We start from the raw sequence: 210,160 nt of genomic DNA, 5'->3' as shown, positions 1-210,160 counted from the left end.
CAGTCTTCAGCTGTGTCAGGGGAGGTTTAGGTTGGACATTAAGAGGAAATTCTTCACAGAAAGGAGGATTAGACATTGGAATGGGCTGCCCAGGAAGGTGATGTGGGTGTTTAAGGAAAGTCTGGACATAGCACTCGGTGCCATGGTCTGGCTGATGGGGTGATGTTGGGTCATAGCTGGACTCGATGATTTAAGAGGTCTTTTCCAACCTAATTGACTCTGTGATGTGTTCATCTAATTGCCTTTTTTACTTGGAAAAAAGTCCCCGAACCATTAAACTTACAGAACCAGCTACTGTTTTGCACTTGCAGTGGAACGCTTTCAAAGGGAACCTGATTACGCATTTTAATGGCGCGCAGCACCACTAACCGATATTTTTACAGGCGTTACTAGAGTAAGCGCAACTTAAACCTCCCAGCTGGGCAGTCGGGCACCTTCTGAGGGGTTTTGTTGAGAGGCACCCGCTTATCATTCGCTCCCCGGCTTTCGGCCCCGCCTGCCCGGCGGATAACAAGCGGGGACGGAGCCGGGCCCGCCCTCAGCACCCTCAGCGCGCCCCCTCGCGCACAGCGCCCCTGGCGGCCCGGCGGGGCGGCCCCGGGTCATGTCACGTGGTGCGGCGCGAGGGCCCGGGCGCTGCCGGCGGAGAACGTGAGTGCGGGGCGGGGGCGGGGGGGGCGCTGGAGCTGCTGCGGGAGGGAGCGGGAGCAGGAGCGGGGGAACGGGAACGGGGCGGCTCCGTGGCGCTGCCTGCCCCCCTTCCCTGCTTTCCCCTGCCTTCCCCTCCTGCCCTGCCGCTGCCTCCCGGTGCACAGCGGCTCCCTGACCGGGAGGGGCCCGGGGGCTGTGTACGGGGAGCCGCCGCCCAGCCGAGCTGGGCCTGCCCGGTACCGCCAGCGCAGCGCGGCTCGGAGGTGTCTGGGCTGGGCGTTCTCTACTTGGGGTTTTCTCCCCGACAGTTTAGTGGCGGGGGAAGTTGTAGAAGTGACGTGAGTTTCGGGAGTCGTACAAGTACCTGATGCTTCACCCTTTCGCCGCCTTATGCACCTTCCCCCCCATCGTTTCTGGTTCCTCCCCGCGCTGACGCCACGCAGGAGGAAGCGGCGCCCGGAGGAGTCGGGTCGGGGAACCCGCAGAGTTCTCAGTGCCCGCACCGAGTCTGCCCCTGGTGCAGCGACACCCTCACATGTGCTGCTGCTCCTTGCTGCTTCAACAGCTTCTTTTTCTTGTTTTACTGCGTTTTCTTACAGCAATAATTTTTACATATTCTATAAGTAGTTCGTTTAAAAAAAATAATGCCTGACCGGAGCTGCACCCCTTTCTTTGTTAAGATGGTCAAATGGTAAAAACAAACAAACAAAAAAACAACAAACCTGTAAATAACTTGCAGTTATAAAAAAAAAAAAAGACAAACGTACTTCAGCTATATTTGATAAACTTTCTTACGCTTGTCTAACGCGGAGTTTCAGTAATTGAGGTGTTTATAAAATGTAATTAATACTTGAGCTGGTTTGATTTCCTGAAATAATACAAAGATGTTCTTCCTAGAACTGCATTTTATTAATTGAGATAGATTTAAGGTATTGGCAAGAGTACCATAGCACTAATACTAGAAAGTGTGTTTTTCTGAACTGTTTGGATATTTAACCCATATTATTTAAAATGGATTTAATTAGAAAGGAAGTTTTCTCTCCTGCCTTTCTCCTACAAGCTGCAGACAAATTTTCCCTCAAGGCAACACAAACTAAGGAATGCTAAACTTTTAAGAGCCCTTCTGCTTCACACTTCTGAAATGGAGTCAGGCAATCATTGGTGGCTTCATTTTTAATTATATTACAAAATTCTTGAGATAAAGGAGGATGCAACTCTAGTATAATTATTCAGTTTTAGGATTACACAAGTGTAACTATTGCAATCAAGTAAAACAACATATTCAACTGAAAAACCAAATCCCTGACCCTAATTAAACATCTGTGAAGTTAAAACTCTATCTATGGCCTAATCTGTATTGTTATTTTCTTAAACTATGACATCCCCTCACTTTCAGCAGTACAGTGATATAAATATTTATTGTTATTTTACTTCTCTGACTTCAGTTAGCACAGACGTATCTTAGTGTTTTGAGGGGTAGTTACTAATTAGTGTCTGTTATGAGAGAGGCTACAAAGAAACTGAAATATCAGGAAGGAATAAAATTAGTGGTGGATTAGTCACATAATGAGTATATTTTCAATAATTTCCTGGATCACAATATAAAGAAGTTTTCAGTAATTGCTGTTCTGATTTTTCAGAAACTGAAGCAGTTTTGAAGACTTTGTTACGTCAAATAATATTTCTCATATTGCTACTACAGCATTTTGTTTTGGCCTGTTTAAAGCTTCTGTAATTTATTTTTCTTTTTGCAGCTTGGGATAGTGGTTCTGTTCAAGTTCTGGCTGCTGCACAACACCCACATTGCCTGTAATGCTCGAGGGTCAAACTGGTGTCTGAAATGCATAAAGTAATTTCCAGAATAAGTCTTCCAGTCCATGCTTTGTTGGCTCTGAGGGCAGAGCAAGTGTGCAGCTGGTTCTGGCTGTACCTGTTGGTGGAGTAGCTCCTTAGAACCAAAGGACTGCTTGGACAGTCAGAGTGACCTCTCTAGAATTAAAACTTGCAGGTTTATACCTTCCTGAGAGCTTATTCCCCAAGGAGGCTCATTGGTTCCACGTGCTGTGTCCTGGTCTGGCAGAAGGAAATGCTGCTTGCTATGACTTCAGTGCCAGTGCAGCCAACTGAATAATTTGGAGGCTTTGAATTAGAAGTGGCTGCCATGTAGGAAATGAAGGCAGGTAGTTAAAATATGGTTATTTCAAGCACCTTTTAGAGACTGCTGGTAGTTTCAAATGATGACAGAATGCAACTAGTATTTACAATGATAAGCCTTAAAGAAGAGTCCAGTGGATGCTTCTTCTGATGTTTAGATTGGTATACTAAGGCTAATTAAATTTAAATAGGTCACTTATAAAACAAATTGATTTCTCTTTTGTGAATGAAAACTTGGATCCAAAACTGTCAAGGCTTCCAGTGCATGTTAATAATGATAATGAAACAATTTGAATAACTTTTTTTTTTTGTCTTTACTGCAGGATGGAGAGGTTGCAGCCTAAAAGTATTTTTCTTTTTAGATTAATTAGCAGTAGCCAAACTAATGAGGCAATTAAAAACCTAAATATGCTGAGTGTCTCAGATTTCATACTTAAAATGTGTGGCAGAGTATGAGATTTGACCTAGTTCCTTGGGTCCTTTCCACTGAAAGCTGTCTCATTTATTTTGGCATAAGGTGTCCAAAATCATTCTTGGCGTGTATTGTTTAACGTGCATATATTATTGTGAATAGTAACTGTCACACCCTTCAGAACACAATTTTCAGTTTTAAATGGGAGTTGTTAGCTTAAAAGCTTATTTTGTTAAGGAGTTCTTTTTAGTAGTACTTAAGAGGATTAAAGGACTATAAAAAAATTTCAATTTTCATACTGAAGCAGACATAAGAGGCAGAAGAACTTCCTTATTCTCACAGAGAACTTTGAATGAAGTTTAAAAGGTTACATAATAAAAAGACTGTTGATATTTAATTTTGTATTGTTTTCTTTCAACAAGGTAGTTATTGACTTAAATTGTTTTAAAACTTTTGTATGGAAGATATGTGACTTCTCCTACCAAATTCTGAAAAGCTGTGCCTTTTCAGCTCACCATTCAGTGTTCCTTTGTGAATGAAAGCATGTTATGCTCTTTAAAGGCACATTTGATGAATGCAGAAGTCATTCTTTATGAAGTAATTAATTTTATAATGAAGTCAGAACCTTGTCTTTGTTTTGAACTGTGTAATTGAGTGTACATTTCAAAGCTTATTGTGGCTGACAGCTTGTGGCTGACCTTCTCCTTGCATACATATTAAATATAAACAGGATGATTCATTTCGTTTCATATTTTTAGGTTGTTTTCTTGCATTGTTTTTTTTTTTTTCTGTTATGCCTTTCCCCCACTCCCTTCCAAGTTTGAGGGCCACAGTAAAATGGGTTACAATTTGCTTTTGCTTCCTTTGTAGGACTCTTCTTTTGTCCTAAAAACTCTGTTTCTGTGTATACCTGGATAAGCCTTTGTACTCTGAGACTGTGTCTTCACAGACAAGTGGGCTTGTTGAGACTCATCTGTAGTGTGGAATGGTTTGTGCTCAGGATCTGATATTCACCCTTCATGTATTCCAAGTGTTTTTACATTGGTCTGGCTCTAATCTGGACACATAGACAGAATGCATATTTTTTTTCTGGAGTGTACTGGGTTTCACATAAACATAAATCAAAATTTCAGGGTAGTTCTGTCCATTTTGGGGGTAGCAAGGGTACAAGAAGTTTCTTTTCTGGAGTCAAATTATAGCTGTGGGAAAAGACAGCATAACATTTCATTTTAACTGGTATTTACTAAAATATTTACTTTATTACATGATTTTTCAATAATATGAAGTCATAATATTTTACGGTTGCCAAGTGAGCGAGGGGGGTTGTCACAGTAAAAATACAAGTTTAAATGTTTTACAACACTCAGTTAGTACAAAACAAACAAACAAATTCCAAGAATGCTTAGTTCAGACATTTATCTTGAGTAGGTGACAAAAATGCAGACACGTGGCAGCCTGGATGCAAGACAAATGTCCATTTCAGGTCTATTCTGGAAATTTGTACATTTTGAAGTGGGTGGCATGTTTTCAAAGAAAGAAAAAGGAAAGAGTGCTTCATTGTTTCAAGCCTCATTAGACTTTTAATAAACAGAGTAGGGGCTGAGAAGGAATGTCCCAACAGTTGAAAGCTCTATATATTTTCTGAGAGTTGCATTCCAGGAGGCTCTCAAGTAACTACTGTTTTCTTTCTTATATCTTTTTTTCCCTTACAGTCAAACACATAATGTGCCTTGGCTGACATTTTTGATTGTTCCCAGTAATGGGAATGATTTATAATACCTAGCACTGCTCTAATCATGGTGTAAACCATTCCCAGTCATGTTACATGATTGTTGCATGGTTTTGTGTTGTATATGGTTCATTTCTTAGGTGCATGTATGTTAAAATACAATTTAAGAGTATCAGAAGGGAGATGGAAACTTTAAAATGCAAGACTGTAGTATTTGGCAATTTGAACAATGTGGTGTGGCAAGATTTTGAGGTTTCCATATAAGTTGTGTTCAAATGACTTTTAAATTCTACAAGTTTTTATGTTGACTGTTTTGTGATAGAAGAAATGCAGCTGTGTCAGTGGTACAAGAAAAGCCAGAGGTCTGGGCAGGGGAATATGAGAATAGTTTGGGGATGTCAGTATACCTGATAGCAGAGCAAGTAGTGTGGGAAAAGATAACAACATTGATTAAACTTTTGATTAACTAAGTATTTTTTTTGTAATGTTGACTTTAGTGTCCAAGGCTGATGGTGTCAATTCTCTGCAAGGATCAATTTACACTTTAGCAGGTTGGCTCATTTGAACTTTGTGGGGGCAACAGCTGTGGCCTCTGGAGTTAAATGAGAGGATTAGAGGCTGGTTTTTGAAGGCACCAGTGTAGTTAGTTCTGGGTTCCAGAGGCCTGGTATAAAAGCCCCTTTCTGCAGCTTCCACTGAGTTCTGGACAAGGGTTAGATATTATGTAGCATCTCCAAGATAAGATCGTGGGAAAAAATGTGGTGACTTTTGTTGTAATGTAGCAAAGACATTTTACTTGTATTCTGTCTTACTACAGTTGTTTTGAGGATACAAACCCCAACCAAGTTGGTTTTTTCTTCTCTTAGATTGCTGTAATAAACATAATGTAATTTCAAGAGATATGCAGAGACTAGAATACTTAAATGTAAGAATTGGTGTTAATTAGTTACATGTGTGAATTAGCATGGAAGTATGTGCTCCTCTCACTTAAATCTAAGCAGAGGAGGTGGGCTGGCCCTCAGCTGGTCATCTCTGATGTTCAGCCCTGTGCAGGTCTCACTTTTGCTGTTTCAGGATAACATCATTCAGAGGTGCTTTCCTTCTTTTCCCTGTGCTCACTTACTTTGTGTGGTGCAACCCGACCAAATTATTAATGATACTCTGAATACCTGACTAAAAGTGTTTAGTGAGGTGTTAGCAGGCACATCAGTGGTCTGTAGAAATGTGAAGCTTAATAAATCCTAACAGACATAATGTGGAAGGTTAAATTTTGCATCTTGAGTTGTCCTTAATAAAGGTGTAATTTTTTCTGCTGTCCTCTAGAAGAATTAGGTTGTTGTGTGTTTATCTAATAAAAATGTTACAGAGGAAGCATTTGATACAATGCATTGGAAAAGAATTTAAATAAAGTTAATATATTAGCAAGTTTAACTAGTTTTTATGTGGTGAAAAAGGTTAGTGGTGTGTTGAGATGAGAATTTGTGTATATCTGGGTATTTCAGGAAGTTTCATTTGAAACCTGGTGGCAAAGTTTTGAAGAGTAACTGTATGTTGGTGGTTCTACATAACTGATGTTTACATGTGGAATAATGTGTTGTGTCTTCAGTAGTTTTGCAAAGAACTGACATCCTGGAGGTGAGGGGTGGCCATGCTATTGTTGTGCCACCTTGCAGAGTTGTCAGAACTCACAACAGGACTGGCTGAGTTGGGGTAGCCTTTGGAACCTGTTGGAAATTCTGTGTCTCTTCTGTGTTCCACAGGTGGTTCCACTCTGGAAAATCCACATCACCTTGTGCCCTGTTCTCCAGTGCAGCTTCCTCCCTCCTCTCTTCTCAGTTTCTGTCACAGTGACTCTGTATCTGGCCAGATCTCCTACTGCTGTAGCCCTTTTTAATCCCCTGTTTTTTCTGGCATTAATAAGGAGAGATGAAAATATTGTTGTAACTCTGGAAATTTTATGTGCTGCTCTTGTATATGATTTCTTCCTACAGTTTTCTTTTCTCCATCACATACTTTTAAACTAAACTCTTTGTTGTAATCCCTAGGAAAGCAGTAACAATTTTCAAAGCTTACATTTAGGAGTACTTAGCTGTGTCTCTGTTACTTTTTGAAGCTGTAACTTTTAATTTTCATGCTTAGCTTGTTTTGAATATTTGTAAAAGCTGCAAAATGGTCATGGAAAAAATAAATATGTAGCAAAGATAGGAAGCCTGGAAACAGAGACTCTAGAGAATTTTTAACTGTTTTCCTTCCTGAAATTTTAGTAATTCTGAGTGAATCAGGACATTAATGAGAACATATCTAGAACACTCAGGTATTTTATGGTTTGATTAAAACCTGTCCTGGGATGTGAAAGTGAGGTTGCAGGCTGCTTTTTATCACAATGCTCGTCTGGATTATATGTATAAATCTCTTTATTTGTATCTCATATTTTAAAAATTCTCATTTTCCTTCTCACTTAAGTTTATCTTCTGATATAAAAAAGAGGTCTCAGCTGATTACCTTGATAAATTTGTAGTGTTTAAAAAAAAAAGTCAATGATGAGCTTGAAAACACCCCTATATGTGTATAACAAGTTATCTTTTTTCTTTCAGAATTTCCAGAACTTTTATGGGTTTGAAATTGAACAAAAGACTAGAAATCAGAATAATCTTCATACTTCCATGAATAAGAAGTAATAATGCAACGAAGGCGGGAAAGAGTCAATGCTGGACTGCTTTTGCTGCTTTATCAAATTTCTCAAGTTGGACTGCAGAACATTCCTCCTGTTACCCTTGGGGTACTTGCACTGAATGTTTTTCTCTTTCTGAATCCTGTGAGGCCACTGACTGAAGTGTGCATCAGTGTAAATGAAGCCATCTACAAAAAGAACTGGCAGCGTTTGTTGCTTTCTCCCTTCCACCATGCAGATGACTGGCATTTGTATTATAACATGATTTCCATGCTTTGGAAGGGGATAATGCTGGAAAAAAAGCTTAAGAGCGTATGGTTTGCCTACATAATTGCAGTGTTTTCAGTGCTGATTGGAGTTGTTTATGTGGTGCTGGAATTCCTGCTTGTGAAAATTCTGGATGACCCTTCCTATGAAATGAGTTGTGGTGTAGGTTTTTCAGGTAAGACACAAAGTTGGTCCAATTTGCATATATAAAATTAATTATCTATAGGTGCTATATAAAAATAATTGTTAATTGCAGAGAATGGATGGGTGTCCATTTCCCTATATGTATGATTGTCATGTTAGTAAAGCTTTCCTATTTTTTCATTTAAAGCCTGTACTCTGGGTATGAACATCATGTAATTCAGTTCCTGTTCTTGTGACCAACAGTGACTTTACCTGAGAACATGAAAACTATGTTCATCCTGGTAGAACTGTGTTTCCTGGTTAATATCACTGATTGATTGAAGTCTGAGGGTTTTCATTTTCTGATGTCAGTAATGCTCATTAGATGGCTTCTAGAAAAACCTCCCAGTTTAAAATTTGTATCTTCAATTACAAATTATTCATACCTGTCTTTGGAGAGACTCCCCTAGATTTGCTTCTGCTAGAAACATCCAAGCATCTGATTTTGGTCAACTTCCTTCCAGTAATGGTCTTGTCTTCTCCTTCAGGACATCTGGGATTAGGAGATAACTCAGTGAACTCCTTCTCCTTAAAAAAAAGGAGCAGTCAAATGGAAAAGTATCACTGTTCTTCTAGAAAAGTAGGGGTTTTCCTTGCTGTCACTGGGATCTAGCCTTGGAAGGCAAGCCCTCCTTTTTAACTTCTAAGGTGCTTCAACACCTCTGAGGGTTTCTTTGTTGTGTTCCAATGGGTACTAGTTGGAACATCCTGGTAGTTGTTCATTTGGAGCTTCAGATATTTTCTGGTCACCCACCCTTGGGTAACAAGTCATGCCCAGTTCTAATATTGGCCTCTGTGGTGGCTTTAGGGACCCTGAGCACAAATCCCTTTTCCCTGAGGGGTTTGGCTGCCTGTACCAATGTCAATGTGTCCCTGTCAAAACTTGTACTTGTTGATTTTTCAGGGTTTTTATCAGACCACTGTGAGCTTTCTCTTGAGAGGAACTTTTTTCACAAATGCTTGTAACTTCCAATAAGTTCTCTGAATTCCTTCCATTGTATCAGCTGTTGCTTGCATGATGAAACAATTGCAGTGAATTAGAAACGAATGATTATTTACTGTGTTTAAAGGTGATTTGTCTACTTTTTTTTTCAGAAACAAATGATTCTGGAGTATATGTAAGAAGACTTCCCATTAATTTAGAATTTCAGCCTACTGTTGAACTTCACACATATCTGTTTGTCTTGTTTTCAGTAATGGCTTTTCTCAACTCACAGATTATTTTTTTTGAGTTCACTAATTTTGTCAATTATTTCAACTGGAACTCCCATTTTAAAATTTGTATTGTTTTGAATACCTGAATAGCTACAGTGAGTAGGCATATTAAAAAGCTACCTGGAATTGGCTGTTATACAAATACATCATTTTTATATCCTTTTTTTTTTTTAAGTCACTGAAAAACCAGCTTAGAACTCTTGTTCTGGCATGCAACAATATGCTTCATGGTGCTGTGGAACTGCATGGTACTTCAGGTTCCTTAGCTAAATTGCTTGCATTTCTTTATTATTTGTGCACAAGTACCTCTCTCTTCATGTGATTTCTTCTTGTTTGCAGGAGTCTTGTTTGCTTTGAAAGTTCTTAACAACCATTACAATCCAGGAAGAGTCAGCACTGTCCTTGGACTGCGGCTGTCCAGTAAATATGCTTGTTGGGTGGAGCTGGTGGCTATTCATCTAATCGCTCCAGGGTAAGTGCTTTTAATGTTTGAAAGTTAGGAGAAGAGGTTTGGGCTCTCTGAAATGTATGGTGAGGCATGAGTAGTGTTAGCTGGTATCCAGGTGGAGTGTCAGGGCTACAAAATTAAGTCTTGAGGCTGCAGTCTTCTTTTTCCTTAACACCCTCTGTTTTGAGCACATGTCAAAATAAAAAACTGAAATACTGTTCCCAGAAGGTGTTACTGAGTATTAGAGGGAAGATAACAAAAGTTGATGGACAAGGAAAAGGGATGTGTGTTTTCCACAAAGTAACCAGACTGACACACAGTAGTACCAGGGGCTTCATAAGCAAACCAGCATTCCAGTGTTTGCTTGCCATTTCCACCCTGCTCCATTCTGCCTGGTTTAGTCACTCTTCTGAGTTCTGATAAAACTATTATCTGGTATTCCACAAATTTTATGGAATGTCACTATCCTACAGTCTTGCTGATCATCTCCCTCTATTTTCCTGTGTGCTCTGATCTGCCAGTACAGTTCACCCACCCCTTCCTCTGTGAGAACAGGGCCTTTCTCTTCTTTGGCAGTTGATTTTTAGAATTCTATTTGCAAATCAGTACTCTTCCTGTATAGTATTTTATAACTGCAAATCATATTGGAGTATATATGTGAAGTACAGATACAAACCCCACAAAGTGCCAAATCACAGTTTATATACAATTTCCCCCTTTTCAGAAAGATTTAAAAAAAAAAAAGTGCAGCAATACTGACACAGTCCTTGTCAGATGCTATGATATAGTAGATAGAACAATTCCTAGACCTGAAGGAGAATTTAGATCTTACTCAGGTTAAACACTGGTTTTATTGCTTTATGCCTTGCTGCCAATTGACTGAAACAAGGAAGCCCAGGATAAAAGACAAAAGACCTGCAGAGTGCTCTGTTCCAAATGCAATTTTATTTGTGAGCCGAGAGGTCACTGCATGGCGTTGCTACAAGTATAAACCCAAAGTTTTGAGTGCATTAAAAACATTCTTCTGAAAAATATAACAAAACCAGTTTTTATTTGTGATTATGTTTAATGCTACTGTTTATTTTATTATAAAAGAATAACAGAAGAACATTATGTATGAAGTCAAACCATAAGAATATCATAGTGTCTATGGTAGAGGAAAAACATGATTTCAGAGGTTGAGTGCTGCTGTTTTTCAGTTGCATTATTGCAGAAATATCTTTGGGGTAGAGAGAGTATAAAAAGTTGATAAATAAGGTCAAAAACCATTTCATAATTTTATGGAAGCTTAGCTTGCTGCCTTGTCTAAACCTCTACAGCGTCCTCTACATAGAACAATTTCACAGCACTTAAATGATAATAAAAACAGGTAGTAATCTCCAGAAATTCATGTCGTAGAACACAACATGTTTAACTAGTAACTGCCAACTGATTTGAAATGAACCATAACTGTAGCTCTCATGGCATTGCTCTTACATGCTCAGGGCAGGTTACAGGATTTGGAGTGTCCCTTTGTAGACCAAATTGCACAATTTAGTTTTGAATAGATAAGAGGTCAGTAACTGGGGCAGAAATTCTGTCCAGTCAAAAACCCCTGCAATAAATTTTGACCTGCCCTATTGGATTGATCTATCAGGATCACCTGAGAATCCATAACCAATGAAAGATCCTGAAGTAATATTGAGACTATTGAAAACTTTGATTTGTTTGGTAGGAGAGGATTTAGGGGTTTACTGGCATCTAATGATTTTCTTTCTCATTAATGATTTTGTTTTGGGGAAATTTTAAAATGTGTGCAATATCCTTCTAATCTTCACCTTCCATAAAGTAAGGATATTGAGATGTAGGCTTTGCATAGCAGTCCTTGGGATTATTTGCTTGGTGGAAGAACAGACATGTGACAAGTTACTTTGTTTCATCTCTGGACCTCTTCCAGAACTGACCATGTGGTATCTTAAGTCCTAAGTGAATCCATATCATGTTGGTGATTTCTGGAATAGCTGATTTATAAGTGCATAATTTTTCCAAGGACAGACATTTTCCAAGTCAGACATGCATTTCTCATAAATTTGGAAAATCTGTTGCAGAAAAATCTGTTTGAAAAATTAGTTCCTTGTAGATACTTTATTTTGTTTTACCTATAAATTTTCACATCAGCATTTACATTTTACAAAAAAATGTTGGTTACTTATGGGAGAGAACCACAGCTCTACAAAGCAGAATACAAGTTTGTGGTAAAGTAGGTGGCAAAAGAGTTCATTTAGATTTGATCTTTACCTCCCTCTAGTGACGTGCATTTCCCTGTATCCTTTTACCAGAGATGCCTGGAAGTTGTATCGTCTTGAGTGCACATGCCATCTGTGTAACTCCTTTGGATTTCTGACCAGAATGTAAAAAGTGCAATTTTTAAGTGTATTTTTACATTAAATAGAGGTTTAACTTCAGAAAGGCAGAAAAGCTTATATTACTTGAATTTTCGGACAACCAGTATAAATTAGTTATTTATAGTTGCACATAGTAGGAAATTTTAATGTTTAGTGTTGGCTTCTCTAACTTCATAATAGAGGCAGAAAATTTGCAAATAGTTTTTAAACCTGGTTAAACTCAAAAGAGTTTAACTCTTAATTTGAATGCTGAAAATTGATTTATGAATTTATAGAGCACCCCATAGTCATGGCAATAATTGGAACCAATCTCCTTGTTTACTGGAAACATGGTTCTGTGCTGATTCCTCAAAAGATTCCAGAGCCTTTTCATTCTGTATGCAAATGGTAGCAATATTTCTAAAGAAATTGTTGGTATGTATAGAAAAGAATTGGGTTCTCAGCATTTCAATTCTCCTTTTTATTTTGAAGGCACTGTATATTCATGCTTGCCTCAGACTAATTGTAGGATTGTATTGATAGTCCAGTGGGAAGTTCAGTGTTTGTGCTTTCGCTCAGAACTGTCAATGGTTCTGGTAAGTCCTACCAGACATTTCAGTGTAAGTCTGTGGTGTTACTTTTTTTAAGCTTAAAATTAGTTTACTACTTTGGTAAGTCTTTAGGGAAAGAGTATTCTGTTCTTTGAACAAGCAATTAAAATGTTCTCTCCAATTAGTTTCCAGCTTTTTCGGGATATTTGTTAGATACTTTTGTATATCTGTATATCCTACCCACTTTAAGGTAGTTGTGAAGAAAGAAAACTTGGCATTAAGTCCTTGCAGGCAAGTAATTTCTCTGTGCTTGGTCTCACTCAGGGACTTCCTCGGTTACAACCTACAAAAAAAAAAGTCTTCCTTTCCATTACTCACAAGATTTTCCTATTTTGTAGGACTTCGTTTGCTGGGCATCTAGCAGGGATTCTTGTTGGATTGATGTACACTAAGGGACCTCTGAAAAAGATCATGAAAGCCTGTGCAGGTATATAACTTTATTGAATTTACGAAATATGCATAAGAAACACTTTGATTTTTAAAATTCAGTAAGTTTTGCATATAGAGATTCAGGCCATTCTTGCATGTTTTTAGACAAGTAAGGATATGCTCACTGTTGAAGTGAATGCAGAAGAAAAAAATAGATCAACTTTTTTTCTTAAATATGGTTGATAAGAACCAGTAGATGTGACTTTCAGATATTTTTATGTAGAGGAATACCTTTTACCCTTCTTTTAAAATATTTATTTAGAGTAAAATCTTTTAAATAAGATGTCAATGAAAATGTCACTTCAAGTGAAGTGTGGTGAAGCTGTAAAAATATGCCAGGACACAAAATGTTTCCTTCTTTGTCTGCTGCTGTGTCAATTCTAGTGGAAGTCTCAGCAGTTTGAAAAAGGTGGTGGGATGCTTGAGAAATTTTTACTGTAATTCTCAAGCTTTCCAACAATATTTTATTACAGCTTTTCAGATTTTAGTAATAGTTATTTTTATATCTTTAGACATCTTTAGTCTAGCAATTGTTTTAAATACAACCTTGCAAATTTTTACCTGATCATTCCCATGAATTTCAGTGTTTTAATTGGAAGTCAAAGCCCTGTCACAACAGCTGTGCTGGGTTGTCAGAATATTTGGCTTTTTATGTCTGATTACTTGATAGGTTGAGTACTTTATTCATGACTGTACCATCAAACTGAGCATGGATACGGTGTTTGTACAGTGGGAAACTGTTTGTTCAAATGTGTGCTCCTCAGAGGAGGTTTTGTCACAGGCTGGGGATACAGCCTGTCAGTCAGGGATGTTCAGCAGTTTTAAGGGAAGGAGAGGAGGGTGAAGCATCAGGTTTGGAAGGGCTGTCAGGTGTCACATTAGCTAAAGGTTAACACTGCGTGCTCTTGAGGGATGGGGGAACTGCCTGGTGGCTGTTAGAACGTCCACACCAGATCAGCTGCCCAGGGAGGTTCAGCAGCCTCCATCCTTGGATGCTTTCAAGACTTGCCAGGATAAAGCCCTGACAGTAACCTGGTCTGATCTCCTCCCTCACCCTGCTCTGGCTTGGAGTTGAACTGGGGACCTTCTGAGGTCCCTTCCAAACTGAATTACTCTGGGATTCTGTGGTAAAACCCATGGTATTATTAGTGAAACATGCTGTAGGGACCCTGCTGCTGTGGAGGTTGCTGTGTGGCTAAGACCTGTAGGAAGGAGTGTTACAGTCCACACGTTGTTCTTTTCTCCTCTCTAGCAGAGCAGAAAGAACGCAGTATTGCTCCAGTCTTGTTTTTTTGCATTAACACATTTTGACCAATGAACACTCTCAGTGTAGATATTGTTCATCATGTGCTCTGGAGAGAACATTACAGGTTGGTTTGCATTTTTCTAGTCTACATGGATATGTTGCTTAAACATGGCACACTACTATAAAATCTGGAACAACATACAAGCTTGCAATAGTATATTCTCTCATTGATGCAAAAAAAAATCTATAGATACCCATAATTTCTTGTTTGTATCATGAAACAGACTCTGAAAGAAAGAGTATTTTAGATTTGATTTTTGTATTCTATAAAGAAAGACAGTGTGATTATTTTATTCCAACGGTACCTGCATTATTCTTTTATTTAGGTGGCATTTCTTTCTTCACTGACCCTGGCAGGCCAAGGGACTACTATTCAGGTAAGTACTCTCGTCAGCTGAACAAAAAACTTATTCCAACTTTAAAAATAATTAGAGGAGCTAGTTATATATACAAAATATTCTGCACATATGTATACTTACTAGACTTGTATTACTTCTCTGGGCATGCCTCACCTTTCCTATTTAGAGAAGTGTGTGGATGTATTTTGTACAAAAGGCTTAAGCCTCAAATTAAGGTCATGACTTCCTAAAATGCTACCTCAGGGAAATATCATCCCTTTTGCAGAAGGCATAGCAGTGGGAAAATTGTCTACTGATAGCAGCCCTTTGGACCTTGGTAAATCTGCCCTCATCTGGCAAAATTATCTATTCCGTTCTAGGATGTTTTTTTCCCTTCTGACAGGGAACTTCTTCCTTCAAACACTTCTTTTAAATGTAATTTACGTGCAAGAAGCCCCCCCCTCACCAGGATAAATTTAGGCTTCACAGTTTATAGATGGATAGTTGGAATACTGGCACACTTTGAGTGTAGCACATTTGATTTACTTCTCATGCAGAACATTGAGTCATTATATGTGGAGTGCACACAAATAATAGGTGGGGGCCTTGTCTGTGAGGGGCGGAATTGGAGCTGGCTGTGAGAGGGGCTGTGTTGGATCCGAGCTAAGGGATGCGTGTCTTATCTCCTGCAGGGATTTATGCTCTCTCCTAGGCATCTGCTGTAAGAACAGGATAAATACATAGAGATAACTCTCTCAAATATCTGCCAGTGTGCAGTGGCTTGTGGCTTAAAGATGTTCTCAGCAGAAAGTTTTATGGGGGAATTTTGTCTTTAATAGCCCATGGTAGATTCTTCTTCCATCCATTTGTCAAAAGCTCTTTGAATAGACTTGAAGACTTTTAACACCTACAGCATCAGAGAAGAAGAATTTCACAGTTTATTTCCTGGTATAGAATCTGTCATTTTTGTTTGTTTTGAATCTGCTAACTGCTAATTTAATTTGATGCACATTAATTCTTCTCTGTGAAGGGAAACTAAACCTTCATTCTTTATGTATTTCATGTTCTTCTGCACTCACAACAGTCATCTTTTCTCTCCAGCTGGAAAAATGGAGTATATATGGTTGCTTGTAAGAAAACTACTTCATACATTTGATCATTCTCAGTATTCTCTGATGTTTGGTCATGCAGGGGTTTTTATTTTGTGTAGTCTTTTATCATTGAGATGTGGTTACTTTGAGCCAAGGTTATAGCTGCTTTTATCCTCTCTGATGGATTTTGTCTTCCATGATCTATCTCCAATTTTATTATTACATTACATAATTCCCACAGGCAGGACTCTGGGCCCTTGAATATTTTTGAAGCATCTATTTTGTAATTCCTAAACAATCTATCTTAGCCTGCTTTCCTTACCGACAGCAACAAGGATTGTTCCAACTTAGAAGTATGTTTACCCAGGATTTTCGTTATTCCAATTCTCAAGTTGAAAAACATTTGATCTAAAGGCCAGCAAAGAATAAAAGACAGTTAATACAGTGAAGTGAACTAAGATGTGAATGTACAGTGAGCATGAACTGCCTGTTTCCATGACTGGGAGTCTCAGCCCAGTTAAAGAAGTTCACCCAGCTGCAGGTGCATCCCCCACCAGGGCCTGGGTGTGCTGCTTTGCTCTGTATTCCACATCCATAGGCACTAAATCTTCCTTCAGTATCCCAGTGTAGCAGGGTGGATGGGAACACTGAAGATTTATATTGGAAAAAGTACTTTAATAGCTAATGAAGATAAGAATTTGTACTTGACATTTAAACTCCATAATCTATTACAGCCACTGTATGAACACCAGCTGCTTGGAGCTTGGGTGGGTGTAAGAGGCCACCCTTGTGGAAGAGAAGCTGATTCTGAAGAGCCCTTTATGTTTTCTTTTCCAGCTCTTCCTAAGTAGGGAAAATGTAAGAGATTTCATGTAATAAATCTACCACGATGGGGGAGTACACAGCACCTGAGGAAAAAGCTTGTGTGCTGACAACAACAAAGTCTGGGAGTTTTTTGCATGTTTTGGGCAGTCCCCAAAATAACCTTGCTGGTGCTTTGAGTTGTTGTGGACAAAAGGCAGATGGAGAGGGTTAACCTAAATTATCCTGTCTTCCAAGCTTGGCTTTAGATGTAGCTATTTGATTTTTTTTTTGTACCAAATTAATTTATCTAAAATGACTTATAACTGCAATTAAAAATACAGATATATTTGTTTTGTTCATTCCTTGTTCATATACTTTGTAATTGTCTTTCATCCTATCTGCAGAAGTCTTAATGGAAGATTTAACCTTTTGCTTGGTGTATGATATATGTAATAAATTTGGCCATCTGTGAATTAAGGAAACTTGTTCTAGTGTCATAGGCTAATGATGCATATCTTGATTAATTTTTCATTTTCTGGCATTGCTGATTTATTAGGATCTGCCTTTAAATGCCCATTTAAATAGAAAAATAGATGAACAGATTTTATGAAACAGTACAAGGAAACAGCTTTAGGAGAAAAAGGGCTTTAAGTGTAATTTTAACACATTTAGTATTTAGTAGCTGAATTAGATTTTCTCTAAATGCAGTTCATGAATAAAGTATAAGGACATTTATTTTGATTAATAGGAACACCTTGAACACATCAATGTTACCAAACTGTTTCTCATTGTAAAAATAAAAGATTACAGCTTTCTGAGCACTTAAAACTTGATGACAGTGTGAAACATCAAACAGAGAAAAATTTACAGTAATAGAACAAACTTAAAATACAACATCCTTTTGCTTTCATCAGATAATTTCATGCTTTTAGTACTGGGATTTTTATAGTCTTCATGCATGCAGTTCTGAAGCCTCCAGAATATAAATTTGTAGCTGAGGAAATGTTCATTCAGATGAACATAAAGCAGAGGAGAATGAGGGGAATACATGAAGATTACATCCAAAGTGTATAGACAAGACAGCTGAATGCTGCCCTGCAGTCAGTTTTCACTGCAGGTGTAGGAAAACTCTCCCAATATCAGTTGTAATTTCCAAAAAAAAAATATTTGGAAACGGACAGAACTGCACTTTTTCTATGTGTGTGTGTAGTGTTTATACAAATATATCTACATCTGTGTATACATACATGTGTATTACAAATATATAGGCATATTTGTGTAATACAAATATGTGTACTCCTTTATAGCATATTGTGCTGTTACTCTGTTCAATTTTTCCTGTATAGCTTTTAAGATGGGCTGTTGTTGTTTTTATTTGGTTTAAGGTTCTGGATTTTTTTTTCCTTACCACAATCATTTTAAAAAAGAAATTATTTGTTTGTCCTCACTTCATCATCTGTGCTTGTTGTTAATCACAGAGCCTTCACACATTGCACATGGAATTGATAGAACTAGTGAGAGAACACAAGACTATCATTGATGGCAATAATCTGAAGATAAAAGGAAATGGCATGCTCTGCTTGTTTCATATAAACAGATTTCCACTTTTCTAATTTTGAAGAAAATGTGTATAATTTTCCCTCAGTTGGAAGACACTGGCAACATTTCTGTACTTTAGTTCTTCAAAATCCCTTGTTCAGCTGTCCGGAAATTAAAATACCATAAAACCTTTTGTCTTTTGAAGATGCAAAAATGGAATAGAAAAATGGGACTTTTTTCCACAGTTTTTTCTCAGTTTGTTTTCTGTGCTCAGGCAAGATCAGATTGTGTTGTTAAAAGGAAGAGAATCTAGCTCAGTTCTCTAGCCAAGTAATTTTTTTTTTTTCTTTTAAATCCCATGTGTTTGGGTGGATGATGGTTTGTGCTTGGCTTTGGCAGACTTTACAAATGGTCAGGACTAGCTGGTTGTCAGCAGAGCAGCATCACTCCCTGGGACATCACACGAGATCCAAGGTGTGTGGTTTTTCCAGGGCAGGTTTAACTGTGCAGTAACACAGCATGAGCTGGATATAGGACTACATTTGATCCATCTTTCTGTTGGTTTTCCCTCTCCTGTTCCCATACTCTGGTTTTGTAAATTAGAAATTAATTCATGGCATACAAGTAATTGAATCCTAATATTTTTTTCTTTCCAAAATTAAAGTGAGAAGTGAATATAGATAGTGTAAAGATAATATCTGATTTCAACTTGCTTACTGAGTAGCAGCAATTTATTTTCTTGATTTTTGTTTTCATTTTACAGACTATTATGGCTATTATCCAGATTATCAGTACAGAACTCCAAGGAACTACTATGATTATACTGGTGGGCTCACTGAAGAAGAACAGCTTGAAAGGGCAGTGCTAAACAGTCTTAATGAAAGAGGTAGGAATTTTATTGCATTTTATATCTTAAGTTATGATTCATACTAAGATGGGAGTCAGGAGGGAAAACAAGATGTATTCCTCATTATTTGTTTTCAGTATTTTGGACATATCTTTGGAAATAAATGAAAACTTCCTGGTGGAATTTTCAGATAATGTAGTGTGAGAATGCAGTGTTGTTCTCTTAGTGTAATTACATTTATTGTTTGATTACCTTACTACCAATGTTGTAAAAGAAATGCGCTTCTGACAAAAAAACCCTGACTAAACTAAGCTACTGTGCCAAAAATTCTTACAATTCTCTAAAAAGAAGTATGGACTGGTGTAATAAAAAATTGATGTTGCCAATATATAAACTTTCTCTATGTGTGGTTTTTTTGCTTTTTGTACAAATGTAATGGACAGGCAATGTGCTGATTTTTAACTCTTCACGCTATCCTTTTCTACCTCAAAGGAAGCTTATATTCTACATGGCTGAAAAACCTGGGAAAAAATATTTAATAATAAAAATAGTGTTTGTTTTTAACTGAAATGTGTTAGTATAAAATGTATAAAATGCATTCGGTGGGATATATTTTATCTTTTTATGATGCAAGTGTAATGAAGAGGGAAAGAATACCTTGTAGAATCTGTTGCTCAGTTTCTAAAAACTTCAAGGCTTGAGGGAAAATCTGTTTAACGTGACTGACAGCACATGATTAGAGCATCACATGTAAAATTTTTGTCATGGTTATGCAGCATTTTTATGTTGAATGCTAAAGTAAAGGTCAGAAATGAATATAGTGTGTGTTGTCTGCTGTTGATATAGTTTTTCATATCAAGCATTGCTTCATCTTGAATGTGTTGTATGTCTATGGATTCTTGTAGGAAGTCAGCCACAGGCTTTAGATGCTCCTTAACTTAAGAAATCTGAAAGATTTCTTTTAAATCTGGTGAAGTTGTAACATTTAATCTTAAGAAAAATAATAATATGACTGAATATGTCATAAACATAATTTTTCTTTTTCATAATCTTGGTATTTCATCTTCCTGGGTGCAAGGAACCATTTATTAGGAAAGAGAGACAGAGGCCTCTACTTGTACCTGCAGCCCTTCAAATGCAGAGCACCATTCATAAATCTCCACTCAGAAAATTAATTTACACCACTGTTATGGCTGTCAGAGAAATACCAGGCAAAATATGAAAACCAATGTCTTGACAAATCATCATCACTTTTACTTTCACACCTTCTGTGATCCTATTTCTTATTATGAAGAACATGTTGTGTTATCTGGAAGATGGTTTTAAAAAGTCAGCAGATGAGGCAAAATTGTAGTAGAAAAAGACTTTTTCAGTTTGACAAATTCATTAACATATTGCTTAAAGTAAATACAGCTCTTTGCTTTATTGGGTTTGTATCTATTGTGAGAGTGACTTGGGAGGAAGAAGTGTGGACTTTTAGGGAAATTAGGGAGTTTTTAAGGGATTTTTTTTCTAGTTATCTTCCTTTTTTTGTTCACCTTTGTTCTGCCTAAGTGTCCCTTAGCATTGTAAAGCTAGAAACTTAAAAAATCCCCTAACATTTTCTACAGCAAGTTTATTGCCTTAGTGTATTTGTTTTACAAATTAATGCAGTCTGAGCAGTCCCATTTCAATCAAATCTAAGACAGTGAAATCTTAGCTTTCAAATAAGTCAATGAAATAGCACTTAGTCCATCTGGTCTGTCAGCAGAAGATAGTAAATGAGTTACTCTTTGTGCTATCTTAGGAATTTTTAGAAATTAACCAAGTAATATGCTGCCCTATGTAATTTTGGAAGGGAATGGGGCTAAAATGGGCTTTATTGTAAGGGATACTGTCTATTTTACTGTCTTTTTAACACATTTTTTGTAACTTTTTTAGTGTGGAGTTTGAGAAAGAAATCCTTCAAAGCTTTTGATATGAAGCATTTTGAAATGTTACTTGCAAGAATGAGCCATGTTTGTGGTCTATTTTTAAACTATCCAGGAAACAGAAAACTAATAACTGATAAAATTATGATAATATAAATAAGTAGACACTATGCATTCTGAAGTCTTCCATGTATCAGGGTGAAACATTTGCAGCTTTCATTTGGAGCCTTAATCTAAAACGCTGCAGTCAGTAAGTATAGTAAGTATATCATTGTATATTGCTTCCAATATAATTTGGTGTGATCAAATAGACAGAGATCTTGTTTTCAGTGGTTTCACAGGACTGTTTTATTTTGCACCTCTCTCTCCTATCTGCTGGAGCACTTCAGTTTGGACAAGCAAGACTTCAGAGTTGAGCTCTTTAAAATATTTCCTTAGACAAGCTGTGTAAAGGTTAAACTTGCCTATGGGCAGCTGTCTTATTGCACAAAGGAAGGAATACAGAGCGTGTCGTCGATCAGACCTGTTTTAGGGACACAAAGGATGAGATGGAATTTGCTGTGCTAATGGGAATTAGGATATTCTTCCCTGTCAGTTTGAAAAATAATTAGCTTGAATGAGCACTATCCTTTGAACGTGATACATTTCCCCTAAAGCGTGAACATTCAGAGGTTCTTGTAATTACATGGATGATGAAACAGGTACTTAACATGACAAAAAATTACATAAAATAATTTGAAATAGAGAGCTAAATGGTTGTAAAAGCAGGTACCACAATCAATTTAGGGCTCTCTTTTCATATTCATTTTTTCCCCAACTATGACACTTAAACCATCACAGTTACTCTGTAACTTGGACAACAAAGTACTGCAGTAACTTCGATTGATTATTAATATTTTTCATGCTTAGTTGGACAAGGACATTTATTGTCTTTTAGACCACAAACTGTAGCATTATAGATTTAGAATGCTGATCCAGTGTTTATAAACTGATTTATATCCTGCTAAGCTAATTAGAGTCAGTGACATAATACAGTATTTCCTCCTATCAGTTGTTGTCCCCGACTAAAAACTAATTCATACTACGACATGCATTGAGTTTAAGCTCAGTAGTTACTGTTCTATAATCCTATACATGGGTTATCTAAACCCACCATAAAGATACAGCATTTCTATTTATTGTACATGCAGGCATTCCTGATTCTGAACTGCAGATCCTGAAAATTTCTGTAATAATAATAATAATAATTGTCTAATGCAAGAAGAGAAATTTAGGCTTGTTTGAGATGTATGTAGGAATCACTTTCAAGACTGTCAAACTATCATAGTGATTTAGATCCATTTGCTGAAAGGAACTTCTACTTATATTTTTTTCCATTGCCAGTTTTGGATATGTTGTTGCTTCAAACAAGTATCCATTTACACAACAATAATTGTTTTTCTCTCCAGAGTTTGTTGTTTGGGCTTGTTGGGTTTTTTTGAAATTTTTATTCTTATTCCCATAAGTCTGTGTTTGTTTCAAATTGCAATAATTCTTCCTTTACTTAAGAAAATAATTTTGGCTTTAGAAAATCATGTCCTTTGATATTTAAACTCCTTTAACTAGGAAGTTCAAATACATTATTGCCATTTTAGTTTAATACTGCTATTAGCAGCCACCATTAATGTAACCCCAGTATAACTATATCTCTGATCTATTGTTTGTTTGCTGTTCTGCTCACAAGAAATATCTTGATTAGTGTGGGATGTGGATTTGGATTTTTGTTGTGGTGGGTGTTTGGGATTTTTTGTGAGCTGAACTTCTAAGTGTCTGACTTTCAATCTCAATAATGTTAAGAATCCCTTGCAAGCTTGTGTTTCTCCACAAAGGAATTTCCCTCTTTTTCGTAAGACTGTTTTTTTTTTTTAAACATGTAGGTGATTATAGTTTGTAATTAAAGAGAAAGTATCAGATATAGATATTCCTCTTATATTTTATAATGAAACAATCTCTATAAGCATTTCTTTAGTTTTAATTTAAAACTGAACAAAAAAACCCCATCCACTTGAAAGTTTTTAGGTGACCAAGTATGGGCTAGTTATAGGTATGTTTGGTGCAGTTAGGAAATATCTTGGCATCTGGCTTTACCTGCTCTGAGTTTGAAAGGGTTCCTATTTCTGTTTGCTTCTACTGAGACAGGCCTTTTCATTGGTATTCTGTGAAATTTGCCAAATCCGTGGATTATGCAGCAAGAATAAAATTTATGTGATTAGACTAGAGAAATAGTGAATAATCTTTTTTTTTTCTGCAGTCAGTGTTATCTTCCCCTTCTGCAAATGTAGAAGTGCCAGTCTTTGCGTTTGATTATGCTGTTTTTCTGTAGAAATACCTTAAAATAGTTAATAAACTCAAATGTGCAGTGTGTGATATCAGATTAAAATACATTTCATAAGGCCATATGCTAGGACTTGGACTTCAAGAATCAGATACAACTTCTGTGTTGAGTTTTGCTTTTTGGTTTTTTTTTGTTTCATTTTGGGAGGTTTTTGTGTGTGTGGTTTTTTGTTGTTGTTGTTGGTTTTGTTTGTTTGGGTTTTGTGGGGTTTTTTTGTTTGTTTGTTTGTTGGTCGGTTTTGTTGTTTTTCTTTTTTTTAATTCAGGTTATGTATGGTCTCAGATATCCAACACACTTCTTGGAAAAAACTTTCCTCTTTAAGTAGAGCTCGTGTTCTAAATATCTTTTTAAAACTGCAACTGTACTCTGTGATCCTGATCACCAGCACTTCCTTAAGGCAAATTTCCAGGAAAATAAATCAGCACATTTTTATCATTTCCATACAAAGCTTTGGGAACGGTGTAAGTAGCAAACAGCTTGCAACAAGAAGCGTGGCTAGAAATCTCTTACAAATATTTAATGAATGTTCTTTCATCTGTGTCCTCATAAATACAGTGGTTGATGTAGGATAAACCAGGTTTGCTGAAAATTGGAACCAGAAACCACCTGATTCTCTTGATAGTGGTGATAAAACTTCACCAGATAGGTAAGATGTACCACTAAGGCTTTCACCATGGGCACATCTTTTTAAACCAGAGCATGAGCGCCTGTGAAATACTCTGGGATTGAGAACAGTTCTGTAAGGTGGGTACTTTTGGAAATGCTGCCCAAAGGGTTTAACTTCCTTTGATCTTCAGGCAACAAGCTGACAGTGACATAGTTGGTGATATAGGTTCTGATTATTGCTACAAAAGATCTTGAGATGAGAATTTATTCAAATTTTCATGCTAAAATGTATAAACAGGGCTGAGTATTTTTTCCTGTGACTTCCTGAATATGCAAATACATCTCAGGCCCTGCCAATGCAGTTTTCTTTTGGATGGTTTCCTTCTTGCAAACGTTTCAACTGCTGAAGACAATTAAAATAGGAGGAAAACAATAGGAATAGTTAAATCTTTGTATCTAGAGATGTTTTGCTTACATTCACACTACATCTGTTATAAAGGTTTGCATATGGAGATAGAGGCCTCTTGGTGTTATGATCCAAGACTCAGTGATATAAATGGGAGTCTTCTCTCTGACTTCAGTGGTCTCTGGAAACATTATTTGCTTCAGTAACTTGAACTTTGTCTTAAAGGAACTTTGTCTTCAAAGTTGCTCCTTTCACAGAGGGTTTGGCAGGGTCACCTTGCTGGGGAACAGGCAGATCTGCTCAGCAGCTGTGGCATAATCAGAAGAAGCTGCGTGTGGGCTCCATCAAAGCACTTCCTTACCCTTTGGAGAAAGTGGTAGTTGCTGTGGAGTGGCTCCAGCCTGCACTGGTGTCTCCATCCGTCCATCTGGGTTTTTCTTAGTCTTGGCATTGGGAAATGGGTATTGTTCAGAGTCTTTGTTGTTGTGGGTCTTTGTTAGGCAAGCAGAAATGCAGCAAAGGGAAAACAAAGTGGTTTTTTATAAATTAAGATTCTTGCAACTGTTAACAAACTTAGTCTGGGAATGTTTTTACTGGTAAACTAAGGTCAGTGAATACTCCTAATTTTAGATTTATCCATGATTTACTATTTTAACTGTGGTTTGTCACTGAATTAATTCTATAGACTATGTATAGTTTACATTTTGTTCATTGGGACCATCTTAAAAATGATGTCCTGAGGTCTTTTTCTTTTGTCTGACTGAATAAATTAGTCATTTACTAATGAAAAGGATACCTTGCTATGTGCAGCTGAACAAAATAATTCTACTATGTTATGGTAAATATACAGCCAACCTGAAATTCTTCTTTTAACTGAAGTTATTCATGGCTTCCTTACTACTCTGAAGAGGAATAGATGTCTGTCTTAGCCTAGAGATTGGTTAAGTGGCATGTTTATATGGAGGTTTTTCGAGTTGGTTAGTAAATCCCTTTCAGTCCTTGAAATGAAAGATATATTTGGGTTTGTGTATCAGCCATTTAATAATGAGTTTAGCCTTGGCTAGGTTAGTTAACATCAGAAGATTATTAGGTGGTTAGAAAATGCAGTGAGATTATTTTATGCCATCTCTCCTGTGGTATTTTCAGTATCCAGCTAAAGAGGACTAGCTGGAAGGTAGCTGTAAAACTAATCCCCTTAATTCTTTACTGAAGGGCATCCAGTCCAGCAAGGTCCATATCCTCCTGCTTCTACTTTGTAGCATTGATTATTTGTAGCAAATGGGTGATCTGAGGGTGCAGTAAGCTTTTGACTTATGCTGAGGTGGTGACTGAAGGTCTCTAAAAATGTTACAAATGTGCTTTTAACAATTTACATAACTTTAACAAGAGTTTGTTATTTTGGTGATGCAGATACAGCAAAGATGAGACTTGGAGGCGTCATTAAAGTAAATATAAAAATCCTCAATTATGAAGGGATTAAAGATGAAGTCTTAGCCATGTCTTCTAATCAAAACAAGTTATCAGACATTTGGGAGGGAGTGGTTTTTGTGTTTCTCAGTTCTATCATCTCTTTTAAAAACAAGAGAGACGGAGCCTGTTCGAGATTGTTCTCTCTTGCTCCTCTAACACTCCAGTTGTATCTGGATTCATTCATTTTATGTTTCTTTCCTCAGAAATTCCTTACCCTCAACTAATTTCCTGCTTATTTGATTTTTCATTTGTCAATTGTTCCACAGCACAGAAACAGGAGTTACTTCCATTTCTCTTCTTCACCAGTTTATGTTCAAGTCTGTAGATGAGGCACACTGGCACCAGCACCAGGAAGAATAGTTTGCTTCATAGCATGACAGAATTCTTTAATACATTGACAGAAACTCAAAGGGCAGTGTTGGAAACAATAGTGCAGGCTAATAAATGCGGTCTGTTTGGAGCTGAGGAGGAAAAAATTGGACAGTGATAAGTGCTAAAAGCCAAATCTCTGAGACTGTATAGCATGTCTGTGTTTTGCAGAGGGAAGGACATGAAAGAAAAAAAACAGTTTTGCCATTTTATATTTTTTTATTCAGTTGTAGTTCCTGTCTGGCTTCTAGTGCAACACAAAACAGTGAAAAGGCTGCTGTGTTTTGTTTGTCTCAACTCTTTTTGGAAGCTCCTGGTCTTTCTGAAGCAGGAGAGGAGAAAAAATACATGCATCACCTTTCCCTAATATTCCCTGTACAATTCAGTAAATCAGAAGGTGGTTGTTAAACTGACCTAAAGACTTGACTACTAATTGGCTGGAAGATGTGAAAGAACTAGAGCAAGACGGGGCTTTTGACTCAAGCTTCTCCCTGTCCTCCAGTTTGCTGCTTCCAGTTCCAAATGCATCCAAAATATCTGGTTGATTATGCATTAAAATTATATGTTTGGATGTTTATAAACTGAGAGAACTCCCATTTTCTCAAATAGAACACTTTAAATATTGGTATTTTTGCATAAAAAAACAAGGTAAATCAGGCATATACCACAGGTATGACAATGTAGCATGCTGGATGTGATCTGTAACATGGCCAAGAGCAGTTTGTGAACTTCAATTTTATACAGTTGTTATACCATACTTAGCAGGGCTATGCAATTTGTGGAAGAAATACTTTATATAAAACTGGTATAAATGAAAGCCAAGCAAGTGTTCAAAGTTATGATGTTTGACCAAATATTTTCAAACCACTACTGCTTAGTAGTATCAATAAATAAACTGTAGATCTTTCACACGTGTTTTAACAATCTTGATCTCTTTCTTGAAGGATGTCATTCTGGGCCCCCCAAAGGACATCAACAACTCTTTTTTTTCTTGAGGAAAGTTCCACATGTGGTCATTTTCCCGTACATTTTTTCGTATTTCCATTCTCCGTTTCAGGAGGAAAATCGACCTTCTTTTTGTGAGCCATGGGAGGGTTACCTGAGGGTAGAGAAACAGGTGCTCTGCAGTGTCTGTATTTCCTGGAAGAAAGGTTTGAAGGGGCTAAACAAATATCCTAGTTTTGGTGACTGTGTAAGCTGTCTTTAAACTCAAAACAGTTCCTAGAAAAATTATTGAAAGAACTTGCCAGGTCTGTGAGCTCTTTGGCCACTGAATTATTGTTCTTATTCTTTGACAGCAGCACAGGTGCCGGGCTGGAGGTGTGATCTGTCATGGAATGACACTGTAATAGGGAAGATGCAGTGAAGCAATGACACTGTTTAAAATGGTGATGTCTACATGAGATAATCCTGATGGACCTGCATTTGGGAGGACCCAGGATAGTGGTCTTTGAGAGAGCAATTTGTTGGCTGCAGGAAACATTGTTTCAAGAAAAAGGGGAAATCCCACAATGAGTTTGCAATGAACCAAAGCAATACCTGAACCTTGGCTCTGCTAAGGGCAGATTCTTATTTCACACCTTTCAAAGGCTGGGAAAATCAAAGCCAGGATTATCTTTGTGTACACTTGGGCATGAAATGGTTATTTATGAGGCACCTGTCAGGACTCTCCTCTTGGCACAGACCTGTCTTTTCATTCAGATGAGAGCTCTCTTGGTTTGCCGTGTGGTACTTGCTGTGTTCAAAAGAGATTATTGTTTGTCTGTGATTACCTTCTGTAGCAAAGCTTTTACAAAAGTAAGAGCTTTTGGAAATGAGCAATGTCTGTTTTCTGTAGGGGTTTGTGAGTGTTTGTATAGTTTGGGTTTTGTATGGGTACCACGTTCACTAGATCCAGGGCAAATAGTGATGCCGAAAATTGCAAGCTATTCAACTGAAATATTCTAGATTCTTCTTTAACACAGCTAAAGCAAGCATGAGAAAGAAATGCAGACATGCTGCATTGTCGTAACACTGCTACTGGTTTGCTACACTCACCTTCTTTTATCCAGCAGCATCAGTATTTATCAAAGACCTAATTGCATATTTCTGCTAGTCAGTGTTTCATGGTTTGGTAGCTTGATAAATTGTTCCTAAATCTTACAGAAACTCTCTTGCAAATCCTATTATCTAACGTAAAACTAAGGCCATAACTTCAGAGAAGAGGAAAAATCAAGTGAGCAGTTTTGATGTAACACTTCTGTGGCTTGAACTACAAGCAGAACTGAAACCTCATGTGGAGATTTTGTCTGTTTGCCTCACCCTGTAAGATGACCAGACAATTTATCTTCCTTATGTTGAATTTCCTACAGTGGAGTAAAAAATGCACACTTCACACACATTCTACAGGTATTGCTATCACACTGCCAGGATGGCACATTTGGAGTTGTCCTTGTGTCTGATCTCGATGATTTGGGGGCACTGTATAGGTGACAACTAAATGACTGGCTCATTTGCAGTGCCAGCTGGCTGCAGCACTTCTGCTGTGCTGTGCCACAGCCAGATCCATGGCTCTGGTGTTCCTATGAAATCTGTGCTGCTTTGTGCACTGCTCTGCTGGCCTGTGCAGTGAGGCTGGGTGGAGGTCACATGTCTTATTCAGCAGAGCAGGTCTGAATTGTCTGTTACCAATGTAGTAGAACTACTAATTCCAGTGATGTTGGGTATGTCCTTTGCCCTCTATGCTTTCTTTGGGAAAAAGGAGTTGTTTGGGTTTGGTTTTTTTCTTTTTTTTTTTTTCCCTAGTATTGACTGCTACTAGAAAAGCTGATGTTTTCCATCACATTTGGAGCTATTTCTGAGATACTCTAAGTGATGAATTGTTGTCACTAACAGTGTTAGTGCTTTTTCACCTCTTGCTGCCTACTCTCCCAAATCATGCATCTGGGGACTGTATTTTAGTGCTTGAAGTGCTGAGAATATGTGAAAAATATCTGAGGAAGGGGACACTGAGCTGATCACTTTTATAATGAAAAGGCTTGGAGTGTATTGTGCATGTTAAAGTGGGACAGTGTTGTATTGCAGATGCTTAAAATAAGAAAAACAATAGACAAATCTTACCTGGTAACAAGATATGCAGAATGTAGAGGGTTCTTTTACAGAAGACAGCTCTGTTTGCTCTTTAGCTTCAGGGGTATGGTGTTGGTTCTGCACTTGGTCTGGTCACAACAGCAAGTTAAGTTCTGAGTTTAGGACTGGTTTTAGCACAGAACAAAGTGTATATGTATTCCAGTGGCTTTCACTTTGCCTTCCCTTTGATGAAACCCGTTGTGACAGAAAGTGCTAGATGCTGGCAAACAATCCTGGGGTTTCAAAGCAGCCAGACAATAAACAGCTCTGTAATATTCAATGCAGCAGCTTCTCTAGAGCCCATCTGTTTGAAAATAACCCCAGTTCTGCTTACAAGGCAGAGTACTTTGCTGGCTGATGTTTGTCCCCATTTCCACGTGGCCGGGGTGGTTCTGGTGCCATCTCTTGGGAGTGTCCTGGATGGTAGGAGCCCAAACCAGTGCACCTTATGGTGTAAGGGTCTGTCTAACATCTCATTATTTAATCATCTTCTTGTATGTTAATAGAGTCATCTGTCCATGGTTACAAGTGCGAGCTTAATATTGCAAGCTAAGAGGTGCCCTCTCTCCTTCTGTTTAATTTCCTGAGGGAGGAGAGAAGCAGAGACCCACTTGGAATTGTCATCCTGGGCATCCTTTACTGAAACCAGTCCCTCTGCATGGGCTGGACTTGCATTGTTTGATGAAGAAATTGCTCCTCAAGCACCTCCCTCTGAATTGCTTAAAGGAGTTGGGTGTGTAAGTGTGTCTGGCTTCCTTGCTTTTCACAAGATGATGATCAGATCTTTCCGAATGAAAAAGACATGGCTTAAACCTAGATAGAATCAGCTCTTCCCTCTTTGCTGACATCTCTTTCTGACAGTCACACTGGTTGTGTGACTGGAGTTGGTTCTGGTGGGCAGGGCACTTCTGGGCTGGCCCATGCTGGTGGTTCAGTGTAATGTGAGCTCTGAACGTCCACAGCAGAAACTTCTGCTGTTTGTACAGCAGCGAGAGGTGCCTGTGTGGCAACATCCATGGCACATGGAATAAAACTAATAAAACAAGTATTATATTTTGTGTTGTGACTATGCCTTATATTTTCCAAATACATCATGCAGTGGGTATAGTAACAGAAGCCAAAGTTTTTTAATATTCATGTTTTCCTCAATTTTACCTTTTTTCAAAACAAGTGTGGTTTAATTGAACAGTGGTCAAGAATACTAATCTACTGCCAACCTGATGGTCCTGTAAGAGTACTCAGTGTAGTAGTACTTAATTAGAAATAATCTTTTACTTGCAAATGAGTTGATACAAGTAAGTGCTATTCAGCATCAGTTCAGTGATGAAATGAAAGTTCAGGGTTTACTTCATAAATGTCTCAAATACAAATCCAGAAGACACATTGAAATATTTATTAAATTCCCTTCTGTTATCATAAAGTCTGTAAGGAAGTTTTGGGCATTATCAGTTGTTGTAAGTTAGTAGTACTTAGAATTGCATGAGAACAGAAGAGAAATATATTTGTACTGCAGAGTTAAGTCTTTGATTTGCAAGACTTGGATCCAGTAAGACAGTCTTAATTTCTTGCATTTATTGTTGGTTGAGTTTCTTATGTGCTGTCTCTGTTTATGTAGAATTTAGAATGTATTTTATTGTCCTAAATCAGAAATACTATTCAATGAGGTCTTTACAGATTATGTGTATCTGCTGTATCAGAATTTCAGGAATTTCAGAATTGAGATGGTTGTGTGCAATATGTTAATTACAAAAATTAAAGCAGGTAACAGAATTAAAGAAATAAGCCAAAGTTTTTCTTAAGAACCAGGAGAACTGGGTGCAGAATTTTCGGTGCAAAGTCTCCAATATTTAACAAGGTATGGGTAATAGTCTCATATAAAGGGATAGAGTGACAGGATGGAGCATCTCAGTGTTCTGTATTGACAGAATGCAGTTCTAGTTCACAATAGAATTAATTTTAAAATATGCTATGTAAGGGTTAATGTTTTGTTCTAACTTTGTTGTGCTATATCCTTTGGTTTTGTCTGTCATCTGGTGTTTTTGCAGTTTTCCAAATACTTTAAATACAATCTTAAAATCCATTAGTCTTGACATTTTTTTGCTGATGTGCTGAAAAGCCTGTGTTTGATTCTTGCTCAGACATCAGGTGGTGTCTCAGTAGTAGCAGTGGCCTAATTACCATTTCTGAACACTGTAGCTTATAAATATTTTGGTAAGAAAAGGTGTTATTTCATTAATATTTCTGCTGTAATTAAAAAAAAAAGGTGTCAGGGAACTATTTTAGGTAACATGATAATTTAAATATATACATACAGATGCAAATACATGTATTTGAACCTTCACATCCAGACAACTTCACTCCTCACCGTATTTTTTGATATAAAATGAGATCTTTTCTTGAATATAGAGCTTTTCAAAATGTATTGTCAGTCTTTTATTTTTCAGTCAACATATAAAAGAGCATTTTGCATCTTTTTTTATAGCACCTAATTCTGTTCCTAGTGGTAATTAAAGCACATGTATATTTGAAAGGTTGAGCATATTTTATGGGGACTCTGCAAGTATACACTGTATAAGTTGTATCTGTTTTCTTACATAACAATTAACCAAGGATGTAAAAGAAATGTTTTCATAAGAAACCTCATTTTTAATTGAAAATTTCACTACTGAAAAGAATTTTTTAAAACTGCAAATGTTTTCATAATTATGATGATTTAAAAAAAAGTTTATCCAACTTTAGCATTACAAGGGAGTTTTGACCCTGTGTGGTGCAGGTGCAAGTTTAAGAAATACTTAATGTTACAAAGGCTGGTTTATTATCTTTAAAGCTAATTTGCTTGTCCTTAACACTGTAATTATGCTCAGGAGGCAGACTTTGATTTTTGTTTCCCAGAGCTCCTCAGCTGAGCTGGTGTGTGTAACCACAACCTTGGAATAGTTTCTTTGCTCGGTGACTTTGTGTGAGTTCTGGAGAGCTGCTGGAATAGCCTGTTCTTGCCTCCTTTTGGGGTGCCAGGGCAGAGAACTGTCAGTGCTGGTGTGCTCTTGCTGCTCAGATTATTTTGCTTACAGTTCTGTCTGAATGAGCTGCCACGTGTCCTTTACTTCTGAAACTGCTGCCAGCTGAGGATGGGAGCTGTACGTGCATCTGGTGTGGGTCTGCACATGATGGACTCGATGCTAAAAACAAAAGCTTATTTTGCCAGAAGTAACTGCTGAGGACATTTAAGTAGTTTAACAATCTGGAGTTCACTGTGTAAAGCAGGGATCATAAAAATGTGAATACTTGTTAATACTTGTTAGATGTTCCTTTTGGTTTGGTTTTTTGGTTTGTGTTTTTTGATTGGTTTGGGGTTTTTTTAGGGGGTAGTAGTGGTAGTTTTATTGTTTGTTTTTTCGTTTTTGCTTTTTATTTGACTTTAAGAGCCGTTGCTGGAAGTTGTAATTGCCCTGAAACCATCAGAATTGAAAACATTCGACTCCCCGTTTCCTTTGTGTTGTGGTGCTTTTGGCTTACAGGATATATGTGCATTTTTCTCGTATTACATAACCAAATAACAGTTGTTTTTCGCTGTGTCTTGTAGATTTTGGTGGAGCAACATCTAACAACGAGCGGCGGCCGTACGGGTTTTGGTTCCCACCTGAGCGCTCCGAGGAGGAAATCAGAAGGCAAAGGCTCCGTAGGTTTGAGAGACGATGAAATGGCCACGTGTCCGTGGGAATTGTGAAGTGCTCTGCAGAGTTACCAAAATACTTGCAGATTCATTTGTAAGCTGCAGTTTACAGATTAATTTATGATCTTTCTTCCACTGTTTTTACTGCTGCTCACAAAGCTGCAGAGGGTCTTGTGAGTTCAGGCTCAGAACTGGAACTTGAACAAAAAGTGTGAGGTGGGAATCAGAATGTGATCTTTGGCTGTCTCCATCTTAATGCACCTTAATTATGGAACGAGACTGATGGTTTTGCCAAACTGTCTTTTTATTCCTTAAGTTATTTTGTGTAGCTCTAAGAATTCCTTGGCTTTTTGACTGCTGTTGTTCTCAGACAACAAGTTTTCTTCATCCGTCACAGCTGAAACATTGAATTTTCTATGTAACTTTAAAACTATGCAATTTTTCATTACAAGCCTTTCTCCATTAGCCATGATGACCAACTTTTTGGGGGTTGGCATGTGAAATGGCACTTGAAAAGATCACTTTGACAATGGCTAGATCATTTGAGTCCAGGCTTAAGCTTTTGAGCAGTCTTCCAAACTGTGTGAAAAATAGCTGCAGCTATCCCTACCCTGTGGAATTATTTCATAACAACCTTTAGTGTTGCAGTCTTCCTCAAAACACACCATTTTACCTTGAGCTTATATGTGATAAAACTGAGTTGTAACTACTTATGATTTCCTAAAGCCTTTCTTAATCTTTAAATATTAAATATTCTTAATATGCTTTAAATCAAAAAGTGCTGCCCTTTACAGAACTGAAATAATTTGTTAGGAGTTTTATGGAAAGGGAGGTGGATATGCCATACAAAGAATATATTTATGTAGTAACATACTTTTCTAAAGCATCTGTTTCTCTAAGAAGGCTTGGAAATTGTATTGTGTATGTGCTGTTCATCCAGCTTTGGAAATTCCACTATTTATTTATCTTGTTTGAAGACCAGTAGCAGAGGTGAGAGTTTGCAGGCTTGTGGAGACCATGCCTAAATATAAGCTACCTTGAATTCCTCATTTTCTAGGAAGAAATTCCCTACCTAGCTAGAGGAGTTGATCGGAGAGCTGAGAGTTCTGTTGTCCCCTTGGGCAGACCCTCCACCCAGCAGCTGTCCTGCCTGTTCAGCAGTGTTAACTAACAAACCTGCAGGGCTTTGCTTCCAGGCATTTTATCTTCACAATGGAAGAATTTCTTCCTGTTTGCAGTCCTGGAGAAGTGTGATTGCCCAAGAATAACTTGGTTATTGGTACAGACCTATTGGAATCTCTTCATCAGCACTGGTGTAGTAGAGCATTAGGATGAGCAATTTAAGGATTTCACCAACCTGTGCTTTATGAAGTCTAATTTTCTACAGGATTGATCACTTGAATGTATAAAACAGTGCTGTATTTTTGATACAGCAAAATAACCTGAAAATAAATTGTTTTACTGTGTTCTTTACATAAATAATACAACTTCAGTTTGTAGCTGATGTATGTAGGGAAAGCTTTCGTTTGCTGAGGAATGCACAAGCTGTTCAGTTCTGGGATGCAGACTTTGGCCATGACTGCAATGTGAGTTTGGGTGTCTTGTTCAGTAGTGTAAGAACACTGTTAATATTCTGCAAAGGGCTTTCTGGCAGATTCTAAGGCACTTAGTACGTATGGAATGTTAATTTTTGGTGCTTTTGGGCTTGGTTGTTTTTGTATATATGCAATAGCCATAGAATAAAACAGCACATACTTTTATGGAAGGCCAACTTTTCTGTGCTCACCAAAAATAAGTATCAAAAACCTACATATTTTTCTCAGCAGGTGGATAGAAATGAGAAGGAAGTAGCATTGGTTCCTCAGACAAATCTTTTAATGCTCTGGTCAAAAGTTTCAGTGTGACTCACTGTGTCTGTTAAGTTCTGATATTTAACTTATTTAAAACCACTGGATTAGCCACTTGTCAGTTGAAAAATACTTAGAGAAAATCAAAAATCTGATTACAATGGTATAAGCACTTGTTTTTGTGAAGTACAAAAATTTTCAGTACTAATAATTGTTCATTGTTCTGACCTTTTTGTATGTAAAATTGAAATAAATATTTTTTTAATATTTAAAGCTGTTTGGTTTTAATTGTAGTAATTAATAAGGTGTATATTTTAAATTACAGAGCTGCTGCCATGTTGTTAGAAATTGTGATACCAAGGGGGCAGATGGATTGTGTTGGGACTAATTTTGTTTCTTTTTTATTTAGTGACAGTTTGGGAGTTAGATTATTGAAAAGTTCCAGTACTTACAGTATTTTGGAAAGTTTATTAAACAGCATGATTCTTGCTCATTGCAGGGGGTTGAACCACATGGCCTTGAAAGGTCCCTTCTAACTCAGACTATTCTGTGATTCCTTAGTAGGATTTTTACCATGAAAGCTCCCACAAGTTTAGGTTTTGGAGCACCAGTGAGGGGAGATGTAGCAGATGAATCCCTGCCATATGCTCTGCTGCACTTCATCTCTTCGGGGACAAAAATTAAGGGCAATCTCCACAGATGGGTGTTCCATGTTGCATGTTCTCTGGCACTATTTAGTGCCTGATTAAGCCTCAAGTAAGGACTTTTTAAGAAAATGTAGCTTTGTATAAAATATTTTAGCGTCTGCAGTCTGATTCCTTTGTTGCAGGAGCTGTGATTTCTTGCGAGATTTTGTATTTCCTCTGAACTCTGTGATCAGGTACCATGTAAGAAATTCCACCCCCTAATTAATCCTAATCAGCAGACTTGTTAACAGGCACATTCTTGAAATTTAATGGTTGAACGACCTAACATATTATTGTTAATAAATAGAGGTTTCTTGCCGTCCAGAATTAAGATGTGATGAAAGAACTGTGTGTTTAACTTTAAAATTCTTTTTTTCCTCTTCCACCTTGTCTTTAAGCACAGGCAAATTGTAAAAAGTGAAAGGGAGACTTCAACTCTTATCGCTGATAAAATTTGTTCATACCACAGATAGGCAAATAAGGAAAAAAGAACCTAAATACTGATTCATTAAATTAGTGATGGAATGATGATGTGTCTGGGTAGAGAAAAAAATTCTTTATTAAAGCAGACCTTACTAGGTTTTATGCTAAAAGAAAAGAGGGAAGAGAGCATACCTGAGAGAGGTAAAGCCTTTGTTTTTTAACTATATATTAAGAAGCTTAAATTGCCAGTGATTGATGAAGCAGCTGTGAGCATTGTCAGCCCAAGGCTGGACCACCGAGGGAAGAACAACTTGCCTCTTCTGTGATGACAACATGAATGGGAATGCCTGCAGGACAAAACTAACTTTCTTTGGTCATCCTTTGCTCTCTTTAATTATGAACCTCATATGTGACAAGTGTATACACTGTTAATATAAAAATGAAGAACTGTTGAACCTTTGAATCTGCTGCTTGTGCCTGGACCTGGCACTCAATAGGTGAGAGTGTCTGAAGATCACACAGCAAGTCGGAGTGAAACAGTGAATGAGTGACTTGGGAAGCAGTTTGGGTACAGCTGCCTTTGCTGTTGTTGTGAGGTGATGGGAAGGGGTGTTGCAGTTCATTTTCACTTCTGGTTCTGGGGCTGGTGAATTGTAACCAGTTTTGTTTAACACTGAATGACTAAGTGTGAATCACGCTTCCGCACAACAGCTGGCGAACAGATCCTCATGTTTATGTGCTGTGGCTTCTTGAGTGTGCAGACATGAAGGATAGAATCATCTTATGGTTTTATTACAAGCTTCTCATTGTTTCCTACATATGAAAAAAAAAAAACCAGTTATTTCTTATTTGTTACCAGATTTCAGAGGGCAAGAAAATATTAACACTGCTGAGCTTTCAGTTGTAGGAGCTGTTTCTAAAGGAGTATCAAGCTTTCTAAAGGGTCTTACAGTGAATACTGATATCCATTTACTTTTTCAGGAGCTGTGAAAACTGGAGACAGTTTTCCATACAAATCTAATGTGGTTTGGGTATTTTTGTTTATATGATGTGCTGAGATTGGTAAAGCAGCTGGGTTAGTAAAAGAGAAGATCAAAGATACATACGACAGCAGTCTTCTGCTGCACGAGAACAGTGGTAAACTTATCTCTCTTGTCCATTTACAAGCAGCAATTGGCCTCATTTGCTGCAAAATGTGTGTAAATGAAGGTTTTCTAAACATGCAGATAGTGAACTTTCCTAATAGGCTGGGGATATTCCAGAATTTCCTTCTTCTCTCTTTTTGGAGCCTGTTAAACAAAAGTATCTCCTCATGGCTGTTGGGTAGGTCAATAGTAAGTGTTCTTTTCCCTAGTGGAGAATGTTGGATTAGGTTAGATCCTTCACCAAAACATTCCTTACAGGGACCATTTAAGAGCTGTTGGTGGGTGGCCACTTCTGTGAATTCCTATTTTCCTTATCCACCTAACAAGGAAAGGAACAGCACCCAAATCCGTACAATATTAATGAATATGGAATGACCTGTTTGCTGACTTTTAAAAATTTTATCTTAAAGGAAGTATTTATGTATGCAGTTCTGCAGCTGAGAAGACTGTTGTTCCATCATTTATGCAGAGATATAACCTGTCTGTGGCCAAAAGTTCTATAACATTTGGTACCACTTATTGCATCTATTTCACTTTTTACATGCATCTTAAGTGTTCAAGCACAATAAAATTAAAACATTCTGAAATACTAACTTGCTTTGTAGTTTTCAAAATGCAAAATGCAGAGTCTAACAGATTACAGCTGCAACTGCCTCAGAGTAGCCATTTTTAATTTCTTCAATTCCCATCAGAATTTAATTGATTTCTGCCTCTGAGAAAGTTTAATCTCCACTTTAATGAAAATACCTCTGTCTTCATCATGCTGAACTGTGTAAGAAGGAACATGTGTCTGCAATAGGAGTGGTATTTGTCATCAGTGCATGGAAGACTAAATTCTGGAAAAGATCTTGTTTTTCTGTGTACTGAAACTTTGTTTTGCCAAGCTGAACATGATGTCAGTTTGAGTGCTTCATTCCAAATCTTTCTATAAACTGGGAGTAACACACAGGGATTTCTCTCTGTTGGGCAGCTCACCCTGCACATGAAGTTCATCAGGGTGGTTCCTTACTGTGTCCCTTCCTTTAGGACTTGGTTGTTATTATTTTGTGTCACATTTTCTGCGTTTCTGCTCCCCTGGATCTGTGGAAAACATTAAAATATGTGGAATTTCAAATCCCATGAAACTCAAGCCTGTCTCCTTTTGTGAAGCACAAGGTGAGCTTTGCTGTGAGGTGCTGTGAGCTGCTGAAGGCTGGCTGTGTCATACTGAGGAACTATGTTTGTTTAATGCAGTCTCACTGGAATGATAAATATGGAGTTGTTTTTACTTTACACTTATAAAATATCACCTCTAATTGAACTTCCAGTACCTTCTGGAACATCTGGATGAAGTGGCTAGGAAAGGGGAAAGCTGTTAAGTATGAATATGGAGCAGCATCTGTTGGAGTGCTGATGGTGATTTTTTTTCTCCACCTGGCTAATTTTCCAGCTGGTTCGGGTGGGAAGAATTTCAATGCCTGGTTTTGTTGTTTGGTCAGTTTAAAATGCTGATTTCTGAAATCAGATCCAGTCATGAAACAGATCCCCAGTTTGATGAAGCAATTGCCTCACCTGCTGGAAAGATCTTACCAGAGTTGTCAGAATATTCTTATTGTTTTGGAGTGAAGGCTGATGGGCTCTGTCCTTGCCTGACTGCTGCTCTTCACAGCTGGCTTTGGAAAGATCCTTTTTCTTGCAGATAACTGTTCCCCATTACAGATCCTCCCCACGGTCTTGAATGTTTTTTTTCTTTCTTGCCCAGTTCTAATGTAGGTCAAGCCTTAGAACAGGAGTCCTCATCCGCACAGCATTTTTCTGTGTATGGCCCACTGAATTTCTGTGTATGGCCCCACTGGATCTTTATCAAACAAGTGAGCAGCTTGGGGTAATGGATAAAAGCTTTGCTTTATTTGTGTTAAATACATGCTAAAAATGTATGGACTGTATGCATTCATGTTTTGACTGCATTGATACTTTTGTTTTTCTTTGGTGCTTATGAACCAGCCAAAGTAGGAGAGAGTTTTTTGGTTAAGGGTTTTACCCTGGAAGAATTCCTGATAAAATCAGTGGTGTCTGATGTCAGTTCTGCTTTTGTCTCTCTCCCTTTTGACACACTTTGTATACACCAAAAGATGACATTCAAGTGACATTTTCAGTATTAAGTTTGTGTATCTCCTTCCTTGTCTTATGAAAAACACCAAATGAAGCAAAAATGGCTGTATTTCTTAAGAGCAGAACAGGGTTCAGGGTATTCAGTGTTTTAACTCCACCAGTTATGGTCTAGAAATCCTGGTGTGAGGGAGAAAAAGCTGCCACCTGCCCCGAGGATTTACCAGGAGGCAGAGCCAGGCACTTTCCCTGCTCCCTGGCCACACAGAGGCCATGGTTTGCCAGGGTGGGAAAGTCTCCTCATTGCAAATTACTGGTTCTAAATTGAGTTCCAGGGCAGTTCACCCCAAATGGCTCTAATTCCAATGACCTCCCAGTGTAGCCAGCATAATTTTCTGTGTTGCTGTTAATATCCTGCCTGCTGTTTAGGGTAAAATTCACTTCTTCACTGGGCCTACACAAGATCCAAAGCTCTGGGATGCAATAGGAAGGGTAAATTGGACTTTAAGGATTAGCACAAGGCTTTTTGGAGTTTTTACTGTTTTTTCTCATAAATAGTTTCAGCTCTGCCTTTTCACACTTAATTTCATAATTAGGTTCCCTATGAATAATTTACCACATATTTTTCTGCTTATAGTCACTGGACAAATGATGGCAAAGTTAAAGCATCTGCTGCTTTATACTTTGGTCTGTCTTACTTGCTGTGGAATACTAAGCCATTTATCTGCAATTTCATTTTGAATTAGTACAATATTTTTGACAAATGCTTTATGGAGTCAGCTGAGCATGAAACAGGGATTTGCACACCTATGAAATATTTGATACATCAGTGGTAGCTTAAAAATACATCTCTTATATTAGCACCATGCTCTAACTAACTGAGCTTATAGACCCTAAAAATGTAACTGGCAGAGGTGCAAAAACTCTGCATCAAAATAATATAGAAATATGACTGTTTAGAGTGATTTATTTTTTTTTAAACAAAAGAGCAAGATGGTAAAATACTGTGAAATGGCTTAGTTAAATTATTGTTGGTCTTTTTGTTGATTCTTTCAGATGTTTTTAAGATTTTTCTATATATTTGTTCAAGTTAGATGAACACAGATCCAATTCCAAAGTCCCATATTCCCTCTTGTCTTCAACTTGTCTCAATGACAAAGTTTGCAATAACATAATGTATAAGGTTTTATTTATTGTTTACCTCAGTGCAGTTTGTACCAAAAGCCTCACTTTGCATTCCAGCAAAGCCACAACCCTCCTCCAGAGAGTTTCTCCCCTGAAAGGAAGCTGCAAATGAGTAATGGAGGAGCTGGTGAGTACTGCCAGGTAAAGCTCGTTCATGAGATCCTAACATGGAATTACCTAAATCCACCAAGGGAAGGGAGACATTACCTGAGGAAGTTGGGTGTCTGTGACTGTTCACATAAGCTGAAGCCCCTTGTGACTTCAGCTGTGGCCTTTTTGGAAATACAGTTTGTACACCTTGAAGAACAGGTGACTGCAGCCCAGTCTCCTCTCCACATGCTGCTTTCTTCCCACAGGAAGCTCCTGAGCTACTCAGCACCTTGAAGAGTTGAGACACTGGATTTTATGTCTAACAGGAGTGCTGCTCTCCCCTGGGTGTGGGGTGCTGTCTGAAGCCAGGAGGGGAGTGAATTCCTTCATACAGTTCAACAGCAGGGATTGGTCCCTCCCCAGGAGACTGTGTGGGGTGTCACCTGTGGGGTGTCCAGCCAGAATCACCAAGGAGTGAACCGAGGTGTCCCCTGTCCCAGCAGGCACTGGGACCAAGATGGAAATGTTCCCTGGGACAGGTGGGGATGGGACATGCCCCAAGAGGACTCCTGACCCTTGCCCAGGTGACAGAGCAGGGGAGTCAGTGGGCCCAAGTAAGCCTGGCCGATTAGAGAGGTTTGGCTGGTTTGTCAGGAGGAAGTTGCACAGTCAGGTGTATTTACACTTGAATGGACTTACCCTCTGACTGTTTTATTTTCCTCTGGCTGAGACTGGAATGTCTGTCTTTCCTGCTCTTTGAGTTTGTGTATCCAGCTTTTAAATTGGCTGATCAGCCTGTTGTACTCGTGATGGCTTCAGAGGGAGTTTGCTTTGAATTAGGACTCTTGGACGAGGATCGGGGTTTCCTTGAAAATCCTTTTGCTGGGGGCACCTCAGTGAACACAAATTGAAATAAATAGAGCTGGGAAAAGCATTTGATTCCATTCTAGTAAAATGTAGCTTATTTAAGTGGTAAAAGGAGCATTTGTGGTCCTTCTGCACATGATAGATTCTCCAATTGCAGTCTGTGTTTTCAGATGTTTCCCATGATTCAAATATGCATTGAATAGTTCTGGTTTTATACCTGAATGAAGGAGGTATAAATGTGTTTTAACTTTTTCAAAAGGTGATTAGTGCTTTGGCTTACAAATGTTTTAACAACCAGTGCTTTGAAAAATAAAGAGCACCTCTAGTGCTCTTTCCATAAGGATCTCAAAGGTGATGATGCTTGTTTTGGTGGTGTATTTACAAACAAAGAAGCAAAAAATGAACAAAATTTATTTTCCTAACACTTCTTATATTCATCACTCATATAAGTTCACCCATTTTATCAACATCCCACTGTTTCTTTTCAATTAATACTAGAAACTGCTTTGTTTCTTCAGCTACTTGGATTGGAGCTTAATCATTTAATGTAACTGCTCTTAGAAATTAATTGTAAATATAGATATAGCTTTTTAAGGATTTGTTATCTCAACTAATTTCATTTTCTTACATAATCTACTATTAAATGGATTTGCAACTTTTTTGTTGCTTATGAAAGCCCAATTAACAGTTCTTTCACAGTTTGGTCAGTACAGCAATGGTAAAGGCTTTCATCTTCATTGTTTTTATTATGAGATTTTTTTAACAACTCCATTTCCCCCCTTCCCTCAGAAACAGCATGTGCAGTGTTTCTTTTGCTTGGGAAATTCAGCTACAGGGCTTTGACATTTGTATATTTGCACATTTCTATAGATATGGATAAATATTTGTAATATACCATATAAATGCACATACTCTTCCTGCTGTAAATGCCACTTCTAACAAGAAATCCACTGTCTTGCACAACAGGTATGGTGTCCTTGGTATTCCCAACTTGACTCAACCCTCCAAGCTCGCCCTGTTCCCTGTACTTTATGGCAGTGGACTCCAATGTTGACAAAGTTTAATTTTTTAAAATTAATTAATTTATACTAGATTTTTCTACCTGTAGATGTGTGTAGATGGGTGGCTCAACAGATCCTTCATCTTTCAGTCTTATATATCCATTCCAACAAAGAGAAGAGTTCTGCACACTTTCAAACACATTCAGATATGAAATGCTGTTTAAACCTTTATCGTGTTGTTTATCCTGATGCAAGTCTGGCTGTCCACTTCTGGTTTCCTTGTTAGCCATGCTTCAGGCATACCTGGCATCTACTGATTTTTCTCCTCTGCTCTTGTCCTTCTTTAAGAGTTCCTGACAGAGGGGCTGATGCAAACTGCAGTTCAGGCATCACAGTTGTCAGCCAGAAACTGTATTCATTAGCAAAAAATTGACATGTCCCCCGCTGGCCCTGGCATTCAATGAATGGTGCTGATCTGAAGTCTTCTAGGCAACTTCCAGGTGACATAAGGGACTGTCCACCACCCTGATCACCAGATCCAGTGTGCTGGAAAGAACAATGAGAGAACTTGACAACTGTGCATGAAAAATAGGTAAATTATGTTAATCTGTCTTTTTTTCTTACTTTATTTGCTTTTAATTGTACTGGTTTGGTAATCTTAAATTAGAGTAAGCTTTTTTTGCTGGAGAAAATCTTAATTTGCTCTGTAATGAGTTAATTTCAAAAGTGTAGAGCCAGCTCACTTATTTTTCATGTATTTATCAAACTGAAGAAAGAAGAAGTCTGGGTTGATTCTGAACAATTCTGTTATCCAAACTGCTGCAAATGTAACTTGAGGATGGCATTAAACAGACCTGGAGCTCTAGTTCTGAAAACTGTGTCTTTGTACCTGAAAATCCCATTGTTTATTCCAGACAAGCAGGCAAAGCCTTTGTAATTTTAAGAAATGTGTGTTTTAAGGCTGTGAGTACAGAAATGCAGCTACAGCCAGGTTCTGCAATTTGGAACTAACCCTCATCTTGTTTCTTGTTGTGAATTTTCCTTTTTAATGTCCAGTAGGCATCAGATAACTTACTTTTCAGACCTTAAAATCTTTGAACATTCAGAACACAAAAGCCGCGCGACAGAGACTTTTCCATACGATCGCGTGCCCAGAGTCTCACCATCAAAAAGGAATATCCTATCCAGAGGCTCCTCCAGTTCACTGGGCAGGGAGGGATTGACTCATCTTGGCTGTGAACTGCCACTGCCTGGGCTGGGGCCTCACACACAGCACATCTGCTGATGTATGGCTGGATTTCCTCTTCAGAGAGCGGCGCCATCGGCAGAGGAGCAGCGCTGGATAACCAGTAGGACTTGTCGTTCCGGCTGGCATAGTAACACACCTGGTTGATGTTACAGTAAGCAAAGGGCATGGTACTAAACACAGGGAGACAAGATCCTGCCAGACCTGAAAATAATAACAAATGATGCAAATTACTCCACTTCTAGGTAAGTTGAAATCCTGGCCAATGTTGCTGCAAAACTGTATATCTTAACAGCAGGTAATTCACAGATCTTAAACCTCCCAGACCTTTACCAAAACAGCTGGTTATATGGAAAACAGAGACTTTTTTACCAATAAGTGTCTTCCTTTGACCAGTAATATTTAACTGTGTCACAATCCAGTATTTTAAATGTAGTTTGTCACCATGGGAAACAGTTATGATAACAAATTCTTAGCTGTGCCAACGCTGAAAAATAAATTAAGTAAGAGGTGGTGGCTGGTTTAAAAGGAGATTAGCTGTTTACAAACTCATTAGGAGCAGTGAGAAACCAAATGCCAATGCTGATAAATAGAAAATTTTTGTAAAGTATGACAAGCCGTTGCTACCAGTGCATTAAGCTGAAATTTCAGCAGCTGTTCTGTTGCCTTCCAGAAAGGTTTCACCGAATCTCAAAGTGAAATAAAAGCATTGAGGGATTTTGCAGAGCCAATCCTGCAAAATTCTCATCAGGCAGACATCAGTGGGAACTAAGAAGTGACTAGTGCATACTTCAGCATATTTCGGAGGTGAATTTCTTCCAGAACTGAATTTAGAACAGTTTCATGATGACCTATTTAGTTAACACTAATGACTGCACAAAGTTCTGCCTTGAATTTTGTGTGTGAAGTGTTATTTCTGTAACGCCCCCAAACCCGAACACCTTCATTAAAGACATGTGACATTTCTGTACAGAAGCCAGTTTTGTTTATCACTGATAATTTTCCATTCCAGTACTAATAAAGGATCTGGAGCAGCCTGAGGAGGGAAAATGCCTGCAAAATCACAGGAGATGGGGACTCTGTTCTCTTTGAATTTTATTTTCACTGCTATTAGGAGACATTCTGTTAGCAACTGGCTCTCCTGGGGAATGCCAAACACACAATGAAAACATTTTAAAACATCACTGCTATTCTAAAAATATCTCTTTTTATTGCTCTTTTAAACACTTCTGTTTTGTTCAGCTTATTAGGTCCTTGATCTTTTCTCCTCTGAGACTTCTTTGACTTGTATAACAAGTCAACAAGAATTTAGGCAACTTTTTCTGTGCAAACTGCCACCAATCAGTTTCTCAGACTGCAAATCAGGCAGCTTATTTAGACAGCTGATTTTAGTCAGAACTGTAGAGGATGTAGAAGAAATGACCCAGGACACCAAGAGGAGCTGTCTCTGGGAGAAATTTCACTTTGGCTTTTCCAGAAAATATTAGCTTCTGACTCTTAAAAGCACAGAATTCTGCCGTACACATGACACATAATCTACTTGTAAAGCTTACTTACAGGGTCCAACTGTAACTACCCAACTTAACCAGCTCTTTTGCCCAAGCTGTCTCTACTGTAAAAAAGGCAGCTATTTGAGCGTGGCCAAATGAGATTTCTGACCTAGGAAAATCTCTCCAGACACTTCAAAGACAGCACAGAATTACTCCCTGGGATAAGTGAAATAAACCACTCATCTCTCCAATTTCTAGTCAAAACTACTTAGAGATAGAAATAGTTTTTCATTCAATTGCATTGCAGCAGAAAGCCATTTTTAGTGGGTCACATAATAGGGCAGCATAACCAAGTTCATTATCATCAGTGTAAATTAGTTTTGAGACTGTAGTAAATAAGATTCTTGTCTTGTCTTATAATTCATTGTATAGATCACACCATATTAGACCTTAGCTGGAGAGCAATTATCACTACAATACATACCAAGATCTTGATTATGGGCTTTCTCTTGTCCTTCCAGGTACAGCAAACTATAGCCAGTCCACAATTTTGGCATCCCCTGTGGGCAGAGGGGTTCTCTGTCTGACTGACTGTGAAGGACGAGCAAGAATCCACTTGCAGATCTCATGTGGGGGCCCGGTGGTCCTGGGATACCAGTCTGGCCAGGTGGACCTTATCCATAGAAGAAAGGTAAAAGAAATTTACTTGTATAAAATATAGCAAAAGTTCACACTAGCTATATGTTAAGTGTTCAGTAAGGAGTTCCTGACTCAATATAATACAACTCCACGGGCTGCCATGGGCAATAAAGACACCAGTGGACTTACGTTATCCTTCTTATGGGAGAGAAATGAACTGCATTGCCACTGAATGCTTGGCAGTTGGCTTTTTATTGTGCCTCTGTCTTGTGCTGTATGGATTAAGAAATGAATGGAGGTGGGCAATGATTTCCCAGACTTACTCAGTGGGATGACTTTTCTGGACTGAATTTGAATCTTTGCGGTAACAGTCGATGCCCCTTCCTCACATATGTATTAAACCCTTCATTTATTCAGGAGCGGTCACAGTTAAAATACAATTTTAATTACTCCCAGACAGTTGCCCCATTAGCCCTGACTCAGAGATGCATGCCTATTGATATGTGCTGTCTGAGCCTCTGTGGTTAATTGCCTTTCTGCTTAATAATGGATGCTGAGATAAATTTTCTTCTAACAAGTCTTGTTATGAAATTATTCACAAATGTCTCTATATCAGTGTTTGAACTGAGAGGGGGGAAAAGCGTCATGGAATCTCAGGCTAGAGGTGGATGCATCCATGTGTGAACTGGGGGAGTAGGTCTATCCATCATCTCACACATCTCTCCCCCAGAGTCATGTTCCATTCTTACCTTGTGGCCCAGCATATCCTTGCTCTCCTCTGCTCCCTTGGTCACCTGGTGGTCCAGGTGCCCCTGGTAAGCCATCTTGACCTGGCAGGCCGTATGACCCTTCTTCACCTTTTCCTCCTAGATAAATACAAAGGATGTGCTTTTCCTTCATATGGCTGCATTTAAGGTTATACATTGTCCAAACACAAAGGGCCAGTCACAGAACAGACAGCAGTCCAGGGAGGTGCAGAACCCCTTTCTGCTGGGAATTCTCTTCACAACTTACCCACTCTGTGACCACAGTAGTAGCTCAGAGGCATGACTTTAGTAACAGCAGCTCCTGATAAGGTTTTACATCCTCTCTCCAGAAGCTTTGTCATTTACAGTTGATATTAAAGCACTCCCTACCAAACATTATCAGGCAAGCCTCTTGTGGAATTGCCATCAGGATCTGTACTGTGTCATGAGCTATAACTCATCCCTTAGAACCCAATTCAGCAAAGTCTTAGAACACACAGTGAACTCTCCTTGAAGTAAGGGATCTGCTGGAGTACTTACAGAACAGGGAGGGACTACAGAACTGGACTATGTCCAGGGGGGAAGGGTAAAGACATTTTCAGGCTCCTGCTGTCCTCACCTTTCTGTATTTCTTATGTGTCCATACATTTTTACACATTAGCAGATGAGGTGTGGCCATGACAGTAAAAGCTGTGTCTCATTTGCAGGGCACAGATAGTGATGGGCCTGTTCACTGGCTACTTAAAACATAATCTGAATTCAATATTTACACTTGTCAGGTATTATTGCACTTAGCAGTGGTTTTCCTCTTTTGATAAAAACCAGTTTTCAGATGAGGGTTTATCTCCAGCACCCACCACAGTTGTTTCTCAGTAATGGTGTTTCACTCCTTGCAGATTTTGCTATTTAACCTGTAGACTGAGTAATTCAAGGTTCTCACAACATTCAAAATTTCCCCATGTTATTTTTTACTAGATTCATTAAGAAAACCTAAACCAGTCAAAACAATTAGCAGCATTTCTATGTTGATTGCACAGTTATTCTGCCAAAGCTTAAGCACACTGAAGTTCTAGTAAAGCACATTGCTTTTGCAAATAAGACTTCCAGTTTGCCTTCCAAGACAGAAGAAAATTGGACTTCTCCTATCTTAATGAAAGGAGAAGGATTACTAAGTATTTCTTTATTTCTTTCATAAAACCAGTACAAATATGTGTCATTATATCACCTGGTTTTACAGAAACTCTTGCATGGAATCTCCTGGGAGAATATAATGGATTTTCCCGCTGGAGATACTGGATGTCCAGAGCAGCCACTACAACAAACTTCAGTTTCCCAAGTAGGGAATACCTAAAACCACACGAGGGATTCCACTATCTAAACTGAAGACACTATGCAGACAGGCTGTGCTTTATTTCCATGAAGATGTCTATCTATTGGAATCGTCAGTACCAGCATCACCCTTGTTTTCTTTTTATCTGTCAGAAGAATGTTTCAGTTTTTCATAATTTCTTTTTAAGATCTCTTTGGTCAGTTTTCTTTTCTGGTAACTTTTTCATGTCCTAACAGATAAAGAGCTCTATTGTAGCTGCCTCTTTGACTTCAGTGTCTTTTTAGGACTTTGGTTAGCAGAGCTTTGGGGTTCATTACTGCTAAATTTTAAAGCATGTATACTTTTAACATCCTTCAAATATGTCTAAACCATGGAAGTGGTTTGAGACATTGCTTTATCATTTGTTGGGAAAAAGGAAAAATACCATTTGAAGAACTCTTTTCTCAACAGTGCCTCATGCTTTTGCCCTCCCTGGCCTAGGAAAAGGGAATGTAGTGCAGGCAGTTTCAAAACATGAGCTTACCATGGGGTCCAGGGTGGCCTATTGGCCCTGGTAATCCTGCAGAGCCATCCTCTCCTCTTTGCCCTGCTTCCCCAGGAGGGCCTGGGATTTTAGGGCATGAATCATCTACTTTTCCTGGTTCACCAGGGTCACCTGGAATGTGTAACAGGAAAGTGAATTGGAAGACTGGTTAATGGCTCCCATGCGAAAAGTCAACATAAACGTGAGCTGACTTTGGTGTGGTCCTTTAGGGATGTTGTTTAGTGCTGGACTTGGCAGTGCTGGGTTAATGGTTGGATTTGATGACCTTGAAGGCCTTTTCCAAGCTAAACAATTCTATGTTTCAAATATTTGGTGTACAGTTCTGGTCGTAATATGCCCCAAACTAATTTGACTTACAGCCTAAATTCTACCCAGCTTTGGTGGAAGCACCTTAGCACAGGTAACATTTTATAGTATTTTGCCTATTTTGTTGCTGCAGGACCATCAACAATCAGGCCAAAAAAGCTAGCCTATAATAGAGATTTAAAATAATTATAATATAAAAAAATAAAGGATAGCCACATTTTATATAGTGAAAGTTACTGGGAGCTATTGCCTGTTTGCATTTTGGGACATAATTTAGTCAGAAGAAGAGTTTAGTGTCTGTAGTAATCCAGTGTTAGGATTCAAACTTTTACTAAGCCTTTGGTTAGAAAAGTATCTTGAGTGAAAACCAAAAAACCGATTCTAACTAGAAACAAGAGATTTCACAATTCTAATTGACATTATAGCATGGGACTTCTCAACAGCACTATCATGATATTGGTGCTAGAGCTATTTGTGAAACAGGTATTAGAACTATGTCCTTGTAGCAGTATCTACTATTCCTGGCAGCTACACCAAGAATGCCTTCTAATAAGAGTTGAATGTATCTGTACATAAGGGAGGTCCCACAAAAAGAACAATAATCAATAGTCGTGAACTTACCAATGAAACCTGAAGGATTTGAAAAATGGAAAGCAGATTGTGGCCATTGTGGTGCAGGTGGAAGCAAGTTTCAGGCATGTAAATTAGAGTAAAGAATGGAATGAGAAGTGAAATCACTTACATGAGGTGACATTAGAAACAAATACTTAGTTCAGAAATTTTTACGCTACTCAAATGAGAAATCAAGTTGGCAGTTGTGGGGTTTTTTTCTGAGCTTGTTTAAATTGTCTGTATGCAGGTAAACATTAGTATGATTATATGTGAATAGAAGGATCACAGTTACAGTTGAGTGACAGTGAGCGACAGGTTCATAACTACCTGTGGGACCTCTGGGACCAGGTCTTCCTTGAAAACCTTGGTCTCCTGGTTGTCCTGTAGCACCAGGTGGACCCTGTGGGCCAGGGATCCCCATAGGACCTGGAAATAAAACCAAACATAAATAAAATGAAGTCTGGCTGCTTAGGATACTTCAGCTCTGTAGTGTCCGAGAAAGAAAGAAATGCTCGCTTCCTCTTCTCTTCCCTGGTCCTGAGCTGAATTAAAATGTATGACTTTTCTGTTTGTAGAGATTGGAAGTGATTGGTGTAGATGGGATTTCTCTACAGTGTGTGGAAGAAACCGAATATCTAAATTCCTGTTTTCAAACTAAAGGATCTGTTGGAAGTCCAAAGCTGTTAATATGGGGCAGATGTGTTAATTCAAACACATCTGCATTTTCCATAGTTTCTCAAGACCCCTAAAGAGGCATCAAGGTTTGCCTATTTGGCAAACTCAAACATTTTACTGCCTTATCCTCAGATTGATAGGGGAGTCTTCCAACAAGCTGTTGGAAGCAGTGCATGTGAATCTGTCTCTACTCTCACCTTCTACCCCAACCCAATCTTATCTGTAGGTAACCAGGCAGAGCTAGGAAATGTCCAACCTCTGCCCCTCCTGCCTGGCCCAGTCTCCAATGGCAATCCCCTGGGCACAAGGCTCAGTTGCTTGGGGCTGGGCATAAGTGCATACTGTATTTAAAAACATCTCAGATCATACCCTTTGGGCCTTCTCTTCCTTGGTTCCCTGGAAGACCTCTGGCTCCTTGTTGTCCTCGCTGCCCAGGATTACCTGGTGCCCCTCGAACGCCGATATTGCCTGGATCTCCTCGCACAAAGATGGTCTCTCCAGGAGGACCAGGATTCCCAGGATGACCTGTGGTAATGGAACTTTATCCTTAATGTATGCACAAAGTTTAAACATCTAAAAATAGCATTGTTCCACTGGTTTTTGTTTTGTTTTTTCCCCTAAGATGTAGGACAGCCCTTGCATGTTTTTGGCAACACTAATGTTAGCCTTTATAAGGAAGAAAATAATAGGAATATTTCCCAAAGCTGTTTAGATTCTGTGCAAGCAAAAGGCAGCAAGTTAGTGGTACATGCATTGAAACACTGTTTCTCTATATTTATATTTCATATTATAGATTTATTACCATATTGCTTAGTCTGGAGATCTGTGTTTTGTCCTTGCTTTGGTGATCTATCCAGTGTTCCTCCTCTGTGCATGCACTGAGGTATTGACGGGTTTCTTTGTTCCCTATGCACTTTTATACATTGTTCCACAGACAGTAACCCTGTAATTCCTAGTAGCCTCAGGGGTTTTTTACATGATAAAAAGTGGTATTTTTAGTTTTAATACCTCTGATGCCATCTAAGCCAGGTGGTCCTTGATCACCTGGAGGACCAGGAGAAGCACTATCAGGAGATCTTCCCATAGGTCCAGTGGGTCCAACAGGTCCTCTTCTACCTAAAGGATCATGGGGTTTTTTTGAAAAGAAAATAATTATCTGAGGTTTTTTTAGATCACAGACAGAAGTTGCTAAGTAAAAGAATGCTGACATGTGAAGTCATGGAGGTGATGTATGCTCTCACTTGTATATCAAACATACCAGTGATCAGGCTAATGAAGCCATCTTGTCAAAGTGAAAATGTTTATCTTTTGAAATTTTTAATTCTTCCCATAAAATCTATGTAACCTTAGGAATGCATCCTTGCTCTTTGGCATGTTGCCACAAATAAATAAGTTCTATTGAGTTCCAGCAGTGGGAGAAATGGCAACAATATAAGGTGAGTGGGGACTGTGAAGTCATTCTGCTTGGAAGAGGATAAGCATTCACAGATTGTTCCCAGCATAAGGGAGTTCAGCTGATTCCTAAAAACCTCAGAACAAAATGAATTTACTAGCCTTAAATGCATTTTTTTTTCCTAATTTGTAATCTGGACTTCTGGAAAATAAGACATTAATGCCCTTATATGTTACAGGCAGGAAGAGTTACAGGTTACTATCCTCTGCATAACACTTTTGAACAGTCACAGCCTGTTAACATGCATGTTACATTCTGTTGCCTTCTCTTTTCTACAAAAAAAAACAAATCTAGTTTCTTAGGTCTTGCTTTTCACCCCACCCTTTCATTTACTCTCTAGTTAGTACTCCCTAATTTGCCAAAGCTGATCACAGTGCACCATGGGAGGCCTTGCCTATCCTATGTCAAGCAGCGTTAATACATCTCAGAATTAAACTTTCTCTTTTTTCCTCAAAAACACCATTCTGTAGACTCCTCCAGATCACAAATTAGTAACCAAACTGAGAAAAATTGTGTCTTCATCTTAGAATAATTCACCTCACCAGAATTCTCCTCCTGCTATTTTTCCTCTGTGTGTTATGTGACACTGTGGCAAGGTTTGGCAGCATAAAGCTAATGTCACTTCTAATCACAGAATTGCTGAGGCTTGAGTCTAACCCTCTCCTCAAAGCAGGATCAGCTAGAGCAGGTTGCCTCAGACTCTGTCCAGTTGGGGTTTGAGTATCTCCAATGACAGACACTTCGGTAATTTCTCCCAAGCAAGCTGTTCCTGTATTTAATTTCCTTCATAGGAAAATTAAACTTTTCCTTATATTTAAGTAGAATCTCCTGTATGTCAGTTTGTGCCCATTACCTCTTGTCCAGTCACTGGACACCACTATGAAGAAACTGTCTCTGTGTCCTTCCCATCAGGTACTGACACACATGGATAAATTCCCCCGAGCCTTCTCTTCTGCAGGCTGAGCAATTCCCCCTCCCTCAGCCTCTCCTCATAGGACAGATGCTCAAACCTCTTAACTTTCTCAGTGGCCCTTCCTCAAACATTTGCTCTTTCCTATTTCTATGTAATTCTTATATCACCAATCTCTTTAAATAATCATTGCAATCTTGTGATGCAGTTCCGTCTTGCATTTACATCATAATAGTTGATAGATTTCCTGTAGTTCTGTGACTACCAAGTCTTCTGCATTCTTTTTCTTCAGGAATTTTTTCCCAAGAGGCAACCCTACCTAGCAGTTCTCTGAGTCTGTCCAATCCATCATTTTCTATTCTTTTCTCTCCTGTAACATAACAAACAAGAAATCCCGGGGTCTCTGTATCTCTACTCAGGAAACATCAGCGTGTTATTACAACAGCAATGTTTTTAGGGAAGGAATATTCTGGGTGTGTATAATGTTCATCTTAAGCAGGGTAAGAACCTGTATGAGCTTAATTTCAATTCTGCAAAGCAGCACTAAGGAGAAAACCCTTTCTTACCTGGGAATCCTGGGAATCCCCTTTCTCCAGGGGGGCCTGGAATAGAAATACCAGGCCATCCAGGTTCACCTCTGTCTCCTTTTGGTCCAATTTCTCCTGAGTATCCTGGAGGCCCTGTTTCACTTTGACCTTTATAAGAAAACAATTATGTACATAAAGCTTACAGTGAGTACAAATACAGATGTGCAGAATAGAAATACCAGCTGCAGATGTTCCTCCTTGCAAGGGTTGCCTAGTGCTGTTTTTCTGGTTCTCTCTTGGAAGCTGGATAGAGTTTTGTTGAATCTGGCCCTAATTCATCTCTTTCAAAGAAAGCAATCTCTTTGCTTTAATGCTCTTCTTCAGGGGTTATTTTATATTGTGTCAGTTGTCTGTAACTTGAAATGTAAACTGCTTACATGGTTCTAAATTTAATTACCTATCAGCATATATTTGTAAACTGTAGATAGATGGTAAGCATTGGTTTTTGAAATGATGCTTCAAAAGCACATTTTGAAAGTTGCAAATACATCAGTGTGAGTGAAATCCAGGTTCTTCTTAAGTTTGTGGCACAACTCCCATTAAAGAATGGGGCTGGGATTTCACAAGTCTCCTTTTAATTTGTTAGTTTCATCTTTTACATATTAAAAAAAGGAGACTTGGCTCTCCTTTGAATCATCTGCACTGAACATCTTAATTTCTTAAACAGCCTTGAACCATTCCAACAAAACTATGTGAGTAAGGGAAGTTTGAAAGTTTTCCCCACAAATAACTGCAGGTGTGTCATTAGGCATATTCTAGATTCTGTTTGAAAGTTTAGTCTGAGCTTTAATGATATTTTCTGGGCGAGGCAAACATCAAAATAACATGCCCCTCTCCTTGCACCTTCAGTCATTTAAGAGAAGATTTTCTGTTGCACATAGCTATTTCCTTTCTTTACCTGGAGCTCCTGCAGAACCTTTTTGACCTTTTAGTCCATCCAAGCCATCCAGTCCGGGAAGTCCAGGAAGACCTGAAAGGTATTACAGGCATGACTGGGTGCCACAATAATCCTTTAAAATCACAATTAAAAGCTATACCTTTTTTTTTTTTTTATCTGACAACACATTCTGGATCAAGATGGGGTATTTGCTGAATTTGATTCTTATTGACAACTGAAGAAGAGATCACACTGCACCTGAGTGCAGCCTTTTTGGAAAGGAAAATGTGATCAAATTGAAAAAAGCAATGAGAACACAGTTTTACTTCAAAGCAGAAAACATACCTTTCAATCCTATAGGTATTTCCATAGTGCAGTCAGCAGTAGGAAGCTTGGTATGGGCTAATTTATAGTGAACTTGTGTCTGTGTTTAGGCTGCTAGTGCTACATGTGGTTAACCTGTCCAAAGTTAGTTGCGTTGTCCCTTCATGACCTCATGACTGGGTTGCAGACACCACCTTAAGTACCTTAAAAATGTAAGTGCAATTTAATCTATCTACACTAAAAAGAGGCTAAATTTTCATCTGGTTTCTTTTCTCTGGTCCTGCAGCTTTCACACAGAAAACTCTGCTTTTTTGCACCACACTATTACAAAATTTTTCCCTGTCTAGCTCCTTCCTGGCACAGAAGATATGTAAGTTCTGTGTCTTGGTTCCTGTGCTCGATCCCAGCATGTCCTGTAGCACAACAATCTGCCATTTATCCAGAGAATGAATCTTATTGCTCTACTTAAGCACATATGAATGGACATATTTTTTTAAGTTTATGAACTGGTCAAATCTGGCAGAGACAAATTGCTGTAGGAACAGCAACACAAATGCCCTTCATCAACTACTTCATCTGCCAGATTTAAAGGTCCCTAGTTCACAGATGGGTCATATGAGAAAGGAAAAATAAAAAGGCACTAGAGTTCTCTAACAGGCACACCAAAAATTATAATCATATAGCTCTGCCCTCAGGAACTGTTGAATTATTTTAGTTAAAATTTAACAATGGATGAATTGAAAAGGAAAAAAATTCCAGCCTGTAGCAAACACCAGACTGGAAAATATTTAAATCCAGAAGATTGTTTGAAAACCTGAAAGACATTTATAATATACTCTCTGTGTAATCCACTTTATAATGGGGGGTACTAGTAATCCAACCTGTAATATCTTCTTGCCCTTAATTAACTGTTCTTTACCTTTTCATGACATTCTAAGTTTAAATCCTGCTTTCTGTAGCCTCCTTGTACTTTGGACATGTTCCCATTTTCAAATTTATGTAAGAGTTGCATTTGGGGAATTTAACAGTGGTATTTTAAAATTATTACCAACTCCTAACTAATTTTGGTCCCCAGGTCACCATTTAAAACTTTTTTGATCTTCGACTCATTCAGGCAAGATTGATGGCTTGGTTTACTTGCTTTCCAGGGAATTTCTGACACATTTGCCAACAATCCATTATAATATCATCACTTGTAATTCTAGATTTTTGGATTGCCTTAGTCCCATATTTCTAGGTACAGCTGAATTGGCTGACCTGTGCATGAACTACTGTTTCTGTATTGTACAGCCCAATTCAGCTTCTACTTCTACAAGTCATTCTGCTGATGTTCTTAATATTACTTTCTTCATCAAAGATTACTCACACAAGTAAGGCTTGCCAGACTAAGCCCTTAACTAGTAAAACTACTGTAATAAAGAAAATGGGATTATGCTTTGGTAGATGCTGTTTAACTGATTTTTTAAAAATCCTCAAGTTCTTTAGGCACAAGGCCTTTCATGTAAATGAGAACCAGTGGGACGGACAAGGCTCTGTACTTAGCTATGCACAGCCAATTTCATTTTTAATGCTGGCAACAACACTTGTTGAAAACAGCTCTAAGATCTATATTCTCCAATTGAATTAGAATACAAATACCATTCTGTTTTCATTACTGGATATATTTTCAAAGTTGTTACCCTTCTTCTCAACTATGCTGGCAATATATAGAATCCTCAGGCTTAGCAGGCAAGTCGGTGTCTAATGAACCACTATTTGGAACTGAACTTTTCCCTCTGCAGCACGTGTGTTAATTTGTTATGTTCCTGTGCAGGACTTGGAATAACTTCTGCACAATATAGAGAAGAAGTGTCTTATCACTTCTGACAGGAAGTAAAGAGTCCATCTGCTGTGAAGAAGTTTTCAGCAGAAGAATGTTTTGCGGTATTTTTGACCCTTCTTGATTCAGATATCCCTGCCACTGCAGATCTTTGCCTTTGTTACAGCAAATATTGTTTGCAGCACTGAAATGTTCTCTTGCACATTATGCACCAGCAGGGAATCTGTCATGACAGTTTAAATCAGCACCACTTATTTACTGCAGACAATCATAAATGGTTTCCATTTTTCATTTACATTTTCAGTAGTTTATAAGAAACCTTCTTGATTTTTCCTTAGGCTGAATTTAAAAAAGTGGATCTGTTGTTCTCTCTAACCATTTATCACAACTCCAAGTGTTACTTTACTGTGGTTTCTGTATATGGATCACTAACATTTTTCCTGTTCAGGAATTGGTTATGAAGCACAGTATAACAGAGAGAGGATACAGAGTTGATAACTTTATTCATGAACTATTACTGTAACTTAAAATTTCAATTCTGAGCATAGAAAAAGTTAATCATGTTCTCCAACAAAAACAACCATATAAATGAACTACTGTTCAATCTAAACACAATAATCACTGTGAGAAGTGTGAATTAGGATTTGGAGGAAACACTTCTACATTAAATCCCTCAAAATTTTTTTGGGAGAAAACAATGCAACAAGAAAACCACCAACAAAAACCAACTTAAGTTATCATAATTTCTTAAAACAAGTTTGTAAGACAAATCTGTCCATAGCAGTCTGCTGGGTTTGTAGAGTAACAGTGGCACTCCATGGTGAAAATGTAGAACACAGCATAACTTAAGTGAAACAACTGAATTACTGCAAACTCCTTTTTCTTGAGTTCTGCTATTAGTTACCTCAGCTGAGCCAGACTCTTTCAGCCTTTCTACTTTTAAATTGTATCCCAGTTTTCTGAGGTAGCATTTATGTTACTTTTCAAAGGTGATGGGAACTGGCTTAATTCTTCTGGTACTTTAAGAGATCACAGAGTCCAAATCATGGTCACAGTTAGGCCTTTTCCATTTTCCCTCCTAAAAGGGTATTTGTTTGATCCTGTTACATTACCACTAGAATGGCACTGTATACTGTTTACCTTTTCTGCCTTGGGATCCAGGTAACCCTTGCAATCCTGGAGGCCCCAAAATTCCATGTTCCCCTCTTTCTCCAGGTTCACCTGGTAATCCCTGAGGACCTGTAGCTCCTGAGAGAGGAAAAAAAAAAATCTGTGATTATGCAAATCTATTAAATTGTTGATTTTTTTCCCCCCATGCTATGCAACACACTGTGTTAATCAGTGGTACCTTAAAGTGTTTGGGGATGAATGAAGAAATGATGGATCTTGTTCTCTGAGACTGAGCAGACAATTTCTGCTGTCTATAGGCACAGGAATAGCTTTCAATACATCCCTTCACATCTCTGATTTCTATAGACTCCTTCACAGAGGGGCCTCCTCAACAGTGCTATCACACTACTTTTTAAATTTTGGTGTTACCTGGTAGTCCAGGTATTCCTGGATATCCGGGGTCACCCTTGGATCCTGGCCCTCCAGGTTGTCCTTGGATTCCTGGTGAACCCTTCTCCCCTGGGAATCCACAGAGTCCTTAAAAAAAAAAAAAAAAGAGTAATCTAGCATTTATTTGTTAAAAGTTGCCCATTTTTTGTCTCATGATAAGTTAAAAAATATAAAATTCAGTAAAGGGTTTCTTGGCTAGAAAGAGAATCTTGTTCAAATATTTCAGATCTTTACATCTGCCTATTAGCAGTGAGTTGTACAGACCTCACTGGTGATACCTGACAGGGCAGAAATGGCCAGCAGCAGAGAGCCAGGCCAGGTTTGATTCCAGCAGGTGTTGCTGTGTCCATCAGTGCTGTACTGGACTGCAGCAGGCTCCACCTCCTATGCTCATGCCACGCTTGTTGCACACTGGGATGTCTCTTTAGTCCCCGTGGTTCACTACAGAACCACTCGGTATGCACAGGAAGCAGAGCTCCCTCTCTGCTAACAAAACTGAGAGAAAACAAGCTCTTAAATCCAATTCTTTTGTCAGTCAGACACAGGTACCTGGTAATCCTGGATCTCCGGGAGCCCCTTTCCGACCACGCGCACCAAGCAGAGGAGTTGGGTCACCTCTCTCACCTGTGGAGGTACAATGACTTCCATTTTATACAAATATCCTTTTCATCCACAAAAGCAAAGCTGGACAATTTTGTAAGATCAGAAAATTTACTAATAGATATTAACAGCTACAAAAGGGACCGAGAGAACACAGAATGAAAACTGCTTTGGCACAGTTCACCTTGATTGCATTTTCTCTTATGGGTACTGACTAATTTTCCATATCCATAAGAATGGATTTGTACATGGGTTTTTTTATGGAATTTTTAAACTCTGTGAAATTGGACATGAATTTATCTTCTAAATTAGTAAGATCATCTTTTAAAGGAAAAAACTGTCACAGGGTGTACTGAAATGCAGTTTTTGCTTTCAGGTAAGTCAGACTTGTTTCTAATTACACTCATGTTTTAAGGGAAAACAGGACAGAAGTGAAATTATATTTTCTACTGAGTCCTTGCCATCTATTGCACACACATCATAACAATACTGCTCTTTTCAAAGCCTATCTGTATAAACTCATTACCTTTGCATCCTTTTGGGCCAGTCAGTCCTGGATTTCCAGGGATTCCTGGTAAGCCAACATCACCCTGATTTTTTTTTAAAAAACAAAATAAAAATGTTTGACATATGGTATGTGTAGCAGGAATAATCTATAAGAGCATTTGGTGCTCTTAGAAAAACTGTATCTTAAGATCAACAGAAAAGCATGTTGTCTTTGTTACATGTCTAACACTGACCACTAACACTTCCAAGAAACTGTAGATTAGACTTGCTAATAGTTTTGAATTTGTGCTTTTATACTTTATTCTAACTCTTGGCTCAAACAGCTTAAATTCCTCACAGATGGCCTGAGTAATTTGATTTAAAAGGTACCATAAAAATATACCAAATATTGTTGTATGTTACCCAAAATTTACTATAAACATTAATCAGCAATATGCTGTATTGTAACAATAAAAATGTAAAGATTTCCCTATTTTTCCTTTTGAATAATGACCTATAATCAGCAAATCACACCTTATCTCTTCAAAGAAATTTCATACAATACAAAAAAATCAAGCAAAAATGTCCCTTTTACCAAAAAAACATGTGCTTTCTGCTTCATGTAATCTCACTGTCTGTCTACCTAGCACACAAGAAGTGAAGAATTGTACCTTATATCCCTATGTATATGTATATGTGAGTTTGTATATTTGTTCCTGAGCAGTACTGCTTGCCTGGGATCTGCCTGGGGCAAACTGGCACTACAGCCAGAGGTGACTTGGTTTGCTGTGTCTCTTGGCTTGGCCACAGTGAGATATGAAGGAGCAGCTACACATTAATCTCCTAATTGTGCTGCTGCTGTGTTATGATCTCTATGGTAAGTGATCTGTCAATCTGTTCATAGGAATAATGGTAAAAACTTGATGGTGCATCTGTTTTTTTTCCCCCTAATTAGTGTAGTGTAGCCTGGACTTCCACCAAGTGGCAAGAGAACAAACTCAGAACATGCAGCTGGGAGAGGCCCTTTGCTGACTCCAACTACAGTTCCTGCTAAAAGGTAATCAAAGCATTTAGGTATTAGGCAATTTACATTTCCTACTACACTGACAGTCTCTTCTGAGGGGGAAGATCTAATGGGTGAGTACAATACCTGTACCCTTCATCCTATTTCTTAGAGGCAGGAGATAACTGCAAAGTCCAGGACATTTCACTACCACTCTGTTTACCTGGTCACCTGGTTCTCCTTGAAAACCTGCAATTCCTTTAAAGCCTTTTGGTCCTGGGAAACCCAATGATCCTGGAAACCCCATCACTCCAGTGTCACCTTGGTCACCTGGCAGTCCTGGAACACCATTCTTCCCTGGAAATCCTCGGGTGCCTCTGAAACCAGTATTGCCTTTTTCACCTGAAGTTAATTGCAGATCAAGATAATGACCAATAAAGTCAAGCCATTATTTGACACTTATTTTGATTATGGCAACGCTTTCACACTGTGTATTGCCACACTCTGTGTATTGTGTAATTGTCCAAAGAAACTATCCTGCTACTTTAAGAATCCATAAACATGATAAGGTTGCTGGGTGTTTCTGCAGCCATGAGTCCCTACCTGTGAAAACCAGCGATTTATAGCAGATGAATGTGTGTCCAGGCTTTATTTTATGAATCCAGGGCTTTATGTTATGAACTTACCTCTTTCACCTCTAAGTCCATTCTCACCAGGAAACCCTGGGTCTCCCATTTGTCCTTTCTCTAAACGGATGTTAATGTAGCCACTGTCTCCCGGAGACCCTCTTTCACCTTTGAGCCAAAAATATGGAATGTAAGTATATATCATGAACGACATGTCCTGAAAATTAATTTTAGTAATGACTTCACTAATAGAGAAAGCCTTCAAATACTAATTATGGTTCTCAGTTGTTACACTAGGCTCACTGCTAACAAAATTTATCCTACTTCTCTTGCTTTTTAGTTAATTCAGTAGTAACCCAGGTGATATTAAATCAGAATTATGAAAGATTACAAAAGATGGCAATTGTGTACTGCCTGTGATTGCACCTTGGAGATGGTTATTCTCTTTCCTATAAAAAGTAAATATATTCCTAACACAGCATCAACATGACTACAGAGTGAAGTGGATTTTTACAAACCTTTTATTCCTATATCCCCACATTCTCCACTAGGCCCAGGCAGACCCATTTCTCCTTCTTCGCCTTTTACTCCGGAGATTCCCACTGTGCCTTGTATTCCTGGGAGTCCTGGGAATCCTTGGGGTCCCTGAATCCCTTTGCTTCCTGGTAATATGAAATGCTTTATTTACATGTTCAGTCTGCTTATACTGTTACTGTCATATTCTAAGGAAGAGTATAAAGCAAAAGCAGGAAGTTCAGAAGGACTCCTTAGGAAATCAGCAAAGACAGAGAACCAATAGCTGGAGCTTGGCTTCATGCCAAGATTAAACATCTCTTGAAACCCAGATTCCCTTGAAACAAACATTCTCCCCCTACCTGCTGCCACCTTCTGGAGATTTAGGCTACACTTACTACCCAAACTGTTATCCCCAACATGCCAGCAGATCTTGCATGTGGCTACTGGATTATGGGGGCTTCATTATGCTCCCTGTCCCTGTCTTCCAGCTCAGGGGCCTGGTACCCAGAGACCTATTGGTCTTACATAAGAATGAGACAAAGAAGGCATTAAGTACCTCAGCCTTTTCCTCATCCTTTGTCACTATGTTTCCCCTCTCCCATCCAATAAAGGATGGAGATTCTCCTTAGCCCTCCTTTTGTTGCCAATGTATTTATAGAAACGTTTTCATTGTCTTTTGCAGCAGTAGCCAGATCGAGGTCTTAGTTGCGCTTTGGCCCCTCTAATTTTCTCCCTGTGTATCCTCATGATACCCTTATCCTCCTGAGTTGACTGGCCATTTTTTCAAATTTCATAAACTCTCCCTTTCTTCCTGAGTTCCAGCCAAAGCTCTCTGTTCAGCCATGCTGGTCATCTTTCCTGTTGCTCGTCTTTCAGCACATGGGGATGGCCTGTTCCTGTGTCTTTCAGATTTCTTTCTTGAAGAATATTCAGCCTTCCTGGACTTCTTTGCCCTTCAGGATTGCCTCCTAAGGCACTGTTAACCAGTCTCCTAAATGGGCCAATGTCTAAACATATTGTTGTTACTATAGCATATTACAACCTATTAAAGTCAGGAAATAATACATGGAAATAGGTCACTGCTGTAAAACAGCTAAAGCACCAGGATGCACCAACATGCATTGAACTATTTCCATCCCTTTGATTTTATCATAAGAGAAAGAACAAGGGATGCTATGGTTAATTGACTCTACCCTGCTGCAAGGTCTTACTCTTGAAGCTGAAAAGAAAGGAGGGTGCAAAGTACTTCCTAGTGTTAACAGCAGCAGAAATAGTTTCCTCTACAAGAGATGTGATAGATGAGGTGGTTTGCAAGATGTTTGACACACCTGTTTCTCCTGGGAAACCAGCAGGTCCTCTATTGCCTGGAAGTCCTGGAAGTCCTTGTGAGCCTGGAGGACCTGGGGGACCTTGTGAGCCTGGAGAACCTTTCAGACCTTTGATTCCAGGTGGCCCAGCTAGGCCCCTGTTTCCCCTCTGACCTTTAAAGCCTGGTAAACCTGAGAAAAAGAGCTTTAATCTATGTATGTAAATGCAGGAAAAGGTTCAGCAATTGTATCTAAAAAGCATAAAGTGATAGATTTGGTATAAATTTAAATATCAGCAAACATGGCAAAATTACTTGGAAGCTTTATTACCATGTTGGAATCCTGGCCCTGCCTAGATTTATCACTTGGAATGTTTGTTTTCTTGTATTTCTTTAGTGACAGACATATCAATAGAAGAGCACTGTGAAAAATCCTTACTAACTTGTAAATACATTTGATATATATGTCTCCTAGCTCTTCCTAAATAACAATTCCAGTTAAGAATAAGGAAGATAAAGTAGTGTCAGGAGCTCAGTTAAGCTACTGAGGACAACAGAATAAGAGTTAACTCTTCCATTTGTTACTTGATAGTGAACACACTGTGATTTGGCCAGTTAAAGAACACCATGGGAAAGAAAGGAAAGTTGGGAAATATCTGGGATGCACACTCTACATTCCTTGAGTTTAAAGAAATCCACAAAACATAATGTACACCCCCAGAAACGGGCAGGCCCCATGGAAATACTTGTCATGTCAGCTACAAAAACCACGTGATGAAATCTGCCAGAAAATATGTGCAAAGCTTAGTGCTGTGAGGCAACCCCATGGATGTGTGGTATACCTTGAGGTCCTGGCAGGCCCATGGCACCTCTGAGTCCTGGTGGCCCTGGTAAGCCTGCAACACATGGTGGACCAGGGAAGCCTGGACAGCCTGGTGCTCCTATATCACCTTCTGGGCCTCTAAAACCCTTGGCACCTGGAAATCCCGGGGTGCCAGGTTGTCCTGGGAAAAAATAGCGTTATAAAATGTTTTAGTTCCACTCCTCACCATCCCTCAGAATTCCTAATTTTAATTTTGAAATTTATATATTCAGTTACTGTAGTGTCTTAATTGTCCTCTAGTTTTTGCAGTTTGTGAAAACTGGTGCTTTCCTGCAATTTAGAATTGGCTGTTGTGGAAAGCTCCTTTCTTTAAGGAACAAATATGAATTCAGCCCTCATCTCTAGGTAAGGATGATAGCTTCTGATGAGTAGGAGCAGAGCGGGAGGAGCTCACTGGCCTGCACCAGACACACAGCTCTGGGGTCAGTTCTACAGGTGTTCCCTGCACAGAAGGATGTGTGGAAATGCTTAGGGCTGGGCAAAAGGAAGACCTGTAAAAGGAAACAGCAATATCCTCTGTAAAGTGGGAAGGAAATGCACTGTGGAGATCTCTTTGCAGCAACCAGCAAAACTCCCCTGCAGAAGCGAGGAGTGTAGTGCACAAGACATAGAGGATTTTATTGCATAACTCTGGGCAAAGAAATTCACCCCTCTCTCCCTGAGTGTTCTCCTGCCCTTTTCCAGTCTGTTCAGGTTTGACTAAACAATCTGAGGCAAGGACTATCTGTGTGGCAGAGCAGGAAGCCCCAAGCCCAGATGGGCACCAGGCAGCAAATAATAGAAAGAATAGGAAGCTGCACTGTTACTCCATGGACTGGGTAAAGGCATCTTTCTCTTCCTGCAGTGCAGATCCCCTCAGTGGCTGGTCAACCTGAACTGTGAAAATGTAAATGTAAAATCAGGGTGTACTGTTCACAGTCACCATGATGGATCCAGGTAAGAGGAAGTTTTATCTGAATTAGTACCATCTTTGCTCAGATTTTGTCCTTTAACAAAATGTTTCATGAACTATTTCATAAAAACTGGCCCATACCTTGAAGCCCAGGAATGCCTGGATTACCCCTTGCTCCCTGTGCACCAGGGGGTCCTGGCAGTCCCCTGTTGCCTGGGATTCCCGGAGGGCCATATGTGGTGTCACCTGGAAGACCTTTCTGACCATCTATGCCAGGTGGACCTGGAGGGCCACTTTTACCATCAACTGTAGATCCTCTTTCACCTTGATCACCAGGATCACCAGCTGCGCCTCGAAAGCCTGTTGATAGGATTTTTAAGTTCAAATAGGGCATAATTCAGGAGGTGTTTGGTTTTTTGTCTGTTTGTTCATTTTTCCCCCCAAGCTGTTATATTATAATCCAAATGTAACAAGATTTAAATTGTTACTTTGCAAAGAAAAATAACATCATACATTAAATTTCAGGTTTCTCATTTATAGCTAATGATACATGAGGATTGAAGGAGGTAATTCCTGTGGGAAGTGACAGGGGTTTTCTTTGGGGCAGCATCTGTCTTGACTACTGTCATTCTTGTTCAGTCTACTCCCATTCCTAAAGTTTTACTAATTGTTCTCAGTTTTCTGAGAATATTTCCTCTCTGGACACTGAACTTTAGGTTATTGCAGCACCTGCAAAGCTGGAATAAAGAAAGGGATACTGGTAAAGATTTCTGTTCCACTAGCTTTTGTTGAAGTTTGTGTTTTACTCTATATTCTATGCTACAGTGTTCTACCATGGTAGCTATCTTTCCTTGCATTTATATATTACAATCTGACCAGCAGGTCTCCTGGATTAAGAGAAGCACAGTTCACCTTCTGGCCCAGGGATTCCTGCTCCTGGCCTGCCTCGACGGCCTTTTTGCCCTTCAAAGCCATTTGGTCCAGGATGCCCAGGGAGTCCTTTTAAACCCTTTGGTCCTGAAAATAAAAAAGAAGTACATAAACTGACAGAGTGCTCAAATGTGCTCCCTGCTCCATAAACAGCAGATTGCAGATCACCAGAGTCAATTAGAAAAAAAAAAATCTTTCCTATAACATTTTAATGTTACAGGACATCAACAGTATTAACCCAGTGAATGACAGGTGTCAACTCAAGTTCTACTCTCCTGTGCTATATCCTGCTTCTGGAATGCTGCAGATGAGCTCAATACACGAATCCCTGTTCTTTCATGTCTGTATAAATTTTTTGCTCCCACCCACAATACTGGTGTCAGGGAACTGGGTAATACCATATTAAGGAGCTTGAAAATCCACTATCTCCAATTCTTCTGATCAGGATTTTCTGAGGAGTTTCAAATGCTTTGGAGGCGATCACAAGAAACGTCTTGCCAGTTCCTGGATGAGTTCTTTGAATTTAAATTAAGTTTTAAAAGTTGAAATAATGGTAATAAGTTTTCAGATTTTAGGGCTCAATTTCAACTTGCCATCAGCAATATAGTTTTAGAAATTACAGCCTTGCAGTATATCTTTGCCTTGCACATCTCTTTTTCCCAGTATCCAGATGTACATACTCCAGGTCTTATCCAACTCCAGCCATCTGCATATTTTACAGACTCTCTCATGTATTTTAATTGAGGCAGGACAGAGTTTGAAACTACCTTCATTTAATTATTTCTATGGAGGCAGCCTGCACACCTTTTGATCATGCAAACTGCAGCTGTCTGGCCCTTTTTTCTATTAGATGAGTATGCTCCTGTGTATTTGCAGTTTTACATTTTCAGACATGTATCTGTTGAAAAAGTGGAATACTGTAGCTTTTTAGGATACCTTCTTTTTTTAAATTAGCAACTTAAATTTCAATTAAAATAAAAAACTCTCCTATATATAAACATACCTTGAACACCTTTAAAACCTGGGGGACCTGGATTTCCAGGGTATGGTGATGTGATGCAGATAGTTTCACCTGAAGCAAGAGGGAGAAGAAACTGGCCTATTTAATTTTAGAATAAATGGAGTCTGAACACTTACTGTAATATTTCTGTGGAACTAACCAACTAGATGTGCAAATGTTAGAAGAGACTAATAATGCACATTGTTATTTCCATATTATTTAAGTTTTGATGGAGAATATTAAAATATATTTTTCTTGACCCTTTCTATATAATATTGGTTATATTTCAAATTGTTGTAATACCGTTGTATTTTTTAAAGACAAAGGTTTGGTTTTATTTCACTTGTCTTGGAAATTTGTCTTTACAATAGTTTTTAGTGCAAGAAAGAAATAATATTTTCATTTTAATTCTATGTATAGTTCTGGTTTATACATATCACTATCAGTGTAGATGTTTTTGTTTGGCTAAGCACATTTTATAACCAAAAACCAGACCAAGCCTTAAATATAAGTTATATTTTCCTATAAATTAAGAACATCTTCACTATAAATGAATAACACTTTATGTAATACATATGAAACTGTAATGGATGCCACCAAACATGTATTTTTGCTATTTCATTCTTAATGTAAACAGTCAAAATTACCTTTCTGGCCTTTTGGACCAGGTGGCCCAACATTACCAGTATCACCAAAGTCTCCAGGGCTACCTCTGGCTCCTGGAGGGCCAGGAAACCCCAAACCAGGCAATCCCATCTGTCCTTTTACCCCAGGAGGTCCTGGGAGCCCAGGGAATCCTTTATCACCGGGAAGTGATACTCCAGCATCGCCCTGAAAGAAAACTTGTTGGTAAGAAGTAACAAGAGCTAATTTCTCTCCTCTCTTTGATTATGAAAAAGCATGTTTAGGGGATCATCTGGAGAAATCACTTTCCACAATTAAGAGACTACATGGATTACGTTAGTATTTTTCAATATTTAAGGGCAATAGGAACAAAGGGGTTAGTGGATTTTTTGTTTCCTGATCCCATAATATTGGGACACAGTATATGCAGAAATTATATCCAGGAATACCAAAATAAGCAATGATATTTACAAGAAAATAATTTTTCAGTGGATAAAAACTTTCATAACCTTTCATAAGATAATACATTAATTGAAATGGAAAAAAAAATCTGGGAGAGTCAAACATACCTCAACTCCTTTTTCCCCAGGCAATCCTAGTTCCCCATCTCTGCCATCAAGACCTCTCTGGCCTGGAAATCCTGGAACCCCAGTAGGTCCTCTTTCACCTTTTAATCCTTAAAATATTTTGAAAAGAAAAAGAAGTATAATATTTACAGTAATTATTTTTTGAGGGGGAGGTGGAGGTTATTTCTTCTTAGGTAAATGCTGAATAACCATTCATCATATCTGCATGATAATTCCCAGTCCTTGAATTCACATTTCCTTGGTGAAGTATTTTAGGCTTAGGAAGGCTTTAGTTGGACACCTCATGGAACAACTTGGTCTCTCTGTAAAAGACATGTTTAGAGGCACCACAAGAATGTGGCTTTTATTTGTGCTATACAGAGAGTTAAAATATTGAAATCAGTCTGTTTTATTCTTAATTTCAGTGAAATCAGGCTGTAGCAATGTCATATGATGCAGAATATTTGCATCAATATTTCCCAAAGGTTTTATTTTCCCCCTAGATTTCTCTTGCACTGATATTTATGAAAATGTAACTTTTGCTGTGTCAAGAAATCCTTTGCAAATAGAAGAAAATGTTTTCCCCTCTCCAACATCTGTAAAAAACCCACAGGCATCCAAAGCTAAGCTAACTTTTTATAAACAATAAGATGGACAATCTTTTGTTTGAATAATTAGTTTAGCATTTCTAACTAAGCTTTGCCTTCAGATTGCTGTAATTTATTGCTCTCTGTTTCTTTTGCTTTTGCAAATCATAACCATAACTGTGGAGAGGTTTTGATCTATTTAATTACAAGAATTTCAGTTGTGCAACTAGTAGCCTATTGTTTCTCTTCAATGCCTGGTCAAGAGTAATTTTTAGAAATAGGAGCAGGAATCTGAATAGTCATTGAAACTTTGAGTTTTTCCCAAGAAGGATGTTGGTGGCTTAAGTTGAGGTGACAGCTGTGATATTGATATATGACACTTCAGGAGGTGGTTCTGTACAATAGTATTTGTATTCTGTTGAGTCTTTGCTATACAAACCTCTGTAAGACCCCAACTATCAATCACAGGACATGAAAAATCATTTGTTAGCATTAATAACACGCTGTTAAAACTGTTTTATGGCTCAACTATAGAATAAAAACCACAAAATGCTGTGTTGATCTTGTGTTTAGCAAGAAAAGATGGTACCAAGAAAGCAGTTTGGACATACATGCCCTCTAGGTTTCAGTAACTTACTGAACTAATGAATTTATTAAAGAGTAGATGAATATGTTTTTCTCACACTATTGCCTAGACATTGTATAGGAAACAAACAGGCTAAAGATAAAATGTGTGGTTACCTTTTATCCTAACTCTTCCTGGATCACCCTTCTCTCCTTTTTCACCATGCTGTCCAGCAGAACCAGGGGTCCCCTTAACATTTACAAGGAAAAAAAAGGTGTCAGTTGTCTCCAGCACAGAATCAATGTGGGAATTGAGGGGAAACTTAGATATCTATCTCTTGCATGGTTTCCCAAAACCAACCAGTTAAGGTGACATGCCAAAAAGAAACACTTATCTCTTCCGATGATTATAAAGAGGTGTGTGAATGGCAGCCTTCTCAGCCTGACTCTGCCAAATGTACGGATACACAACTAAAATAATTTGTAAAGATTGAAGATTTGGGTCCACGGCTGTAAATGCAATATTAAAATCCAAATGATTCACAAACTGTTCCCACTGCAGACTTCAACCCACAATCCACTGAGGAAGGGAATCTCTGGAGTGTGGTGACTGCAGGATGAGGCTTTCCTCCCAGAACTGAACACAGCAGCAAGTAAGTGATGCTTTTTTTCTGAATGAAAACCCACAAAACTGCCAATAAGAAATTTCATCTACATCTAGTTAGGTAGGTGTTGTGAGAAGAATCTATGACTTGACAGGTTTAGAGGAGAAAAGAAGTGCTTTTCTATATTCTTATGCTGATTTGTGCTCTCAGCTCTCCAAGCAGAGTGCAGTTTTCATGTAATCATTGGTGATCTTGCAACAGTGCATGTGGGTAAATATATTTTACCATAGGAAATTTTAACAGAAGTAAAAGGCCACTAAGGTGCAAAACTGGGGTATTATTTAGCCAGCTTCCTCTGTTATTCAAATTTTTTCACTTAAAAATAGGTGGAAAGAATATAATGTGATTGTAAATCATGACACTTTTAAATCAGACAGACTTCTGAAAAACATGTATCTGAAACTAGCAGTGGCTATTTCTTACAATGTTTAGATCTTTATGTAGGCAGAGATCAGTAAGTAGTGTTTGAAAGGAAAAATTAGATATTTGTGAAGAAAGGAGAGCAGAAAAATGGAGAAAAATGGTCCATTAAACCAAACATTTCTGTATCAAAGTGAATTATTTCCATCCAAAGTGAATATTTTGTTCTTTTTTCTCACTTAAGTAACCTAAGAACAGAAAATATTCAGGACAAGGCTTCAAGCTTTGCTTCAAGACCACAGGGACTAAATCATACTCTCAAAAGTAACAAGAAGATCAAAATCTCACATAATCCACACAGGTAATAGTGTTTTAAGAAGAAAACAAACAAAAAACCCATAAGAGCAAATGTAAAGCTTGTAATGAAACCATTGGCACTAGAATGAGAGAGCCCTTCCACATCCTTCCTTCAGACTCACAATGGTTTTGTTTGCTTTTTTTTTTCTTTTGAAAGAAAATGTTCTGGAAACTTTTAAGCAATTCCTCATGTGCAAAAAGAGTTCTGCTATTAAAACCTCAAAAAACCCCAACAATAACAAAAAACCAGCAAACAAAACAAAACAAAAAAAACCCAAACAGCACAAAACACCTCCCCAAAACAAAAAAAAAAACCCACTAAACAAACAAACAAAAAAACCCCAACCATAATGCAACAGTCATAAAGCAAGGCATATCTGCCTGTATTTTCAAAGAAATTCCTCTCACACACAAGAAAGTATTTTAAAAAAAACCTCTCTTTGGCATTATTTTGGTATGCAGCATTCTGGATGTACATTTTGCATGTCAGACCAGAAAAAGTGGATCAAAATCACATCAAGTCCAATAATTTATCTTATAAAGTGTTTCTAAAGCAGTTAAGTGGTGCTTTGAATTATTGCTCACTGTGGGGAATGAGATAAACTATATGAAGCACATTAAAGAAAATAAGTCTGTTTCCAAAAGTAATAGCTAATTTCATTAGACTGTAACAAGCAAAAGTAGATGAAAGTTTCAGATAGTTTTCCAGGGCACTTTCTCCACTAGTCTGTTTAAATGCCTCCTGAGCTGAGAGGTAACTTCATGTTATTTATTTACCAAAATTCACAAAAACTACTCACAGGGAGCCCTGGTGATCCCATTGCACCAGATAGGCCTGGGTCACCCTTTTCTCCGTATCTTCCAGGGTATCCCATTTGTCCTTTCTTTCCTTGAACACCTGGAGGTCCTTGCACACCACGGGGACCAGGAGGACCAGCACGACACGAGCAGAGGCCTTGACTGCCTGTATGAATGTGTCAAAATTACAATGAAAAAGTTGCAGAATCAATACACAAAAAATAATGCTGCCCTTTCTCTTTTCTGTGTGAGTAGTGCCTGGACCATTTTATCTCATTTGATTCCCTTCAAAGAGGTGAAGCATTGTCAGCACTAAGTAACTGCTGCACTGACATCATCTACTGACTTAAAAGCCCCAGTGCCAACTGGCCATTTAACTCTGCACTTTGATGGGCCTTATCCACCAAGTTACCATAAACTTCTTGCACATTTAGATCTGACATAACTGGCAAAGGTCTCATATTCAAATGTTTTTTATCCAGGCATGCTTACCCTTTTCTCCTTTTGCACCTTTTCTTCCTGGAAGGCCTATCTGACCTTTTGCTCCAGGTTCTCCAGGGATACCTCTGTCAGTACAGATCACACCTTTGAAAAAACAAATTGTACAGCAAGTATAAATCAGGTTGACTGTTTCCACAGCTTAGATCATGTATTCTCCTCTCCCTTATCTTGTTATACTCACATGAAAGGTTAGAGATCTTATTAAATGCTTTACAAGTTGTTGCTTATAGATTATACTACAAGAATCAGTATGACTCGAGTTGATGTTGACACGTGGATTTTCATTGCCACTGCTACTTTTTTCCACTTAAAACTTTACTTTTTCTCTCCTAAAGGATGCTGATTTGGGTTTCCTCCTCAGTTTGCTGTATTTTTAACTTCAGGTGACATATTTTTAGAGAATTTTTTTATATGTGTTACTTTTGTGGGCTTAAATCACCCAGAAAACGATGAAAATCTTGAAATCTCACTCATCAACAGCTAATAGGAAAACATGTTTTCAACATCCCATGTAAAGTCTGATATATCTGCCAAAATGAACTTTTCACCTCTATGTTTTTTGTAGGACCAACAAAAGCAATGGATCTATTAACCTGCAGAATTATATTCTTAATACATAAATTGCTGTTGAACCTACTGGGTAGTCCAGGTAAGCCTTGTCTTCCTGGCTGTCCTGGCAGGCCTGGTGGTCCAGGAAATCCAGGTCTTCCTGGGATTAATTCACCTGTTCCAGGCAAACCAGGGTCACCTTGAAAGCCTTGAGGTCCTGGTGCCCCACTTACTCCTGGCAGGCCAGGCAGACCTATGAAAAAAGAAAGGTGTAAAGCCCATACAGCTTCATAGTGATTACTGTGAGATATCAAGGAGGAAACACAGACCATGCAGAACTGCCCTGAAAAAGAGCTTCTATATAACAAAGACTTAAATTTAAATCTTCAGGTTTTCCAGGATCCCCAGGAAAGGAGACTTCTGCTTTAGACCTTAAAATGCTTCTGTTCCTCCTCCCCTCCATTATCTCTTTTCCAGATATCCCAGTTATTCTCATTCCTTATATAGGGCAAACTCATCCTGATCACTTCCCTTTATATCTTTTTGAGATGAAGAACAGAATTTTTGAGCACAGCACTCCAGATAAAGGCATACCGTGGGTTTACAGTGCATGGTAATATTCTCCTTAGCCTTTTGTTCCTTTTCTAGTATCTCCTAATGTTCTGCCTGGATAATTTTCATTCTTTTCTTTGGCCACTAAGTGCCCAGTTAATATTTTTAACGAACAATCTGTAGAGCTCAAATCCTTACTGTTGGTGATTTTCATCATGCAAGAACAAAGTAGTGTTCTTTTAGTTGCTTTCTCTACTACTGCTATATAGTTCATATTTTATCCCCTACTTCTCTTACTTGTTCCATCAAGCCCTGGTCTTCCTAGCAGGCCTGCAGGACCCATTGGTCCAGCTGACCCCATATCACCAACAGGACCAGGAAATCCGGGATCTCCTCGTGGGCCTACAGGGAATTATAAAAACATGTGAGTCAAACACCTTATTGACAGCTTAAATCTAAATAAAACTGAAGCCAAAATTATAATTTGGAAACTACATAAGAGTAAAACAATTTATGAAACACTTTTAAATCTGTAACAATTTAATTTTAAGGTGGGAGGATTTGGTTACTTTTCTACGGATTCCAGCCCATTTTGTGGGCACATTTTTAACTTTTCGTCACTCTGTAGTAGTATCTTTGTGCTACATATTTCAAAATGCTGAGAGAAATGTTTGCCCAAAATAAAAACACTTGGCATTTAAAATAAATATGCATCTCATGTTATCCCCATTTGGAAGTGCACACGGGGAGGTCATTTCAGGATTGTCTTGGTTGAAATTATGCAAATTTTTAAAAGTATATTTTCAAAATTGCTGTAATTAATAACATTTAAAATTGCAATTACATACTGATAAAGGAAACCTGAATCAGATATAAACAGCTTCATGAAATTGGAGAAACAAAATATTGGTACTAGTTGTGTTCTCAGTTCTGCTAAGGACCTCTTTCTCTGAAGATCTTATCCAGTCATACACCATGCACATGATTAAATGTTACTTGAGATATTAAGCATGGGGTTAAGTCTTTTATTGCATGGGCTGGAAAGTCAATGGGAAAAAATGTAATTGATTTTTGGGGAGTTCTGCTGAAATAAGGTTTCGTTGTAATTTACTTCTGTTCACCATCAGCATTTGCTGCAGTAGAAATACAATTTATGGTGACTTGTCTGTTGAAACATTCTCACAATAAAGATTCCCCAAGTGTTACATGCAAAAGGCAGCAAACTTGGTTGTTCCCCATTGTTTCCTGCTATGAAATAAAATTTCCACACATCTTTTCACTGATTAGATGATAAAGACGGAGATAGAGGGAGCTGAGACATAAAAACCCAACCTGAGGTTTAGGTTAACAGGTAATAAGATTGATGGGTATTCTGGTGGGGGTTCTACTCCCAAGATTTTGCCCCTGCTATGCAATAGGAAGCTTAATTGTAATCTAAAAGTCTGTGTGTTGTGGCAATTCTGAAAATAGGAATCCTGAATTACAATGAGTAGACAGGTTTTCTTATCTGCCATCCATTATCCAGCATGGGCTTACTTTTCATAGTTTTTTTCTTAGATATGCCTAGGTCCAATAACTAGAGACAGTCCTTCAGATCCAGTTGTGATTGTGTGCACAAAGATCTTTCAGACAAACATTTAATCTGAAATTTGTATGTTTAACGTAGTTCCAGTGAGATCAGTGAGACAAACAAGTACAGCATGTGGCCACCAGGAACTGAATGGTTTAGGATCCTGTCCCCGAATCCCTTGGAAGTGACCAAGTGACCACTTTGACACACCTCAGCAAAACAGGTCCCACACTTTATACAGCAGAAAGACTGGTTAAAACTAGATATAACCTTTTATAGGAAGCGGTGGAGTTCCAACAGCTCCAGGAGGACCTGGGGGCCCTTTTTCTCCTGGATCCCCCTGTAAGTCCAACAATAAATTTTATTGTTAGATACAAACATAAAATGCACCAGCATGTAACTGAAAATTTCAACAATTGTAAGCTGTGTAAGGATGTGACACACATCACCTGGGAAACTTGACTTTGACACTTTACAGCACTTAAAACCAAGCAAAAAGATTTAAAATAATCATTATCTTTCACGATACCAGTGACTAAACAGCAATATACCTATCACACATATCTATTTGACTCTCTAGAACATGTGACTGCTGTATTTGATTTCATTTATTTATTGTGAAGATGACTCCGTTACAGTAAATCAGTACCCATTTAATTGAGAGACTCTGATTTAACAACCAAGCTATAATTATTTGCCTTAAAATTCTATATCAGAATTAAGAAATTACTTCTATGATGACTGATAAGCTTTAAGAAAAATGGTTTCACAGTCTAACAGATATCAATGGTAAGAGATACTCAAAGCTTTTATAAGTTTAAAACATCTGCGTTAGGGAAACATAAAAGTGGCTCCTAATGGAGAGGAAAATCACTTCTGCTTGGAGGATTTCTACATTAGCTTGGATTTTGATACTTAGAATTGCAAGTGAAGTGGACTTTAGGGGGGGTCTTTTATGTGGCAAATTGTATTAAGACTTTTTGCTTTGTAGATTAGGATTCAGCCCTGCTTTTTCAGCAAATGAAAATAAGAATGTCAATGTGGGAACTGCGTAGTGAGGCTGCATTCCTGGGACTGGAGTTCAGGTCCTTTTAGGACACAGACAAGGAGGACTGGGACTGCACAACTGGATATCCATTCTTACATAAGTAAAAACAAGGAGTCCATCCCTCTTTCTGGGCTTTTTTTAAAAAAAATAATATCTTTCCAATAATTAAACTGTTCTGGAGCTGTCACTGGCTGCTGTCCTCTTGACCTCTGTTTTTTTCCTTTGACTGTATCTTGCAAAATGAAAAATATCCTTGTGTCATCTTTGGCTCCTTTAAACAGGAACATAAATTTGTCTTCCCTAACGACATAGAAGAGCCTTCTGTGTGGCAGGAAAGAAAAAGCAAACCTAGTATTTTCCCTCCGCTGATAAATTTACAAAGGATTTTGAGATTTAAAACTAATTTAATGATGATAAAAGTATGAAAGATTTGTACTATAGATGTATTTGGCCCAAGTCTTATATGATTTTCATAGTGATTTTAAAATGACACAACCAGAACACAAGAACATACTGAGGAGTCAATGAGCCAAGGTCAAACATTTCTGTTCTTGGTATCTCCTTAAGTGACAAATTCTGACTGTGGTCTGGTTTTAGGCTGTCAGGTCTAATGACCTCCCCTGGATGGCAGCTTCATTTTGCCTCTGTTTTCACTGTTGATACACTCCTATATAATGGCCTGAAAATGTTTGGATTATTTTGTTGACTGATACTGTTTTCCCATAAAAAGTTTAGGAGACTCAATTTACCAACATCTTATTGAAAAAAAATAGTGTTGCCAGTGTCCAGACTTGGGGACCAAAAGGTATGACAACAATTCCTTGAAGACCATTCTTTGCTTTTAGCAACAGTTAATACTTTTTTAAGATGAGATCTACTTTGAAAGCGACTGAGGTTTTTTTTCTGAGTCTCTATATTTTAAATCTGAATCCATCTTAGATTCTCTCTGAGCATGTTTGTTTCAGAAAAATCTATGTGAGGACAGGCTATTCCCAGGTGTGTTTTTAATCATAATCTTGTTCCTCCAGTCTGTGTAATTTTCAGCAGATCATAAGCAACAGCTGGTGAGGCCAGATGAATAGTTGATGAAGTCTAGATAGATCTGCTCCTTTCAGGAACAATCAGATTTCTCCAATTGTTTCCCAAGCAAAACTAAAGCATCTGTGCAATCACTCAGAATTTTGCATATCTGTCTGAGTACACCTGTTTTTTATTAAGTTGTGTCTATATTTGATTTGTTTGCTCCTTGGATTAGCAATTGTAATTTCATCTTTCTGATTCATCACTGCAGGGCTTCACACTTTTCCCTAGAATAATCTACCAACAATTAATTATTTTTTGGTTACTGTTTGTTGTGTTGATTTATGGCTACTCAGACTGTGGGCTAATCAGTGGAGTCTGAAGAATGTCCTATTCTATCTATAAAATTACTTGTCTCAAGTCTGTTAATGATGCCCCAAACTAAAACAATATGTACATCAGGGTGAGAATTTTTAACAACAAAACACTTAAGGTTCAATTCTACTTTTTAGGAGTAATGGACTGCAATGAATCTTCTGTTTAAGCATGCAATGTTTCTGTCTAATTACTATCTAAATGATCCCCCATTGTTGTGAAGCTGATAAATGGGCAAATGGGAGAAAAAGTGACATACGTGGGCAATTTCTTCCCCCCAAGTATGACCTCATAAATGAAATCTTGGCTGAAAAAGTTGATTTAACATTCTCTTGGCAGGCCTAACTTTGAAACAAGTAAGTCTGTGACTAAACCAGATGTTTTTATTGTATTTTTACTTATTTACTTCATGTGTTTGTCATTTCTCATTTGTAAACATGCTTCTTGAAAAGCTATTTGTTGCTTATGACAAGTTTGGACCAGCCTTAGTTTACTTCCTTGTGTCATCACAGATTATGTACAGAGTGTTCCAATCTTAAAATTCAGTTTATAACAGAGGTGATTCTTGCCCAAATCTCTTTCAGGAAATTTACTGGTTTATATGCAGCTTTCCAAAAAGATTATTTCAGAGGGAAATAAACACTCCTTGACTTTGGTATTCCAGAATATTTAGAGCCAAGTTCATTAGTGTCAAAATTTCTGCAATACTGTTTTTGTCCTCTGTACTGTGGTAATATTGGTGATTACCTTTTTCAGCCTTGCTGTCTCTAGTGATGATTCTTTCATCCACCTTCTGGTTTGCAGCATTTTACTTCTCCTCTTGCTCATATATGCTGACCACTTGGACCCTACCCCAGCCACTCCCTAGCCCTTCCCCTCTGGCTGGACTCATTGCTCCTTTGTTCCCTCTAGAGGAGCATCCAGAACTGCTTTTTCCTTCTAAGTGTGCTTTAGCATTGTAGATTCCATAGAAAATACAATAATTCCCTTCATTCAAGTTTTTGTTGTTACCCAGTATTACAATATGATCCAGCAGTCAGAATTACAGTATCATAGGTTCTGCAGCCTGCAGAAGACAAATGGAAAGCAGCATGTATTGTAAAATAAAAAAATAGTGTCATCTAAGTGAGCAAAAGTAGGGAATGTTTAACCACAGGTGGTGTGGAGTCCAGCTTCCATTCTGGTAAGCATCTTGGAACAGCTACTTGTGTGAACAGGTTGAGTGCATGCAAGAGATTTTGGTAAATCACTCAGCCTGTCTGAATGGAATTTTGTCACCTCATTTGGAACCAGTTTTCATCCTAGTTTATAGGATTGTACTATTACCTAAGTAGCAGGTTCCTTTACCTCACATACCTCTCTGGGGAATGCCTTGTGTCATTCATGACAACCATGAATACCTTGCAGAGTTCATGGATCAGACAGCTATACTGGTAAAGGTAACTACTGGCAATCAGGATTAACAATTCCTGTGGCATGCAAGATAGAATTCCCACTCTCATATGCACCAGGTAGGAATGTTTACTTACATTGTTATTTACTACTATAATGTTGAGTAACTATGACCATCAGGAAAACAGTAAATTTTTAAAAGACATGATGAATGTATAAAAGGAAATGGTCTGATAATTGGGTACATTTTGGAGGAACTGGAGGAGCATTTATATAGGGTTGTGTGCTGGTTTTTTTACCTGTATGCCTGGATAGCCAGGTTGTCCAGGAAAACCAGCAAATCCTGTTTCACCCTGGAAAGGATCACACAAATATAATTTGATTAATCTGTTAAGACATTAAAATAGTTAAAACTCTGTAAGGCAGTCAAACAATACTGTCACATTCTAATTGCACCCACAGTTTGTTTCAGAAAATTCCCTGGGTTTGTACAAGAGATGGTGTGTTTTATAGACTCTCCTGTGTTAAAAACCCCACAACATGTATTACCAGGTAATTTAGACAGTGGTCAGCAGATTCAGCTTAGCTGGGGCACAGAACTAGCTCGAATACATACCAGCAGGCTCTAATAGACTGTCTGCTTAATACAGCTGAAATTGGTTTGCGGCCTGCTGAATGATCCTCTTAAACTATTACTGCATGGAAAGCAGCTGCATATCAGCTTCTCTTTTTATGATTTACTAATACACTCATCCATCCAGTAGTCAACCTCTTTAGGTAGGCAAAAGTAAAGACCATAGTAAAACCTAATTTTGCATATAAAACAGTCACCTGGAACATAATTCTAGAGGTGAATATCTGTACATTCGAGTGATTTATGAATGGCATGATCATTACCTCAACTAGATTTGAAAATAAGCTGGGGAGAGAAGATAGGAAAAAGGGAAAGATATAGATCTATGTACATACATCTATTGTTCTTCACCCCAGTAAGATGTTTTAAGTTCATAAATAAAATTTAGCAGACTTAACATCACAACTGGAATTTCTTGAGCCAGACAGATGAATAAAACATGCAGATAACACAAAATTACACAATGTCACCATGGCAAACAAAGTTAACATGCTGCATAACTTTTCTGTCATGCTGTATGTCTGTCCCACTAACTTTCCCTTCTCCTTGCAACTTCTGATTCCATAAGCAAATTTCAGCCAAATATCAGAGTGGCAGAAATTCAAAGCCACAGAGATCATACAAATTCTGTGGCAACAGGTAGCAGAAGAGAAAGGAAGGAATGCAATGTGAGCTATGAAGTACGTGGAAATTCCAAATCTGCACAAATCCACAGAAAACCAAACCTCACTGATCCCACTGTTCAGGGAGCTGCTTATACTTTATGCTTCATACCTTCATTCCAGGAAAACCTGCAGGTCCATAAGCACCAGGATGACCCTGATAAAAGCAAGTAGAATGTGAGCTAAAACCACAAAACTTATTCAAAATTAAACCTATTCAGAACTGCTGAGCAGTTAACGTAACTTAGATAAATATTACTTGGGATATTTCAAAAAACTTTGCAAAGTTTTTTCAAATACTTGCTATGAGAAATGGACACAAATCTGAACTATAGACCAAAGCAAATCAGTCAGGTGTTCACTTAATTTTTTTATCCTGTTGCACCAAGCACAGCAGTTGAGGTGTTGCTCCATGTGAGCACTGTCAGGCAAATCAAGCACAAGCTGCTGTAAAAAAGTGCCACTGATATGTATGGAAAACACTAAAATTACTGTGTTAGTACTGTGCTACTCCAGAGCAGCTTTGTGCAGCTCTAAATATTTAGAGGATAACCCTGGAGATTTACTTTCTTTCCAAGGACAGAAAGTCTGTATGAGCTTATGTTTGTCTGAGACAGGGTGAGTGCCAGGGCAAGACTCCTAAATATTCTATACAGGAAGCATGACAGACTAGTTAAAAAAAAAATCCTTAAAATCTCTCTTAAGAATGCAAACTCAAATTGCCAAATATATTATGACTGTAATTATAGTGAATTTGTGATGTAATTTATTCTGTGACTTCCTTACCCGCAATCCAGGGAATCCAGGAAGGCCTTTTTCACCCTTTTCTCCTCTCCCAAGTATACCCTGGAGCATTCAAAATAATTTATTTAAACAAGATGCTCAGCGAAGTGTGCCATAAATTTTAATAGTTGTGCATGTTTATTAAATGATATATATGGATATATATGGTTGATGGATCCTGTCTCCCTTGCCAGGCTCAGTCACAGGGGGTTACTTCATGCAGCACCACTAAGCAGTGCCTCAGTAACCCCAGCTATTGGAGGAACCTGCTCTGGCCTCTTCTCCAAGCTTCAGGTGCTTTCAGCTGCTAAATATTTTTTATTTTTTTTTTTTAATTACAGTTCTGGGCATCTTTTGAGCTGCATCAGTTGATTTCTCACCTCCTGCTTATGACTAACAAGTGTATTATCACCCACATGGACCACTAGTACTGGAGCAAGCATATAAAGTCCATCTTTTTCAATGTAAATCTGATATAAAAAGACCAGCTTTGTCCTCTTTTCCAGTGCTAATTAACAGTGGTCTTTTTATGACGAAAAATGAACTTCCAAAAATGAGTGCCAGACTTACAACTCAGATATGTGATGTTCAGGCTTCTCATTTCTTCTGCTTACAAAGCTAAACAAGATTTTAACATAAACTACACTCATTCTTTTGTCCCCATTTATCCTCCATTTTTCTGAGATATGGTAGTTTCCTGCCTGTGGATTTTCCTCCTCCAAATCTATCAGCAATGAAGACTCTAGAATTTTTTGTGGCTGCTTCTGTTCTGCATCCAGGAACTGGCCCATCAATGTTTAAATTACTCATGCTGACAGAAAGAAAAGAAAATGTAGAATAGACAATAAAGAGCAACTCTCTCCAAACAGGTTGCTCTGCCTTTTCTACCCTTGAGGATATCCGTAATGTGAAGTTCAATTGTTTCCATAACATACTGAGGTAAACATACATCATGCTCCATTAAGAACATATTTAGATCATGTCTGTGTCTCTTCTTGAGGAAAAATAATCTGTGCTTTTATTTTTTTCACAGTTCCAATCCACTATGTGTCAACAGCCCAACTGGAAACAAGGCTGACCTTTTGCTACCAAGCAACATTCAATAGGTAGGTATAAAACAGACTCAGAAAGATTTTCCAACAGGTTTTGAAATATTTTTGCTCTCACATCGATTTAGGTGGTGATTAAATTTCACAGCAAAAATGCTGTGCTTTAAAAGATTAACATAATAACCAGAGAAGGACTTTGCCAGTACCATGGGAAAAAAAACCCTCCCATTACTTACTTTGGGTCCACGTGGCCCTCTGTATCCTGTGACCCCAGGTAATCCTTTTTGGCCCTATGTATAAAAGGAGAGTTTTTGTGTATATTAATATGCCTATGTGCTGGTTAATTTTCTTTTAAGTCTTGGTCTGAAAAACAGTATTTTGTTAAGCATTGGGTCTGTTTCTCTAGGTGCCCTAGGCACAAGAAAAACATTTATGTACTGATCTTTATTTCTGTTAACACTGTCAAACCAGCATAATGACTGTGGGGTGAGATAGACGTATGTTTTCTCTTGCAAGAACCTGCAAATCAGGGCTTTGCTCCTACAGTCATGCATGACAGTAGTTCTTTATTGTTTGCTGCTCTTCCTGGTTGGATACAGGTATTCACAAATGTAAATCTACAGTTTTGTGCACAGCCCCAATCTGACCGGGATGCAGGGCTGGTTTCATGGTCATGGCCATGTCATGTGTTGCACAGCAAGGTGGGGAGTTTATGTAGGTTCTTTTGGTCCTTTCCCTCTTCCTCATACACCTGTACATAGCAGCCATTTGCATAATCAAAGCCTAAGATCCAATATGTGAAGCCTACCAGTTCCCTGAGCTGAGGCTGCAGGAACTGGCAGTACCAACTTCACCTTTTTCTTTGTGTATTTGGGCAAATCAGACTTGAGGACGTAGTGGCTCCAGTACAGGGCTCTGTAAAGCAGATGGGGTTTTTTTTAAACAACAGGGGTTACGAATATTCTAATGTTTTAAGCCACACAACTGTGGCTATAGTAGGTGTGATATTGAAGAAGTACAAGTTGCCCAGGAAAGTTGTGGGTGCCCCATCCTTAGTTTCTAGGCCAGGTTGGATGAGGTTTTGAGCAATGTGGTCTAGTGGAAGGTATTACTGCCCATGGCAGGCAGGTTTGGAACTAGATGATCTCTAGAGTATCTTCCAATCCAAACCAATCTATGATTCTATGATAAGTAACAGGAACTTGCAATAAAAATTGACAACAAAATCCCACGTATTTTTTATATTAAAAGAGCGCCCTAAAAGGGTTAGGGTTGATAGATCAAAACTGTACACTGGAGTATAGTTTAGCAAAGATGTGCAAAATTAAAAGTGTTAGAGAAGAGCCACAAAAGAGATTTAATAGCACAGTAATGAACTTTACCTGAAATGCCTGAAATATGATTTTCTAATGACAAAAAGTGAAGAAAACTAAAGCAAGGGTAGTATCTCCTTTCTGCATCAAGACAGTCTTCCCTCAAGCACATGAGCTAAAGTACACTTGGGGTCTCCTCTCCTGAAAGTTTGTGGGAAGGGTGCTGAACAGCCTTCAGGATTTCTGCTGAAGCTGATGGTTTCTTACAGAAAGATAGATTTGTCTTATCCCATCCTTGCAAAAATTACATCGCAGGATTGTACTTGCCAAGTTGAGCACTGTTAAATACGATGACAAATTAACACCTTTTCTCCTTTGAACAGCTGAGCTCCAGGAGGTCCAACTAACAGTGGTAACCCAGGTGGCCCAGGAAGTCCAATGTCGCCCTGTGGAAGCCAAAGGAGAGACATTCTGGGCCATGAACTGTTTCTCCTGTTGTGCTACAGCACTACATATTTCTGTACTCCTTGGAAATGTACTAATTAACTGCAGAGAAATAAAGGTTTGCACTGAGATCTGTAAACTTCTTTACCATCTTCCCAAGATGAGTAAGGTTGACAATCTAATTTCCTATTCTCCTCATTCATTAAAAATAATGTTATGGCCAAGGAAATAAATGAGAACTCATGGCTTCTGCTCCAAATCTGCTGTGGAGATAGTTAGAGGACTGTCAAATCTCTTGTGTGTATATACAGTTTCATATTCTAGACCAAAGCCTTTGAGCACAAGGCCTTGTGAGTGTAAAATGAAATTACTGATTTGCTATGGAAAGTTGTGCATGTTAGACACTTGCACGAATTCTAAGAACTGACTGGACAAATTCATATAAGAAAAATCAAATATTCCCCATTGGGTCAATAAATCCTGAGTATACTAATATAGGTGGAGACTGGTAGAGGAACTATTATTATGTGTTTGTCCTTTTCGTACACTCTTTCCTTTGTATCTGTTGCTGGACACAGCAAGAGATGAGATTCAGTGACAGTTCTGGTACTGGCACTGGAGGGTACTGGTGTGATTATTTAGGCAATGCCTGTACAGCAGGTAACTGCTATGCAAATGCTAACTAACATATTGATTGTTGCTTTTCAAAATCTCCAGAATATGCTTGATTCCTGCACGCAGCTCACTGAAGGAATCACTTCTGCACAGAATCAATTGATTCAATAACTTGTATTGCTCTCCTTCCATTCTAACATGAGTAGCAGGAGCAAAAGCCACAAATAAATGAGTTCCAGGGAAGCCAATAAGACTCTATTACACTTCTAATTCTACAGCAATAATATATTTAATATTATTTAGTTTCTTACCGGCTCCCCCTTTTGTCCATCCACTCCAATACCTGGATTTCCCTAATTGACAAAGAATGTACACAGTTTGCACATGATCAGAAAATGCCGATATTAGAATTTAATCAAGTAACTCTCATGAAAATCTTGGTAACAATAAACATAAGGAACACTTCAAATAATTGTATAAATTACTCCATTATTTCATAAAAACTTCAGAAGAAATAATTGCCTACCTGTTGACCTGGCAAACCAGGGTAACCTGGAATACCCTTTAAAAGAGAGTGAAGACAAGTTAGTATATCTGATTTAGAGACGGCTTTGTTTTGAAAATTACCTGCTCTTGCCGGTAGGACCTAGCAGCAGAATTTTCCCTTGGGATGTACCTATCCTAAAGTGCTATTTACTTCACTTGGTCACTGCTTTCAGGATGGCTGAACTCTGTTTTCCCCCTTTCCTGTCTCCCATGGGTGGTCTTGGGGAAAGGGAATAAGCAGAAAGCACTAGCAGCATTCCACCATGACCACGGGCTGCCAGGATGAAACGTGTTCATGCAGACATGGGAAGGAACAACATATGCTCCAATTCCTCAACTTCTGAACTCATAAGGTAAAGAAAAAATCCATTTTTTTTTTATCACTTGTCTCAAAAATTACTTCTAGGCCTTGATTCACATTAAGGCAGGTTCTAAAATTGCAGAATTTATGCATATCCAAAAAATGTGAGGCTGTTTAACTGTGTTGATCTTACAGGCAAGCCTGGATGGCCTGGGTATCCAGCTGGGCCCGTTGTACCTCTTGACCCTCTAGGTCCCTGGAAAAGATGGTGAAAGGTCTGTTTGTGAAAATACCAAGAACTTGACCCTTTTTCCACAAAACCAGCCCCTCCAAAATGCCTACATCACATGGACTCAAGTCTACTGGCCTGTGGATTCCACCCAGGGCCAGAAGCTTTTACCACGCCTGAAACTTCATTGCGACTTAGAACAGCTCAGCACCAGTTTCTGGGTAACACTGGAAAGATACTGGACAGTTACATGTTATTAATGAATTGAAAGCTTACTTTGTCAGCAACTGTACTACAATGTGGTGAGCTGATACAGTTCATCAGTGAATACCTTTGTGAAGAGCATAAGAGAAACCTAAAGCCATTAAGAGCATGATTCTGCAACAAAATTAAGCTCTCTCTTCTTTTTGTGTTTTTATGGCCAGAATAGTGTAGAAGAAGGTGTCACATCTCTACTCATCTTGAGCATCATGAAGAAAATATTCTGCAAACTGTGAGTACCAGGGCATCAGCTGCTCCATACACAGCTAATGCAGATGGGTACAGCCTATTTCTCATCCTGTTCAGCCAGCAGGAACTGGCTGTGGGGCAGAGTAGAGGGACTCTGTGTTTCTTAGACTTTATTCTGGAATTCTGCTATTTAAGGCAGGCAGGGAGAAACCCCAGTGTTTCTTACTACACCAAAGAGGAAAATTTTAAAGATCTTCAAGCCAAAAAGTAGGTACAGAACCTACTGACTGTACTTACAGGCATGCCAGGGGGGCCAGGATCACCTCTCTCTCCCTGTAATGACAATCATTTAGCAAATGAGTCAGCCCAAGCTTTGTTGTGGGTATTTTCTATCTTTATAGATATTAAGATCACAAGCTGTTTCAGTTGTATATGTGGTTTTAATCTTATTTTTTGCATCAAGCTTTATTAAATAGTGAGGAGTAATGGAACAATTACATTTACCATACATGTTTCCCTGCAAGTTATGATTTTTCTTTACAATCAGATACTTACTGGAGGTCCTTTTCCAAAATGTGCAACATACACTGAATTTCCTTTTTCTCCTTTTTGCCCTGGATTTCCCTTTAAAGAAAAAAAGTCTCTTAAAACATGATCCACTTACTGATACTCTACATTTCCATGGAGACTGAATGATAAGTTCTCGGGCTGTGATTTTCTGGTGCCCCTACATCACAAGGTGATCCACTAGGATCATGCATGATCATTTTGCAGTTCTTTTATCTATCAAGACCCTTAAAAGTAAAATTACCTTCTGTACACTTGAGCAAACCAGCTCCCCACAGCTTCTGGACTCCTGCCCTGTTAGGTGCTTCTTTGCTCCTGGCTCTTGGTTATGCTACACTCACAAATCTTGCCTTTATCAAGCCTATCCCTATGCCTACCTTTTCTTTCAGTGAGGCAGTGACTGTAAGTGTCAGTAGTGTGCCTTCTTCCAAAGTTCATGTTGTGATTTAGAAGAATTTAGAGTGATTCTGCACATAATTAGAAAAATAAAACTATGGACTGTATTAGATGCATAATATTCAATATTTCCATCTATTAGGAAACACGTTTCAGTCTATTAAATCTGATGCCTAAAGGTCCTGGGTTTTTTTAAACTAAATTCCCATGGTACTTGCTGTGGGGTCCTTTATAAAACTTAGCTAAGTTTGGCACCTTCAAAACCTCAGACTTAGCAAGAACAGGTGATTTCATCAGCAAAATTTAACTGCAGTGCTCAATTTACTGTTAAGACCATGATATGTGCATATCTGAAGAACAGATTTATAAAGACATTGTTTCTGGAGTTTTCTCTAAGCTAACCACTTAACTATTGATTTCAATAAAATGGGATACTGTTAATGCTTTAGACTGTACAGGTTTTCTGATATTATACACTGGCTACTCAAATCCTGCAGCTGGAATGAAACAGGGAAGTTACTTATCCCTAGAATGGTACAATAAAAAGAAGAGTTACAGCTGGATATAGCTGTACTAGACTGGATACAGATTACAGGTAAACAACAGCTGCTAGGGAACACATTAAACAAATAAAAAATTGTATTTATCTTTGGTTATTTTATATGTGCTCTCTGGTGTAGTAAAACATCTTTGTTAGATTCAGTTTATCTTCTATGTGAATTAGGTAAGGGCTTACAAATAGGAACTACTTTCTTTTCCAACAAGTTAGCAGAAGTAAAGCTGATGAATATGTACATGGTGTTGAATTAAATTATACAGGACAGGGTTATAAATAAGAATAACATAAAAATCTTAGCTGTCATGTACAGTCAGGTTGGTACTTGGTGCAACAAATTGATTTAAAATAGGCAATGTGCATAGAGAGGTTGGGATAGCATTCTTGTACACAAGAAAATGTGGTTACTATGTCTTGTTCTTTCTGAGTAGCTAAATTAATTTTCACTGGAATTTTAGTATGCATATCCAAGGCTACATGCCTATTGTGTCTCTCAGTTTTTGCAAAAGTATTTTGCAAATATTTTTCTAGGCCTGTCAAAGAGCATGCTCCTGAAATTGGTAGGATTTACACTGTAATTTGTCCCATGTCTCATTTTTCCTTTATGTCATTTGGCTAATTACAAAAAGTAAAACTCTCTTTTGAAGGCCATAATAAGTAAGAAAATACAGGTAAAATTAGAGTTTGAGCAGAAATCCTTTTGATCATTTGGAAGGTTAATGAGTTACTGTCAGAGGTATAACAAATGAGGTTATCATTGAGTTTTTCATAATGTTGTGTATTTTATAGCATTTATTACAAGTCCAAGACTGAAATGGTATTTTATTATAATTGCTATATTTTTGGATAACATCTTTTCACTCTGGCACCCTCTGCACATTTTTTTTAATGTCTGACTTCAGCATCTTATTTAGCTCCTACAAAACACATTGGATTTTTCATGTAAATTGCAGTTGGTTTAATTGTTTTACTTGGAAAATTTCAGGGAAGCTCTTAGACCAACTAATCAGCTATTATTCCTTCAAAACTAAAACTTGTTTCCACGAAAAGTCAAAGACTGGGGACTAAACCAGCTCAGCAAAATTTCTTTGGAGCTTCAGTAATTTGTGTTGCTTACTGACATGAATTTCTTTTATCATCATTAGTATAGCACTGCTAACAGAGCTACCTAAACAATTTTATAATGCTTTCCAGTTTACCAGCACAAGTAAGCAAATGTTAAAGAGCTCATTTTAAAGATTTTTACTGTGAAATGATCTACATATACAGATAAACACCCATGCAGGACTAGATGTGCACAGAGCAATCATAGATAGATATGTGTAAAAAGTGGCACAAAATCTTAGATTGTAACAGGACTTAGACTTGCTGAAGCTTCCACTTTCTGCTAATTCATCTCATGTATGTCCCTACTATTAAGGCTTTTGAGAAATTTCAAGTCCTGATGAATGGTATGATGGTTTCAACCTACTCCTCCTCAGCTGTACTTCAGTGTACAGTGTTGGCACTGGTGTGGTCACACACTGGGGAAACAAGGCAGAATTTAACTCTCAGGGTAGCCATATACACTTCAAGGATATAGGAACTTATTTCACATTCAAGCTTAAAGTTAATTTGTTAAGGCAGTGTCTTTCACTCCCATTAAGCTGAGTAAGAATGCCTGGGAATCCCTGTGCAGAGCAAAGCTAGTGCCATAGTCTGGAACTCCTTTCACTTTGAGAGCTGTTCTCTGGGAGGGGAATGCACATGGACAGTGTTCATAGATGGCAGGAAAGCCTCTCACGTACATAAGGACCTCTTGGTCCCATGTAACCATTTTCGCCTGGAAATCCTGGATCTCCCCTTGAGCCATTGCAGCCATCTAAACCATGCTTGCCTCTGGGTCCTTCCCTTCCTGGTAATCCCTGAAAGACAGTTTAATATTTATTAGAAATGCATCGTGATCAATGGGGAATTGTTTCTTAAGTTAACAGAACAGTTCAGAAACAAATACCTCAGATCTGAATCAAAGGACACGTCACAGTGGTCCCAGTTTCATACTCTTTGCATTAGAAATGTTTTATATTCTGAATGGAATTTTTTTTTCTGTAGAACAAATGATATAAGTTTTTTGTTTGTTTGGGTTTTTTTGATGCATAGCAAATATAACAGGGACAGCACTGGTTATGAGGACCAGACTGAACTCTCACTTGAGTCAAAAAATAATGTGCTGTCTTCTCAGAGAATGCACACTCTAACTTACTATAACCTTTTTTGTGCCTGTAAAGAAAAGCTGAAAAAGCCCCCAAAAGTCATCTCAGACAGCCTTACATTTTTAACTGATAGGATAAAACAATGAAAAACAGGACACAGCTCAGCTCAGGCACAGAGTAACAGCAGAGATTGTGACTTTTCTAACCTAGTAAGAGCTAACCAGGGTCCAGATAAGGATTAGTTCTACTGCAAATTAGGCACTGGGCAATACAAACAGTGAGATTTTCTTGGAATGATCCTGCCATTGGAGAAAAAAATTATTTCCACAGAATTAAACATTTTTGTAAGGGACAAATACTAATTTTGACCCCAAAATTATTTCTTGGGGGGGGTTCTGAAAAATCATCAGGAAAGTATCCTGGTCATTTGCCTGATATGTTTTTGTCAATTTTAACTTCTTCCCATCTTTAAGGTTCTTCATCCCACCCTTTTTTAATTGACATTTTTCATAAAAAGTATATGCATTTCTTGGGAACACTTTTTTTTTTTTTTTTTTGTGCCTCCACATTATACAGACATTCTGGCAACAGCCCCACTGTCAAGTATGGACAGCTGACAAGCAGATGCTACAACACCCACTCAGTTTTTGGTTCTGTTTTCACTTTCAAAATTCAACATTTTAACTTTGATTCATATGAAACTAGTAAGGACATAGGAATTCAGTTCTAATAGATACAGTATTTTGAAAAATGCTGTATGTAAGATGTTATATCTTTTACCACACCCATTTTCACACTGAGGAAGACATTCTGCAAAATATATAATCACATGCTTATAAAGATATATTTAGGAGCCATTTTGCTTATTCAGTCTCTATTCACCATTTGAGATACATCACTTGAGACATTGAGTACATTTGAGGTATTTCCAGAGATGTTAAGAATGCATCAAGGAGACTACAGCCTGCTATAGAGCCTGAGAAAATAAACTTTTTGCTTTTAATCCTAGCACTGGCACATGGTAAATGGGCATGGGCAGCCTCTGCCTTCACTACCCCACTCCTGCATGAAAATTATATACTTATTGGGGTTTTGTGGAATTTGTTATCAATAGTAAACACAGTTGAAGTTAACCTGGTTATTTTGCGTTTTTGCAAAACATGTAATTTTGTAGGCGACATGATATCAATAGATATAAAGCCAAACAATTCATTGAGTGTATTGTTCTGTTAGAGGACTTGCTATGGCTTTACAGGAACTGCAATTTTTATAAAGAAATATTTATTTAATACGTACAGGAACACCATCTAAACCAGGAAATCCTGGGACTCCAGTTGGGCCCTAAAAACAGATGATATGAAAAAACAGAGTTGCTGAGGTCATTAAATCTTAAAAATAAGGAAAACCAAGAATATGTGATACTATATAGCAAGAAACAAAAACCATTCATGTTTGAAATATGAATCAAAAGCTGTAACTGTCAGAAATAAAGATCTCCAAAAAACTTATATGGGCTTAGCAGAGGACTAGTGCCAATAGCTAAACATGTGACAGATGGTGCAGTACAGGACAAATGTCTAACACTCATACTCATTCATTCTCCTAAGATTATAAAATCACAGACAAGGGGAAGTTGCCTGTAACTTATAAACTAAATCTATACGTAATTTCACAATCCTGCTCCTGTTCTGATATTACCAGCAGCACGATTTTTATTTATAGCACCTACATTTTCAGGTGTGTCAGTTACTGACATTAGTGACTTCAGTCATCCTCTGAGATCAGTGGAATTAGGCCATTAAAACTAATATACAGTACCAAGAGCGCAGGGATTGTACAACTGTGAAAGATATGAATCTGGACTACAATTTATACCCTTAAGTGGTAATAAAATTCTGTTTAGTGCAGCACTTTTAAAAGCACCAAAAGCTCCCTCCAGCTCCACAATTCTTCCACAAACCTATTTGACATTAAGGAGAATGACATGGTAAGTAACAATCAGAGACTGAGTCTGTTTAATATTATTTTATGTCTTCTGACAATTCTAATTTTGCAATCCACAGCAAAAAACTGAAATATTTTTTCAAGAATGCTGTAATTAATTTCAGTGAGAATTCTCTATCACTGGTCAACATTACACCTTAAAGAGCAGTCTGTGGTGTTTCCTACCTTATCACCTTTTTCTCCAGCTGGCCCAGGCTGCCCATTCTCACCTCTCTGTCCTTTTTCCCCTGGCAGACCAGCTGGTCCTGTGGATCCCAAGGACCCAATTGGCCCTTGAGCTCCCAGCTCACCAGGTTGACCCTGAAAAGAGCCCAAAGAAGTGAATGAATATGCTGTAAACCTTGCAGCAGGCAGCAATTCAGAGATGACTATGGCTAAAACAAGGCTTACAATGTATAAACACTCATGATTCAGAACAGGCTGCTGTACAGCCTGCAGAACTGTGCCATGCATTACATGCCCCAGGAACATGACCTTCAAATTTAACAACTTATTCAAGGTGATCATTTCTTTTCACCTTCATCAGGTCTCCAAGACCACCTGGCTGAGATGCCTGGGATAAACTGCAAGTCTTCCTGGCTCTACCAATGTAAGTATCACCTTTTGCAAGCCTAAGACTCCACTGGGTGTTGTATTTTCCCACCAGAGAAATGAGAAATTTTACATAAAGGGACTTCGTACCCAATTAGAGCAAATCAAGGGAGTTCTCTCTTTCTTTAAGTTAAGATATGACAATAAGTTTTCCTAGCTCATGTCTTCCATCATCACTCTCAGATCTAAATGCCTTATTTAAAAGTTCTCAAGTTTCCTGTAGGAAAAAATGATAAGTTATTACCCAACATATTTACAAAAAATTATCAGTTTTAATAGATTGTGATAAAATGGTTTTGGAGGTTGCAGAATGCCATTTATCTATAAATGGCTCTAAATTGAGTATCTGTACCTATATTGCCATACAGACTATCTCCATGGAATTCCAAGGTAATTGGAATAAGTTGGTATATTAACTTTTCCAAGGTAATATATATGTTCTTTATTTATTCTTTACTTCCCATGCCAACTGAATTTTTTGGTCTATAGCATTGGTGTGGAGTTGTTTCAGATTTGTTGCAGGTTTTGTTCTGTGCTACTAAAAAGCTACACAATCATAGATTCAAAGTGCTGAATAAAGCAAGCTTTCTAATCACATGTGAGACTTCATGTAGACTTCACATGTGAGTTGTCTACATTTCCACCCTACAAAATCTAAATATTTATAGGTCTTTATTTCTCTTACTCATCTTTTTCATTCTGTATCATTATCTTTGTTTACCTATAACTTGTTCTGTTTTCAAACTGAAGTGCTTCAATTTCAGAATTCATCAATCAGTGATATCATATTATTAAAAAAGAGAATAAAATAATAAGCTGGAAAAAGAAGTCCTACACTTAGAAATAAGGACTTCCTGAAAAAACTATCCTCATAAAACTCAGGTTCCATTTATCTTTACTGTATCATCTCATGTCAACCTTGATCCTGCTTCCAGTGAAGTCACTGGCAAAAACTCCAGGGCAGACTTAGCATGTTGTCTTCACTAACAGTTACAGTTTTCTTGATACCATAATTTGAGGAGTGTCAAATATTATGCAAATTAGGGGCTACTTGTATTAAAAGCTCATGATTCTGCATCCTTGTTAACAGTGAATGGACAGTCAGGATTCTGGGTGTTTAATTTGAGCATTTGCTTGCATGAACAGTTGAAGCCTGTCTACTGGCAGTGCCCTGCACATCCTCTGTCAGAAAACTGAATTTACTCATTGAAGTACTTTTAAAGCAGCTATTACACCCTTTAAATATTTGATTAAAAAAAAGACTTAATAACCATTTTAAGTAAAGAATAATTTTCAGTATAAGTGAAATGAATGACCCTAATAATATAATAAAATACAACTGTTTGAAGCCCTAACTCTACCTGAAGTGGTACAGTTTTTTTAGTACTCTGAAGTAGCTACTACCATGCACAGTGCAACACTCATCAGCAGGAAAAAAAGCAAAAGATGTTTATCAGTAATGTTCTAATACCTTTGTCTTATTGCATTTTATTAACAACAGTTTTTGGCAGCAACTTCAATATTTTCAATGTATAGTGTACATGCTCTGCAATCAAGTGTTGAAAATTTTTAAATCATGTTTTACCCTTTGGGTAGTTAAAGAAAAATGATTTTCATTGCACTCAGATAAAAACTGAGACACTATATGCATTCTATGGTAATTATCTATCATAATTAACCAACAACCACTTCCAGGACATGTAGTCCTTTAGATTGATAAAATGTCTTCGTTTGTTGCTGCCCTGTGAATTTAATTGACTCCATTATGTCTTCAGTAGAAGGCAGTGAAGTCATAAAACAGAGGCACTGAATCCCGAATTCACAATAGGTTTGGCAGCTGATACAACTTTAGCATGCCATGTGAAGCTGGTGGATTGTCTCTCTTTCTTTCAGCTCAAAGACTAATAATGACTGGGAGCTTTGTTAAGACCAAACTGATACCATGTCATAACATCTATTATCACATCTATTATTTGTGCCCATCCAATGTGACTACACAGCATTACAGTCTCAGGACAGCTGTACAAATAAAGAGGATGAAGGTAGTCATGCTCATGTGGAAATGACAAATTAGCTCAGTTAAAATGAACAGAATATTATGCCTGCTCTGCCATCTGATGCCAATAAATTCCTTTAGGATTTCAATGCCTTGTTAATTGTCTAGGTCAGGAACTACCCATGCCAAGACTACGGTCTGTTATTTTAGCATATCCTGGGCTTGACCTGCAGTAAGAAATTGACTTTTGGCAAAACAAAGCTATATTTTTTTTTAATTAAGTATGCTTCCTAAAACTAAGACTGCAAATACTTCAGAATCATGCAATGAAACATTTAATACTGTTTGGAAAAGGCAGTGGCCAAGGTTATCTGGAATTACTTTTTTCGGATGCCTAAGACTGAAGAGCACCTGATTTTTAAAGTGCCCTGAGACTTAACTGTCTGAAAGCACAATGTTTTAAAGGAGTCTTAATTGGAAATTAAAAAAAAATGGTTCATGCTATTTAGAGTGAATTGTCTCTTGCTTCTCATTATCAATACAGTCAAAAGAAGCCCTGTTTTCTCCTTCAGTTAGGATAGTACCCTATGTTACAGGCTATGGAGACATACCAGTGATATGGGAAATGCACTTACCTCTGTTCATAAGGGCAAAAATGAAAATGCCCATCAACTCCACACAGTCAGATTGTAGACAAATAATACAACACCCCTTTTCATTGTGCATGGGACTCTGGCTTGTAGCCAGCCTTTCTCATTCCAGCAGTAGCAGGACAAAGAAAGGGAGCAAAGTAAAGCAGGCTGTGGGCAAGAGAGGAGAGCTCACAACCGTGTTTGCAGACAGATGTTTTCTTTGTGGTTTGCTTAGTGAGGTGGGGGCATCTGCTGCTCCTCTAAGCTCCACCCCTGTCCTCTCCCCTTTCCAAAGAGTGTATCTACCACAAGGCAAAGCCACAGCTTCCAGGGTTTGGAGGGGCGTCTATTCTGGGAAGATTTCACTCCTCACTGTAGTGAGGCCCTGTGTAGGACTGGGACCAAACCCATTTTTATTGTAAGTCAAGGCTCCATAAAAAAACTCCTCTTCTAAATATGAACCTGATAAAGATGAGATAAACCTGAGAAATCACACAACTTGGCATTAAATCCACTCTCTTGTTGTTAATAGAGCAAAATAGATCATTTATTTTTCATAGTCAGATTTTGAGCCAATTAAATGAAATGGTAACTCTTAGAGCTTGACTTTCCATAGAATCATAGAATGGTTTGGGTTGGAAGGGACCATAAAGATCTCGATCCAACCCCCCTACGGGGGGGACACCTTTCACTAGCACAGGTTTCTCAAAGCCCCATCTGGCCTGGCTTTGAACACTTTCAAGGGTGGGGCATTCACCACCCCTCACAGTAAAGAATTTCTTCCCAATATCTCATCTAAACCTACCCTCTTTCAATTTGAAGCCATTCCCCCTTGTCCTGTCACTACATGCTCTTGTACATTGTCTCTCTCCATCTTTCTTGTAAAAGCATGTGAACTATGCTGCAAACTACTGGAAATTTTGGTGACTTTTTATCATACCTTTCCATGGTCTAATATGCTACAGGAACATAATAACTGATGATGCAGCATAGTATTCACAGTGATACTTCACAGAAGCACAACAAATCACTGTGAAGTGCTGAAAACATTCTTCACAGTGTACTTTGTTTTGTGTTTTAATACTCTGAGACTATGAAAAGAAAAACTATCCAATAAGCCAGTGGGTGTCACTATTGTGTTAAATAAACTCTGAACAAATGATAATTTGGCACTGAAACTCTGTTCATAGTTGAAAGCAGAGAGCTACAAATAGAGCATTGTAGACCACGAATAATTAACATCAGATTAGCTAATAAAATAAAATGGAGTTTTGCTCTGACCAATTTTATTGAAACAAGACACTGATTGGCAAATTTTGATTTATTCCAGTCTATAAAAAAAAAAAAAGAATGATTTTGTAGAGTTTTATCTTGCCTGATGTGGAAAATCTTGGCAATCTGCAGCAATTGAGAAAAACACTATTCTTAGTATGGTGGGACAGGGGAACCAAAAGTATTAAGGAAAGAAAGATGCTCAAGAATAAAAAGAAAAAAAATATAACAAGATCAAAACTTCTGAGAAATTTGGAAAAATGTCTAATATGAAAAATGCTAATTTACAGATGCTGTAGCTGGACACAGAACAACCTCAAAGGAACCTTACAGTGAGGGGACTGGAGTGACTGTGTTCCTATTCCACATTCTGGTAAGTGGGCTCCATTGCCTACCGGTTCAAATCAAATCCTGACTTCTGGAACCAGAGAACTGCCTACTGCTCTGTCTAGTAACAAAAACTCTGTGCTCTGCTTCAGGTACAGATTTAGGGGTCTCATTTCTCTTGGCCTGTTTTCTATGGTTCTCAGTGAATGTAAGTGAAATGCAATAGAAATACTACAGAAATGTATAACTGGTCTCAGGAATCTTCTATTTTAAAACTTACCATAGGTAACATACTGGGAAAAAAAGATCAAGTAAGAGGCAAATAGTGGGAGAAACCTGGATTTCCTTATATGCTAGTGTCTATACATCTCTGATAGTGGATTCAATTAAGAGCACGCATTTCAGATCAAATAGATGGATTTTACATAATTATTTCCCAAGTGTACAACTTGAAAATTCAAATACAAGTACTGGATATTCCACGTGAATTACAGACTGACACTGCATACTGATAAGCAAAAAAGTGTGATTTAATAAATGCCTCTTACTCCCCAAAACAGACAGAATTTGCACAGTTTCCCAGTTAGTGCCTTTTAAGTAATCAGAGAGCCCACAGGACCTACCAGGGAACTTTGACACTCCCAAGATGTGCTGGGGAGATGTTCCAAGAGAAGCGATGCCAGAGGACTGACCCACTGCACAGGTGCATTTCCCCGTTCTTACCCCACTGACTGCAGTGACTGAAAGCAGCTGACTTTCTAACTTACCTGTGACAGCCAACTGACTCAGCATCTCTTGTGGGTGCTTACTCCTTATATCTGAAAGGCCAGAAAGTGTGAGACCTCCCTCTTAGATTTGTTTGCTACGTTCTCCCCTACACTAGGACAAAAATAACCCTCACGCTTCATCTGCAAAAGAACGAACATTGGTCCTGCTGAGTTATATTTATTATTCACTTTGATCCAGGCATTTCACATGATCTCATAGAAGCCAGATCAGGTTGGGTCATGAATAGATGCTTACTTTCTAAATCTACTTAACGCTATAAACAAAGCCAAAGGAATTGAATGGGATCAAACTCCGGGGTCGGCACAGGACACGTTTACAATTGGTCAGCGCTAACTGCAAACATTTTTTTAACTATCTAAATTCTGTTAGAGCAGCCAGCATTTTTGGAAGCCTGTGATACAACACAGCAGGAGTTATCTAGGAAACAGCTTCCCAAGAGGAGGGAATAGTGGAAAGGTTTCACTGTATCTTTAACAAAAAATTAAATCACAACTTCATGGCATACCAAAAAGAAAGAGGAGAAAAAGAATCTAAAACAACGAAGTTGCTGTTTGCCTCCAATTAAAAACATTGACTGCTGCTGCCTACTGGAAGACCATACATCTTAACTGGGAAAAAAGAGGCAGGAATCCCAGTTGTCCCAAGCTGGCACTCAAAATCAAGTAGAACATTTACTGGTGGATATACTTTCACTAATGATGTTTTGCTCTCATGTATCTGTTCTGCAGTTCTTTAATGAATAGATATAATAGCACACAGTATGCACAAAGCAATTTAGTAATACATTTTAATGGTGTCCTATGGAAGAAAGAGTCCTTTTGAGTTGTGACATGAGATCAAAAGGTAAATAGTATAATGTAAAAGTAACTCCAACAAGACTGTAATTCCAGTTAAACAGAAATCAAAATTTCATTGTGATGTGGACAACTGTAATGATATACTACTAGCAGTAGTGAATAGAATGTTTTCAGATAGTGATTTCTTGCTAATGAGTAGGAGTGCAAACCTGTTTATAGCATAGAGTTATCTCAGTTGAGAGAATAAAAAAATGACAGGTACACAAGCTCTCGTAAAAACCAACAGAGCAAACGATGCATAATTATACTGGATTTATATAAATATTAAATGGAAGTTCAGCTACTTGCTTCTACTTTTCTTCCAACTTGCCCAATTTCAATACATTGAAGTATGGCCATGGCAGTTTCATTTTCTTACTCCCATGGTCATCCTTTCTCTAGCTAAAATCTCAATTATCTTGTCCACTTACAATGAAGGAGGCTTTTGGTGTTGAAATTTAAAATATTTTCAAATGGGCAACTAGAAGGCAAAGTCTTAATTCCAAAAGTTCCAAAATTTTAGGCTTGTATACTGTACAATGTCAGAGGTCTTCAATGATCATTTATTTCTTACACTTTGAAGACAGGATTGAGGAAGGTGCAAAACTCAGAGGAGCCAGCCTGGGAGCAGGACTCAGACAGAAAAGTAGATAAAGCACATGTTTTGCATTCTAGGAAGCTAACAATAAGATAAAAAAAATCTTTTATTTTGTAATGGGTTGTCTCCACAAAAGCTAGGAAAGCAAAATTACTGTGTCAGAGTGTAAAGGCAAAACACAGTAAAGTTTAGAAATCAAAAGAATTGTATGCTGAAAAAAAACTTATGTAATCCTATAGAAAACTGTTCATCACCATAGATTAGCATATGTTCAACAATCTATCTAAAGTGGTGTTTAGTTAAGCCATATTTTATGTAGGGTCCGAAAAATACTTCTATTTCTTGCATATGGATTAATAGAAATGATTGCATACAATATAAATTCTTGTTACATTGCAGAGGCTTTATCCATTACCAAGCAGTGTACATGTACAACATTATTTCAGAGCTGTTTCAGAAAAGGGTACAATTCTCAGACTTATATTTGTATAATGACATTGAGTTTATTTTGAAATGTTTATTACAATTCTATTTGGCACTGAGGTCCAGATCCTTGGAATTATTTAGAAAACTAACTGCAAATGCATTAATCATAGTCCAGTTTACCTGTGATGGGGAGGACAGCTTAGGAAAGAGCCACAACAACTGCAGGGAGTATTTATTATTGATTCATTATGGGCATGTAATTCAGAACTTCCAGGCTCCGGAGAGAGAACCAGAATCAAGGAATTGCATCTAATTTCAAAGTCAGTTGTTTTTTAATGGCACTTCAGATCAGGTTTTTGGTATCCAGAATAGTCTATACAGTAGTGCTGAGAGACACTGCAATGGCAGTAGTCAAAACACTTTTCCTGGGATGCCCTTTTGTTAACACAATGTTACAGAGATGTACCCACCTTAGGCCTCTATTATTAAAACCCTACCGTATGGGGGACTTTCATATAGACATAATCCTGGAGGATTAGGATAGGATCCAAGGACACCAGGGCAGTGATCATGACACAGCAAAGTGTGCAGCCAACAGCAGAAGCACAGGAAGGAAAAGGTGTGTCTTGCTTTTCTGGCCACACAGGTTGCCAACAAACAAATGGGGTGTGCAGCTCTTCTAAAATTGATCCACCATGTTCAAGCTTTCTAAACCTAAACTTGAACATTAGTACTTTGATAGAAAACAACTTCCATCACTGACAATTTTTCAGTTGATCACTGATCAGGACATGTATATATATAAGTTTTTTCCTCATAAAATGTTTAAATTGTTTGCTATCACTATGTAGATGTGTATTTTGAGAAAGAACTGCCAAGATTAACTAGTCATCACTGGACCATATTTCAATTAACAATCAGAACCATGCACAGTTACTAAGTTTAGTGTATAATATGGAAATGCCTTGGCTTCATTCAATGTTTTATAATTCTTTAGAAGACAAAGACAGTTTGGATTTTTTTTATACTTAGTATATTAAGTGAGTAAAATAAAAAGTCTGCAAGCTTTTCCAGAGTCACCTAGCCCAAATAAGAAATAATTAAGTTCTCATAAAACTAGTGAATGGCATAGACATTCTCTTTTAACCAACCTCTTAGTAGAAAACAAGCAGAGATTTCTACACAACATATATTAGGAATTACATCTAAGTACTAGATTGATCTCAGAGTCCTTAACTGAATAAAAAGATATCATGATTATTACAAACAAACTTCTTTACAACAATATTAACTTTCTTTGATGATAGCTGTACTTCATACCATTCAGAGAATTATGCTAGTTTGCTATAGTCAGATGTGTCTATGTCTGAATATTGATTTATGTCAACTATTGATTTTCAAGAACAGCAATGTGCACAAAATGAATGGTATTTAAAACAGTAACTATCATTAGCTCTAAGCATCACTTACCCTTGATCCTTTTTCTGGAAAGCACCGACAAACTGAACAATCCTGTCCCCCACATGGGTCAATATATGCATATCCTCCCTAAAAATTAAAAGTTTATGGATTTATCAATACACAACAGAAAACAATCTCTTCATCAAATATTGTCAACTGGACATATTAGCTAATTAGATGATTTTCAAGACAAAAAATTTGGCTATCCTTGTGTACTCACAGGGCAATTTCCTTCTGATGTAGAAACAGCATAGCAGCAAATATCTGAATACTGTGTAGATCTTCAGCTTGACACATATGAGACTTATCTAATGCTTCCTTTACAGAATGCACACATCAATACTATATTTAAAATCCTCCTAACTTTCTTGGACCTCTCATCAGCATAAACATGCTGGCAAGGTAGAAGCAATAAATAAAAGCTTATTACTGTTGCTGTAGAAGCTGAAAGAAATTAACTATTAGTTATATTACATAAAGCTAAATATTACAACCAAATACAATTTAGGTGACAGGTTGCACCTAGAAAGAAATTTTAAGAGAGTCAGAATTTAAGTTGTAATAATGTGAAATTTGTAACCCATCACATTATGTCAGGAGTTTGTTTAACTATAAAGAAATTACAAAAGACAAAACAAGCTGAAGGAGCAAGAAGCTCACTCAGCAATAAAGCCTTGTATTTAATTATTGTCTATTGAATGAAACAAGAAGTGTGTGCAGGGTGTAACTATGGATCCCCAACTATTAAATTACTTATTTCTTTTATTAAAAGTGCCTGTCACTGTCCTCTTAATAGCAAAGATGTGCTTACTTTGTTTCATCAGGTTGCAATGAGGAAAGAAAGCATATTCAAGGATAAACTAAAACACAATAAAATGTAAATTCCATAGATTTATTGTGTGGTAAGTGAACACCATTTCATAATTCTTTTCTATTCCCCAAAATGTAGTAACAAACATATACCAATTACACACACCATATGCACTTACAAGCTCACATAGGTGGTTGGAATGTTCACTAAATAACATTATTTTTTCAGCAAAACTGTGTAAATTATCAAAGACTTCAAAAAGGATAACAAGGGTTAAAAGATTTAAGAATAATGTAGGTAAACAAATAAATAGTGATAACAAAAATATTTGCTCAGTGTGGATTTTCATTATTATCAAGCTCAACATTGTTTTGTTACTTGTTTTAATACCCAACAGAACACTATAAGTTCATACTTCAACATTTCAAGGAGAAAACACTGACAAAGATAAGGAGGAAAAATTCTGCTCTTTCTATCTAAAACATTTTTAGAATATCTGGAACTCCCAAACCTCAGAACAAGAGGGTTTGATGGTCTCTCTCACAGACTAATTCTCTGTCACACACTGGATTTCCCATGAAATTACTAATCTACTCCACACTAGTCTCTCACCTAGTTATTAAAAACTTGCCTCTCCTGGAATTTCAATGGAATGCAAGTTTCCCATAACATGTAAGCTGTTACCCTTTGTTCTAATTGAACACATCTATTTTTAAAAAATATTTCCACTTTCAACAGTTCAACTAAACAGGAATGACTTTGGGAATAAAAAAAAAAATAATAAAAAAAGGTGCTTTAAAATATTTGAAAGAGTTAAATATAATGGACTTGAAAGAAATTTCAGTGATAGCATTACAAACATGAGGTTAATATGAAGGACAGTACAGAGAGGAGAAATAAATATATTTTATGTGAAATTTTGGCTTCAGAGAGATGGAAATTACCAGGGAAGCCAGTTTAAGATCTAGGCTAACATACAGAGCAGAGCTTGAAAGCTAGAGAGACATGTGCCATAATGCAGAGCCATCAAAGAGACTTGATGAGGAAGGAGACAGACAGTGCACAAGAGAGGTTTTTATACATGCAGCTTTCCAAAAGCATCTAAAGATTCCAGAATTAGGATCTAGGAGAATCCAGAGGAGAAAATGACAAAATAGTTAAGCTGAGCAACAGGCACAGAAAGGAAAGTTAGAACTGCAGAAATACTGAAAGGAAAATTACAGTTTTCCCAGAGAACTACAGGTCATCTTGGTGTATATAGTGTTACTTCTTTGAACTGCACCATCCTACCTCTCACCTGTCTAAAGTAAACATCAATGTCACTTACCCCAGCGATTTCTTGTGCTGCAAAAACAATCAGCAGCCACCTGATTTAAAAGAAGAAGAAAACAAAATTAAAACTAAACTTGCAGCATCGAACCTTCACGAAAATTCAGCCTCTAGAAAGTGAGAAGTGTGTACACATGGTTAAGTCCTGTTTGGGGTGATTATATAGTATTTTTATAAAGGGTACACACCATCAAGGGATGGTCAGCACATGGTACATATCTTTGTGAGATTGAGGACAGGCAGGCATGAATAAGGCTGTGTAAAAGTCCTTGTAACTCCCTTTTGTAACCTCTTTCTAACCCCATAATTACAGGGTGACAGAGAGGAACCACTCCAGACAGACTTCTCCATGGACACCATGAGATGAAGACTGAGCAGAGATGGAGGTGATCTGCATCTGCCCCAAAGTGAGTTTGCTGCTACTGTTTTCTTTTGCTGGGAGAGAGAGAAGGTAGAGAGCAAAGCCTCACTCAAAATATGATTCCAGAGCAGCTGCTGGGGAAGCCCAGTTCCCTGCCAACCATTACTAGTGATGGATTATAGAGTTGAAATAATTTCTGCAATTAAAAAAAAAAAAGAGAGAGAGAAAATATAATAAAAAATAGGGAGAGAATACACTAAAATCAAAAGGTAGCCCAAAATTTCTGCAGCAGTACAGGAAATAAGTATTATTTTTAATTAGTATTAACAGTAATATTGTTTTTAATGAGAACTAAGGTGCTTAATCATTATATGAAAAGATAAATTAGATACAGCCATAACATGTAGACTGCTGTGTATTATAATATAATATTCACTGCAGGCTGCAGTGAAGCCTATTTCACAATTACTTCAACTTAGCAAACACATAGGCATTTAGTAAAATTCCCAAAGTCCTATTGAGATCAACTTCTATCTTTGTTAGCCATATGGTCAGCTCTTTGGAGAACTGAGAACTGTGCTAGCAAACTGATTACTCTCCCTGATTATTAATTATTTATAGATTCAAACTGGAAGTAATATAACTTGTATATGCACTGAGATATACTGATAAATTCGATACTGAAAATTTTTACATATTTTAGCCATTTATGTACATTTACTCTATGTACTTCTTACAATTATGTTGCCTGGTACTTGTTTTCAAATACACAGATTTTACTGAAACAAATTATTTATGCAAACAATTAGTAGTAACTGAAGAGAGAAGCTCACACTATCCCTTGCTAAATAAGAAACAAAGGACCAATTAAACAATGTAAGACTGCCAGATGATCAGCTACAGCAGTAAATGTCTTATGCATGCCAGTGGTTCATCCTTTAATGTATAAAGTAAGTTTGTGTAGAAAGGATTTAACTCCACAGGAACACTTCAGCCAGGTAGCAGATAATAGCATTGGTTTGTTCTGTGATTGTCACTAATTTAAGCCCATTTTTGCTTCTCACCTTCCTAACTTGCAGACAGTCTCTGTAAACATTTTTTCCCATATCAAAGTTGGCCAGGGGTGAGTTATTTTTCATTTAAGAAGACACCAAGTTCTCATGAAGCCCTCACACATGTGAAATAGAAATCTGATGATGCTCTTCTTGATATAAAGTACCACAGTCTCCCTTTTTCCAGTCATATATGGCAGGTATGTGTTTGCCAGATTCTTTGTCATTTCAAAATCCCTGCCTCCTGAAGCCAGGCAGATGTTTCCTACTATGTACTCGAGTCAGCAAAGACTGTTAGAGGTCAGCCAGTCACAAATAATGAAGAAAAAAGGCAAGAAGAGCTACCTTGGAGAGATGACTGGGATAGAAGGCTGCTACATTGGGAAACACCTGAATAACAAGCAGCCTGGGTTTGCACAACCCAAATAAATGTGAAAAAGACACTGGAGGGAGGTCAGGCATATTAACACAACAGACTGTCTATTTTGGGACAAGCCTACAGGTTTGAGTTGGTCATTACTTTTTCCTCTCCAAACATGTTCATTACTAGAATGTGGGAATCTCTTTCCTCTTGAAACAGACTCAAAATTATAGTTCCTGTTTCCTACTATTTAAAAAGTGTAAAGCCTAAAATTTAAATGGTATAGACTTGCAGGCCAGCAACCAAACTCAAATACAATAAATTATCATCTAGGCTTATCCAATTTATGACAGGCTACAAATGATTTAATTTCTGATTTGTTATTACTGTTAAATTGATAGCTAAGAATATAACTCAGAGAATCTGGTTAAAAAATTTAGTGATCTGTAAAACTCACCAGGCAGCTGTAATAAGCCACTTAATCCGTTCAAATGAATCCTTTGTTAATGCCATTCACGCTGATTGAGGATCTGTATATGCAGCACTTTTTTTTTTGTCTTTAAATGGCAGGTCTTCACTTTCCTTCTGTTTGTGGATGGTCTATAAACACTGTTCCATCCTGGTGTTGTTTTCCACTCTGAACCTGTTTCTATTAAAACATACATCCAATGTACAAACATGAATAATTACTGGATAACCTAAAATAAGCCTTAATCATTTATATATGTCACACTGCACATCTCTGTGTTGGCATTACATTATGTTATTCCTATTCAGGATGCATTTTATTTTACCAGCAATCCAATTATTTCAAGGGGACTATATATAAAATTACATAAAAAAGGGTACAAGATTTCAGCCTACAAAAGAGATAGTCTTCATTCAGTATTTAAAATAATGAACAAAGAGCATCTTTACATCATTATTTCTTAAAAAGCTGCCATAGCCACCATTTTAGTTAAAGGCATTAAAACAAAAGATGCAACACCCATCTACAGTAAAAAACCTAATGAACTTTTAAAAAAAAAATCAAGAAAATTTTGCTATAGTTTTAAGACCAGATTTAGCAGCAGTATCATTTGCAAACTGGGCTGGACCAGTCTGTGTGAGCATCTGAGCAAGGGAGGACTACTCTGAATGCAAAATAAGCTATGTGCATTTCCAGCTCAAGAGTTCTACCCATATGCATGGATAGATGACAATCATTGGAGACATTACATAGAGGTTTTTAGCTTTATTTTTAGAACATTTTTTCCACAACTTTTGCCAGGAAGCTGGAAGCCGTATGTGCAGGACTGACCAGTGGCCTCTACAGTCCCCCAGAGTCAAATTTTGCATACATAAATTAACTACACAGTGCACCTGTGACCTATGGTTTAGGTCAACAGCATATATGCTGGTTTAGGTGCAAACATGCTGCTCCAAGCTTTTTGTAAGCTCAGGCTTCACAAATGCAGAGAAATGGCCAGCTCGTGCAAATCTTTATATCCCCCAAATAAGCAAAAAGCCATAATCCTTTGTAATAAGGCACATCTGGCAAATGATTCACAGTGGTCATTTCAAACTGAGGGTTTAAGAGGTTGGGCTTCTCCTATGTTAGCACAGATTGTTACAGGCTTCTATTTTTCAGTGCTCTAGACTTTCAAATATAGGGAGGTGATTTTGAGGAGACTGAGCACTGACTGGAGTGAGTGGACAGGGGTTTGCTTCCTTTGGAGAAGTCTCCTGAGGGAGCAAAGACAATCAGTTCCTGAGAAAGGAGCAAGGATGTGAACTGCAGCAAACTGGCTGCTCTCTGATAGCTGTTCAACCAGTAGCTGTGTTTGCTTTGTTAAACAAATGAGTGTACAGTTCCTGAAACATCACTGTTTTGCTTTCTATTATTTGGATAGTGTGGCATCTTTCTAACCAGAACTAATCCCTAAATAATATTGACTCCTATGTGTATGGACAGTATATCCAAATCCCACAGTACGAAGAAGAGACTTTGCAAGCTACTGTGCACTGACTGATGAATAAATAGCCTAAAGGCAGCCAACCCATGCTGCAAGATCATACTCTACATGTATTGTGCAGTACTCCATTCATCTGCCAAATTCTTAGTCTCTTTCTGTGCCCCAGTTCCCCATCTGTAAGAAAAGGAAAAAATAACAACATCCCTAATAATAAAATAATACTCCAACAGCATTCCTACCTCACTGATTTTTTACATTAATCATACAAACAATATAAGCAAAATTGTGAAGCAATATCATACTGCAGGGATAGATTGCCTCAAATGGAAAATCCAAGCCAGTCATAAAGTGTTAGACTTTGCAGAAATGTGTTCCTGTTGCCACTATCCATCTCATTACTTAATTACCCAAACAGCTTCTGAAAATTAAGAAGAAAATTATATTTGTTATGTTTGCTTTGTATTAGCAGTGAAACTTCATTTTCAGATTAAAATCCATTTTGATCCAACCCACTGACAGTTTGAAATAATACTTAATGCATGAGGGAAGACTTGCACCCCTCTGCTTGCTGTTTTGTTGTGGCCATCTAAACCCCATCATTTGCCAAACAAGTTGAAGTGTTCAGTGGATAATGCAATAATATAAGGACTACAAAGTGTTATTTAGATTTATGTGTCAAATGGATCTCATGCTTTATATTTTGAAGCAATCACAACAGTTACCCCAATAGAATACTAACCTAATTCAAAAGAAGATAAAATACCCCCTGGGTAGCACATTCAATATCTCCAAAGGAATAGGCTCTATATAAGCATCACCAAACCTCAGCTCATAAAATTCTCAAAAGATAGAGGGGAAAAACTGGCACTATAACATAACCTAGGTATTTCTTCCTAGACAAGAAACAAGAAGCAAGACAATTTTATTCTTAGGGACTCTCATAAAATAAGGCTATGGGACATGAGGCATAGTTTGAGGCAGACACACAGCTACAGTTATTGATACAAAAAATTAGAGTAGTCCTAACTGTATTCTCATGACATCCAAAGAAACCCACATCACATGTAATAAGACTGCTGAAGTTGCACAGTCAAGGATTCAGAAGTCAGGAAACAAAAATTGGGGTTGCCAGCTCAGTTTTAATGTGGTTCCTTTGTGCATATGATTAGGGTAGTAATTTTAAGTACATGAACATATATGCTATTTTCCATAGGACTTCTGCCTCATTCATGATGGATATATTCCATTCTCTTTACATCCTTTTCATTAAGCCCTATTTTTTTCATATACAGTGCCCTGTAAAACTTTGCATTTTATACTGAAGTCATAGAACTGTATGTAATGTTTCTCACAAAAATATTCCTTATACTTTACCGTAGAGAACTGACAAAACAAAAGCAAAGCTATAATAATTAACTATCAATTACTGTGGAAGAAGCCAAACTTTAATGATCTGTGGCTTTCAATTGCTGGGTAGTACTAATGTTGACCTCAGCTATTCATGTACTGGTGGTTTTGTTGGGGTTTTTTGTAAAGTACTTCTACAGGCAGCTGCAGGGGTACATTTTGGCCCAACTGATATTAAGGCTGCCTGGACAGCTGTTTTGACGGTGTCTGAGTTTGTAGCTCTCTGAAGATATCCTGGACAACAACAGCATCAGCAAGACTGTGTGCATCAATGTTTCATAGACTTTCTTTGGGTGGATGCTGTCAATTATGGTAACAATGAGAAGGATAGAGAACATCAGGAGCTGAATCTTACCTTTTTTACAGTTCAGTGTTACTTTGAAGGCATGTATCTGTCCTAGAAATTCACACAGAGGCATATGGGCTTTTTTGTGACAATCTCATAATGCAACATTACTTGTTGTTTTGTAACTATAACACACACAACTACCACCCAGCTGAGCCACAGTGCTCAGCAGCCAGTACTCAAGGTCAGTGAAACAGGTGGTTCTGGGACTGAAGAGGATTCTTTTTAAATGTTTTCCCTTGTTAGTACTTTCCCATGTTTGCTTTGAGCCTGCTTCCTTTTTTTTTTTTTTTTAAGTTTCCAGAGTTTTCATCATTTGAAAATTGGCTCAGCATCCATTAGAGCAGTATTTCATTCACTCAGTATTCTCTGTGAGTTCATTTATTGCCCCTAACAGTGGTCTGCCTCCTTTCTTCTGTTTCTTCCAATAATTGTTTGGCCTAGTACTCAGGAGCTCTTCTTTTGAGTACTACCTGCTTTACTCAGTGGCAGTCATGCTGTTCATTCTGCATTGAAATTAGTATCATTTCTGAGGACTGATCACTCCACTGCAGTCACTGACCTCATTGTCTCACAGAACCTTGCACCTTTTGGTTTTACTTTTGAATGAATGACTGTCTGCTACATTCTGTCTAACACCAGTTTTTCTAATGTTAAATTCCAATGGTAGATTTAGGTGCATATAATTTATAAGTGTTTATGGCTTATAAACAACTGTAGACACCATTTTTGACTTTAATACAGTATTGTGTAAAAAATGTAGCACTGTTAGAGTCAACAGGTTTAGAAATCTGACAAAATGTGTCATTTTGTGGTTTTATCACGAAGATACTATTTCCTCCAAATGGTCACCATCAATCTGGCTTGAAAACAGAGGATTTTTTTTCTCCTTTCTATATCTTGCTGCCTATACTAGCTTGCTGTCACAGATGCTGGATATTCCCGAGCCAAGTTGTTAAGATGGTTCTATGTTCAAGATCTTTGATACCGAACATCTTCCAGAGATATGTTTCTCACTGGTAGTATCAAACTTTTGGGAAAAGTAACCTCTGCTAATTAGCTTTCACAGCAGATTTCACAGGAGGCTGACAATACTGTCTACTGAAAGGAGATCCAGCTCCACTCCAGTGCCTGTAAGAAAAGCTGTTTTACAAAGCCCTTAGTGCTCTTTTAGCTTTTATGAAAGCCCTTAGATTTGTATTTCATGCATAGTCCTAGATTTCTATACACATATTATATTATTGTTTTTTCTGTATCACTTCTAGTGCTTAATAAAACCTGTAACATGGGATTTCCTCAACAGCATCCATGAACGCTACAGACAAGGTAAGGTTGCTGTGGCTGGAACTGCCAGCATAAGTTTTCACCATGTTAGAACAGCACTTTATTTACCGAGATGTTATCTTATGTCAACAGCATAAATGTGATAAACTTCACACATTGCCAGCACATTACGAATCACAATTCCATTCACAAAAGCTTTATATCATGCTAAACTACGCGGAAAGCCTAGAGAGAAATACTTCTCGTTGATTTCCATTTATGCAGTGGGGCAGCATTTTGTCCCTTCTGGGACTTCTTGATCTCCGCTGCCTCATTAAGAAAACGCCCGAGGGAGAGGAAGGCGTAGGCGAAAGGAAAACACTCCCGTCCCATCCCGTCCCGGAGCGCCCCGGCAGCGGGATGGCGCTGCGGGCCCGGCTGCCGCCGGCCTCTCCCGGCACCGCCTCGCTCCCCCCCGCTTTCTCCGAGCCCTTCTCCCCGCCGAGGCTTCACAGCCGACCCTGCTCCGGGCGAGCCGTGACCATGCTCGGGCCGTGCCCGACGGGTCTCCGGCCCCATCCCAGCTCCTGCTGCAAAGCCCCGCGCCCGCCACCTGCGCCCTCGCGGCGGAGAACGGAGCCAGCCCGAACCCCGGGACACCTCCAGCTGTCCTGGGACACTCCGGCTGTCCCGGGCCGGAGCTGCCCCCCAGCCGCTGCCCAGCCCCGTCCCCAGGAGCGCCAAGTGCCGCCGCCCGGCGCTGCCCGCCCGCCGCGCTCACCTCGGCTCCCAGGCGGGACAGCCCCCGACACCTCGCTCACTCCATGCCCGCTGAGGACGGACGGACGGACAGACGGCGGCTGCCAGCGGTGCCCGAGGCAGGAGGCGCCGGGGGGAAGAGCAGAGGGGAGGAGGGGGTAGCCCCGCCCTGGCCGGCCCCGGCCCCTGTCCCCACCCCACCCCGGGGCGCTGCGGGCGCCGAGGCGGGTGCGGAGCGGGAGCCCCCAGGCCAAAACCCGCGGGAGGGCGGGCGGGGGGCAGAGTCGGAGCGCCCCGGGACGCCGCGCGGGCAGCGCCGAGGCGGGGATGGCCGGCGGGGGCTGCCCGGGCCGCCTGGCGCCGGTGCTGCTGCTCGCCCTGCTCTGGCCGGGCCGCGCCGCGGCGGAGGTGAGTGAGCGCCGGGACGGGACGGGGCGGCGAGCGGGGTCAGCCGGGGCAGAGCGGGCCCGACCGCCCGGGGAAGGAAAGGGGAATGTGTCCGTTTAAAATGATGCGCGTCCCCCGCGCCCGGGCAGGGCCAGGGGAGGAGAGGTGAGAGGGGAGGGTTGGTGCGTCTCGCCCGGCTGCGGGGCACCGCTACCTGCGCTCCTCCGCCGGGCGGGGACGGGGAAGGGCGGGGAGGCCCCGCACAGGGCACCGCGTCCCTGCGGGTCTCAGGTGAGCTGGAGCCTGCCGCCCTTCCCTCTGAGGGGCTCCTGGCAGGAGATGGCGGGCACAGCCCGAGCCGCGGAGCCCGGTCCTGCGGGCACGGGGGATGCGGACGGCGAGGACGGAGCGGTGTCGGGTGTGGATGCTCTCCGAGGTAAACACTCCCGGAGCCGCACTGACTGTCTGGACCACCTGTGCCACCCTCATGACAAACTCATTTTACAGATTGTCTTTCAGGTTTAACGATGAGTGTACATCACCTTTCGGTCAGTAAATTCTCCTAGATAGTGCTGTAGTCTTTGCTGTTCCTCTCTCCTGTGTCTGGTTATAAGATTTGCATTGTACATTCCCAGCTGGGAGAAGAGCAGTCAGCTGTGAGGGTACATGGGCCAGTGTGGCTTTCAGTGTTTCTGGCAATTCCCAAAAAGAAAACTGCCAGTTTTAGTAAATTTCTGAGAGATATCAAACACACAAAACTGCCAGGTTTAGTAAATATTTAGTTCTCTTTCTTCCATAATAGTCAACAGTGTTAATTTTTCTTTGCATGTGTGAGTAAAGCTCCAACACAGTACATCAAAATCCTTTTATTATCTATCAAAACATTTTGAACTTCACCTTTATAAGGAAAAAATGTGATCTACCTTGTTGTTGCTAAAACAGAGCCACATTCTGCTGTAATTATCGGGAGCAGACTGATTAGTAGTAACATTTCTTCTAAACTAATGCAGCTCTTTCACTCACCCATTCTGGGTAAAGTGTCTGGAAACAGCATAAGCACCTCACCCAATATGTTTCTCTTTTTTTTTAATGGTACTCTAACTTGCAGTGAAGTTTAGTCATTTAACAAAGATACAATTGTTGTATTTGTAATGGAATTAAAATACCTCTTAGTTCTTATGTAGAATAGAGGTACCAAATCTAACTGCAAAGTGCCTGTTTTCTGCAGAGTTATTTCAGGTTCCGCCTACATCAGATGCCTAGTGTAAAGCAAGCTGTGGAAGAGTAATAAACTCAAGATTTGCCTCTCTCTTCTACCCAGTTTTCTGGGTTTTATTCCATTCTTCTCTTCCTCTTCTGGTGCCTCCCATCTGTTGTTCTTATTGCTCTGAAGAGCTGGACATCCTCATATGTGCTTCTGGATGGTAGTTAGAGAGGGCAGGCTGTGTTCCAGGAGTGCCTTCCCCCTCCCACAACACACACACTCACACTCTTTCTAAGCCTCTCTTCTGGCTGTGTTAATCTTGTCATCCTGTTTCATGGTTTTATCTACAAATGAAGAGCAAAAGAGGTGTATTAGCAGGTAAGACCCCATATATGGCCCAGTAAAGCATTTCAACTCATTTTTAGCAACCTCAGTGTGGTCCTGCAATATTTGCCTGTGTCACCAACTCGTGTACCACAGTTCTTTAGCAATCTTTCTGCTTAAGGTAAATCATAGAGCTCTGAAATACCAGTTTTCTGGAGCATTCTTGTTACAGGATCCTCATTTACACTTAGGTCTTAAAGACAGGATTTGGAATGGTAGGAAGTGTCTTCTACAGAAATCTTGCTGTTTAAGCAAAGTTTGAAGATGTATTGATTCAGTGATGCTGTGAAAATTCAGCAGATTTCAAATGTTTGAGCTTAGTTTAAACTAGGCTTGCAATTTAAGATTCAGATGTCATAATTTCTCTTCTTTTATGAAAATGCTGATCTTTTCAAAAGAGGAAGTCTAATCTAACATAATGTTCTAGATGATGGAGCAAACGAGAACTCGTTAAAAACCAGTTTTATCTAAACTAATTAAATATTAGTGGCTACTGTAATTGATATGAAATGATTGATGAATAAATCATTGCATCTTGGTTAAACTGTTCATTGCAAAGAAATAAGTATTGTTTATGTTTTAAATTCATGCTACACTTTCATATGAAAATAAATTGATGTTTGACCAGCAAGCAATACTTTTGCTGTTTGTATCAACTAAAAAATGTTGCAACATAGAAAATTTTAAGTGTAGCTTATTCTTGAAGACAAGAAAGAAAATTGTGAATTTATGCCTGCTGCTGTTTATACAGCAAATTTTGGTCCTCACAGCTCTTCACAGAGTCCAGACTTCCCTGCCCTGAGGAGGCTGAACTTTCTGGCACCTGCTAGGGAGTATTATTATCTGCATTCTTGGCCACTGGCATGCTCTAATCTTCTGAAAACTCAGCAGAAGTACCATCTTCCCATGTCAAAGGCTTTTCAGCTCATTTGATGTATTCCTTCACTACAAATACTGGTTTTATAATTCTTCAGATTTTTCCACTGTTCATTTAAATCAATGATAATAATAATAATTATAATCATCAGCATCAATATGTTTTCACAGAGTACAAGATCCTTCTTACTCCTCATTTCTTTTTTTTTTATTTTCAGAAAAAAATGGATTTGCTTTTGCATTGTTTCGTTTTGTTTAACAGCAGCTGGAATTGGTGCTGTTGATGCACATGTACAATTCAATTAATTCCCCTAAGTGTGTCCTGTCTTCTGGTACCCTTCATGTACTTCTTGTATATCTTGAAATTAAACACTAATCTAAAATTATTTCCTGAAATTTACTGTTTTGAATGACACTAATAAGAAAAATACCTCAGTCATGTTCATTAGTACTGAATCAATAGTGCTGCTTAGTGGCATTGATCATTTTTGTGATGGCATCAAGTCAGTATTTTTTCAGAACAGGACAAAAGAGAGTTTCTACTTGAGTAAGATTCCTGCACTGCAAGTTAGTTGCACCTTATGTTACTACCACTTTTTAACTTGTGTTATAAATACTGTTGCAATGTCCAGGGGATAAAATTAAGTGCTCCTTATTCTGTATTTGCCTCCATAATTATACTTCATATTTCCCATCATGTGCTGCTTGAACAGGAGGGGAGATAACAAACTAGGTGACTGTAAGACTTGGGAAGATCTTTTGTGCCTTCCCTTTCTCATGCTTGTTGTCTGTGACTAGATGCAAGTGTTCATATTCCACAATTAATTTTAGTTCTTACAAATGTTAGAATTTGCATGTAAATATTTATAAACTAATCTTCTTTCTTAAGCAATATTTTCTTTTTAACTATATGCAACCTACATTACTGTCACAAATAGATCTTAATACATTGCTCTGACAGGAAAAAATAGTGTTCTAGCTCAGCCATGACCATGTCCAAGGCTGGTAAGAATGGGATGCAGGCTGAATTGCTTAGTTTAACTAGGAATAAGGTGTTGGAAGGACCAAGTGTCAGAGTGAGAATGTTCCTCCTCTGTCAGCCTTCGGAAGTGCCCAGGTTCTTTGTTGCACAAGGCAGCTGAGAAGGGAAGATGTGCACCTGAATATACAAAAGGGAGTTCACTGAGCACGTTAGAAAAACAGGTCCTTTGTGAAGTGCTCTCTTTGATTTGGTGAATGTGATCCCAGCTCTGAAGTCAAGGAGGCTGTTGCTCTGATAATTGGGCCCAACTTCTACTGGACTGTTCTGCCCCTGATTGCCTCTGTAGTGACCTGTAATTCAGCCATCATCTGGATGCAGGAACAGGCCAATGTCAGAGCACTGCAGAGCAAGGCTTTTCCTACTGGGCCAAAAGAGTCAGCATAAATTAGCAGTTACCCTAAAGTTTGTGCATCAAAATCAGTGGAGTTCTGCTGTCTTATACCACGTGGAGGCTTGCTCTGATGGCCAAGAAATGTGAAGTGTGCCTGTGTGTATGTTGTCTCATACAACTGAAGGAAGATGAACCTTCTTAGGTGACCTTAGTAAACATCTGTGAAAACTGAACAGTTTTCTAGCAAAGGTACAAGGTAAATACACATCTGGGCAAAACTCTATAATTCAAGTTATTTTTCTGGCTGAATAATGTCACTAAAATTGTTAGGGTAGGCAGGCAAACACTGGGTCTTTCTTCAGTATTTTGCATTTTGTAGAGATATAACCATTTTATTTCGTGATCTCTGCTAGCAGTCTCTTCTGCAATACCTAGAGCTGATCTATCATAACATGTCTTTGAAACAGAATCCTTTGCTATTAAGTGCAACTAGGATGGGATGTCCGGTCATCTGTTTTACTGTCACATTCTCAGCCTGCTGCCTAACAGAGTAATACTAGAAGGCTCAGTATGTTGGCATGGATTACAGGAGCCTAGGAGGAAAGTGAAACACAAAAAGCCTTTTTTCTTAACTGTTTACAGCCCCAGTCTCTCACACTCACACTGAAAAAGTTCCATTTTGTCACACCTAGCCTATTTTTAGTTCCATTTGCATTATTTGTCTTAGCAATTTTGTGATAGGGCACAAGTCTCACGGGTTTACAGGTTTTCCATTTTGCCTGGTTTAGTGAAGGCTTTTTAGCTAAGGCTTTATTCTGTGTCTTTTTCATGTGTCATTTTGGAGGAAGCTGCAAGAAAAAGTGACCTTTTAGTTTTTTGTTGTTTGTTTGTTTTTTTTTTTCATTCTGTGAAATCACAGAGCCTTTCAAATAAGGAGGAACCAAAGCATGTGCAATAAGCTTTCTCTGAACAAGCTACTGTTGCTTTCATTGCTATTTGCACCACTTAACAGAAGATGCACACCAGGAATTTTATGAATATACAAATATACAGGCCTGAGGAGACAAAAATTATAGTGAATACTATTCCCACACTTAAAAGCTGGGAAAAAATAGAAATTGTGTCATGTAATGCTAAGTATATTATGGTAGGTAAGCAAAAATTCACTAGTTAAATGATGTGTATTCTTTGTTATTAAATTGCTCTTTTAAGATGACTGTTAGAAAAGAAGAACACGGATGAATAAGCTGATTAAACACCCTTAAAGGGGTGTTTTTCTACACAAAACAAAATTCTGTGGCCTGAACTGCCTAGTCTTTTTTTTCTAGGGGAAAAGAAGAATATTTATTTCTGTTGTCCCTATGTCCTCTTCAAGGTCAGGAGAAGAAACCCAGAGAGATGGGGTTTATGGGTCTGTCTGTGGAGACTTTACCCATCTGAATATATGAGGAACAATTGGGTTCAATTTCTGATAGTCCTCATCACAGTGACTTCCACACTAGTTAGATTATTTGTACAGTAAGATATTGGTCATTATAAACATATAGGTGTCAAAATATTCTGGGTTTTAGAAGAAGGAAAACTACCATTCTTTTTGTTTAAAGAGAGTAATTCTGTACCTTCTCTTTATAGACCAAAAGGAATTAAACCCCCAACAAAAACAAGAGATTCGAAAGCCTCAACTTACAGTTTTCCAAAGCTGCACACAGTGTGCCAGCTCTACTTACATAGATACTGAGTCATTTTAGGCAACTTGTACAACATGGGCCTTAGCAGCCATCACTACAGAGCTCACAAATGATTTGAGTTTGTGAAAACTCAGCGTGTTTGTTTTTTCCTGAATTAAAATATTTTACCCGTTTTATCCTAAGGCAGTGATGGTGACATAGGGGCAGAGTGAAGATTGCTAAGCCCTGCTGTTCTCACACTTCCTAACTGGTTACTGATGGTGAGTTGGAGACAAGGGAGAAGCTCAGTATAATTAATTGTAATGTAACTGCTTGAAGAAGAGTATTGTTGGCAACATGGAAGTTGTATGTGGGACATACACCCAGTGAGTGTATGACACACACCAATGACCAATGAGTGGTGTGTGCTTTCATGGGAATAGTATGAACAGGTACGTTACAGTGATTTCTGGAAACATCTGTGCAGACAGGCTTATTCACAGCAAAAAAAGATATGCTGTGTAGTAAGTATATCTCAAGGAAAAAAAAGAGAATTGTAGGGCGTTTAGCTTTTTTTTTTTTTTTAATTCTGTTCAGTGTTTTTTCCCCCCAAGGTCGTTAATTTATGCTTATCAAGCATAGTCAAGAGACACCAGTTCTATGAAAAATTTGTTTGCATCTGGTTTATACTGTTTAAATTAAGGCTTATGTTACTGCTTTTCTGTTATGTTAAATATGGGTACTTATGAGAGTTTTGGCTAGCACTACAAAATTGTTATAATACAAAAGTTCTTACCCAACAAGACTTTTCTTTAGAAAGTAAGAAAAGGTTTATAAAAGTGGTTTCAATCTCTGAAGTGAAAAAGGGGGTTCATGCACATATTCCCTTGGCATAATAGAAAGTTGTTTAAATGTTCATGTCCAGCAGCTTCTTCAGTTTCTCCCTGTGTGTCATTTACCTTAGTTGGTTTGAAGTGCCGTGATAAATATATCTTTATATTCCATGAAAGAACAAACCCTTTCCAAAAGAACTCATAACAGTTTAAAATTATGGATACGAAGTGAGGAAATTCTTACCAAGTTCAGAAGGACACGTGTGTTAACATGGTGTGATCATGGACTGTCTATCTGTCAGTCAAATGCAAAATCTTGCTTCTGTGAAGTGTTATGTTTTTCCCTATGATCATAAATGTTTAGGACTCCTCTCCTGCACCTCACACTGAAAGCAGCACAAAGCCAGTAATACAGGACCCGTGTCACCAAGGGGACATCTTGATTCAGTAGTTATTCCCTGAGCAAGGTTCCCATTACAAGTGTTTAATGGAGCTTATTCAACAACTGCACTGCCTGTAGCAGAACAGCTTTCTCCTACTGTGTCCTTTGAGAGCCAGTCTCTCTGTGTTAGATATTATTGACCAAGTTGTTTATTAGTTAGGTTAAAGGTGTATTCCTTTATAGTGGAAAGTCCAAATTAAAAAATTTTCTTTGTGTGCTGGATATTCAACTGGTGAGCAAAATGCTGTGAATTCTGGTAGCATACATGGCTGTTAACAGGAGTCTTCTAAGGTAGGAATGTCTGGCTGCCTTCCAGTTCACAAATCATTAAACAATGTTTCAGGCTTTAGGAACTGACATATTTTCCTTCATCTCATCATCTCCTATTTCTGCTCTATGTTGTCTATACTTATTGAAGGCTTAATAATTTGGTTTTGTTGTACTGGTCCAGCAATCACTATAAAAACACAAAGTTCTTCGTGGTCTTTGATAATTTTAATGAATTCATGTTTGATGCTTAGAATGCATGAAAAACTTTTAGTATACAGATTGTAATTGTGAGACTGGTATTTTGTTTTGATAGCAATATTTTGGAGCGAGGGGACCTCATTCTCCAGTACCTTGTACACTACGTGGTGATTTGCAGTTGTGCAACATGAGGGATATGCTGCCAGGGTCACATATCTACCAACCATGTCTAGCTAGAATTACTGACTGTGCTAGTCTAGCTAAGTATCCTAACACAGGTGCATCAGAAAAAAAAAAAAAAAGATTTTCCTCATGTAGCCTTTTTCACAGTGGGAATTTTTTTCTATACAGCTCTGCTCTCAGAACTTCTGCTTGAGCAGGGAAGGATAAATGTGCAAAATCAGAACTATGTCCAAGCTAGAAACTTTAGCTACCACCATAGTGTCCTTCAGAAAGTGCAGCATTTAACACCTCTGTGCAGCACATCTACACAAGTCTGTAGTGTCAATAAATGTTAAAGCAAAACTTTCCACTTACTGTAATCATAGTGTGTTACACCCACTTTTATTAGCTGTAATAGAAAACGTAGTAGAGAACATGAGGGAAATGGGCCTTTTGTAGTTTTAAGCACTGTGTTAACATCAACTGTTTGAGCAGGATTGTTCTATGTGCTCAGTTGTGATTTATAGATGCAGCTGGGATGTGTAAAGTGATTGCTCTGCACTGAGGCAGCTCAGGAAGAATTCAGAAATCTCGGTGTGTCAGCAGCCCTTGAAAATTCATAATCAAGACTCTTAAAGGAGCTGGCTCACTGATACATAATTTTTAATAACTATTGGAACTTTAAAGAAATTATGTAAAACTGGAAATTAGCTGATAATTTCCTTCCACTTAGAAAGGACCACGGAGATGACCTGCATATTTGTAGGCTGTTCAGGATATTGTTAATGAGCAGAAAGATGGAAAAGAAAAAAAAGTGGCATCACAGAAAAATAGATATTGTCCAGTAAGTCTTGTTGTATGTATTGATGGAGTTCTGATTTAGTCATTCTAGATGTTAGAATATAAAGACCTTGTGGCAGGATAGGTGAGATGCTAATAAGTATCCAGCTGAAATGAAAAATCCTTTGCCTTTTTAAAAGTGAGCCTGCTCAGCAGTTAGAACAACCAGTGATGGAAGGCGACAGCTTCATCACCAACTTGACAGAAGACACCTGGGCTATTTTTACTGTCCAGAGTAATTAATGGATATCACTTGCACTGCTTTTAATTCATTTTAGAATACCTCATGTTGCACAGTCATCTTTCATTTATGTTAACCAGGATTTACTTTGGGCATCAGTAGAGTTTGCCCATGAAATTAAAGATCAATCAGGCCAAAAGTGCAAACTTCAGCCTCAGTGCAGCCTCATTACTGTATTCCTACAGAATACATTTAATTGCATCTCAGCTTTCATCTGAATGTCTTTATTAAGTCATCCTGTGTGGTCTTGATCTGAAATACACTTAAACAGTAGGATGCTTGTTTCCTGCAGCAACACAATTTGCTACCTCTCTATTCTGGGTGCAGTATTTTTAATACAAATAAGTATTTTGAAATATAGCTGAGGTACTCTGATCCTCTCTGGATCTGGAAAAATAAATAAATACTTTGATTGTTTTGTCATCGTATATGTCATTTCAAAAAAGAGATCAACAAACAAATACCGGCTCATCACCCTCACTGGCTCATTTTGTCTGCTCTCCATCTCCCTGCCTTTAAACCATTCCCAGGATGACTGTGTTGCCCCACCACTGTGAGTGACAGGACTCAAATCCTGTGCTGTTGCCAGAGTAGGAGGCCTATTATTGCTGGCTCTTTTCCTTACATTAACACTTTGTCACATCCTTTGACATTTTCAGGTTTGATAACGTCCCTGAATACGTTTTCTGACATCCTTCATATAACCAGTGCCACTGGCAAAGTTCTGGGGGCTGTGCAAGATCCTCTCTGAGGCTCCAGATTAAGTTACCATGACTGCAATGGTGGGAGTAGCAGTGCCATGCTGAACATACAGTAAGCTTTGTATAGGTGACAACATAGTCTGTAGTATGTTATTTATTCCTTCTTTTTTTTTGTAATTTCTTTGAGGAATTCTGTGAAAGAATTCTGGAACACTTTTAAACAGATGGTTAAGTTAGTCTATGAATAGGGGCCAGGAAGATGTCAGAGCCCCATAGAATCCAATCCCGTAGTGTAGGAAGGGCAATTCACTGTTATAGATAAGGTTGCACCCACTGAACAAAACATTAACCACTGCAGTAAATGTTCTTCAACGTGTACAACTGTAAATATTCAAAAAGCATATAATACTACAACTATCACTGAAAACACTTTTGAGAAGAGCTCCTCTATAAATTACTCCAAAAAAGTGCTGCGGTTTTTGAATTTTGGTTCATTGGTGAGTTAATTTGATTTGGTATTCATACAATGATATAGCTTTGTCCTTTTGCATAGGTTTTAGGTCAAAAATCTAGTGCCATCTACCATATTTAATAATTCGCTATTATTATGAAAATCACAAAACAAAAAAACCTGTGGCTTTGTTAATACATACTTACGTAGATGTTATTGTGAGAGTCTTGAATAAACCATTAATAACTAATATTCAATTTACTTCTTTTATAACCTGGCAACATCCTATCGTTTTGTTATGATCCTTTGTTAAAGGAGCTTCAGGCATCTTGCAAGGATGTGGAACCATTCAGCAGTATAAATGAGCAATGATTTTTTGGTTCAAAGCTCCTTTACAGAAGGCATAATCTAATCTTACGCAAAAAATCATATGCCAAAACATTTAGTATTATCCAGCTAACTGACTGTGTAATGTAAAATCATCTTTGGTCTTTTCAGTTTAGTTTAAAGTGATATGTGTACACAAAAAGACCTAAATAGATCTGAAAGCTTACTAATGGCAAATTAAACACATTCTAAGCATTCTGACTTCTTGAAGAGCAAATGCTCTCTTTCTTTACATAGTTTATTAACCTTGATTACTTGTGTAGCACCATAAGTTTCTACATGTTCATGCATTTAATTTCACACTGGATTGTCTTTGATTAAAAGATAAAAGAAAAAGGTTTCTTCTGTATCTGTACACCTCAGGTCTTCTGCAGATTATACCTCTTACAGAAAAGTAATATCATTTTGTGTGGTTCCTCTACATGTGGAAAACTGTGCTTTGCATACAAATACTGTAAAGAATCTTCTTTTGGCTTTGCTCTCACAGGCAGAAATAAGGTGCAACTCCATGAATGTCCATAGAATTACGATGGTAAATGACTTGTGGGTATTTCTCAGGAAAGCTCTCTATGGTCAGCCAGGTCCCAGTTACACTGAAGAAGTTCTGAGAATTTAGAATACTGTAAGCAATTTTTCCCTCAGTAAACAGCACCTTTCCTGGACTCAGACAAGTGTCTACTGAATCTGTCAGCTAAATCAGCACCTGAGATTGCTGGTAGTTGGGTCTCATAGGGCTTGTAGTTAATTGACAATTGTCATATGCAAGCCCTAAAAAGGTGGAAGCTTGAGTCACTCACCAGCCCTGGATAGCAGTGGAATGCAGTACCTTCCATTTAAGGCTAATTTTATTGTTCACTGTGTGTTTCCCTGAGCAGCTACCCTTTTTATACTGATTAGCAGAGCTGTACCAATATTCTGTGTCACCTCTTTTGAAGAAAGTGCTTTGGGATAGAAGGTACTGTCATTGAATAGGGATCAAGAAAATCAGCTGTCATATAGATTATTCCAAATTTACTTTGAGATATATGTCACTTTATCCTCTGGTATTGATGTTTAAATGGTTAAAATATCTGTCATATAACTGACTTAGTGAATTTAAATTATCCAATACCAAACTGATTGACCTCAACAAGAAGAAATCAGGATACTTAATTTGTTATTAATTCTGCACTAGTGTTTATTCTTGTGCCTCTGGGGATATAACCATGTTGATTAACATAATAGTAAAGGTAACATAGCTACACGGTTTCTGTCCTACATGACACCTTTGCTTTCCAAATTTCTGATGCCGTACCACTTGAATTCCAACTGTCAGATCAGGGGAAGAGTGAGTCTTCTTTAAATATGCCAAAGAATTAGGTATTTGATGTTTGCAACTCTTTAAAAATCTATCTTGAAACATGAAGAGCACCTATTGATCTGTCTCTAGAACACAGGCAGATACAATAATTTCTTGGGGGATTTGCTTTTCGTGGCCAACTGATTTAATTTCTGCTTTATTTGGTAAATGAATGTTTAAATAGCTGTTCACTGGAGGAATGCTCCCTGTACCTGTTCTAAAATTGATAGGTGGCATCATCTCACCTAACTTCAGCCACCTAAAAGACAAGCAGCAACTATAAGGAATTTTCAAGTCCATAGAGAACAGCAACTACTTGCAGCATCTTTCCTTCATCCTAAAAGAAACACCTAAAGTGACTGGATGTGGAGTTCCTAACTGGATGTCAGATTTCCCAGTCTAATCAAAGGAAAGAGGCAAACCCCATGAAATGTGTCTGGGACACCACACACCTCAGTTTTGAACGGAAACAATAGAAAAAATTGATCTCGCTTGTGGGAAGAAAAGAGGCTTTTCAATTCCATGGAGTATTTTCCCTGAACAGATTATTACAGGAAAATTTAAATTGAATGACAATCTGACGTTATAATTTTAAAATGTAGTGGAGTACCTTTTTTCCTCTGCCTTTTTTTTTCTATTTTTTTGAGAACACCACTGAAAAAGTTACAAATTAGAAACAGTGTGACTGCTGTAATCTGGCCAGCTGTAGGGGCTAATTAATTCTACCTGCAAGATCTAAATAGAAATTTCATATCATACCATCTTAAAGGCTTTAATCTTTTAAGAAAAAATACAGCTCTTCCTTTTTTTCTGAATTTTATGTAATTTAGAAAAATATCTTCATAACCAATATGGGATAGTTGTCCAATTCCTATTGTCTGTAACTATAACATAGTTATATATATCCTAGTACATGGTACAACTATATGTTATATCATGATAAAAATACTTACTAAAGTGGGAGGATAAAGTAAAAAGTTACCCTCTTGCTACAGGGGTTCAATAGAAGTCCTTCAGCAAGAACTTCAAAAGCAAATGAAAGAATTTAAATGTACCAAGCAGGACAGTATATGCAGCTTACTCCCCATCTCTATGAAAATCAAGGCTTTAATAACCTCAATAATGTTTTGGTATATATCATACTTATGTTAACAACGGTTTAGGGTTTTTTTCTCCCCTCCACTGAAACAGGATATGTGAACATGACTGTAGAAAAGTCCTGCAGGAGCGGGGACATCCCTGTGTGAGGGCACCCACTGTCACACAGATCAGCTCAGGAACAGAGGAGGATAAAAGGAATAGAATTGTAATCTAAGAAAAATAGCAATATATTTGTTCATTTCTGCAGTAATTTTTTTGAAGAATCATCAATGTTTAGTGTTATGAGCGCAACCAATTGAATTTTACATTTCATACTGTTATTACTGTTATTACATTACTGTTTATTACCCTGGTGGTGGCAAGCATGGCTTTTTGGCCTTTAACCCACCTATAAAATGAAACTAGTGCCCTTTTCTGTCTTAAAATACAGTATAGAGGAATAATGAGCTCCTTTCCACTGTTGAGAATTTCCACTTCACAAACATTTTTTAAAGTTGTGTTATCTGTGAAACAATTACCTTACTAAAACCACTGAGATTTCATTTGCCCCTCACCAAACAACACAATGAGAAAAATCACTTTGTTATGAAGTTTTTCTTTTTTGTTTTTCAGAGCTGTGTATGCAAAGGTAAAAGTCCCTGCTTTTGTGACAGCACAAAAGGTAGCAAGGTAAGAACAACTACATTTTCCTTTTTTAAAATTAGCTTATATACCTGGAAATTATTAATATATTAGTTCAGTTGATAGAGTGAGCATATTTAGTGTGTTTACAACATTACATGATGTTTGAACACCAACAGAACCACTGCCTGAGGCACTAGGTCCCTTCACAGACTCCTAACAAATGCCCACAGCTCCATTTCCCTGGCAGCAGCTCTCCTGTTACAAATTTCACAATGCCATCAAGAGTGTCATGAGTGTCATGTTCAATGCTTCCCTCTTTCCATCTCTGGACCCTGTTCCCCCTCCCTTTTCCGGTTCCTGAAGGAAAGCTGCATTCACTGCCATCAAACAGATAAATCTCTTGTAGATCAAGACAGGGGATGAGTTCCTGGGTCCTAATCACAAACACCTTGCCAGCATTGAAGGAACAGCATCAAATCCGTCAGCAGTAACAGATCCATGGCTCTGCCTGATGCCAGGAGCGCTTTGGCAGAGGCTCTGAGTGGCTTTTACTCAAACCTGAATTACACAAATGCCAAAAATTCTTTGAAACTCCCGCTTGCAGTTGGAAAAACAACTGATTCACAAATGAAAGGGGCATTATTGAAGGAGTCATGGTTGCATTTCAGGCTCACCCTGAACACAGGGATTGTCCTACTAAGCCTTAGCAACAGATTTCAGACATCTATAAAGATTTAGGATTGTGATTACTCTCACTAATTGGCACATCTGGCTGGTAAAGAATTACAACTTTACTCCTGTACTTCTTGTACCAAGAAAAATGTCATATTGCACCACAGAAAACACTGTTAGTCTTGCTAGGAAGCTTCATTTTAGTGTTGGAGAAAGTTTCTCTCAAAGTAAATATGTTCATTATTGAAATACATTTACATAAGTGGGAAAGGAGTATTATATATTATATATTTTCAGTAAAATCTCCATGTTTATTTTTAATCTTCGTAGTTGGTCTAACCTGACTTTCTCCTAACCAGTGAAATCGAGACCAGCTGAAAAACTAGAAAAAAAATAAGCTGCCCACTAATAGAGAAATATTAATAAGAATGAACATTCACAACTTGCCTTCATCAGTTCCATGTTAAGTCACTGAGCAATTTGTAGGGAGGAGCGAGTCATTGTTTACACTGATGAAGATTTTCATGTAGCTTTGGAAAATCAAGACAATGACATTAATCAATATGTTTTGATAACTGTTGAATGTTAAGAAATTCTCCAACCCGGAAATCTTCTGTTCTTGTTGATCTCTGGGGAAGAAGGTGTGGATAAAATTGCCCGTGCTGTGTAAAGGGGAGTGAGGGCGTTAGGAGAGCGCAGGGCTGCTCTGGACCCGGGCAGCCCACCTTGGCTGCAGTGAGGGGGGCGAGCTCAGGGGAGGCAGCTCCAGGACTTTGTTTTTCCTGCGAGCTGGTACCGCACCCCCTCCAGCGGCACATCCTGGGATAGCGTTAATCCTTTTCTCTTTGGACACTGGTGGATGAAATAAACTATTTGTTATAAAAAGCTACGCCAATTTATGATACAGATCTCACCATCACTTCATAATGCAATTCTTACATTTGTCTTAAATTATTCTGGGATTATATTCTATCTTTAGATATATTTTTATTTTATTTTAATTCAGAAGCTATTTAAAATCTGGTGAGTTTGTGGGATTTTGAGGAGCGAGAATTTGTGGCGGGACAAGCCAAAGAATTTTGGCTTCCCAGAGATGTCTTTTGGATCCTGTCTTGTACATCAAATAAGACACACAAACTTCTGCACAGCAGAATTTCAGGTGCTTGCTTAGTAAAACTTCATATAAAGCAGAAGAACTGACCTTGCTGTAGAGCAGCAGCCATTAAGTTTGCTGACTACAAATTAGGGCTGCTAGGATGGATTTGGATTTGTGATGCTAAACATGATGGAGGAGTATTAACCAGGAATATGTATCAGCTGCTTTCTTAAACTTTTCATGCTGCCAGCTGACTTCTGTACTCTGCAAAATCTTGAGTATTGTAGTGTTTTGAGGGCTTCAGCCATACTTAGGAGCATGTTACCTCCTTCAGTGGTGCCATGGCAGCACATAGGTGGGCCACAAAAACAGGTCAGTGTGGGCAAGAGTAATAATACATCTGCCACAGTAGCAGAAAGTTAAGGGGTACTGAAAGTTATTAATGCCTTAGAAATAGGCTATCCAAAGGAGAATTCACGGATATTTTAAGAACTTAATTTTCTTAATATTTACAGGGTGAAAAAGGCTTTCCTGGTGTTCCAGGTCCACCTGGTCAAAGAGGCTTTCCTGGTCCAGAAGGGCCTCCAGGGCCACAGGGACCAAAGGTAGGTATGTATGTGAGACAGAGAGAGATACACACAGAAACTACTGTGCTCTACTGTGAAAGTCAGCTATGACTGTGTAGACAATTCTGTTTTAAAAACCAAAACCAAACCAAAACCTGTCTCAGAGTTTCCCATTTGGTGAGGGATGTTATTTGTTCACCAGCTACAATGGTCATTTTAGATTGAGTCAAAGCAGCTGATGCAACTGTGGGCATACCCACTGTGAGGGTATGAGGATGGTGAGGCCCTGGAAGAGGTTCCCCATCCTTAGAAGTGTTCAAGGCCAGGTTGGATGAGGCTTTGAGCAACCTAGTCTAGTGCAAGGTGGCACTGCCCATGGGAGGGAGGTTGGAACTACATGGTCTTTGAGGTCTCTTCCAGCCTGAATCATTCTATGATTTCACAATACATCCTCTGAAAACACTGAAAGGGAGGGCAGGACACCAAGATTTATGCAAGTTGTATTAAACAGTTGTTTGCTTTAGTGTCTGTAACAGGCAAATAATTTATCTATCTACATAGTTAGTTTTGTGTGCACATGTTGGTATCGAAATTAAAAATATTGCATGTCCCACTGACATATTTGTGCTTTTTCTCATTTCTATTGAAATACATTGCTTTCCATTTGTGACCCAGGGTTCTCCAGGGCTTACGGGCTTAGTTGGACCCAAAGGTATACGAGTAAGTGTTTACGTTTTAAACAAACTTTTATGTTTTAAATGTTGTGTTAAATTCCAACTTGGTTCAATAATATGTGAAAATAAAAGCAAAACATTATAACATTATATATGATTTTAAAGTATGATTAAAATTTATGACATGGTGTGTGCACACACGTTATTTATTTTTAGAGCTTTTGCTTTTTTTGCCAGACTTCATGTAGGTTCATGCTGTATGTATTTAATATTTGGGAGTGCTATGAAAAAGTCAGACTAGAATTCCATGAAGAGGTTTATTTTTGGGGTTTTTTTTCTGTGGGCAAATCCAGTTTATGTTAACAGTGTGTAAGCTACCATTCTGCTTGATTCACAGTCAGAAGAGTTAAGGAAATAATGATCTCTTGATAGAGTCATCTTCTTATGAATGTGATCAAAGAAAAACTGCTTTTGTTTAATATTTGTAATATTATTCCTGTGGTTTTATATGATTAGGGACTCCCAGGAATACCCGGATTTTCAGGTCCTCCAGGCCTTCCAGTAAGTAAAAATGAAACCAATTTAACCATTTGTCTCTTGTTACAGCCTTCAGTGCCCAATTATCCTCAGCTCAATGTTCTCACTGTAGTCTCAACATCAACTTTGTCTCTGTCAATTGGCCTAGAGATAAAAATCTTGGCATCAGCAATTCTTACTCATTGTAATGATTTAAGAATACATTGTAATCTGTCAAGTCTTGTGAAACACTGCTCCAACATAAACTTTTCAGTGTTTCTGTAGGGCAAGATGAATGTGCAAAAACAAAGCCTGTGTCAATTTTGTGCCTCTTTTTAGGGTGAACCGGGATCTGTTGGGCCTCCTGGGCGCCCGGGCATTCCAGGATGCAACGGCACAAAGGTACAAACCAAGCTGAATGTTCTGGAGATTGTTTGGCTGTGCTTGGGAATGGCCAAAAGTATTCTAAATTCCAACCCCCCACCTCCCCCAATATACAAAAACTTCAGTTTGTTTTGGTTTGTGACTTTATCAGTTAGAAAAAGCTGGAATCATGAGGCCAGAGGAAGGAAAAGTGCTGCCTTTTTGTGCAAGATAGATAATTAAACTTTGCTAAAAGTTAAGAATAATGTTTGATATTTTGACAGATAAACTTCATTCGTTTGATCCAGAAGACCCAATCAGTTTTGTCCAACATGTCCTTCTGTTGCAATAGGTTATAGAAGAGATGGTTAATTAATTTTATTTCTCCAGTATCTAGCTTGCAGTTGACAATTCATAAGTCCTGAAAGTAATTAAAAGACATAATGTTAAGTTACAGATTTACTGGATTTTCTTTGCTTTGTGAGCAAATGCTTCCTGTATTCTGAAAAAGGGAATCAGAATACTGCCTACTACAGAAAATCATACATTTCCAGTGTAACAGTGAACTGAGCTAACAGCAAATAAAGCCTGGTGTCTGGGGCAGAACTCGAGACCCATACAATGCTATGTTCCCCTCCTAGCAAAATATGGTGGTAATGCACACACAGTTTTAGTGTGATGGCATAAAAACCTTCTTTTATAATCACATTGGCTAAAAGCAGACTAAATAATAAACAATAATATGCATTAACAATCACTGTTACTTGCTTTCAGGGTGACCAAGGATTTCCAGGTCCTCCAGGTAGAAGAGGTGCTCCAGGTGTTCCAGTAGGTGTCTGTGAAATTCATGATTGGGTGCATTCCTACCACATAGAGCCAGTCACTGAAGGAGGGTAAAGCCTCACATTAGCTCATATTGACAACAGTTGAAATATATAGATATCTCCATTTTATCAGTATGAAAACTGTGTGGTAAAGAGACCAGAGTTAAAAGTAATGCTTTACTGGCTGCATGTTGGGCCTCAACTTCTTAGTTAGTGCATAATGTTCATTGACTGGAGTTAGCTCTTTAATCTCAAGGGATATTCATGAAAATTTACCACTTACATCTCTAAACATGTCAAAAATATATGTAAAATATTGCATAAATATCTTTGAGGTAAAAATGGCTTAATTAAGTTGATAAGAATCGTGAATTAAACCCAGAACTTCTCATTCTGGGTGCATTGCTTTAACCCTAGGATTTGGGTTTTTTCTCTGCAGAAATGTGTTTTTAAGAGAAATTTCTGAATAAATGGAAGAGAAATGCTCTCTGTCAAGTTCCAGTGGCTTCAAATCTAATAATTTCTAAACATGATCTTTATTTTACCAGCTCTCCTGGTTTTATTTTTTTATTCATTTGTTAAGGTCAGGCTTCAAAACAGTTCTGCCTTCACTTGTAGAGTTGTACCTGTGACATATTTTTTAACAATATGCCCTTTCTTCTTTACTTGAAGTCTGGCATAATAAACTCAACTACACACCTTCTTAATGGAAATAAATAACTTGAAGAGCACCAAGCTTAGAGAATATTTAGCATATCCTTTAAGCACTGTCTCTTTTACTGTTCTGTTTTAATATGACTGTTCTTCTTCCTAGGGTATTGATGGTATCAAAGGAGAGAAGGTCAGTTATTTGCATCATATTACACAAAGTATTTATTGGTTATCAACAATTTGTGTGTATGTCTGCTGCTGGAAAAGAGTTCTTAACATCACCATTCATGGGAAACAGAAGGTTTACTGTCCAGAGGAAGCAACCACAAAGTTTGGTGCTTCATTTGTATGTGTACCATTCACCTCAAGTTACAAAATGGTATATAATTGCTTTTCCCTTAAGCTACTGTTACTGCATGCAGGGAATTTACACTTTCAAGCACACAAGGAACTAAGCTCCTCCCCCAAACAGGTTATGAATCCATAGGGAAATCTGCAGATGGACTAGAGAGTATTTTAAAGGGTTAAAAAGAATCAAAAATAAATGGAAGGCAAGGACAGTGCCTGAGTAATGTAGGTATATCTGGAAAGAAGACTGCTCCTAACAGAGAGCTGGAATGACTGGAAAAGGTATATTTTGTTTAATAAAATATTTTTTAAAGGTAGAATTATCCATAGTGGACAATTTCCATCATTATGCAGTTGTGATGGTGTTTATTTCCCTACAAACTGTATTAGAAGATTTGTCTCACTAGAGAGTTCTACAGCATAACTTTTTATCTTTCTTTTAATCTAATTGTCCAGGGGTCCCCTGCAGATGGATATAGCCAAGAGTATGGTGCAAAAGGTGATCCTGGATTGCCAGGAATGCCTGGACTTCAGGTAACTCAAAATTAAGACAATGAGACAGATATATGAAATAATATAAAATAATATAAAAAATCCCATTGTATATAAAATCAGTAGGTGTTAAAAATATGTTGTATTTTATGTAATTTAATGTAGAGACAGTATTTTTCACAACTATGTCACTAATTTCTAAACAGAAAACAGTTCTCTGCCTTAAATTGTTAACTTTATATAATCTGATCAATACTATATATTAGAAGTCTCTCTTCTGGCTTTACAAAAAGAGTACACCAAGATAATTGTAATTAACTTTGCCATCAGAACCAATAGTGTCCATTATGTGCTAGTAAAGTGAGATTGGCCAGTCAAGTTGCAGACAAACAGTTCTTTAGATATGGAGAAAAACTGGTCATAGATTTATGAGTTTACCCCTACATATAGGATAGAATAGAATAGAATAGAATAGAATAGAATAGAATAGAATAGAATAGAGCAGAATAGTTGGAAGGGACCTATAATGGCCATCTAGTCCAACTGCTAAAATTCCCAGTGAAGTAAGATTGAACAGATTAGACCAACTCAACTTCTAGAGTACTAACAAAGGACAGTATGGTCTATATTTTAAAAATGGACATTAATAGACAGAGCTGACATTTCTTTTGAGTATTACAATAAGCAGAGAGCATTAAATTACAAAGAAAATTTAAAAAATATTTTTTCATTTCTTTGAAAGTGAAACTTTGAAATATAGGGTTTATTGAATAGAATATTTAAAAGATTGAAGGCTTATTAGGACCCTTAATAGGACTATATGGATTATGAATCCACATTTCTCAGAAGAATTACATCCTCATTTGAGTACTTTAGTTTTAGAACAGATATATTTTCTCATGTTTCAAAACATACAGCAACCAATGAAGTAGTGAGGAAGAGTTAAAATTCTATATTATCCTGAGACCTGAAAAAGAAATTCAGGAACAGTGCTGCTCTTCTGTTTGCTATTCAGTTCATTGGTGATTTGCTTATAATCTTGCCAGAGATTTATTCCTGTTTCTTTTTTAATATGTAGGGTGCCCAGGGTTCTCAAGGATATCCTGGGGAACTTGGACCACCGGGCCCTCCAGGACCTTTAGTGAGTATGAACTTATATCTCCTTGTTACTTCAACCTTTGACTTTCCCTAAACCCTATGGAATTACACAAATACAAGTACCTGACTCTCCCAGACTCATTTCAGGTCTAGACACATGTGTATGTAAAATCCATGTCCCTCTGCACACATCTGATTTCTTGTTTTCAGTTTCTTTAGATTATTTTTTATGCATGATAATTTCTATATTCTCAGAGGCATCCTTGTCTACATAGGCATAACTTTTAATTCCCAAATGACTACCCATTCATTCACTTCAAATACTAATATATATATATATATATATATATATATATATAACTTTGAGAGATGTATGTTTGGAACTGTATAAACAGTCTGTCACCCACTGACAATGACTTGTGGTTGTAAAAGTGGAAGAAAAAATAAAAATAGTGATATAATTCATCATTTGAAGATGAGTTCTTCAAAACACCTATATCAGTGCTAAAGATTGTGATTTTTTTTTTAATTAAGGATATTTTCTTTCCTTTTCTGTAGGGCATGCCAGGGAAAGCAGGACCTCCTGGACCTAAGGTAGTCTCAGATTGGTAATAAAAATGAAGACTTTCTGTTATGTATAACATCAATTAACTCATTTTTGTAGGTGTTTTTAAAATTTTTTAAAAAATAATTTTGGGGGATTTTTTTACAGGGTCTTATGGGACTGAAGGTAATAGGAAGCAAAGGAAGAAAGGTAATTCCATAAAAAGTGTAAAACATTTTGTAAGTTTTGTATCTGTGTTCTGCATGTTCTGATACGCTGTGGTGAAATGTTTAGGGAAGTAAGTAGTGTGAAATAAAAGTTTTCAGTATATACGTGGAAATCTTTTGCTGGAAAATGTTGGAAAACCACAGTGTCTGTTAATGACTCTATTTTTCTTTTTTCTTTCTAGGGTGACACGGGGTTAACTGGCCCCCCTGGACCACCAGGAACTGTCATTGTGACACTGAGTGGACCAGACAACATGACGGTAGTAAAATTGTTACATCCAATAAGCCACCTCCCTAGGTTTGACTTCGAGGGGACATTTTCATCTTCATGTTCTTCTTCACTTACTTTTACCCACCCTAACATTTTCCAGGCTTGTTTAGCTAGATATTAAGCTCTCCTTAGAGTGTGTCTGTACAGCCAGCTCAGCTGGAGCCTGCATGATGCCACTGGAATGCTGCATGGATCCACCTGCTGTGGATCTCGGAGTACGTGAAGAGGAAATCACTTTTAGCTTCCCCAAATCAACGTGTATTTTCTGAATGGCTCTCAAAGCCACAGCTGTGTTGAACCTCCCAGCCTTGTCACTGAAAATATCAGGACTCTGAGCTACCAGAGTGACAAAAAAGCTTGCAACATGTTCATGTACAAATTGTAGTTTGTTTTCTCATTGCTTTTACTGAAACATGAGTAATCATGGAAAGTGTTGGGAAAACAATAAATATTAAAGAAAGGAAATATTCTGATTCAGCTTTCATTTTAAGTGTTGCTTTATGAATTAAAATTCTTGATTTTTGTCCTTATATAGAAATTAAACAGCATTTATTTTAAGTATTCACATATTAACAGGACAAGTCCTGAACCTGATCTTGACTCTGTTTTTCTTATTCGATTTTCAACTAATCCATGGATGTAGCAAAACTCCTTCTCCATTTAGTGCTAAAATGAAAAGTGAATTTTGCACAAAACTGTGTTGAGGAGGGAAGAGAAGGATCACAGAAGCAAGATTCAGCCTTTAGGCACAGCAGCTCTCCCTGTTTAAATCAAATATGGACCACTTGGAGCACTTTGCAGTCACAGCTGTGGTAGTTGATCATAGGGAAATGGCAATTTTTCAGAGACATTGGGCATTAAGGTTTAAAAAAACCTCAAAAATTGTTACATAAATAGTTTGGAGCATCAGTCTAACCAGGTAATGATTAGGCAGTCCCTAAACTTTGGCTTTACAGTGATCTTAGGTTGTGGCCCAATATATGATGGTGCTATACAGTGATCTAATCTTATGTCCACAGAGGCAAGGATGGTGTGGGTAGCCACTGCATTTATGTTTGGGAAGGAACTGTAGCTCCAGTGAAGGAACTAAGGTTTATTTGGTTTTTTGCTTGCTACTTTTTGCCCTTTGTGGGGATATTTCCTGCAGTCCCCTTGCATGCAATCACAAATAGGTTATTTTGACCTTGTTCTGAAGTACATGCAGAACCAGTTTCTTTTTCAGACATCATACATTTAGTCAGGAGCACTGATAGGAAGTTTCTGTTTCTTAGTCATTTACATAGAGCCATCTCTGCTTAAAGAAGCTTGCTGGTGACATGAGGATTTCCCATTTGTAAAACTGGAGCATTATGGTAAGCACAGAAAAATCCAAGAGACCATAGTAAATTCTTCTTTTCTGTGTAATAGGATTTGAAAGGAGAGAAAGGAGAAAAAGGATCAAGAGGACTTCCAGGGCCCATGGGATTTACAGTAAGTAACCAGAAGTAAATCCCTAAAATCCAGATGTTCAGGCAGCATCAGCTACTATTAGTACTCTAAATGCTACTCTTTAGAGTCCAGTATTTACACCACTTATTTCAACCTTTAATGACAAGAATAAAACTAATGAATAGAATAGAACACCTATTAACAGCACTCTAATTGTACTTTATATTAAAGATTAAAAAAAATTATAAAATATATATTTAATTTAGAAAATGGAAGTCTCAAAACATGAGTATTTTGAGTGTGGTTTTGTTACAGGGGCCGGTTGGTGATTCTCAAAGTGAAAAGGGTGACCGAGGAGAACCTGGAGCAGAGGTATGTGCAAAACAATTGGATACAAATAGCTTAAGTCTGTTCTGCAAAGCAGTTTTAAACTGGTTTTGCTGTCCAGTGTTTGTTTCAATGCCACTCTGAGCAAAATTTCTGAGATTCAAAAGCTCTTTCATGCAGTAAAACCAGATGAGAGCTGATAGTCAGGTGACTGTTCTATAGGCTCACATACCATGAGTACCCAGAGTAAAGGTCAGGTGATGGTGGGTGCACTTCTGTTTGTTTTGCTGTAAAGGTTCTACTGTTGAAACTTTGTAAAAAATGTGCTCTTCTAAACATGTACAGGCTTTATAGTGTGAGTGTATATGTAGAAGAGAATTAAAAACACTGGGTTTACTTGAGACAGCAGACTGAAATTAGTATACTCAACCAGCAGCCATGTGGAGATATAAAAAGTTGCCTAAGAGAGTTATTCTGTTGACCAGGATAGTATGTAAAAAAATAATATGTTTAATTTAAAAATCATACATATTAAAATATAATTTACTTGAGTATATCTCCACTTGGAGGATAATTAAATGGAAATCTGCTACTTTGCCTTCAAATGACTTGCAAACTTTCAGATAAAAGCTAATCAATGTGATTGCAGGTTCTTAGTAATTAGACTGTATGAATGCACCAAACTTTCTGCACTTGCCTGGCACTTTCTGCTGGTGAAGTCTGTCACAAATAATCCTCCACAAAAGGAGGAATGTCTGTGGAATATCTTGTTACCTGTTTTGTAGAGTTTTATGGACATTACTTATGATTAATGAACACATTAAAAATAACCTTAATGTCTTTTTACAATTTATACAGACCTAGCATATAGTTATGTGCACAGCATCTAGTTGCTATGGTCTTTGAATGCAATGACTCCAGTTTAATCTTTTTAATTTTATTTTTTGTTTTTCCTTTGTAGGGTAAACCTGGAAAAGAAGGTGCCCCAGGTCCACCTGGCTTACCGGTAATGAAGGAAGCCTTCTAAATGTTTTCTAAGTAATAGTCATCTCCTTGTCACAGTTGTATCTTCCTGTCACAGCTTTTTCTCACTGCATAATGTGTTTGAAAATGTTAATTTGCATACACTGAAACATTTCCTTTCACAGCATGGAACATACCATGGAACTGAGAGGCTCAGTTCATAGATGTTGTTTCTTCTGTGTAAAATCAAAGTCAGCAGCTTGCTGCTGACTGTCTAATGAATTTTGAGACACACTCAAAGTTGTGCAAAATTAATTCTGCTGAGTTTTATTCTGGTTAGTGACATTGAAATTTTTGCAAAAGAGTTATGCCTTCCCTTCGACATAAATCGAGAAGAAAAATGAGTAGTTTTTAATCACTAGAATCAAAGAAATTTTTTTACAAAGAAAAGTTATTGTCAGGGTCACAGTTGTCTTGGCCTGAAACAAGATGACTAATAGATATTAGACTGTCATTTTGTCAACATATAATTCTTAATTTTGCTTATAGAATGGCATATTTTATCTCATTTGTGGATTAATTTAAAAGCTGAAGTTGTTCAAATATATTTGAAATGCTATATTCAGTTGCTTAAATATCAATTCTTTTATTTACTTCACTTCCACTTGCACAACATCGTTAGAGTCACATTGACCTTACAAATATCTTATCAACATTCTTCCTGCCAGAATAGCCCATTTCACATGTATCCTACTAAAACATCTCTGTCATGCTAAAACGACCTTCACAGACAGTCTAAACACATTCCAGTCTGACAAAGCACATGGAATGACAGACTGCAAAGCTCTGTTAACAGAAAGAAAGCTTTCTGTCATGGCAAAGACATGTCATTGCTCTGTTCCCATTTCAACTTCACTAACCAGCAGAGCACTGAACTGCATAAGCCTCCGAGAAGTCCCTTTGCCTTGCACATGCACAACTGCAGAAAGCCTTAGTCTGTTCTGCCTGGTCTTGCTGACACCTCTTGAGATCACACAGACTGAGCAAGTTCTGGTTGTTGAACGTGAGAGCCTCACATTGTGTTCAGTTTCTCCCCTTTGAGAACTAGTTTGCAGAGGGAGAACAAATCAGAGCCTCCTACACTTGTGCTCTCCAGAGAGTCTCCGTCTTGGGAGTGTTGAACTGTGCTATAATAAAGGCAGGTTTGGATTGGAGAGCTGTGGCATTTCCTACAGACAGGGAACTCTGCCTCAAACTGGGGCTTTCACTGAGAATTCTTCCCTGAGCAAGTCACATTCACCTTGCCAGCACCATGAAAGATTAAAGCTTTACATTTTAGATCTTACTGATGTCAGTGCTAAAAGATTCATCCTCATTAAATTGTGTACTGTCATCTGCAGGGACAAAAGGGTGAGCAGGGCAGACCAGGACTGGCTGGAAGGCAAGGAGCTAAGGTATTATCTAGTGTTTTTGTTGTTGCTTTTGAGAGTGAGGATAAGTTATGCTTGAGGGTTATTATATAATTGAGGGTGAGGATAAGTTATGTTTGAAGGTTTTTATATAATTTCATTTAGCACTGTATATACTACATGTTTTACTTGACCTAAGAGATGACAAGTAATGATATCATGGAATAAGGAATGGATCAGCTGAAATGGACTGTGTGTTTGAACTGGTGTCCATCTATGCCTGCTGAGCTCCTGTAGTTTTTGGTGTATGTGGCTGAATAGTTGTGCAACCAACAGACAGGGTGGTGAAGGACTGGTCAGGAGCAGAAGTTCTTCCTTAATGTTATGAACAACATACCAGTGGGTAAATGTCATTCCATGTATTGTTTTTAATAAACAAACCCATCTCTGTCCTTTGATGAAGGGGATGAAGGGAAACCCTGGTCCATCTGGAGCTTGTGGTCGAGTAAGTGTAAATTATCTTCATGATATTGTTTTTCTAAACCATTAGAATAAGAATAAGCCAAACTGACTATTTGAGGCAATAGTGGATGTTCAGTGATGCTCTAATCAAGGCATGGCTTTCACAAGGTACTGATACTGCTGGGATTTCACAGAGATGGCATCTTCCTTCATGTGGAGCTGGATGCAGGATAAGTGTCTGATGCTGCAATTTTGGCAGGATATTGGACTGTCAAAGAATAGTTACAAAAATTCACAGGAGTTAGTATTTAAACCAATTTCTAATCAGTTCCAGAACAGGTGGCATTCATTTTAAAAGTGTAAAGCTTTTTAAAGAAAGCAAGAGCTGCCATGAGTATGATTTCTCTGTCTAGCCATGCTGTTTCCCTCGTGGCTTTCCTAAAGGCCCCACATGCACCTAATGGAAACCTTCTGCCCAAATCATTTAAAAGAAACAGCTTTGTAAAAAGCTGAATTTTTGTGATATTGATAACATAGTAAACAAACCACTGCTTTTCAAAAAATCTGTAGGAGAAAAGTAAAAATTTTGAATTTTAATTTTAAGCAGTTTTTCATTCATTTTAAAATTGGTGCATTAGTAGTCAGTTTAAATTTCAAAGTGATGTTTATGTATCAAGGCACAGTAAATATTGTAATAATGATTTGCCAGTAGTGGTGCCCATGCAAAATAATCCAGAAAAGAGCAAAAATTTGTAGTTATAAAAAAGAGTTACAGCAAATTGCCCTTTGCCTGTCATTTGTAGAAACTTTGAAACATCGTAATATTAAACATCAATAAATTAATTATTAATTTTTATAGGAATTACTTTTTAAATTGTTAGATTTTAAATAGTTGAGTTTTGTCCATTTTCATGTACGATAATTTAAAAGAGTAGCCTAGATATAGCTGATGCTGCTTTGAGCCAATGGATTAGCCTAAGTGATCCTAGAGATTTCTTTCCAGAATATTTTCTGTTTCATGGCTACCATCATATTCATGACTGGGCCTCCAACTTACACCTGGCCTGTATAATTGCATCTGCAGGCAGAGATGTTCTCTGAGTATTGAGGAACTGAGCTGAAAGCTCAGCCCCATCTATTTTACAGGACTCTTGGCATTGTCTCTGTATAGCAATTATGATTTCACTCCTGATTGTTTGTAATTACCATGTGATTAGCAAGGGCTCGTGGTGTCACAGCATCAAAATTATGAATGAGATTGTAACTTTGTTTTAGCCAAATGTTCAATATGAGGGACTGTGCTTCTCAATTCTTCTTGCAAATCTTTCTTTTCTTATCATCTTTCTCTTAAGACGGAGTATTATGATTATGTGGTTGGTGAAAAAGGAGATGAAGGACCCCCTGGACCTCCTGGACCAAAAGGTCAACGTGGCATTCCTGGTGAGTGGGACATCAAAACTAGAATTTTAGCAACAGCAGTGCACTCAAAGGGCTTGTTGCAGACTACGCTTTGAGCACCCAGCAACCTGCTTCTGCCTTTACAAAAATATTTCCTGAACTCCCATCAAATTGCAGACTTGAAATGGGTTTTAAGATTTTCATCTACGGCATTATTTCCTCTTAAAAGTAATTGTCAGTGTGCAACAGTTGCATGAGTGTTAGAATTCTACTCAGGAAAAACAAAATTCTTATTTTATCTTTTAAGCTTAAAATGCAGTAGTCAGTTTTATTGAATAGTGACTTTGAAGAGTATAAAGTGGTTTAACTCAAGTTCTTTTGCAGGGCCACAGGGTCCTCCTGGAGATGCTGGTAGACCAGGTATGTAAAATAATCCAGTACCAATAATAAAATACGTTGTTCTTCCTGTCTGTTATACTGAATCAGGTTTGTGAAATCTTACTTTCAGGTGACTTTAAGTGGTAAAAAATTGTCACTCAAAAGCTTTGAAGAGTCAAGTACTTAGGTTAAAGATCATTTTAAAATGTCTTTAGATTCTCATTGTAATTATTTAATATATTACAAGATAAAAAAGATTTCTGGGATGAACAGTGTATTTGTCTGTCACTCATCCTATTGAGTACTTACTTGGCTTTGAAATTCCACTTCTTCTTTAACTGTTTTTGTATTTTCTCCTCTGTGGTAGGTGTGTCAAGACCTGGTCTGAGAGGTCCTCCAGGATTTCCTGGGCCAAAAGGAACAAAAGGAGAGAAAGGACAAACTGGCTTGTGTATTGTAGGCCCTCCAGGACCACCTGGTATTACTGGCAGACCTGGTTCTATTGGATTACCAGGTCCTCCAGGAGAACCAGGTGATGTGTCAGAATGGTATTTATCATGAAGAAGAACAAATCCAGAGTCATCTTAATATCTAATGCAGGAGATTATGCAAATATATCACTTGTAGAGTATATTTTGGGTAATGTGGTTGTATATAAATTCTCTTTGAAATTTTGTTTTAGGATATCCATGAAAACATGCATTTAACACAGGTCTGTCCTCCATTGCTATTGAGTTTCTCTGGGAATATACAGTGACTTCCCAAAATAAAGATTTCTCCCTTTTTGTATAACTGTGACTGTAAAAATAGTCTACATAAAACCAAGAAAGACCAATAAGAGAAAATTTGTTCTTAAAATTAATTCTTCCAAAAGTCATAGTAAATCTGTAAAACTAAATTCAGAAGGGGCTAATCTGAAAGCTAGAGAAATAGAGAACTTGCATACCTCCAGAGGTCTTAGCGGGCCTTAGAGGAGACTTGAAGTTCTGGCAGCATGAAAACACATCAGTAGCAGTTTTTAAAACTTCTAGAAAATGTATTATCTAAGAATACCTCTTTAATTAGGAGTACCAACAGGATCATGTTTCTTTTATATGAGGTATTACCAAAAGAGGTTTTTTTGATGTAACACTAATGTAGTCCTACTCTTTTATCTCTCTTTAAAAATGTATTTGTCCCACAAATATATTAGCTTAGGAAGAACTTGATGCATGTTCTGTTTTTCTAAAGTAATAGTAAATGAAGCGGAATAATTCTGAAAGATAAATGAACAGCATTAATAATTTAGGCTTAATAAAAAGTTTACCTCCCATTTGTGGTAAAAGAAAGAATTATGTTCCTGTTGATTCAAATGAAATGGAAATACTTTCTCCAGAAGGGACCATGCTTTTAAAAGTCTAGATAGATGGATCCAATAATCTGCTGAGATTTACTTTGGCATTACCATATTTATCCTCAAGTACTTCTAGTTGAAGGTGGTTTGGATTTTTCCAGGTAGTTCTCTCTTTTAGATGAATCATAGAATATCCCAAGTTGGAAGGGACCCATAAGGATCAGAATACTGTCTCCAGCTCATCCCTGCAACTTTTCTCTCTTAACAACTAGAGAATTGTCTGAATAACCTGCTGATGTAATGATGCCATGCTCATTTCATTAACAGGTGGAGTAACATTCAGAAGAGGCCTGCCAGGATTTCCTGGAGAACCAGGATGTGTAGGACCTCCAGGACCTCCAGGAGATACTGGTATGAAAGGTCAGTTCCAGAAAAGCATCACTCACAAGTAGATGGTACAATCCACTAATCTTCATCTTAATTTTATTTTAAGACATTTGACAATTTCAGAGGTTTAAGAAAATTCATTGGGGATAGCAAGATGTCTTCCTCACCTTACATCTCCCCTCCATCTAAAAGAGCAGTGCATGTGCCAGCACTGCACACCAGTTGTACAGCACTGCACAGGGTGTAGATCTTCACTGGAACAAACAATTATTACAGACTGGTAGGGTTTTGTAGTCTCCTGTGGGTACAGTCAATGCTAACAGTTGGTCTCTGAAAGAAGCTTCCTGCTGCTAATTTCACCCATAGGAGCTGCTGAATCTCTTTGCTTTTTGTCAGACATTAGAATAACCCTGGCTTGTCACAGAGCCATGTTAGTTCAAAGAGTATGTTCCTTTCTTCTTTCAAAAGAATTTGGCTTATCAGTAGAGTGACTGTATCTAAATTGTTTACTAAAGCTTAACTTGAAAAAATCAAGAGATTTAAACCAAATGTTCCTGCCTTTTCAATTAAATGTAGTCAGTTATGATTTGCTGTCTGAGCACAGGTAATTTAGAATGTTGGAAGTGATCTTCCAACAAAATTGAGGTAATGACTCTAGTGCTCTCTGGCCAAAAAGTGTTATCCATCCTCTATAACAAACTATGTAGCACTCTAGTTAAGCTTGACTGTGACTTGCCGTGGAACAACTAATGAATTATTTTCATTCTAGGTGATGATGCTGGTGTGTGTATTGATTGCAGCTACGTTCCAGGAATACCTGGTCTTCCTGGTTCTCCTGGGCCACGTGGTCAGGATGGCATGCCTGGTAAATTATCTCATTGTTCCTAACAGAGCAGTAGGAAATGCCAATAATTTTGCTTTAAGCATGAGAATCAGGTATGGGCATGTCTGCAGGATGCAGTCCTTGGACTAGCCCTGAGGAGGTGATGAGTGGGAGAGCCTGATGCAGCTCCATCTGCTGAGAGCAGCACAAATCTACAAGAGAAGTCAGAGTGCTAATAGGCTTAGGCACAGCCTGAAGCTGAGGCAGTCTATGACAGTGCAGTCGATGTAACAAGCAGAAACATTCAATGCTGAGCTTGTCAAAATCCATGTCCTTTCTTTCAATTTTCTTTACAAAATATACTGCTTCTTTTGCAGGTAGAGAAGGAACAACAGGTCCAAAAGGTTCTCCAGGTTCTCCAGGAGCACCAGGGTTTCCAGGGGCTCAAGTAAGACTTTGGTTTTTCAGATTAATGTCCAGATCCCACAAGAATTATTTCAGAGAAACCTCATGGCTTGTGTTACCTGCAGTGTCATACTGGGTGATCTCAACAGGGTTTTTTCAGGTAGCAATGAGTGTGTCTGCCTGGGAGGTGAGGTAGAGCCTGTGATGTATGGCTGATGCACCTTTACTTGAACCTGGTTTGCTCAGGGCAGCAAGCTCAGCCCAGGCAGTGAGGCAGGTAAATACCTATGTAATTAAACTGTGCTGCATTTCATGGTGGTGAGACTGCTTCCTCTGCCTGGTATGGGGAGTTTATAGTTATCTTCTGTTCTTCTGTAATCATGGTGGTGGCTGTAAAGCATATATGGAGCTTTGTGTGCTGTGATCTTTGTCAGACTTCTTACATTTCTTGTTTCCAGGAATTGCTAAAGCCACAGCTGTTCAGGAAAACATACTTCTCATAATGCCCTCGTCAGGGGTGCAAAAGACAGTCCCTCTTGGGAAATATGATGAAGAGGGAAGGCCAACACCTGCTGCCATATACATACTGTTTGGTGGTTCTAACTTGTGCCTGCAGTAGTAATTATTTTAGGGAAATTACAGTCAGTGCTGTCCAATAAAAAATCATGCACAAGTATTCTTTGTGGTGGTTGCTGTACAGAATGAGTCTGCTAACAGGGTTTTCTAGGAGGCTCCCAACAGTTCCTGAGCCCAAGATCAGAAGAGCCCAATGTGCTTGGAGCTTGTACTGGTTTGGCTGGGATAGAGTACCCACTTTGTAACCTATGGGAAAAAGTTAGCTAGGAACAGAGCCAGCTATGGCACATACAGTGTCCCCTGGGGAGACATTTCCATGTGGAGGAGAAATCCCTAATCAGGTTTTAAGGTACTGTCTTATCCTTCTTTTTGTGACGTAGTCTTAAATTATCCTGCATCATTCCATCTTATAGTAGCATAAATTAAATGATAATCAAGTCCAAAAGGAGTAAAGGAAAGAGAAAAAGAAAAAAAACAAACACAACCCCATGTTCACTGGAGTGTGCCATTACAGTGAATAAACATGAGAATGAAGAGAACCCCTCTGAGGTATTTAATTAAAAAGGAAAAAAAAAATTGAAAACAGCTGACATATGTCTAGCACTGAAATTGTTTTGATTACTCTGTTCCAGGGACCTCCAGGCTTTAGAGGAGATCAAGGACAGAAAGGATCAAAAGGTGAACCAGGATATGTCCATCCAGAAGGGCCAAAAGGTGAGCAAGGAGATCCAGGAGCCAGGGGAGACAAAGGAAGAAGAGGTTCAAGTGGATTTCTGGGAAGACCTGGCTCTAAAGGATCCAAGGGCTCTAAAGGTGAAGAGGTGGGTATGCATTGTTTGCAGTTAATATAGAAGTCATGAAAACTTGTCAGTATTTTATCTTGTACAACACTCTGTTTAATCTGTGCAGATACTTCAACTGAATATCCCCTGCCTGACTTAGGGTACTGTTGTCAGCTATACCAACCAATATGCATGAAAGAATGAGAGGAAATATGTAATACCAGAGAGAGGCCAGTGTAGGTACATGGTGCTGGAAAACCTCAGCAGTCTATTGATGTGTTAGTTTGGGTATTTGTATTGGAGCATTATTTTGGATTCCTGAGATGAATAAGATCTTTTAAAAAAAGACTTTTTTCCTGACTTCTTATAATGCTTAATAATTCAAATAGTTCCTGTTCAGTCTTTAAGGGTTAATCTTCAGTCAGGCCTGAGAGAACACAAAAGCTGGGAGGACTGACCTTAAAACTAGAATAGTTAGAGCAGAGCTCAGCAGAAACAAAAAGTGATGGTTGTTGTTGTGTTATGTTGGCTGTGAAACTGTTAACATGATTCAGATACAACTGTCTCTAAACCTGACTCCACAGCATTCAAGGAGAATCAGAGCTGAGGTGGTTTTAGGGTTTTTTTTTGCCAAATCAATTTTAAAACAGAAAAAAAAAAAGTGTACAGTGTAACACCACAGTGATTGAAAAAATCAAGCTATTATATTTATTTGTACTATTTCCCTCTTAGTAACCCTCTATTTGTAACCACTGATATTAAAATTTATATTCCTTTAATCACAAGTAAATCAGAGCAAAAATTTCTCTTAAATTAGCAGAGCTACTCTGTTACTAAAATAATACAAGATTATAGCCAGAGAATTAGGCATTGTATTATGAAAGCTGGTGTGGAAAGCAAGTAATGCATGGTATACATGTGTAATCATTAGGGACTGGCTGGTTCAAAAGGAGATAGAGGACTACCTGGATTGCCTGGCAGACTTGGTCTTCCTGGAGAAATGGGGCTTCCTGGACTGCCAGGATATGGACCACCAGGAATAAGAGGTTTTAAAGGCTCTAAAGGAATACCAGGTCCACCTGGATTACCTGGAGAAGCTGGTTTGTAACTTCCTATTTTACTCTGTTTTACCGATGTTAAAGAGCACTTGATTGAACTTGCAGAGATAGACTGAAGTCAAAGACATAATTTTGAAAACACAGGATGTTTTTCCTTTCCATGATGTTTCCATAGTGTTGTTCCAACTTTGGTCCCACCAAAGATAATAGCAAAAGTCCTGGGTTCATGAGATAATTGAGGTTGGAAGGGACTCTATGCAATCTTTACTCCAAACTACTGCTCGGATCAGGGACATCTGTGAGGTCAATCAAGTTACTCATGGCATTATCCAGCTGGTCCTTGAAAACCTCCAAGGACAAAGCACATTATCCCTGGGCAACCTGTTCCAGTGCTTGTTTGTCTTCATTGTGGAGAAAAAAAAGTATTTTAACATGTATCCAGTCATCTTCAGTAGTGTGAGCTAAATCAGCAGGGTAAAATAGGAAGGGCATAATAATTTGAGTGTTGAAAACATACCAGTGAATGTATTTACAGGCAGCATAATCTGGAAGAACTCAGTTGAACGGCAGATATAGTCAAGGTTGCTTAAAGATAATACCCATGGAGTTGCAGATTAAGCATTTCTCAATTGCATCATTTTCCTAGTGACTCTCTGCTTCCTTTTCTGGGTCTCCAGTAGACTGCAGGAGGGCTGAGAGGAAGACTGCAGGTGGGCTTGGTGTCAATAAAATGATTTTACTTTATGAAACCAGGATTTGAAGGCTTTTCAAAGTCTGTTGGACCTTCAGAAACATGGTAAACTGTAGAAGACTACATTTTTAACCAATTAGATTGATCACTAATATTTTTAAATGCTCAAGATTACATATTGCCAAGCTATATGCCTTTATAATATTTGATTATATGTTTCCTGAAGGTCTGAAAGGAGAGACCAGTAGGGCAACTCCACTACCTGCTTTGCCAGGACCTCAAGGACCAGATGGTTTACCTGGACCCCCAGGAGTGCCTGGTGAGTACATCTGCACTAGATACAGGAAAATCAGGGATTAACTGATTAGGATTTCTCTCCCAGCTTTGGCCAGGTAAAACCATTGGGTTGCTTTGAAAAAGCTATAAAAAGGATTTCCGTGGTACAGAAACTTTGGAATTAGCTGCAACATTCCCTTTCAAGAAAACTAGTGGAAATGGATGTGAATAGGAAGGGCACACAGGGCCATGTCCAAGGTGTGTGCAGTATGGCAGAAATTCTGAGCAACCCTATGCTTTGAGTTGGTTTCTCCAAGAACTAGAAACATTTGGTGCATGTGCTGCAGCTTGTATATCCAGAAAGGTGCTTCTGGCATAGTTTTGACAAAAGCATATCCTAAATTATGCTGAGACTGCTGCAACCTTTAAAACAGAAGGAATAAAATTAGGTTAAAGCATTCTTTGTGAAGACCTTGGCCCTTCTCATGCTTTGCAGAGGCACAGTCAAAAAGTAACAGTATTATTACTCTGTTCCTGGTTACTTTCTGACATGACTTCTACTAACCCTTGAACTAAAATATTAAGAACCCGAGTTTCCCTTTTTTGGGGAGGGGTTCCAACTTGGATTCTTGGTGGGATTTTTTTTGGTTGCTGGTGTTCTAAATTTTGCAGAATTTTTAAATGGACCAAAGGACAGTAAGTGACAGAGTAACCATAATATGTCTTGGCATGGGTTTTGTAGAACAATAGTCCTAAAAACTGCCCTGAACAGACAGGAAATTTTTTGACAGCTTTATGGTAGCTTCTGTTCCAAGCCACACCCCTGTAATATGTGTTTGTATCCTCTCAAGAAGTGGAAGATTTTTATCTGCACGTAGCTGTTTCTAGGAATCTGCACTTTGGCTGGATTGCATAAAAACAACTCATGGACTAATACCTGCTTTGATACTGGGAATGCAATTAGCATTTTAACTGTGAAAACTTGCAGTGGAGGAGAAATAGTGTCTAAGTTCTAATATAATCTACAGTCATGTCCTAATTAACAATAATAAACTATAACACAACTAATCTTACAAGCTGATGTTCTGTGGTAAGATATTTCACAGTTTACTTTTTTTTCTTTGTACAGGTAGGGTTGGAGCAAGAGGTCAACCAGGTGATTCAGGACATTCAGGGCCAACAGGTGACACAGGCTATCCAGGGCTTGGGTTTCCTGGAAACCCAGGGCCAAAAGGTAAAATACTCTTTTTGATCTTCTTCCAAAAAAAAAGCAAACCCAAAGAAATCTACCTTTTTTTTTTTTTTTTCAGTATACCCTAAAAGTAATTAGCAAGTAAAAAAAAAAATAAAAATCAATGAACATTTGTCAGACAGGTAAATATTTTTAGCAGTCTTGTAATTTACTACCTTAAGTCTTAGAAATTGCAAGTCTGAAATATTTTGAAGTATTTCAGAGTATCAAGTATCAAAGCTGACAGAAGGAAGGTATTTTAAGACATTGATGCTTTCTGGAATACTGCCCAAACAGGTGCAGCCATCTCATCTGAGTGCCACCCTTATTTCAGATGGATTCTCTTTACCTGGATATGTGTTTACAAAGACAGAGCTGTATAACTGTCAGTTATTTTTAATCAGTTTTGGTTCTGTACAATGCAATACCTGTTCTAACATGCAGGTAATAGAAAGCACTTTGAATATTGCAAATTTGGCCATTCCCATGCAAAGTCATTCCCATGCACCCTTTGAACACTAGAAATGCTTAGAAATTCTCATAATCCTGTAAGGACAGGATGAAAAAATAAAAGCTCTGATACTGAAACTACTACCAAGCTGCTTGTTGAAGAAAGTAGGGAAAGAAAGGAACTGACATCAGAATAGCTTGACTACAGAAAAAAGACTCCCATGTTAAATAATTGGTCTGAAACAAGTAACCAGTGTTACAGTCAACACAGAGGGAATATGTTGGGAAATATGTAAGGAACAAGATGCAAAGTTCCACATCAACTCTGAACCAAATGCACTCTTCAGCTCATGTAAGCTGCCTCAGTGTCAGAGGCTTATGACTGCATCCATACAAATTCCCATTTGTAAAATAAAGTGATAACCACAGCATCTGTACTGCCATTTAATTCCTTCTGCAGGAGATAAAGGACTTGCAGGAGGCAGAGGGGCACCAGGTTTTAAAGGAAAGGTTGGAGATCCAGGCCGAGCTGGAAACCTAGGACAACCAGGAGAAAAGGTTTGGTTAGAAATATGGCACAGACTTTTCCATAGGTCCCAATTTATTCCAAATAAATTAGGAAATGTAAGGAACATAGGAGTTTCTATACTTCCTGACCAGTGATGCACAACTTATGAAATTAAATTCTTTATATAAAAAGGGGCTCAAGCCAAAATTTTAAATTCTAATAAAGTATTCTGGAACTCTAAGCGTTTTGGGAAGTTTTCTTGCTTCAGTTTTCAGAGCACAAGGATGATATTGCATTGCTTATGGGAAAAAAATTAGGTCCACAGCTGCTGAAAAGATAGCTGTTCAGAAATTGCAATTAAGAACATTTTTCATGGAGGTCAGTGGGAAGTAAGTATATATTTACTTTAAGCAAATGCTCTGTTGAATTGAAGCATGAAGGAAGTAGGTTGGAGGTAGTACTGCAGCCACTCTTGCTGATTAACAGAAACTAATCTGCTGCTGGCATATGTAAATGTAAGATTCTTTACCACTCTGTAATCAAGATTCAAATTTGAACAAAATAACAGCTAAATGTTTGGATAAGGTAGCATTTCTTTTTTTTTTTTTGTATGTGCTCATATGTCATTCTTCTGTGTTTTTTGATATAACAAAATGAGGGGCTTTAGGCTGTGGGATTTTTATTATTATTGTTATTATTGTTGTTGTTGTTGCTATTATTATTTAATCTGTTGGATGCCACAGAACAGCTGGACATGAAGTGACCTCTGTGGTCCAAGTGACTGTAGAAGCTCAGGTCTACTGACCTGCTTTATGAACATATTGATTTGTTGACACACAAAGCTAGTACTCAAGGCAACCAACAATTCAGTCAGAAAATAAAAACCACTAATTTAAACTTTCCAGACAGGGAATACATTTGGGACATTTGTGATAAAACCAGTCTTCGTGAAAAATGGAGTTCAGGAGAATGATTTAAAAAAAAAACAAACAACCAACAACTGACTGAGTATTCTGAGACATATCTGGGTGCTGACCTTGATTATTTAAATAAATATTTTGATAAAAATATGGCTATCATATAAAAATAAAGGGAAAACTGTATTTGCACAAACTTCAACCATACTTTCAGATAGAGGTCCAAAGATTTTTCACAGCTACAGAAGGCATCCTAATGCAGTAAAGACCAAATGGGGTGAAGTATCTTGCATTGCTCAAAAGCAACTTCTTAGAGTTAGGAGACAAGGTTTAAAAGCTGTCTAGATGAATTACTGCTTTGGTATGGAACCTGCAGCTGGTCAGTAAGGAACATTCTTTGGTCTCTGAACTGAAGCCATCAGAAATTGTAGTGTGAAAGATCCACAGGGAATGAAGATAATTACTCTAATGAAATAAGTTAATTAATTGTTTGCACAGTGGAGAAAACATTTTGGCAGATTTGCAAAGTATAGCTGATTGTTTACATTTCACTCTGTGTTGCAGGGTGAGCCAGGCATGGTTATTCCTGGAGAGCCAGGTAGACTGGGTTCACCAGGAAGTCATGGCATTCCTGGCTCAAAAGGTGAAGGTGGACTTCCAGGACTTCCAGGTCCACCGGGGCATCCTGGGCATGATGGTGCTGATGGCCTAAGAGGTAACGTTGTCAAAGGAGCTCAGGCTGCACAGCAAATTATTTTAAGGAAAGCCAAGTCCAGCAATTCTCACTGAAAGCCTGAAACTTCTACTTAATATAGTTGTGAATCCAGTCTCCTTTCTTTCAGGAGATCGTGGCTCACCTGGAGTTCCTGGAGATCCAGGTTTTCCAGGGAAACCTGCTGAATGTCTTATTGGCCTGCCAGGTTTGCCAGGTGGCCAGGGAGCTACAGGCCCACCAGGTAGGACCTTCTGAACCAAAAGTACCATTTGGCTGTGTGACTCTGGGTTCTGTTTGTGCCTTCCAATGGCCTGAGGGAGCTGAAATTGTTTCTGGATGTTGGTTATAGAATAGTATGTAAGGAAATATGGGCCCATTTAAAAGATGCTCTTTCTACAGATGGGAGGAAGAAAATGCACTGACAAAGGTGGGTTAAAATTCAGATTCTGTCGTACAGTATAAAGAGTAATCAAATTAAATTCCACAGAAAAAAGGATATTTCAGTCATTTGAACTATGGGACCAAACTTAGATTCTGTGGTGCAGTGTGATTGATAAATAAAGGAAGAGCTCAGCTAAGCAGGAAAACAGTTTGGGGTCTCAAAAGTACCTGCATATGATATATATAGATATAGATATAGATATAGATATAGATATAGATATAGATATATATCATATACTGCATATGATATCTGCACACTCAGATAACCTGCACAGTCCTTCTCCTACGTATGATCTCAAAAGGATTTTATTTTTTTGCTTTTTTGAGAATGAATACAGAATTGGTGGGATTTTATGTTTGGTTGTTTGTTTTCCTCTTTCTGAGAAAGAACAGAACTCTCTACTCTCACTTTTTTTTCTTTTTCTCCTCCCTTTTCAAAAAAACTCAACCTTTAGCTCTTCTAAGATTTTCTGAGCAGGTATGTTGTCTCACAGATCTAGTATTTAGCCCTCAAACAGAGTTCAAGAAGAGTGTCATGGTCATGATGGCAAGACAGAGATGAAGGTTTATTTTTCAGACATGTACCATACTACACTGCCATGCCTTTTTCGCAGGAGGAAGAGGTTCACAAGGTTCAAAAGGAAGACTAGGTCCTCCTGGCTTGAGTATCCCAGGAATCCATGGGAAGCCTGGGGAACCTGGACTAATAGGTCTTCAGGGAAATGCAGGATTACCTGGTCCCAAGGGGCAGCCTGGAAGGCCAGGAATCTCTGGTGTGCCAGGTAAGGATTCCCCAAATAATTGTTTTGACATAGCAATTAAGTCAGTCTTCACAAAAAGGTGTCAGTCCTGCTGAAATATTTTTCCATCAGTAACTTTCATATACCTTTGAGATCTACATGGAAAACTTCCTTAAATGATGAGCGTATTTTGAAGACGTTGTGAAACAGTATGGAATTTTCTGTAACAGTCTTCTTTGAACAGTTTTACATTTTTTCCTGTACAGTAATATCCTTGCAGTAGGACATGAAATACTTAGCATTCAAAGCAACTCCTCAGCATAATGGAAGTGTAAAGCATTTTGTTCTTTTTCAGCATCCCTTTTCAAACAGATAGCTTGTAAAGCCATCTTTGTCTTAAAAAGCAAGTTCAGATCTTGAGTCTGACAGAGTTGAGTCAGATCAAGCTCCATCACTAACCAGAGATAATTTTAAATAAAGTAAGTAATCCCTGTAGGGTTGACTTGGATTTGTTTGGGCTTTTCTCAGAAATGTGTTCAAATTCAATTTGAAGAATAAAATAAATCATCATGTAATGCTTCTTATTTCTTATAAAGATTTTCCCTTAGTATCACACCATTACTCTGTGGGAAGGAGATGGTACATACCTTTTTATATAGAGAATCTGTAAAACTTATGTTAAATATGTAGCCCTTGGCTCAGTTATGCAAACAGACCTCTGCTGTCCTTTGAGGGGAGTTGTCGTGTCCCAGCTGGCCTTCAACTCCTGAGCCAGAAAGGGTTGTCTTTCCCATACATCTCATGACAGATCTCCCATGCCTGTTGGTTATCTCAGTCATTGTCCTCACTGTCAGTTATTTCATTCATTGATAGAAGCTGTTGCACCTACCAATTTATGTAGTTTGGGAGTTGTAAATCCCATTCCTGTGGTTAAAGATGGGAAAACTGGCTTGGACAGTTGCAGAAATTGAGAAAAAAAATAAAATAAGCAATTAAACACTGAAATTACAGACATATGTGTAGTTTTCTAAAGTAATGTTCTGCTTAGCTGATCAAATACTAACAAATATGTTCCAATTGCTTCAATTCCACAGGCTCAAGGGGAGAGCCAGGTGTAATGGGCCTGTTAGGAATTCCTGGACCCCCTGGTGTGATGGGAAGACCAGGCAACCCGGGTATCAGAGGCAAGTAACTATAATATCTGCCTTCATTATTACTTAGAATATAGGAACTTCCATGCTGAAGTTACTCTTGTGATCCATTTTGATGTGTATTATCACTCCTGAGTACACATGTCATACTGCAATTACTGGAATGTCTTTGAGCCTTGGTAATTCTTTATCTTCTCTATGTGTGCAGTCTGCAGACTGAATGACAGCATTGTATTTTTTTTTAGCAGTTTTGACTCGCCACCTTTTCTGTTTCATTGGTATCTGTAAAAGTGGCTGGTCATTTGCTAAATAAACAGAGAGCTTTTTGCTCTATTCTTTCCATTCCATAAGGATATCATTATTATATCTGTTGAACAGATACACAATTATATGTATTCAGTATGAGAAATCCTTACCATCTCTTGCCATAATCTGTACTCATAGCTGTTTTATTGATGATAGGAGCAGTTAAGCTAGTTTAAGTTGTTGATTTGGAATGTATATTTACATGTGTAAATTACAATTGCCCTTGAAGATTGTCTGTTACTTTGCTTCGTTTATTATATCATCTAGTCAGGTTTCTTCAGAAAATTTCATTCTGTTTTCCTGCAGGCTCTCCTGGCTTCCCAGGAATAAAGGGAAGAAAAGGGTTTCTTGGAGAAAAAGGTGAACCAGGTGATAAAGGTTTTCCTGGACCATCTGAGACCTTTGTTGCTATTGGGGATAAAGGAGAACGAGGCTTAAAAGGTACACAGTCATTGTGCTGTCAGTCAAAACTAATCAGGGCTATCATTTATGTGGCAGTTCCAGTGGACTCTAAAACATGGAACAAACTGATTCTATATTGAGAGTATTCACATGGCTTTGAAATAATTATTGCTAAACACTGTAACTGCCTTCTGATTTATGGGATAATTGGATATTACACTGAATATTTATTTCCATTTTAACAAGCCCATATTCCTTTAAAAACCTCTTATTTTAATGCTATACCAGTAATAACATGTCAGTAGTACCAGGCGGCTTATATTCATATAAGCCATAGATCGATGTTTTTACACATTTAGTATCCTGTGCACAGAAAGGGATGCACTTCCCAACTGGATTTTGGATTGCAAAGATATTGAATCTGCTCAGGAATACTTGACAGTCAGAATTCCTTTGTTTGCAATATTAATATGGACTCTCTGTATATGAGTTGTACATGCTTAACTAATTCTATCTGGCTTTTTGTGCCAATATTTTCCTATGGAAGCTTTCAGGGCTCTACATGAAAATTACAGAAGGCACTAAATGTGAGCTTGTGTTTTGTTCATGTGTTCATGAGCAAACCTATGCTCTGCTTCTGTTTCATTAGCTTTAAGAGTGATAAAATTTTAAACTTTGCCTAAAACTTACTTTCTAAGATGTTGTTTTGTATTTTTTTTTTTTTTGGTAATGAAACTTTGTTTTAGGAGTTCAAGGAAGAATGGGTCTAAGGGGAGAAAAAGGAGATGTCGGTGTGCAAGGTCTCCCAGGTCTTGATGGGTCTGAAGGAATACCTGGTCTCCCAGGTATGGAATATGTATATTGAAAATTCCTGTGTCATGTGGACAGTGAGATACTGCTGATTCTGCACATCAACTTGGCTCCAGAAGCAGCACCATCCTCTATTAACTCTGCAGCCTTTCTGAGAATCCTGAAACAGCAATTTCAAAAACTGCTCTTTGAAAGTCACAGCAGCGACCACCAAATGATGCTTTGCTCTCTTTCAAATACAGACCACTGTTTGGAGTGACAAACAGAAAATAATATTAAATCCTGAATAACAACAGTTTTAAAATCTAAAAGCTGATGAAGTCAATGAATAAAAATTGATATTTATAAAAGGTGGAGTTTGAATCACCGATATTATTTAAAAAATAATTCTAAAATATCAACATTGCAATTGTGCACAAAAATATTTTAGAAGCTTTTTAAATTTCAGACTAATTTTTCCTTTTCAAAGACTACATGTTTGGCTTGTATTTTGAAATTTTGCAGATTTGCAGTGAAAAGCAGATTTAAAAATGAGAGGCATTGCTAGTACTCTGGAATTTAGAGAGAAAGTTCAAAAACATTCTAGATGCATCTAGATCTTGCAGTCATTAAACTGAATGCTAATTTAGCCAAATTAATTTAAAGATAAGTGACTGGGGGGAAAGGTGCCTAAATCACACTCAGGAGGTTTTTATTACATACTAGTCATGAGAAATCCATAATGAATGAGTAATAATGTGTTGTGACATGCCCAGAAACCAGACTGAACTGGAGGTAACAATGAAAGAAGAGTACAGTGCACAAATACAAATCCATGATCTTGATCAAATTCTGCAAAAGTATATTTCAGTTCCTGCCCCGAAGTGCTGAGGAATTTTAATTAATAATAAATTTTATTAATATTAAATATTAATTTTAATGTTGATACATAAGGTGTTTATTATTTCCTTGACCTTCTGACAACAATAATGATAATTTTATCTGTGTCTGGGGCAAGAGGCTGCATGTTGATTATTTATAAAATAGTAATATACCAAAAGAAGGGCTGTGGTAGAAGATTTGTATTCATGACAGCTCTAACAGCCAGCCAGCGTCTAAAGCAATCATGGGAAGATGACACTTATTTCTTCATCTTGCAGGTGTCAAAGGATTTATGGGTCTTCCAGGGATTCCTGGAGAACATGGATTTCCAGGTGCACCAGGAGACAAAGGGTTCATGGGAATTCCAGGTAATTTTCTGTCAAGCCATATTATAAGTTCATAAAACTGTATAGAAGCATTTGCACAGGTCTGAGCTGGGAACACCACACAATACTTAGACTGGGATTTATTCTTTGCAGTACCTATAGACTTACCACTACCCCAACATTTGCAGAATGAAGTTCTCCCTCTCTCTCTAAATTAAATAGAACTCCTTTAATTTATATATTGTTACAAGTAAGAACCCATTTTTAATATGTTTAGAAATAAAAACACTGGCTCTGTAAATTACTTCACTGAAGAATTAATATCTGAATATATGAGCAGTAGTTCAAAAACACAAGGTGTGCTATGCAATTATGATCCCTTTAAGAATCATATCAATATCTGTATTTTTCCAGGTCCAAAAGGGCAGAAAGGATCTCCAGGCTTTCCAGGACCATCAGGTGACCCTGGGCTACCAGGCTATGGTGGCTTTCCAGGTGACAAAGGAGATCCTGGGTACCCATCTGTTGGGCCTCCAGGAGAAGCTGGTCCAAAGGTATGCAGTGGAAATATTGTCCTATTAGGCAATGAGCAGAGCCTTTGACTATAGAAACAGAACAGCATGCAAGCAAGAGCTACAAAGTTTGCAGAAGTAGATTATTTGTTAGTGACATGAGATATGAAAATTCTGTTGTGTCATTACTTAGGAGAAGTTTTTTAATTCATCACACTTTTTTTTGTGCAAAAATATCTTATTTGTAAAGATGGAACATCTTGGAAATAACTTTGTTTCTGTAAAAGTTCCTCATCCATTAAGAACAAGGACTTGCACTGAAAAAGTCAGCAGTAGGAATACTTGTACATTAAAAATCATCTTATTAAATGCCACAGTTCTGTAATCTAAACTTGTACTGGTTGGTTTTGAAAGTTTAGTAATATCCTTGCACGAGATTATTTTTTTCCTTAGCAAAATATGTTACATTCAGTATATATTACATTTGGTCATATATGCTGCAGATAAGTAGGAATGTATGTTTAGATCAAAAGAGGAGCTGTTAAAATAAAATTGAAGGGAAATCTGCATGCCAGTGAAAACACCTGAAGACAGAACTTGGTTTATACAGGTTAAAGATAGATCTTTGTTTCTTAGCTATATCTAAAAGATTAGTGGTATTATGAGAAGATCTCATATTAGTCTGCTTTGATTTTTGTCTAAAAATCATAACGAGACATGATTACACAACCTTTAAAATTGCATGTTGTTCATATATGGAATGGAATGTATTTAATGTAATGTGACTTTTTACCTGTTTGTGTGCAATTGCTGTTTCTCAGGGAGATCCAGGTCCTCCAGGAGTTCTTGGCAGCAAAGGAGAAAAAGGATCCCAGGGTCATCCGGGACGTGAAGGAGCATCAGGACCACGTGGGATCAGAGGGGAAACTGGAGGTGCAGGAATCCCAGGTATGGGGTATTTTGGAGGAGTGGGGAGCTGGTGACACGCTGGTGGAAGAAGTTTCTCAATAAGCTCCACAGAGTGCTGTGGGGTGGCACATTTATACTGGACTGCTGGAACCTCCCCAGCTCCTTTGTGGGCAGTGCAACCAGGCCAGCTGATGTCTCCTAGATCCCTTTTTCAGCTGGCACAAGCTGAAATGACAGCAAAGCTCTCGATCTGAGTCTGCATCTAGTGATAATGCCTCTTCTCCTCTCCCCCACTCTTTGTTCTTCCAGGAAAGTGTGGACCCCCTGGAGATACCGGTGCAAAAGGACAGCAGGGCCACCCAGGACAGCAGGGCATTCCAGGCCCTCCTGGTAGGGTGTAGAGCATCTCTCCTGAATCACTGCCCCCTGGTCTGGGATTTTATTTCAACTTGAGGTTTTGTTTACCTCCTCTCGTTCCAGATAAGGTTTTTAACAGCCAGTTTTCAATGTTATCAGTTCAGCTGAGGCAAGAAGCTTTGATTTTGTTTCAGTACTGGAAAGCTTTTTGTCCTTTTTTATTTTTTAATATATATCCAGAGGTCTCAAGGTGTGATATGCACACAATTATAAGAAAGGTTTGCTCTACCTCCTAAAAGAGAATAATAAGCTAAGATATAGCTAGATGAGGAGAAGAAAATTAGAGTAGAAAGAGGGGACAAAGTTGTAGTTGTTTGTTGAAGAAACAACTAAAACAGAATTAAAAATACACCTAAGGGACAGTGTGTAAATATACAGCAACAGAGAGGTAGGTATGCATTGCAGGCTTTATTATGCTTGTGAAAATAGTGGGGGCATTGAATCCATTGAAGTCCAGTGAGCTCAACAAAAACTATATGCTGCTCCTTACCAGTGTTTATATACCAACACATCTTTGGTATCTTTGAAGTAGCTGAACTAATTAAATTTTAATAAAAGGGAGTCATGTCTTTCCCACTGACATGCAGAATAATGGAAGTGCAAATGGCATCGTGGTCTATTGTAATTCACAGGTGCTGTTGGAGTCCCTGGAAAAAATGGACCTGTTGGTGAAAGAGGTAGTCAAGGTCAGGATGGTATGCCTGGTCCCCCAGGAGCAAAAGGAGAACCAGGTAACACCACTGAAATATTTTCATTCTATTTTACAATTGTTTTTTTTTTCTGCAATTAATCTGACAAGGATTATTTGGGAAGGAATAATAAGGAGCTTCTGTGGAGCCAAAGATAAGTTTATAAGTAGGTCATTCACAGGTTTTTCTATGTAATTATTGTACATGCTGTACAACTCAAATGCTTTATAAATACTCTATTATACATGTGATTATTGCTAATGTCACCTGAAACTGTTAATGTCTGCAAGAGTCAAAGTATTGCTGTTAACAATTCCTATGTGTTTAAAGAGATTAAAAGAACCAAAACCCTTTTAAAGGAGTCTTCTGTCTTACATGGAAATAAAATGAATCACAGTGTTTCCTTACATGAATAGTGAAGGTTTCCATGACAAGGACCTTGGATTGTAAAACATTCTATTTAAATGTCACTCCTGATGTGAACCTTGTCCACAGATAGATTTAGTCCTCTACTGAATTCTGACAGAAAATGTTTTCACATTTTACACTGAAAATGTTTCTTTGCCTATTAGTATAAGAGGATACTGAGAAGACATTCACAGTATTTAGAAAATTTTTTTATAATAACTTTGAAGTAATCACTGTTAACGTATTTTCTTCTGTAGGTAATTACATTTATTTTTCTGTTTTTCTTGATAATTAACTTAAATGTAGGGGGGGGTTCTGTTTTTTTCTTTTGAAAAGAAGACAAAGCTTATTATTGTAGAATGTACAAAATTAAATTTGTGTTTCTGTAGAGAAGAAATGGAAATAATAAATTATATTTTACATATAACCAAACCCTACATTTTTATTCAGTAAATTCTGAAGAAATGTATGAAATGGTAGACAACTGTGATGTTTTCTAACAATTATTTAGGACTTAATGTGACTAATATTTTGTAGGAGCACCAGGGAGAGGCATCCCTGGCCTTCGAGGTATTCCTGGTCGTAGAGGTGAGTTGGCTTTTCAAAAAGCAATCCCTTAATTTATAAATGCCCAAATCAGCTTCTTTTAAGTCAAATCCTGCTTTCAGATACTTGAATGGCACTAAGAGTGTCAGAGGAAGTCAAGAGTTATTCTGTGGTTTTGATCTGTGATTTGGTCCTATATATTAAATGTCAAGAGTTGTTGCTTGTAAAGTTTAGACTACTGTAAAAGGGAAATAAAAAATCTGAATTTTATGGTCTTGTGAAGGTGACATACACATTCTAGAGCTTTTGAAATGTTATTATGATACATAATTTGATTAATAGAGTATACCCCCATGCAAACAGAAGGTGGTGCTGAATACTAAGCATACTCTCAGGAAGCTGCAGTGATTGCATTTTAATTTTGTTTATCTTCCTTTTTACACTGATGAACAGTTGACTGAGGGGATTCTTCACATTTTTTATGTTTTGCATTGTGCTGGTAGAAATCCATGGATTTGCTTTACTTTAAAAAAGTAAATTTAAAGCACTTCAAGATCAGTTTCAGAACAATATCCCTTTGGAGTAGTCTCTTATTTTGTTGTATTCATATTGATGCTCCTACCTGGAATTCAGTTTAAAAGAATTTGTTAATTCTGATCTACATAGAAGCATTTCTTCTACTTATGCATCAATAAATATTCTCTCATACCAAGTTTATTCCTTGGTATGAGCAATCTCTGAAGTGGAGTTTTAAAATAAACAAACCACAGTGTGTACACTGCCTTGCAGTGAGTCCTGTGTTCTCACAACTTCTTTTCTTTAGGTGGCCCTGGGGACTCTATACTAAAAACAAAGGCTGAATTCCACCTTTGTGCTATAGGAAACACATATTCTGAGTAGTCACATCACCTCATCATCTTGACAGCACTCCCAAAATGTAACATTTATACTTTGCAGGGATCAAGGGGGACATGGGGCTGCCTGGTTTCCCTGGGCCTCCAGGTATGAAAGGCCATCCAGGTGATCAAGGACCCATTGGACCTCCTGGCTTAGTGGGGTTACCTGGATTTCAAGGCCCAACAGGCATGGCAATCACTGGCCAAAAAGGCAACAGAGGAATTGCTGGTGCACATGGAAGACCAGGTGTGTTGTTATAACTCCTTATTTATCTGAAATTATGTAATTGAAAGCAGAAGTTAGCCTGTCCAGAATCCAAGGCTGAAAGGGTTATTCCCCCAAGAGAGCTTCATAATTAAACAGGTAGTTCCTTTAGCAGTTAGTGCAATATTACCATTGCAAGCAACAAGATGATCTGTGCAGTGGCATGTAAATTGAAATAACTCTAAGCTTTGCAGTCCACTCAATTGCATTATCTCGTTTTCTTCACATATGGTCTGTAGGACAGCTGAGATCCAACTTTAAAGTGACATAGCAAGAGTGTAGATGTGGCACTTAGGGACGTGGTTCAGTGGAGGACTTGGCAGTGTTGGGTTTACAATTGGACTTGATGATCTTAAAGGTCTTTTCCAACCTAAATTAATTCTGTGATTCCAGGCTTAACTACAACTGAAGGATATTCAAAAACCTGTAGTGCTATAGAACACTGCAAGAACTCAGTTCTGATCTCAGCTTAAATTAGCAGGCTAGGAAAAAGTCTTTGAGTATTTTTTTTCTAAAGTGGGTATAATTCCTTGGAAATCACTGAGATGGGGTGGTAAACATGAGTATCATTATGGAGCCACTGAATGTTTCCCTGTGTTGCATGTAATCTGTGTGCAAAGCTGTTGGCAGTAGCCTTTACTTACTCTGTTGTTTCTGTACAGGTGCTCCTGGTTTTCCAGGGCTTCCTGGTCTTTCCACTCCCAGCATAAAAGGAAGCAAAGGTGTCAGAGGAGCAGATGGAATACCAGGGCCAACTGGCCCAGCTGGTGACGTTGGCCCTCCAGGTCCAAAAGTCAGTGAAAGGAATATTGCTTGTTTCTTACTGCATTGATAATTTGTTCTTACCATGAAAATAATACCCATGATGATAAAAAAACCCTCAAAACCCACAACCAACCAACAAACCCACCTCCACCCCTCACATATCTTTAAAAAAAAAACTCGTAATGGAGGGAAGACCAAAATAAATATGAGAAGTAGGTTTTATGGATTTTAATGGACAAAAAAGAAATTTTCTTGAATTTCTGGCATGTCATTTCCTTGGCTGTTCTCTATTACAGAATAATGTGAACAAAAGCATAATTATTTCTAACATGCTCAAAAATGGAGCAGATAATTCTAGTTGCAGCTTATTCTGTGAACATAATGCTTTGAATATTCAGAACAAAAAGAAAATGTACTTCATAGTGTGCAAATGCTGCTCCTGTTTATTATTGATGTTATCTGATTTGCAGGGAATAGAAGGTAGATCAGGCTATCCTGGTGCCATAGGGAACCCTGGATTTCTTGGATTCCCAGGTGTAAAAGGTATTCATATATTTATTATGAATAATAATAGATATGTGTGTCAAAAACAAGCATTTACATGTGGTGTTATAATATTATTTGTTAAACAGTATGAGGAGTGGTTCTAGAGACATGAGGTTTTGCCATGAAGATCAGAGTATAGGTGAGCTCCAAATGGAAGCACTGAGGTACATCCTATGAATGTGTCCAAATTGAATTTCAAACACTTGAAAAACTACACAACACTCTTAAAGCTTTCAGCATAACTGGCAGTAGGGTTAAAAGGAGTTGAACTGCACTTGAAGGCAGCACTTGACCTGTAAATTCAATGACAGAAACAGGGCATAGCTGAGATTTTAAATTAGGTTTATGTGACCAGCCATTGTATAAAGACAGGCACGACAACACCTCCTCATAAATGGAGTGCACTTGACCTACAAATTCTACAGTAACAGCAGAGATGAAGAAGTCCAGTTCACATTTCAGATGAATCTATAGGCTGTGTTACCCTTTGGGAACTTTGCATGGATCATGCAGGACCCTTCAATAAGCCTCTGACACTTTGACAGTTGTTTTGACATTTTAAACCAGACAGATGTATCTTCAATTTTCTTTTTTAGGAGAAAAGGGGAATCAAGGGCCCCCTGGACCACAAGGTGCAGAAGGGCCAAGGGGACCAAAGGGCCAGCATGGTAACCAACCCTTCTCCTTCCAATACCAGCTGACTTAAATTGATTTGTTTGTTTTGTTTTGTAGTTTGTTTGCTTTCTTTTAATGTAAAGCAATAGGTCTTCTACATATTTTTGCTCCTAGGCCTTCCTGGAGTCACTGGGAGAGTATTCTCCATCCCAGGAAGCAAGGGTCCTCCTGGACTGCCGGGAATGCCAGGAGCACCAGGTGATCAAGGAATTCAAGGGATTCCTGGATTACCAGGTGATCTGTATTTTTATCTCTGTGCATGTTTGTATGTGCTCCTTAGTGGAACATTTTGGGTTGGTGGGAAAACATGCTTCTTCATAGAAAATTGACATGTCTTTAAAAAAACCTCACTATATTTAAAAATAGTTTTTTGTACCTTGTTAACACCCTTATATTTATAACTTGTCCCATTCCACCTGCCCTCCTCCCTTGCAGTGAATGAGTATGTCCCTCAACATAAGCCTAACAGTGCAATAATAAGTAAACTTGGATCAAAACATTCACTGTTTTCATAAACCAGAACCATGCTCAGGATGTTTATCATTTTGTGGGGGAAATGACCACATGTAATAAAAGTCTAGATAATAAAAGTTCTAGATGTGCTACAAAGCGATTGTGTCTGTCACAGTCTGGGAGTGGGAAGGTTAAGGAGAGGCTGGTTACTTTTCCATTGGCACCAGAAGTGAAGCCTGCCAGAGCTGTGAGGAATGGGGCAGCAAGGAGCAGGTAGGAAGAGGTGGATGTGCAGGGAGTACTTGGCCACCCTTCCCAGTACCACAGCTTTGCACCCCACAGGAAGGGAGCTCTTCAGGGGGCAGACTTGCTACATGGCATTCTTCTTTAGTACATTTAATGTTTCTGTATAATCTTTCTGGTAGGAAATATGATGGCAGTAGCACTGCAGACAGTCTCAAAACCTAGTAAACTCATGCTGATATTTTTATTCTAATACAGCTACATTTATGTGGGGATTTTAACATTATTTTCCAACAGTTATTAAAATCTAGAGTAACTACTGCTATATGCTTCTGGTTTTTTGTTGATTCCAATTTAGGACCTAAAGGAGTAAAAGGTCTACCAGGAAATTTTGGTCATCCAGGTCATCCAGGACTGCCTGGTCCAAAAGGAGACAGGGGATTTCCAGGAGAAAGAGGTACAGCAAACCAGATATCTCTCTTAGATTGGCACTACTGAATTTACAGATAAACTGTATTGCTGATTTCTGTAAATCTTTCTTTTTGCCTGTATTGAGATTCTGTAACATTTAAGTAGCTGTAGGGCCACAAGCACATGTAAGCACATTCTTAGCTTTTAACAGAGGCACGTTCACAACTGAAATAATATTTTACAAAAATATGCCTTGACTGTGCTGCTCTGTTATTAATCACATCTGTTTATTCACTTGAAATCCCTAGGTTTTGGAGTGCCTTTTTACTACATCAAAATAGAACTAAATGTTTTTATTCAGGCCTGACAAAATGTCTTTAAGCTATTTTTTGTAAAAATGGCCATGGTTCTTTAAAATACCTCACTATTTCGTGAAACTACACAGTGTAAAGCTACCTGAGCTAGGTCTGAAAGAGTTATTATATCTAGCAACAAATACTACCAATTTTCAAGTTGTATCTTCTTACTGATAAATTTTTATTAGTTTTCAAATGATTTCACTAATTTAAATGAAGTGATAATTCAAACAAAATGATAATTTTTGCAAACATATTTATTTCCCCTCCACAGGACAACCTGGACTGATTGGCTTTCCAGGTCTGCAGGGGTTACCTGGATCACCAGGTACTATCATTGCTGGTCCAACAAGAAGAGGTTTTATCTTTACCCGGCACAGTCAGACAACAAAGATTCCTTCGTGCCCACGTGGGACATCCCAGATCTATGTTGGCTATTCCCTGCTTTTTGTCCAAGGAAATGAACGAGCACATGGACAAGATCTCGGTACTGTATTAGTAAAAAAAATTCAGATCCTTTTTTTAGAGTCCAGTAATGCTAAGTTGTCATGAGACCAAACTTACAGTAAGTGTCCCAGATGAACATTGGTGTCAACCATCTGTCTCCAGCGATCTGCTGCTCTGTGACAATTCAGCAATCATGGCTTGAAAGACCCCTTTCTTTCCAGCCCTCCTATATTCCCTTAGAGGTTTTGAGGAAGAATTCAGTTACTTATGGATGGATGTCTAGTATAAATGTTCCCAATGTTTGCACAGGATCTGAGGGGATATCTTGCATTTTCGGAGACTAAATGGGATGCTGAAAAATGTGTGAAAAATGTCACCAGAAACTTCTGCTAAAACAGCTGAATTCCTATCACTGTGTCAAGGACTGATACCATTCAAGAACATACTATTTTAACAGATTTTGTTCTTAGCCCTTGTTTTTTATATAGATATTTTTATATAAACCATAAGCATGTTACTTTCAGATAATTCTACTGTACAGACACTTTTTATAGACCAGCTGTTTTAATTCCTACTGTAGTGGATTGGGTGCCATTGTGTGGCTCTTCTGTTTGCTGCACTAAATATAACCTCCAGTCTGTCACAAACCTCTCCTCCTTTGTCTTTTAGGAACAGCTGGCAGCTGTCTGCAGAGATTTACCACTATGCCATTCCTATTCTGCAGCCCCAATGATGTTTGCAGCTTTGCCTCTCGCAATGACTACTCCTACTGGCTGTCCACTGCAGTGGTAATGCCCCCAGACATGGCACCTATTTCTGGCAGGGCACTGGAGCCCCATATAAGCAGGTAAGAGGATCAGAATTTCAGCTCTTCTGCCCTGGAACCACAAAGACATCATAAATTGTTTTGAGTAGCAAAGGTCTTAGGCAAAGACGTGCCCATCTCAGCCAGTACAAGCACTGACTTCAAAAACCTGATTTTTGATTACTCACCTAAATATGTCAAATATGCAGTGATACTGCAGAAAAGTTAGAATACAGCTGGGGTCCCATCACAGAGCCTCTTCTATGCCAACACAAGATGGCACAGTCCTACTGATTGCAGTGATATTGTTTTTAAAACCCTATCATTTTGTATATCAGAGGCAGACTAAAATGAAATAAAGACATGTTATTTTACAATACAGTACAAATCAAGCTCTGCTTTCAATGATGAGTGATATGTTTACTGTAGTTGGTGAAAGAACATTGTGAGCTGGGACTAAAGGATCTCTGCTATGAAACATCCTTGTGCAAGTGTGGCCCTTTCTCGTTGCTTAGAGCATGTGAGAAGGATGAAGAGCAACTTAACAGAAAAAGCTCTAAAAGCATGAAGGGCCTAGAGCAGCAAAATCCAAAATGGAAAGGCATCTGTCCTGCCCTACCCAGTTGTTGCAATCTGGTAGCTCAGCTTCACAGTTTCCTCATTTAGGAAATAAAGATTACTTTTTCTAATTTTAGCAAATAAAGGTACAGAACTTTCATCTAAACCACAGCAACATAAAGTAGTGAGCACATGAAAAAGGTAAAATTTCACTTGTTACTTCATTAAAGGCAAAATTAGGAAGCTCAAATGTTCTGGGATTAATTCCCATCTTAAAACAATTTTTTGTCTGGTGTTACTCATAGGGATTACAAAGCAATTGCAAAATGAGGTATATTGGTTACCTTCCATTTACTTACCTCCTCTTTAAACAGAGAAAACCTGTATGAGTTGTAACATTTACAGCAAGCCCTGCCATGAGGTAGCTACTGTCCTAGAAGAGAGAAATTGTTCTGCTTTCATGTTTTCCCTCATATCTGTACTGTGCTCACCTTCACAGGTGTGTTGTGTGTGAAGGAACTGCAATGGTAATAGCAGTTCACAGCCAAACAACTGTAGTTCCTGCATGTCCAGAAGGCTGGATATCTCTCTGGAAGGGTTTTTCTTTTGTAATGGTAAGGATATAATGATTTGATTTATTAGTTTTATGTCCTCAGATTTTCGTTGGCGTTTTCAGCTGTTCATAGCTCATTTGTTTCTTAATCATTGTTAAATTTTTTTATGCCTTTGCCAAGAAGTAGACAATAATCCTATTAATTCTTATTCAATTCCAAAAGCATAGAAACAACTACTCTGATGTGTCCTCAGAAATAGGTGGCAGGAGGAAAAAGGGAAAAGATGAAAAGGGAACTGTAGGACTTTAGTCTGACAAAAATAACTGCATGCACTCATTTTCATATGTCATGTTAAGATCTAGGAGACAGAGTTGGAGAGTGGAGTGGTTAAACTGGTGCTGAACACAAAAACACAGAAATAACTGACCTACTTGTATGCCAGGAAGTTCTTCAAAAAACCGGAACTTGGGACTGAACACAGAAAGCTAAAATCAAAAAAAGCAAAAAACTCCCTCAGCAATTTTGATGCCATAATGAGATAGGAGTGAAGAAAGTTCATAATGTGACTGCAAATTGAGAACTAATTACGGGAATAAAGGTGTATCTATACTAGAGGATGTAGCACTTTATCTTTGTTATTCATGCCTGTGAAATGTCATAGACATGTCAGCAAATGAACATAAAAGACAGAATTAAAAAAAAAAAACAACTTTTTTTTTTATGAATTAAAGTCCTTTTAGGACTAGTGTGAAATTTGTTGTCTGTCCTCCAATTTGGCTCTAAGTAGTAATAATAATAATAAATTTGGAAAAGAATAAGAGAATTTTTGCAGCATCTGGTTAAAATAATTTGCTTGTTTCCAACATCAGCAAAATTGAATGGTATTTTCTAGCCAATTTTCTAATGTCATAAATTATTTTAGAGCTATTTCTACAAGCATTTACCGACATCAGAGAAGGAAAATGCCTTTTTTGCCTTTTGTGTTTCAAGAAGCAATCAGTGCAACAAAAAATATGAAAACATACACCCACCCATTTGGCTTATTTGTGATTTATTTACTGTAGTCCTCAACTGTACAGAAGCCAGATACTTTCCAGTCTTTGCAATGATTAGTTTCATGCCTTTTCATGCAGCAGAAAAAGGACTTGAGAAATGCCATAAATGTTTGAATTTTCATAAGGCTTCTGTGCTTCATTTTAAGTTTTATCAAACTAACCTGTGTTCAGTTTGGTTTCTCCAAGATACACCACAGAACATATAGTATGTTTTAGAAAGAGATTGGTTTTTTTGCCTGCAGTTTACCAAAAGCTGCTGGATGAGTTCTCATTAAAAAATGCATTGTTGGTTACAGTACACAAGTGCCGGCTCAGAAGCTTCTGGCCAAGCACTGGCATCTCCTGGATCTTGTCTGGAGGAATTCCGGGCCGTCCCATTCATCGAGTGTCACGGCAGGGGAACGTGCAACTACTACACAAATTCCTACAGCTTCTGGTTGGCAACGTTAAATCCAAGAAGAATGTTCAGGTAACTGTACTTCCCTGCATCCATACCCCTCACACCCCTGCTGCAAGTGCCTGAGGAGACACTGAGTGCTTCTGGGGGCTTCCTCCAGAACTCTCCTCAGGGTAGACATCCCTCTTTGTTAGGTTCAGGGTCTGTAGCATGCAGATGCTTTCATAAGCCAAGGATTCCAAGGTTGCTGTCAATAATTCCATATCCAAAATTGCATCATCTCTCCATGTTTTTTAAAGAAAAAAATTAAATGTTTTCTTTCTTTTAGGAGACCAGTGCCACAGACTTTGAAAGCAGGAGAACTAGAAAATATCATCAGTCGTTGTCAGGTCTGCATGAAGAGACCAATCTAAACAGTGGCCACTCTTGATAGAACCTGAAACTCTGCTTTTATTACAAAAAATTGCCTAACTCTGAAGAGCTATAATTTATTAAAGTCCAGCTGCGTCTGGAGAGAAAATTATAAATTGCCAGTGCAGCACTGTGGTGAGGCAGGGCAACAGTTTGACTTTTGTGTTTGGCAAATGACAAAGCACTTTGTTGGAGGAAGCCTGTCAAGGCAATCTGCAGGGGCTTCTGCTGAACCATGGCATTTCTGAGCTGCATCTCCATGATAAAACCACAGCATCACCAGATCTTTAATGAAAGATGTTAATGCTGCCTTGTGTCATGTGCTTTTCAAACAGCAAGACAAGCTAAAGCTCCTGTATCAGCTTACATATGTTCAGTGTTCCAAGTGGATATTTAAATAAGATGACAATCTGGCACTTATGAGCGATAGGGTTCAATAGGAAATATTTTCAGTGCACTTTTAACTATATGATGATTCCTTGAGAGTTGTTTTGGTTTGGTTTTCTTGTCTAATAAACAAGTATCTCCCCACTTCCCTCACCCTTCCTCTGGCTGGCAAACAGGAATCTGATCTTTGTTGTATCCCTGTGCTGATGATGGTTCCTGAGTGGCCAGGAGGGAGCACACCATGCACTGGGCAGGCAGGACAGTGGGGACAGGCACTGGCTGTGTCCTCCAGAGTGACTGTGGCTAAGGGCTGACTAATTGAAAGTGATGGAAAGTTTTCATTAGATTCCATGATTAGATCATGAGATCTTTTTAAGTTCCTCAAAAGCTGACAGTATTATGATCACATGCTTTCATCTCTCCCGAAGAAAAACTATTTACCATATCATAATTTTGGGTTCTGTTGGAATTAACAATTACTGTATGGCTCAAGGGCTCCCGTGGCATTATGAGGTTATCACCCATCAGGATGTGATTTCTTTCTATTTTATTTTTAATAGATAACAAAATCTATAATATTTCCATTTTATAATAGTCCATATTTAAATATTTATCACAAATTATATTCTGTATTTAAATATTTATCATACATTTCTGAAATGAAACCATTTATTCCATCCAGACAAATGTATGCATCCAAAATTTTAAAAAAGACTGATATTTAAATTGTACCATCTAAGCACTGACTTATACAAGAGAATCCAACTGTAAATGAACATAAATACTTGAAAAGCACTTTCATTTACTCATATAACTTATATAAAATTGTAGCTCTGAAGTTTTTTTTTTTAATATTTATAACATTGCACTTGCAAGGCTATTTAAAATTGTAATGTTGACATTTAAAATGTTAATTTTTTTTAATACTTGCACAGTCTATCAGAATTCCAGTATTTAGTGTTACAGGAGAAGCTTAACTCATCTGAATAGTTCTGTAAATGCACCACTTAAATGTAGGGTCTAGCAATTCAGTGAAATAACCAAGATTTCTCATTTAGGTGTTTTTTAAGCCAGTGAAATTTTATATTGTTTCTGTTAAAATACTTGCATTGTGTTTGTCTGACTGTTTGAATTTTCAGTGTTAACCCAACTAAGAAAAGGTTTTGTCTGTGTTCCATGCCAGTACCTTACGATGGAGCAAACGTGAGGATACCATTTACATGGACTGAATGGATATTTTAAAATTATTGTTTGCTTGAACAGTCGTAGTACTTCTGTTTGCAAGGTATAATTGTGAATTTGCAGGGTTTTATGAAGAATCTCTATGCAGATGCACTACTGATAAGAAGGTATTAATGTCAAGTTAATATTTAGTCCTTTATTTGAACCAGGCTTGGGATTGAGGTTGTTTTCCTTAAAACAATCACATACTAGATTTTTCCATAAATGCTGAAGATTGCTTTAAATACTCAAAGTTACAGACCACACCTGTTGCTCGTTAGGTTGTTGGGGTTTTAGTGGTTTCAGTGGTTTCTTTTTTTTCATTAAGGCTCATTACAGTCACCCAAAGGCCCTTGTATATGATACACAGCCAATGACCTGGAAACCCTCATATAAAACTTGCTAGTAAAATGCAAATGTGAGCACCTGAGGTTGAAGTCTGCTGGAAATGGCCAGCAGAGGACAATGTGTAAGGAGAAGGGAACAGATTGTGGTTTTAAAGTCCAAAAGGTAAGTTACAAACGGTTATGTTTCATAGTATTACACAGAACTGGAAGCGATGCCTTGCTCCCAGTTTTGGATTCAGCTGCTCACTTTTTGTGTGGCCTTCAACAAGTTACTAAAGATGTTCATAAATAGCTTTAGATTTTGATTGCTCAAGATCAGTCTTTCTTTCCAAAGCATGAAATACAACTGCAGGGACACATGTTCGTCAAGCCTGGCATACTACAAGCTGGACACTGGAAATCAAATTAAAACTTGAAAAAAGTTGGTGTAAACCTCTCTCTGCAGATGCAGATCATGTTACTTCCCTACTGCTAACGATTGTTGTGAGGATTAGTTAACTCATGTCTGTAAATGCTTTGGGAGCCTTAACTGGAAAGGGCTGATGAGGTGCAAGGTGTTAATATATTGTACTGAAAGAATGGATGCATGAGAAATGGGAAATAATGAGCAAACCATGGGGGCTGTACTCTGCTAAATACAGCCAAATAAAAATATTTTGACTAAATAAAAGACCCATTTCCTGTTAGTTTTTTTTTTTGTTGTTGTTCTTTCCAGAGCTAATGATCTTGTCCACTACCTAGATATATTCCTACATAGGATGCTGTGATGAGCTGTGGTTTTTTTCTTCTTATCAGCTGGTTCAGGGCTGCTGTGGATTTAGTCTGAGAACTGAGAACTGATAATTGGTGTTGATACCCCACTGATGTTTTGGTTGTTGCTCTGTAGTGCTTACTCTCAGTCAAGGACTTTCCAGTGTCCCATGTCTGCCAGTGAGGAGGTGCACAGAAAGCTGAGAGGGAGCATGGCCAGGACGGGTGCCCCAAACTTTCCATAGGGCAATTCCACACCACAGGATGTCATGCCTAGTACATCAACTGGGGAAGTTACCTGGATGGTGGATCAGGGACAGGCTTGGCAGTGGCCAGCAGGTGGTGGACAATTGTATTGCCTTCACTTGCCTTACTTGGGTTTTATCTCCTTCTCTCTCTCTCTCCTTTTTATTACAATTATTATTATTATTAGGATCATTAATACTACTTTGTTTTAATATAAAACTGTTCTTATCTCAACATGAGTTCTATTTTCTTTTCTTTCCCGATTCTCCTCCCCATCCCATGATGGGTGGGGTGTGGGGAGTGAGTGAGTGGTGGTGTTTGGTACCAGCAGACTGGGTGCAGCAGAGAGAAGAGGGCCCACCTAAAATTATTATTGAGATTTCAGCATGAAAATAAGAAAGACAAACCAAGAGAAGAGTGTTGCATGCAACACTCTTAAGGATGGCCTTTTAAATCACTGAACAAGAAAATCAAGGACATCTGCAGCAGGATCTGCAAACTGTCAAAGAAAATTACTTGTGCTAAGACTTCTACACAATAAAAAAAATGGAAAGAACATCCTGACAGGGGAAAGGGTAGAGCCTGATGCATTTCAGTTCTTCTGGAGATTGGACAGAATACAGGGGGCTGGGCAGTCATGATCCCCTGGTGGTAATTCATAATGTGATACTACTGGAGGATTTCCTGTGAATGAGGACAACTCAAGTGACCACTAGGCTGTGACCACTTTTATTACATGACCACTGACTTCATTAACAACAGTCACATATTCAATGGAACAAAAAGTCACATCATTGATCTCAACATGAAATTATATGTGGTGAAAACGGAAGATGGGCCATATTTCTACTGTGCTTGAAGAACCAGTTTTTAAACTACTTATAATTGCTTTTGGTTTTTTTAGGGGGGGTTGTTCATTTGGTTTGGGGTTTTGTTTGGTTTGGGTTTGAGTTTGTTTTTTGGTTTTTTTTTTTCTTTTAAAGATGAAATCCTATTGATATTGATAGTTTGTAAATCTTAAAGCCTAGAGAAGAGGTAAAACTGAGGACTCCTCATCCGGAATGATGAGGTTTGCCTGGTAAGATGTGCCAGCAACTTGGGTTTGAAGGAGGCCAAGTGCGAGATCATGTATCTTAAGGCAACTGCTGTATAATTCTCAATGTTATACAACTTTTATTTAGTAAGAGATCATATTTCTGACCACTTGCCTCTGTAAAACAGCACTGTTGATATTTGTAAAGAGCTGAATTAGCTCGTTGCAGGCTTTGGATCAATATACGCCTTCTATACTTCTGGAACCGCTACTCCTTCTGACCTCCAAAACATTGTGACCATAAATCAAAAAGATGGGGAAAGCTCTGCTACATATAGTAATAATGGCATCTTTCATTTTATTTTTCTGGATGAGACTGGAAAATTGAGTTGTAACACGAGGAAGCAGCTGCTCAGGAAGGGTTTCAAGAAGGAACCTGCCAGTTTCAGGCAGGGTCAGCTTATGGTGCCCTTGGAGGGGTTTTAGCGATGTCAGGGGATGGGGCTGAGCTGGTCGGAGCCGGTGTGCGGCGGGGTTTGCTGTCACAGTCCCTAATGCCATGGGGCAGGCGGGACCCATGGGCAGCTGACGGGCGGCAGGACGTGAGACGGAACGAGCCGCTCGGTCACTTTTAAAGGGCCGCAGCTCAGAGAGAGAAAACGTGCCCTGCGGTGCCTGTTCTCAGCACACACCTGGACACACTTTGCACGCCCATGGCATAAGGTTACGGCCCAGTGTGTCCCTGTCCCAGCGGTGTTACCCGGCCCGGAGCTCTGACCTTGGCGGGGACACGGCAGTGCGCCTGCGCGGGGCTCCCCCGCCCTCACCAAAAATGGATGCCCCGGGGCAGCCTCGCACGTGAGGCACCGCCGGGCGCCGCTTCCGCCCTCTCTCTGCCACGTGACGCGCGGCTCTTACGGAAGCCCGATGGGGACGCCCAGGCCGCGTTCGGCGGCTGACCCGCGGAGCGCCGAGCGGAGCCGAGGTGCCTGAAGCGCTCCCCGGCCGGGCCGGGCCGGGTCGGGCCCGCAGTGCTGCCCGGCCTCTCCGCGCCGCTCGGGGTGAGTACGGACCGCCCGGGGCGCGGCGGCAGCGCCCCAGCTCCGCGCGGGGGGCTCGGCCTGCCCGCGGGCCAGAGCCGGCCCTTTTCCGCGCTCACAGCCGGAGCCCCCCAGCCCGTGTGTCCCCGGTGCTTCCAGTGCTTTGAAGCCTTTCGGCAGCGGGAGCAGCGCCGCGCTGGGGGTCGGCAGCGGCCCGGGGGGGGTTGGACGCTCAGCCCTCACGGGGACACTCGAGGCACTGAGGCCGCGGAGTCCCCTCTTCCCTCGGGCATTATCGTCTGAGACCCTCCCTTAGGGGAAGGAAGGACCTTCCCCCGGTCTGCTGCGGAATGCTCTGAATGCCGCCGCAGCGCGGGGAATATTTGGGTGTTTCAGAGAAATGGTTCTCGGAGTGACGGTTTTTTTTCCTCCTAACGTTCCTCAGTATTTTATTTTCTATTAAAATATTTCGTGTTAAAACCTTCAGCTGGAGTAAAATAGACTTGAAAGAGCGCAGCCTTTAGTGTTTTGTGACCGCAGAGCTTTCCTCGTGTATAATGGATACGTTTTGTTCATGTGCTGAGGAGAGGGGACAGCGTATTTTAGAAGTTCAGCACCTGTGACTGTGCTGTGCAGAACAGCTTTGGCTGCTCCTGGGGCTCCTTCCCCTCGGGTTCTTCTGTCGGTGCTTTGTTAGAGCACAGCCTCTGCCCCACGCCGCCTCCGTGATACGTGTTCTGACAGTTCTAGGCTCCTGTAATAGGTACTTCGGGTCCTTCATTCGTGCCTTAGCTTTGCTCTAAGTCCTCCTCTTCCCCTTTTTTCCTGTCTGAGGATATGTGGACACTTGCCAAAGGAGCACTTTGCAGCTTATGCGCACACGAACAGACGAGCTGTAAAGTAACCACATCAGGAACAAACAGTAATGTAGCTGGAGAAGTTACAGTTTGGTGTCGGCTGTAAAACGTGCCCTGCTCTCATAGCTGGCACAGATATACTGTTACCAGTGCTCATCCTGTATCTCGGGTTCCTCGCTGTGCAGAACATTCCCTGTTGCAGCACAGATATGGCCAATGCCTGGTTATTGCCAGAATGCTGGCAAAGAGTCATCCCTAACATTTTTATGCATTGCTTCATCCTCATCTCTCCTGTTGATGTTCTTTTTTTAGGAGAGGGAGAAGGAGGTACCTACCCCTTGCCTCTTGCTGTCTCTTCCTTTGTCCTTCTCTGGATTTCTTCCCTCCCTGCCTTCTTTCATTAAATGTCACTGATGCTCATTTGCACTTCAGCTGCTTTCTGTCTATTTATCCTGTATCTGTGATTGTATTTTTATTGCCTTATTGTTCTCAGACTCGTATTCTCATACCTCTTTAAGAGCTACCTAGGTCTGTAAATATCAATTTTAAAATCCTCATTATCCCTGATTTATTATTAATGTTTTTCTGTAAAATGCTTTGTGTAACAAAGACATTACAGAAAACACTAGTTTGTTTTGTTCTCAAGCTCCATTAAAATAAGTTTTATGTTGGTGAAATCTCACCATTTCTTGTTTTGCTATTCTCTCGTAAAAAGGAGTAAAAACTGAAACCACTTTGACAGCAAATCCAGTTCTCAGTGACTGAAAGTAGACAGGAAGTAGGCAAGAGTAGGAAGACATTGAGGTATTGCATCCATAGGTCCTTGGAAAGTACAGCTAAACCCACACAGTGCTATTTAATGTATAAATAGTTTATATAAAGTGACTGTTCTAATTATGGCTTTGTGTGTGTTTTACCTTGCGGCTGGAAAACAGTTGTGGTGTAAACTTGTGTCCCAAAGCAATGCCAGGTTGTAGGGAAGCTGTGGTGCAAACACTGCTGCAGGGCAGGGATACTTGATTGCCAAAATTAGAGCTGCACAGGTATTTCAAAACGAGAATGTGGGCAAGCACTGAAACACCTTTTGTCAAGTCCTGCGAGCAATAAGTGTGCTTGAAGTGCTGCCACTCGATATTCTGGGTACTTTAAGTTCTTCTTAAAATTTGGTCTCTTTTTCTGACATTTTTATTCGATCTGGGAATGCTTTTCTCATCAGAGAGAATGTTTTCAAATGAAAAGCACTGTTTGGAATGTGGAAATGTCAGAAGACTCTATTTTCTTCATGTCACTGGCTGATCCAGCCAATGTCTGCAAGAGAGACAAATCCAGCTTGCAAAATCAAAGGATGAAAAACTCCATGAGAAAGGTTAAAAGCTTTTAAGTGGCAGAGAAGTTTAAGAACCTCTTGAACTCCTATAAAGTGTTTATTTCTAACAAAGTGGGTTAACTTTATTTCACTTGATACATACAAATAGTGAGAATTAATACAGATGGATTAAATTTTCAGGTATTTTCTTTATAAGTATTTTTTTTTAAAGTTTACATAGAACAGTGACATTCTTGCCTTGTCCCTGATCACTTGTTTTCCTGCTGTGCTCCAGTGAGACTTTGAGATTAATGAGATTCTTTCATTTGATCCATAGTCATAGGAAGTCTTGAAAATAACGCTGAGGATCCCAGGATGGATTCCCAAGTGGATCACATCTTGAATATACTCAGTGTGTGCATTTAAGTGTTCCACAGTCCAGATCCTTCTGTGTGCTTCTTTCTGTTGGCTGAAGGTTACTGTTAGTTCAAGGTTTTATTGATAAATCTGGAAGGTATTGCTTGTGTGTGCTGGTGGGAGGAAGGGCTTGTGGGCTGCCTCACCTGCCACGCGGCGTCTTCACACTGAGGCTCAGAGTTCTGCATGTTCAGCTCAGGGAAATGCACACACAGCAACAGACAGAGCCCTGCTGCCAAAAATAGGAAAAGAATGTAGTTGCAATATTAGTGGCAAACCCTGCCTTTTTGCCAGAATAGGTCACTTCATTTAGGAAACTGCTTAAGCAACACCACTAAATGATGTCCTGCTACAGTAAACCGTGCTTCCCACAAGCAGGTTTGCTGGGAAAACTGTATTTACATATTGTGTGTGCACATATATGTCTAGAAACGGGTTTTTTTTTCCAATCCTAACCCTAAAAATAACCATTATCTCAGTCTGAGCTGTTGACAAGGCCCCCAACCATTGAGCCATTGCCTGGATAAAAAATTTCCCACAACCAATTCCTTGCAGCTCACTGTTTACTCTGGGAGCCCCTTTCCAGCCCCACTCCAACTGCAGCTTTAGAATGTCTCTCTTAGCTGAGTCCATAACCATAATCTCAGAATGAGCCATCAGCAAGGTCCACCAGCCACTGCCCAGGTGAACAACTTCTCCCACCCCTCTGAGGTTCCTTTCCAGCCTGCAGTTTCCATCAGGAGCCCCTTCCCAGCCCACCTTCATGTGCATCTCTAGGATTTCTTTTTCTCTCAACCTTAAATCCATCTTCAAAACCCCAGTTATCTTGGTCTTATCTTGGTCTTTGACACAGCTCACAACAAATACATCAGTTCACAGCCCAGTTTCTAGGAAACTCCCCCACTGCTTCAGTTGAAATCCCCCTCCTCTTCTAGGAAAATGTATCTATAAAGTATTGGCAAACACTTAAATTTAAATAAAGTCTTGTTCTCTCTGCCCTCGTCTTGTATCAGTTCTGCAAAAGTAAGATTTTAATTTACAGAAAAACAGACGTGAGAAGTTCACATAATTGATGTGATTGGGAATGGTTGTGAATGTACTCAGTGTTCAAGCTGATTTGACAGGCTGTTGATAGGAACTTTGTCCTTGTGAGATGGGGGGAGGTCTGGATGACTGAATGTGAGCAGGAGGCTGCTGCCCAAGCTGAGCCTTTTGTCATTCCACTGTTTCAACATGCAGTTTTGTAAGGCTTCAGCCATTTTCTGGATTTGTGTAAATGCAAACCAACAACTTAGATTTCTTGCCAATTCTGAATAGATTTCCTGTCAATCCTATCAGGGATTTGTTGGTTGTTTGTCTTTCTTTTTCTGCCAGCCAGTGCAAGAATAATACCTTACATGCAGAATTTCTAGGTTTGGGGTTTTTTTGTCATGGCTCACTCACTTTGAGGACCCTCAGTGCAGCTCTGAGCGTTGTCTGCAGCATCAATTTGTTCTTCTTTCATCACCTGCACCTCTCAGCACTTTGAGACTACACTTCCTATGAATTTTACTGCATAATTTGTTTCTTTAAATAAGTCTCTACCACTTGCCTAGTAATAAGAACAAAGCACTTCCTTTACATACTTTCTGCTGCTTTCCTGTATTGCTCTTAGAGTTTTTGGTTTTCTTTTCCCAGAATGAGTGGAGCCGCGTTCCCGTCTCCAGCTGCCGAGATGGCAGAAATGAACCGCCTCCAGTATGAGATGGAATACACAGAAGGGATCAGTCAGCGCATGAGGGTCCCTGAAAAACTCAAAGTAGCTCCTCAAAATGCTGACCTGGAAAAGGACATCCCAGAAGGATTTCCAAATGCCAGTGTAACTATGCAGGTTCCAGAGCGGATTGTAGTGGCAGGTATGTCTGCGTTTCAATGCAGGTGAAAATTTAAATTGGTTTCCCAAATTTGTGGATGGAAAAAAATATATATTGATGCATTTTTAAAAGAACAACCTGTAAAATGCTCTCTGGTTTTCAAACAGTTAATGCTCATTAACTTTGACATAGGAAGTTTCTTAAACTCTGACAGTGTTTTATTAATAGTTTTGGTGTAGCTTTTAATGGAGACAGTTAATGAATTAATTATGCATAGAAGGTTTAACTGCTGACATTTCATCTTACTAAACCATTTTTAGAGGAAAAAAGGTAATGTTTATTGATTTACACCTAATTTTTATTAATTAACTATAAGGTAAAGTAACTATAACAACTTTTGGGGATCTGCTGTATATATTAGTCATGCGAAATGTGTTTGATCATAATCATAATTCTAATTATGTTAAGAACCTATCTGTTATTGGGTGGACTCTATCAATATAGTATTTATGGTCATGGGCTTTACAGTGACAGACCTGGAACTGCTGAAGGTCTTGCAATTTGCAAAATGTGTGACATGTATATTTTATGCCTTGACATCCCCAGTCAAATACACCGTTAACAGGACTTTGTCTTGAGTGCTCTCACTTGCAATAGCAGTTGATGTGGCTCAGGATTACTCAGGATCGTTGTTCCCAGAGAAACTGCTCAAATAATTGTCAATAATGTGGTCTTTATGAGAGCTTTACCAATAGTTTTTAACATACAAGACCTGCTAAGGAAAGTTATACTTCATTATTTGGCGTGGGCCAGGGAAGTAACTGCTGTGATGTCTTTTTGAACTTCAGCATTGGCCCTCAGGCCTCAGAACTGTTTACTTGCTATTGACAACTGATGTTCTTGCAGGTAATAGTGAAGACATTCCATTTTCCAGACCAGCAGACCTTGACATTCTTCAATCTACTCCATTGAAACCACTGGCACTGAAAACTCCTCCCCGTGTTATTTCTCTTAGTGATCGACCGCTAGATTTTTTGGACCTAGAAAAACCTCCACAGCAGACACCTCAAAGTGAAGAGGCCAGTACTTCTTTTGCTTTTTCCTTAGATGAGAAGCATTCTACTACTAAACAAAGTGAAATGACCAGTGATTTCTCTACTGTGGTGAAGATCAACTTGGTGCTAGCATAAGTTGGGAAAATCTAAAAATATTTTTATTAGCACTGTGGTACTTCTGATGATGCCTTTGAAGTGGCAGATGGCATGGGGCTGCCATGCTCAGTAGGCTTACTCAGTACTTACAAAAATAAAGTCATAGTTAGAACTACTCAAAATACTTTTAAAAACCCATCCTTTTGATGAAGAGAAAACTGCAAGATTTTTTTTTTTTTTAAATTTACAGATTATCAGAAAACAGACTAGAGAACTACACATTCTTTTAATGTGCATAGTTGCCCTCTGGAGTTCATGGCCGGATGATATAACACCACACAGAATTAATGAGTTTTGTTAAAACTCTGCAAACCAACTTCATAGAATGGTATGACATTGGCATCCAGGTGAATGATGGTAATTGACATCTTAAAACCAGAAAAATATTTATGAAGCTGCATATTCTGTAGACTTACAAAATACAGTAGAAATACATTTCTCTCTCATGGTAGGAAGTAATCCCAGCACAGATTTGGAAGGGACCACTGGAGGTCATCTAGTCCAACCTTCCCACGCAAGCAGGGTCTCCTAGAGCACATTATTCAGGATTGTGTCCAGAGGGCTTTTGAATATCTCCAGAGATTATTAAAAACTCTGTCAGTTCATCCTTTTGGCATCAGATCACATGGATAGATAACAGGATTGCAATAAGGTTGGAGCTTGGTTTTACATGTACAAGCATCAGATCCTGTCATCAGTTGTTTTCCTCCTTATCATTGTGAAACCCATGAAAACATGCCTTTGTATCTGAGGGCAGATCTAACCTGCAGACCTCCACTGCACATTATTGTGTCCTGGAACTCTCTGTCTTTCATGTCCCTCTCTCTCCCTTCGATGCAGGTCCGCTCAGTGGGAAGACTGAAGAGAGAACGTTCCATGAGCGAAAACGCCACGCGGCAGAACGGCCAACTGGCCCGGAATGACTCCATGTGAGTAGGGCAGCAGAGCGCAGGGACACTGCTAGAGCTTTGTTACACACCTCCTTTGTTCCTTATCTCCTTGTTGTTTGCTTTTTCCAACTAATGTTCTGTATGTTGCGGCAAGTACATCATTTTAACAAGTACAAGGCCAGCATTTTTCTTAATTCTTATGCTTTTTGTTTAGTGAGGTGAGTAATTTGTGAAGTCTTTTCTTGCAGTGGATAGGTGGAAGTGTTTGTAAGTTCAGTTTCACCAGTTACCATCAATTTTTCAGTTTCTGAATTGGTAGAATATTTTTTCCCCTGAATTTTCAGGAAATTGAGTTCTTTGTACATCAAAATGTTCCCAGTTCTCTCACTGTTGATATTATAATTTTCACTCTTAGAAGAAGGAGTATTTTTATTTCCTCATAAATATTAGAATAAGTAATTTTTCTTTGGTATCAATATTTTTAATATATTGGAATATGTCAGTATATATCTTAACCTTTTGAGACCAAAATAGCAGGTAGCATTTAGAATTGGAAACTTCATCTACTGTTACCATCCAAGGCAGTAATTCTTAGGGTGCTTTCTGAAGACATACATGCCTGTAAATTTTTATTGGATATGATAGCTTTTGATTAATCTCAGTTTATTCTAAGTGACAGCATCTCTTCACCTGGAAATAACTGGTTTTGCAATGTAACACTCAGGAATCTTTTATTTGTGAGTTTTAATACAGCTGCCATAAGGAATACTTGCCTTAGAAAAGATTTTAGATTTAAGACTTAAAGATGGGATTCATTTGTCCCAATGTAGACTGTGTAACAGTATTGCTAGATCACCATAAACTTAATATTCAGTAATGAGGAAAATAAGTACATGACCTACTTTGGATCTACCTATTTTTAATCTAAAGTAGATCAAGTGAATTATACCCTAGAAATGCCTGTTTTCTTCTATTTAGAGCAAGGGCACTATGTGTACTACATACCTGTCCACCTGTTAGTTTGTCTAAAGCTAGTGAAATGGACTCTGCACATTCCAGACATAAGTCTCCTTCTCTTCCTCCACATCTTTATGGAAATGTTGTTTCATATCTTCCTCTTCTTAATCAGACTTTTGGTTCATACAAGCTTATGGATTGCACATGTCTAGGCACTCAAGTCTGCAGAGTCAGACATATTCACTGAGCTGGCAAAACTAGATTTGCATCCTTATCTCCTGCTCAACTCAGTCTCCAGGTGTTCTGTCAACCTACTAAATGCCCAAGTTCCCTGTGGTATCAGTTATCCAGTTATGTCCTGTTGAACCAGACATACTGCAATTTCACTGCAGGAATGGCTTTCTCTTGCCTGTCTGATGGCTTGCACATGGTACATGATGGTCTTTTTGTGATGGAAGCTGCTAGGGAAAACGTTGATCCCTTTGCTGCTGCTGGTGCTGCTTTGCCAGTATTGACATATTTGATGTATTGCACTTAAAGCAAGAACAGATGGTACAGAAATTCTTGTGATTTCTTGATACTGCTTTACACTTGCTCCCAGGTTAGTTTAGTCTTACAAAAGTCATGGGCCATGTCTGCCCAGCCAGACATCTGAGGAAATAGCAAGATCAGCTCTTGACTGGATGTATCCAGTTGCTGTCAGCTTTCTCACATGTTGGGGTTTCTTGAATGTGGAAATCCTAAATCTCTAAAACTCGCCTGTGTGCTTTGCTGTCACTCAGTAGCTATGCATAGAATTACTGGTTTAAAATGGTCTGAATATTATTTGGTGTCACAGTTTTTGAATCTACTAGCAGTCCTTCAGAAGCTTAGCAATACAATATGCACCTGGAATCCTGTAAATTTAAAAAGGATGTGATCAAAGAACATATAACTGGTAGCTGGTGTGACTCAGTTTATCATTTACAAAAGCCAGGAAACTATGACACCCCTGGAGAGTAGTTTGGCTCTCTTCATACCCATGGTAGTCCTTGCATAAGGTCTGTCACATAAATCAAACTTCCAGTGCCAAGCACTTTACATTATGCATGTCCTTTGGATTGATCCAGAATCTCTTCTCTTGCTTGCATGAAAAATCCCAGCTAGCTGATAGTGACCCTGCTGTATCCACACTCTCTGCTGCCCATGTGGAAGAAGCTATCCTTCCCCACTGCAGCATTCCACACTTGCTGACCTGCAGATGGTGTATTTTAGTAAAAATTCATTTTTCTCTTGTCCTCCCAAGTTCTTGTTTCCTTATGAGAGAAGTTATGCTGTGTCTTGAGTGTAGATCACATGCCTTGAAATCACTGAGGTTCCTAGAAATTACTTCTTTCTCTGACATAATTGCTTCTTCTGACCTGGTAGAATACAAAAGCCGAAATTGCTCTGAACATGCTATGGATGTTTCTCCCTCATCTAGGTTTTGTCAGTCTCCAAGTGGAGAATGTGACTCTGGACTGGCTCACTCCAGGAGAGTGTTCTGTGAATTCAGGTTGCTGAAATACCATGTTCCCAGGGGAACTTGTGGGGCTCACACAAATGCAGTAAATGTAAATACATGTAAATGTAATCTTTATACTACAGAAAAATAGTTGTGCACCTGTTACCTCATTTATATCATCTCGAAATTTCTTTACTATCTAGAAATACTATATCTTCCAATGGTAAAAAGCCGTAAGAAACTTATTGCACCTAAAGTTCTTACATCTAGTGGTTTTGGCTGAAAAAAATAGCCTTTGTTATAATTACTGTAATGATACATTGCTGCTTCATCAAAACTGGCTTGACTTGTGAATTCGTATCATGTCTACATAGTTTACTTCTGCAGTAACATGCTATGGTGCTGTAACTTGGCAAAGATCAGCTCTTTATTCCTGTGCTTGTGTGAGTCTAGTTCACACCTTCAAATAGGAAAGTCCACGTTTTACTTGAAATATTAAATTCCTGTACAAAACCCAAACCCTTTTTTTTAAACACTTGTTTCTCTTACCTCCTTGATTCCACTCCCTGACAGACATGATAGTCAGCTCAGATGCTGGGATGAGGACTCCATTAAAAGGCACAGGGAGCACTGCCTTTCAATGCCTTTGTTTTCTAAACAAGACTATGATTCTGAAGTTTTAATCTAGTGCACTGTTGTCCTCCTTGGACAAAATATTCAGATGTACTGCGTGCAATTCCAGTGCTTGGCTTACAAAGTGACAAAATTAAATATTCTGGAATAGATTGTCAGATGGAAGCAGAGTTGGCTGGGCTCCCTATCACAGTGTTCTCCATATGGAACAAGTAGTTTCTCTTCTGTTACCTTTCTTGTCATCCAGTTGCATGCAGAGACAGTTCTGAGAATTTTTTGGCACTTAGGCTTCACTAAAGACAGTAATTCCCAACTGCTCTTAGAAAACCTGAGACTAACAAGTAGGTACCTGGTGGTACAGTAACTGTCTGCATAGCAAGAGTGACAGCTCTCTAAATTACAATCCCTCTATTTATAAGGATGCTTACTTAAGAGATTACAATTATTATTCAAGGTGGCACAGATCAGATACTGTCCCAAGAAATAAAATGCCACGGTTCCAGTCACCTCTTTCGACTAAGGATTGCACGTAAGCCTAAATGTTACCTGGTATATGAAAATCAAGAGTGTGTTTAATTACGTAGCTCTCTGCAATACTAATATTCTGACTAAGTATCTGTAGTTTAGAAGATAAAATTTGAAACAGCCTTTGCTACACTGAATGTGTGGTTTCTAATTTTGCTTCAGGGTTTCTCAAACTTGGCCATATCATTTCCCCTCATTAAGAGCATAGGGAAAAATACCTGACAGCCAATGAAAGGGACAGTAAAAAAAATTAAATTTCAAAGTAGTTTGTTTGACTCTTTGTTCTGTGGCTGGTTTTGAATAGCTGGAGAAGCCAAGCATTTTGTTGGTCATTGCCAGGCAATGTTGAATGCAAGGATTACACTTCTGTATTGGAAGTTACCAAATCACCAAGAGTGCATGGAAAGTGGACAGCACTTAATTTTTTTTCTGTTCCAGCCTTTTCCTTAGAAAAACACATCTCTCTAAAATTTCAATTTCATGGTTTGAGAAATTCTGTTCTTCATGCAAATCATGGAGAAAAGGTGATTGTGTGCATGTCTTTAACAAGAATACAGTCTGTCTATGTGCTCGAATTTAAAGTAACCTTAACTAGTTAAATCTGTTTACCTGTCATTTCATACTTCCAGAACTGCAAGTCAGAGAAATACCTGAAATAAAGCCTGTGTACATCACAAATGCTTTGAGAAGTTTTAGGAGAGATTACTGCTAAGCTAAGAACTCTGCATATAGCAGAATGTACACTTTCATAGTAATGACTGTAATTCCATGTTGTTTGGTTTGGTTCCAAACTCTGGAATTGACTGGTGTTGGTAACCACGGAGTGGTAAAATAAGTGGCTGGAGCCACTTTTCAGAAATCTGAAACAAAGTTATACCTAAAACTAAGACCATTTAACTAGAAATGGAGAAGAGGCATAGCCACAACAATGATATGTGCTCATACGAGGTATATGTTAGAGATTTTTTTTCTTTTGTCATCTGGGCTGATTTGTATATCAGATAATTGCTTTATAATATTTCTTCTCTATGGTCTCTGACATAGTTCAAAGGAGTCCTATATGTTTACAGGACATAAATTTCAAACCCTGAAAAAAGAAGATGAAAATAAAATTTGGCTTCTCTCTCCCTGGCATTTGTGCTCTTTATGGAATTATTCTCAATTTTTGATTTTTCCTTATTATATACACTTTGAATTTAATCAGCACATGTAACTTAGTTCTAGGGAATTTTGTACAGTTGTTGTTAAATTAGGTTGGGGTTTTTTTCACTTCTTAAAATACTTTTAGTATCTACAGAAGTCTTTGTGTGCAAATAACATTACTGTGGTATTTATGGTGATACCATTCTGGGCAACAGGAATTCCACAATGTCATCTATTTTGCAGTATGTCTAAATACTCTTTGCAAAACTATCTTTCAGCCTATTCTGTGCATATCTGAAGTGATGAACAGGAAAAATTGCTTTTGAAGTAAAACATACTGTGCATTCAAGCTTTAAGCTTCTCCCTGGATTGCCTCAAGCCAGCAAATCCACAAGGAGTAAAAATTCTCATAAATTCCCTTTAGTGGCAATATTTCAGTACTTGCCCCTACTTGATATTTTTCTAGTGATCATTGGCATTTCCAGCACAATTCAAGAGTAGAATGTGTAGGTGTGACCACTATCATTGATTGCAAGGTAGAAGTCACCATAAATAGAGGAGAAAGGTGAATTCTGCAAGTCCTGGAGAACAATAAAAGCTGTAGAGAAGAGATAGTTATTTACTGTTGTATCCTTCTTCTTACTTGCTGTTGTCCAAATGTGCTCTAGGGCAGCATGAAAAGGAATCTGCAGTTCAGGTAATAAACAATTCCCAGTGTCAGTCAGGAACCAGTCACTGCAGTCTTTGAGTTCCTTTGAAGCACAGGATGGCTGAACTCTGCTGTGGATGAAGTGACATTCCTGTAACGTGTTTTCAATCATTCTGTTCAACTGATTTTTCTTTCTTGCTCAATTTTGTGATCTTGGTGCCAGCCAGTTGCAGAGCAACTCTGTTCAGTGTGAGAGTATCCATAGAATTCTCACCCAGCTAGAGATTATCCAAATATCAAACCAGCTTCCAATCACTCAGCCACTAATGTTTTACTAAAAGTGCCAGGGGCAGAAAGATTGACATTCTAAACCCAAAAGCTGTTGGAGCAAAGCACAAGGGGCAAGGAAATGTGTTGATTTATGGCTGCTAATCTAGGAATAAAAACTATCCCAATATTTAAAGGCTACAGTGGCTCACACTTGGTTTGCATTTGTGTTAATATGTACAATTAAGTTAACACAAATTTCTTCCTATTAAAAAAGCATCTCACCTTTAATTAAAGTTTCCAGATTAAAAAAAATAAAGAACCTTTATATGTGTACAAAAATGTGGATAAAGTCAGTTTGAATGTAAAGAAACATGAGGAAATCACAGGCAGTTTATCAAAACTAATTTCTCTCTGATAGACAAGGTTTGTATAATCCAAATGATCATGTTTGAATGTCAGTCCTGCATATTTTAAGTAATATTTTTTGCATCACAGTCAACAAGTTATATCATGTAATTTTTTTCACTGGGATATGAATTTTGTGTTATTTCTTGAATTTGTTGTAGTTGTCTTTAAACTTGTTTATGTGCAAACCAAAATACCATCTTGATCTTTCATCACAGCTTCAAAACAATTTTATTGAAGGGGCTCTATGTGAGATTCTCCCTATTGAAAAGGGCTTGTGTTTTTAAAAGAGATTGTGTAGGATTTTCTTAAAATGCTAATGCTTTTTAAGACAGTTCTCATTGATGTCATTAGGGACTTGAATACTGACTTCAACAGGTACAGATTTAGCTGTACAAGCACTTTTTAAAACTAACTTGTATAACAGATCAAAACTGTGTCCTTGGATTACATGTGTTTGTTTCTGAAGAACATATGTAAATGTAGCTCATAATCCCTACACTACTAAAATTTGAGAGTGTAACCTTATAATGGTGGGAGAAGGGTAAACCAAAAGCAAGCAATAAGCATTTTGGAATGGGGTCTATCTGAAAAGCTTTTTTTTTTAATTTAAAATCTGACTACAGTATTTCTCTCTTCATTTACTGTGCTTATACAAACAGTGTGACACCATCACTGCAACAGGCTCGTGTCTGTCCTCCCAATATGTTACCTGAAGACGGAACTAATCTTTACTCTGCTCGTGGCATTTTGTCGTTTATCCAGTCTTCCACTCGTAGGGCTTACCAGCAGGTCTTGGATGTGCTGGATGAAAACCGCAGGTGATTGGTTGTCACTGGTTCTTGCCAGCTTTTGCTGCTTCTTTTTTTTTTTTTTTTTCTGTTCTCCTTTTTAGTGGAGTTTGGTTTCTGTTTACAAAATAATGAGATGAAAATATTTGCTTTTGCTTTCCTTTGCTTTCACTCTTCATAAGCAATTTAAATGTCCAAAATTCACATTTCAAAATGCTTCTGTTTCAAATATAGGGTTGTTTTGGTTCCCTTCCAAATAAAAATCAAAATAGGAAGGGTTAGCCTGTGGCTGCAGGGGGTTTTGCTCTTCTGAGATTGTCAGCGTTTTCTGCAATTAACACTTGACCCTGAGCCTGCAAATTTACTAGCCTTGTCTTCTGCTTTTCTGTTGGTGAGCAGTGGTGCAAATCAATAAGATTGGGTTGATGTTGTCATAAAGCATTAAAATAAATGTGCAGACACAGGGCAGAATATCATGCAAGGCATTGTAGATGCTGCTTTTGGTAATGTGTTAAGACTTGAGGCTGTTTCAGTTTATACTGGGAATAGTTATCTCTGGCTGACACCTGACTGATGGTGGCCACTTTGGATGCTGAGAGCAAGAAAGGCAATGAACACTAAGAAGCTGGTTGCTCCTCTGATTATTGCTGTCTCTGGTTTTATGGATAACCTGACACTCTGAGAGGTGATGAACCAGAACAAGCCTCGTGGCAACCCCTGTACTTCCATTCTCTTCAGTGGAGTTTTATCCCCCTGATGCATCCTTGGACTGCTGTGATTTGGCACTTGTAAGCACTACAAGAATGGCATGTTTAACACTATAGAGACATTTACAATAACTGATAATGGCAATGGTAATTTACCAAAAGCAATTTTCGTTTCAGTAGTATGCTAGCACAGAAATTCAGGTAAGAATTGCAGACAGTCTCTAGTGTAGGGTTATCTCAGACCTCTGGGCTTGCCAAGAGGTTGAATTAGAGAAGATAATTGGCAAGAACATTGGGAGGAACTGCACATTGCTCCTGCAGCCCTTCAGTGTGGCCTGTGCTAGCAAGTTCTTTGAAATTTGCCATCTGCCTCTGCTGATATCCCAGCAGCACACTTAATATTTGTAGTGTGAAGTTAAATTATTTGCTTCCTGGTTGTTTTGGTAATGAGATGTGACTATCAAGCCAATCTTACTGTGAATGTCTGTGTGTTTGCAGTCACTTGCCAAACTGGCACCTCTGATAGCTCACCATGTTTGCTGATCTGACAGTAAATAAATGCCCATATTAACATCCCTGAATTGCAGAGAACTCCAGTCTTGCTAGTCTTTATGTTCTTAAAGTGGGACTCAAAAAAATCAAACAAACAAAATTAGCTGCATAGTTCCCAGTGAAATTCTGCAAGTTGGGTCCTTAACTGTAGCTGTTAAAATTTTGATGCCTGTCAAGAGTTGGGCATCAATAACTTCTTTTCCTTTTCAATATTAAAATGAGATGGAATTACATGTTTGTTTTACTAAACTAAAGCTCCCAGATAAGGAGGAATTGTACTGTCTGTGAACAGTAGCACTTACAGATACTGTGCCAAGAATCCTTGTTAAAATATAGATTGAAATTCTAGTCCTTTTCTCAGTCTGCAGTGGAGCTACAGGTTTTATTCCTGGCTTCCATTACGCACGTTCATGCCTATGTTTTCTTGGAGTCTGGAAAACAAACACATGTGCATACATACACTTTCAGCTTACTTCCATTGTCAGAAAATTTCTAGAATACTGAATACTTCAGAAGCTGCATCACTTACCCTGGTTTGGGTTAATTTTTGAGGTTTTCTCACTAACCTTCCTAGAAGGAATGGGAAACCTGTTTCTAGTCCCCTATGGACAAATAGGTGCCAAACGAATGAACTCTTCAGTAAGGTGGAAGTGTATTCTTTGTGGCTGGGTGTTCAGACACCCACCATTACATCTGGCGTAGGAATGTGAAATTTGGATGATCCACTTGCATGGTTGCAAAATATTGTTCATTTTAAATTGCTCCAAACCTGCACTCTGTTCTTTTGCTCTGTGTAATGTGCTTTCTATCTCAAAACCTTATCTCTTTTAACATGTTATGCTTAATGCTAGAAGGGATCTTTTAAAGTTAACAAGATCTGGCTGTGGGTTACTCACTGGAAATATTTTTAACTTGTTTCATGGCTTGTCTTTTTTTTTTTCCCCCAAACATTTTCCAATCCACTAAAACTGCTAACGGTAGGTGCTGATTGTCCTGCTGCAGAGAATGAGTTATGCCTAGTTCAGCCAGCACTGCTCACATAATGGTTATTTAAATGAGCAACAATTTAATGATCACTGTTTACACTGTCTGTTTGCTCTTGCATTTCCTTCAGCTTGGACAAGGACAATAGGTCAGTTTTGTTTTCTAACCCTTTTTCTGTTTCAATTTCTTTCAAATGACTGTAGGGCCTATGCCTGTTGAGTGCCCTTCAAAGACTGGTCCTTTATGCTCTAGGCAACAAAAAGAATCCAAAACCAACCAAACCAACAAGCCCCCAAAAAACTCCCTGCATTTAAGGAGATTTTAGAGATGTCTTAAATGCAGGAATAAAGACAATTTCATATCTGTCTAGAGTTGTGTTGAAATCTGTACTTTATCTAAAGTGTTCTTCATCTCTTGGGTCAGTACCTTTTTATTTATGAGAAAAAAGCATGAAAACTTAATATTTCCTTTATGATATCTCTTCTAAAAAGCCACCATCCTTTTTAAATGCCAAACTTCACTCACATAATCTTGTCCTGAGATGTAACAAGATTATTTTTATATTGAGAAAATTAATTATATTTTTCATTGTAGAAATAAAATGGGATGCAAGTTAAGGCTATCCAAGAGGGCTAAATCTGGCTTTGGACTGGGGTAATTTCTGAAGAAAATGAAGTGGGTCTGCAGATGTGAAGGAGGCTGGAAAAGCAGTAGCTATTGCTGTTTGAAGTAACTGCTTGTAGCACTGAGGCAGGCAAGGGGAGCAGTTTGATCCAGTCACTGTCCTCTCTGTACTTTAGAAGCTTACCCAGTTCATGTCCAGAACTTGTCCATCAAGTCCTACTGCCCATTCTTATGGCTTCTGTGAGACTTCCAGAGGTGTTTTAAAGTACAGCAAGAGATGAACACAGGTACTGCCTCTGCTGAGCAGAGGGTGTGTGCTGGTCTCAGTCCCCTGTGTGCAGGCACAGGAGTGGTGCAGGTTGGACCCAGGTACTGAGATTGTCCACACTTTGCTGTTTTCCTCCCAGCCCATGTGTTTGATTCCATCCTCACTGTGGTATTCCTGTTGCATGCTCTGCTCTAACCAGCAGAAGACAGACCAGGCTTAGTTGGTCATTGCCTTAGTGCCACTTTTCCCACTGTTATTAAATTGTATTACTGTGCATTCCCCTCAAGTTTCAGGCTGCTGCTGTATTTGCAGGGAGTACACATGACCTTGGAACTATGGCTTCTTCTGATCATGCATTAATGTTTAGGATGGAATTCACAGAAGTAGCCAGAAAACTCAAAGTTCTATGGTACACTTCTTTTGAAAGAAGGCCATGAATTTAATAGCTTTCTTTTATTGTACTTGCACATTCTGTATTTACCAAAAAACTTGCTGCTGATTTTGGGGTAAGGTGATCTCAGTTATGAGGCCACTATGATCTGTATAATCAAATCTGATATATAAAACCAAGCAAGGAGTGCAGGAGAGGTAGGGAAATATTGTGGTTTTTCTTTTGGATTCACCTGTAAAGAAAAAATGTGAACTGCAGAGAAAAGGAAGAAATCATGTGCAGCTTCCCAACAGCCTGGCTGTGTTGGAAAGTGGGATTAAAGACTTACACAGATCCCAGAATTCTCTGGGTTTGTGCCTTGCTGTAGCCCTCAACTGCCTCCAAGCCTTGGCTTTTCTTGGAAAGGGTATTGTGAATTAACAGTCATTAATTCTACAACATCTGTAAAACTCTGCTGAAAAATAGCACAGAAGGCTGAGTTTAGAGAGCATTTGAGACCTGTTGTTCTCATTACACGAATTCCAAATGTTGTCCTGTGGGACAATGGTGTGGGAAACGCGTGCTGGATACTGGCACACTGGCATTCCCATATCTACCAGTTAGTTACAGGTGACTTTTGTTGGCAGAGAAATTCTGGGACCTTTTCCATAGCTGCTGTTTGCTCCATTTCTTACACTTCCTAAAGTATGTAGTTGTAGCATCTGTCAGTGAATACTTCAGGCTACCTGAATTATTGCTCTTATTAGGAATACCTTTTTTTTTTGGTAACTTTTTGGAAGACCTCATGCATTTAGGTAAGAATATTCTGTTAGTGTATGTATTGGAAACGGGACTTCCTGTTTTGTAAAACACATCATGCTGGCTTATCTTAAGTAGTAGAGGGAAGAACACTGTGGTATGCATTTATGGTGCTGACCAGAGTAGGACCTAGTCCTAGTAAGTATTGCATCAGGTAGCAGAGTTTGCCAAGGCTCCTAGATCCTGATCCTTTTAAGTGAAACTCGTGGTTGTGATATTTTTGCATGGTCCTTGCTGGTTTTCAGGCCAGGCCAGTGTTCTCCCAGCTACCTCAGCACCAGAGCTCTGCCTCTTACATGTACCTGCTGTAAAGATCTTCATACCAAGGTTCTCTCTGTGTTTAATGTTACAGCCTGCAGTATACGTGGGTTAATTGCATGGTACAAGTATCTCCAGTTGGCATTGGGAAAACAAAAGGAATTTCAGGCTCCTGAACAGTTTGTTCCACATCTGTGATGTGCAACACTAATGTCTCATTACCAGAGGCACTGAAAACACAGTACCAGCTTGGTCAGAAGGTACTGCTGGTATTCACCTCTTCTGTAAACTGCAACACAGGAGCTTCTTACTGCAAACCTAATGTATATTATAGAGTTGAAGCAACTTAAAAAGCCCTACCTTTCCTTCCTCTTTGCCTAGGAAGAAAAAGAAAAAGAAATTTAAAGAGCAACACTTACAAAGATGTTCATACATCTGCTTGAACCTTGTAGTCACTTCTTCCTGGAGAGGTATACCTCTCTTCAGACTATCCATGGTCCTTAGGTACTAGCCCAGGTGTTCTAATTATATCTAAATTATATCTAGCATAGATGACTACAAAAAAGACAAATCTCCCCTTTCCCTAGAGGGAGGAGAGGAGGATTAAAAGGGCTTTTAAAAGTATGTGTAAATACATTTATTGTTTACCCATTGTTGTTGGGTGAGATTTTTAGTTTCAAGGGGTATTTTTTTGTTGTTTTCTTAACTGGAAGTTTCCCATGGTTATTTATAAGGCTGATAATCTCCACCCAAATCTCTATTCCACTAGTTTGTCTTCCATAAATGAAGCTATATCATCAAAAACTTGTTACACTTCTTAGCTGCAAAAAACATTCAGTGTTGATTAAATTTGATAAGAAGAATACGAAAGTGCAATTTACAAGAAAATAAATAGAAGGTATATTGTATTAAAACATTATAGAGTATATGTGGAAGTATTTTGAAGTTCCTTTGTTCTGTGTGTTTTACCTCTTATCTCTGTTTGTCATTTCCTGTTTCTGTCTCGTGCTTTCTATCTACACAAACCTGCTGTAGGCCAGTGTTACGTGGTGGGTCAGCTGCTACCACTTCCTCTAACCCTCATCATGACAACACCAGGTAAAGAGTATTTTTTTGTTAGTCATGACCCCCTAATTTAGATTCTAAAATTCAGGTTTCTGTTTCCCTCTTTTTAGTGATCTTATTTTAAAACACAATATTTTTGTGCTCCCTCTCAACTCTTGAGATATTTCAGGCCTTTATTCCTTACCCATCCAAGTCACCTGCACAGGCCTCAGTTGTCCAATAGATACAACATGCTGCAGAATTCTGCCTCAGACTGATGTGTGAGAGGAGGCTCTGAAATTACATTGGCAGTACAGTTTAGGTATTTGCTATTTAGTAATGAGCTTGCTAGAAAATTTGGCCTTATATCACCTAATTTTCACAGGTGTTCTCAGTAACATGCCTGTGACTGTTAGTTGTGGCTGGATGCCTTTTCCCTGCCATTGTCCTGGCAGACTGACATTGTTTCAGTGGAACTGGATGTAAGAGTGACACATAATCTCGTGGGCAGAATGATGGAAAAAAAATAGTCCCTTCTACATCTGTTGTTTCCATTTCCTGTTTACAATTCCATGTTTTCATAGAAATGGAGGTTAGATTTAGGCTTAAATAGAAACTGGATTCAAGCAGGTGACTCTTCTGTAACTCCATAATTCAGTTTTTGGAATAGTCCAAGAGATATCTCAAGGGATTTCATTCTGGTAACCCTCCTAATATAATATCTGGAATGGTTTGGAAGTTGGTAGAGCAGCAGTGATACACTGTGACTTTATATTAAATTGGTGTGACCTGGGAGGGAGCCGTGCCCATCTCACTGAAATGCTGAGCCTCCCTGCCTGTCTCAGGAGATGGTGAAGGACAACTCTGCTGTAGATATGGTGGAATTTTCTAAATTTTTTACCATCTACTACAAATAAAAAATTGGCCATGAGAAGACCCTCATCAGAAATCTCTCTGGATTTCAGAGGACCTGTAGAGTAAGGAGAACTCGATTTATTTTTTTGAGTGTGCAAAGCTCAAGGATCTCATATTTATTGTAAGTCCAGACTAATGCAATTCTGATCTAGAAACAGCAATTCCTATTAAGAAACAATGTATTAACAAACAGTGATATATGGAAACTTGACAATTTGTCTGTTTGGGGGGGGAGGGTGTTGCCTGAGCTAAGGGCATTCTAGAGAAGTTTCCTGAAAGTGATGAAAGAACATAAAGTGCAAAAGTAGTTTCTGCACTTAAGTGCATTCTGCAAGCTCCAGGAATTCTACTCATATTCTCATTAGTTGACCATTAACTGTCATTAAATGTTAAACATTCTTTTAGGTGTGTTTGTTGTGAATTTGGTAGCCTTGACATTATTTTGTTCCATTTCCTAAGCTGTTTGCAGCAATTGTTCATGGGTCCTAATGAGAAAGCGAGTCAAGGGGAGCTAAAATTGAAAACAGGTTTAAGATAGAAAGTGAGAAGCTCAAGGGTAGGTGGAGAATCCTAACAGGTGGATTTACCTGTTAGTTGTTGGAAACGAATCTGATTAAGAGGTAGCACTTGGATGATCAAAACACATACTCTGTGTAGACTTTCTGCCATTTGCCAACTGATAATAAATGTTCTGTATTTAATTACCTTGCCCTGGAGTTAGAATAATGCTCTCTCTGAATTGCTACATAAACTGAGATTACCCTGGGAACAAACTTTCTAATGCACACAAAGTTCAGCAAGCAGTGAGTGATTCTGCACTGCACTCTTTATTTGCCAGCTTCTCTGCCTATAATACTGAGATTAATGTGACTGAGGTTCTTAATCTCAATAAATGTCCCCTTGGGATATTTAAGTAGGTACTGAGCATAAGACACCCAATTCTTTCCAAGTCTCCATTTGGTTATTTCTGCTCTGTTGCCAGAGGTCTCTTGCAACTGGCGCTTTAGCTCAGGCAGTGTTTGGGTTTCATGAATCAGTTAAATAACTGGAAAGTCTTTTGAGGAACTGTATGTCAGCAAGAAGTCTGTCTGTGTGGAGAATCTTCAAAAATATTTAAATGTGGAGAGCAGTCAACCCCGATTCAGTGAAGCACTTACCCATTTCATGTGCGTTTGTGCTTTACTCAGTTAGGATCCTATTGAAATATGGCCCTGTAACAGCTGCAAAAAAACTTTGTAGTTCATCATCACCACCAAGAAATACATCTACTGGAATGTTGGTAAAATAGGGTACTTGCTGATCTTTGTGTGGCTGAGACAGCTAAGCCATCTTCTTTGTTCGATAGATATGGTCTCACCAACTTCGACACGACACTCGAGGGAACACCAGATGACATGACAGTTGTGGATGCTGCTTCCTTAAGAAGACAGGTACGTAAAGCACAGTAGTTGACAATATTAAGACAAAGCTGTAGTGGTAAAATGGGGTAACAGGTTTTTTGTGTGACTGCAAAGGTATCAATAACAGGCATGGCAAGGGATCCTCTCTGTGCCCCTGCTGGACTGCCCTCACATATCCTATATTGTTCTGGGAATCTAGAGAATCTGACTCCATTTCTGTTCCTACTTACTAAGGGCAGCAAGATCTGAAGGTAGAAAGTCAAATTATCAACTGTTTAACATCCATCTCTTTGGGATGCTAATCTTGTGTAGTTATTCAGAAGCTTCTAAAAAAGTCTGGCCACTTTTAATGAAGTATTAAAAGCCTTTATTTGTTTTTAGATAATCAAACTTAATCGCCGTCTACAACTTCTGGAAGAAGAGAACAAAGAGCGAGCCAAGAGGGAAATGATCATGTACTCAATTACTGTAGCTTTCTGGCTACTCAATAGCTGGCTTTGGTTTCGGCGCTAGACATGGCCCTCGGAAAGATTTCATAGTTGAAAACACAAACAATTTGCAAAACTCCTTGTTTCTGTTTCTGAAATCGTATGCTGTTTTATAATTCATACACTGGAAACTTCCACCACAGATAAAGGCTCTAGAATTGCAGTGTTAAAGGGACACCTTGTTGTTCAGTTGTAACGTATTTAATAGATTTGCATTGCAAATACTGCAGTATCCTCCTTTGCATGCTTCTGTGTAAACATGGATCAGCCCATGGGAAGTTTGCTTCATGCAGTGTAAGGACTCCTGAGTAATCTCCAGGACTAACCACTGGAGGTTTTGTTGTGGCGGGAAGAGAACGAATAGAATGGATTTGGAAAAAAAAATACAAAAACAAAGGAATACAAATTCATTTTTATTGTTCTGTTGTTAGATGCAATTAAACAATTGCACTAGTTTTCCTTTAGTCCAAGTAGTTTGAGGTGTGCCACAATCAAGGAGTGTGTCCTGTTTATGAGTATGTTCCTTGTTTAAGTACTTGTTTGGGTCGAATAATAAAAGGAATTCTTTGCTAACATGCAGATTGTCCAGAGGTGTGTAATATGTACTTTTTTTAGGTTTAATTTTGCAGATGTTTTTCTAAAAAATACATTTTTAAGCAAGTCAGTCTATGAGTGGTCAAAAGATTATGGAGTACAAGATATTGATGTAGTATATTTAATAAAACTCTCTCAAAAAAAACCCCAACCCCAAACCATTGTTTAATATTATTTTAAGAAAACTTATTTGAGGTTTCATCTAAACTATTAGTCTTTGAAGTAACTAGTAGTGGTGGCCTGAACAGCTCCAAAGCAGCAGGGGGGCATGTGTAGGCTCCCTTCCCCTGCCTGCTGTGGTGGTGGTGTTTGGGAAGCCAGCCTGCTGTCCTCCAGCACCGGGTCAGTTTAAACATCCCCTGCTCATCCCATGCTCCAGCACCTTTTTTGGTAGACACTGTGTGGGGGGTGCTGGTGGCTTTGTGCCCCTGCAAGGCTGCAATTGCCACTGCCCTGCAGTGCTGTACAGCCACAGCCCCTTCCCTAGGGAGTGTGGAACAACTGAGACTGTCAGTGTGCAATGACACCAAAACACTGCTCGAAGAAGACCTTCCTTAGGACAGCTGGACCCAGATCACTGTGCAGGGCCTTTTTTGGGCTCTAGAGGTGCACAGACAGGTGAAGAGATGATGATCCTCGGTGGCTGCAGAAGAGAAGGACCCAGAGCCTATTTCAGTGCTGTCCTCGCTCACCCTGCAGCACAGAGGGCACGGAACAGTCCCGGGGCTGCCTCTGCACAGAGGGGTGGCTGCGGGTGCCCAGCACAGCTGGTCCTGGTAAGGACAGGTGGTTCCAGGAGCATCAGCATGAGGAGCCCTAAGGATTTTGATATCAGCGCTGCAAGTGCCTGAAAGAATGCTGCCCTCATACCTTTCCTGTGCTCTTTGTGTCTTCTTGGTGGTGTGTGGCTGCTGCCCTGCTGCACAGGCTGCTGTCCCTGCTTCCTTGGCTTCTCTGCATATGGCTGTGGCATATGTTGTTTCTGAGCTTTGTTTACTGTATCATGTAACTCCATCGGCTAATTTGGGGTGTTTGCTGTGCATGTTTTCTTATCATGAATGTTGAAGCGTGTGCCTTTGTCTTTTAGTGAAAGACAATATGAAGGGCCAGGCCTGCTTTGCACAATTTCTGTATTTTCATGAGTTTTATACCATGACCTTTATGCTGAAGGTGTACTGTATGAACTCTGATGGTGCAAACGAGGGTTGAGAGATTGTACAAAAGAATTGTACAGGCGATACTTAAAAATAAAGCTTCTTCTAAGGGCACAAAACCGGACTTTGTCTTGCACGTGGGAATGGAACGCGACGAGATTTCAGGAACGCCTCCCCCTGAGGGGCCGCCCGTGGGGCACGTTCGGGAAGCGCCGCTGCCCCGGGACCCGCCCGTCGCTCCTCGGTCACCCCGGGACCCGCTCCGGGCCCTCCGGTCCCCCCGCGCCGCCGCTCCGCCCTCCCAGGGCTCTCCTGCCGAGGGCCGGCAGCAGCCCGGCCTGAGGGTCCCGCCCGAAACGCCCCGAGGGCCCAAGGCGGGACCCCCGGGGTTGCACTGCCCCGCTCCTGGCCCCGCTCCTCTCCCCGGCGGTGCCGGGGCCGGTTCCGCTGCCCCGGCCGGGAGCGCTTCCTCCGGAACCAGCGGGGCGGTCCCGGGGCGGTCCCTGCCCGTCCCTGCCCACACCCGCCATGGCCGCGCGGCTGCTCCTGCGGGCGGCGCGGCCGCTCCTGCCCCCGGCCGGGCCCGGGCGGGGCGCGCTGGGCACCGCGCTGGGCACCGCGCTCGGCGCCGCGTTCGGCTCCGGGCCGCCCCCCGAGAAGAAGCGATGGCTCCGAGCGTACCTGGAGATGCAGCGGCTGCAGGCGCCGCCGCAGCGGCGGTGAGGGCCGTGCGGGGCAGGGCGGGGCTTGGGGAAGGGAGGCAACAACGGCCCCAGAAATCGGGAGAATCAAAACGTTTGGGCACCGTCTGGTCCCGCTTTGGAGCGGGATGGGTTTGGCTCCGCATGTCGGCGTGGCCCCGGTTGAACGTGGCAGGCAGGGGGTGATGCGGAACCAACAGGATGCGGATTTAAATAGTGGGTTTGGTGCTCAGACACAGTTTTTCGTTCCCTGTCGAGCAGCCCAAGGGCGCGGTGCTGCTCGCGGGTAACTCGCTCTGTCCCTGAGCCCGTGTCCTTCCCGCAGGTCCGAGCAGCCCAACTGGGATTACCACGCCGAGATCCAGGCCTTCAGCCACCGCCTGCAGGAGAACTTCTCTCTGGACCTTCTCAAGACGGCGTTTATCAACTCCTGTTACATCGAGAGCGAGGAGGCGAGGCGCCGGCAGCTCGGCGTGGACAAGGACACGGTCGCCCTCAGCCTCCAGGATAACACCAAACTTGCGGAGCAGGGGCTGCGCTTCGCCCGCGCTTACCTGACACAGTGCTTTGAGGGCGCCTACCCACATTTACCTGCCGAGGGCGTAGAAGCGCTTGTTAATTTTCTTACCGGTCAGGAACTTGTCTCGTACGTGGCTAAAAACCTGGCTATCCAAGACCTGACGCTTTGCAGGGACTTTCCAGCCCCACCACAGGTGCTGCAGAGGACGTTCCTCGCGGTGATAGGAGCCCTGCTGGAAAGCAGCGGGGCAGAGAGAACGGGCATCTTTGTCCGGGTAGGTCCAGTAAACATTGTTTTGTACCTCGATCCGGGGACATCCCCAGAAGTTTGACAGTACCTGTAACAAGACAATTTAATAATGAGACCTGTTGGTTGGTGGCAGTGGTCAGGTGGGGTTTTGGGTTTTTGTGTTGGGTTTTTTTTCATTGAGAAGCACAGGCTGATCGAGTACATAAAATCACACATTTCTGGTTTATAATGGTGATGTTAGTATTTGATGACACTTGCTAAGGGAAAGCATTATATTCCATGCACTATACTATCAGATAATGAAATTATTCCATGTGAGATCACATATATCATAAATTTAAAAAAAGATTATATAAACAGGGACTGAGTTTATAGGTTTTGCATGTAGGAGTGTGAGCACCTAAACATATTTCATACAAAAGTGTTGAATTCAGTGTAACAAAGTAGTTTTTGTAGCTGTTGTAATTTCAGTCATGCTTTTAACTTATTTTTAGTTTTGCAATGGAGAAATGTTTGTTAAAATCATTGGGAGGTCTCTTTAAGAGCAAGTAGCAGTTTACAGGCAAGAGAATAATCCAAACAGGTTGAAGTCCTAAGGGTTTGCCTGTTCCCTTCAGCCTCTGTGCAGAACTCAAGTTCTTGCTTAGCCCCAGCCTGTTGCTGAACTCATGTCTGTGCCCAGGCGTTGTCACAGGTCCTCTCTCAGGTTGGTGCTGTCCCTTCCCTGGGTCTGGGGGCTCACTTTGCCCTGGACACACATCTGTCAGTGGCTAAACCAGAACCAGAGCTGCCCAGTGTATCAGCTCTGCTGTGCTGGGATGGGGCACTGAGACAGCTGCCTCATTCATTTCACAGTTTATTGTCAACTCTATTAATGCCTCTTCACACTGTATTTTCATTAGGAGACACCTGAAGCTCAAGCCATTAATTGTAATATCTAAATATTCTTGTTTAGGACTTCTTAATTCCCCAGCTGATCGGAAAAGACCTGTTTGAGATCTGGGAAGTTGTAAATCCTATGGGCTTACTGGTGGAAGAACTGACCAAGAGGAATATCTCTGCTCCAGAACCAAGAATTACCAGACAGTTGGGAGTCAGCACAGTTCTGCCAGTGTACTTTGTTGGGTTGTACTGGTTAGTACAATGTTAATTTAAAATGACATGGATTTAATTGGGGGAGAGGGGAGGAGGGAAGATGATTTTTTACTTTTCTACTCATATGCTTTTTGGTCAAGTTGCTTGAGAAAAGAAACCTTACAGTGACTTCTATATAAAATCAGCCATTTGAGTGTTGGCCATAGCTCAGTGGTGATGCATAGACAGTCTCTGACTAAAGGGCTTCAGAGGCTAAATGGGGTGCACCAGAGAGCCTGGGTGTGTGTTCTGGGTGACCTGTCACGGGACCTTTGTGAACATCATAACTGCATGGCTGTGGAGGGATCACATATCCAGGGCTTTGGGAAGGGTAGGGTCACCAAGGGAGGTGGGACTGAAGAGAGTCTCATTTTATATTCCAGAGAAGGTTTTTAACTTTCAAATCACAGGCACTGAAAACTAGGCAAGAGGAGTATCTGTGTCCAGGGAAGACTTAGGAAGTGCCAGTTGTCCCTGGTGCATTTGTGTCAGGTAGGATCAGCCCTTGTCCTGGTCTCTTGCCCCAGGGTGACATCACTTCTCTGGGGCAGGACAAAACCCACATCACTGCTGCTTTGCTAAATGAGCTGCAGATAAATACATGGGAAGGTTGCATGAGGTTGTTCTGATTTATCATGCTTTGGTTTATATACCTTCTAAGATTTATCTTATAGAAAAGAAAGGAACTTGGATTATTTTTCTTCTGGGATCCCTGGTGTCCCTTCACAAACTGCTCCTATTCAGTGCCCGCAGGTGTTGATTAAACAGAGCTGAGCACGTGCTTCATAACAGAGAGAGTTTTGCTATCAGTCCTTCTGAAGCAGTTTGAAAATGCTTCCTTACCAGGGGAGGAGACAAGACAAAGGCATTTCAGTTCCTGTTTAAGCAAACCAGAGTAATGAATTTGCATATTTTTAACGGGGTTAACAAATTGAATGCTGTAAAGAATCAGTGATACACTAGGAATGTAAATGAACAGAGCGGTGTTATTCCAAGAAATGGACACATTTCTGACCTGAGTTTCCATTGTTGAATATACAATCACTTATCTTTGCAGGAAAGACCATCAGGAATGTTTAAATTGTGTGTATATAGAAATTATCTTCAGTATTCACAGAACACTGGAGAAAAAAAAGTCTATTTTTTTCATGGTATGCAGCAGCGCTGATGATTTCATGACGAAAATGTTTGTAATTTTATTTTCTTTTCCCCAAGTGATAAGAAGATTTTAGCTGAAGGCCCTGGGGAGACTCTGCTCGCTGCAGAGGAAGAAGCTGCGCGGGTGGCCCTGCGGAAGCTCTACGGGTACACAGAGAAGAGGAGACCTTGGGACTACTCAAAACCCAAACAAGGACTGGCAGCTGAAAAGGCAATCAGCAGCAACTAGAATGCTAAAAGACATTTCTGGTTTCTCGTAAGAATTAAAGGTTTCCATGCCGAGTATAGATGTATTTAGAAAAGCAAAATTCAGTTGGTTTTTCTGGTCTTCAGTGCTTGAAACTTTCAAGTCCAGTACGGTGTTAAAATGAATAAAGTCTTTTTGTTTTGCACAATGTTTAATATTTTCTCATTTTTTTAAACTTAAAGCAATACCCTTACTATGAACTTTTGCCTTTTGGCTGAGTTTTTATATGTATCACCTTTTTAGTGATATTTAATGATGTGTGACAAAACCTGTATAGAAACAGGTTTAATGAATGCTTCCTTGGAGGTTGTTTAGAGAGGATTGTTAATAAGAGGAGTTGAATTAAGGGTCTTTGGATTGAATCTGGACTCATTTGTCCTTAACCTTGTGAAAACATCAAATGTGATGATGATACTGACACTGGTGGTGATCCAAACTTTTGAGGTTTTACTGCTTGCATGCAAATTTTATTTGCCATGCACATTGTTAGAGCACGAAAGGTTTCTAAAATTTGTAAAAATGTCTCTATTGCAAAACTAGAAATAAGTGAAAATAAGGATCATGAAGGCCTGACCCACAGATATTGGGGAACATGATTTTTTGATAGGCTATAAAATAAGGTTTTTCTTATTTTCTCTTTTTTTTCTCTTTTTGGTACTTCTGTTTAGTCCGTGTACTTTAATTTAAGTGATCATGACTGAAGTACTGGATTTAGTGAAATCAGTGTTTTGTTTGCACTATCTGTAGCTATTTTAATATAACTCCAAATAAATGGAAAGACACTTAGGAATAACTCAGGTACCTGCATGATGTTCCTGTTAAATGCCATAGAAACCGAGCGTGTCTACCAGAGGGCTACAGATATGTGAGGACTGTGGCTTTTTTGAAATGATGTTCTTTAAAAATGTGGAAGAGTCTATTACAAGCTGGGACTGAGCCCTGAAAGGAAGAAGCTGGATGTAGGACAGTGGTTCAGGAAGTGTTTCCTGTTTTATCCCATTGTGAGCAAAAGAAGACACCAGGTAAATGTGCTTTCACTCTTGGGGCTGGAAAAAGGCAGATGGCAATTCATCCAGGTTTGATGTTGCTGTCCAACACCCATCCTTTTGCCTGTGGCTCCTGGGATGGAATCAGTGAAGGACACGTGGCTGCTGAGCAGGTCTGTGGCTCGTTCCCTCCCGGCCCTGCCGTGACAGCGAGCGCTGACTCTGCCCGATGCAAACAGAGCTGTCGGTGTATCCAAGCAAAAGAAGGGTCTGTCTGTGATCCAGGAGTGTCTCCAGACTCGCTGTGACCTGCATCTTACCCCTGTACAAAATGCTGATGTGGCTGGAGAGCAGCAAAAGCTTCCTGCTGCGTTCTGGGCTGGGGGATCACTGGTGTGAAAGTTGGAAAACAAAAAAAAAGAGAGCAGAAAGGTCAGTGGAGCATAAAATGTGCGTAAAATCGCTTAAGTGAAAAATTCCAGCCAGGTAATCTATTACTGCTTACATAAGCAAAGGCAATAAGGTCAGTCTGTTCCAGGGGAATAATAGCAAATTTTGAAAAAGATGGTAAAATGACTCATGCTATTTTTAGTTTCCAGATGAGGTTATTTCTCTTTACCTATTTTAAAAGGACAGTAGTGAAGGTGGGGTTTTTTACAGCCAAAATTTGATTTACCTACTCTGTTTTTATATACGTATTTATGTATTTTGAGATAGAGAAAAAAGCAAATTTCTGGCAGTTTAATTTAAGATCTGCTTACTGTGGCTTTATAGTTTGGAATATGGGCCTAAGTCATAGGAGAAGAGGATTACTGAATACTGTGCTAAAAAAAAGCTGAGTAATGCAAGATGAATCAGTTTACTGGGTGGCACATGTATGAAATGTATTGAGCTCAAATGGAAAGACATTTTGGGGACATGGAAAGAAAGGACTGGGTTTTTATAGAGGTGTGAGTGAAAAATGAGTTTTTATAAGAAAACGTGTCCTGTTTTCAAGCTTCCAAAGGTCAAAAAAACATTTCATATGGTACCTGTGCTTTGACTTCTGGCACTTAAGCATATATTTCAGGATTTACAGTTGTAGTAGTGGAATAATTTACACACTTCAGATAAACAACAGTTTTCCTTGTTTTTTGAATCAGTAGCCATAAACAATATCTAAGTGGTGTTAAAAGATTGTTTAGATTTACAGAAATCAGTATCTACAAAGTCTGGAGGAAATGGCAGCTCAGAAACATTGTTCATGAAATTCCATGACAGTTTTGTTGTCTGAAAAGTGCTTTATGAGCTGTTTGCATTGGTTCTGACCCAGGTGCTGAGTACAAGTGCATTTCCATCTCCCAGTGCTTGTTCCTTTCACAGAGTCACATTTTTTTTATCTTTCAGAGAAGACAATAGATTGAGCAGCATGTCAGTAATGACTGACAGGAAGGAATCAGGGCAGTTTATTCTTGCAACCCATTGATTATGAATATTATATTTGTAAAGTTACTTAACAGTAGGATGCTAAAGTAGTTCTTTAGCATTTATGGAGTTTTGGAATAGGTTAACATAATCTCAAGAATCAACTTTGATTATGCTTTCCTGTATAATACCATATAGCCCTACCTGATGCAGATATTTCTGTTACTGTATTTGCACTTCTCCTTCCTTTAACTCATTCAAACCTTGTCTCCTAATCAAGATTTTTATGTTAAGTGAAAAATTGGTAAACAGGACAACAATATTTCTGCAGTAACTTAAGATATGATATCTCATGTACTAACAGCTGTGTTTTGACAGAAGTACAATATTTTATGCTACCCCTTTTTTTAGCTTTCTTTTTGTGACCTCTCTATTGATTCCAAAAAGTTTGCTAATATGCTTAGACATAAGTATCAGTTGAATTATAAAATAAATGGACTACTAGTGATTAATCCATTGCAATGGATGTAATCCACAATGCAATGGCAGTTTTGCTATTGATTTTAGCCTAGACTTGCTTTTTCTCCAAATGTTAGATAAATTCAATGTGTGAGTGATCTTGGATTACTCTGTTCCTGTCATGGGCATCATTTGTCTTTTTCTGGAAAGTGTTTTAAAAGTGATTTTATTTTAAGAAAGGTAAGAGAAGTTCTGTTGCATTGGTCCCAGCTAAGTAATTGGAGTAAAACTCCTTAATATACTTTCATGCACTGTTATTAAATTACCTCTGGCAGTTTAGCAGTGTGACTGAGCATTCTGTATTATGTCCTTGTTTTTAACTGCAACTTCTGGTTACAATAACCAGATATTTTGCTGTCATCTTCTCTTTAAAAAAATAGCCCAGGAATAATTCCTGTTAGTTGTTACTGTGATTTAAAGAAAGGAGATTAAAACACAGTCAATTCACTCTTATCTCCATGTTGATTCAGAGTTTGAAATTGCTGGTGAAAAGTTAAAGCTTTTATTGATATTTCTTATAACAAACTCTTGGGTTTTGTGATAAATCAAAAATTTAAATAAGGTGCTCTGGTGTTATGTTGCTATAAAAAGCCATGAAGAATTCGAAACATCAAAAGCTGTGTTGTCATTGTGTTTTGCAGGGCAGGGGAGAGGGATGATGCAGGTACAGAAACATTAGAAGAGCCCTACTTTTCCTTGTCCTTAACTTTACTGAGTGCTGTGGTAAACTTTAAAAAGGCTCTAAACTATTTGGTTTTTCTTACATCAGAGCTTTGAAGTTCAATATTGAGAGTTGCATTTAGTGTGGAGATGCAAACACCCCTCTACAAGATTGTTTTTATCTTCTCAGGTTGATTCCACTGATCTCATGGCTCGTTTTCCATGTTTCCCATTTCAGTTTGCCTGAGAAATTGAAGATCCAATGCTCACCAGTTGGTCAGCAAATAGCCACTGTCCCAGTGTGAGGCTGCACAGTGCAAACAGCTGGTCTGTGTGACAGAATCAGAGTACTCAGGGCTGTCGGGGATCCTTAAATCACAGGCACACCACAATGCAGCTCTTTGTGGTGCTCCTGAAAACTGGGGCTGGTCTTCTTTGGGAAAAGGGTGGCTCTAGGGAGAAGGTAAACGTTATCATCCCTTTCTATTTTTGTGTAATAAGTGTAATATTTCTGCCAGTCTGTGGCAGCTCTGCTGGTGACTGTGCTCTCGGACTTCCAGGTTTATGTTCAAACACCTGAATTGCTACAGTGCAGGTATTGTTTGACTGTCAGGGACATCCTGGATCATCAAACAATCCATCACCATCACAGCTGTGTGGTGTGATCCTTTTCCTAAAGAGGTTAAGCTCCATTTTAGATGCACTACATCTTTTGCTCCTGTTGCTCCAGCTGGGGACAATTACAGAACCTCACTTTTCTGATATGGAAATTAAAATTTATGCCCTACCTCTGGAACTATTTGTTGCCAGTTGTGCTCACTTTTTCTTATGATAATGTTCTTTATCAGAAGAAATCTAGATTTTATTGACATTTGGGGAATTTTGCATTTATTTCCAATGAGATTAAAATTTCTTCAAGTTTTGAACATGCTTGACAGCTCCCCTTTATAGGGCATCTTAATAGCTCTGCAGTCCTGTGTTTAATTAATTAATTAGCCTGGGATGGTTATATAAATCAGAGCAACATTTGTTTTTGTAACTTGAGTAACATTTTTAGATGAATCATTATTTGACCTTTTTAGTTTAGTACTCTTTGTCCTGAAGGTATGATTTTGGTTTAAAGTACTCAATTTTGGTACTTGACATAGTAAACCAAAATGAATCACATCAGTAGGTGGATGTGTCTGTTACAAATGGTATTTTCAATAGTCATTTAAGTGACTTGGCCAATATTTATGTAGCATTTCGAAATCTTAAAAACATGCAACTTACAAGAAAACAAAGTTCTGAAAAAATGTTTTGATATCCATCTTCAAAGAAACAACACTGTTTAATGCAAGTTATTTCAGTATAGAGACAATAGTCAGCTGTAGTCCTTTGCTTCTGGCAACAGATTCCGTAGTTTCATGATTCCCACCTATTTAGATCAGTATTGAACCAAATCTTCAGTTTCTCAATGCCAGTGTAATTGTGGCTTTCTGTACTTGCACTTGGAGGGGGGGAGAGATGGAGGAAAATGCCACTGGCAGTTTTTCAACCTTATTGAAGTGAGAAAATAAATACTTTTGACCGATACAGGGGATCATTTCTGAAGTTTCTAAGCTTGGAAGATTTGAAATGTTCTGCACTTGCTTATTTGACCATTTCTAGAGAGTGATGCCAGTATTTCTGTAGTAGATGGTGAGTGATAACAGACCTGGTGCCACACTGAGACAGCAGTCTTGTGGGGTATCTGCATTTGTGAGGGATATCTCTGAGGCAATGCAGGGGATATTTCCAAATCAAACAATTAAACCAGGTTGAATTAAAAAATCAGTGTGTGTTCCTCAAGGCTGAAGGAAGCACACTGGTGGAGCACTACTGCCCTACATTAGACCTAAACCTTTGAGAGGAAATTCAGAGTAATGGGATTTCAAAGACAGCATTCTGGAATCTGTTTTTGCAGATTGTCTTCTTCACAGAGGCTGTCCTACATAATTAATAAAATACCAATGAACTGAGGAAGTGACATGGAGTTAGTCATGTAAGAGCAGGATTAACAAGGGGAAGCATTCCAACTACCAGAGGACAAGGCTTTGTTTAAAAGTTCTGGCTTGGTCCAATAAAGAAATCCAGTTATTTTAGTGGTTATTTCAATAGACCTAACAAAACAATTTGTGAAAATAATTGCAACATCACAGAATGTTTAAGGAGGAAAAGAGTCCAGAGAGAAAATGGCTTCATTAGTTGAGTGTTAGTTGAATGTTAATGGAAATTATTCTCTTAAATTTCAAGTGATGGCAACTGAAAATGTTTACAAAATATTTTTTTTATAGTCCCTCGGGAAAAATATGGTTGCCTAATCTAAAAGTGTGTGTGTGAAGGGTTCTTATTCCATTTCACAGACCTTCTACATCAAGTAATGACTGTGACAATGAGCTTGGTAGAGCTCCTTTTATAATTTGATTGGGCTTTCATCACTAGGGAACTGATGGGTTTAAATTGGAGTGATTTCCCTGTCATTTTCTGTTTAGAATATCAGAGTACAGTTAAGTTTTGCTTTTATGTTTCTTTTGCAGTAGAAACCTATGTTAAATATTTCATTTCTGTCTCAAATATCACGTGGTGCTATTTCAGCATGTTTTTAATCAGGCAGTTTTCAACAACCTGTATCCACCAGGCAATGAGACAACACTTGGAGAAGAAAAAAAAAGAAAAGATGACATTCATACTGGCATTTAGCAGATCCCCTCATGGTAATTTATTATTTGCTGCTTTGATTACTTTAGGATGACCCTAGATGCACATACCCACACAGTTTCACTTCAAGACCCACGGCATTGCATATTTTTCTCCCAGGGGCTGGGAATCTGCACTGACACTCGGTGTCCTGTGACTGCTGGCATGATGTCCAAGTGAGCTTTTTGAGGATTTCCTTGCTTCAGGCTGTGTGCTGCACAGCCAGCAGGCAGGCTGCTGAAGGTCATGGAAATCTAGACCAGTAGCAAACTGTTAATTATTCACAGGTTTCAGAATTAGCTCATTTATTTCATGGTTTATTTCTTTGAAGGTTTCTTGTTGAACTTGTTAGTTCCTAATTGGTTATTTCAACTGCCCACTGCAAGCTTGGCTGTAAGATAAGTGTTTAGGAGATGATCATGGATCAGATTGAATTTGGTTGATCTCATTACCTCGTGAGAGATGAAACCAGGCTATTTAAAAATAACAAATTTGAACATTTTTTTCTTGATTACAGTACTGTACTCATAATTTCCTAGTAACCAAAAACTTCAGGGATCAGATGATAACAATAATAACAACAACAAAAAAGTTTGATAAAATTTGGAATAAGTTTCAAAATCTTCCTTTAGAGAAAAATTCCTCCTATTGCAGAAGGGATATATTGCAAGTGACAGTGCCCACCGCTGAGTTACCTGACTCTTACCAAATGAATGAGTTTTGAAACCTGCAAGGAATACTTTTTCTGCTTCAAGATAATTTCCATTTTTGAAGCATAACGATACATCCTTTTAACATGAAGATGTCATTCCAAAGAGTTCACCCTGACAAATGGTTATTTGGATTTCATTGTACTGGCTGTCGAGGGGGCTGAGGGCACATGTGAGCATTGCCTGGCAGTGCTGAGGGGCTCTAGCAAAGAAACAAAACACACTTCAGAGCAAAACTGGGATTGCAGAGAGTAATCTGAACATTCATTGACTGCTGAGTGCTCAGTGTATAATGAGGAAATATAGGAAGAATTAAACCATTTGGCAGGTGGGTTTGAACAGTGATCTCTATCCATGAAGGAAAGAATGGGAGTGTTAAACAAGAGTTTACCCTGGCAAATGTCTAGTTCAGTAACAATGGAAAATTTTCATTAATGAAACCTTTCTCCCCTGTTACTTTACTTAAATTAAATTTTCATTTTGAATGATAACACTCCTAATCCTGTCTCTAAATCAGCAAAATTGTGAGTGGAACAGGGCAGCCTGCAGCTGATGGGCATGGCTGGGCACAGCTCCTCTATCTCCTGCCTGCACATGTGACATCTCAGTTGGGCACTTATCTGTGGGCACAGAGGGACCTGCAGGGAGGGGACAAGACCCTGGAGGATAGTTCTGCCATCAGAGCAGAATTCGTAAGCTGGCTATGAATAGGTCGAACCTGAGAAGTTAGAAAGCTGGGCCTTAAGTAGTAAAACAGAGGTCTGAAACAACCACACACAAGGAAGAGCAGGATGTAAAACCTCTGTGTACTCATAAAGTGGATCTTGATAATTTAGGGAAGTCAAAGTAGACTTGGAGAGCCCTTAAAAAGTTTTAGTAACAGTGTTACAATTCTAACAATTACAAGAGACTTCATAAGGAGTCCCAATTTGTAAAAAATGCTGTGTTTCCCTAAAAGCTTCTGTAATACTTTTGTTTCCATATTTGTGATAATCTATTAACTGTCAGATTCCTTTTCCCCGTCAATTTTTCTCATCCATGATCCAGGTCTAGAGGACCTTGTTGGTTTTGATTTTTTTTTTTTTAATTTGTTTTCAAATCTCTTGCACATCAGGGGGTGTATTTCTAAAATTCCTGTGTTCATGTCAGTAAAACACTTCTCTTTATGCTCTGAGCAGCCATTATCCCAAATTTTTCATTCACTGTGCTGTTTCAGAGTATTTATTCATTCTCTTCTATTAACCCCTCGTCTACAAACCAAAACAAGGTTTTGTTCTAGTCAGGCTGCAATAATGTTCTGAACACTTACTCTTTTCCCATCACCTAAAAACAGTAAGTGGAATATTACTGTGCACAACATACCTTAATTCTTTAAATGTTTCTGGTGGTCATTTTGTTGTTGGGTTTAATTTATTTAAGCATGTAGCTAGTAAATATTCAGTACTCCTGTCCTGTCATGAAAAAGGCTTCTTTTTCATGTAAAGTCCTTTTGGTTAAGTCACATGCTGATAAGCATTTCTATTTTTTATCTCTTGCTTAAGAAAGAGTTTTTCTATTTGACAAATGCTTTCAAGATCTGCATTCTCAGATGAAATCCCCACACCTTGTTTCAAAGGGATGTGTCTGTCATTGCCACTTCACCAAAGAATGCATTCTTGAAAGAAACCTTGATTTTTTTTTTTTAAAGCTATTTGTAACTACAACTATGGCTCGCAATGTTGAAAACAGATCAAGGCAAGAAACTGCAGGTGCTCTTGCTGTACAGCAGAAGGTACAAGAGGAGTGAATGTCTGGGGATTCATTTTTCCTGTTAAACTAGTTACTCTCAACAACAGTTGGAAGTAAATGACATGGAGAAAGTGCTAAAATGTTACTAGTTTTAGCTGTATTTTTCCCATGGATTGAGATTAGGCTTCTCCTGCAGAAAACTTCTCCTAAGAGGATATTTGCAGCTACCAGGGATTATCCATATCTATGCACTGCAACTGCACTGGCCTGTGCTACATTCTCGGGGGGGGGGGGGGTGTCTTTTTGGGTTTTGTACATCTTGTTGGTGCTTTAACTTTTAACCTGCTAGTGCTACCAGTCATAAAGCCCTTCTCTCTGCTCTTTGAACAAGAGAAATTCTCAAGGATTATCAGAAAAAATCTTGGTGACAATGTCTCAGACTTAAAATTACAGCAATGAAAAACATTACACTAAAGTTCATAGAACCAGGTTTCTTTTTGTAGTCGTCTTCCAAAATATTTTCTGTCAGAAACAGAGTGACTGGAAAACTTTTCTGTATCCACATTACATAGATTATCTTCTGTATTCTTCTGTTAGAATGTCTGATATCTAAAAAGCTCTATTTTCCCAAGTTTCTCTATTTAATGTCCATCTCCATCACTTTAAGATATGGTTCCTTTAATGTTGTTTCCCTCGCTATTTGTCAAGATATTCGTCAAATTACCTGTAATCGTTTTTGTCCAATCTAAAGCAGTTCTAAGACAGCATTAGCCAATAGTGGTTTCCACAAATTAGACTGGCTAATCAATAATTTAGAATCAGTAGTGGAAAGGAACAAAGGCCTCTCTTTATTCCCATGGGAGTTTTAGAGAAAACAGGCAGGAAATGATTAGCATCAAGTGGAAAAGGTACTGAAGAACTGAACTTGAAAATACATTGGGCTTTAAATACAAATCTTATTTGTAGGTCTAGAAATAATTTATGTTTTTAAGCTTTAATGGGAAAATTAAGTTGTTCCTGTTCAGATTGCTGGGAGAGCATTTCCTAGTTCAGCACTTTATGTAGCCAAACACTACAGAAGTTCTTGGTGGTTTAGATGTCTGTTTAGATTCTGTCTCTCCATCTTCTAAATTAGAACTGAAAGTTAGAGTTGAACTATCTTTCCACCATAGGAAGGTCAGTCTTTCTCCTCTCTGTCCCCTAAAGCTGAGGTTTTTGTATCCTTGTTTTCTTCATATCAGTTCCACAATTTCTCTCTTCTACCCATAGGCTCTGGGCTGTCTTGTGTATTGCTAACATTCCCCTGGGAAGTTCCAGCAAATGTAAAATATGATATGGCTTATAATTGTGTTCTACTGCTGCTATAGGATCAAATATGAATATACTCCCTTTTCAGTTTAAAGGGTTCCACTCTCCTCTGGCATGTTCCTATGAAAGGATGCAGGAAACAATCATTTTACCAAAACTGTGATTTGTGGTACAGTTTATAAAGGATTGTTCAACTACAGGGTCTTAGAGAATAATGAGAAACCAACACTGGTGGTGGCTGAAAATCATTTCCTACACCACATTACTCAAAATGAATCAGGTATATGTCATACTAATAAGATATGACATAAAAAAAGTAAAGACCTCTAACTTGTACATCACAAAAGACCAAGCTGATGTGACTGTGCCCTTCTCTTTATCATAAGGTCTGTTCCCTCCAATCAGCTGTTATGGGTAAATTAATCATTTACCTTTTCTACTACCTTAATGTCATAGCAGAGGGTGGGAAATGTCAAAGGGAATGGCATTGCAAGTAAAAACAATGTTGTAATTCAATCATTTTTGTCTGACCATTTTCTTGCATTAAATTGTCCAGATTTAAGTGACTGTCAACAGGCAGTATGATTTATATAACCATTACTATGACTTTCTCTTGTTTTGATCCCTTATCAGAATGTATCTATTCATTAATAAAAAGCTGCTGATTAAATAAGGCCAGGCACAGAAACACTAATTTATGCTCAGCTAACTGAATCTTGAATAGACTGTATCACTGAACGCTCTGGCCCTGTTCTTTCTTAGCATTTTCAGAAAACCCTTCATGCACAAATATTGCAGTAGCAGTTTACCACCAATCCGATATACCTAATCCCAGGATTAATTTTGTATGTCCATCAGTAGTGAAGCAAGATGGATTTAATAGCCCATTAGCCTTTCAGCATGATAATTTTCACGTCACTTATCCTGCTGGGTTAATTGCTTTAAAATGGATATTATTGACCTCAATCCTAGCGGCAAACAGAGAACGTCTTATTCATCTCCCAAACGTACATTCTTAGACTCTTGTTTCTTTTGGTCCTGACAAAAAATCCCCTAGATTATGTGTTTGTATATTATAATTTATACCCTATTGGCCTGTATTTAAGAGCTTAACGAAGCAACATCTTTCAGATATCAATTGCGCACTACTGGAATTTTAAGTTCTATTTTTTATGTAAAGAGAAACATTGGAAGCATAAAAAAAAAAATCAGTGTTTTACCTCCTGTTAAGAAAACAATTTTAATGCTAAAAGCTGTAGCAGGTGCAGCAGGGATTAAGAACTTTTGGAATAAACAGCTGGCCAGTGTATTTTCAACTGCAAAATTCTGGTCATTGGGAGGAGAGAATGAAGAATGAATTTTGACAGAGAAACTGTAGGAAAAGAAATTCGGGTTCTAGGGTAGAGAAACAGAAAAATGTATCATGAAAAAGAAAACCAAAGAGTAAAGCTGAAGAGTAGAGTTCTTATTCATGTGTATTATTTGTGGATTGTTTCCCTTAGTGATTTAGAGAAAACATAGGCCAGCTGTTTTGGGGGAATTAATGCTCAGTATGAACAGCAAAAAACAGAAAAAGAGGGAGTGGAAGAGGAGCACAAGTCATGTCATTGCTTGTGGGGAGGTGAAACAGGGCTGGAAGTTAAGGTAGACCTATCTGTGCCAACAGTGTAACAAGTACAGTTATACACAGGTCGTTGTATTTCTTAAGCACTGGTTTCTATGGGAAATGGGAGGTTAAGATTTAAATGCTTGAATGTAAGAATACAAGGGTTGGAGCAGATGTGCCCACATTCTCTAGAAGAACCCAAATCCCACAGATCTTATGGGTATCTGTAAAAAGGTGTATCCTCACACACACCTTAAGCCTCATTCTATAGTTTCCCGGGGTAAATCTGCTTTATAAGATATAGAATGGAGAGGCTTGGTATTTACAAAAAGTGATTCTAAACCAAACTAATGATAACAAAGGTAATTTATCTACTAGCATAAGCCCATCTTGGTTTGATAGGCTTATCAAATGCCTGAATAAGGGTAGAACTGTTTTTTCATGAAACAAATCAGAGCCAAAGGACTCCTATTGAGCTTTGCGATTGACTTAAAAAGTACTAGGATTTTCCCTGGGAGCTCAGTTCTACCTTTTACTGGCAATGACAATGTCAATGACAGTGGTGTTGTTTTTATTAACAACTGTTCCTGGGTGGCATTCACGTGAGTACATTCATGACAGAAGCAGTTGAAGCTGGATGTTCTCGCTGCAGTTACAAACTACCTCTGACTGCAGTTGAAACAAAAAATGTAGTAACTCTGCTGCAGCAAGTGTGTGGCCAATCACTGCTCTCCAAAGTGTTTTCCAGGAAAAAAAACCCAGACTTGTTTTTTAACCTTGAAACTTTTTTCCCCTAAATTTAGGTCATCTACTTTAGGTCATTTCGGTCACTGGCAAAGCTACAATTTTAGCATATTTTGTAAAAGGGAAAAGATAGAGAAATCTGAATAACGGGAAGATCAGCATTTCAGGGAGAAGTGAAAAATTAGAGGATACAGTGAGAATTTGGTCCTTAAAAGATTAGAAATATTTCCTGTTTGCTTTTAAGAATGTTATTTAAGAATGTTATTTAAGGACTGGTGATTATTTAATTATTTAGTGATGTTTATTTTTCACTATGAATATCTTCTGCCATCCATACTGGAAAAAAAAAAATGAGACCATTGCATTCCCTGCGTTTAAAACTTAGAACTGGTTGATCAGCTCATGTAAATCAGCATATCCAGAGGAATCAGAAGAGAAATGCCAAATTACTGATGCTGAACCTAGATTTTTTAACTTAAACTATGAGGAAAATACAGTGGATCAGATCTTGCTCCTATGTGTACTGACGTCAGAGGCACAAAACCTGACCCTAAATACATTGCATGGGGAATCATTAAACCTTAAAAGACTTTAAACACACATAGCGTTGCCAAGCAGTTTTGCAAATTGAATCACCAAATTATAAAGTCCATTAACTTTATTTTTTTTACATTAATTTTGCGTACTGTTGAAAAAATATTCCTTTGGGCATCTCTGTAAGGAGCATGCCGGTATTTCGTGGATCAGGAGCTGGTTTGAGTTGCAGCCAGAGCCAAGGGTTCCTCTCGGGTACAGACGGACGTGACTGCTGGCCCTGCTCTCCCTGAGGGGGGAGCGGCCAGCCGGGCACCCACAGCCAAATTCCCAGGAGGGAACTGTGCACTTCTCATCCCCGTCACAAAAAAACAGAGACAGACCCGTGAGAGTGGTGTTCTCACAAATCCTGATAGACCCGTGAGAGTGGTGTTCTCACAAA

General features: G+C 38.7%; 5 protein-coding genes and 1 long non-coding RNA gene across 16 annotated transcripts; 5 read left to right on the top strand and 1 right to left on the bottom strand.

Moving 5' to 3' along the window:
- The first annotated feature begins 547 nt into the window (after positions 1-547).
- RHBDD1 (rhomboid domain containing 1) lies at positions 548-35,094 on the top strand. The gene is made up of 7 exons (XM_051781300.1): positions 548-651; positions 7,541-8,059; positions 9,622-9,754; positions 13,043-13,131; positions 14,766-14,816; positions 18,975-19,097; positions 32,885-35,094. The coding sequence occupies exons 2-7, from the start codon at positions 7,627-7,629 to the stop codon at positions 32,998-33,000; spliced, it is 945 nt and encodes a 314-aa protein (XP_051637260.1). The 5' UTR covers positions 548-651; positions 7,541-7,626; the 3' UTR covers positions 33,001-35,094.
- Positions 35,095-40,287: 5,193 nt separating this feature from the next.
- COL4A4 (collagen type IV alpha 4 chain) lies at positions 40,288-108,636 on the bottom strand. Of its 4 annotated transcripts, XR_007903519.1 has the most exons (48): positions 108,530-108,633; positions 103,235-103,420; positions 101,002-101,041; positions 98,873-98,950; positions 90,101-90,235; positions 89,228-89,272; positions 87,527-87,643; positions 84,776-84,844; positions 84,518-84,553; positions 83,735-83,797; positions 83,221-83,256; positions 83,006-83,047; positions 82,001-82,081; positions 80,559-80,612; positions 79,277-79,336; positions 78,603-78,647; positions 77,494-77,547; positions 73,630-73,699; positions 72,087-72,191; positions 71,326-71,490; positions 70,680-70,772; positions 70,190-70,353; positions 68,185-68,257; positions 66,860-66,966; positions 66,314-66,497; positions 65,670-65,738; positions 64,649-64,753; positions 63,878-64,096; positions 62,804-62,965; positions 61,984-62,154; positions 60,658-60,801; positions 60,200-60,307; positions 59,737-59,915; positions 58,551-58,614; positions 57,974-58,048; positions 57,404-57,511; positions 57,005-57,112; positions 53,743-53,814; positions 52,824-52,952; positions 50,903-51,010; positions 50,264-50,419; positions 49,547-49,645; positions 48,281-48,412; positions 46,431-46,547; positions 45,527-45,715; positions 43,470-43,756; positions 41,138-42,852; positions 40,288-40,727 (listed from the first exon to the last, which is right to left on the bottom strand). XR_007903519.1 is itself a non-coding variant. In XM_051781266.1 (47 exons), exons 2-47 carry the CDS (start codon positions 103,288-103,290, stop codon positions 42,589-42,591), a joined length of 5,037 nt encoding a protein of 1,678 aa, XP_051637226.1. In that variant the 5' UTR covers positions 103,291-103,426; positions 108,530-108,636; the 3' UTR covers positions 40,875-42,588. The 4 variants fall into 4 exon arrangements, 3 of the variants coding, with proteins under 3 accessions (XP_051637226.1, XP_051637225.1, XP_051637227.1); XM_051781266.1 differs by lacking the exon at positions 40,288-40,727 and having other exon boundaries at positions 40,875-42,852; positions 103,235-103,426; positions 108,530-108,636; XM_051781265.1 differs by lacking the exon at positions 40,288-40,727 and having other exon boundaries at positions 40,875-42,852.
- Positions 63,143-68,669, top strand: LOC127468278 (uncharacterized). Its single transcript, XR_007903520.1, has 3 exons — positions 63,143-63,780; positions 66,880-66,941; positions 68,570-68,669. It is a non-coding gene; the product is annotated as an uncharacterized LOC127468278 (long non-coding RNA).
- On the top strand, positions 101,333-166,845 carry COL4A3 (collagen type IV alpha 3 chain). Of its 2 annotated transcripts, XM_051781268.1 has the most exons (52): positions 108,728-108,915; positions 121,976-122,032; positions 124,271-124,360; positions 124,997-125,041; positions 125,512-125,556; positions 125,851-125,913; positions 126,649-126,702; positions 127,513-127,539; positions 128,154-128,231; positions 129,268-129,330; positions 129,846-129,881; positions 130,000-130,041; positions 130,241-130,318; positions 131,737-131,799; positions 132,073-132,129; positions 133,046-133,090; positions 134,448-134,501; positions 134,920-134,961; positions 136,271-136,358; positions 136,701-136,736; positions 137,062-137,226; positions 138,355-138,447; positions 139,184-139,279; positions 139,615-139,685; positions 140,851-141,039; positions 141,932-142,100; positions 142,976-143,068; positions 144,155-144,259; positions 145,167-145,264; positions 146,696-146,846; positions 146,974-147,087; positions 147,902-148,069; positions 149,122-149,211; positions 149,791-149,925; positions 150,633-150,731; positions 151,836-151,925; positions 152,298-152,437; positions 153,217-153,343; positions 153,614-153,694; positions 154,354-154,452; positions 155,356-155,406; positions 156,322-156,507; positions 157,188-157,318; positions 157,761-157,833; positions 158,433-158,504; positions 158,626-158,745; positions 159,566-159,664; positions 160,249-160,461; positions 161,091-161,268; positions 162,284-162,398; positions 163,690-163,862; positions 164,119-166,845. In XM_051781268.1, exons 1-52 carry the CDS (start codon positions 108,835-108,837, stop codon positions 164,201-164,203), a joined length of 5,013 nt encoding a protein of 1,670 aa, XP_051637228.1. In that variant the 5' UTR covers positions 108,728-108,834; the 3' UTR covers positions 164,204-166,845. The 2 variants fall into 2 exon arrangements, with proteins under 2 accessions (XP_051637229.1, XP_051637228.1); XM_051781269.1 differs by lacking the exons at positions 108,728-108,915; positions 121,976-122,032 and adding an exon at positions 101,333-101,410.
- Positions 166,846-169,085: 2,240 nt separating this feature from the next.
- MFF (mitochondrial fission factor) lies at positions 169,086-191,623 on the top strand. Of its 7 annotated transcripts, XM_051781172.1 has the most exons (10): positions 169,086-169,246; positions 173,483-173,700; positions 174,565-174,737; positions 175,710-175,798; positions 179,287-179,361; positions 182,487-182,645; positions 184,989-185,006; positions 188,233-188,295; positions 190,502-190,586; positions 190,938-191,623. In XM_051781172.1, exons 2-10 carry the CDS (start codon positions 173,484-173,486, stop codon positions 191,067-191,069), a joined length of 1,011 nt encoding a protein of 336 aa, XP_051637132.1. In that variant the 5' UTR covers positions 169,086-169,246; position 173,483; the 3' UTR covers positions 191,070-191,623. The 7 variants fall into 7 exon arrangements, with proteins under 7 accessions (XP_051637132.1, XP_051637134.1, XP_051637133.1 ...); XM_051781174.1 differs by lacking the exon at positions 179,287-179,361; XM_051781173.1 differs by lacking the exon at positions 184,989-185,006.
- A 1,682-nt stretch (positions 191,624-193,305) lies between these two features.
- MRPL44 (mitochondrial ribosomal protein L44) lies at positions 193,306-196,949 on the top strand. Its single transcript, XM_051781180.1, has 4 exons — positions 193,306-193,511; positions 193,819-194,287; positions 195,218-195,396; positions 196,612-196,949. The coding sequence occupies exons 1-4, from the start codon at positions 193,321-193,323 to the stop codon at positions 196,781-196,783; spliced, it is 1,011 nt and encodes a 336-aa protein (XP_051637140.1). The 5' UTR covers positions 193,306-193,320; the 3' UTR covers positions 196,784-196,949.
- Positions 196,950-210,160: the final 13,211 nt, after the last annotated feature.

The sequence above is a fragment of the Manacus candei genome, unplaced genomic scaffold (assembly GCF_025592945.1).
Source record: "Manacus candei isolate 608988 ecotype Guabito, Panama unplaced genomic scaffold, ASM2559294v1 h1tg000015l, whole genome shotgun sequence".
Lineage (NCBI taxonomy): Eukaryota > Metazoa > Chordata > Aves > Passeriformes > Pipridae > Manacus > Manacus candei.
Note: the sequence above shows the minus strand (reverse complement) of the source record. Positions and strands in the feature narration are given on the sequence as shown.

Excerpts from the sequence above, each read along its gene's own strand:
- COL4A3 (XM_051781268.1), top strand. The coding sequence starts at position 108,835 with ATGGCCGGCGGGGGCTGCCCGGGCCGCCTGGCGCCGGTGCTGCTGCTC. Across the intron at positions 149,212-149,790 it reads AGGCAACCCGGGTATCAGAG|GCTCTCCTGGCTTCCCAGGA; the intron begins GCAAGTAACTAT and ends GTTTTCCTGCAG. Across the intron at positions 151,926-152,297 it reads AGGGTTCATGGGAATTCCAG|GTCCAAAAGGGCAGAAAGGA; the intron begins GTAATTTTCTGT and ends GTATTTTTCCAG.
- RHBDD1 (XM_051781300.1), top strand. The coding sequence starts at position 7,627 with ATGCAACGAAGGCGGGAAAGAGTCAATGCTGGACTGCTTTTGCTGCTT. Across the intron at positions 13,132-14,765 it reads GATCATGAAAGCCTGTGCAG|GTGGCATTTCTTTCTTCACT; the intron begins GTATATAACTTT and ends TCTTTTATTTAG. Across the intron at positions 14,817-18,974 it reads GCCAAGGGACTACTATTCAG|ACTATTATGGCTATTATCCA; the intron begins GTAAGTACTCTC and ends TTCATTTTACAG.
- COL4A4 (XM_051781266.1), bottom strand. The coding sequence starts at position 103,290 with ATGGCATTAACAAAGGATTCATTTGAACGGATTAAGTGGCTTATTACA. Across the intron at positions 72,192-73,629 it reads TCCACCGCTTCCTATAAAAG|GCCCACGAGGAGATCCCGGA; the intron begins GTTATATCTAGT and ends AATTCCCTGTAG. Across the intron at positions 57,512-57,973 it reads CGGAGATCCAGGATTACCAG|GACTCTGTGGATTCCCAGGG; the intron begins GTACCTGTGTCT and ends TTTTTTTTTAAG.
- MFF (XM_051781172.1), top strand. The coding sequence starts at position 173,484 with ATGAGTGGAGCCGCGTTCCCGTCTCCAGCTGCCGAGATGGCAGAAATG. Across the intron at positions 179,362-182,486 it reads CTTTCGACTAAGGATTGCAC|TGTGACACCATCACTGCAAC; the intron begins GTAAGCCTAAAT and ends TTATACAAACAG. Across the intron at positions 188,296-190,501 it reads CCTCATCATGACAACACCAG|ATATGGTCTCACCAACTTCG; the intron begins GTAAAGAGTATT and ends TTTGTTCGATAG.
- MRPL44 (XM_051781180.1), top strand. The coding sequence starts at position 193,321 with ATGGCCGCGCGGCTGCTCCTGCGGGCGGCGCGGCCGCTCCTGCCCCCG. Across the intron at positions 193,512-193,818 it reads CAGGCGCCGCCGCAGCGGCG|GTCCGAGCAGCCCAACTGGG; the intron begins GTGAGGGCCGTG and ends TCCTTCCCGCAG. Across the intron at positions 194,288-195,217 it reads GAACGGGCATCTTTGTCCGG|GACTTCTTAATTCCCCAGCT; the intron begins GTAGGTCCAGTA and ends ATTCTTGTTTAG.